The sequence below is a fragment of the Pipra filicauda genome, unplaced genomic scaffold (assembly GCF_003945595.2).
Source record: "Pipra filicauda isolate LSUMZ 115617 unplaced genomic scaffold, ASM394559v2 scaffold12_size5214236_pilon, whole genome shotgun sequence".
Lineage (NCBI taxonomy): Eukaryota > Metazoa > Chordata > Aves > Passeriformes > Pipridae > Pipra > Pipra filicauda.
The window spans coordinates 2,009,181-2,278,346 of NW_024103763.1; the positions used below are offsets into that span (position 1 = coordinate 2,009,181).

A 269,166-nucleotide genomic window follows, 5' to 3' on the forward strand; every position below is an offset into this window, starting at 1 on the left:
TTGCTTGTTGGATCATATTTCAGCAAAGAGGAAGACCAGAACAGGCTGAAAGGTGGGAAGCGATGGTTGCACACTCTCAAGATTGTCAACTTTGGCCTAAACTAGTGTATTGCTGTCATTGCATGACCTCAAAAAATATTAATAATGTCATTACTTGTAATTTTAAAGAATTTGAAGCATAAATATTTATTTTTAATCTCCTTCCCCTTTCAATGGTAGGATATCAAATTTACACCATTGTAACCATGTCTCTCATTTAACTTCAGCTCTCGTTAGCATCCTTCTCTTTGACATGACCGCTGTTGTGATCAGAGGAGGTTCCGCGGTATCAGCACTGCTTCCTTGAGTGGAGGAGGATGCAACTGTACTAGTTTTGTGTTTGTGAGGACTCAGGATTTTCTGGAAGAAGCGTGGCATCCTGCTGAGGCGTATTCCCCACCCTCACCCCCATAGCCACTGTCTCTTTACTGCAGTAGGAGTTTTGCCAGTCCTCCTGAGCGGGCATTTCTGGCTGACCTACATTACTCAGGAGGGTGTGTGCTTGCCCCAACTGCATTGCTTGGCACCTCGGCAAGGCTGGAGTGGTGCATCCAAGGGCTGCTGACTTCTAATGTGAGACAAGTCCCACGGTTCTGCTGAGACTTAGTGCCCTTTGAGGGATGGGCCACCTGTAAGACCAATGGATAGGTAAGTCTTGCAGTATTGGGAAGGTGTTTTGGTCTTAGACGTTTCACACTTCATGTTACCTCCCAAAGGGTTTCACATGTTTCAAGTCTGTCTTGTCCTCTTTGCTTGCTTTTCTCTTCACCTGCCTACAATTTAATTTCTTTGGTGTGACAGAAGAGCTGACATAGAACAATGACTTCTCCGCTTAAGGCAAAATCCAAAGGGCCCCTGAAAACTTTGCTATGGTAGCAGGAAAATGATGCTGCACTGTCATGCCAGGTGCACACTGCCAGGGCTCAGGGCATAATCACTTCCTTCGAGAGTCACTTATGTCAATCCTTATCTTAGACAGATGAGACCAAAATAAACTTGCTGAATACAGAAGTCAGTATCTCTACATCTTTCAAGCTGGTTTGTGCATGACTTTTTCTGGGCAGGCAGACTTTTGCACTTCTGTGAGGAAGTAAATATTTGTATTATTGCTGGCATAAGAACTCTAAAAAGGAATAAAAATGAGTACATTAACTCTTGGAGAGTGCCCTGGGGGTAAAAGGTTTGGCTCTCTGCTATCCACAGCTTATATACATACCCAGTTTGCATCCAGATCACCAGGGAAAGAGGGGAGATGACTGAAGCCAGGGTCTGCTAAGTCTGGCCTGGAGAAGAAAACCTGGCATATACAGTCCAGAAATTTCTTTCAGGAGTGGAATTTAAAGACTATATCTGCTGTGCAGGGAGATGTCTCTCTTCCTGTTTGGTGAGCAAGGCCACGAGTACCTTCTGCCATATGGTCTGGTTCTGAGAGCAGCCTGACAAATGATTGGTGAGGCTTGCTAGTCACACACCATTTAGTAATTCGTGAAGATTAGAACGGTAAATAAAACACATCCCATCAATGCCTTTGACACACTCCAGCATGGTTTTATTCAGTCAGAAGTCATAAAGAAAAAAAAGCCCTCTACAAACCTGGTGCTTTGTCATCCATCCTTTATCCTTCAGCACATGCCAACTCATTCCAGCTGCACTTTACTCAGTGCTAGGCCCTGGGTGCTCTCCCACTCTCAAACCTGAGAGCCTGTGAGCAAATGAAGAAGGACCAGCAGGTGCAGATGGAATCCTTTCGGTCCCAAGGATAAGCCTGAGAGTTACAGATCATGGCAGGACCGAGTCCAAGTCATTAGGTAACATGCTGCTGCTGCTAACAATGATGACAATGACGATAACATAGTGTACAGACTCTAGGAACACTTTTAGTGATCAGCTGAGTGTGGACATCAGACTGTCATCATCTCAAAGAGTAACAGTGCTAACAGCAGCTAATTACACTGTAACCTTTACTTTGCTAACCAACAGTCTATGTCTTAGAGAGCATTTGCTTGAATGTGAATTACAGAATCGAAGAGGATGGTAGAGCTGAATCCTAACCAGCTTATGTGTAAAGCACCTTGATTTCAGAGAGATCTCATCAGTCTGCAGCTATATAGTGTCCCAATAGAGAAAAATTTGTGTTTTCTCCTCTGTGGTCCCAGGGCACCTGCTGTTCCTTACCTCTCTATACCCCATAAAAACGAATCCTCATTCTAGTTACAAGGAAATGCATTAAAAGACCATCAAACCATGGGGACGCAGCCCCCATTTCCTTATAATTTTCTTAGACCTGAGGTGTGTATCCCAGTTATACTGGTTTTGTACTGGAAGCATGCATCACCACGGAAAACACGTCACAGTGGACTAGGTTACCTACAGTGGGGACAGAGCTGGGAGCTGCTGTGAGTGGGTGCATCCAACTGCAGACAAAAGCGAAAGCCCAGCCCTCCTGCTATTAGTGGTCATACAACCTGAAGCTGCAGCTGTTGACACTACATGTACTTAAGCAAATAAAGTTTGGAAATTCAGTTCAACCAGCCCCAAAGTCTTTGGGAGGCAGGAGTGTTGCATGGGGGTCAGAAATCTTGCTTTTGTAGCAGGAGGGCTTCCATGCATGCAGAAGTGACCCATGAGCAGAGCCACTTCAGTTAGGGCTGCACGTGTCTTTGTTGAGCAAAAGCAGCAGCCACAGGTGGCTGTGGGTGTCCCTGAGCTGGATGCAGAGTGAAGGCACTCCTGGGCAGGGGCTGCAGGTCCCTCTCTGCCCCCCCCCAGCAGCACAGGCAGCACTGGCTACCCAGCAGGGGAAAGCCAGGGCTCAATGTAGAGCATCTCTGGTGCCACCTGGCCATCACAGGAGCAGGCGAACCCCAAGCAGCCCTCCATCCTCAGCTGTGAAGTGCTGTGAAGGCCATTAGTACATCTGCTCTGAAATGGGCTCATTAAAATACACATTCTCCTTCATTATCCTGCAGCTGCAGTGCCTGACTCATCCCACTGCAGTTGCTCTGAAACAGGAATCCAAGTTAAAAACTTTTCCAACTTGTTTTTTGTTCACCAGGGAAGTTCACGTCTAATCCATCGAGAGGACAATGGAAGCTGTAACATCTGTCTTCATGGGAGGCAGATGAAAGGAAACCTGAAAAAAAGGAAGAGGAAGCAAATGAGGCACCGGCTGATTGGAAGTCTGTTATTTCATGTTTCACAGTTTGACACAGGACGTTTTCTCGCACAGGTGTAGTTAGTGCTAGAATAACCCAACTGGGACACGGCCACCTCCAACCCAGGTGTGCCAATCGTATTTCCTCGTTTATTCCTCTTTTCCACTGAATCACAGAAAACTGCCATGCAGCCATGGCTTAGCAGATGTGGTCTTGCAGCAGGCTTTGGCTTGGATCCCTGCTCTGACTCCTGCTCACCTCTCTTCTACCCAGTGGCAGATGGAGGCTTGCACTCAGATAAAGCTCTTGTTGCCAGCAGTGTCCCCAGACACAGACTCCTCTGAGGTGGCACATGGATGGATACAGTGTGCTGAGGGTTTGCAGACTTGTCTGGTGAGTTGGTGGGTGCACTGCCTCATGCTGATTTCCTGCTCCCTCAGCTCACAGGGACAGAGTGTCCTGGTGGGCACCACTCAGACAGTGCTTAAAGCCACATGCATCCCCAGCCTCCCCCTGCCAAAATGGAAACCCCATGGCCTAAACCCACCTCGTCCAAGCTGCTAACTTTCTTTTGCTTTTATAAACAGATATGATCTCACCAGATATTGCGTTTAGCTGCAAGAAAATTCCTCCCTCTTACTGTTTTGTTCTTAAGGACTGCTTTCCTCAGCTAAACATCCTTTGCTTTAAATAGATGGGCTGACCCAAATACTATTGTGAATGATTATTCAAGGATGAAGAACAGACTCTAGTCCAAAGATTTTTCCAAGACAATTTAAATCAATATGATCTTTCTGATTGGTAGTTTCTAGAAAATCTGTATGCTACATCATCCCTATTACATTCATCATTTGTCTCACTTTTGCTGTATTTGTTCATGCGGTACATTATGGAGCATCCTAAGCATTTATTCTCTTGTCCTCCAGACTCCACTAATTTCTTTTGGAACAAAATGTAGCTTAGAAATCATCCGCTCTGGATTTTTGTAATGAATATTTTACAGTAAGCCACTTATTACTAATGAGTCTAATTTTACTTGTACAACTCCTTTTATAATTTTACTCTTAAAAAAAATGTTGGGAAATTTACAATAGTAGCTGAATTGTTTATTAACTGATGGTCTACTTGCAATATTAAACTGAACATGTCATTGCAATTTGGGACATTTTTCAACTTCGTATAAGAAAAAAATAACTGCAAACAGGGAAGACAACATTTTCCACAGCACACCTCTGAATATTCTTTTTTATTGCAGACTGCCTACTCTAGTAGAGCAATGACTTGAACAGAAAATATACTGAAAGCCTGAAGTCTAAATCTAAAGTCTAAATGATACACATGATTAAAAATATATTATCTATTCCCAACAAATCAACATCATTGAAACACTAATATTTTCCAATTTTAAGTACCATCTAATGAGTCAAACATTAGATCTGATCTTCCAGATTGCAGCCAAGGAGAATAAGAACATGGTTTGACTGCATCCCACCTTGTGCTAGGTCTCTTGCTGAGATCCGTAAGTTAGCTGTTTAGTCACTGTCTGCTCTCTTACTAATGGACATTAAATATTCCTCCAAAGGTGCTGAAGAGCTGAGCTGCTGCCTGAAGATAATTTGTCTGTTGACAAAGGAGGGTCTTGGCTGAGCAGGCTCCCTAGTTAGACAAGGCTAACTGCCTAAAAATGGAGCAGGGAGAAAACTCATTTTGATAATGATAATCTTTTTCTTTGTCACTCTAGAGCAGGGGACTGGAAAGGATGTGGCTTTATTTCAATTATATGCCAAAGAAAATAAAAAATCTCCAGACAAATAAACAGCTTTATAAGGATCATGATTCTCACTACTCCTATTAGCCAGCTTCCCATGAAGATGAAACAGGTCTGAGAGGAAATAGCACAACAAATCTGCATACAATTATAGGACCTGCTTATCCGGCATTGGTATTAAATCAGTTCAGTGAAATCAGCGCTGGCAACTGCCCTGTATAAATGGCAGCCCATGTATGGAATTCATTTGGAAAGCAAGTGGTGCATGACAGGTTTGGTTAACACAGCATCACTCTGGGGACAGGAAGGGACGTTCAGATTGAGCATCGTTTGGCCTCACTGAAGTGACAGAGCTTGCAGTTGGAGCTGTGCTGGCACCTCACAAGTGCCAGCAAAGTCGGTTGATCAATGCCTGGCCTGGCCTTGCTGAGGGAGAGGAAAAGGCACATTGCCTGACAGTGCATCACTTGGTGGGGGAGTTAATACTGGTTGCTGCTGGCAATACCCTCAGCTGGCCAAGCCATACTTCTGACTTCTTTCTGGTACACCTGGATCTAGGGGAAGCAGGATTTAATTACGTGTACTCAGTCCCAGCTACCTTGCAATACCAGCATACACGCTCTGGCACCTCTGGCGAGCTGTTGGACATTGCTCAAGAGTAGACCAGCCTGGTTTCTGTGCATCAGATGGGTGTCCTGTGGCAAGGGTCTCTCCCTTTGGTGGGTCCCCAGCCAACTGCTCAGACAGTGGGTCACCTCTGCTGCATTGTGGGTTGGGGCACTACATCTGCTTGGGAGGTCACACAGTGAGGGAGGCTGAGGGCCTGACCTGGGCCACAGAGACCTCTCTGCTGTTCTATTTTTGGATTTTCCTCATTCCTCTTTGTGCATCACTTCCTGGCTGTGTCACCTCCCAGCCTCCCACCTCAGAGCAGTTGTGGCAGCACAAGTGAAGGGCTGATAGAGGATAAAGTCTGTTGGTGAGGAGGAGGTGATGCCAGGAGATGTGTATGCCAGAACTCCTGCCGAAACACTCCTCAAACTCAGCCCTGTGCTGTGGGTGCAGCCCCTGTGCTCCCCTGCCTCACCTCCAGGCTCCCAGTGAAACTTCGACGGCACAGCAGCTCCCTGCTGTTTGAAAACAGCAGAGATTTATCTGCACCTCTTGTCATTGAAATCTGGTACCTTATGGGGTTAAACTGGGGAAAGCAATATCTCTAGGAATGGGAGCATTTAAGGCCTGGTCCCTCATCAGAGGACATATGACTGCTCAGGGGTGACAGAGGTACCTGGTCTCTAGTCTCTACCTCCCAAACAGGAAAGTGTCAAACATAAGCTTGTTTGCACAGCTTTGCTAACATCTGAAATATCTTAGCATCATCCCAACTTGGACATAGGCAAAACCACTGGGAAAAAGAAACAAGCATCCATTTTGTCCTTTATTACTACTGCCCGTACATGTCATTTTGCTAGCAAAGGGAAAGATCTTTTAACAAAATCCCCATTTATGGTCTATAATGTCATTATAGAAAGTAGATTCAAGCAGGAAATCAATTTTCAGAGCTATACAGCAATGAAGAACAATGTTTTTGTAGTCATTCCTGAAAAACAGAGTAGATCATGTGCAAGTATCAGTCTGCTTTGCAAGACAGTTCAAGCTCACTAGAACAGTCATACAGCATGCATGATCCACATTAGGATCCACTCAGCTCCGAAACACCCCTTGATTACAGGGGTAAGCCACAATTTCATGACACCACATAAAGAAATATAAGCAAATACAGTAAAAAGGCTTTACCTTGGGCTTGAGCAAACGGTGGTATTTTTCAGTCCTGTGGGATCCTCTTTTTCCCCCAAGTCTGCTGGCTTACGATGCAGAGAACTTATCTGGCATTTATCAACCCTGGCAAAGTTTGCAAGTCCTGAGGGTGTTTGATTTGGAAAGAAAGGTGTCAGGAGGAGATTCCTGAACATCTGCACCCAGAGTTATGCAGAAGAAAAAAAGAAAAAATAAAAGCAAGCTTTAAGAGGTCAGAATGTGTAGCCTGCCCAGAGCTGCTATTCCTGGTAGAAATTAGACCCTGAAGTACCCAGGTGAAAATCAGGGATAATCCCTGTGTAAGTGTTTCTAATTGGGACAAAATGAAAGCGAGAAAGCTGAGTGAGACAGCTCCAGCCCATCCCTGGGGGTTCCGGGTTTGTTCCCAGCTGTTAACTGAGAGCACAATTATGCAAAGCCTCCTCTATAAACAGATTTTGGTTTATTATGGCTGAACTGGGGCAATCTATTTTTGTCACCACTTTGTGCGAATGTGTTACCCTTGTGATTTCCAGCCAGGTCATTCCAAGTCAGCTGCCTTGGCTGTGGCTGTCAGTGGAAGCTCCTCCGTCCGCCCGCCCAGACCTGCCCAGGGTTGGCTCCTGGGCAAGGGGGATGAGGGAATGAGCCTGTGGCTATTCTGGTAGCTGTGAGTTATGGAGGTGTCACGTGAAGCAGAGAGCCCAGAAATGCATGTCAAATCGAACCAGTGACTAATCACGGTATTTTGGTTGTCTTATTGCCTGCCGGAGAGAGATTTATGGGCTTAGAAAATGCTGCCGTAATAATCCCTGGGCACTGATTTGATCTTCAGCTGAGGCTTCCCAAGGCACTGTGGAAAGAGAACGAAAAGGGGACTCCTGTCCTAGGGGTGACGAGGTCTAAACTGGCTGGAGCTTGAAACACAAACAAGAGGAGAAAAGCCACCACTCCCTTCTCATCTGTGTCTGCTCAGAGCCACGTGCTGGCAGCCGGAGAGGATCAATTTGATCTGCCTGTGGAGCAAGAAGGGTCGGGGGCCACAGCTGAGCAGACACGAAGGGCCATTTATTGGGATTGTCATCTAGCTCCCTCATCTGTCACCTGATGGCCAGCCAAGAAAGTGCTCAGCACAACCACGGACTCTTCATCCTTGCACAAGTTGTGGAGGCGAGAACAGTAAGCATCCTACAGCTGTTTTAACATTCAGCTGTTTTTTTTATAAAGGAATGCATTGAATTCACTACAAATCTACTAACTGTCCCTCTATGCCAGGCAAGAGACTGAGTTTTTTGTTTTTGTTTTGTTTTGTTTTTTTTTTTTTATTTGATTGGGCTTTTCTCTAACAGCTGGAGGTCTGCTGGGCATTCAAGCAATGGCTGTTGAGTAAGGCAGCTGCTTCAATATCTAATTGAATTTTAGCTCTAATAACTCCGGGGGAAAGCATTGCATTTTCTACCATGAGCTACTTCCTGTCCTATTGTAAAGCACACTGCACCGCCGTGCTTGCCCAGTACCAGAGCCTGAGATCAGAGGGCTTTCTGTGCGATATTTTGCTGAAAGTGAAAGAAAACGAGTTCCCTGCACACAAGTCCTTGTTGGCATGCTCCAGCGACTACTTCCGAGCCATGTTCAAAAGCTATACCCAAGAGTCTAAAGCCAGTGTCATTCATCTGCAAGTTGTCTCACCTACTGGTCTCCAGCACATCCTGGATTTCATCTACACATCCTTGCTACCCCTTTCCTTTGAAAGCCTGGAGGACACTTTGGAAGCTGCAAGCTACTTGCAAGTGACGGATGCTATCAGTTTGTGCAATCAGTACTTAATCAACAATCTTGCCTTGGAAAACTGCTGCTTCTCTGCCAATGTGGCCAGGAAGTTCTATCTGCCAGATGCCTTAGCAGCAACAGAAAAATACATTATCAATAATGTCTGGAAGCTGCTGGACTTGGATTTGTCAGGACTTCTTGAGCTGAACTTCAAGTCTTTACTAGCAGTGATTCAATCACCAGATCTCCCCATGGTGAAAGAAAGCCGCCTGTTGAATCTTGTGCTGCTGTGGCTGAAGCAGGATAAATCCAGGCTGGATCATGCAAGCAGCCTTTTAGAGCACATAAGATATGGTCTCATCCCAGTAGAAGAGCTGAGAAAAACCTACACGCAGTCAGAAGTGTCCCTCTCAGCAGGTATTAAGTGCTTGATCATTAAAGCAATAAATTATCACACATCTGTATTCAAACAGCCTGTCCTGCAGGATAAGTCCACTGCACTGAGGAACCAGAAAACTCGGATCATTCTGTTGGGGGGAGGGACAGCAAGTGAGGGGCTTGTCACTGATGTGGTGGCCTTTGATGTTTACAATCACAAGTGGCGAACTCTCACACAGCTGCAGCACAGGGTGCAGAACCACAGTGTGTGCGTGGTGGGGAACTTCCTCTATGTCTTGGGTGGGGAAATAGAAAGTGGTTCCCTGGGTGATGCTAAAACTGAAAAGATCTTATTGGTTACGAACAAAGTCCATCGTTATGATCCAAGATTTAACACGTGGACTCAAATCACAGGCATGCTGGAAAAGAGATGCCAGTTTTCTTGTTGTGTCTTAGGCAAGGATATCTTTGCCATTGGTGGAAGGGGTGAAGATGGATCTCTGCATTCGTCTGTGGAAGTCTATGATATCAGCAGGGACAGGTGGACGAAGGTCAGGGAATTGCCATGCAAGATACATGGCCATGCCAGTGCTGTTTGCAAGAACACTATATACATCTCTGGGGGCAAGTACTCAGCCCCAGCCAGCACAAGCAATGATGTATATTCTCTGAGCTCACTTGAAGGGCAGTGGATGAAACGAGCCCCAATGAGCATTGCTCGGTTTGGGCATCAGATGGCAACAATCAGGGAATCCATATTCACCTTTTTAGGATTATATGAACCATTCTCTGAAATAGAAAGGTACGACCCTGACCAAAACCAATGGACCCGGTTAAGACCACTGGTCTATGATCGATTTTCCTATGGCCTGGCAGTGGTAGAGGAAACAGCTCTTCTTATCGGGGGAAAGAAATGGCAAAACTCACTGGAAGTCTCCACGCAGGACGTGGTTGGCTACGACATTGACAACGATGGCTGGGAGGAGATCTGCAAAGCCCCTCTGCCTTGGTGTGGGCTGCAGTGTGCCGTGCTCCAGCTCTCTGAGACGGCTGACGAGCGGGACAGTGACAGCCAGCACAAGAAGCTGCCCAACTGCTGAACTCACAACACTGAGGAACATCCATCCCAGGAGATGAGCAAGCGGGGCGGTCCTGGAGAAGAAAACTGCGGTGGCACTGAATGGGAGAAAGTGGAACTTTTGCTTGGATGAGCCAAATGCTCGGTGGAAACAGGCAAGAAAATCTGGCTCCAGGACAGAAAACACTGCTAGGATTTATAGAGCCAGAAGCTGATCTCACTGAGCAGGGATGTAGCAAGCAGCATATTTAGAGGCGACCAGTGAGAATCATAATCTTTGACTTTTGAAGAGTAATACCTAGATAGAAATTAGTAGGTGTTGCAAGTCATATTTTAAATATATTAAAAAATATAATCCAACTTTTCTGTTTTCTTAATCAGAGGTAATTTTCCCAGTTGGTAAAGTGGTATTGAGCTTTTATGCTATGGCTAAGCAAAATGAAAGCGAGCTGTATAAAGACTAGAAAATTGATGCCTACAAGAATTAGTAGCCAAGGAAAAGGTATTATTTGATATGCTACATAGTAGGCAAGAATGTCTTCGCTAACCAGCAGGAAATTACTAGACAGAAAGCATGGATTTTTTGCTATGTGGACTCAGTTACAGCTATAAGTTAAAACAGTGTTTGTTTGATAGAAGCCATTTCTCTCTCAGTGGCCTTTGTTGTAGAATGCTTTCCAGATGCTTATTTTGTGTCATTTTAAAGAGGCAATCTATTGGTACTGTACCTTTCATTTGTATCCAAACCCTACGTTAGTTTAGATGGCCAGAACTGAATAAGTATACTTATTATCAGACTCTAAGAAGCTTGTTACAAGAGTAACAAGCTGTAACTAATGCCTTGACACTTTACCTGGGTAGCAAACAGTGTTTTATCATACCTGCTCATAATGGTGAAATTGTTCATTGCTGTTGGACTGGTACATGAGAGAATCCCGCATGTTTTCTTTCATCAAACAGTAAAAAGGGGAGGGAGGTAACTGAAGGTTTTCAAAAGTCTTTATTCAGTGTCTGCCTACATATGAATCAGCAATAGCCCTTTTTGGCCATGCTGGCAGAGTTCGAACTCGGATAACAGAGGTACATAAAGGTACATGAAGCTGTGAAATGCAGGTAAAATGGTCAGATACCACAAAATAACTCTGGCATGGAGTAAATTGAATATTGAGTCATAAACGTTCATTTAAAAGCTAAATTTATTGTACTTCATTTTACAGTGTTCCCTTTCTAGGCTGAGAGTTAATACAATAAAAATATATATATAGAAGAACATTTAATACTCTTAAAAGAAGGCAGCACAATGAAGAGGACACATGTTCTTTGTCACTAGACTAGCTTAAAAAACTGTAATGTTTAATTTTCACCTTTAAAGCAATCAAGCTAACTTTACTAATGTAAAGTGCAGGCAGAATGGCTGTTGCATAGCAACAGATCTAAGTCTTCTGAACTGCCTTGGTTTTGACAAGGAATCAACTACACAATGTGCATATACATCCATCAGATATAAAGAGTTTTTCATATTAATATATTTACTTTTGGTCCAGTAAAACAATAGCAAGAGGATCTAAATGCTTGGGACAATAGCACAATCCATTTCAAGTCAAGCATTTTTTAAGAGAAATTTACAAAAACCTCACAAATTTAATATACAAGTCAGTACCCATGCAGTAAATAAATGTTCAGTTTATACAAACAATATTCTTCTAATAGTACAAATCTTACACTGAATCCAGAACTCTATACAAATGTTAATACATGATTTGTCAGCCATATCAACTTGAATATAGGATTACTGAAAATGGGCTACAGAAAGGCCACTCTTCTGTACAGTTGTGCAAAATCTGCAGAACATTTGCAATCCAAATGCAATAACAAGATAGGAAAAGAGAAAGGGGGAGAAGGAGGAAAAGAAAGAAAAAGAGAAAAGGGGAGAGAGAGAGAAAAAGAGGACAGAAGGAGAGGAATAAAATAAATAAAGAAGGAGAGAGAAGATAAATCTGTCCATTCTTTCCTTCATCCCTTCATGGATATAACTGCCAGGAAATAACAGAGCTCATAAAGTTTAAAGTACATTCACTGAGCTGTACAGGCAATAGTCTAAAGTTGGTTAAGAGTACAACTCGCTGTAAAAAGTATAAAGGAGGCTTTTCCTTTTCACATGAGCATTATTAGATCATGTCATGAGTCCTAGCTTATGCAGCAAAATACTGAAGAGCAGCAGAAATATTTTATCATGCTCTGATGACTTTTCAAAAACAAGCCCATAAAAAGTAAATACGTGACTTAAGAGTTCCCTCCTAGTTTTATTCCAGGCGTATGCCTGACTCTAAGGAGCCATTTCCACTCATATTCACTGGGTTGTCTCCAGCAGATCTCAAATCTCATGGAAGTTTAAAACATTTTAATTGGCTTGTGAACTCAGCAGAACCCAGAGACATCCCTTCCCCTTCAAAAGCAAACCAGAGGCTTTTTCACTCCTCAGTTATTTTTCAGGTTCTATGCTCAGCTCTGCTCTCATCATACATCTTCCCTGCATACAATACAGCTAAATTTCACAGCTCAGAAAACACATAGGAGACTACTTGAAAAATCCTATTCACTTCTTTTCTATTGTGGGAATCTTCAAAGCATCTCAGATTTGGAGCATTTCATTGGGAACCTTTTCCACTGTTGCTTTTCTGGGCAAAAGAAACGCTGCTACCAAGGATGTTCACAGGCTACATTTTCCCTTTTGCAAAATCTGCACATTATACTGATACCTTCTGTGCAAAAGCATCATCAATCACAGTACCTGGACTAATTTTTTGTTTTTAAATCAACCTAATGCGATCAAAAGACAACACACAATTTTGTTTTAATTATAATACAAACTATCATCCCTTTGCACTGATGGTAAACCTCAGCAACAGGCTTTAAAAAAGCACAAGGAAACAAGACCTAACCTTTTGATACTTAAATTCACATTAGTCCTTTTCTGTCTGTTGATTTTCACCTTTTTTTGTGCTAGACAAAACTGAAACATATACACTGCATTACACTTTTTCCCTGTTATTTAAGAAAACTCCTAGAGTTTCTCATTAAATATAAAAATTGGTTTTCTCCCACCACCAAAATAGTACCTGCACTCCAAAAATGCAATGCAATACTGGAATTATATAATATAAAATATCATTGTAAAATGACCAATAACAAAAGCTTTAGCACGTGGAACTTCCTGCATGAAGGCCACAGTCTTCCAAAAATGCTTTTAAATCCTTTTCTTTAATAGCTAAAGATCATGTTTGTTAATTCACAGAAAGTAAACACAAGCTGAGCATATAAAATATACAAATCTTCATTAAAGAAGTGGAATTGTTGACCATTGAAGGTTTACTTCACACAGCTGAGTAACATTAAAATATAATTTACTAGAGCTCTCACATATGGATATAAAAACTACTTTATGCACTTCAGTAAAGGGCTGGAGTGTAGCAAATGGGCAAAAAGAGAGACCTTTATACATGCGTTTCTATATAAGAGTGAGTGTGCGCTAAGGAGGATATAAGGGCATCAACCTCAGATGAGCCATTAACAGAGTCCCTCGGGGTGTTGCTTTGATAGATGTCCATGAAGAGATCGAGGTACATTTGTTTCCATTCTTGAAAGTCTCTAGATGTCAAAGCTGGATTATCCAGAACTTTATCTATAATGGCTACTTCTCCTTCCCTGGCCTGTGAGAGAAGAGGAAAAAGTATAGAGTTAACACAAGTGATGAGTCACTGAAAATATCAATCACATGGGTGGAAGGAGAGAAAGGAGGGGTGCAAACTCAAGCCACAGAGCCCCTAAAAGCACAAGGACTATGAGCCATATGACTGCTCACAAACAGGAGCCCTTTCTACAGGGTGTCACACCTCACCCTGTGAGCCCAGGGCTTCCCTCGCCTTTTCCAGCACCCTCAGAAACAGTCCCTATTCCCCCTCCTTGCCCCTTGTCCAGCCCAAGAAAAAGCAAACCCTGTACTGTTTACTATTACCTGCTTGCATTTCTCCAGATGGGTTTCACATAACAAAGTGCCATCTGTTTGCTCTTGATCAGCATCAGAAACACTGTGTGGGATGCAGACACATGGCCCCTCTGCCTGCCAGCACACCTAAGCCTTTTTACCAGGTTTCTCATGGGGGCATCTGAGAGCTACATTGCAAAGGCTTGTGCAAGGAATCCCATGTTAATGACAACTCATCTCCACTAAAGATCTAGTGTATGTGATGGTGTGGCTGACTGCAACTGCCTCCTACCACTGCAGAGGCAAAGAGAAGGCAGAAAAAGGTAAAATATAGCATAGCTGTTGATACCTCCTTATGCATCATTGAGGCAGGGGATGTGACTGTATCATGATCACTCTCTGGTGATTACTTTATAAGAGAGTTGACAGGCAGCTAGTATGGATCAGAGTAAGCCTCAGATATACCCATGGCCATTTCCAGTTGTTGAAAGTGGTGGAAGCTGGATGCCACAGACAAAAGCCTTGGAAGCACAGCTAACACACAGGTTTCCAGCAGTACTACTCTGTGCAGGAATGTTATGGTCACCAGCAATCTCCCCTCTAACCTCCCTGCCACCCAGGTTTCACACTCCTCATTTCTGACTCATATCTTCCATGTCCATACTATGTTAAATCTTTGTGGAGAGCGTGGTAAGGGGAAATATTAAGCCCACATTGATGGGACAGATCAGAAGCAGTACGTGGAAAAGTATTTTTCATGCTTTGCAAATAGCAGCTATTTAACACTACCTGCCAGAATATTAATTTTCAGAAACGGAGGAGCAAGCTGACAATGACCAGTGGAAATGAAATCATCTCTGCTCGAACTACCATAACCTGCTTCTCACAGGTTGTGTCTGGTCCCAAACCCCTGCACTACCATCCAGATAGCTTATACTCAGCAGCAGGAGAATGGTTTTGTGTTATCACAGGGAAGAGAGCAGAGGGGTTTTTCATTAAGGGCTTAGAAGACGGGACGAGCTAGAAGCAGTTTGGAGGGCTGTCTCAGGCTACTTTCATGTAGGATAAAATTCAAGGAGAGTTCAGAACATCAGCTCCAACAGGCCAGTGCAATTGCCTGCATTCAGGAAGGAGAAATCAAAGGCACTGATAAAAAGAATAACTGATTAGGTAACAGCAGGAGCTACTGGTAGATATGACTACCTGCAGTATGGCAGAGGCGGAGCTCTGGGCTATAATAGAGCTAGAAACTCATCATGAGTTACCATGATGTCATTGCAAAACAAGAATGTGCTACTCTACATTGTTGGTCTACACAAGAAACAGTAATTATCTGTCTTTGGCCCTTGTTGCTACTGTGTTTTCAATCATTGGTGTCATGTACTTAAGAATGAGTTGTGCAAATCATGGTATAAACAAGAATGCAGACAGGTTTAGAAAATATGGCTTATGGACAGAGAATGAACAAATTGTGTTTGCTTGGTCCAAAAGAAAGTTCCAGAGAAGCACAAAACCAGGCATCCACAAGGTCAAGAGGTTACGCTGGTTTTGGACTTCCCTGGAGGAAGGGGCTGGTTTTGGACTTCCCTTTCATTTGCAGGAAGCCATTGGTGTAATGTATCTCAGGTACCAATAAACACCAACAAGACAGACAATTCAGCACGGCAGCAAGTTGCTGATGCTGAACCAGAGCTTTTGTACAAGTGAGCCCGCCAGGGTGCAAAAGCACAGCCACAGTGTGAACCTCCTGCCACCCCAACGTGTCTGAGAGTATTGTGATTTTGTTTCAGTCTCGCAGGCTTCTAGAAGTCATGTGGAAAGCCTCTGCATCTTGACTTTTTCTGCCAGCCTCCAATCCTGCAAAGACTCACATACCCAGATAATAGTGCAAGGTGCCTTCAATGAGATGATTTTCAATGAGATGATACAATACAGTACAGAAAGTTAAGCATGCGTAAGATTATTTTCAGAATGGAGGCCCCACAGCATGAAAATAATATTGCTTAAATGCTCTTCCAGGTGATGGAAAACTAAATTAATTAATGTTGATAAAGCCCTCTTTGATGAAAGCTGTTACAAAATGCACTGTACAATTATCTGGTGACTTAAAACATGTTAATTTAATATAGTTAACATGGTCCCTGGGGAAATGTAGCTATTGTTTGCTGAAATCTCTATGAGGACAGAATTGAATGCTGTAACAAACAAAGGAATCTGACAAGGATGAGTTGTGGTACATTTAAAATAACCATAAAAATCTTCATATCTATCATTACCACTATTTATTTAATCAATTTTACTGATTAAATACAGTGATCCTACCAGCTTACACAGAAAGCAAGCACACAGTTTTGTCCTGGAACAAGCTCATCAAATAGAAAATAATCGAGTCTTGCAAGAGATACGCTCCTTTCCAAAAGGCTGGCTTTGCTTAACTTTAGACTTCGGCAATTACAGAGTGAGTGCATTTTGGTAAATGAAAATATTCAGGGACAAAAACAGGATTAAGGTTTTCTCCAACAATTTGCTATCAAATTCTGTTAAACTAGCTAGAGGAGAAGCTGACTGAGATTTAACCTGTGCAGAAATAAAAACTGATCCCCTCACTTCGACTGTTCTCCCAGGAATATTTTTCTCTGCTTTTTAAGCAGTGCTCCCCTGTGTCTCCCTTGTTTCTCACACCAGGTTCAGCCTGGACTCCAGCTGCACACAATAATCTCTGCTTACAATACAGCCCAATCCAACCCTGGGGTAGGATTTTTCCTCCCTCTTTTATCTCACCTTTAAAGTGCTTTTCAGAATTCGCAGCTGGTGCAGTTTTTCATTGACTACTGGATCGCTACATCTCTTTACAAAAGATTTCTTATATTCCAGCTTAGTGGAAATCCGGTGTTCTCCTAAAGGAGACAGGCTGGCCTGCTCCAAGGCTCTGTACAAATCTTGCAAGGAGTCTGCTGTTTTTTCCTCTATAGTTTCAACTGTAATGAGACAAAGGGAAAAACAAAAAAGGAGGAAAAAATAAAGAAAGGAACAAGGCATCATTAATGTGATTATACGAAGACCTATCAAACCTTCACAAAATGTTTAACAGGTTTAACTAGACCATAAGGAGAATATTTAACACCTCCTAAGTTCCAGAAAAAAGTGCTGTGACTGCTCCTTCTTGCTATTGCCTTCAGGAGAAAGGGATAAAAAATTTCAAAAATGTAAAATCTTGACCCACAGAGAATGAGGGGAAAAAAGAGAAACAGTGCAAGGTGTGATAATATTGGAGTGACTTACTGCCAGAAATAAGGTCTCTGGTATTGCAGTTAAATAGTGCTGGTGACTTCATTACTACAAGAAAAGGAAGCCCTGGAAGCATCCTGCTAAGGAAGCTATTAGGGATCAGATCTTGCCCCGAAAATGACAATAATGGCACTCAAGATTATGCTTGGGAAGGTGGCCTTGGAATGACACGTAATTTTCCTTTCTAGAAAAGTCCACTTATTTTTGACACTCTATAGTGTTGTTCAATAGTCAGTACTGTTGTCACTTGTGGTGGTTTTTAACTCTGCTATTACCTGAAGGTTCGGCAGCAGACTAGAGACTGGATATGATTGCATGTTCATGACCTGGCAGCATGGCAAACCAAATCAGAGCTGTTTGCACCATAGTTTGGTTTTTAAAAAATGAACAATATATTTACTATACAAAATATGCAAAAATATATAAATGTAAGAAATATTTATTTATTGTAGGTTTAAAAATATTTTTTCTAACTAGTACTGGAAGGATTTTAAAGGAAAAATAAAAAAGAAATGCCTTGCTTCTCTAAAAGCAAAACAAAGCAAAAGCTGGGGATGAAGTGTTACTCTGATATGAGCATCTGAAATGCTTAATTTAGAAAACATCAAACCACTTTAGCTTCTCATACACTGTTTCCCCTAGAGGAAACTGTTTGATAATTCCATACAAACTTTGCAAGTGCCAGGATTAGCAGAGTGGTGACTAGGAGAAGCCAGGGCAGCCTTGGGGAGCAACCAGCCAGTGGGACAGGTAGCTCTGTTCCTGCTGCCCCTTGCATGCTGACACAAGTGCTCATGTAACAGACACTGCCTGTGCATGGCCTTCTGGTTGTTTCCAAAGCCCTTGGGATCCTCTCACCCAGTCTTGGCTTTCACACTGGTGTATGTTTTTCTGTTTCAAGGTGCCTGTGTCCTCAGGATGCTTTCATGAAAGCTCTTGTAGGAAGGTTGTTTGATTTTAGCATTAGTTTTACCCCGTGATTGACCCTGCACCGAGACACAGTCATTTCCACTGGCTGAAAGTTTAGCACATACTGAAGTACGTTTAAGTAAAGAACCTCAGTATCCTCAGGTGATTAGAGGTTTTTTTATCGATCCCCAAAAGAGAAAACAATTCGTGTTTAGAAGTAACATTTCTAGCCCACCTGAGGCAACATCCCATTCGAGCCCATACTATGCAGTATGGCATAGTATACTATACTTCAGGCTCAGCAAGTCTAGAAACGCAGATCTCCTCACTCCATCACAAGAAGTGTTTGCATTTGTATAGATCTTTATACAATCCAAGAATTTTGTAATCAGCAACTGATCTAGCTGTATCTCTCATCAGTTTATTAATTTGGCAATTGTTTTTAAAGAACTCATTTTAATTTTTTTTTTTTTTCAGAAGAGATATAGAAGTGAAGAAAAGTTGGAGAATTTTTATCGATGGAAGTGTTGTGGGCCTGTACAGATCTCCCTAAATTCTCCCATTGTGTGCTACCCTGTGGGCAAGCTGTGTTCCTCGCTGTCAGTGGTGGCCAGGACTGAAAGAAAAAGAGAAATGATATGCATTTCTCTTTCTTGTCAATTTCTTTCTTCTTAAAACATCTAATGTGCTAAAGGGCAAAACATTCAGTAGCTGAATACTTAAAGAGTGGTTAAAATCTCCTGTGGTCTTGATTTTCATGCTTTTTTAAAAAGTCCATGCAGCACTGGATCAGAAGTTTAGGATCTCTATCAGTTTACATTGCTGAACACTGATGTGATTTGCTAAAGGGCAGTGGAAGAAAACCCTCCTGAGGGAGTATTTTACATCTGTTGCTCTCTCTCTCATCTTTTGTTATGCAAGCCAAAAGAGATCTTTCCTCAGGTGCCTCTTCCCCAGCAACCTTGCAAAGGTTGTACACTCAGGGGGTTAGTACAGGGATGGCTTGCTGAAGAAGCAAGCCAGCACTCTGACTCCATGCTATCTGCATTCACTTTGCTAGAGTGATATGGAGCCTGGAGTGGCAACCAGCCACCACATGCAGGCTTGCCATCAAAAACCCATGGCTTCCTAAAAAGGAAATGGAAGGAAAAAGCTCCGCACCAAAGAGAAGGACAGCATTTGAGTTCATCCTTGAGGTTCAGTACTGAATGACAAGTGCCTTTAACGAATCTGGATAGCAACATGGTCCCTGCGGGTCTAAACTCCTTGCTGGGGGGCTTGTCCTGCCCTCCCTCCCCACGCTGCTAGCCTGGGGATCTGCATGGCTGGTGCTCCTCAGGGCTCACCTCCTGGGGCAGGCAGCCACCACTCAACAGGCCTCAGAGGGACTGCAGACAGCGGACTTGTAACCTCGTCCCAGATGAGAACAGCTCTGAAACTGCACAGGAAGAGGTACAGGACTGTGGGGGCAGGACACAGGCTGAGTTAGGCAGCAGAACACTGACAGAAGGTCTTTGGAATGCATCAGAACATCCACTCAGCTGGGGTTGCCACCCCAGACCCTGTCACTGCCTGGGTCACGTAGCTATGAGCGGCAAGTCAAAAAGGGAACAGGATTTGCTAAAAAGGAAACAGGAGGGAAGAAAAACAGCAGATCCCTTAAATGCCTTGCTGCTGCTGAGGCTGGGGAAGCTTTAAAGAGGGCAAGACATTGCCTTGTTCCACCCATGGTGAGGGAGAGGGCAGTGGGCATCATGCAAAACACATCCCAAGCCCTTAATATTTTCCAGAGAAACACTGAAGGTGGTGGTGCTGCTGCTCTCAACGGCTCTCAGTAGGCGGGAATGAGATTACAAGCACATCTCCCCTCCCTCAGCCTTCTGCTAGAGCCTTTGATTGATTTCCTGTAGGTGTTGGTGAAACCCTTGGCACCATAAAGCATCTGATGTATGCTGCTAGATATAGGGTTGAGCTTAAAACATGTTTTCTTTTTTTAAATTGGTGGGTTTGTATGCAAGCCACGCTATTATAGCAGGGTTGTCTCTTTAAGGAAGAATAAGGCCTCTGTTAATGGCTTGTTTAAGTAGAAAATGTGGCCTGATAGGATTTGCAGATGACCTCAGAACAGCAGCCAACACAGCAGTTGTTTTTCACCCTCACTTGGCTGCTGAGTCACAAGTTGCATCTTTCCTGTTCCTCAGAATACACTGCTGGGTTGCTGTTTCCACACACTGCTGAAAAGAAAGGTCTCTTCTCTGAAGCAGTAATTTTGTCCCCAGTCCCACCCAAACCTGAACAACTCTAACTCTGGAGCAGAAATAAAGCTGCACAAACTCTGCAACACACCGGATCTAAATTCAGAACCATATCTCCCAAATGCAAGAATACACTGGCACTACGCTTGGTAACAATAAAGCTCCTGCTGTCTTCAAGTAAATGCGAAGACATTTGCATTAAATTCAGGAGATAAAGAATACATGTAAATGTCATTATATTCCATTATTCTGCTTTCCATAGGAGAAGTTTCTGAACTTTTTGTACTTTGCCCTCACTTAGAATGCAGTAAATATTTGTATCTACTTTTACATTTTCTCAGGAGAGAGAGATGGAGACTATAGCTGAGTGGGTGAAACTCTGGTGAGAAATGGTTTGGGTTCTTGGCATTCAGGAAAAACTGGTGGGATTTCTTACAGTGCGTTGTCATTTGTTGTTGAAAAGAGCTCTGTGATGTACTAAGTGTTACCACCTCCTGGCTCCATTTTTACATTATTTCCCTCTTATAAACCAAGATCTTAAGAGCAACAAATAAGAGCACCAGACACTTGACAGAAAAGGGACCAGAGAGAAACAGTTAACACTGGTATTTACATGGATCAAGGGATGGCTGCTCTGTATAAAATTATGATTCAGGAAGATGGTACTGAATTAGAACCATGCAGAAGGTCACCACTGCAACCCAGCTGGCCAACACATTGCTCTCTGGACTTAGAGAATCTCTAGGCACACAATTCTCATAAATCTGCTCTCTATGTATGGAATAACCTCTAACAATTTTCAGAGGAGGTCCTTGTGCTCCTGTGATTCACTTTCCCTGTAAAAGCTCAAGCCACCAAAATCTTGCATGGTTTTCCTCTTTCAGTGAGGCACCAGAGGAGCCAGTGATTTCACCTGGGGCTATGAGCACACAGAACTGCCCATGCAAGGATAGTGCCACGCAGTTAATCATAAATTTTGTCACCTGCTCTGCTGACAAAGGTAATATTTTTCAAGGATCAAAGCTTTCCATTGGGGGCCCTTTGGACTTTGCCGGTGCTTCCAGACACCTCTCAGGCTCAATCCTGTTGCCTTTAGACTTCTCACCCCGACTGGTGGACACCACTGCCACCCTGATGGCATTCTCCATTTTCCTGCTATCCTCTTTTCTGCTTGATACCTTTACAGCTTAGTGACGCACTTTCCTTCACAGCTCCTCTCACGCACGCCCACTCCTCTCCTCACAATTAGCCCTGCATTTGAACAAAAGTACCACCCTCGGCAAATCCCCAGAAAGCCAAGCTGCTGTGAAGTCTGTGACAGGGAGTGAACAAGGCATAGTCAGACTGAAATCCCCATGCTCCACTGAAATTTAAACACCCACTTTCACTCCTTTCAGTGAGCTCTCTCTGTCTGGCAAACAAACCAGCTAAGCTCAGCTTTCCCAGATCTTAGAGAGGCAATTTTGTTAGAATATCTAAAGAATCACTAATTACATTAATTAACAGCTACCATGTTATTTCCCCCCTTCAGATCCCAAAGATTTCCTTCCAGTTTGAGAGCTACACCTTTATGCTTCACCTTTCGTGCAGGGGAGATATCTACATGAAGTGTCCCAGAGACTTTCTGCAAGTGGCTGTAAATGTTCCACCAAAGCAAAGAGCATTTCAGGCCTCTGGGAAATGGTCTCAAACTAGGTAAACCACTGTGCTGGAATGCACAAATATCTGTGCTTTTCTTTTTTTCTTTGCCTTCTTTACCTCGATGTGTCTGTGTTGGGAACAGAGAAGTTGGTCTGCCACAAGTTAACTAATAATTGATATAATCCAACAAAGCATTTTGTAATCGTCCTATGCCATAGAATGTCATCTCTGCCATAGAATGTCATCTCTGCCATGTCTAACAAAAGGGTCTGTGAAAACTTGCCCGGTTTTACTGGTAGGTGGGTAGAGCAGCAGACACATGTCTGCTGATCCTTTGGGAAGGGGGGAGCTTTCCATCCCAAACTCAGGATGTGCCTGAGGGGGGAGGGCAGGAGATGTAACATGGCCACAGAATGCAACAGCCTGGCTGGGCTTGTAAGTCCCAGGGTACAGTTAGGAGAGAGACAGAAAGAATCTCCCTATATTTAAGGTGAAAGAGTAGAAGGATGGAAGGAGAGTGGATGTGGATTTTAGCTGTGTTGCAGGGAAGGGGAGAAAAGAAATCCTCCAAAGAAGTAGTTGTTGGTTTCTCAGTGCAAGGCTCAAATCCATCTGTGCTGCTGTTCAGGTCAATCTCTAAGAGTCCAAACTGTGCAAGAGGGAGACATACCCAAATGCTTATAAAGCAAGGATCCAGGAATTAGTCATTTTTTACACTATTTGGATGGCTGGTTGGCAGACAGAGCTAGGTATTTCCTTTCCCCCACCAACTACAAGCTAAAAGGAACAAAATGGTGAAATCAATGAAAGGCTTACAAGGAGGTGGTGTCTCCACAGCTGTGTGATGTGTATGAGGTCACCCCTACACAGGTATGGAGTGAGCCACAGTGACATAGAAACTCAGCTCCTGGTAGGAAAATGTTACCAGCCACATCCCTAATTGCTGGGAAAAGGAAGAAGCACCACTGTGTTTAGGCTTGACATGGTACATCAGGCAGGAGGTGCAACAAAACGCAGGTCTTCATGGAAACAGCTGCTAATCATCTGCTCTGGGTAATATAGAGCAGATTTCCCTGTTAAAGTACAAATAGCAACCTGTGCCATCTACTGAGCCACATTAAAATCAAGGCCTGATTGAACATATGATTACGCCTGTGCACATATATATTATATGTATGTCTATACATATACATGTGTATATTAATGCTTTCCACAAGTGAAGGAAAGTTTAAGCAAGCTGAATTAAAGCTGGGGGCTTCTTGTGCAGTGCTTGGTCTTTGCAATCCTTCTCTCAGGTATTGCTTCCCTTTGCCTGGCCTTTTCTGTTCGTGTACTCCTCCATCCTTTCTGGCCCTGTATATGTGAAAGTGCAGGATTTTTCCCAAAGTCTTGAGTCAAAGAAGGGAGGAGTGGTGTTTAAAACCAAGCTTTGATCCATCCATTTGGTGAAATATTAGTGGCTGGAGGATCATTAAATTTTGTATTTATTATTTTGTATTTATTTAACACATGTATTAAATCTGCATTTTATACTATCCTTTCCTCTAAAGGGGAAGTATTTTTGGTTTACCAGGATAGCTGGTTTCTATTCTCCCCTATTACATAAACCTGCAGGCAAAAAAAAGATATTCCCTAGGGATGGTGTTTACTGAAAGCACCAACACAACAGAGCCCTGCAACACGCTGGAGTTTTCTACCCAAAGGTATGAGGCTGCTTCTTCTCTCACATGCATGGGCATAAATTGATTTCTTGAAATAAAGTGAACTGTGCAGGCAAGTGGAAAACTCATTTCCCACAGGACAGATATCTGAGGGTATTTTCCACTATAACCAGGTTCAATCAGAAGCAGATAGGTACCATAACCACTTTTAAAAGATCCAGCCCTAGCTTCTCTAAGGCCTGACAGATGCTAAACCTTTGCTGTGGCACCAATGGTCTAATTCTTTTTGTGAACTATTTATGACACTAGCAGTCTTCCTTTTGGATCAGCAGATCCTGGCAAATCTCCCTTCCACTGAAGTCGCTCTTCTGGTGATGTCTGAAGGACAAGCTGCCTACACCTTGTCACAGCCTTGTGAGCCCCCACTGCCCTGCAGGCTGCAGTGTGAGCTGGCAGGGTGAAGCATGTTCAACCTCCACCCTTCACGCTGGTCTTGCTGTAAGTCTCACACTCAGCCACCTCTCTTCAGCTTTCCATGCCACTGGAATTGTTTATTAAAAACAGCTGACACTAAGCTCAACATTAGGAAAAATCCTCGATGTCTCTCCCTTGCAGACCTGCATTGTTGAGCTGGCAGTAACATTTAGCCATTTTCAGCATCCACTTAGCAATGAAGTACAGGCTAATGGGTTAATATGTTATTGAGAAGGGAAAACACAGGGAATAATTAGCTCATTCTGTTTGTGCTGCCTCTTGACAGCTCTTACACACCTCAAACGAGTATCAGGAGTAGCTCCCTCTTGACTCCCAGCCCTGTTGTTTCATGGGGTTATATTGGTATGCTGTGATTTCAGAGAGGGCATAAGAATGAAGTAACTCCAAAGCTTCCCAAAGTAACAGGGAATTCTGATCAATGGCAGAACTTTTTGGCAGTAGTGTTATAATTGCATCTATTTTGTTTTTGGACATGGTACTTTACTCATTAGGTTGCCTACGAAGGCACCAGTTTAACCTTTATTTGCTGACCTGATTTTAGTGACTCTGGGAGAATTTTACACAACGAAATAGGATATCCTGACATTTTTCTGTGCCACACATTGATGTAAGTGCTGTTTAACTTTACAACAAGCTACCAATGCTGAAGTGAAATAAACAGATCAAGTACATTTTGATGGTACACTTCCCCCCGGGGCCCCTGCCGTTCAGAAACAATGAAAAACTTGTATTTATGAGGTAAGGCAGGAGCTGGAGCAAACTGGGTAAACTGCCATACATCTGAGGATGCTGTGACTTCTAAGCAGGATGAGGAGGTCCCTAAGTATAAAATCTCACAAGCAACACAGGGAAGCAGTTACTCTTTGGGGAAAATGTTTTGGGTTTTTTTTTGTTTTTTCACAAACCTAAGCTGTTACAGCACTTGAAGTTGTGAAAGGTTAAATGACAAACGATATGGACCCAGCAACATTACTCACCAGTCAGAATCAAGCCACAGTCACGCTCAACAGCAATGCCTGTCAAGGTTTATGGGACTGATACCTGAAAGTAATCCTGAATGGAAGGGGTAACACCCACCCAGAAAATGAACTCTGCTTCAGGCTACATCTGAAGTTGTTAATTTGTATGAAAATGTAGCACCATGAGTGAAGTTTTCAAAATCACTTGCATCACTTAGGAATTGCAATCCTACTTTCAATATGAAAGAAACATGGAGGATTAGTGTGGGGCACATGGGTGGGGGGCAGACTGATTTAATTGCCGTCTCAGTTACCTATGTAACACACTGAGGTCTGTTGGGGAAGCACCTCAGGAGGCATTTCGGAAAGGGGCCTGAAATACTTCCCAAAATGTTATCCCAGAAGATATCATATTTATTCAGATATTCAGATTTATTATTGAATATATAATTGCACATGTTATGATAGCTGCACTGACTAGATTCCAGCCTAATTAACCTGCACCCTGATTTACATGTTATTTTTGTAGGGTACGACACTGCCAAATATTAAGCACTCCCTGTCAGCTGCTGAATGCACATCACACCACCATGGTCTGTAAGCACTGCAGAGAGTTCAAAGTTTTTCAGAGCAGAAGCTCTGTGACAAGAGAAATGCAATAATACTTTGTGGCTTCTCTAGACATTATTCACGTCATCAGATGTCATAATGAACTTGTGAACACGTAGGGCACCTCAACATAAAGTGCTCTCTCAAAACCGGCGTGAGAGTGGTCACAGCAGAAAGCTTCGTTCCCCATCCATTGGGCAGAATGTGTTCACCACAAAAGAAATAAGAGAAAGGAAATGAACATCAGCCCTGACAGACAACGGTTACGCAAATGCAAGACTGAAAATTTGCTGGCTTATTTCCTTTATTAAGCCCAAAATAACACCTTTAAAAAATCCTGACTTCATGAATAGATCAAATGCCTTCATTAAACAAACATTTACTGCCATTTTCTATACTTTATTTTAAGGCATACAGAAAAATATTTAACAAATGTGTATGCAATTAAATGCCGGGGACTGCTAATTACAGCCCTTCTGAATGCCTCTGCAAAACAAAGATACTCAATACAATACGTCAGAAAGGGTGGGGAAAAGAAAGAGAGGAAGCTGTAGACAATCTAATACGCATTAGCGCAGATATATGCTGGCCTTTGGCTACAACCAGCAAATAAGCCATCAGTGTAACCCCAAATGGCAGCCAAAGGACATTTTAGAATCACATCTTTGCTTCTGCTTCTCTAATTCATTTCCAAAACATTTCACCTCTAACTAATTATGGACTTTAATGACAGAATGTAAAGGACTGGCTGGGGTTGCAGGCCATTCAAACAAGGCTTTAATGACATATCCTTCAGGTTGCAGAATCCTTATATACTTAGCAGTGATTTATCATCCATGGCAGAGGCAGGTACTTCAAAGGCAACCTTATATAAAAAATAAATTCTGCCTTTGCCAAGCATTGGAAAGAGCACTAAATTAAATTTTAAAATCAATTCCTACAGACAAGAGAGTCATAAAAACTCAGTGAGTTTGTCTATCTGGCCAACAGGCAAAAATTTATGACAGTACAGTTTTGTAATCAATAATAGCAATACAGTGTATGCTTCTGATTAGAAAAAATTAAAGATGCCAAAACAACATTGCTAAATATTTAGGCTGATTTGTGACAGTCCCATTGAGCAGAAACATAAAACATGCATTTTGATGAATTTCCAACTAGTTTATGTCATACTATGCTTTTTATTTTTTCAAAAAAGAATATTAAAACTATTATAAGCTTTGTCACCTGCTATAAGGCAGAATGAAGTAATTTTATTCACTGCACATTTCCTGTTTGTGAGGCAAAAAAGCATAATTTACTTCTTTATAAAAGGGAAATATATATAACTATATATATATATAATTTTATTGGTATTAACATAATGCAATACCATACATTGAGCAAACAGAAAGAAAACATTTCAAAATACATTTTTTAAAAGTATCTCCCCGTAAGATAGTATGAAATATCAAGTAATTAGCATTAACATTATTACAATACACCCTTAGCCAAATATATTAAGGAAAATTCACATTCTAACCACAGAGATAGAGGCAAACATCAACCCATAGGGGACTCAGAACATAATGATAAATACAATATCTGAATCTACTTCGAGTGACATCCAGACAAATACTGGCCCCAAAACAGCCCTCTGGAGTCTGGGTGTTATACAGAGAATACTTTGTGCCTGCTTGGCCAGGCAGCATCACTCACATGTTTAAGTCCTAGAAGATAAAGAGGAACTGAAGAGTTTAAGTGCAGAGTCTAATAAATCTCAGCGTGAGGTATCTTCTCCGTCATCATCCAAACGAGTGCCAGTGTACCCTCTGGTAACTCATTACAAACCATTAGATAAATGCAAGTCTCCAAAAGGTCTGTACATACCTCCACTTGACAGAATACACTTAGTTTAGCATGACACAGTAAGGTGACTTCCTTCACTAATGTGAAGCACGCTTAAATGACACGACTCTGTCTGGTTGGCCTGAATGGGTTCACTGGAGTTCAGTACAAGCAACAGGATTTTACAGTTACCATGGCTGAATCCCTCTTTAATTCCTTGAGGTGTGCAGAACAAAACTGAGTGACATCAAAGCCCTTCCCCTGCCAAGACCCTCTTCCCCTTCCGTTCTCCCGTGCGGGGGGCAGTATTTTCTGCAAATGTGCTCCATGTAGACTGGATCTGACTTTGTGCCTAGTCCCATTGTGGAAAGGGTGCATTCTTCAAAAGACTGGCCATGCCCTTTGACACCTTCCTGGAGGCCTCATATTCAGGCATGTGGTTGTCTATGCTTTAACAGGTCTGTTCTCTGTTATAAACATCAGAGTTATTCAGGAAGAACTGACTTTCTGAACGGAGGCCATTAGGTTTCTTGCAAGAGGCTGAAGTTGAATCTCCGTCGTGCCAATTCTCTAATGATAAGTTTATCAACCTTTGAGTCCAATCGGTTCAGTGCCAAGAGATGTGGATCCCATTTGACATGGAGAGGTGCTATCAACTCTCGCAGTGTATTAGCCTAATATGATAAAGCAGTGATACAATATGTTGAAAGATCTGTGATGTGCCATTATTTCCATATCATATTAGTAAATTAGAAATACTACCATGCAAACAAGAGCAAATAGCAAATCTGGCATACAGTAGCAGCACTACAGAGCCTTTCTAATCTGCATGCAGCTATGCTCATGAGGACAGAGACATGGCACTGTTCTGCTATTACACCTCACTCCATTAAAATATCCATCCCTGATGCAAAAGAGGTATTTAGGGCAGAAAGTTATATAATCGCTTTTTGTAGATATGCTTTAAAAAAGAAAAAAGAAAATAACATAACAAAGACCAATTAAAAAAAAACAAAAACAAACAACCCACAAATAAAACAAGAGAACAATACACATCCTAACCAACTTGGGTTGGTTTTATCCATGTTGAAGACACATTAGCTCATTTGGAAGCACTGGGAAAGAGTCACTTGAATGAGGAGAATGGAAGCAAAGAATGTGCCCCAAATCCGCCAAATGTTCTACAAACACAGAAAAATATCCTGGTGGTAACTTATGCGTGAGCTATAAAAAGAGGTGGCACAACACAATCTGGCTCCTTTCGTTCTCCTAGCTGACAGTCCAGCGTTGTGCAACGTTGGGTGGAGGATAAGATACAGAGCTAGGAGATCATGTGATTTTGCAACCACACTGACATTACATACTTCCATAAGCTAGGGCTTGAGAACTCGAGAATCTTTGTGGACCTGTGTTAGCAAAGAAAAGAGAAAGAGAGAGGTGGAATAAACAGCATACAGCTAAGTTGTTTACTTAGAGTTTCTGTATGGATATGCAGTCTCTGCACACAGGCAATTTCAAAAGCCAGGCTGCTCTCAGTTCATTCCCTATTCTATTGTCTACCACACTAAATTGTAATACAAAAATGAAACTCCATGGATCTTGAAATCCATTGCCATTTTAGTTCCCAGATATGAAAAGCTGGGGGATGTTCTGTTGTTATAAAAAAAACACTTTGGGAAAGAGTTCAACTGTGCATAATGTAAAGATGTACAAATTCAATCCAATTTAACTGGTGAGACTTGTTCAACCTTTGTTAAAAAGAATTTTTTTCCAAAAGGCAAGATGAAAAGGAAGGAAAATATGAAGCATTGCCATTTGTATACTTGAGCATATCACAAAAGGTCTAGCAAGCAGAAAAGAAATGTCTCAGTGACAGAAAGCACAAGGTAGAAAGAATCCCAGATGGAAACGTTGGTGCCATTTACTCCACCCACGGCAGCAATTGGAAAATGAGTTTCCAGAGAGGCAGAGGGTGAGCAATCCTATATGGAACTCAAAGCGAGTTCAGCCTCTCCTCTCTTGCTGAGATTTCCTGGGACTCTGCACGTCAACAAGGAGAGGAGGAAGAAGAAGGGTGAGGAAAACAGTTTATATAACTAAATTCTAAATACAGCAGTCAAGAGAAACTTTTACATAACCTATTGTTTAAAATAAAAAACATTTGATTCTACAACCAAAATGAAAAAAACAAACCCAACCCCCAAAACCAAAACCCAACCTCCAAAAAAACAAAAGGCCAAACGAGCACATTTCATGACTCATGGGACCGAGGAAAGGGAGACTTTGCAGAGTACAAAAGGGAATGTTTTTCACATTTCATCCTGTTTTATACAAAGAACAGTCACGGCATTGAAAATATGAGTCTTGGATTTGTTTGGAAAAAGGCACTAAGTGAAAGAGGATACTACTGCCTCATGGGTATGAATTTTGCAGCTTTAGGAGATCCTATCATCTCATGGCTGTTGTTCATATAACTTTATCTCTAAAAATTCAGAAAGTTTGGTTTCAAAGGTCAGGCTTTGGCAAAAGAAACTTCCCTTTTTGTGAAACAAGGTGGCTATGAAATAAAACAAGATTATTAAGTTAAGGCAAGGGCACTACCTAGCAGATGTCTATACTCTTCTACACGCCCTGCTGAGGCTGGCTGGGACACGTCCTCTGTGTCTGTGGAAGAACTGTGTTGCCTTCAACAGATGGTGGGACAGAACTTGTTTTATGTACCTAAATTTTGCATGAGAAGAGTATTTCTGAAAAAAACTGCTAGTAAGACACTTCTGTAAAGACTATTTAGTAATATAACTAAGGCCTGATTATACAGGCCTATCATCAAACATTGGTAATTTTTTGCTGTCCCAGTTTGGATTAGTCACTCTCCATGAACAACCTTTCATTAGGACCTCTTAAGGTAAGTGGTAGCATACACTGTCCTATTTATCTGAAGGTGAATATAATTATCAAGCACTAGGGAGGCTTTTCCAAAGAGATCTTCGATATCACTTACTGATAGTAACTAAGAGTTTAGAAATTCTGCTTTTTAGTAGCAAAATTATTTTTCCTTATCCTTATAAACCCCTCATTTTCCTTCTGTATCACTAGCATTAGCAAAATGATTTATGTAAAAAATCTCCAGCATATGGTTTTGTTTCTAGATAAGGTGATTTTTTTTTTTTTAATTTGTTTTAAAGGAGAACAAATACAAATAACAAAGAACAGCAACGTGCTTTTGGATGAATACTTATTGACACTACAACTTATGAAACTCATGAGACTTGCAAACATTTTGAAAAATAAACCGACTGCCAATCACATACAAAAATTAACATGACCCTGTGAATACAGTAAAGTGAAATTCTGCATTTATCAACCAAATCATGTTTGTATTATGAGAAGAGTTTTACAGCAAATGATTTCCCCAGAGTGGTTACAGAAACAAAAGTGCCTGCTGTAAATCTCTGCCTATTTCTTCAGCTGATGTGGTCATGGAAGATGTGAGGAATCTTATGTCTGAGCAAACCTGTAGCAGTAAGGTAGGTACTTTACCCATCTAAAGTGGTGAAGACAGAATGCATCGGGGCTGGGACCAACCTACCAAGCAGGAGCAAAGGCAGCTTTACAGACCTTTCCAGGTATGCCACCAAGTGTCAAAAGTAAAGGGGAGGAGAAAGTCCTCACCTGAGAGAAATGTTTGAGGGTCACAATAAGTAAGGTCTCAAAATGGCTCTCACACAAGAAGTCCTATATAAGCAAAGGGACACAGAATATGATACAACTAATTCTTTTTCTCTTCGAGACCTATTTATCAAGAATAACAGCACACCACCAGTCACTATTGAGAAGGTAACACGTTAAGGTTTTCACTTTGATGTGTTTTTTAATAAAATGCATAACATTTTACTGCTGCCATTTAAGAGTACACTTTCTTATGAATGTTCACATTATCTATTTTGCCTAAACAGAGTACAAGGCATCTGGCATGTTTATGATAACTTTACTTTTTAAAGAAGGGTTAGGTTGAAACTTTGGAAATAGGTACTTAAGTTTTAGAAAAGGAAATTTCAGGCTTCCCATCTAGAGTGGCAATCAGTAAAACGTTAACTGCCTTTCCTTCACTTGTATCCTATTCTGTGTACATATTTCTACATCTGTCTATATATTCATGAGAGTAAAACTTTGACTGGAAACTCTTACCTATTATCTAGTTCAATAATGAAGCATATCTAGTTATGTATATTCCCCTACATGTAAATACTATGTGTGAGTAATCAGGCTCTGAACAAGAACGAATGCAAACAACAGTGGGAAAAAGAAAACCTTCCCCATGTATCACAAACTGCTACCTGGCTGCTTCTGTTAGAAGCCCATTGGCAGATACATCTTCCTCCTTACCAAGGAAATGGCTCAATGCTATTTGACACAGAGTCCTTGGGAGGAATGCTGGCAGATCTGCAAACTGTCTATTGCTCAATGGTGGGAAGCTCCTACCATTTCCAGGACTGCTCAGGTCTGGGACAGATGCCACGCACAGATGAAAAGGAGCTGATACAGAGGGTTTTGATGACACATCCAGTACAGCCTCCTGACACTATACTCCAAAGCAGCACCTCTTCCTGTAAGAAGTCCATTAGGTGTGGAAGCAGTAGCAGGAGTCACTCAGTACTCCTCTGGAGACTGAGTCACCGCACTAAAGGGTACTAAATCAAACAATGATAATACAGGAATATGCTGTCTACAAATAGCAAGTTTCAGCTTTTCCAACATCACAGTATATGCTTTAGTGTCCCTCCTGTCCCCATTGAGGAACACCAAGAGCACAAATGTTATATGAGAAAGCATCACGGTGAGGATGGGGGACGGAGAGGACAGATGGTGGTGTCAGCCCACGCATAACCTTCAGCTTCTGCTCCTCTGCAAGTGCTGCACTCGGCCCCAGGAGAACAAGGCAGTGGGAATTACAGGGCTCTGATCGGCAGGCATTTTTCCTTCCACTTACCACAGGATTTCTAAATCACAAATGTATCCTGGTTCTCCTATGCACTTCACGTAATTGAATTTTTATGCACATTCAGAGGGTGCAAGATGTAATCGGGACCTCAACGTCCCACTGGGCAATTTATAAATTCTGAGAATGATATTAAAATTTCTGCATGTTGGCATTCTAATTGCTGGATTACATGGAGACTTAAGTTACATAAGGCCATAGGACAGGCCTCACCCAGGAGAACTCTGTCACGTTCAAAAGAGAAGCACATAAAGCATCTATATAATGGTGAGCTTCCTTTCAATCCAGTTCTTAGTACTGCTCTCTGTCCTGCCAAGGGCAGCATAAAGGGTATCCAGGGGCTCTAAGGAAATCCCTGTCACCACAATTGGTGATTGTTGTACGCAAGGGAATCCTGCTTTACAAAGTGCGTGTGGTGAATGAATGGAAACACCCTGTGATGCTGTGGGAAGGGCTACCTATAAAAACAGCTAGCCTTTGAAACTGCCAGGTAAGAGTGCCCTTCCCTCACCCTAAGCCAAAGGATGCTTGTCCTGAGGGGGGCAGATAGGATTACTGGTGGTGCAAAGGGGTTTTCCTGCAAGGACTGTGTGGTCCAGGACCAATCAAGACTTCTTCTCCTCTATAAACAATGGGGATGTAACAGAGGTCTGTATAATTATGAGCACATACTTGCAGAGAAAAGTCAATTATTGCCTCTTCGAGTAACAGAAACATTTGAAAGTTTGTGTGGCAAATTCAAAACTAACTAGAAGAGATGCTTGTCTCTTCAGCATTAAAATGTGCAACTACTTCTTGCCACATGATAGAGCTCAAAGTACACCTGAGTTCAAAATCGAGAAAGCTACAAGCAAGGCACCTTTAACTCTCCCCTAGAAATATGGTTTTAGGCACAGTTCATGGCAGGCTAACTGGGTTAGCTGGAATGTGGGGCTCATGGCTCTTTAGGGTAATCATTTGTGCTTGCAGGCGATTTTTTAAAACTGAAATAACTCAGAGTCTGAGATCTGATACAGAACTACACAAATCAATGTTTTGGACAATCCTTACTAAGCCCACATCTGCTGTGCAGAATGGAAATATTAGGTTGCAAAATGCAGTAGTAAAATAACAAGCTCAGCAAATTTTTAATTTTGCAAGGATTTGTTGTTTTCAGAAGTAAATACCCCTCTTAAAGAAGGTGTGTATCTGATGGCAATAAGCTTACTAATTTTCCTGTATAATGCCAGGACAACCAGCTATTCTGAAGAGGCTTTACAGCATTAGATTTGTCACTGATGCTTTTGTAATTTGCAGTGACTGCATATACATTCATCTTTCTCAATATTTTTTATTCCAGGAATATAGGTAAAGAGGTTATGGAGAAATCATCCTGCTACAACAAAATGGAATTAGGCTGTAAATTTATCTTCATTTATGTAATTTTTTTCATAACTAGGGGAAAAAAGAATAGAAAACAACATTGCTTCTGAAAAGTAGACCCAACAAAAATAACTTCAAAATACATGAAGATCATACTACCTTTTATAGTGCCCTTGATTTTATGTGATATCTTAAAGACTTTACTGTGGTTACAGAGTAACTACAAAGTTCAATGTATATGATATAACACATCTATTCAACAACTCAATGGAAAAAGAAGAATTTCTCAAGTTTCTTACAAAAAGTGCATGGTCAGCTTAAGCTGAAGGTTTTGAGAGAGAATGTTAATAGGTAATGACTTAAAAAAATTGTGGAGGCACCAAGGTGTTATGCTTAAGTCAGGCTTTGAGGCCAATAACAGACAAATTCTGCAAGGGTTGGTGCCTTTTATCATGGTAATTGTTGTCCCTTACTCAACTCTGCTCAGTTGTAAAACTTCCCCCCCACCTCCTCGAGAAGGTCTGATGGGGCATAACTGGCTTAACTGCGCTGACATGAGAGGTAGCTCTCATGTCTTTGAAGGGGTCATAAACTATCAAAGACCCCCAAAGCACCCCCAGACTCATTTTCTGAGGCTTTCCACCAGAGGACTGAAAGTTCCCCCCACCCAGGGGAGGTACCAGGCATTCCCACTTGGCCCGAACATATATTAACCCATTGGACTTTGTGTTTGGTGGGGCTTCTTCCCCCACCTCCTACAGATCAAGACCATCGCTTCGACCAACGATGCAACAATCAAATCTTGTCGTAGATCCCATGGGTGGTGATTATGAATCTTTCTACTCTTATCCAGTCTTTCTTTTCCTTCCTTTCTTTTCCCTTACGCATTTTCTTAAGTGCTTTCTTATTGCCATATTACTATAGATAATAGTAACCAAAAAAGCTACATACTGGCTTTCCATTGCAACCAAACTGTTCTAAAATAAACCCTACAGATATATAATTACAAACACCGATCCTTCAGTGTCTTTCACTCTAATCCGCCCCAAGGGATCTATTAACAACAACTTGAGTTACTCTCATCTTCAGAGGCGGGTTGCAACCAGTTTTTAAAACAACCCCTTAGCAGTTGTGTGCAGAAACCTTGAGGGGATTTCAGAACTGGAAATCCACAGCTACATATCTAAGCACAGAGAACAATCTCCCTTGCTCAGCCTGGAACTACCACAACCAGTTTCCCTTGGTAGAAGGAAATGGATATTAATAAAACCCAGCAGAAACAGAGATGAAGGTCTGGTTATATACTTTTGGTCATTAATAACAGTGCCAGCTATGGCAACCACTAAAGATGAGCAACAGCCCTATGAATTTGTCTTTTAAAACATCTACTCCATTTCCATATAGTACCACTGAGTAAGTCATCTGAAGAAAAAGTCTCACCAGTGGGCTCTGATAGTACTTTTAGAACCTGTGAGCTAAGGGGACATTATGAGAGGGGTTTATTTGTCAAAAGTAACTGTCTCCTCAGCAGAGATATTATAGGGTTTTCAACTTAATCATGAGGTTATGCCAGATTCTCCTCCTTGGAGGACAACTTGGATTAAGGAAATGTTTTAGTGCACAGGCATGGTCTGCCAGAATGTGGCCCCAGCATAAAATCCATCCGCTTGGCTCACCTGTGCATCTTACTAAGTTGCATAAATCTGAAATAAAGTCAAAGGCAGCATGTGTGCATTTACAGTAGGTTATACTGTAAGAGAAATGTGACACTGTAAAAACAAAATACTTTTAAAACAGTTTTTCTAACTGGAGAAAGATTTATAACACCATAATCCTCATCTGTGGCACAGACCATTAAAGGTCGATAGGATTTTCATTTGAAAAACCAATGACAATTTAATGAAACTTGTTCCATAGCTTATCCTCACCATTACAGACTTATGTCCTGTTTCTAGTCTTCTACCTTTTGCTTCCATCTCACCTCACTCAATTTTGAAATCTTTTCCCCAGCTACCCTGATGTTCCTTGTTCCCAAGAAACACTAGAGATCACAGACTGCAGAAAGCGTTTCCTTTGTTTTTCACAGGTAAATTAAACCTCCACCACCTTGGGGGTGTGCTCTCCTTTGTTCATTGGGTTACTCTCAGCAACCTCCTACTCCCCATCATCCCCAGGAGCAGTGATGCTGAGAAATGCACACAGTCTTCTGGCAGCCTTGGCGGAAAAGCCAAATCTATGTAGAATATAAAATCTCACTCCTCCATGCCTGTTTTCCTCCAAGAAGGAACAACAAGTGTCCCAAGCGCTGGCTGCTCAGAGCCATTCGGCCATGCCCTCATCCTCCCACATTCAACCTCCACTAAATTTCAGAAATAATGAAATCCATAAAGACCCAAGTGCTATTTTCAAAACTGAAGAGCCTAATTTTTACTTCAAGTGACTTTTACTCTCACTATAAATCTCATAATCCTGTTTAGCAACAACATGAACCACCTTAGGAAATTGGTCTTTTGGGATGGGAGAGGCCAAGAAGAAGGTGGCTGACATTTTTGAGTTTCATTAACTGTAAAAGCCATTTCCAAAGTGTGAGTCTCCAAGCCAATCATTTTTTAACTTTATGAAAACCCTGAAACTTCCTTCCTCTCTGTAGCAATAGTTCAGTATTAATTGTACCAAAAATTTCAGCCATCCTTTAAACAAGTATTCCCAGGAAAACACACATCCCCTTTTCTCTTCTTCTACTATGAAAACATTTTACACATATTTTATACACTGCACAAGAATTTCATAAAATGAAATTTCTCAAATTCTAAGAGTGTGCATAGATATAAGGATAGCCTGTTTATGCTGTAAGATTCATGATAGCTGCTATAAGGTGTTCCTATCTGCAGGTAAAATTTGTGAATTGAAAGTTAAAAAGTAAAATGAGCAGAGAACTTGGAAACTGTCAATTTATTAATGCATAATGCACTAATGTCTAAAGGGTATTTTCTGTTTGTTGGGTTTTTATTTTATTTTTATTTCTCAATCTCACCATTTCATAGCCCATTGTCAAAATTCAGAGATTTAAATTTTCAATGTGATGGTATATAAAATTTATAGTATGGTTAAATTAGTCTAGTTCACTAATAAGTATTTCTAGCCCATGTAAAAATCATATGAAACTTTTGAGGCTACATTAAGAAATAGGACATTAAATACCTATATCATACAGTACACAGGAGAAGGTAAACATAGTCCTCAGTGGCAAAACAATGTGAAAGAATTAATAATTTAGTCTTGGAGAGTTTTAGCTTGGAGTGTAAAATTTAAATGGGATTTTCCCCAGGCACTTTACACAGCCATAAATAAATAAATATAAATACTCTCTTCTGCCTTCTAAAGAGGCAGAAACTAGCAACTCTAGTTGTATCTAAAGCCATTACAATACATTTTCTAGTTAGAAATATAAATGTTTTACTGTAAAATTATGTACATTATGTACATGTACTTAGCTTGATAAAAAAAAGGAAATGTCTCGAAATTTTTTTTTTAATTAAAAGTTGAATATAAATGGCAGAGCACATTCTAGCAGGGAGGAAAGAAACAAGAATTCTCAGAGTAATCATCTTCAAACTTTTTACAGATTAAGTATGATTCTTATATCGGATTTCAAGTGTATACATTATTACAGTAAAAAAAAAGATCTCACATTAATGCCAAATGCAGAAGCTATTGAAACACTGTTATGTGAATTATAAAACAGATTTTGCTGTTTTTACTGTAGGAAGACACTCTCTAATTCCCTAAGTCTCCTATTCACCAGCTCTCAAGGATTCCATAAAGACCACTTTGCACAGACAGGAAATGCCACATGAGCTGCAAGGAGCCCACTGACAGGGACCTCTGGCATCGCCAGGCCCAGCTGGGCCTTGCGGTGCCGCTGCCTGATCTCTGTCTGTCCCCGAATTTACAACGAGCAGAAAGCAACTAAGTGAGCTTTTCTTAATATTGCCTCCTCCTTGAGGCCTGTAAATCATCACATGATTAAAGGAACATTTCAAAATCTGGCTGAAAGAGGGTTTAAATTGAAGGTTTTTTGGCAGCCTCTCTCCTCACTCTCTGATGGTGATAACTCAAATACTTTTAAACAAATCAGTGGTGATATTTTATATTCCAAAAGCCCAAAATTTATCCCTCTGGAATCCAGGAGAGAAGAAATAATTAGCTAATATAATTTTATGCCAGCAGTACTCAAAATGTGGAGCCAGAAAGCAAAAATCCTACTTAAAATACAGCCATTTTCTTCAAGTAAATACAACAAGATCCTGCAGAGAACTTGTTTCATGCTTTGTTCATAAAATCGTGGTATTTAATAGCATCACAGTAGTACAATGATGTTGGAGCGTTAACCATCATCAACAGGTTCCAAAACTCGCAAATGTGGCCCATTAAAAGGAGACAAAGAAGTATTTATCTTCTAGCTTTTGAACCACAATTTTCAAAAACAAAGCTAGGAATCTATTTTGTTAATAATGAATAAGAACTGAGATCCTTGCAAAACTGCCTGATTACTGGGCTTTTTTATTTGTTTGTTTATTAATAAAAAACTGTATTATCACATTTGTTTCATAACAACTGACAATGCTTGTGTTGAAAAACAACAGATCTTGCAAATAAAACTCACATGGTTATTAGAAACTCTGAGTGTTAAGCACTTTTCCATCAGGGACTGATGGAACCCCAACTGACAAAAGAATGAGCCTTCAGCTCCCCATCTATCTCCAGGTAACATTTCTTGGCTATTTAGATGCAGAATGGATGTGAGACAGGGGATAATCTTTTCCTTCTAGTAGTTCAGCTCCCAGAAGTGAGTGATATTAGCCACCTCCCATATCCAAGGTGTCCCCTGAAAGCAAAAGCCAAGCCCAGATGGAGGAGACACCAAAGGCTTGCTGTTAACAGGGAAGGCTGCACTATGTGTCCTGCATCCAGAAACAGTCCCAGATGGCACTAATAGCCTGAATGGTGGAAGAGAATAAACTTATTAAAATTCACAAACACCAGAGTGCCAGGAAACATTTCCTAGACTGCTGGAGGACAGTCTCAGAAGTTGGAATGATTTGGAGGGATGAAATCCCTTGCCAAGTTTCATATAACAATATGGTAAATGCTATGCTAACAGGCACAGATCTTGGCATACACCAAGTTAGTCTACAGGGCTTTTTTTTTTTTTTTTTTTTTTGTCTAGTCAGGCTGTTAGTTTTACAAAATGTCATATTTATTTGTTTGTTGGTTGGGTTTAGTCCAATTAATTTGACATTTTAATTCACCTGAGGTTTTTATTAACATGAGCTACTTGATGTGGATATGTAAAAGGTGAAGGAATAATCAGAACAACTGCAATTAGAAAACACAACAATTAAGCAGAAAAGCATCTGGGATACTGTACAGCCCAAAGTGAAATATGAAGTACAGTATAGTTGCCAAACAGATACTTATCACAGTATAGAGCATAAAACAGCCAGGGCAAAGCAACCTTTCTGGACTCAACCAAGTGTGGTGCACCCAGCTTGGACTCTGCCATCGCAGAAGAGGTGTAAGTCAGCTGGAACACCCAGGAAAGAGGAGCCAGAGGCCTAGCAAATGCTATCAATGAAAAAAACTAAACCAACCTTCATAACAACCTTTCAGCTTAAAAGAAGAGCTGCTGTAATAAAGCAGTCTGTTTTCTGCGCCATAACGGAATGGAAATCCTGGGCTTAAATTGCAGTGGGAACAATTCAATATCTGTTAGGAGAAAAAAATTCCCAGGAGAACAAAAAGGAAAAGCACTGTCTGGATGGAATGAAGAATGCCCACCACTGGGGATTTTTATGGGCAGGTAGGTATAGTAGCTCCAGATTTAGAGGGCAGAGCTATAATAAATAATCTTTCAATTCACTTCCAGTTCACTGGCTCCAAGACACACACAGCACAGTTACAGCTTCACCAGATTCTTTGGAGGGACAAAGATTTTAACATATATATACTGCCTTCCTGCAGTGGAAAGGTTTTAGAAACCAGTAAGGACATTAAGATTCCAAAACGGAATCACTGACAGCCAAACCATTTTAGCTGTCAAGGAGTATCTGCGGAAGTTGCATAGGGTTGGCAGGTTAGATACACTGCCTACACAGGATGTGTGACCCTCTGGAGCAGCAGCTAGTGATCAAAGGAAAGTTGGCCAGAAAAACAGGTTAGGATGTTCTTTACAAAAAATTGTCCTGCAACAATTTTTTATTTCACAGGCCTCCATGACAATCTTAATTTTAAATATCAAAATTCTGAAGATTTTTAAAAAAATAGATCAAACCAAACAAAACAGCTTTGTAACATATTTGGCTTTTCCTGAGTCTTTTGTCCAGCAAAAAAAAATTCTAGCAGGATGCTGACTGTTTGCATTGAGGTCTTTAATATCCCATCCTGCTTCCCATGATGAAGAGTAATTTAACTTAAATAATGCATGTTTACTTTGTGACTCTCCAGATGTTCACCGAGGTAGTAGTTTGATAAAACTACATCCCTCCCATGTCCTTCCAAGCACTACTGACTCAAGTTCATCCCTGTTTTAATGGTCACCTTGAAAGAACATGAGAGTCACACATACCAGATGGTACCACCTGGAGACGTAATAAATATAATCTGGAAAGACTTTGGTCCTCCTCTGTTCTCCTAATCCTACTGATACTGTGCCATATTCTTCTGATTTAATTACAACTGATTACAGAAAGGGTTTACTTTTTTTTAGCTTTGGAAAAAAAAGAAGAAAATTTAAAATTATACATTTTGAAAGAACATTCTCATGTACATGACAGGTGGTTAACTTTTTTATTGTAGGCTTCTGTTTCCTTTGCATTTAGAAACCTTCAGATTAGTCTAAGTCCTCGCTGCATCTCAAAGAAGAACTATCTCAGTTCTGCAAAAAATCCAGTGAAAAAACTCTTCTCAGGGAAAAATTCCAATTAAATCACAGTGGTCAAATCTAAGAGTGTCTTTAAAACAATTTTCAGTGAGTTTCAGTGAGAAGGTTTATGTAAATTCTTAGAAACAACGCAAGTTTTTCATGTTTGAAATCAAAATGAATGTGAGTTTAAATTCTGGGACAGGAAAACTCTCTTTTCAATGGAAAACTATGTGTTAATTTAAAAAAAAAAAAGAAGTTGGATTTTCCTTTTCATACATAAAATAATTTCAAAAAAGCTACATATCATCATTTAAGAATGAAAGCACATTTAGAATCAAGGGGACGGAATCTGCAAGCACAAAAACGGCCTTTTTATATTGCTACTGAGATGTGTCAGGCCAGTAACCTGGGAAGCAATAGCATATCCTTCAGTATGGTAAACAGAGAGCCCTACAGGACTTAGACTGTCTTTTCTCTATTGCTTGTGAAGTAGTCTGCCATTTATGAGTTCCCTTTTCCCAAAGACAGAATCTCTGCAGCCAGACTCAGGCAGGGGAGCAGCAGAGACAGTCTGCTTACACTTAGAAATGGAAAAATTAAAGGTAAACCACTTCAGTTACATAACACCTAAGAGAGAATTAATGCAGAACATACCCCCCCTCCCCCCCCCCGAAATATATTCTCACATCTATAGATTCCTTGCTTCGCCACCTAACCCAAAGGGATCTCTGGTAGGGCAGTACCACAGCTCCACTGACAGTCCCCAACTTAGTAACTGAATTGAAGAAACTTTGCAGGAAAAATAATTTAGGAAAATGGCCATGTAAGAAATTCTCTTGTGCATGCCTTTTGCTTATAAAAAGACAATTTAATCCATATATTTCAGGAAAAAGCAAATGACCTTTGTTGGCAATGACACACAGAGTTATTAAAACCAAAAGAAAAGTAGGAATTCACCTCTCTTTTGCATTTTTAGTAGCATGGGCAATGGAAATCAAATAAAATTTTATATATGACAACAATATATTTGTGGGTGAAATACATTCATATGAATAAACACTAACAAGTACAAAATTAAACTACTCTTATGACAGCCCATATTGCTTTCTGAATTGCTACTTAGTAAATGATTCAATATTTGGCTTTTGAACACTGCAGGCAATTTTTTCCCCTCAAACTGAAAAATTTAAAATCAGGAAACAGAGGCTTTGTATCCCATCATTTTTATGTAGAATGCAAACTCACTTCTCTAATAGGGTTGCTTTTGCATATGAGAATTGGAAAAGCTTTATTTAATAAATTTTAAATTTTAATTAAAGAACCTTCTCAGAAAGAAATATACCTACTCCCAATACTTGTTTATCTAAGTTAGCCTTCCTATCAGTAATTTTAATAATATAATAAGTAGTCTAAAAGACATTTTTATTCACACAACTGAACATACACACACATATATGGTAGTTAGAAGACAACTAAGCAACTCTTACTTCGGATGACAATTTTCCCAAATATGCAATTGGTTCTGGAACCTTATAGAAATTCCTATCAGGTAAAAATGAATCTTAAAATTTAACGAGAATAAAGAAGTTTAGCCTGACATATCACCTAAATTACCAGCAATGATGTTCCCCACACTAATTTTCAAATTTAACAGCTCTCATGGGATCTCAGTGGATCTTATGACAAAAGAAGCCCTAAATACTTAAGTTGAAAACACATAAAATAGAATATGTGAATAAACACCATCCCACTAGACATTCTGCATGTAAAGCATTTGCTTTGAAGAGCAGACCAGGTGATATGGCAGCCACTGTCTTGCCCTGCTTTTCCATGAGACACTGATAAAAATTTCATTGTAAATATATAAACTATCCAAAGCAGTGCAGGTTAGCCATTTACACTATAAATCAACAGGTTTAAGATCGTATTTTTGAACATAACTCAGCAGCGTTTTTTACGTAAGCAATTACATAAGCATTCTGAGTTAACAGCAAAGCTGGAGCCTCAGAGGCAGTGGGAGGGCGGGAGGGATGGAGACCTCCTCCTAGCAGACAAGGTACAAAATGCTGATGGTCCTCAGCCTGCAGGAGTGCAAATGCCCAGCCAGGTGCCACAGGAAGGCTCAAATGGGAATCAGGAATGAAAAATCAGATTCCAAAAACAAAGCTTAGAAAAAGCAGACCTGTGTCTGTGAATGCATGGGCTGTGTCGCCCAGAAGGATGTCAGGCAAAAAAACCCCTGGCAAATGCTCTCCATTGTACAGGACTGATAGTGGAGGCAATAATTTAGAATAACACTGTCCTTAGTGTCCCAGAAGGTGCTGCAATTTGTGCTATTCATCAGCCTCATATGGAATACTTCTAATGTGAAATATTATCTGTAATTTCTCATAGCTCTGCTTATTTAAGATATTACTGGGCACTCACACCTTTACTAACCTGAATAATTACAGAGGGGAAGATACGGTATCTTAATGGTTTCTCCCTTGCCTCTCAGTGTAGTTAAAACTAGGTGGTGAGATGACAGGACACCGCTAATGGTATCCTCTCTGAAACGGAAATAGGCTGTTAGAAAAGCAAACAGCCCTATTAATTTCAGTCACACATCCTCACAACTCCAGTGCACACAGTCCAGGCACTCTGCGTTATTCGTCCTGACTCCCACACTTCACTGTTGCCTAAATCCTGCTTAAGTGAAGACACCTTACCCAAAATGCAGAGAAGCAAAACCTAGAAGTGGTACACAGGGTACCACTTCATAATATAGTGTTTAATTGGCAAACATTGATCTTTCTGAGAGTTACCATTTGCACTGCCCTCTCATTAAGAAGAGGCAAGCTTCCCTGGACCTGCATTTCAGAATCTGAAATACCTGACCTTATTCAGAGTATATTTTTTACTAGCACTGACTCCTTCTTGTAGGCAAATGCCACCTAGGATGTCGCATGGATACACCTTTTTGGGCACAGTGCATGATACTCATTGCTAGTCGCAGGACTCCTTAAACTCCTGTGTCCTACTTTGTGAAAGCACTACCACCTTGAATTTCATTTCTGCAACTGGGAGGTAGGCTGGGAGAAAGTGTTCTCATCTTCTCCTATTCTTTTGCTGGCTTGTAATTTTTCTACAGGGGAAAAAAAGAAAAGAAAACTCTCAGGCTTGGTACCTCAGCACAGTCACTTGATACTTCTTTCAGTGACCAGCCCTCCCTGACATCAAGGTGAACTTTCCTGAAACCCTTCACAGGTATTGGACATCTCCCTGAGTTGCGAAATGCCAACATTAGTTCCTGCTCTGGCCTTTGACAAGTGTTTTCAGTAGTTTAAGGTTAGAAGCCAAATTACAGAGACTGGATCATGAGGCTATTGTGTTCCTTGGGGACAGCGCTCACAAGCCTATGTGGGACTAATCGTGGGATGCCAGGAGATGTTGCAAACCTGAACAAGGGCTTGTGGTGATGGAGCAAAATGCCAGGGAAATGCCAGCCTACAGAAACACTGTGAAATCTTTTCAAGGTGACACAAGTCACATGTGGAAGATTGTAACGTCTTGTAAACACTCTGGAGGGTGAAATCAATGCAGCAAACAAGTGCCTCCCAGCCTTTAATTGCCCCCGAAGGGCAGCCATTGATGTATTGAAATTTATTTAAGCCTTTGTTATAGCTGTCCACCCTATATAGAAGATACTCTAAAATTGCAGTGATGGGGTAGCAACAGAAAAAATCTTAAACACATGTCAAGAGGAATTACAGTACTTAAGAGTGCAGGAAAAGGACTGAAAACTTGCAGAAGCAAGAGAACAAAGAGGCAAGGAACAAAGCAGAAGGAAATGGAGTTTAGCAGTGGGAAGACAGTCTAAGTAATTTCTTCAAACTCAAACATAGACATCAACGCTTTTCTATCCATATTCCTGAATAAATTTTATGGAGCCAGCACAGTGGAAAGCTCCTTTGCACATTGTTGCAGGTCCCAGGTGTGAGTTCCCTGGAAAATGTGCCAATATTCCTCTGGTCAACCCCACAGCACATGGAGCCAGCAGCAGAGCTCCTGTACCAGCACTCTCTGGGCAGATGACAGCACCATAGACTCCCACAGATGCTGCTGTTGTTCAAGGACTTTCTTGGGGAGTATGGAAAAAAGGTGCAGGTTTTTCTGCAGCTAAGTTGGAGGGATCTACAGTCAGTTACACTGTGTAGAGAGCGAGTTACCTACTCTTAAATGCTGAACCCTTAGTAATTCGCGTTACTGTCCCACAAACCAAAGAAGTCTTTGAAAATTAAGGAACCACCATAAAAATAATTAAAAAAAAAAAGGTAAAAAATGAGGTAAGCTTTCCTGGAACAAAAGCTGGAAATAGTCTCTGAAGAAGATCTTATAAGCGTTCTTTGGCATTAAGTGGTGAAATCTGTTGAAGCGCACAGAGGGCAGACAGTGGTGGGGTCAGAGGGGAAGGGAGTGACAATGCCATGATGCACACCTGTCTCCTTCTATTACCTTTCTCCAGCAGAAAACAAACCTGAAAAGGCCCAACTTGTCCTTCCTAACTGAATCGCAGACATGCAATGCAGTGTGCCACAGCCTTTGACCTGCTCTGCCTGTGCAGGCTGCCTCTGAACAGCACAGCAAGAGGGATGTTTGGTGCCACAGGTCTGAATGTTGTTTGCCATTTGCATAACCATCAGGAGCAAACACATGGACAAACTCAAATATCCCACAGGAGAATCCTCTTGGATTACAAAGCAAGAGACCAATGCAGGACGGTGTCAATATGGAACATCTAAATGGTTTACACAAAAGTCATTAGGGAAATAAAACAATCCATTAAAGATTAGCAGTGCATTGTTAATATGATACAACAAGACAAAAGGAAGTAACTGAACACGCAACAAAGTCAGGTCCTAACTGACAAACATAGGAAAGGACAACCCGTATTTTCAATTTAGCATACGTATCTAGGCATTGCAGCAGAGTTGATACACAGAACTATTTGCAGTGTCAGTAAAGTCTTGCAATATCTGTTTAAGGCATAAAGCAGCGATTGACTGAGAGATGTTTAGTTGCAAACCATCGTAGCTTTGGAAAGTCAACAGAACTATGTTAAATTATAGCAGCTGGGGGCAGCATTTGAAAGAAGGGTGGAGCTCCTGGTTTGTAGTGCAGTTATTTGAAAACAATTTTGCAAAAGAAGTTGGAAGAAACAGGACCACATTTTGCTATTTGATTTAAACTCAGGTGGTTTTAAAAGTGAGAATGTAAGAACAGAAAGCTAAGAAAACAAACTTTTGGCAATAACATTTAACTTGTACAGCAACAACTGCAAAGGAGCTGCATTCTTGTCCCGCATAAAAAGCAATAGGAATGATTAAGCTTTAAAACACATACATGTACACACAAGAACACAAATAATCATCAAAAAACCCAGAACTATGTCAGGATCACAAATGTGTAAGGCAAATAAATATATTTAAAAGGTTCTGATATCACATGAGAGAACATTCAAGGTGAGATTAAAACATTTCTAAGAGAGAGGATTGCCTTTCTCCAGCCAGTTGCAATGTTTCATTTTCCCAGAGCAATGGAGGTGAAGGAGGCAGTGAGGTAGCACACACAAGGACACCCATCCTATCAGCAACTTAGCAGATGTAAGCAAATCTTTCAGCTCAGAAACTAGATTTTGCACTTAAGAACACCACTTGCATGAAACCCCTCCAGCTTTTTACTGGTAAGGGTACTGGAAAATTCAGCGTTGCAAACAGAACATTGCAGCCATAGCGACAAGCAATTCAACACTTAAACTTTTCAACAGACTGAACAGTATTTTACTTCTAGTTTTATAATTTCATGGTCAGTAATTCATCAGGAGCACTTCAATTGTCCAGCTGGTTGTTAATGTCTCAAAAACAATCTCCTTTTAAAGCTTCAACCAAGAAAACCTCCTCACTCAAAGAAAAAAGTACGTGTGTATAGGGAGTCCACTTCAAAAATTAAACTTTTTCTCCTTTTTTGGAAATTGGTATAGAAAGATGGAGAAGAGCCCAAGTTCTGGTCCATTAAATCAAACACTAGACCTTTACTAGTAAGGTAAGACCAAAAGCATTGTAATTGAGATTTAAAACACCTAACAACTTAGACTCTGCAACAGTATCTGTAAGTAATGTCCAAACAGCACAGCAAAGACCATGGAAAGTCTCCTTGACCCTTTCTGTTTTCTGTGAGAATTTTTTAAAGAAATATTTTTATATTGCTATCAGTAAAAACTCATTTGAAAACAAAAACTGAAGACTAAAAATAGGATAAAACATTCTGCATCACTGATGAAATTTAACCCTGTTAATTAGACAGCTTCATTTCACAGTCAATAAGAGTCTAATATTACCCTAATAAATGTATAGGTTTTTTGGAAAGTGTCACGAATGAACACAACTGAAATAGTGCCTTTTTAAACTTTTGATGGCATCAAATTTAATATCTGCAAAAGAAATCACTGGAGATGTTTAGAACATAATGACTAAAGCATAAGGGCAATGGAAAACTGCTGATGTTTCCCAAGTAGACTAAATATGAATTTTAATGCCCAACAATGGTGCTAACTTTAATGAATTAACTTAGGTAGGCAGTTAATTATCCAAAGCATTTATTACCCTTTCCTATCTCTTTACCATTTTTATCCTCCTTTACTGCAGTAAAAAAGCTGAATTTGAAGGAACAGATAGCAGAGACCCTTTGAGAGCTTCAGGAGTCATCCTGCCTTCCTTGCCGCTTCAGGTAACTTAATTGCAGTGTAACCCCACAATTCATGGATGCAGACTTCATTGACTGACCCTGCAACTTGGGTGTGAACTCAACTTTGCCAGCAGCCCATGCTGAGAAGCTCCATAAACGACAGCGAAGGACAGAGCATGGAACAGACACAGAAATGTGTTTACACATTTAGGAGGGGCAGGGACCTTCTCTAATCCCTGTTTATTTGGATTATTTTTGACAAGTAGCACTAATCTCTATGAAGTTTATGTGTCATGTAAGTGACAGTTACTCAGTGTTCTGATTTTTTTTTTTAAGCCTCGCCGGTCACATAATTATCTCTATTATTTTTGTTTGTTTGAAATGTTTTTTGAACTTCTCTCTTTATAAATCACAAGGTGAGGAACTGGGGAAAATACCCTCTCTTTTCCAACTTCTTATAGATTCTGGGATGTCTTGTGACCTGACTACCTGGATAGATGTTTAAGAGGCATCTGGATCTGGTGCTGGATGATATGGTTTAGGGGTTACAATGGTAGTGCTAGGTTCATGGTTGGACTTGATGATCATAAAGGTCTCTTCCAACCTTGATGATACTATGATTCTGTGTAATCACAGCCTGACCCTGCACTCCAGGATTTACCAAGTGGATTTTACAGCCTGGATGGGGTTGGCTGGAAATCTTACTAAGTGTGTACAGAAACACATGAGTGTCAGTGTGGGAGGATACTGTGCAAGTGGAAGCATGAAGAAAGAATGGAAGTAAAATCCATTTATAACTAAGAATTACTAGTAGAAGGTGATTGGTGACCAGCCTATGGGTAAGTGTCTAGTGAACATGAGGGGTCACGCAGCACCCTGATTATTAAACTTTATACATGAGGCAGATCAAAGAGGTGTGCGACAAAGAGGACCTGGTAAAACATGGGGGTTGTTGAAAGAGCATTGGGGTTTTTTGATAGGAAAAAGGACAACCAACCTCTATGTTACACGAACAGGACACTTGAAAAGCCACAGAAATATCCCATACTTACTTTTATCTTCCTGGTTTTCTTCTGCTGCTTTGCCTTCCTCTTCCTCCTCCTCCTCAACCTCCTTCTGCTGTGCTTCTTTGTGGTGATCGGCAGCATCAACTGAAAGGCTCTGGCAGCAGTGGTTGAAGCCACTATCCCGAGGCAGAGTGAAACTTCGGGGCTTTCCCCCATTCCCATTCAGCGCTTGCATCCGCTCACCCTCCACCAAGGGGAAGGGGCCGTAGTGGTCTTGCAGGTGGCACTTCTGGGTGGGCAAGGTCGACTGCCGCCGGTGCTCGGGGGAGACCACGGTCGCCTCGGAGAACACCGAGTCCTCCAGGGGCAGTGTCTGCAGGTAGTGGAGTCCTGAGCTCGTCAGCGGCGTCTCTATGAGGTCCTGCCAGGAGCGCCGCTGGCTCGCCGTCTTGCGCACCGGGGAGTCGGTGGCACTCCCCGCCACCTCCGGGCGAAACTCCTCGTGCGACGACTGTGACTGGGAGGTCTCCGTGGATGAGAGTCGGCTGTGTTTTGGCTCCACGTAAGGGCTTGTGCAGCTCATCTACAAGGTCAGCAAAGGAGCAATCTTCAGATCAGTGCAGACCAAGACCTATCGCTAACAATATTACCTTGCTTTTCCTTATCACTGATGGCACTCAGTTCAGTAACAAAGGCACAAACTCACCTAATTAACCTGCCCTGATCCTAACTTCAGTGCACGCCCACATCTATACATGTCACACCTATAGGTCAAATACTGATGCTTATTCATAATAATTATCTTTACTCTGTCCATTAATCTGTAGAATAAGTGGAAAATTATTTGCAGAAAACTTTGCAGAATATGACACTATGGAAGATATAGAAGAGATGTGCCTGGTTCATTAAAAGTCTTGAAAATACCTGTTGTTATTGCATCTTGCTAAAAATTTCTTTGGAATTATGTTTCCAGTGCTTCAGCGCCATGATTCAAAGAGTTATAATTTTGTAAGATAAAGTATTGCATTCAAATTAAACATCATGAATGCTCTCTTTCCCCTGCCTTCCCCGTTCTTCATTCCAAAAACTATATTCAAGTAAGACACATTAGTTAACACTGAGTATACAGACATGAAAATTAAAATTGCCAGTGCAGAATAAGTTAGAGGTCTATAATCTAGTTTTATATCAGCAACTGCTTCAAGAAAAAGAAAAAAACAAATCCACTTTCGTTCCAATTTATAGAGAAACCTACTTTTTTTTGCAATAACAAAACTAGCATCGCTCTTTGCAATACAAGACAGAACATTTTTATGTTGGCATTTGTCTGGAAATGCAAGTGCAATTTGTTACTGTAAAGCTTCACAGCTCAACTGCTGGAGCCTTAGAGAAGAGTCTGTGTTGTTGCTGAGGTAATAACATTTTCTCAGGAAAGTCAACAAGTGGGTGGTAAGAGACTGCATCATGAATGAAGAACAGGAAGAAAGAGTTCTGTGATTTAACCTATTCTGTACAGCAAGTGGGATCATAAATCCACGTTCTCTACAAACCAGTGAAAAGAGCAGTGATGGCCATTGAAGTTAGCAATATGTGTCACTTAACAAATGCCTCAAGTCAAGCACTGACTCAAAAAATATACCAACAAGTGCCATAAGGGGCACAAGCACTTACTCTTAGGCTGGGGAGTAGGTAAAAGTGGCACTTTTGGTTGACACTCCTATAGACAGTTGCAGGTGACTTACCGAAGGTGGCCGTGGGTACGTGTCATACGGGGGTGGTGGGCTGTCTTGTTTTGGTGTTGATGGAGTGTCAGCTTCCTCCTTGTCACTCTCACTCCAATAATCTACAAGTTATATATGGATCAGATCAAAAACTACCAACACATTTTGATGTATTTGTATATGAGAAACTTGCTTTCACAAAAGTAACTGGAAATTCCTTCACTGGTATTATCAAGAGTGAAATACTAGTGAATGCTGAAGCTCTAAGTGTTAGTTGCTGCGATTTGGAATTGTCTTAATATAAAGAGGGAAAATTCCAAACATTATGGGGTATACTAAGTCTAATGTCCCATTAAAGAGATATTAAACGACAACCTGCAAATGAGCCACAAATTTAACTCTTGTACACACCTTATATAAATACAACAGGCATACAGAATACTCTTATTATAAGTATCAGATATTCAAATATTTATACAGCCACAAAAGTAATTATGATTGGACATGTATTGGCTGAAAAATACTGGAAGTATTTTTCAAACGGAAAAGATGAAAAACATAGCTTTGCTCAACTCTCGTTGGCTGCAAATAACATTAACAAATGTAATTAACACCAACTGGCAAATGAAAAAAGTATGAATAATTAATGCTATTTTTCTACCCATTTTCTCCATTGTATTCTACTAGTTACAAAACTTTTTCAATTCAATTTCTAGTAACAAAAACCTCCATTTAAGATGAGACATAGAAACTTTATATTATATATTTGCTTCATAAAACACCTGCTGCCCTCTTATCCACGTAAGAACATAACGGTGGTATGGTAAGGAAAAATATAATAATGACATTTAAGAACAGAGCTCCAAAACATGGATGAGAAAGTACAAAGGACGCAGATCTTGTAGGCTAAATTTAATGGGCTATAAAGTTTCATGTTAGAGGAAATCAAATCTTGGCCAAGCTTATTTCAAAGGGGAAAACACATGGAACAATATACTACATGGGAAACTATATTTATTCTGTTACAAATATTTTTGAGGCAGAATGGCATCTAACTAAAAGGACACTGGACGTTAATATTCCTTATCTAAGAAAACTACTTAAGTGCTGACTCAGCTAAAGATGGGTAAGGTAACATTTAACACTTTTACACGTTGTAAGACTTATGCAAACATCTCTGCTGTAATGTTTTTTCAGACTCTATTACCTTTCGGTATTTGGGTAAATCATTGTATGACAGGACACTTTAGCTCAGACTACTCACAAACTTATCTCAGACAATTTTTACTTTGCCTGGTAAGTGTTCAATGAACTGCATGACTTACTACTTCATAAATGATCCAAACGAAAAATCCAAGCAGACACAACATACAGTTTTGACTTTAATGATTTTTTGTTACAATTATGATTATTGTGTTGTATGATTAATTATCTACCGTATCTAATCTTATTCAAGAGTTAAAATGAAAACTTAGCTTTAAATGACACCATCTCGAAACAGCTGTCCCTAAATTTTTATATATTTTTAGATTGTAGTAATGGTGGGGACAGCCTTATTTATGTATTTAATCTTTCCATGCAGTAGCAGTTCTGTTTTTAACTCCGAGACTTTTGATTTGCTTCCTGCAAGCTTATAGTTGATTCTTTTTAAAGGGTACAATAAATAAGTTGCATAAATAAAGTTTTCATGACTACCAAATAAAAAAATTTAAACAGTTATGTCTCTAGACATCTGCAAATAATTAATTTTTGGTGAATGAAAGACTAAGTCAATGAAAAGTCTTTTTCCAAATAAATCATAGTTTTAAGAAAACTTATTTTTGGCAACTTAAGATGCCTGAAAATATTGGCATATAGATATGTTTGCTCCTATTACAGCACAGCCTAACAGTGCAATGTGTGGTGAGAAACCTGTCAGAATTGCATCATTCAGAGACATTTCTGCAGGCTTGGAGCTCAACTGTTTATTCTGAAAGTAAAATCTAGCAGTCTCAGTGCAGGTTCCAATTTTAGCTAAAAATATGAAGGTGTTCTTGCTGTCAAATCCACACACAAGAAAACACTGTACAATCACACCTTTGCACACCTTATCTCAGACAGGGAATTCTGCTGGCAACCTACAGCTTGTATAGAAAATTTCTGCAGTTACAGGGGTCAACTTGCAGATAAAATGTATGAAAATAGCCTCTCACCAACTTTTAAAAATGTTCTGCTTTTGGCAACTGACTCAGAGTCTATCTAAAACATGTATGATGCTATGAAAGAGTTGCTGTATCTCTCTGCAGATTTTGTCCAATTCAGTCATGGATAAAGCTCTGTGTATCAGGTATATCTTGAGAGTTTTCTCAATGACTACTAGACTGCATATATTATATATAAACTAACACTGACCTGCCATTTCCTGATGAAATATATTCTATTTATATAAGAAAGGTTTTTTTTCCTCTGATTTATATGACTGGAAAGTCTATAACTTCTCCATCCAAGGAAGTCCCTTGCTGTATTGCTAACATTCATTGTATTTAATATGGAAAGTTGATGGTATTTTTATAAAACTGTTCTGTACAGAATGTAACATTTTATTCAGCACTACACCCACAATTCAGTGATTCGTGCATCTCTGAAGCACTTGAAATATATTTGTGCACTTTAGATTCAGAACCATTCAACTGTTAATTGAAACATATTTGACAACTACTGTTGAATTGTTTCAGAGGTATTATAAAGGTTTGCTGCAAAGGGCTGAACTGAACAGAAATAAAAGACCTTTTGTCAAATCAAATACGTAGATGACAATTGGTACAGTCGCTGAATACAGAAAATTTCAGCTTCACAGTTTCTATAATTGCAAAAATGCTTGAAGTGATAGAGAGGTTTTACTTTGCTAACTTGATACCTCTGCTAATTAGGGACACTACTGAGCTGTATAACAGCCCTCGTGCTGGGAGCCAAGGAAAATCACCAGACGCATTAAAACAGTGTACGGCAGTGAGAGGGGAACGTGATACTGACTCCCACACTAAATACAAACTAAGCAACACTAAGAGGATATAGTTCTACCTAACTGTATATAACAAATCAACATGAGTGAATGGTGTTAGAGTGGTAATAAAGATCTCCATCAGTGCCTGGGATGTAATTTCCATAGTCAGTGGGGTTTCACTGATTATCTTCAATAGTGAGATATTTTAATAATAGGCTACATGAGACTTGAATGCACATGATCTCATGTCTAGGAACTGGATCATCTGCTATTTTATCACTCAGTGATTTCTTAGTAGCAAAAATATTTCTCCAAATTCATCTGGATTTTGAAAGGTATATCACGTGTGCAATTGTGCACTTGGAGAGCGTTAGCATAACATACACCTTTTCCCTTACTGTCCCACATGGCATTGTAATTCTAGTGCCAACCTACTGTCAATAGAAGTTTGAATTTGGCTTTGGATGCCAACACAGAGGATTTCCTAGAAGACTCCAAGATTCAGAGTTTGTTCGCAGCCTCTTCAAGCAGTGACAGATGGTATACACTTCCCTCCAAACAGGTTGCTGTAGTGCTGCCTAGGAAGTATGGATTCTCAAACTGATTTTTAAGTCTGGTGAGGCATTGAGAACATGACTGGAGAACAGTGAGCATGCTGCTGCTATACTGGGCTGCGTGAATGCAGAGGGTCTGGTGTTAAAAATGAAATGATGTGCCAAGGACCATACCAGACTAAAAAAGGGTGTGGGCAACACTCCCAGAGTAAGCAGTGGCACTTACTAGACGACATGATTAGAAATGAGGCAAAAGAAGATACAACCTAGTTATGTGTGAGAGTGACAGAGCACCCAAAAACCTTCCCATGCACAATATCACCTCCAAATTACATCAGTATGCTGTAAGCCACAGCTCTTCAACACCAGGCTGATCCCTCTGGGATTCTCTGTGGTGAGGGTGATCAGGCTATGAATCAAGGTAGACATAATTTTCTGATGCTGTTTTTTAATCTCCTACTGCTATAGAATACCCCACCTTCCTGATATTTCTACCTGGCTGCAAAGTCACTCTTGCTTCTGACCAGGGAAAGGAGTTTTTTGGACAGTGTCTCCCAGGAAAATGGCACTGCAACAACACATAGAGACAGACCATCCACACTTTCTCTTCAGGAAGATGAACATGGTATCAGGTCAGATGGTCAGACCTAAGGCTGCTGTCACATAAATTGGTATAGAACCACAACCACACACCATGTAACAAATTTTGAAGCTTAGTGATAGCCTTTTGAATGCAACTCTCCCTGGAAAATGGCTAGAAATATAGTCTGTGTAAAGAAAAGACTATAGTAAATGCACTAAATGCACTGTGATTGCAGGTCTGAGCTATAAGTTTTTTGGGCCAAAACCCAGAACCTTTTAAATGAAGACCTCAGTCACAGAACTAAAAAGTGAGGTTTTGACTCAGTGGGCAGCAGGCAGACAGGCACCTGGATAAGGTCTGGATCATCACAACTGCTGCGATTTTCTGGTGCCTGCTGCTGGGTGCACATGTTACAAAAAAGCATGTATTCAAAAGCTATCTGTTTGCCAAAGGAGTTAGTTGGATCCACACTTATGTGAATCCATGTCACTGGCAATTCTAAGAAACAACCTCCTCAACACAATCGGATTGACCCTTTCTTTTTGCTGTCTGCCAACAGGAATTCTCATGCAACGACTTAAAGCAAAGCAACTCATTATTTTATACATGCTGCTTTTTTAACCCATGAAATATTAGGCACCAAAAATAAAGACATGTAACATGTTGTAAGCCTGCAACTCCAAATGAAATCCAAACAGGGCTGTACCATACACTACAATAGATCAACATCAGCAGAAATCACAAAATTTAAGTGGCCTTAAAATTAAAGTCTTCAGGGGAAATCCCGTTATATCAACAGATTTTAGAAGAATGGTTTTGTTCATGAGACCAATTTCATGCACTTCTGCCCTCTGTGAATTCAAACACCAAATGCAATGTATAATTTTTTTTTTTTAGCTTGCAGATTCTTAAGTTTCTTCTGATAAGGGACACAGATTCTTTGGTACCACATACAGGAGCTTACTGCCAGTATATCCGCTGCTTTTAACTACCTTCTGCAGCCTTCTCAGAAATAATCCAGTGTCTGTGGATCAGAATCTGAAGGAGTTAATCTAAACCCCTGAAAGAGAAGGAATTCTTTAAAGCAACAGCAGTGATACCCACATGTGAATTGCTTTCAGAAGTTGAGAACGAGACCTGATACACAGCAAGGAAAAGAGAACATATGAACTTGTGTTAAGAGCTGTCAGAGGAAACCAAAATAACAACACATTACCTTGCTCTTGTTTGATCCTCTCTCTTTCTGCATAGCCAGCAGCAAGCATGTTAATTCTGTTTAGCCATCTGAAATAATATTAAAAGAAGCAGTGATACTAATCCAGCCTCTAAATTTTTTGGGTGCATTTCTATCAAAAACAAAGCTAGGAACATCTGAAGATGTTATTTTTCATATTAGACAAGTGTCCTCTTTGATACTCTTATTCAGGGAGTCTCCAAAGATCTATGATTTTGCTATTGAACAAAATGTTTTCACAGCAAGTATTTTATTTCAAACGGAAAACCATGTATGAAGTCAAACATCTGTAAAATAAAGGTTTTGGAGATAATCAAAGAGCTGTTAAGACTGCTGCTCACAGATATGCCATCACACAAATACTCCTGTTGTTCTGATTTCTTAAGAATAAAAAACAGTTTTCAGAGATTTAAGCAACATTTTAAGGCCAGAACTGGCACCTTGGCAGAGGAATTGAGCAGAAACCAGCAGTAAAAAAAGAGGTTCACTCCCAAGCAGACAGTGTGGTTAAATTATGCCATTGTGTGTTTTAGAGCTTACCTACAGTGCCATATACAAAGAGAAGGAGGCATATCAGAATTCACTTTTGCGTTTGTGTCAGAGAAGCAGAGGGAGAAAGACAGTTGCTTCAATGTAATTCACATCTAAGGCTTTAATCTCAAAATAGACTTGAAAAAATGCTTCCGTAAACTGCACGAATTTAAAAAAATAAAAACCCAACACAAAACCAAACAAACACACACATCCCCCAAAAACCCAAACCAAAAAACAAATGAGCTATTGTTGCTCTCCTCTAGCAGGGCTGTCACTGTCAAGCATACACTCCACTGTCTGTAGCAGGGCAGTTTCAACCTGTACTCTTCCCCCATGGGGCTCTCAGTGTATTCATTAGCCAAATGCTTACAATGAATCAGGTCGTTCATCAACGAGGCTTTAAACCACCATGGCAATCTCCTGCGGTTGTCCATTCCATGGTAAACCTGGAATTACTTGCTCCAGTCATCCCATAGTCAGGACTTGACAGGCCTGGTTTGCCAACCTACTGGCTTGCAATTTAACTGCTAGGGTATACAGAAAGACAACTCCAGTCAGGTTTGCGTTTTCTTCAGGAATGTGAAACCCCTGTTTGAGAAAACCGTGCCTGATGGGTTTCATTTGCCTACTGCATGCACAGAAACAGGCTGTTTATCTCAGCAAAGGATACACATTTGTAATGACTCCTGCATGCTAGTCTTCAAGACATTGCAGTGCAGGGTAAGCAGGCATCAGATCATAAAATACAGTCACTGTCCTAGAAATTAACTCCTGTCCTCATGGAGTAATAGAATTATAGAATGTTTTAGGTTGGAAGGACCTTAAAGATCTTCTAATTACAACTCCCCTGCCATAGGCAGGGACACTTTCTATCAGCTGTCACTGTCCTTCCACAAACAGTGACCACATATATGATCTGTAAACCATGTTAATGGCCCATAAAGTATTGGACAATGGGAAGAAAGCTAAAGATTTACTCCTAAAGTGATTGCAGAATACTTAATGTTACCACACAATCAAAACTTCTACCAGGAGAATAGGGAAGCTGAAGAGACTTAAAATTTAAATTATAATTCTTAGAAGTGCCATACGGTTATAAAAACAAGTGGCACATAGGAACACAAGTCCAACAAACCATGTCTCAGACAATGATTTCACACCTTCCCAGCAGAAAGATGACCCATTACAAAGCTATCTTTTAGGCTCACATTCCTGATATGTGAAGACTTCCTTTGGGGAATAAAGCTCAGCTGTCTTGACAGCTCTGCCAGCCTAAGTCAGAGGCACTGAGACAGGAACCTCACCCAAAGCACTCCAGCCCCATGCTGCTGAAGGACCAGAAAAGCCATAGACTTGTCTGTGTCCAGAGGGTAAAGCAGCACAAGACAACAAGCATCTGCTCTATCAAATGGTATGGCAGACAGCGGAGACGGCCCTTTGCTTTCCTCCTGCCTATTCTGGATTTCATGCTCCCAAGTTCAGCTCCTGGCTTACCTCCCCCACCTGGACAGCCAGCAGGGAACAGCCACCTATTGAACCCCATTGAGTAGGGCTGCTGGGCACAAAGTATTAGATGATACATCTATAAAGGTTCTCCTGTTGGAAAACTTCATTCTGTCCTAAATATGAGATAGCATTTCCTGGTAAGTGTGCGTGTTAATGAGGCAATTAAATTAACAAACACTTAACTGACAGTCAACTGATAGTGCTCAGACCTATGAGATATGATTCTTTCTAGAAAAATGCTGTTTCCTGAAACGTATAATCTAATGACACAACCCAGGAACTGTGTACCATTCTCTCACGTTGATACAGAGAGAGAGAAGAGACTTATCTTCACAGTTCATGATCTGTGTCAAGGTTTGGAATATGACTGGCAGTGCCTGTGGGGTGAAAAAAAAGGTACTGACATGTTTGTAAACTGTTAACAACCACAGCTTTTGAGTAGTTTGCCAGTCTAGAAACAAAACCAAGGTATTGACCTCTTCTGCATATTTTTTGATATGTGGCTGCTAAAGTTTCTTCAGATATGGTTAGAGAATTAATATTATTTTAATAAAGTATGGCTAGAGTTATGGTTCATTGAAGTTAGAATTTTATGAGAAATCCAACACACTGAGGTTGTATCAAAAGGGAAATTCCTGCAGAATGGAAGAGGAGTAAAACATGTCTGCATTACAATGTACTGGGGACAAAAGTTCCAAGCACACAGTTAGACAAATATTTTTTCTTTCAAAGTCCTAGGACATGGGAAGATTTATATCTTTCTTCCCTCTAGTATGTGTGTCCTGGTAGCCACTGTAACCTTTGGAGGACAAGAGGCCAAGAAAATATTGCTTCTTTACAGTAAATGCAGCTTTAATTTTCTTTAAGACCTGTTTGCTAGGTATGAGAATAAATAGAGTGGCACTGGTAGCTGCAGCAGTCATCTAGGTTTTCTTTTCTTTTTTTTTTAATAATAGTACATTAATTTCTTGTCACTTTTTAATTAAAACAATTTTATGATACCTAGAACAGGATTAAAAAAACCCCTGTCTTTCTGTAGATCTGCAATTTCTGCAAAGAAGGATGCACAGTACTGGAACTCTCATAGACTGGTAGGAAACATTTTCCTGTCTTATCTCATGCTGCAGGTAGATGCAATGCTTTTAGTCACAGCAGGGTGTCAAAGTTGTTCTCAAGGATATAGGATGAACTTGCTGTATGGGAATATGGATACTTTAGAGTGTCTGTAAGTATCTGCCTGCAGTTCAACCAGAATGAAGAGAATCCCAGTGAATTTCCAAGCAAGATGTTTCCATGACTATACAGTTACACAAGCAAAACAGTTCTTTTTCTCACCCAGACTAAGCATGTTATATGGGTAAAAAGAACACTTTTGCTGGCGTGACCATATAGATAAAAGGATCTTCAAACACCACAGCAACATAGTTCAGTGGTCACAGCTCTCCAGACTCCTTACCAGCACAATGGTGTGGCACAGTCATAAAAGTAGTAAGAAAATTTGACTAATGACCTGAGATTAAAATACCCATTTTATGTGAGTTGATACACACAAACGAAAACTTCACAGCCTGCAAATGTTTTTTTATAAAAACAACTAAATAATTTTATAAAAAGGATGAAGGAATTGAACTATTTTGAACTTTCAGTCAGACTATGTATCAGTAGTTTTGTTTTGTTGTTTCTTCTGCTTCAAGAATGAACAGAACTGAAATGACTGCCTGACACATAATTAGAATGTATGTCAGAAACTTGACCAAAAAAAAGAACAGAAAATGATCAAGAGTCTTAATTTAACTTGATAACTTGACTCTGTGTTTTACTTCATCTAGGCTACAAAATGCTTTTAGACAGGAAGTATTTTCTTATCACTGGATTTGAAAGATTATTTTTCAGTCACTCTTTTTGCAATCTATTGAGTTGATTCAATGTTTATGAAAGTAAACTACTTTTTCTAATATATTAAACAAAGAGAAAAAATAAAATTCTTTGGTGAGACTGATGGCAACTCAGATGTAAGAATTTCCATAGGCCTTGACAGAGTTGTTTTAAATTTACATGTGTATAACTCAGATCAAATCTTGTCAAGCTTATTCCAAATTAATTAAGAAGCACTTACTTCAAAATATGATAAAAAACTATTTATGCTGGGAAGTTAAAAATCTCTTAATTCTTGAGTTTTAGACTGTGCAATACATTTTTAAAGAATTGTTGCACATTTGCTGCTGCTTTCTGATTACTGAACAGTTACATAAATTGTTATCCTTAGCATGAAGGTGCTTTGTCATACTGACTGAGGACCTGCTGATAGAAGTGATTTAGCTACTGCTGTAGTTCAGGATATACCATACAGACCATGCCATTTTTCTGTTTGGTGTGCAGCAAATTGCATTTTAAGTGACTGGCTTGACAGAATTATCAAGCAAAGGCAAGCCTAAAATTTCACAAACAAATGAAAAGGTTTTAAGTTTTCTCACTGAGGACAAATTTTTGAAGTGAGCCTCAGTAATGCACAAACTTCTGGAAAAATGTTAACAGAGAGCCATTCCCAAACAAAAGTAAGCATAGTATAGTCTCAGCTTGCTTTTCCAGCCAAATATTATCAGTAACAAACTGGCATTACCCTGAAGGTGCTCTGCCAGGTAGGTGAATCTAGTACACACAGGAGAGACTAAAGCATGATTGTAGCACTTACTAATGGTTTTATGGGTTCAGTTTTATCTCCTTTTTCCTCTGTTTTAAAAACAATTCTGGTCTGCGAGGATATCCACAGACATTATGTAAGATAGAACAATTCTCAGGTTGCAATAATAGATTTTTGTTTGTGTTCTCTGTCATATGATGAAAATGGCATATTATTTTCAACTGAATTAATTTCAGTTTATGTTGTGAAAATAAATTAAATAACCCCTCAAATATTTGTATAGACATGGGATCCATGTTTTAATTTACCATTCAAATAAATTAAGAGGAATTGTGTTTATTTTGTGCTGAAGTCTCAATCATATTTCTAAAAAATTGCAAAAATGGTCTAAAATAGATAGAGTAAAATTCAATACTCAAAGAACTAAGAGTCGAGTCCTTGTTCTTTTTTGAGATGTTGGAATTTTCCACACCAAATTCACTTCAACATGTAGGTTAAATTCATGGCAGTAGAGAGAATCTGCAAAATTTGTTCCTTGTAATCCCTCTCTCATTTTTCAAGACTGGCAGAAGGAAAAGCAGTGACCGCTTTAAAGCTTTTTCTAACTTCTTATTCCCTCCAGGGCAAGAAACAGAAGGATTCCCAGAGCAAGTATCACATCTGTTTGGTAGTATGTTAGGAAGCAGAGTTGGAGATATCTCACATTGGCAGGTGCTACAGAGCCAAAAACAGAAACCCGGAATTCTGAAATTGCGTTTCGAGTTGTTTCACATACTGTATTTATTTCTTTTTAGAAACAGGGAATCTTCAAACATTTGTTTCAAGAAAAGGTAATTTTTGCATGAATCAAATATTTAGCCAGTCAGAAACTAGTCAGAAATAATGGTACTCTGCACTCATTAGCTATTAAACATAACTTTTTAGAATAACACATACTTTATTATCACTGTGTTATTACTAGCTTCAAGAAGTGTCACATTTAAGGAATGTGCCCTTGAACTTTGCTAGATTTCCTTACCTGTTCATATCATCTAGATGTTCAGCAGCAAAATAAAAACTTTTGATCTTAGGATGGCAGGCTTTGAATGCACTGTAGAGGAAAAACATAATTATAAAAATGTAATGGCACAACTTTTTTTTGTTTTTAAGACGTAAGACAGCATGGTCACAAAAGAATGAGATGAGCTTATATTTCCTGAGTTGTTGCATGCCCCCAAACAGTATATGAACATACAACTTTTAGGATTGTGCCAGATTTCACCAAGTAAAGTGCTCTTCAACTACCCTGTTCTAAATAATTCCTGATTCATATGTGCATAAATAATTGTTTCACCATCACCTGCAGTGTACTATATTTGGATAAAGTTAACCAGTTAAAGATAAAATTTTATGTATCAGGTAATTTTGTTGATATACATATAGCTGCCAGTTTTTTCTGAACAGAAAACTGACAGAACAATTAATTCAATACAACAGAAAAATTCTCAGTCCTGGTGATTTCTCACATCCCAATGACTTTGATATTACCTTTAGCTCTAATGACTGCATTTCCAACAGGAAAATGTGATGTGCTGATTGACTTCTGAAAAGCTGTCATAAATCAACACTGTGTTCATGAGGTCATTCTAAGCAATGGGCAATTACATCTCATCTTTTCTTTCCACTAAAGTAATCACCATGACGGGCTGAGAGAATTACTGCATTTCATACATAATATGAAATAAATTACTAGAAAGAATCTCTTATCTGTGATGGATAAAGAGTTATGGTGAAGTACTTGAAGAACCAGAAAATGCATTTAAAATTATTAATAATTTACAGTACAGAAGAATAATTTTTCTGGAGGTGTCTCTTAAAATAAGTACAAAAAATTTAACAGTCCCAAAGAAGATAAGGAAAACTGCAAACACGATACATGAAGAACATCATCACCATTTTCCTGAGACACAGTGAGTTTTATATATATATATATATATATATATATATATATATATATATATATATATATATATAGTAATAAAATAGTTCTTACTCTCTAATCCATTATGTCTCAGGAAAATGGTAATTATGTTCTTCATGTGTATCATTGCAATTTTCGATATATATGTCTGTGTGTGTGTACACAGATGTACACACATGCATGTTTTGGAAAGCAGGCATATGAATTTTTTATCAAGGAAAGCTACTGCTAGAGAAGGTAACATAAAATTGAGACTAAAGGAATTCCTCTAACACATTACAGCATGACACAATGTTATGCAAGTCAAAGCAGATGTACAGTGACATCTGCTCAGTTTAGAAAGACATCATCAAGTAACCGAGACCCAAAATTGACTTCTTAAGACTGTTACAGCATCTGTCGTCTGGACTCTTAGAGGGTTTTTTTTATCTTTATATGCCACCCAAGCAAAGAGTCTTAATAGTTGCATTTTACATGCTACTATCCAGTAGATACTAAGTCAAGTAAAACCAAACCAAAACAATTTAAGCAGGGTGCAATTCTGAGAGTTGACTTTATGCTGTTGCCCCAACAAAAATTAAAAATGAAGCACTTCAGCCATGTAGCCCAAGGACACAGGACAATTAAGCCCAAACTGATATATTTTTTTTTTAAATGTAGTTTTCATTTTCTGCTCTTTGAGACCATCATGGAGAGTAGAGCTCATCCTGAAGAGATACACAAACCAACTGATAAAAGGTCAGTGCCTTCTATAGAACTCTATGTCCTACAAGTCATACTACTTTACATTTGCAAACACTGTTTTTTACAAATTTCAGCAATTCCAAAGCCTTGTTAAACTTAAAAGAACTCTACAAATCACTAGAAGGCAAGGCAAAAAATTTTTGAACAATAATGACTCTAAAAATATCTCTGTAGCAGTATGCACCTGTCATATTGCTACATATGCTTGAATTTGCATTTAAATAATAAATAGATTTGTGCAATGGCACAAATCTAGATAGCAGCATAAACTGGTGAGAAGAAACATTCTTTAAGACCTTTAGGTCATATATCCAAAATACAAAAATTGCTGTCATTCTCTTTTTAACTGCCTCAGGACTGATATACTGTGTCAGCAAACTTTGAGATGATGCTAACTAACTTGGAGTTACATTAAATATTGATGCCTGGCCATAACTTGGGGACATTTTTATCTCTATGGTCTCTGTATTATGCTTAAAGCTTCTTATCAAGTGTAACAGTATCACACAAATGCTCTCCAACTCCCAGCAAACAAATTAAAAAAACCCAACCCCTAACAGAAAGGAAAAAAAAAAAGAAAGGAAAACTAGGAAAAAAAAGAAGAAAGGGAAACTAGGAAAATAAAGGGACAGAAGCAGTTAAGCAGTCTTCTTGTTCATATTTCATTTTGGTCTAGTCAAGCACTGTGATTCATGATGAAGCAAAAAAATAGCCTTCTTTGGGCAAGATGGCACACACCCACAAAAATTAATTTTCTTTTCCTGTATGAGCTTAGTCTGTGATTCAACCCCATGATCATTGTAATGAAGTCCATTATGTCACTGTTTTAAGAGAAAACCTTGTCCTTTGTCCCACTTTTAAAATTGTATTATTGCATTATTTTTGAGCGTGCTTACTATTTCTTGCGGCATTCACTGGCTCTGTCAATTTTAAATTCAGGTAGACTGATGAATCCTTCTGCTTTTTCATCCTGCAAAGATAGTCCCAGATATTACTGTAGCTAAACTGTCAGAAAAAAACCCACCACGTTGAAAACTTAGAAATATTTTCACTTGTCTGCTTCTTACATAAGGAACACTAATGCTCTGCTCTGGCAAACCTCCCACAGAAGTCACTGGGACTTTTGCCAAAGTAGTAAGACAGATCCCTTGCTGTAAAATACAATTTTAAATACCCAGTTTTCTCAAACAATTTCACAGCTGAACCAACATTAGAAAATATACAAAATGACCAAATGTATTCAGTCAATTAGTTATTGTAATTAGTTAATTTTGGGGGAAGATGGACTAATTAGTATGGAGAAATGCAGCCTACTGTAAGAAATAGGGAAAAAAGCAGTTTCAATGTGTGCTGTTTGCCATCTTCATAAGATATCACAGCTAGGAGGCATGATATCTCTTCAGCTACTTTCATCTCTCTACAACACTCAGAATACATCTGACCTTCCTCCTCTCTCCTCTAAAGACTTACAAAGTTTATTTTATCAGATATTCCATCTCCCTTGGTTTTTCACAGTTTGAAAGCATTATTTATTTTAAGCTACTATTACATCAATGACATAGTCTCTCTTATTAACAGCTCATAACTTTGCATGCAAAATTAATACAGGATCATAGAAGTGAAGCTGCAGAAAATACAAATGTATGTTAAGGAATTCCACAGAATTACATCTTTTTCTAAGAATTCAGATTGTTATTTATACTACATATGCAGTCCATATGATTATATGCCTTCTTAAAAACAAATAAATAAAAGACATAAATCAGCATATAAAACTGGAGCTGGAGTTGTTGTGTGGAAGGTATAAGGTTGTAACAGGTTCAGCATTAGCAGGTATTTTCAAATCCAAAGGACACTGTTTAGAATAATCTTGCTATTTCTTTTTTGAATGGTTGCCTAAGGAAACAATTTTGGCAAAGAGCACTGTTGTCTTGTCTGTCCATCTACCACTGAGGAACCCCCTGCCAGCCTTTGAATCTGTTGGTGATTACAGGCACTGCTGAGGGGGCTGAGGTCTCAAAAATGACTAAGTCTCAGAAAGTCCCAGGGAAGCTTGGGACAGGGTGGGAGACAGAGGTGCTCAGACCACTGCCCTCTGCACAGGAAAATATAGCACAACTCAGAGGTTCCATATGCTCCTTGGCCACAGCTGTTGAGCACTCATTGTAGTTGTAGGCACCAACTACCGCCCTGATGAAGACCTTCTAGTAGCCAAGGGAGGAAGGATGGAGTTAGGGTTACTGATCTGAAGCTGGGATTAAGATAAAAATGGAATGAATCTGTGGGAAAACAGGTTTCAGTAACTCTTTTCATGGAACAACTTGCTTTCTGTTTACTCAGGGAAAAATTAGGGATTACAATATTTTGAAAAGGTTATGTACAAATGCTTGCAGTGATTAAAAGAACAAGTCCAGGACAGAATGCATCCACATCTTGGCAATGATTTTATCTCAGCATATTTTCTGCTGAGATTAATAGGATATAAAATCAAGGTTTCCTAACTCACTGGCAAAAAGCTTTGTTGCTATAAGCTGATATAAACAAATGTGTACCAACGCAGAATATGTTGCAGAATCAAACCTGTACATAATTCAGCTGGGCCGCAACTATGCTTTTAAGTTTAGCATATATAAGCACTGAAATCACATAAAGAGCTACAAAGAAGGAACAACAGGAGAACACAACTGAGAAAACAGAAGTGTCTTCCTTAATTGCCAGAGGTTTGGGTAGTTTCACTAGCACAGATAAACAAGGAACACCAGGCAGCACAACATCAAAGTTTACACTTCCATGACTAAAGCTTGAATGACAGGATTAAATAACTACCTTTTTTCCCTTTCAAGACTTTGGGGATAGATTTATTCTGTCAGCAGGACACAGGAAACTGTTATTTTTCCATGTAGTAAAATGTAAATTGGAAGGACCAAATATCTCCAGACCTTAATAGTAATTTTGTCAGGCAGTTAATATTAATTTCACTATGATTATTTGAACAAAGGTACTAACATATAAGCACTCAAAGCATCAGTTACTCACTAAGTCATGACAACAGCGCTAAGCAGAATGTTTTTTGAGACAATGAGCACAGATATTTTACCTCTTCATTGATATACCAGTATAGAGATGTATCCTTCAGGACAAACCAGTACTTTTTCCATTTCTGGGAGAAATAACTCTTGGCATCTTTCTTTTTCCAAAGCCAGCCTTCACAGTCCCCTCGACCAAGATCTTTACATGAGATCCGTCTTTTGCTTTTACCAGGAATAGGAGCTGAAAATGACAAGTTGATGTGAAACCATTTGACTTGTCCACTAAATCAATGACAGCTAGTTAGAAAGCACCATATTTTTAAGAAAATTATGTAAAAATTTCAACTAAATTTGCCATGCATAAATTATTACAAACATTCTATTTTGACCACAAAGCTTATGCAAGTCACCATAATTTAAAAACCAAAGCAAAAAAAAGAAAAACATGTTCAGCATCTCAGAACTTATATTCTATATATTCTATGGATAAGACCAAAAAAAAAAAAAAAAAAGGCAAAACAGAAAGAGAAGACACTATAGAGAAAAGAAAGACAATATATTTAACAATAAGAAAAAGATTAATATTTCACATCAGATCAAAGCACTCAACATATAAATTCATGTACTTTCCCTAGCAGTTGCCAAATACAGCGATTTAAGTACTTCATAGGTGTTCCAAAACCTCTCTTTGCAGCCTCTTTTGAAACTAAACAGTTCCTAAGGCCTTTGTACTTCTACAACAAAGGAAGAAAATTTACTATGATACAAATTACCTGACAGCGTAGGTAATGAGCAAGTGCTGCACTGAGGCATTACATGCACACAGCTGGAAAAACCAACCCTGGCCCCAAAGAGGCTTGAGTCAGTCTGAGTATTCAAAAGCAAGATAAAACCAGACACATAAAGGTAGAGGAGCATTAGGAAACTATGAGACATCAGTAATGGACTAATACATTCTCAACATGATCAAATGAACTGAACATTTGAATGGAGATAAGTTCTAGTTCCTCAGATACTGCAATACCATAACATTAATGTTGGCAATTCCCTTCCTACCAATACATAAAAACAAATTTATTTTTTACCTTTGTTCTTCTTTTTACTTTTCTGCTGTAGAGAAGACTGTTGAAATGTCTACAAGGAAATCAAAACAGAGGAAATGAAAATACAAGATTTATATTCAACCACATCCTTATAATAAAAGAAATGTAAGGTGGGGACATGAAGTCATCATCAGGTAACACCAGCCAAAAGACTTCCAGGCCTAAGAAAAAAGGCAATTTTAGTTCACCTGTTTATAAGGTTGTAAAGCAAAAGCACACTGTGAAACATCTTAAAATAGACCACAAATTAATTTGCCAAAACAACTGAAGCTTCTCTCTAAAATTGTTTCTCTTCTCTTGTTCTGCTAATGAAGAAGGAATGACTCCCTTTGGTTACTATGATAGTGAAAATACGCAGCCCATACATTTCTAATACATCATCTAATTAAAGTATTCTTGACATATATATGAAAATATGCAAATTAATCCAGTGCCTAATGCAGGTGTGAAGGTACTTATACAATGGTCATTAGACCATCAGACAATTTTCTCAGGAAAAGCTGAGTATTTTGAAGGACACCAGCAAAATTTTGCTAAATCACAACTAGGAAAAAGTCTCCCAAATAAAAATTCTGAACTAAAACTTCATTTTTTACCAGGTTTTAAGTGGAAGTACTTCCCTCCAGTTGATCCACTCTCATGAACTAACCTATTGCCTTGGCAATGAGACAGGATGGAAATTACTCCTTTACTTAAGATCCTAGCTTTTTAATAATAGCAATACATATTAACACATTTCATGGTCATTCTGTTTAGAAACTTTGACTCAGATAATCACAATCCCTAGTGAATTAAAAAAGTAATTCTGTAATTAATCACACCAAAATTTAAAGACATGATTTCACTTGTTTTGAATTTTAGTTTTCTATCAAGATAGACAAACGTATTATTGCTAAAACTAAGAAAAGGCCACATTACAGTGTCTTGAGAATTAAAACTTCCTATTTCAGATTACCAGGAATTAATAAAAAAAATCAAAACTTTTGTGCCACTTGGTAAAAATAAATTAAAGCAAAAGCACTGACAGCCCTGAGATCCCAAATCCTGTTCTTAGCAGATAAGACAACCCCCCACCCCAGTTTACAAGACTCCCTTTTCAAGTCAAAGAGTTGCTTTGGTTTTGGACATGGCACTTAGTGCCACGGTTCAGTTGACATGGTGGTGTTTGGTCAAAGGTTGGACTTGATGATCCTGGAGTTTTTTTGCAACCTTAATAATTCTATTCTATTTTAATTTTCTCCTCCCTACTTCCTGCACACCTGAGCTCACTGCAGAAGACTGGGGCTCAGCTTCGAAGGGATGTTTTGCCTCAGAGTTGAGAGATTCTCAAGAAGCAAATACTAACATGTCCATGGGGAAAATTACCAGCAATGCCATAATTAAGTGTAATTAAAAAAATTATCTGACTTGCTTGATTGCTGATTCCTTGGATATCATATCTGAAGAAAGCTACTCAACTATACTGCCACCTCAGAGGGTCAAAATAGGACTCCACTGGGAAGAAAAAAGGACCCCACTTCTTTTCATTCCCTGGCTCTTGCCCTTCTTCTGCTACCAGTATCAATCAGATCAGCACCAGCTCTCAGGAAGCCAAGACAGTAACACCATCCCAACTTACATCACATGAAACATTTCAACCTGTGCAGTACTAAGAGAGTTCTCATCACCCAGGAATAACAGAGTGGCTGGGCAGACGTGTAAATAACTTCCTCTTAGACACTTTAAAAATCTTGACTAATTCAAAGTGGCTGAAAAAACACACACATATACAAATCCAAAACTTTATTGCTTCTCAGTTCACGACCCAGACAACTTCTTTCTGCTGCTTGACTTTTCTGCACTAATATTTTAAAAGTGTCAAAACAGAAAAGGAAAACCTTGGTTTTCTTAAAAGTGATTCTGAAAGCAGGTGAGAACAATATGAAAAGCCTTCTCTTTAAATATTTTGTCCTTAAATTGAGCCTGCAAATGTGAGCTCACACCTCTCAACCTCTGAGTCAGTTTTTGGGAAGAAAGGGTAATGAAGGGGTATCAGTTTTTAACAGGAAGAAGCATGTAATTTAAATGTCTAGCCATTTTTCCATACATTATGTCACATTGCAAAATAGAAAGGTTTTAATGAATTCAGTTATTATTCTAAATTAGCTCATTGAATTAAATTATAATCAAGGATAAAATCTACAACTGAGTGAAGTTCCTGGGAACTATTCAGCTGCAGTGATTTTAACTAACACTATAGATTGTTTTACATAGACTTCAGGCTTCATGTTAATTCACCCTTTGCAAAAAACAGCACCATCTTATTTTTTAACCCTGAAGATGTATATGTAATATAAAATATATTGTTTATAATCAGAGAATGACAAAGGAGGTCATGTCCTTCCTCCTGATCAGAGCAAGGGCTTGCTTTGAAGCCAACACTGGATCATGTTCTTCAGGGTCATCTCTAGCCTAGACACAACTATCTGCAACGAGGTAGATTCCACAGCTTCTTTATGCGACCTGTCCTGATGTTGGCCACCATAATGTTACCCTTTTAACCTTAATTCTGTGATGTGGCAAACATGAAAATATTATAAATACTTCTTTATAATGCCACAAACCCTAAAACTATGGATTCACACCAAAGCCAAAAATGTACTTGTACTAATGCAAGCTTGCTGCAAGATACTGTTTAATGACTCGCCCACAAAGCCAGATTCAATATATGTTCAGTGCATTTTGATTCTGATACATCTTGAGCTTTGAGCAACTGCTTTCACATACATCTTGTCCAAGTTCTCAAGAATTCATCTCTTCCACTAATTCTGAGCACAAGCACGAAATGAAATAGAAAGCAGCATTCTATATTGAAGAAAGTTGTTAGTAATTCAAAGGAATAAGTAAAATGGAAACAAGACTGCCACTGAAAAAGATGAAATAGATAAATGCCTTAAGATGTGGAAATTTTCACTCCTGAGGAAAATTTGAAATTTTTTTAGTCATATTCTGAATTACATGCTTTCCAGTCACCCAAAATACAATCAGAAAAACCTTCCATTATCCAAAAGCAAGGTGTCACTTATTTATATATATTTAACATATAACAAAACTCATTTGAATGCTCTGAATCTCAGTTTTTTGAATGGAATGATTTTCTCCTGTAATATGCGATCTTTGAGCTTGTTGTATTTAATAATATACCAAAACCAAGCCCTCTGACAAATGCATGTCTAAGTAGAATATCAAAGAAACATTTTATGTATATATATGTCTGCCTTTGCTATCAGCAGCATCCAAAGCACATGTATTTCCAGAGGAATAAAACACCATTTTTACAAAGATTTTTCCTATGTTTCTGTTTTTTGGTTGGTTGTTTTTTTTTTTTTTAACAAGGATGCTAACCTACCTCCAGCCCTACCTTTCTGAGGGCTTAGCTGCACATTCCATCAGCCAATGGAGATTTCAATGTGCATGGAGGAGCCATAACAGTTCCTCTCTTCCTGCAACTGTTCACTACCAAATTTGGCTTTGTGCGTTATGTTTACCCTAACACTCTTCAAAGTGCTTGACAGAGTTCTGAAAGTCCATCAGAAGACTGAACAGCTGGAAACAGAAATCTCCCTCAGGACATGCCTTTTAGGATTGTAGCACAGTAACACAGCTACACAGTAAAACAGTTGCAGGTGGAGGCTCACCCTAACCAAAGAGATCACCAATGACCTATAAATTGTATTTAATCCTTTAGCAAGAAAATAATCCCATATAGATGATATAATCAACACTATCTGTGTGCATCCAATCAGCATCAGCATATTTGTATGTAAAACACAAAACTGTCAAGAAATGAGACTACCGGGTTTTTGTCTCATTCTCAGAGTTATCCAGGTTTCTGTCTGATTTCAGCTCTTGGGATAAAGTATTTATTTTTGGTTAGTACCATGCCTTCTCTATATTTTCTCAGAAGGGAAACAACATTCAAAGTTAGTAATTAACATTCAGAAGGCTGAAAATAAATTTATTATTAACTCAGTAATAATTTGATAGCTCTCTATTTGGAAAAATGTATTTAAATAAAAGTGTGAGATAATTTGTTTCAAATCATTTATTTCTAACATGCCAAATAGAAAACTTAATAAACTGGTCTTTCAATACTAATATTAAATTGAAGTGAAACTGCTATCAGGAGAGAAGAATATTTGATAAAACTGTTATGATGAAAGTTAGAAAATTTTTATTAAAGTTGATGGCTCATATAAAAGTAGAAGACAAATAGATTGAAAGTACTGATTTTTTGAGAAGACTGGTTGTTTTGCCAAACTTCAAGAGTCTGAGGAGGAAGTCTGAAGATTTCTGGTTAAACTGTTCCTTAGAGCTTCTTTAAGATCTAATATAACTTCCAGATGTGACCAACAGAACATTACATTCATGTTCAAAAAATACATATATTCTAATAGTTACATAAACTCATTCATGGTTACAGTATTTGTAGGTCTGCCCAAAAAAGACCACAACTGAAGGTTCTCTGATTGGCCATAGCAACTAGCACTAAATTGGAGAGCTCCTAAAATTCTCCTTCTCCAAGGAGAAGTGCTTTTTTGTTTCTTCACTTTTCTTCAGAGATTTTTTGCTTGCTCATTTTAAAAAAGCTGCAGGAGAGAATCAGGTTATGGAAATAATAATCTCCAATTCTTTTACCCGAATCTCAGCTCAGTCTGATTGAAAAGGAAAATGGCAGGTATCTTTATAGTTTTATTTAGAGCTCAAGTCAAATCCAATTTTTCTCAAGCTGCAAGTTTAGACACTAAGGAACTATTTACAGTCAGGCAGTTCCCCTCTGTCACTTTGAGACAACTTTCTCTAGTTTCAGCAGGGTAGCTTGTAACACTTCTGATTACTGGAACTTTCTGCTACAGATGGAAAAGATAGTATCTGGAAAAAAAAAAAGAAAGCAAGTTGGTGCTGCCAATTATTTGACTGATCTCTCACTTTGAGAGATAGTTCTCAATACTTGGAGAATACTGGCAACGTTGTGTTTTCATAGTTTTGATATCCCAGATACACATTTCTCTGCATTTCGTGTGTTGAGATCCAAAATTTCAGAGCTAAAAGAAGAGTGAAAAGGGGGAAAATGCAAACCTGTTTGTATTACAGTGTCACACTATACATCAGTATTAATATCTCATACGCAAGGGTACTTGCAACAGATGATATTGCCAAATTCTTTTTTTTACCATCTTGTTTAGTCTCCATTAAGAGATAATAATAGACAGTAGTAATTATTTTCATGGATACTTGTGGAAAACGAAGTTTTCAAGAACTGTATGTTACAAAGGCATGATGAGAGAAGACCTCTGGCAGCTCAGGAATTTGAAACCTCCTGCCAATCAGCAGCAGAATTTCATTCACAACAGGTAACTATTTTGTTTTCAGCAGGAACAACTATTGACCTGCTTATTTGACTATTTTAGCCCTCAAAGTAAGTAAAAAAAGATTACTGTTTATAGTCAGACAGGTCTTGAAACTAGCTGAGTCCACACAGGGCAGGAGCAAGGCAGTTTTCAGAACAAGGGCTGAAGCTGGACCACACAGGACTTCACCGGCGTGGGAGTGAAGAGACGAGGCATGACTTGATGCTCTGAAGGAATCAGTTACCAAGCTAATGGTCAAATCAAGCATCTAAAGGTGAAATTACATTCAAAAGGGAACCTACAAAAAAGTGGGATAACAAAAGACTATGTTCTAAGTTATGATCATATTTAGAAAGGCAAATACCTCACTGCCTTGGTTTGTGCATTGACTGGAGTCCACAGACTGCTAACACTGAATATCTGCAAAAAAATCTCAGGTGTGGCATATCTGACTTGTCAGCATATTTCAGGAGATACTCCTGTTCCTGTAACCAAGAACTCTTAGATTATTCCAAATTCTATTCTATTCTACTTTTTTCTTCTTTCATTTTGCTAAATAATTGTTCTCTTTTTTTTTTTTTTTAATTTACGTCTGGATTTTGAACTTCTCATACACTCAGTGTTCTCTGATTCATCTTTGGCTACAACTACTTAGTTACCAAAAAATGGTACGAGCTGGTACTAAGTCATTAATAAAGTATTTTTAATATGCTGCAAGAGCTTTTGTTTATGCAACCTTTCTAAAAGTGGGGCTTTGCTCTGGATAGGTAAAATGCAAATGCAGCAAATGGTCTATGTGAGAGAAAATCTAATACAAAATTGTAGCAGTGAATTTATGAAAGCAAATCCAGAACTATTTCTACACTAGTAATAGGCTGATGACAAAAGTCATCATATACAAGTAATTCATAAATCCATAGTGAGTTGGAATGAAAAGAGATTTACCAACAAAGTATGCCACAGTTGATTAACAATGCCCTGAAACCTTCAGCCTTGCCTCCTCAAAGGAAAATTTATTGAATTAAATCTTGATCTTTTGGTGCTTTGGTAACAGAAACTCGTGCTTTCCTTGCACAGTTCTCTGTTGTGAGCACACTCTATAGCAAAACTACCATACCTGGGTTTAAAAGGACAGCATTCACTAAGATTCTAAGACATCTAATACTAAAACACAGTATGAACATTACATATGAACAAACTCCTAAAAATGAGGTTCTGTACTACATACAAAGAGTATCAACAAGTAAGGTAGAATCATTATATTAAATACCCAGCAGACATTTCACTTCTAAATGGTGGGTGCCTCAGACATAGAGAAGCACGGATCACTGGTTCTGTCAAATGGGTTGTGAGAGGCACCAACATATTAAGCCACTAGAAGAATGGATCCCAGAATTCATGGCTTGGTATGTTATCCTACATACCATATTCCTACTTCTCCCTTCATTTTGTTTTTTCAGAGACCCAAAAAGGTGTTTCAGTTCTAAGACCAAATGAACATATATTTGAGAAAGTTGGCAAAGCAATAGTTTTCTTGGTAGCATTCAGAAAGTCCACTATGAAAGGCTTCTAGGAAGTACTAGATCTACAGTACATGGCTATGCCATGTCATTCATGGTCACAGTTCTAACTGGATCCCTGTATTTTTGGATCTCTGACCATGAATTCCCAACACATGCATTTTGTTAATGACTACAAGGATAAAGAAACAGTATGTGCCTTAAGAAGAGTTAAATATGTGCCTTAAGAGTATGCTACTGTAATAAAAACGTAGCCTAAGACCTTGAGGCTGCCAGCTTTCTAGCTGCCTCTGTGGTAGGCAATGGCTACGTAAGCTGTGCAGGATGCTCTCCTTATTACATAGTCTACTGATCAAGGGCTGATAATATCAAAGATGTCTATTCTTTTCATACAGCTGTTCCTATAGCTGCTTAATCAAGAAGAATATGCTAGCTAAGGACAGAATTGATTGAAATGTGATAGCAAGCACAGCTTTTCTGCTCAGGGATTCTTATTCATTCTCCCATCCCTAAATGTTTTCTTATCCTTTGGGGGGACTCTGTGGCAAATGTTACATTAGCTGGATGCAAATCAACACTTGCACAAGGTAGTGCAAATTGTTTGTGCAAAGTTGTTAGCATAATGAATGCAAAAATAAAATAGTTTTTCAAATCTTCAGGCTATGGTGAGAAAATAATATATAGTGGTGCTGCTTTCCATCAGCAGAGAAAGATTTTCCTTCTTAGCCATTACGACACAGGACTCTAACTGAAATACTGAAGCAGTAAAACTTCTGGACAACATCGAATTTAAATGAGGGTTCTCATATTCCCCCACTGTCTTTTCAACTGACATAACAAGGACTGCAGCACTGTCATAGCTGTCTGAAGCAAATGAGAATAAAAAGTTAAACTAGACAAGTGCTGTTCATTAGAATAATTTATTCTGAGATCACTCTTCTGCTCTACATCTACTTTGAAACATGTAATTTTGGTACCTCCCACACTACTTTTATTGACAGTAAGTAATCTAGGAGAGAAAGGGAGGATTCAAAAAACAGTATGTATCCTTTAATGGCGAAAGTCCAAGATACATCAGTTCTCCAACACTGTGTATGTTTCAAGTGCATCCATTTAAAGAGGAAAAAGAAACTAAATTATCGTCTGTTACAGAACAGTATTTAACCTTTTATTTTGATTTCTACCCCAGAGCAGTTTCCAGTTTAATCTCTTACTAAGGCGAATGGACCAGTCAGAAAAACCACAAAACAACTGAGGCAGGAAGGCACCTCTGGAGATCATCTCATCCAGCCTTGTTGCTCAAAGCAGACTCGAGCAAGTTGTTCTGGGCTGTTGGGTTTTTAATATCTCCAAAGATGGAGACTCCACAGATTCCATGAGCAACCTGTTCCAGTTAAACCACCTTCACAGTAAAAGTATTTTTTTCTTAGGTTTTCAATTTATGTCCATGGCCTTTTGTCCCTTCACAGTGTCACTGAGACACGTCACCTCATAAGCACTCCAGAAGCCTTGTGCATTCCTTGTGCCCTGCTGCATTGCCCTCTAGCAGGTATCAGTCAAACAAACCTCTTTCAAACTATGCAATTTCCTCCAGGAAAAATACAGTTTTGCTTAGGCAATTTCTATCTTATTCATAGGAAAGGTAGGCTTTCCTCTGTATGCTTATCTAAACTTTTAAAAAATAAGACTGTCCAAGCAGATTTAAGAAACTTATTCTTGATTACATTGGATTAGAGAGGTGGTCTGTGGCACAGCATGGAGCCAACCCTGGATCTTCTCAGAAGAAAACTAACTACCGTAAAACAGAAGTCAACCTCAGGACATTAACAAAATCTTGCATCAGGCCCACAGTTTTTCTAGAGGAAAAATTGTTAGCATAAAATAAAGGTCCCATGCCCCCTTGCAACACATAGGTGCTTGCTTATGGTGAAAAGAGTACATACACCTCCTTCTGTAGGAGCAGTTAGCAACACTCCTGATTGTGTCCCACAGCAATATTTTTTTGTCTTTTATATTTTTTTGTCTGATTGTGCGACAGAGAAAAGTGAAGGGGATGTAGGTGCTCTGTAATGAATAAGGGCACAACTGAGAAAACAGATTTCTGCTGTAAGGAAGATACACTCTTGCAAGTTATTCTGTGTTAGCACTTGGGCATAATATGCTTTCAGTGAAAGAAACAGAAAACTTATTCTGGCTTTGAATTGAGGGGAAGTTTCCACAGGGAAACTAGGGAAAAAGCATTTATACATAAGCCATAACACATTCTGTTAAAATTCATACCAAACTCTTCCATTGCATCTATGAATTAAGGTAGAAAAAGAACAGTTCATTCCAGGATAAAAGTCACATTACTTGCTGCAATTCAGTAAAACTTCCTCCAGGCACAAGATGAAACAGCACTTCTCAGAAGGTGGGGAAAGATAACATTAAGTCTTTAATTCTGAGCCGGTTATGGTGACCTTATGGGTACAAACCAGCCTACAAAATTAGTTTTACACTACATTCTAAGTCAGAATTCTGTAGTGTTGGAAAAACTATCTACTTGGGATAATCTGAAAGCAAAGGGGTATACCTGAGAAATAGACAAAAAGCAGTTATCGCTATATGAAAAATAAAAGGCTTCTTTTTCCTCCCCAGCACAGCAGAAGAGATGGATTGGCTGACTCAGAGATCAGGCACTAAGCAACAAGCACTTCTTTCCAGTACAATAGAAACACCTAATAAAACAGCTTCTGTTCAGGAGCCACACTGCTGCAAAGAGCCATTTTCCTCCCAGGTGAAACTCTACAATATCCCACATTGTGAGTTAGCAACAGGCTCAAGGGGCCACCACTGCATAAGTGGGGCAGAGACTCCTGTGGAGTCAAAACCACTACTTCAAAAAAAATCACTTGTTCAGAAACAACAGAGCTGCCTGTAAAGGCATTTTGGTAAAATGGCACTCTGAAATGGGCATCTGTGCTCCATTAATTCAAACAACATTTTCACCACTCAGTACAGTCTTTTAGAATGCCAAATTTCACAACACATGCCAGCCAGTATCCTTGGTTGAAAGCTTTTATGGTCCTAGTACCTCCCTTCCCCTTATGCAGACAGGAATACAGAGAGGAGCCAGTTGAGAAGTCAGGACCTAGATGGAAGTTCTCATAGATGTGACATTCCCATCATGTTGCAGTGATAACTCACGCTGAGTCCCCTCTGTGCAATACCTGACATGCACTTCCCTGCTACAATATGCTGCACTTAATCTCTTCTTTTTCAAAGGGGAGTGACTGAGGGACTAAACTACTTATTCTACATTAAAAAAATGTGTCTCAGCTGTGCTACTGTGATTGTACCAGCTGCAGATAATGCAGCTTACTGATGTACAAACAATGTTAATAACTACAAAGGCAACAGTCCTCTATCAGGTAATAAAGGCAGGATACAATCAGGAATGGTTCTATGAAAAAGAAAAAAATACAGAATGGGGATGTGAAAGGAAATTCAAAATGTCCTGAGCTGAGAGATTTATTAGTGTACAGATCTACATCTCTAGACCATGTAAAATTATATTTTCAGACCATTATATTCTATGCAGTAAGGAATAAATCTACACTGGCAGAGCTGGACTAGATGACCTTAACAGTGACTCATTTTTAAAGAATTCCCCAGCTTTGTCACAGAAAGAAATTATAACAAGCAATTTTTTTCCCTCATGGTCACAATGCATAATAAGGTAATAGAGAAAGTTTAAAACAAAAGTTTTCCACAAAAGACTCCAACTGTGCTTCATGACGGTCCATAAACCAATCTTACCTCATCTCTAGAGCATTTTGTTTTGCTGCAATAATTAAATCTAGATTTTAGTAAAGATCACAGTGTATATAGAAATAGATGTAAAATCTCCCATATTCAATGCCTTCAAATTTCATTTAGGCAACCACTTCCCCAATAAGAGAAAGTTTATAGTATTAACTACTTCTTTTAAAGAGAAGGAATGCAGATGCGAAAATATTCTCTCATCTCTGAAAGGAATAATATACCTTAAGAACAATGCAGATATTATTCCATATAATTAAAAGGACTTAGCACTCCCTCCTGAGGAGATTAAGTAAGTTTCACAAAATATATGCTTAAACAGAACCATATATAAAAGCTGCATATGCACACCTACTCTCTTCACTCTTGAGTTCAAAGGACTGAGAGTCTAGAACTGGCAGAACAGATGTGAGATTATTGAGTCACATTCACAAGGTGATTTTAGCTAAGCAGCAATCATGCAGCAGAAACTATGCCTTAAATCCAAGCAAGTTGCTATCATTTCAGCTATTGCCAAAATATCTGTTTTATTGTTCATCTCCAACTTTTTTGCCATAAGGACAGCCAAGCAGAGCAGCAGGCTGGCTGAGAGCTCATGCAGTCTCCATCTCAGGAGGTTTTTAACATCCAACTGGGTAAAGCCCTGAGAAGCCCTGTCTGACCTCAGAGCTGGTCTTGCTCTGAGCCAAAGACTAGACTACAGACCCTCCTGAGGTCCCTCCCAGCCTGAATTATCCTATTATCATATGCACTTTCTGCTGGTTTCTGAGGCATTTGTATTTTTTTTTCTATAGCAAAATCATTAGATGCCTTTCTCTTGCTGGCATTTTTCCTCCCCTCAGTCCACCATTTTACTTGGAATTATGACAACTGGCTATCCATTCACCTTTTATTGGTCCCATCAGTAGCAACAGCAATTCATACCATGCTTGAATGTGGAGTTTAATACATATCTGAATAGGATTAAGTGATTTAAGTGATTTTTGGACTAGACGAGGAGGCCTCTCTATTAGTCTATGTTGATTGCACTGGTCCAAAAATAATACAATGCCATCTTCTTTTAGCAAGGAATTTTTATGCTGTTTCTCTCTTGCCTTTTCTATCACAAATGTAGAAGAATTATTTTGAACCACATTTTTACCAAACTCAAATGGAATATCTAAAATTACCCTTAAGCACATCAATCTTATGGCAATCCCAATCATTTCCAAATGTCACAAGTAAGGCATATTTTGCTTATTGGTTAACTGTTTGACCATTTGGTTTGTAGATGCAGTTCTTACACAGATTTTAACAACACAAATACTGTTTTTATCATTTGTTTTATGTTTGTTACATAGTAAAGTGCTATATTCAAATGAAGGGAAATATACGGCATTATTTAGGTGATTTCTTTTGAGAGTGAAGAAGCTGACAAAGAGATGGAACCACTATTCCAACTTAATAATGGGAGAGATGCTGTTCTTCTGTCTCAATCAGAACATGTGCAAATGTGTAGACATTCAAACCTGCCCACGGCCAATGAGGCAACTGTGGCTGTGACATATGATGGTGTTTCAGACCATGATTGCAACAGGTAAGAATTTTCCATTATGTTTATTACTCATATCCTTCTTCCCCTTACTCAATTTTCAATTGTTCTTTCTAAATGTCTGTAAGAGCAAAAGGTTGTCTATACCTGAACTATACTACATTAGGCTGACGAGAAATCAATACAAGCTCATGATGCCTTCATAGAAAAATTGCACATTCTTCTCTGCATTGCATTATATGAAACATATTACTAGTACTTTTGCCTCTGAATAGACTTAGAATCTTTTAAAAGAACTCCAAATCAGATTATTCTAAAAATTCATAAGCGTCTTCAACTCTGTTTCTACTGCAGTGCAGAGTTCCCTCCATTTCCACGTTGGTGCATCTAGTGATCAACACAGCCTTATCTCTTCACTACATGCTCACTGATGGGAAAATGAGCAAGGAGCTGAAGCTGTAGAACAGGCCAAAGTGTTCTCCTACATTCCCCTAAGGCTACAAAAACTGAGGTGTGACCAGTGTAACCTACAGAAGAAAGGGATGCTCCAGTCACCTCCAGAGAGGGATGTCCCACTGTTTAGATTTTACCAGCCAAACTGCGCTGGACCTTCAGAAATATACAAGTACTTGAAGAGAAGCTTGGGCACCACAGCAGTTCAGAGTATTGGACTTTTCTGCTGAGGCATCCAGGTGCCTACTTGGAGTCCAGTCTGAGAGAGGTATTTTCGTAAAATCGTGAAAAATGATGGTTTTCTCACTTGTGAAATTTCAACAGCACATGTGCTACTTTTGGTTAAGGTTTGTGTTTTCTGACTTTTACAGTGGAAGCTAGAGCATGCACCATTATATTTTGACTGTAAAGGCCTAACTTACAACAAAGCAGTAGAGAAATTAGTTTTAAAATGCTTTCTTACTGTGGTATTAGATAGACTGAAATATTTCACAATTATTTCCAAAACTCTACATGATGTTCATTTAATTTCTGGAAAATTATTTGAAATCCAGGGCAGTTTCATAGCTGGGAATATAAAAATGCCAATGTTTTGAACTGTAACAAAAGTATAACTTTTTTACATCAAATACTTCTTATGTTTTCAAGGAGTTTAAAATTTCCTTTGCCGATGATTGATGCATATAAGTCTGTAATCTATCTGCAAGCTTCAGTATCAGTTTAATACTTATATTTAAATGGAGATGGAAGACCGTAGCAAAGAAGTAACACTAATTCAAATGTTAAAAAAATTATGAAAATATATATGGAAAATATTTTGCACTGTGCACTTAGGTTAAACTGGACTTTGATATCAACTGCTAGATTTTTATCCTATAACAATTACATGCCTAACTATAGACTATTGTGAAAACAGGGAGGAGAAAAAGAAAGAGGGAGCCTTGTTATTTAAAACTTGTTATTTAAATAGTTGGACTTCAAACATTTTTAAGAAGAAAATGTACCGACTCCATCTGTTGTAATGGTACAATGACATTCTAGATTTCAGACACCTACTTAAAATCTGTGCAATTGATATTTAATTTTTTTCCCTACAAACTCTTTTTTTTTTAATTTTCTAATATCATAACAAAAAAAATTACCAAACGGAAATTCTTTAAATACTGACATGTTTACAATTATAGTAAATTGTTAGTTTTTCAGTGGGGTAATTTTTGCTTGGTTTTTTTCTGTAAATAATTCTCCAGTATATAGTGTTTTTTTAGATGCCATATCTACATAGAAGGTTTTTGCAAAAAATTGATGGGTAGCTTCTGTACAAGTTTATTAGGAAACTAATATGCATATGTTCTGCACTTTCTTAAATGCTAGTTATTGAGTACTAGAATTAAAAGGTTTTAAACTACATGTGTATTCGAGTCAAGTATTTTCATTAAAAATCTGTGCAGTTGATGTTTAAGTACTTCCACTTTTTACTTCCTTTCAGCCTTTCTGCAGAGAGGAACAGGAGAAGAAAGGAAAAATCAACCACTTGACTTAGACTTCCAACTTTTCAAAATCAGGAGTTTTTGGTAAATTCTTCTCTATATTGACAACGCCTGAATACGTTGTATTGAACTTTTAAAAAGCATTTTCCCTTATTTTTTCTGGAGGAGTTTGTAGGAGGCAAGAAATATCTGGAAACATGCATGATTTAAGTAGAAGTTAATTTATGTAAAAGTTATTATCTCCCCTCCAATTTATCTTATAAGCTAAAAGATGATTTTTGCAATAGGTCCATAAATCTTCTTCACTTACAGTATTCTCAACAAGATCACTGTTGCAACCAACTTAACTTTGCATGCCCAGACTAATGCAGCCCCACCAGCTCTGCTGAGGAAACTCCCCGAGCTGAAGTGGTACAGCAAACTCAGGGGACCGGCAGAGAGAGACAACTGAAATTGTAGCCTTGGTCAAACCCCTCACCTTTGCTGCCTCAGTGTCCTCACTGGCAGTGTAGGAAAGTGGCTCTCTGTGGGTGCTCAAAGCAGCAAGTACTGCCATTGATCATGTGAGTTAACAGTTGCCAGGCTGCATTTCAACCACATGGACAGTTATACATGCTAAAGAGGAAAAGAATAAGTTTCCCAAACGTGCACTAATTTAATTCAATGTGAAGCACAAAACCTCCAACTGGTAGCTTTTATTGTATTTCTCCTTTATTAAAAGTAAAACTGGAACATTAGAGATAGTGCATGTGTACCTATCTACACATGTAAATTCATCAAAATCCCAAAGGTACATAACCTTGATTTCTCTTCTCCACTGAACCCCCTGTTTCATATGTATGAACTTGAAATGTTACATCTTGCTACTAAACTTACCTGATTTTCAAATGCAATTAAAATGACCAAAAAAAGTCCTGTAATTAATTAAATGATTTAAAATAGGCTGGTTATTACAGCAAATTGAGAAGCTGTTATTTTTCTGTCACTTTTCCTATGACAAGCAAGTCATTAGATATTGCTAAATACACATGAACAAGGGAGCATACACTGGAAAAGGCAAAGGGATAATAGGAGGCAGGAAGAGAGAAGAAATAAGGTAAATAATACAAGTTTATTGGTGTAGGTTTCAGCCTATTGTATATAGTAGGGAGTTATACAAGAGAAAGTAATCATACTACTATATACAATGGGCTATAACCTTTCCTTCATGTAGCAATGCTGTTTCTAGATTAAAGGAAAGTTCCATTGATCCAGTTAGGAGCAGATTATTATTAACCTGATGTGGAACTTCTTTTGACCCATGACACTATTTCTCTCTCCTAAATAACAACAATATTTTCCTTCAACAAAAACATAAAGCACAATGCACTAAGGAAATTCCTATATAGAATAACATAATGAACTTAAGAAACTACAATCATATGGCAGAGCTTTCATCTCTTGTGCCCCAAAGGTTCAAGACAATTTTAACTGTGCTGTTTTCTATCTACGGTAATAGATCACATTGAACACCTGTTTGACACTAGATTAGCAACAGCTCCAACAGTTTTCCTTGGCTTAATAAAAACCTTAACACTCTATGTTGGTTTCTTTTGCAATATCAAGGAAGAAAAATAGAATGCAAACCCAACAACTTGGCTACAAATCAATATAACACTGGAAACACTTTCCAGAATGGGGAAAAAACCCCAAAGCAGTGAAGAAAATTTGTATGTGAGGATTCAAAAATACCAAATGTGGATACAAGAGATGTTTACTTCACAGGCACAACACAAATTAGTTTTTCTGCTGCTATGGTCTCAGCCATCACATCAGTTACGTTCAGTGCACACAAGTAAACGCGGTTCAGTTTTCAAGGCCATCACTGAAATGCACCCTTGACCACATGGTTTTTGATTGCAATGACACGTCAATGATATAAACAAAGCTGTTAAAACCAGTGATTTTATGCAAGTTTAGCATTGTGAGAGTTAGAAAAATGCTAGACTGCCACATTCTTGTGATCACTTTAGAATATAAAAATTTGAATCTGCTGGCATTTCACAGAATAACTTTTAGCAAATAAACAGCAACCAGGCACTTCTACATTACCATGGTAATTTTTTAACACCATCCACTTTGTTTACAGCACAAAACCATACCATTTCCGTTGAATTTAATTCAGCAGTGCAGTTTTTTGATCAATGATTTTTCTTTTCTATAGAGCCATGTATAAAAGCAGCAGGAGTTGAAGTCAGCACAATTGTAAAAGCTGCTTTTCTGCAGAAAACCTTCACAGTAAAAAGGTAATCAACCTGCTCACATCAATGGTTGAAAAATTCAAAAGGAAAGAGGCCTGGAATTCTAAGGGGAATTCATTGTTAATCACTGGGAATCATCTTTAGTCCAAAATTATTTATCATTCATATCAAAGGACTCAAAATAGAATGAAAACACCACTGAATAGAGGTAACACAGAATCAAAGACCAGTGAATGACATGAGACCTGAACGCTGAGTGAGCAGCATGGCTTCTATTCCAGGAAGCTCAGGAAAAAGTGAAAAGAAAATACAAGAAAAAAAGAGAAAACATTAAATGTCCATGTTTTCTATTTCACAGAATATGCATATTAAAAGGATAATTTCAGAAGACCAGTTTTGGTAATTCTGTTCCACAGCAGACCCCATATTCCTGGAGCTTCAATACTCCTTGTTATGGACTTGGGAATCACAGTGGCCCGATTTGAGGGTTCAGAGCCCTTACTCTCATATATTTCATACTTAGGGTTGCTTTAGAGACATAGATAATTCAGCAAGCATATCCAAGAAGTCATATGTTTCAACATGACCAACCATACACAATGTTATATATTTAACAAGAAAAAATGTAAGATATAAATAATTAGATTGGGAACACCAGTTTTGCAAATGAGTGATTTGAAAAAGCGTCATTACAGAAAAAAATAAAACTAAACCCAAGTAATAAACACACACCCGCTCCAAGGCTATGCTTAAAATAGGTAAACAGTCCTTTAAATATTTTAACAGAGAGGTAGTGAACAGAAAGAGAAAGGTTATATTATCTTTCTATCCAGCTCCTGGAAACTGATGTTCTGTTCTGGCATACATACTTTAGGAAGGATGCTTAGGATACTTTAGGATTAAATATAAGGATTTGAAAGAATTATGAGAATGAGGAAAGGATATGAACACACAGTCTCTGATGAAAACCCCAAGATGCTCATTCTGTTTCTTTTAAGCAAGAGAAGGTTAAAAACTTATTTGATTATAACCTGTAAATTCCTATACTGGGAGACAAAATTTGGTAATGCTGTAATAGGGCAGACACTTTTTAGTGATCTTTAAGATGCAATTTGCAAGTTGAGTATAATGTTATGTTTTCATTGTCTTATTTGCTATCTATAGTTTAATAAAATTGTACTGTAAAGAGATATGAGTTCCTTGTGTTTTATCTGTACTTCCCCATTCTTTATCTGCTCACTGCACTGTTTTTTTTGAGATTTTAAAAAAGTTCTGTTCGATTTATTACAAAACCTTTGGCTCTGCTCTGTGGCAAAGACATATAGCCCCATGTGCAAACCAGATTAGGGTTTCATAAGCCAGAATGCTTGGATGTCATCACCACAAAAAGGAAACTGTATTGTACTGCATGATAGCAGCCAACTTCCAGTGATAGCATCAGCAATATTCAGCTACAGAGGGCTGTAAATGCTTTGTGAAGGGCTCCTTCCCATTTCCCCTGGGACAAATCAATGGCCCAAGCTTCCCCTTTCTGTTTACTTCATGCATTTTGCTTCAAAGGCAGCTAGCAGATCAATACTGATTTGTATTCTAACAGATGAATAACCTTTATTTATTTATATAAATGAATAAGCTCCTACTAAATTTTCAAAAAGATGCTGAAGATTTAATGGCATTATAGAGAGAGCCATCCTTTAATGGTAATGATGCACAAGAAGAATTAGCAGTCACTGGTGGAATTTGTGGTGTTAGCAGTTCAAGTGTTTTGTGGATGGATATCCAAACTACATGAGAAGTGCTGCTTCTCAATTACAAGTTTTCTGTTGCTCATTAACTTCTACACCAGAATTTTGAAGAATCTTCCGATTCTTGTGTAAATCATTTATCTTTGTGCATAATTTGGAAATTAGACGTAATAGATAATAGAGGAAACAAGAGCAAAACCAAAGATGTCACCTTAAAAAGAAGTTTTTCTCGCTGCATAGTGTCAAGAATTTATCATATACTAAGAAAAGTTACTGAGAGATGAGAATTCTCTTAAAGCATGGAAAGTGTCGCAAATTGACTACATTGTTCTTGACAGGGTAGAAAGTCCTTCCTTATACAAATAATTTTTCTATTTTTCTCTGTAAATATTTGATTTCACTCACTCTTGCACTGATTAGATTCCTTCTAGGAAAGACTGCAGACATTACAAAGAGGACAGTTTGGGGACACTTGCAATATCCTCAGCTCTGTGTATTAGGGAAAATACATATCAATCTGTCTTTGCAAATGGAAATCTCCCCACTATCAGCTTTCCAACTCAGAAAAAGAGCGTAGAACTAAAGTTGGAAATAAGAATGTAAGGAAAAAAAAAGTTTGTTGTCTTACCTAAATTACTACAGAAAATAAAGAAAGGAAAGAACAATTCTTGAATCTGGAGGCCTGATTTAATTAAAGTGCACCACAAGCACTTACTTTTAATACTAAATGAATATTCACTGACATTTATCAGATTTACACACTGCAGCATACAGTTTTAGAAGCCAGTGGACCAAGCATTCAGATGGTATCAAAAGATGTAAAGGCTCCATTAGTCTCAATTAATCTACACCAATTATACTGCAAGAATCAGCAGTGATGTTTTACAATATGAGGCCAAGTTGTAAGCTGTCTGAAAGGTTCAGAAAAGCTCAACCCGCTAGTTTTTCAGAGCAGACTTCCTGACAAGCCCACATTGCCATCTCCTTTGGACACTGGGTATCTAAATTACATACTCTTTGATAATACATGAAGATAATGTCAATTATTTCTACTGTTTTGCTGCACAGTTACTGTGTATATATTCCTCTACATTGGCATCTTTTACTGAGATCTAAAACATAAATAATTCTATGGGGTGAATATGTTATCATATCTAAAATATATTGTGATCTTCTAACTCCTTTTTTCTGACACATTTAAAAACTAGCAAGTTATTGCAATTTTACTTTTATATCCTATTAATAAGAGTCCCTCCTTTTACATTTATAATTGCATTATTGAGGGCTATTTGTTAAAAACATTTACATTCACAAGGGCTCCCCTTACCTCAAATGAAAACAAACGTCTCCCACAGGTTTTCCTGCCAATATCAGGCCTTTCAAGTACCTGTAGTAAAGGGGTTGTCTGACAACACTTAGCATGTTGCCGGGACAATGATGCTGGAAAGAAGGTTTCTAGGCAGTCTGGAAAGTGCTGCTTCTTCCCTTTCCATCAGTAACAAGTAAGTCAAGGCAGAGATACCACACTGCATTTTAAATATGATATCTTGTAGATCAAGGAGATAAAACATCAGTGTCCATCCCACATTTTAAAAGCAAAATAAAGAATTCTAAAATACTTCTTTGAGATGTAGTCATTGTCTGAAGAATAGGAATCAGTGCAACAGCAACAGTCCAAAAAAGGTTTCAACACCAGTATAAAACCAAGGCAGTCTCTTACCATGAGCACAGACAAATGGTTTTTGTTAATGTTATTTTTACTCACGTGGTACAAAGCAGTTTCTGGTCCAGGTGTGCCCATGACTTCTTGTCTCAGTGAGTCCATTTGTAAACTAGGCAAAAGCGAGTAGTGACTTGGACTACTACTCTTGTCTCCCTTCTTTTTGGACTTTTTCCCAGTATCCTTTTTGCTATTCCTTTGAAACATGTAGTCTTCTTGACCTATTTTCTCATTGCTCATATAACGAAGCAATGAATTTTCTGTTGAAAGAAAAGTAATGCAAAAGATCATTGTGAACTGTTGTATGTCTGTTAATCCTGCTTCTAAAACATACAGTATTCTTGCAAAGATCTACTGTCAATTTTAATTCTTCAAGACTATTTCATTAACAAAACACATTTGCTTCTTTGGTTCAGATAGAATAAGAAATTAAACTTTTGATAGGGCAAATTCGTGAATCTTACAGTTTTCTGATATACTTGACAATAAAGGGAACAGAACATAAGGGAAACCCTACATCAATAAATTTTGTCTTCAAGTGCTAAAAAAATGAGCAATAATAGACTTACGATATTTTTTTTTGTTATTTTTAGCAGGAGTCCTAATGAATGCAAATGTCACTGGTGCCATACATTTAAAAGTAATTTGCTTTGAACACTCATTGGAAATCATTCGCCATATCATACACACTTTCCCTGAATACCCTGAAGCATCTACCAGTTTGCAGCTGAGAGACATCCTGACCCAGAAGCAATGTTTGTGAATTTAGGAAACCTCAGCAGATTTCTCTCTCACAAAATTGCCTGGTCTTTCTTGCATTAATGTGAACTAGCATGCACAACCTCCTTGGCAAGAGGTGCCTTAGCTTCAACCCAGACTGCACGAGAAGCCTGCTCATTTTCTTTTTAACCAGCATTTGTCAGAGACATTTGATCTCTTGGGTCTTGTTTCAGATTAAACAGTGACAAACCTACTTCCTTATTTCATTCCACACAAGACTTTATAAACGTTTATTATATCCTGCCTAAATTCCCCCAACTGATGATGGCCAGCCTATTTAATTGATCCTGGTTTGGAAGTAACTTCAGGTATCTGATTAATTTTTGTTGCCTCCTAAACCTTCTTCAATTCTACTGCATTTTTCTTAAGAGATTAAAGAGACTGGAACTGCACACACTCACCCTATAAGCAACAACTGACACAGCAGCATAAGAATTTGTCTAAATCTGTCTTGTATTCTTTTCCTAATAATTCCTAAGTGTTTCCTTTTTTGATCCCTACTGAACATTTAGTTCATATTTTACCAGAAAGATCTATCATTACTGTAACATCTTGTTCCTGGGTGATAGTAACCATCTCAGAGGTCATAATTTTGTATGTGGAGTTATGTATCCAAGCCTCGCAACCCAAAATTTGGAAGAACTTAAACCTTTATGATTTTGAGGTGAATCCCATGCTGCTCTAGAATGTCTTCCATCCAAAAAGAACTCAGGAAGGCAGAGAAATATGACATATAAAATTCTCATTTATGCATAAAAAAGATTTAGCAGTAATAATCACACATTTGTCCTCCAGTATTATAAAATTAAGGACACTTCCAAAATGGACAGGATAGTGCAGCTGAATCAATGAAATGCCAATATGAAGCTAAGATAAACTGCCTGGCTTTGCAGTCATGACTTTCTTTTGCCTGGCTAAACAACTTCCTCAATTCTAAAATATGTGCTGCAAAAAACTAGGTATATGGGATAGAGAAAACCCCAAAACAGGTTCACAAAAATATATAGCTAAGCAAGCAGCAAAATGAGGCTGAAATATATAGCTCAAAGCAAGAAAAAATCCATAATGCCTTGTATAAAAGGTGTGTTCAAATCACTTACCTCTCCTAGTATCTCTTTTTATTTTATTGGGATCTTCATAATCCCCCACCCAGTTATATTCTACTGGCATAGAAATAGGCCTTAGCTTCCCTGGAAAGAGAGAAAAAAATTGAGATCACACACCATAAGGCAGCATTAAACTAACATTCTTTAGAAGAAAGAACAAATTATGTGCTAAGCTGCTATTCTACAGTGTTGGTTATGAAAGAGGATGCAGTGTTGCCCCTGAACAAGAGGTTAAGATAGGAGTTCTGTTTTCTTTAACAGAAAAAAAAGCAGCTAAGTTTTTGATGGATTTTTTTTTTTTTAAGTTTAGAAAATAAACCCAGTGTCCTACAAAATCTTCATCGGACTGATGTCTGACACTGACAAACGCAATCAAATTTTCACTGAACAATATCTATTTATTATTCTGGAAGCTCCTGGCACACACGTGGGAGAACTGTTTTAAAGCATATGTGAATTGTTGGTAACAGAAATGTGTGCATATCACTAAAGTACCTTCACAAACAGCACATTTGCTGGTGGGCTTAAAAGATCCATCAGTGACCGAGTAAGAAAGGAAGTAGAAAACCTCTACATGTAATTTCTTTTGTAGCATTTCATCCACGGAAAGCAAAATACATTATTATTGCCAAATTCACTTTGACTTTAACCAGAAAAGCCGAAAACTATCCTGTCTTTTAAATTTGTTTGGAAGCTGCCAAATTGGTTTAAAACAATGCTGTAAACTATGATTCCTGCTTAAGGATTGCACAAATATAGTTTGAAATCAGTGAAAATGTGCTATGAAACTTAGTGAGTTACTTAGAGTGGTCTGAATTCTCTAGAAAGTTAAACAAAACACAGAGTAGCATACAGCACAATATCTGTAAGACTGAAAACAAAATGTTTTCCCAACAAGGTCAGCCTACATTCTTCTTTAAATCAATCTACCAGTCACAAAATCAAAAACTGGGTAAATAATTTGATTTTAAAAGTAGTAAAGCTACAAGTAGAAACTTCAGAAGTCTTGAAAATTGTTTTAGTAGAGAACCCCTACATAAAGGTCTTATTCCACGTTTTTGAGGTTAAACCCACGATACGTCAAAAAAGAAAGACCTGTTTATAATGAAAACAAATATTCAAATGTTTATCTCCCTACAGATGTATTGTGTCCATGGAAAACATGCCAATACCATTCAGGCAGCATAATGGTAAAAGTTTTTATTCTTTTGAAAAAAAATTGACAAAAAAGCTGTATGTTCTGTAAAAACCACAGGATCAGGTCACAAATACATCACTGTTCAGTAATATAATGTATATTTTAAACTGTTTATTTATCATTCATTTTATTATTTATGGACACATATTTAAGTCTGATTGAAACCAATGAGATTTAGCACACACAGTTATGAAGTCATTTCCTGAGTAGGGTTATATTCAGCTTATGTTTACTTGATCAGAAGTAGCTTTGAACAGTTTCTTTTTCTAGAAATAAAACTTTATTTTCTTTGTAAGGCTTAACCCACAATATTTTATTGATAGATACTGCACACTTAACAAAATACAAAAGCTACAAAATTTTGTAGAGTCTGATGGTTATCAAAAGTAACATAACAAATTTTATACAAAACCTTCACCTGATTTTGTATCTGGCATTAAAACTGCGATGATCAAATTTGTTTCTTTCCTTAAGTTTCATTTACCTGTTACCTCTCCTAGTCACCCTCTGAATTCCCTAAATCTCTTTTCCCTGCTGACTATACTCAGGAAATTTCTTCCATGGGATATGAACAGAAGCTTTCCAAAGCCAACTAGCAAATTTATACAAAGCCAGTAAGAGCATAAAAGAGAAGTCTCTTTGTTAACATTGTCAAAAAAAGTAAAAATATTCCAAAAAAGAAATTATAGAGGGCCTTATTAACCTCTCATGAAAGAGGACTGAGAAGTTATTTAAAAAAAAAAATTGACACCATCACATAACTAATGATCAGTACATGTTAAAAACAATTTCGCTAGGCCTTGGAACTCTCTTTGACCTTCTTTAATGGATCACCATAAGCCAGAAGAGAGTTATTGCCATTTTCCGGATTTTTGTGAAAACCTAAGGTCATGCCTAACCACAAACCTTATGATAACAAATGCCATATGTGGGAAACTTTAGAATTTAATGCTGAAATGTTTTTAGAATATTTTTAGAAAACACATTTAAATGAAATAAACTTGATGGTGTGAATTCATTAAAAAAGAAGTGAGATCAAACATGAAAAGCTGTATAACAAATGTGTTAAATAATGATTGACTTTCAGTGCAGTCTTTGATCCATGTCTTTATAACCCTTTCTGCTAAGAGAAAAAAAAGGCTAAAAAAGCTATGCTATAACAAAATAATAGATTTAAAAGTCCTTGAAGAAGAAATGCGTTTTTTTTCACTTTCAACCACCAGTATTAAAATTTAACGTCTGGAACAGAGAGTACATCTCTGGTAATGGAACTGACTGTATTCACCAATTGTATTATCTGAAATACTGGAGCAATAAAATTGATACATTCATTTCAAAAACTTAGTAGCTATTTTGCACAGAATGGGCATTGTTAGAAAACACTTTGAAATCAAAAGGATACTGAAGATTTTGCAGCAGGATCATGTAGTTGTGTAGAAAAGGTGCATTTTATGAAAATGCAACCTTTAATGTTGTGCAAGCACATTGCTCCAGGTCCTGAGGATACTTCACACAGCTCAAGCTCAATTTATATCGAGGTTCCCAGGTGATTTTGAAGCTTGGTTGCATGATGTACTAAATCTATGCTTCCTCATAAGTTACATCAATTTTCTTCACAAAGCTACATGATGACAGGATTACTATAACAACTCCAAAATACAGCTTGTGCTCAGTTTAAAAATTGAGGAAACATAGCAAGTAGGGTGAAAAAATATTCAAGTGTGTGCTCAGCTAACACCATAGCAGTCAAAATACTTTTTTTTAAACATGATATTTCCTCTTCATTTTCTTCTACAGCCTAATAACTCCACGCCTGTCCAATTTTTTACTTGGCAAAAAACCCCCCAGTTCTCCCAGTCTGAAACAAGTTACAATAGGTAAGGGAAGAGTTCCAACAGGTTCATTTTCTTCTACAGCCTAATAACTCCACGCCTGTCCAATTTTTTACTTGGCAAAAAACCCCCCAGTTCTCCCAGTCTGAAACAAGTTACAATAGGTAAGGGAAGAGTTCCAACAGGTTCAAAGGGAAAATAACTGGGAGTACAAGGGTTTGAGCATCGAAATTCTCACCAGAAATTGTTTCTGAATTTTCATCCCAAATAAGCCAAAAATCCAAGATGTGGAAGTAGCATGAATGCATGTGCATGTTTACATGCAAAATTCTTCCTTAAACAACCTATAATCTCAAATAAAGAGGAATTGCTATATATAATTGTCATCACTTCCCATATAGGAAGTTACAGGACTAAAGAAAAATTAAAAAGTTTTAGAGAGCAGTGCAGCATGAAAGCAGCATGTCATCTCTTGGTAAACCTGAAGTGTTTGTGATCATTATTATATCTGGGAAAATATTTCCAACAATGAATTACTAAACTTATACAAGCCTTGCTGTTATACTGAGAGAACAATTTCATCCTGTATTTTTAGTAAAAAAATATGGGCTTCTGCTAGTTGCTTTTTTCTATAAAATGATACTGAAATATAATCTGGAAAATTAAGTTGATAACAAAATTATATAATTTATATTCAGAAAAACCATTGATATAAAACTGGACTTGCTCTCCCTAACATGTTAAGTATTTTTTTTTCCCCTTAACAGAATAAAGCTCTTAGATTGAAATTGGACTAAAGTAGTATAGAATTTTTAGCAAAATCAATGGCCCCAGAAATATTTTCATGGTTAAAAACAAAAGCAGATGCACGAAAATCCTAAAATCAATGAAAGGTGATTATCTTTATTAGATCAATGCCATACCATATGTCGGTGTGCTCTCTCTCCTTCCAGGACCACTTGTTCTTCCTTTCTCATATTCATAGCAGTATAAAACTGCATCTTCTTCAACCACATTAAAGCGTTTCCGATACTCCTGGTCAAGAAATGAGTTTGGAGATTCGGATCCTGTATGAACCGGTTTGCCCACTATATGTCTGCCAACATCGTCACAGGGGAGATTTCCCTTTTCATCCCTTTAATTAAAAAGAGAGGGTTTTAGTATATTGAGATAAAACATTGATGTTTTTAAACTGCAAATGTTTCAATAAACATAGGCCTATATCAGTATTTCATGCATCAAAACAGATGATGACATCCACCCACATCAGGATCACACCTCATATATGCATACGTATGCCTGTATATGCCAGTTACCTCACACATCTCTGCTTATTCAATTCTTTTACAGACTTATTAATCTCACTGGTTTATCTTGAAAAGAATTATAGAAATAAAATTGATGTGCAGCTGCTCCTTTTTATTTCTTGTTATTTTTGCCCTTGTGATTTAGGGCAGAGGAATAGTGCTTACCTTACTTTTCCAGATTTGCATTTTTAAATACATCATATAGTTTTAAGACATGGCTATATGGAGCACCAGCAAACTCAATCTGATTCCTTACAAATTAACCTCAGATCAAGAAGAACCAGGTGCAGATGATGTACAGACATCTGACATAGTCTTGCACAATCCGTCCAGGTCTAGAAGTTGTACAGGTACATCCACGCAGTACCAAATATGGTGTGTAACACCTGCTCATAAGCTGCTATCCCAGGACAGTGCTAACTTTGGAGTTTGTGTCAGATCCTCAAGATAATAATTTTTGCTTTCCTGCACCCCTGCCCCACTCTTTGAAAATGCAAACTACTCAAAGGCATCAACCAAGAGAGCAAGTTGTACTGGGTTAGGAGTCCTCTCTTGTACTAGGTGAACCAGGGCTCATTTAGTAAACCTGCTGGTAGAATTGTGCCTGGAGAGGGTTGCAAAAGACCTAATCAGACAGTTATTCCTGGGCAGCCAAATGCATAGGAGACATTCAAGAGAGAAGCTGGGGCCATATGCCTTTTGCTGGAGTCCTTCTGTCCCTGCTTTGGCAGGTTGCTTTCCCAGAGCAGGGTTGGTGTTGGCTCAGTGAGGGGGGATGGTGCAGCCTCAGCAGGGCTGTGGAGTCACCTCTGATCACAGAAAGACTTTCTGTGCTGACAGTGCAGGGGGACTCCAGCAGGTAACACAATGGAGACTGACACAAAACAGCCAGATGCTAATCAGTGCTGCAACCCTCATCAGGGGCTGGCATGAGGAAAGCAGCGCAGCCCGAGCTGGAGGGATCTTTACTGTGAGCGCGGAGTTAAGTGCAGAGCCACCAGGCAAACACCCTTTGCCACAGCCCGCTGGAGATGAAGGCTGCAGTTCTCATCCCCAAAGGCATTTCACAAATTTGAGCAGGCACTGACTTACAACAAACACTTCTAAGGAACTACCACGTGGAAATTGTTGGTCCCTTTTTGTCATGCCATCCGTGTGCAGTTTATGTCAGCAGTTGTGCTGTCTGTGGGTATCATCACTAAGGTGGCCTGGTTTTGGATTTTACAATTTCTGTAAAAATGTCAAGTCTTTTACTCTATTCCAGTAAGAAAAGGAGGGCTTGCTTGTTTTGTTTTTTTCTTTTGGAATGGCAACAACAAACTGAGAAACACATGCTGAACAGTTTGATAATACCCAAAATAAAGACATGATTTAATATAGTTAATCATGGACAAAAAACCTGATGTAATGCAAAAACAAATTATGCAGAAACACTGTACACTATGTGACAGGTGAAATAAAGTATAGTCCATTAGGATTACGGTGATAAAAAAATTCAAATGTACAAAGTTTAATCTCTCCATAAGATTACAGCTTGTGCTAATATGTATTATAAGATTTAATCGGAATTGGTCCAAACTACTGCATTATCATAATGATTTCAGAGATGTTATTAATAAATAATGAAAATACATTTTGAAGATCTCAATTTCTAGAGCAGAACTCAAAAACTGATGAGTACTGAATGATCACTAAAAATACTTCAATAAAGAGGATGCATTTCTTATCAAATAAAAGTATTTTTGTGATGGTAAACATGATCAGAAGCATTACAAAGGCACTACTTCTTTTAAGATGGTATAGTTTCAGGAGCAACAAGTCTTCACCATATAGCTACTGCATTCAAAAAGAAATAAACCTAAGACTGTGTTTTGGGGGCTTTTTTCCCCAGCTTTTTTGTTAATGGATTAGAATTAAATACTTGGTTCTTTACCCTCAATTTTCTGAAAACCATGTCTTTAAAACATTTACATAAGCATAATAAAATATTATTATGAGGGAGATAAAATATAAATTCAATTTCTGTAAACAAGTCAAATGTCATGACTGACTGTGTTTTTATTTAATTAAAAGACAAAAAAATAGTGAATGCATTATGTTTGTCTATCTCGCTCTAAGACAAACATTAAACTAATTACATCAGCAAGTTCAACTGTGTTACACATGTCACATTTGAAATAAAATGGCCTTTTTTTTTTTTCCCAAGAAATAGTAACCAAGTCAGGTACAGATGAGGCAGGGATGAGGAAGGAACATGGGACACAAGGCTTCACTAAAGGCTTGTGATGTCACCATGAAGTGCAAAGTCACTCTTTTGCCCCGGAAGGTTTTTCATATCTCTGAAGAGTAAGAATTTATCATAGAATCACAAGTTTTGCTCCCCACTAAGCAATTTAATATGCCTTATACCTCACTCTTGGATGACTCCCTGGAAAATCTTGCCAGTATCAGGTCATCCGTCTCACTAATTGGCTAGAAGAGTTACTGATAGGAAAGTCTAAGAAAAACTCAGCTACAAGAAACTCGGGTACAAGAAAGGACATGCTGCCCTTACAGACTTTCCAAGAACTAAAAGACTAAACTAACAGACTAACTAAAAGAAAAGTAAGAAGTAATTTAAAAATACATTGACCAGACATGTGATAGCCTCTGTGTAAGAATACAGAAAGCTTTAAAAATTCTGATTCCTCGTAAATACATTCCTAGACTTTTGGGTAGCTACTTCTGTATTATTTGTGGACCATAATTCTCTCAAAATTTTAGGAAAGCAGCATCTGTGCACATTATACAATTACACTGCATCATTTGAGGTCACATAAAGGCAGGTCGATGAATCTGCAAGAAAGATCTGCTGCTTTTCTGGCTCAGAAAGCCCAGAGACCCGGAAGAGATGGCAATGCCTGTTCCAGGTGGCAGGTCAGAGTAACAGGTACATTTACAGGGAACAGCAGTCACTGCACAATCTAGCAGAGTGGCCACACCAAAACACAGTCCTGAAATTTGCTGTAATGCTATCTAATCAAATATATCTAAAAAAGAAAACATTATGGTAGGACTAATAATTTCTGTTGTTGAAAGATACAAACTTCTTTTCTGGTTACAGATTCAGGGTCTCAGGTAACTTTTGGTCTTCTGAAAGAGGACAAGACTGTTACAGTCAATTGATTACCCCATATTTGATAAAATAGGGTACTAAGCCCTCTTTTCTAAAGGTTACTGTTTGGTTTTGCAGACAATAGATTGATTCAGAACACTGTGAGTCTGATTCAACATATCTACCCTTAATAATCAGTTCACCTGCAAAATGCAGTCTATTCTGCAGGGCAGGTTGATAAATGGGTAGGAATGAAATGTTCAGTTACCTCAAAAATATTTTTTACATTGAATTGTACCCTGAAATGATATTTTTTACCTTGGAACATAAGGTTCTGTTGGAGGAGGGGGTATGTAGAGATCCTGAAGGGCAGAGCTGTCTCTTTTTGTAGGTGTGCTGATAGTACTGGATGGCGTAGCAACACTGCTTGTAGGACTTCTAGGAATAAGAGGCTGGTTCAAAAGAGAAAGAGAAATAATCAAGATTATCCTTAAATATTATACATTTTTATTTGAAAAAGCCATAAACAGACTATAGTTCAGAAAGCTAAAGAAATAGTTTTGTGTGCTCTTAAACTGACTAAAAAACACTCATGCTAAGGAGACAGATCTAAGAATGCTTATGCATTGTGCTTATAAAATTGACTCCTCTGATGACATCTTTTTCCCTTCAGCATAGCAAGATTATTGCCAATGCTCATAAAAATGGTGATCAGTAGAGCTACTGCTGAAATCGTAACGATTAAATAACATACAGAATCCAGTTAATTCCTTAATTAAACTAACATTGTAAAGAAAAAGTCTACTTTACAGTAAAAGGTGCGTAAGTAGGCATTAAATTAAATGTCAAGTCCCCCCATCTGTTCTACAGCTTAAGAATTAACTGTAAACGCTTCAGTTTATGCCTGCAGATGCTGTTAAATCAGGTACTGCATCCTCAGAACACACAGAATCAATGGGAGATTATTATTTTTCATTATTCCCCTGGGCATTCTCCTCACGAAATAACATTTAGTCACAGGTAAATAAATTGTACCCTCCTCACAGAATAATCATGCATTCTAGCTATCATTCCAGTCCAAACAGGATCGTTCCTTAATCACATCTCTCCCTTTATCTCATGAATTAGGCACACCTTTTTCTTCCTTAGTTTAACTAACTTTATTAAATCACTGTAGGGTTGAAAATCATAGCAAGATTTTCTAACAGTCTCTACATAGATACAGAAAAATTAAATGAGAAGAAAACTTTGTTTGCTGTAGTCTACTTAATAACATGTCTACCTAATAAGGAAAGCCTTATGTGGCTTGGTTTGTGAGATACCTAAACTCAAGCAAAAGCAAAAGCAAAACAGCAAGTACAAGAGTATTGTTGTATACCTTAAAATTGATCTATTATTAAAAAATGCTGAGTTTTGCTTAGAAAGAGTTTTTTCCTGCTATATTTTTGGAATTTAACTCCTTGAAAAAAGAAGAGCTGGGATTGAAGAGAGTTCACTATACCTCCAATTTCTGACCTTAGTAACTACTGGAGAATAAAACATTTCATGTTGTATTGACGGCAGAGAAGCTCTAAATGTTGACTGAATGGGTGCATAGAAAGATCCTTCTGCCAGTACTATTAACAATACTTCAGAACAGACCAAAAGGGTGTTCCTGTGCAGAATAACCAATTCTCATTTTCTAGATACTAATCTTGACACCGTAGTATTATGCCTATAGTGCAGAATCCTCCAAAAGTTTAACAGCAGAAACTTCCTCAAAATGTTGGCCTTTCATAAACTAGCGATAAGCCATTCAAACTTATGTTTATCAAGTGAAGTCCCCACCATTGTGTTAATTTTTTAAAATCTGTACATAGGAACAATGAATATCACTTAGGAAACCCCATGCTTTAGCCAGTTATTGCTTGTTTTAGGAACAGAGCTGTGTTAGATGTTATTTATCTCAAATATAATAAAATGTATGCTTAAAATTGACTTATTAAAACTTTGCAAGTCCACCTTTAAAGCAACAGCTACAAACTGACAAAAGTTTTCTCTTTTTGAATGTTCAAAAACTGCATCCTATAAACAATGATACTGCTTAATTCTTTCCTTGCTCATTAGAGTTAATGTGAGTATTCCATAGCCAGGCCAAGGAAAGACTACTGGTATTTACAGGAAGAGAAAAAGAAAGACACACACACAAAATCAGACAAGTAAAAGACTTTACAACCACTAAAAACAAGACAAAAGTCTGCAAAAGTAAGAATAAAGCTGGTGGTAAAACAGGGTAAAAAAACCCCAAACCCAACCCATAAAAAACACCCCGAACCCCCCCTCCCCCCCCCCAACTTTCAGAGAAACAAAAACCTTATATTTTAATTTTCATCTGTGACAACGTAGCCATAGATGTTTTTGAACCACTCACTAGTACAACACTGGTTATTTCCTTTTTGATACCTTGCACTTCTATGACAAGTACACCTTGCTGAGTAGCTTGTCGTATTAATTTTCATTGTAAACCAACAGAATTTTGTGACTTAGATACTGTTTACACTTGTTAAGCCCAATTTGTTTGCTCATGGCTTATACCAGCAGGAGCACTTGGAGGAAGACAGCCTGGGTAGGGGTTTGCTGTTGTCTAATTACAGGAGGAAGACAACCCTTTACTTTACCTGCGTGAATAGGTAGATAAGAGGAAAGGGAGCCCCAGAAACTAGACTGGTGGCACTCAATAGGAGTTTATGTCATGTAAGGAAAGTCATGCTCAAGCATAAGAGTGATCTGGATGTACAAGGGGTTGATGTGCCTGTGGCAGTCCTGACAAGCTGCCAGAGGGCTAGAGGACACAGGTGAAGAATTTCCCTTATGTTACAGCCTGGAATACCTGGCTGCAATTATTTAAATACTACTGATACTGAGTTAATTTCTGGAAAAAAAAAAATAAAAAAAAATTTGCTAAAGTCTGAGGATTCTTTTTGGTGTAATACACAGCCCCGACATACAGCTCAGTTTGTCCTCCAGACAATTTGCTGGTTGATGCTGGAAATCAGTTCGGGTTTGTAAATCTTTGAAAAATGCCTATTTTAGTTTATTTTTTTGGCACAGGAAAGTAGTTAAAACAGTGAATGCAATAGGAAGAAATGGTATTCAGTCTAACACAGAAAACCACAAGCTATCTAGTTTACTGAAGGTAACTGTTCCCACGTCAGACACTTTCAGAGGTGAAAATACAGTGTAGCTGGTGAAAGTCTGAATGGATGTGGTACCTCACAGGATGGCAAGGTGGGTACATCTTCCCAGGGCACCTGGAGCTCCCAAGGGTATAGAAATTGTAATACAATCTAGTACAAACGGAAGCACAATCCTGTAGGATTGTCTCAAAACATTCTCGTGTCTTTTCCAAATTTCTTTTGTACTGCCAAACTCAACTCTCTGCTTATTTCCGCAGAAACAGAAAAGCTGTTTAATTAGAAGAAAAAGGGAAATCCAAATTTAAAAATTGCTTGCCACTTTTAAAATAAAAAAGTAGTTATCAAGACTTCACCAGTAAAGTAACAGCTCAGTAAGAATTTCTACATGGTAAGAGCATTTAAATGGTCTCTCCTGGTAGTAGCTCAACACACTGAGAGCACTGTTGTACCTACCACCTTGTGCTGTAGGAGTTCAGCTTTCATTTTTATAAGGAATTAAAAGTCTTCAGACCCCCTTGATTGAAAAGAAAGCCTTCAGACCATGGCCTGCGTATATGGTGCATCTACCTGACATTTTGCATTGAAATTTAGAGACCTCAACCGTTCAAGTCAAGTCAATCTGGTCATCTGCAAGTAAATCAGCTCATGTAGCTCTCCAGTTCAATGGCAGCCACTCAGTGAAACATATGCAACACATTGAACAGGAAAACCACATGGAACTCCATTCAAGTATTTCTCAATTGGATGCATTGGAGATCAGTGATATCCCTGAGTTAATTAACTTCCAAGGAGTAGAGATTTTCCTGCTGCAGTTCCTTTTGGCAGGTTGGTCAGGGCAAGGGGGATTGCTGATACAGCAATAAAACTAAAAAGTTTTCAAGTCCAAAGAGTTAAATACTTGACCCACGGGAATAGCCTGGCAGGAAAAGTTTAGAATTTACATATTAAAATTTGGAGTAACCTAAAAAATGTTCCACAAATGACCCTGCATCAATGTTAACCCACAATGACAGACACAAAATCCATATTTCAATACATTTTGGAGTACTATTTCTTAAACGTTTTGAATGCACCATCCTCCTTCCGGATCATTAGTCTTCATGGAGCCTTTCCCAAACAGTCAGTTGGCCAGGGAAGAGGTAACCAACCATCTTTACTTACAGCACATCAGTTTCTCTAATGCAGGGAAATAGGAGGTCCCTGTAAGTACTGACTGACAGCACACAGACATCCAAGTCCCCTCTCCCCTCGCAGTTGTTCTGTCCCTGGTTAGCTCTGCCATGCACTCCCCACCTCCCTCTTGCTACTGGGACCTATTGCTGCTTTTCCCATCCCCAATCCTGAAGGAACTTAGAGGGTGTCCCCAGTGAGTCAGCATAATATTTTTGCTTTTTCCCTCTAAACAATGAATGTAATTAATATTTAATATACACTATCTAAAATTCTTTTAATGTTTTTAAAACTCTTTGAACCTTTCATGAACTCCCTTGGAACCAGCAATATATAGTTTGAGAAACATTGCTCCAGAAAAAAGGCATACAACTTTTCCAAATACAAGCAAAACCAATACAAAATTTTAAATTCTATTATCTTTATACAGTATTTGCATCAGTAAATAGATTTTACTGCCAATATATTTTTCATATTGGATCAAGGTTATGACAATTCATTGAACAAAATGTTTCCAACAAAATAAACTTTTTATAAGAACAACCATGATGTGAAGTAATGCAATACTGTAACTAATTCAGTCAGAATCCATTTTAACAGTGCTGCAAAGAATGCCCAGTTCCCATGTAGCTGAAAGACAAACAAGTAACTTAAAAGCAAACAAGGTAATATTTTATTCAAATTTAATGATTAAAAAGTGTAGGATCATTAATTCTAATCATAAATGATGATGATAGCATTGTCTCTAGATGAATGAAGGAGGCAATATAATCAAGTAAGGAAATACACTAAATATTTCAAACAAATACTTTCGATACTTTCAAAGGAGTGTTGTTATTGGTGCTGTTGCTTCTTAGGAGGCTGAAAAGCTGGATATACCATAGTGGAAATATGATGCATATCTAATCCAAAAAAACCTACTAAAAAAACTACAGATACTGAGTTGCTGGTGATTTTGTAACAGTACAATTTAATCAAATACAAAACAGTACAGTGAACTATTTGGATATACAAAAGGTGACATTTAAATAGGCTTGGTGAAGGAGGGGTCAGAAGGTTTTTTTTCCCAGTCAATACACAAGATGTGGCTGGCAGCTTGACCTGCCCCAATCTCATTGAGATGAGGAAGAGCCTTTTTGGTGGGTGTAGTCCAAATTAACCACAGCATGGCACATGTTGTTCTAGCACTCCTTTGCTGTATTATAAAGAAAATAGATGAAGAGTCTTCCACACTGTAGTAAAGTCCACTTTCTTTTTGACTAATTAACAAAGCATTTTCCAGAAGGCAGAGGACTTTGCAGCTAGGCTCTTGCCAGAGTGATGATAGCAACTCACATAAAATTCCATATGCTCCAAGAATCTTCTCTGTTGAGCTTTCCACCCTTGTTCAAACAGCACTTCGGGGAGCCTCCCTTTGAAACCTCCCCAGAATAACACAAAGTGGAAAGGAGAAATAAAACAGACAATCTAGAGTAGAGAACATTTATTTAAGTTAGGTTTTGAACCAGACAAAAATTTGGAGAGTTCAAAGATAAAGTCACCTCTATGTAAAGTAAGAAAAATAAAAAAATTAAAGGTTAAAGTTAATTGGTTTGTTCACCACATTCAGCCCAGTCAGAAATACAAACATTGCAAACTGAAATATCATTCTGGGTTCTCACACAACTGCTCAGAGTATTAAGAAAAGTAACTGAAAGGCAAATTTAGTAAGGTTTGTCTTGCAGGCATAACATCTTAAAATTCATGGTACAATACCATATTAATGAATACATTCAATTGCAAAAGGCAACCACTAAATTCCCCAAGGCCACAGCTGCCTTATTCAAATATTATAAAAGCAATAGCGACAAAAGTAGGCTGAAAAATCCCTTGACTTCACAAATTTGGATATGATTCCAAATGTATCATGAGAGAACCTTGATTATCAGTTAGAGGTTGGATACTGATGGATATTAAAACAGACAATCAACTGACTGAAAAGAGAAAAAAAACCCAACCAAACAGCATTTTCTTTAATCAGGACACAAGAGGGGGGAAAAGAAAAAAAAAAAGTTTTTTATTTCTGTAGTGATTGACCCTAGAGCTGGAATTAATGCGCTTATAAATACAAACTTATTATGTAATGATGCATGGTATAGCCATAGGCTAATTGTATTATTTGACTGTACATCAAGTCATTCAATATCAGTTTCAGGACTGCTACACAAGATGCATAATTATTCTTCTTTCTTTTCCCTAATCTTTCATATTTATTCTAAGGATATTTGTGAAAAGAATGAATATACCACATTTCTGCCAAAAAGAAAAAAAAAACAACACAAAGAATTAATCAATAATAACGTAGCCTACACTTAACTCCTAATTCATGGCAACACTGTGACGTGAAGGCAGAGCTGTTAAAAGTAAACAACTGAATATTCTAAGAAGTATTTATGTCAATTAAAAAGCACTTAATATCTGAATGGTCTGAAAGTGTTTTCCAGACATGGAGACCACAAATGTTCGTTTGGCTTGTAGCTAATCTAGATCACTAACAGTGGACAGAAAGTTCTTAAAAAATTTCACTATCGGAGTTTATAATTTAACTACCAGGGTGCCCTGTCACACATAAAACCGCTTGATCCACTGGTAGTACCTGCATATTGCCTGAACTGGAAGACTCATCTAGCACTTTCCCAGCTTACAGGCATATTTAGTATCTCTCCATTAAGCCTAGCTTGTCATGTAGCTGCAAATGGCAAATTTCATGTTCTCATACACAATTACTGACTAAACAAGCAGAATGCAATTTACCAGTAATGCCTCAACATTATTTACTTTAAGCTAAAATTAAGTTTTGAAGGTTCTCAATTAAAACATTACAATGTACATTTCAATGTAAATGAGTTTCCTAATTTAATTCACTGAAATATTTACCTTCTACATCCACGACATCAGCTGTTAAATATATTCATTGGTGGGATGCATACAAAACCTCAAGTCTCTGCTTCTGTGTCAGCCTCCTTACATTAGGGCAAACTTCCACCTTCCCACCTTATTCATTGCAATATGATTAGGATGTGACACCACATTTTTCTGTGTTCAATCTATTTGCAGAACCAAAAAAACCACAGCAGTCATTTTGCTGCTCTTATTTCCCACTTTATCAGAATTTCATCCCCATATCTCCTTCTACAATCTTTTGAATATTTTGGTCATATTTTGCACTTTAACAGAATTATTACTGAATCATAATTTCCTTATAGCTTGTGTCTGCTGAATTGTACATGTGGTTCAATTAACTTAACTCTGGGATGACAGCACAGTTGTAATGATCTCAGTTATTTTTTGTAAGACATCCTGATATGGGAAAATGATTTGTCATAACCTCCCCTGCTTGCAAAGGTGATGTAAGTACTGCTTTCCCTTATGTTTTTTTGCTATTTGCTGTCACTTTCCCCCTCTTCTCTCACATTACCTTCCCAGTTCCTAACAAAGGATAGCCCCTCTACATGAATCAGGAATATAAGAAATTTCACACCAGTCAGAGGGTCAAATTGCAATTGCCATACTTACAGTTTTTCCGAAGACTTTTTTTTCCAGAAAATTTGCTAAATAAACATAACTTGTTCATATTTTTACATCTACAAAATTATACTGCACCCAATGCTTTTGCTGCTTGTTATTGATATAACGTATGGTACCAATTTCACACTTAGGCTACATTTAAACTTTAACATCAACTGACTTTAACATCTGTTCAACTCTGATCTCCATAAATCAACACAAATTTCTACATTATGCAGCTTCTGAAGTTTGTCTGCACTTCACCTTGGAGCTTTGTCCACACTCCGCCTACTTAAGAAAACTATTGTTTCTCACGCTAAAATCATAAATTGTAACAGACACACATATGCCCACTGCACACATAAGTGCTGAATGAGGCTCTGGCCTTTTCCTGGTGTCACGTTTGATAAAATCAGAATAATATCATGTTACCAGAATTATATCTGTAATGTTTAACAGGATCTCTATTTGTATTCATATTAGCCTTGAAAATATTAATATTCTTTATGCTATCAGCAAAAAAAAACTCCACACCAAACCCAATACTCCCATTGCCCCCCAACTCCCCAAGTCTGTAAGATTATAGAAGAACACTATCTAGGGTCAGTGCCATCCAATACAGATAAACTACATTCAAGTTGGCTGTCCAGACTCCCTTTACCATCAAATGCATAGAAAAGAGGCATGTGCTGGGTCAAATTCCCTGTATCTAAGGTAGATCAGTTTAAAATAGGCCAAGATGAATGAAGCAGTAACTGTTCGTGTAAGTCTGCTGGTCAAAGGGAGAAAAAATGAGAAACTTGAATGATATGTAGATATGTATATAGTAGATATCAAAAGCTAAATCCATTGAGTAACACCCTAGTACCTGTCAGAAACTTCTCTTGTGGGGACTTCAGCACAATTATTCTAGTGGCAAACGATAAAGTCAAGCAAAAAGGAGTATTTAGGAGAATGGCCCAATTCACACAAAGAAATACCAAACTCATCCAAACAGGATTTAGACTGAAAGCACTGGACCCCATTTAAGGCAATGATGTGCATTTTACATTTGCATTTATATTCTCACTACAGCTATGATAAAAGAGCAGCCTTCAAGTATGGACATTCATGCACTCACAACATGCACACAGATTTGCAATTTTATGTTCAGACGCTAATAAGATATTTCTGGTTGAAAGTTTTTGTCATATGTCTAGTCAGTTCTTTACATCTGAAAGATCAAGACATCTCAGTTATTTAAAAACTTACTCAGTTTTAAAGACTATGATGCATTTAACCATTATAATATATATATATGCATATATATATATATACATATATATATATATATACACATATCTGAAAAAAGTTCTTCACAGCATTAGTTCTTTCTAGGTATCTCTTAATATTTTAAACGGCAAAGACCACAGCTAATGGCAGTGGCATTTTCATATCTCATTTTCCTTTTGTCCAAACTTTGCAGAAGTCTTTTATCTTTGAAATGTACTTAATTTTTAATTAGAGTTTTTACTGTGATAATAAAAAGTCCCAAAGAAAATAAATTGCTAAACATTATTCTATCTGAATTGAATTGAAAAACAGATTATTTGTTGGTTCCATCTGTTGGTTACATGACTTCATCAGTCTGAACATAACTTTTATTTCCTAGAGTAATCCATCACAGTGACATTTTATCCTAGAGGTAAACATGAAAGCTTTAATGAAACCATTTCATTGTTTTCAGTATATTGCAGGCTTACTAATATTAGGTGCCCAGCTGATATCCTATGCTAACACCTCCTTATGTGCAAGGCAACTTTGACACAAATACAACTTTATTTACATGAGAAAAATTGATGGTCAAGTGCTTTATTGAATACAATCACCTTATAAATTTTCCTGTAACTTCATGAGTGATCAAACTGAGAACTCAAACAGTTTTTTCCCCTCTTTTTTTGAGGTTATATTGTACTGAGATCTTCACAGGAAACCAAACTAAAATTTATCCATTTGTAAAGCATGCTTCTTTTCCCTTGGCTAGAAAAATTATCTGAGGCTACTTTTCTGCACTGTAGAACACTGGGATGATTACTTCTTAACTTTGAAAAGTTCTAACAGGTTTAATTTCAATTAAGCCTATGAGAACAAACTTCAGAGAAATAATTTCAGAAACAATTCTTCAAAGTATACAAGAGTAAATCCATATGCTGCTGAGGATGAAGCACAATAAAGCATCATTGAGATAATCTATAGTTAAAATGATGGTGTATGACTTATGATTAAGCTTCATTACCTGCAGAGCAAGGGGCTTCCATCTCATATTTTTCAGTAAAGCTGGTGCTGAGGTAAGCATGCTCTGAGGTCGCTTTTTCAAAGTTAAGATAACACCACTCGGATCCTCTCGTAGTGCATTCACCAAATTTTTCAACTGCCACCCCACCTGGTAACCAGTAAAATCATTACAATAAAATTGAGGTACAGTATTCAATATGTAATGTTCCCTTTTTAAATAAGATTACTAAAATAACATTATAGGAGTGTATATATATATATTAAAGGAAATTAACTCTAGAAATGTCGAAATTTCATTACTGCATAAAAATCATGTAAACTAAAATAATTATTATAATGCATTACCATGTATATGCATCATTTCAGGTTTTAGAATTAATAAACTACTGTTACTTCACTGCAAATGCACAATTAAATCTCAAGGTGTTTTCAAACTTATCTCTGGTACACAGACTTTAGAAACTAGAAAGTTAAAAAGCCCTGGCTTCTGCATTGACAGTTCATTTCAAAACTGAGCATTTGGTACTTCATGGTTACTATTTAAAGTCCACTAACCACATGTAGTCATACACTACTACTCCTAGCAGCTTATGCGAGCACAAAACAGTTCAAGAAAATCTTCTACTCTTCACACTGCTATAAAAATAAAGTCAGAAACAAAAGGCCTTTTTAAAAATAGTACTTCTTTCATGATTCAGAAACAAATACAGTAAATCAATGACAGAAATGTAGTCCAATCACTACTTGACGTAGTCCAGCCCAAAGTAAAATTTTCCTAATTTAATTACAGCATTTTGAAATATTCTAAAATTAAAAACTTGACTAACATGGAAAGTAACAACTCTTTGTTTATAAATGCAGGATAGAACTTTCTGAATAATCTACTTTGCATTTTTGAAAAAAGTACTTCAAATAATAAAACATTACAACTGACAATGACAATAGTGTTAAGTGTGAATAATGCCTGATTACTAGGTATCTATTGTGAAGTGCTTTAAGGTGTTAAAACCCTGCTCTTTCAAGTTTGGCACTTAGATTGGCAATACATGGAATCATACATCCCTTGAAAGTCTTGGCCTGTAGAGTCAGAAGGTGATTATTTCTGTAAACTTGACACCTTTTCTACCTTTTTTTCTCTCCCTCCCCCCTAAACAAACAACTAAATTTTACTGATGTATAAAGGATCACATTTATAAATATTTTTCCACTTTCACAATTTGTACAAGAACAACATTAATAACAAAATTACCCAACTGAGAAAAGAAAAAATCTAGACCTCTGAAGTGATAAGGTAACTTAACCTTAAAAAGGTTATTTTGTGTCATGTCAATACATTTGAAAAAATGAAATAGACAATGTGAACAAAGAGAGTGCAGATGGTCCTTATCATTGCTATAGTGCAATGACACAAATATATATTTGTTACCTATGCTTAAGCAAGATAATTACAAGTAGGTTGTTGCTACTTATTCCCTACTACACAGAACCTCACTGTGTTTGTTTAATATCACTTATTTTAAGAACTGGTACTGCCATATGAACATGACGCTTAAGCCAACTCTAATGCTTACCAACCACCTGGAATCACAGATATTGCTCAAACCTCATCACTCTTTCCTCAGCTCCTGTGCACCTACCTGTCCTGTTTTCACCAGAGCAAAGTTCATTATATTCAGAATGTACTTCTACAGTAATATTATAGTATGCAAAGAAAATGGGTATTGACAACATGCATCATTAGAGAATATTTTTCAGTATCTACAGAAGACTTCCAAGCATGCTAAAATTCTTATTTTCAGTCCAATGTACTAAGCATATGGCTATCACACTTTGAATAAAATGAAACATTAGTGCAATCAACTCCAGCTCAATTCCTACATCCTGGTGAGGTCTCCACTGTGTTTCTACAGTATTTAAATGAAATGTCTCTGAGTCCAAGCTTTGTGTCTGAACATCATGATATAATTGAAAAAATACCTTGCTATTTACAACACTGTTTTCTTACTTTTAGACTTCCACCACTGCTTAGAAGCAATACATTCGCCGTAGTTACATAATGTCACTGAGGACATATGCAAGGTTTCACTTGATACCGAAAAGGAATACAGTTTATGTAATGTATCTCTGTACATAAGCTACTGCACACTGTAATTCCCTAATGTAACAACTGAAGACAGATTTCTGGAGAAGAATCCGTCTGCTGAATAAAGCAGCACAAAGAGCCTTGAGGCCTCTGATTTGGCCTCAATTAGGGAGTCAGGATGTAAAATACTTCCAATTTAAATTGGTAGGATGTTGCATGTTTCTCACTGAAACAGCCAGAGGAATATAAATACAATTGGGCTTTTTTTTGTTATGCTAGCATTTTAAAAATTATTTTAAATGTACTTTCATACTTTGCAGAGATAAACTGTATCTTGTATTTGAAATATGCCTTACCTTGCAATAAATGGGAGATTATCTGGTCTATGAGAGTTGCGGGGATTAAAGAAAAAAAAAATCACTTCAAAGCACTAAATCTGATGTATTTAATTTAGCAGCTCATGAATAAAAACAATTTAACTTAACTTTGCACAGGGAAATTCTGAGTTTACTATAAATTTCAAATTAAGTTCATCTTCAGTTTTTACTTAGTTCCCTGACAGTTTTCTGCCTATTCAGACAGGTCTTGAAGGCTTATCATTTGAATAGAAATTACTAAATTGGCCTAAGAGGAAAAAGTCACATTAGAAGCAGTCAACAATAAATTGAAGAAAATCAATATCCGCATAGGAGGCATGCTTTTCAGTTCCAACATAGTTCAATTCCTATTGAAATTCATATTGACACAGACAAAACAGAAGTAATTTTATTTGAGGGGGTCCAGGTTGAAAAGAGGAAAAGGTAGTGACTATATGTGGAACTGAAAACTGTTTTTCAGAAATTCACTTCAGGGATGTGTAATCTACACTTCCTTTTAAGTGCAATTTGATTTTACATACTGCAAAAAGGGACAGTAATAAGAAAGTTTCATTACTGGTTTGCCAATTCAATAAATATGTAAAAGGACTATATTAAGAGACAAGTTTATTTAAAATAACCTGAGCAATTAATTTCAAAAAGAGTGCACTATGCTGACCAAGTGCCCATTTTTAAAGACCAAGGAAGTTACTGTTGTTTGCTTTAAAATCAATCTGCATTGTTAAACCAGTGCCATCTAGAAGCAGCAGTCAGAAGAGGTGTCTTTGGTGGCAGCCTAAGCCCAGCATTGGGTTTTGCTGCCCAGTGCCTGGATCACTGCTCGTTGCCAGTGCAGCTCTTGGCCAAGCACAGGGAGGGACAAGGGCACAGAGGGCGGCCCACGGGTGCCCTGAGGGGTTGTGCTGAGCTAGTTTTGCCAAGGAGGCTACAGCACCTTTGCTGGAGTAGTTTACTGCCACAGAAAGGAGGGATAGAAGGGGTAGCCCACATCTGTGTCATCCAAGGACCAACAGCCCAAGGTCAGATAAACAGGGCTGCAGGGGGTGGCATGGGCAGGGACACCACCGTCCCAAAGGGGAGGGTAATATCCTGTGAGAAGAGAAACAAGCCTGTAGACAGGGTGCCTACAGCATCAGGTCACCTCCAAATTTCTCATTCATCTACCACTACATGCCCAGAGATTGTGGCCATGCTGGGAAGCCTCACCACAGTGCTCCAGAGATACTCAGGGCCACCCAGGTTGCCTCAGCAGGACAAGACGGGCATACAGGAGCCCTGTGCAGCTGCACCCAGATCTGACACATCCTACTCATCTTCCCTGCCAAGCACCCATTACCCAAAATCACAGAAAGCTTTAGCAGAGGGTGCTATCAGAGGTCTCCCATCCACCACCCAGGAAAAGAAGAGGCCTCTGAGCAAGTTAAGATATATTTTACAAGACCCCAATGTTTCTTTGGCTTAGGCAAGCACATCTGGATGATAATATTACAACAGCTTGAAATTAAACTTTTATTTTGAATTCCTATTCTAAATTGCCAAGAACTGTTACATTTTAAATAATTAAAAGTTGTTCTTAAGTAATTACTTTCTTCCCCAGACGAATCTATTCCCCCCTTTATGACAAGCTTAGAAAACTGGTAGTAATCTTCCCTTTTTCTGAATGAAGCATGACCGTTCATTGAATCTTTTTTTCACACAGCCACACTCATGGCAGTATTCCCAAACTCCCGTGCTCATTCTTGAGTGCTGCTGTATGTTATCATCCAGAGAGGAGCTCTGTAAAATATTAACATGCAAACAGCTCAAATACAATTGGATGGACCTAAACCAAGTATCTTTAGGATGCTACAAAATAACCTACAGCCTGAAAAATCTTGGACTTGTATCCCCAAAGAAACTATGGAACAGCTGCATCACTTAAAAGCAGTGTGAAAATCTGATACACATTGAAATGACATCATGCACAGGGTGGAATAACAGTCAAATGGTAAACAGAACAGAGTCCATAGTTTTACAGGAGTATTCCTGTTCAACAGGTCATCAGACTCTCATGAAAATTAATGAAAGCTTTCTGCTTCCATGAAAAGAAAACTGTTATTTTTTCTCCTGTTACTGTAAGTTTTTCCTGACTTGCAGATTTGTAGAAGGGAAAAGTAGCAACATCTTTACACTTTTAAAGAAAAAAAAATATATTCCTGCTAAATATAACCTGCAAAGCTATGTGCTCTTTTCTACCTAAAGAAATATGCAAAATCCACTCTAGTGTTTAATTTAAAAAAGTTAGTGGATTTGAGAGATAGTAAAAATTCTAATTCTTTCAATGTTGCCTGTAATTAGTTGCATGCATCCAGAGTGCTTTGACTTATCAACCTTTTCAAGCTTCAAGCTTTTACTCATTTTTCAGCTAAAAAAACATGAACAATTTCTAGGAGGGAAAGTGTATTCACCTTAAGAAATGGGTGTTTTTTAAAGAACTTCCATATCTAACACCATCTTGCATTTCATAAAAAAAATTAGTGCATAAGAAAAAATAACACAACACTACACTTCAAATAACTATCAAACATAGCACATTTTTAAGCACATCAGAATCTGACAAGAAATTTAACAGCATCGTGCTGTTAAATTAACAGATTGATTTCCACGAACACTGGCCAGAAAGGAGGATGGTCAGTTGGCAGCACCGTGAAACAAATATGTTAGTAGCAAGCATCTTCTTCCCTTCCCCCAGCTGCAGATGCCTGAAAAGGTGAAAAATTAATGGAAAGACATAGGTCTCCTGTTTCCAGAAAATATTACTGTGTGAGGAAATCACAAAAGGATGTTTACAACATGGACTATCACAGAGATGAAAGTTGTATCTGTATGTGATAGGGGAAGCAGTGTCAGGAGAGCAGTAGATGCCTTTTCAGGGATTTATCCATGGTCTTAAGCTAGCACAGTAATAGCATCCACACTTGCATAATGGTTTTCTCACAGAGAGATTAATAATATTGTGATTGCATAGGTTGCGATTCTAATTAAAGAGTATCTTGGCTATATTATTTAAATAAATGCAATTTTAATTCAATGCTAAAGTTCGTTCTGTGTATCCTTAAAATGTCACTGATTGCACCGCACTGTATCGTTGTCCAAAGTCACAACACAGTTTATATGTAAAGTACATTGAAGAAAATCTCATATTTTACTTGAAAAATGTCTGATGTTTCACTAAAACTTTTGTTTATTGCTATCAAACTATGAAATAACTGATTTTTATATTAATTTTTGGCTACATAAACTAAAGATCACAATTAAGAGACCATCCCAAGAGTAAACTAAGTTAGGATCCAAACTGAGAGTTGAGTGCAGAAATTACTGCCTCTCATTAAGGTGCCCTAAACACATTTCCCTCTCAGAAAACATACCTGATTCAGAGCATAACTTCTGACTGATTTTACTAGATTGCTCCTTTTAGTTATTTGCATAGCTCAGTACCACCATAATTCAACAAATTTCACAATGTTAGTAACAGGACTACAGAGCACCTCGGTAAAGGAGACAAGCATCTGTATTGTCCAATGGGGAACTGAAATTTGATTTGTCCAGGAACTCAGAATCCATTCTGTACTGAAGCTTGGACACTATTTAATAACAACGCTCACCATTCACTTTGTACTGACAGAATCAACCTTCAGCTCAGAGCTAATTTACTGTTTTGCTTTTGAGTCATTGTTAGTAACATCCTAGAACAAATAAACGAGCGTATTTGTTGAAACTCCAAAGACTCCAACTTTATGGGTTTGATTATATCCTATTTTACAGACATAAAGATCAATTATTAGGTATCATTTTTGAGGAAAAAGTGTCTTATTTCCCTATATCAAGGTGTGGCCCTAAAAAACGGGGTTGATTTCATTTCACTCGGTTTTGGAGTGCCTCTGAAATTCAAAGCATTCTCCTTCACTGGGGTACCTGCAGTGACTGCCTGTCTCCAGCATGGTGTCTATAAGGCATCTCTGTCTTCAACCAGGAGTACAGATAACCAGAAAAGACAGGTACTGGCAATTTGGAAGGCCTTCATTCAACCTTCCATCCACTTGCAGAAAAAGGGATCTCAGCGTTATTTATCCTCAGAGGGACTAAACTCAAGTCTTTCAAATGCTAGGTAGGTGTTTCAAGCATCAAGGTGTGCGTAATTTCAGGCTAAAGGCCTTCCCTGAAGGCACAGCGCTGTGCTGATGGCACCAGGCAAGTACAAACCCCAGTCATACAACAGACAAGAAACCACTAGGTCCTTGCATGTGGGTCAGGGATATGAGGGTTCTGGTCCCAATTCTCAGTGACCACTTTTCTGATATATAAATGCATAACAAATTACATACCTACTGCAGAGAACAGGTTCTGAGAGCCACATTGTGATGAGCAAGACCTACCCCTTCTTCAGCAAGGGCACAGACATTAAACTGCTATGAACAAAGCTGCTGCCACCATCAGAGTCCTCACTTGGCCTCATCATCAGGAGTTTTCAGAGAATATATGGAGAGCCTGGGTGCCTATTAATTTGAGCAGGGCTCCTAGAGAGGGACACTCTTCCACGGCCAAAGAAGAGACATTTGAGCACCCTTGGGTGGCCACAGATGAGTGCTAAGAAAACTCAAGTGCCGATAAATGTCTAAGGAGGCACAGAGAGTTGGTCGTACAAGCTGGAGGCTCAGGTGGGATTTAGGCTGACTGGACTGCACCTTGGTTTCTCATAGATTAAGTTGCACTATGGATGTAGGTGACCCCACCCTTCCTTAGGGTAGAGGAACAGCCAAGTTCTCCATATTTCACATGGCATAAAGAAGGTGCTCCTCAGGAGCGACCCTGCAGTATTAACCCACCATACAATGGGAATTTGAGCCATGTGTGTGTGCATTGCATAGTCTCATATTTAGATTCCCCAAATGCTTGTCCTGGAATTAAAATAATAAATATATGTAGACATGCATGCATACACACATACATAAATAATTTTATTTCAGATTAGATTTACATTGTCACAACTTAGTATTTTAGAATGATTCCAGTGAGTCAGTAATTCCAACAGTCCCTCTAACCTCCCTCTTTTTAGTGTATAAATAAACTACTTGAGATCCCCAGCTGCCCTGCAGCTAAACAGTGGTGCTACCCTTGAAACAGATGTTTCTTGAGACTGGATTCATATAGTGAAAAGAAATTAACATGTGCACAAAGAAATTATAAAAAAAAAAATCCTTAAGGTCACTAATGACAAAGCAAACTGAAAAAAAAAAAATCCAAATCCAAAAAAAGCCTTTAATTGAGCTGCAAACTTACGTTGCATTACTTAGCTAAAGGAAGAACAGGGATAGGAAGCTAAAAGAAATTGTCATAATAGAGGAGTAATTATTAAATCGTGAGAAATCTTTTCTTTTTTGTTCCATTTTACTGCTATTAAAATAATCAGCCATAAACTATGTACTGCATTCAAGCCACTGAGTTGTTTTAAGCCAGTAATTAGGTTTTTTCAAGTACAAATTTACAAATCCAGAGTACATCTACTCAAACAATAGAATTTCCCTGCTTTATTTTTTCCTCCCACATAACACAGCATTAATTTGCTTTTCTTACTGTTTTGATCTATTTTTACAACAACTATCACCGTCTTACACTTCCTCACAATTACCTCTTAATTTCGTCACAATAAGACAAGGGATTATGCAACAGAAGATCAAGCTGGAACCTGAAGATCAGCTGTGTCATTTACACAGTTGCTACCTGCACAAAGCACAGGGGTATTCAAAATTTTTCCATCCTAACTCATACGTGGTCCTGGGTGTGCACAACTGCGCTGTCAATTGTGTTGATTTGCTTTGAAGAAACCCCTCCTTACCTTTAATCACTTCCTATACAGTGTACTTCAATTTTCAGCAACCTCAGTTAAAAGGAAATTATTAGCAGCAGAATAACATCTGCCTTCCTTTCAAATACACGTATTTGCACTAACAGCAGGTCTTTTAACCTGTTCATATGAGACAAATAGAGTAACATAATCTGTATTCTGTTCTACAGACATAAACAATGTTAACAATAGAAAACTTCAATTCTACTTATTATCTGCTACCTGGGCATAAAAAATATGCTCTAATCATATATTCTGAAATAATCATTTTAACTGCAGAATTTATAGTACTCTCACCAAGAACATACTGTTAACATTTTAATTTAAATTGCCAACAAATACAATTTGTGCCAAGATTAATAGTCAGTAGCAATTACTGTAAGAATTTGAAAATTATTTTTATCAGGAATACATGCAAACATATTTTGACAACATATTGTCTTTCAATATTTCTGTTGAAAATATTAACACCATTTACATCACTGCTTAGAGGACTTTTTTTTCTACAAAAACACTACCAGGTGGGCAAAAAAAAAGCAAAACAGAAAACAACTCTAAAAAAATAAATTAAAATGCAAAATGCATCATCTCCCAGTATGTTCTGTGCAGAAAGATGAGTTTAACAAATAGGTCACAGGAATGCTCCACAGACTACTGCAGCAGTTTTTAGCAGATACATCCTCAGGAGTATAGTCCTAAGTATAGTTTGTATCAGAATACTTGATTTGGTTGTAGACTCAATAATGTGGCTATCACCAGCAGTGACACTATGAAGGCCCACCAATGCCATTTACAGAAAAAGTCAATTGATATTTGCAGTGGAATTCTTACTACAATTACACTGCCTTCAAAAGGTGCCTTGAAGTCAGCCCAGGTGTGTATTCCCAAACTGCAGCTGTACAGAACAGTCTGTATCATCAATTACAAAAGAACTTTTTATTTCCCCAAAGAAAAATAACCTAAGAACTCAATAGTCTGCTGAATATTATTTATAAATGTTCATACTATCACACGAGTAAACTACCAGGGCTCAGTGACAGTAGAGTTGTCCATTCTGGGGTACAGTCAGGACAGAAAAAAAAATAAAATAAAATCTCATTTTGAGTGAGTTGTAGGGCACGGCAAATGCCATCAGGTGAGCAAGACCAAAATCTAGTGTATAGTCAAAGAACCTACATCTCAGTCATATGAGATGATGGGCATCTTCTATTGCAGCAATTTCTTCTTGAAAGGACTTCCTGAAAGGACTTGTACAGCAATCCAAACTTCTCAGTGTTTGGCTGCTACACAGCTCCACCAATCCCACAGAGGAGGTTCACCATGCCCAGCATATGTTCTTCAAGCACTGTAGTGCACCATAACTGCAGCAGAGCATTGGGATCAGGTGCTCTGGAGCACAGATCAAAGAGCACACTGAACATGGGATGTCAGTGTCCAGGTCACAGGACCAGATGTGTCACTCACAAAGCCAGAGGCAGTGAGGAGCAGTTTCCACAACCATTTGTGACTTACGAGTGATCCTGCCAGTGTTCCCTTTCTATTCTGGGGCACGGTCAACCAGGTTTAATGCTTTCAGCTAGGACAAGTAGGTTGACTTGAAATTAAAGTAGAAAAGCTTATATAGTTTAGCTCATCTAGGGGACAGGTAGCTACTGGAAGGCAGCACAGAGTGGTTTTCTGCTGCAACTGAACTAATTCCACTGGAGTGACACAGATGTGATTAAGTGTGAAAATTTAATGTGGAATGAACAAAGGAAAATTATATAAAGTTTGGCAGAAACATGAAGCAGCATGGGCTGGCCAAGCTTATGCTGCTCTAACACAGAGGCAACAATGACTTGTTTGTTAACTGTTCTGTCCTGCCAGAGACAGAAGTGCAACTGGATGCCCGCACTGACACAGCACATTATTTACATAAAATTGAGCCTGTGCTTATCAAAGTGGTGTGTGTTTCAGACAACTCTGGACAAGCTCCAGGGATTAATGGAAAACAGATTCCATGGACAAGAGCATTCAGCATTTGTTCCCCTGGGGAAAAAAAGGTCATGTTTCCTCACAGATTTCCTTTCTGCGGTATCACACTTCCCTGACATATGGGATATAAAATAATATACTTGTGTTTATCTGCACATCTATGTAAAAAAGATAACATAAATAACGCCATATAATCTCAACACAAATTCCATGTTAAAGGGAATTGCAAGTTGACAAAAATATTTTTCCTTTTGAGGGGATCATGACAATTTAATTTCTTTATCAGTATTATACAATACTTATGGAGATTGTAAAAAAAGGATAAGGAGTTATACCAAAATTTTGAGAGGGTATTTGGGGGACAGACTACATTTGCAAAAACGTATGGACCTCATATCCTGACAAACTACAGAGAGTTCAGGACAGAGCCCTAGAGAACTAGGTTACTTCCATAAAGACTTCCATTAACATTTCTGGATAGACCAAGAAATCTTTTAGATGTAAATCCCACTCGCCTTTAAAATTAAATATTCGTGTTCACATTTACCAAACCATTATAAACAAAGGACACTCAAGGATTCAGAAAGGATTAAAAGCATGATTTGGGAGCTGTTACTCTATCTCCTCTTCCATAAAAGCACATGCATGACACCAACAGAAGAAAGCTGAGCAAAAAGCTTATTTCTTTTGAACTTTCATGATTTGCTGTTTTGTTGTTCAAGTCAAGCATCATAAGAAAATAAAAATACTGTTTTAAGTAAAAGATGTTGTTACTGGAAGTTCTATAAGATGTCAAACATTTAATGTCAAAAGCTTGGACTGACACTGCTGTTCCCTCCCTTATACTATTCCAGCCCATTTCTCCACTGAGTCGCTTTAGAAATACCATCTCCCTCAAAGTCAAACTAATAAGGCCTTAAATGAAATACCTGTGTTCACAAAAATCTAGCTGGATCAGAACTAGTCTGCTAAACAGTGCAGAAAAAAAATGAATAAACTGAAATATTTACATCATTTTTCTGCTTATAGGTGTTTGGGTTTGGCTTTCCCCCCCCCCCCAAATAAGAAGATATCTACTGCAAACTCCATTTTGGATGCATACACTCCAGAGATTCATATGCACCCCAAGCTCAATATTTCCTATGAACTGGAATTTATCAGCTCCCAACAAACCCTAAGATATTCTGTGGAAGACAAACTCTCCTCACTAATTGTACAGTGATCTTAAAAATCTGTTTCTTACTTTTTCTAAGGAAGGATTAGGTTAGGATAAGTATCTAGAGAGGTATCATACCCTTCCTTAAGTGTATACCCTTCCAATAAAGCAAAGTATGATCTTGTAAATGTATCTGTCGTGTTTCAGAGGCATTTCAGCAAAACATTTTTGTAGTGTAAATACAAAAAGAGTTCCTGCAACTCAATTCTCTGGACTTGGTTTGATGCGCTGGAGCTTCCACAGTAAGAAACTTGCTGTATAAAAGCGAGGTATTATCTACTACAATATTTCAAAAAATCCAATTTCAATGGTAACTTATAGGTGTTAAATACATTAAACATACCAGCTTCAGATCAGCAACAGATCAGTAACTGACCATATTCAACTATTATTTCCATCACTGATATGTACATTAGTTCTGAAGAGTTTTAGCCAACAAACACAAGTTTTGGGAATCCACAAGTCTATCAGTTGTCATATCAAACTTGTATTCAATCCATATTTATTCAAAGTATACGCAATGTGCCAAATATGCCTCCACAATAAAGAAACTATTACACAAAAGCAGCCTGTTAATCAAGAATCCTACCCATTGTGAGTCTATATCTCCCTGTTTTCCGCTTGGAGTATTTTCTCTACTGTTTTATCACTGATACAACCAGAAAGACTACTGGAGACAGTAATAATTCATATAGACAATAATATAGTTTCCTGTACTTTCAGTTGGTTAAAAGAATGACTATCTTGAGGCAAAATATACTCTTGAACTATATATGGATAGAAATACGAGTACTGCACAGTCCAAATTCTGAAATACCCGAATGAGGTGGGTGGCTTTGGTTCTTTGTTTACATTGAAATATTTTAGATGGGCTTTTAGAGAAGATTAAGGATGGAATTTTCAGGGAAGTTTAAGAGAAGACTGTCTAAATCCTTTATATTTTAATGGAGGAGTCACAGAATCATAGTACATTTTAATTTGAGAGAGGCCTTAAAGAACATCTAGTGTCAATCCCTCTGCCATGGGCAGGGACACCTTCCACTAGACCAGATTGCTCAAAGCCCTATTTAAGCTGTCCTTGAACATTTCCCAGGGATGGAGCATCCATAGCTCCTCTGGACTACCTATTCCAATGCCTCACAAGCCTTACAGCAAAGAATTTCTTCCTAACATCTAAACTAAACCTATCCTCTTTCAGTTTAAAGCCATTCCCCCTTGGCCTATCATGACAGCCTCTGTCAAAAGTCCCTCTTCAGCTTTCCTGTAACCCCTTTTTGGTACTGGAAGGTCTGTAATGTCTCCCTGGAGCCTCTTCTTCTCCAGGCTGAACAGCCCCAACCCTCTCAGCCTGTCCTCACAGAAGAGGTGCTCCAGCCCTCTGATCATATTCATGGTCTCCTCTGGACTTGCTCCTACAGGTCCACGTCCTTCTCCTGTTGGGAGGAGTCATGACCCTCAGTTACAGAGCCATTTAAGAAAATATCTGTCCTGTAAGGCACAACTGACACAGGAGATCCACACAGATATTTAACCTTGAGAAACCACTATTTAAAGGACAATTGTCTGAATACTAGGTTTTCACTGACTTTAAGCATAATTAAATTATTTTTTTATTTTCAACATTCCAGACATCCTGCCAGCAACAAGTGGAATAATCCTGTTATGGATGTTTTCCATCAAATAGCAAATGATCAGAGTAATCACTCGAAATTCTTTGATTTCACTGTCAAATGAAATACTACAAATATTAAGCATCACTACAAGCAAACAGAGGATGTCAATAGACAACTTAGAACTATTTGACACCCAGTATTAGGACACATATAATGAAAATCAATAAAAATCACTGAACTATTCTCCTACTTTGTCATGATGCTTATTTGAAAGCCAGTGGGCTTTCTGAAAAAGCAGCTTTTTCATAATCATTAAAATGTGATTCTTGCATAAAGTATTGTCTAATAAGATGGATTTTTAAAATAATTTCACGGAACTTCTCTTCCCTATATTTATATTCATTCTTTTAAATATAAAGTACCAAAAGACAGGTATTAACTTCAATTTGACAAACAAAATACACTGAAATAACTGAGGAAAATAAAGGAAAAAAAAAGGTTTTAGCTCTAAAATAAATTTAAATTTAAGATTTTTTTGGTTTTATACTTTGATTCTTCATTTAGAAGACATCACCTTAATAACAGTTACACATGAATAATACTTCCCTACAGCTTGAGAGTCTGGTATTTGAAAAATTTAGTCAGTTATTTCTATAGTCAATACAAGTGTATAAGTATGATGAGTTACATATGATACATATTGATATGTATGTCCTGTATTTTCAACTAGGGAGCAGTATATCAAGTGTGGAAAAAAAAATCAATACACAGTAAAAACAAAATGTAGTATCTTCAGAATAATTTATCTCCTAAGTAAGAACCACAGCAAGGAATAACACCTCTTCCCAGAAAAACAGATTCCTAGAACTGGACATTAAATTCCTCATGACAGGGGTCAGAATACAAAAGGAGTGACTTAGACTCTTGTCAAATTCCGCAGTATCTATAGAAAAAATGAAATATTTGAGCTCTATAAATTGAAGAGTGAATTAAGTGTACCTTTGCAAAGGTACCATGGGAGATGCTACCACATTTCTAAGAAAATTCTAGTTGACTTTCCCTGTAGAAAAGCAACACTAAAATACCAGAAAATTACTTGCATACAATATCAACAATGACAACCATTTCAATTATATTGTTGATAGAACAAAGAAAAGCACAAGCAAATGTGTGACTTAGTCTATGACTTAGTCTAGAAGTGACTAGACATATTCACTTCACCATATTAAACTAAGTCTTAGCTCTGTATGGTTGTTTTCCCTAGAAATGCAATCAATGTTTTTTTGTTTTCTGTACATCTGAAAATACTTAGCTTCACTGATGCAAAAGCCAAAACAACCAAATCCTACATTAAAAATTCCATCCAACTACATAAGAAAGCTCATCTTAAGGCTTGTCAAAACACTGTTATTAGTGTTAGGGGTAAGATCTGATCTTTACATCAAATAAATGCACTGTAGATGTGCTACGAAAACTAGAGTAAATACCTAACCAACTGGAAATTTTCAAGTTAACAAAGTAACTTTGCTCTACAGCACCATTAGAAATTGTTGGAAAAATTGGCTAGCATAAGTACTGAATGTTTAATGATGTGCTTCTTCAGATGTGTATATATTTTGATAGTCAGAATAAAAAAGTTCAAAAATGTTTTTCAAATTAAATTGATGCAATAAGCTTTCTTAGTGTAGAAAAACAAATAAATCAGTCATCAACTGTACATGAAAATGTACATGGATACAATACTTATGAAGAAGCTATATGGCCAAAACAGTATTGAAATTCACCCTGACCTGCTTAAATTTATCAAATTACATTGCATGGCTCAAAAGATAGCTTCTCATCAGTTAAGGTCCACATATGTATAGTATATTTGATATCAAATTTAGCTGGAGGGTATACTGAAATATTACACTAATTTGTGCAGAGGAGCTCACATGATGTACAATGGCTTAAGGGCAGAAGTGGAACCTCATGCAAAATGACAAAAAACACTTTTAACAAATGACTGCATTAATAACGGCAGGATAGGATATTTTTTTGTCTGTTAAAATGCTTGCAAGAACACATGTAACTAATACCATATATTGACTTTCACTACACTCAAGAAACTTTATACTTTGGAAAAAGAATAGTTGCTTTCTGTACTAACGGTCTGTTCTTTTCTCTTACCAAGCCTTACCTTAGAAAAGGTAAATTCATTTTAAGAGTTCACCAATCCTAAATAAAATCACCAGGAACTAACAAGTATCTGTTCCCACAAAGAGCAATTTGCATGGTATTATTAATTTCTTGCCTATCATATACGAAAGATTTGTTTCATTTTAACTTTCCAAGTTAAAAAATCTGTCTTCAAATTAAATTAATCACCCTAGTCATCCCTACGAGAATTTCACATGCCTGTGTTTTCAAAAATCACATTCTACACATTCCAGTGGGTTTGGAAAGTAGTAAGTTTTCCAGCTTTCAGGAAGTATTCTTGACCTTAAACCCACAACGGCACATTTCCAACTCCCTGCATCCCTTTGACCTCAAACTTCTATTTTACTAAAACCAACTGTTTATTAACAGATCATTGGTAAGCAGAAAACACCCTAACATACCTCCCAGGCCACAGCTATTTAGACTAATTTGACACCTCCTGTAATACTCAGACGATTGGGGCTTAGTTTAAGACTTCAAAACTATGTGGTTTCAAAAGAGAAAAGGAAAATTGAGATGTTAGAATAAAAAATGATTTATAAAAACACATTTTTCTACACATTTCTTCTCTACACATGCTAATGTGCCATGACACCTCTATCTCCAATTGACACAGAACATAGTTATACATACCACAGTTTGGTGGTTAACTTGAATCACTTCATCCCCAGCATGGATTTTCTTGCACCGATCTGCAGGTGACTGAATTTAAAATAAAAGAGATGATCAAGAATACAGTTCTTACCAGTCATCATCTCTCTTTCAGCAGTATGATTTCTAAGTTATGTAAACCAGGTTAGGTTGATAACGACATTCTACTGTGAAATAGAGAATTAAAGAAATATTTAATAAATCAATTATTTTTGTTGAAGAAAAATGATCTGTACTATTCTACACAATAAAATCGAATGTTAAGAAAGGTATGAATATATATACGATAACCAAGTCCTAAGGATTTCTTTTTAATTCCATTCTGACAAAAGGATGCTTTAATCTGCCTGACATCTCTTAAACCTTGAAAGGTAATCTTTGGTTGAATTTTGAGTCTATCAAGAATACCTGGCAATTCCTCATAAACAAATTTTGTAGCATTGCCTTTTTATTCTACAACATTTCAATATGTTGCAGAGAACTTCAGTAAATTACTGATCTGCAAAAAGTACACAAGGAGAGAGATTAGGTTACATATCACCTAGGAAGATTCTGTAAGTTAATGGTAACTTTGGTTTTGGATCACTATTAGGGTGAAAGAAATGCAAGCATAATAAAAATCCTACAAAGATCACACTTTTAAAAAAGCAAAGTAGTTTTGTTCTTTGCTTTTGCCTCAAAAAACCCCTTAATAACGACAAAAATAAAAACCAAATCGGAAACCCCTCCCACCCTCCTCCATAAGGTGAAATCCCCACACATTTTCCCATCTTCTGTCTTTATAGTAGACCAACTGTTTCCTGAGAGAAATACCTCTACGTTTAAAAGAAAATAAATTCCTTCAGCTTTTGATAGTCACAATACTTTAATTTTTCTCTCCATACTGCTGCCACCAGTCTAGGAAGGTACTTAAAGTCCACAGTAGAAGGTGAGACTGACAGTTTGAAAAAAAAAACAAAACAACAAAACATGTTGTTCAGGAGTAGATTTCCAAAAAGCTGCTGCAAGTTTTACATAAAGGAACGAAATGAAATTCATTTTCAGGTGAGATAACAGGTCATCTAGAGAAAATGCTCCAGGCCTGAAATGTGGACTGTTTGTAGTAACCTGTATCCCCATTCAAAGCATGTGTCCCATAGCTATACCATGACTTTCCAGTACAATTGCACATAATTCATGGCTTAAGTTAAGGACTGTGTTTAAAGAGAAGATATCCAAGAGAAATGAGAGGCTGAAAGAAGGGTCACTCATGACTCAGTCCTAAGAGACATTGCACACAACATCCTAAATCAAACTGGGCTGGTAAAAGTGTAATTGTACTTACATAAGGAACAGCAGCCTTGACTTTTTGGCACTACTTAAGCATTAAAGGTGTTGGCCGAGTGACTTGGGGAAAAATTTTAACACTGGTGATTATGTTCTAATAATCTGTCTTCTGCCTGGCATTTCACTAATCACAGTTACTCATTCATACCTCTAAAATCTTTACAATCCTCCAATGTAATACAGCTCTTTTAGCTCAGATGTAGTTTCACCTAAGACTTTTAAAATATAAATGCAAGTGAATCTTGTGTCATTACCTTTGAACTCTGCGAGACTTTATTATGACACAAACTTTCCTTTTTATTGTCTGCAGCACTTGCAGCTTAAATCTTGACAAAACAGGTATTTGTCTTGGCATTTTGCCAAGCCATTAAAATACGGTCTGAGAATCTTCAAACTGGAAAAGTCTGTGTTTAAAAAGCCTGATTGCAATTATGCCTCAAACACACTGCAAGGTGAGGTAAAAATAATTTATAAAGAAGTGCCAAGGCTGTGGTTTTATGAAGGAGTTCCAAGTCCTGCTCCTTACCGCTTTTTCCTCCCCAGTAAAGAATGGATTTTGCTGTAAAATAGTATCTTTTATTATAACTATCTAAGGAAAACAGAGGAGAATTGATAAGGTACTTTTTTTTAAATGTGAATACTGATCCTTAAGCACAAGATCCACTCAAGAAGTCCTACTAGGAGGAACAAAGTGTGTCACATCACAACTGTATCTTCATTAGTTGATAATTTGGTTCAACAGGGAGCTGAACAAGAGATGGAAGTATCTGTCACTGAGGGTTACACATCAATACCTAAAAGCTATTCAGAATCTGCTTAGAATTTCTTCTTCAGAATAGACTTAATTTTGTCCTTTAGGCTAAATGTTGTCTTTGTCCTATTTCCCCAGTATAACCACACTGTCTGAAAGTCCAGTTTAGACCCCCTGGAGCACATCTGCTGCATGCCCAGAGACTTTGCTGTTATTTCTTCCAAAAGGCCTCTCTTCTCTGAGATAAGGGTGCCACACAAACCCAACCAGTGCACAGTAAATGGGGACACTGGAAGCACCCCCTTCAAAGCTACATTCCTGCTGGAGATGCACTGCATGCTATTTCTTTAGAAAAATACTCTTTTCTATTGGAAAACCAAAGGACAAAATGGTTTTATTTGAAGGATACATTTGATTCATGAATTAAAATAATCTCTCCAACATGGTCTGAAAGGGCTACTCAACAAGAAACCTAAAATCTCTTGCTGGACCAATACACACTTTAGATTTGTTACTTCCAAAAAAAAAAAAAAGAGACAGAAGACATGAACTGGAAAGCTCAGCTTACTCTAATGCTACAGGACCACCAGAGAGAAGCAGTGACCTGTAAGGAAACACTGCTCTCTCACAGTTCAAGTTTCAGAGCTCAGCTGCTTTGATCTGCAGGGCTGATGTGTTGGGAGAGATGACTCCTGATGCTGAACAGCAAGATCCAAACTGTAATGGGCTTTGCAGCTGGACATCAAACATCTCAAATGGCAAAAAGAAAAAGCACAACTGTGGTTACAAAACTACTATCTCACATTAACATTACCATGCTACTGTGTTTAACACGGAGATATTGTGCTTTTCTGGGATCTTTCAGACAAAAAAGTCTGCCAGTGTCTCACTTGGAAGAGCAGAGTCAGAAAGAAAAGGGACAGAAGATTTTTTTTCAAATGGAAGAGATTTTGGATTCTTATTGTTTCCTAGAAGTTAAACTGTATTGCAAGCAGTAAACATGTCAAGATCAGCAGGTCAGCTCATATGTGCACTATCATGATCTTGCTCTGGCCATGCTGCTTAGATGTTTCTCCTCCCATCTATCTGAATCAAAACTTTTTTTTTTGTGTGTGTGTGTGTGTGTGTGTGTGTGTTAAAGGAAGCAGCTAGTGAGTGTGTTTGTAAAAGCAGGAGACATCCTGCTTTCTCTAAAGCACTACTCATTTTCACAAATGCTTTAACATACAAAGGCTTTTTCCCTTGACAACAGAGTGCAGTTTCTTGGTCGACTGTGAGCACCTCCAGGGTGTCACAGTGAGTGAAAGAGTCAGTAAAAACAGCAGAAAAGTCATCATGACTGAAGCTTCCTGACATAGCTTTAAATTATATTCATGAATCACAAAAGATAAGAGTTTTGAGGGAATGCATTAAGATTTTATTTTTATCTTTGCCCCTGGGAAATTAAATCCATTAGTAAGTCATGAAGAGAAATTGTTCCTTTTTTAATCCAAGAGAAATTCAACTGTAAAAACCATTCTCTTTATTTCATATATTTTCTAGATTAAGCTCAACTATGGTTCTGTTGGGTTTGTTTAGTTTTGCTAATCTCACTGATGATGTCTCTAGCTGTAGGCCTGACTCTCCAGAATTTTGATTTAAAGGATGATTTTTTTAAAATTTTCCTTATTTTAAGACAGGTGGCATTTACACGAGTTCTACAGCAGAATATCTATATATATTGGTTATAACCCATGGATATCCTGCCCACAGCAGCAGCAGAAAACAGAAAGGAAAAAGGCTATCAGATTGCAGCTCCTATGAGAGGAAGAAAACAATTTTCCTATTTTATTGAGATATTAACAGAACCTCACAGCAGATCAGATGCAGCAGCTGTAAATACCAGGTAGGTATTTTGCATTTCCCACAGGATGACACACTAGCAGGATAAAACAAACATTTCTGACAGCTTCATTTCAAGAAAATGCCATCAAAATCTTTGAAAGGGATTGCCTAAATCATTATGGAACAGTTTCGTGTTGTTTAGTGATTGTTCTGTATTAATTGAAGATCATGGATAGAAGCCTTTCCCCCAAAATTATCGTTTTGCTCACCTCCTAACAGACAGCCAGTTCTCTGAATATGGTGTACAAGGAAAGGAGGTTGTATTTCAAAGGCTTTTGAAAAGTAGTCTATTATGTTTTACTTTATCTAATGCCTTTAGTGAGAATTAGTACACTGGTAATAAGTGTTCCTTTCTACAGGTATTACTCAGAAGTTCATGCAGAAATATATGGTTATTTGTCAATGTAAGGGGATGTTCATTTTCATGCATTCATTTATTACAAAATGAAGATTGATAGATGGAAAATATAAAAGCTGTTTGTCTAATTCTTCAGCAAACTCCAGCATAACAGCCTACACATAATATAGACATTTATCTTTTATTCACAGAGCAAAATAACTCCAAGGCAGCTGCTTCCTGTCTTGATCAACTGCAGCATTTTAGGTAAGAACAAATCAAAATTGCTTCCCCTGGTCCTTAACTGGGAACAACTCTTTCAATTCTGTGTTAAACAAGCACAAGCATCTCTGCTGTCCAACATGCCATTGGTCCCCAACAGCCAACTAGCACACGTTTGCAAGCAAAATGTAGTCTACAGCAAAGGGAAAGCATTAACCACAGGTAAGGTCAAAAAGGTTTCCAGGCCTGAACATACAGTATTAACAATACTTACATTTTCTGTTGTTCCAGTAATTACATGGAGACCATCATATGTTGACTTAATGTACATACCCTAAGAAAAAGACATCATGGGAAAGAATTTTTAAAGTGTTTCACAAACCATCACCATCCAAACAAAATTTGCATATCTCTAAAAGAATCTGTCTTTTCTTTTTGCTTTCTTTAAGATTTGTGGATTTTAATACATGCCATGAGGAATTTGTCTCTAATAGGAGAGTGCTTTTTGATACACTTCAAGAGGAACCGCCCAAATTATTTTGGCCCTAATTAGCAATAGGAAACTAAAACTTTTGCCACAGTTGTGTCCATGTATACTTCCCAGTTTTTTCAATACACTCCTTCAACTACAAATATAACAACACCTGATTACAAAAATCCCCAAAATTACAAATTGCCTTAGTATGACCAATACTTTCATTTTGCTTTGAAAACTAGATTGGGTTTTAAAAGATCTGGAGTCTACAGTAGGTAACACTACAAATGTAACTTTCAAGCTGCAAATGACCGCTCGGAATTGTGCCTGCAGAATGGCTGCAAGATTTTCTCACAGCCCCACTCATCTCAGTGGACAGTTTAGCTATAAAACTCAATGATGCAAACTTAAACATCAACTTTGTTAGCTATCCCAATTCTTTCAAAAAATATGAAGAAGGAGGGATAGCTTATGAACAGACAGAAGTTCCTGCATGGGTAGTTTAACACAGTGTCTCAAATATGCTTTTTCATCAAGCCTTAATTCAAACATTTTAACAGCATCCACTATGATACCGAGAGAAGGAAAAAGTAGACATAATTGACAGACACTGAGCATTCAACAACTTCTGAGGAATCTCCTTTCCCCCAACCACTCATGAAAGCAGGTAAACATCCTCTCCGTAGACTTTTTCTCCTTTTAATCACAGTGCCACAAAGAAATCTGTTCCTACCTGAGGAACAGAGTGCACTTACTAGTGAATAAGTATGGTAAAGAGGCAAAGAGGATGTATCAGGTTGGACTAATCTGATTTGGGACTAGAACTCACAGACATTTTGGTAGCAGAAACAAGGGAGTACACCTCACTTAACAAAGTGGATAATATCCCCAGTAAAAAAAGCAGGGACTTTATGAGTTTCTCAGGATAAGGGGCTCAAAAGTAAACTCAAATTCTGTTCTGCACAATTATATAGTGGTAATGGCATCAAACCCAGTTGTCATCTTGAGCTGCCACAGCTCGAAGGTAACAAATCAAGAATCCGATCATCTAGATAACAAATCAAGCTCATTACTACACAGTCAGAAACCCCTAACATCATCCTTAAACTTCCAGTGTCTCTATGTACCTTCAGTAATTTGTCCATCAGTTGGCCCCATCATGCAGTTTCCGCTTAATTATCTCAAATATAGAATGGTTTTTTCATACATTTATCCTCACAACACCCCTGTGAGGTAGGGAAACACTAATATACACACATCTTACAGAAAGTGTAAGGAGCCACAAAAGAGGCTGAGATATGTTGGTACCTGTTATTTAGCACACATACCTGCCCTCAAACCACCAATAATCAGGGCCTAAATCCCTCTCAGGATCCAGATCTAAGTGACTGGGTCATACACCCTGCAAAAGCTAAAATCATGGCAAAAGCTAAAATCACAGTGACCATGGTGACAGGAACATTGAGTCAGGTCCCCACAGAGAGCAAGTTCTGAAGAAATTAGTGAGTTACTGCTTTTAACTCTAAACATCAGGGTGAAAGCTGAGGATACAATCTCACACTCAATGGCTATGCAGTGTTTAGTTTTGTGCAAAGCATTATTCCAAAGGATAGTAACATCATCCAAGTGTGCTATCACAGTGAAGTGCAATTCACATCCAATCTAGTCTTTTCCACAAATTTAAAAGACTTTGAGAAAAGAGGAAAAAGAACTTTTGCAGAATGCTCTTTAAAGGCTAAGATCAAGACTGCACACATTAAGAGGTAAGAGAGAAGTTGAAAAAAAACCCATCTCAGATTGTATTTTGTGCACATGTGTAAAATTAATAAATGTTACATTAGTACCATGTCACATTAATTTTGCAAGAGCAAGAATTAATAATTCTTGTTATAGAGCAGCTTTTAAATGAGGAGAGGTAACATTTTGCAACAGAAAACTGAGCCCCTTTTAGCCACGTTCCTCCACTCCTCCTTTTAAGTGAACAATATATGGGAAATGGTACAGAGAAGAGAATGTTTCTGGCTTCAATTGTTTTATCTGGAATGGAAATAAGAATACCCAAGGCATTTACAAGTTTCCCCCTCTCTGCCTCCTTGTGGCTGCACAATATCAACAGTACTTTCAGCAATCAAGAATACAGGGGAGATCAGTGTGCGCTGTTCATCTGTACTGAAACATTGTTAGATATGCATCTTAGGTATTCAAAGTTAATGCCATGGTCCCTAAGAATTTACAAGAATCAGTTACATCAAATGGAAGGAAACCATAAGCTAACCAACCTAATAATCAGGAATAAATGTATGTCTGGATTAAAGAACAGGTAAACCATGCTTAATTGCATGCGAGATTATTCTGATCAGTTATGGGTAGAACTCTAATTTCAAACCAAACATTATATTTTATCTTGGTGATTCAGTTAAGGGTTAGAAAAGAGACCTTGTGACTTTTTCTTTTTTTTTCCTTTCTTTGTTTTTGCCTTTTTTTTTATAACAGTGAAAACAGAATATGATATACTTCTAAAATATTTTATGCAATGTTGGATAGAAAAGAAAAGAAGATACTAATTCCATTTTATCACACACGTTTTTACTTTCACCGTGACACTATTTTAATGGAGCCCTCAAAAGATGCACGTGCCTCTTTAACCCCAAACAGCTCACACAATCCTGTTCATAATTATTTCCCAGTTTCTCCACTATTTCAAACAAAAAAAATGTCAGGAGAAATATTAGGAATAGTAGTACATTGGATTCCTGGAAAGGGAGTCAGCAGTGCACCTTTAATCAGTTGCCATACCCTGTTGTATCTACGACTTGTATTTTATTAGTGATTTTTTTAGATGACAGGTGTCTTTTGTGTTTGCTTCAACAGGTAAAAAGGAACTCTGACAATCACTCTCATGTTCTGGTGGATTTACCTTTGCATTTCTGAATCTAGTAAGCTTGAACACACAGTACAGTACCTTACCTGACTGGGATTAAAGTGATTATATGAACATGAAAAAATTGAAATTCAAGATTAACCGTTGCTACAGTTCTCTGATATTCTGCCCTATAATAAAATAAAGATAAAATAGGAAGTGACTGTTGCAGAAAAACTACTCAAGGAAAACTTGACTTCCTGCTTTTTGTCTTAATACACTCACTGTTTTCAATCAAACAGCAATATTTTTAAGTTTGTTTCACGGGAAAAGATACTACCTAAGCTAGTCAGTTTTGTCTCTTTGTAGAACATCAGCAGAGTAAAAACACACAAAATTAAATTCTGCTCACTAATACAGAGGAAACAACTTAGAAGCCCTCAAATTAAAAAAAAAAAAAAAAAGGGAAAAAAAGGAAAAAAGAGAGGATCACACATGGGAGCAGGCTGGTGATTGCAAAGCTGACCACATTAGTCCATTTTATGTTTTTTTTAAATAACTTTCTACCCTGAAAACTCTTTTCACCCTTACAGCCCGCAGTGGCTATGCAGTATCTTTTCCCCCAGCAACACTCACTGGAGAACACAGGAATGCATCCAGTCACCTGGGAAAGAGACCAGGGATGGGGGTGGGGGGGGAAAGGGGAAAGAAAACCAGAACACCAATCCCAAAACAGACCCATAACATTGCTTTACCCAGTACACAAGAGGTTTCCCACATCACAACAACATTTTCTGCTTGACAGATTTACTTGCTTGACAAGTTATTTAGTCATAGATGGTAGCTAGTTTTAATATCTATAAGACATGGTAAACCCTGCAACACATTTACACATTCCTTCTGCATTCAGGTATTGGTCTGACAATTTACATTTACCTCTGACAAATACTTACGTTTCCACAAGAAAAGATCAAACACAGTGAAGGAACTATTTGTGCTTATTAAAACATTCTGATAGTGCTCCAATCTTTTTTAAGTTGTAAAAACTTCAACCATTTTCTTAATTCCATCATATATTTACCATGAGTTCCAAACTTTTAATTTCCTTCTCTTCTTCTTTCCTTTTTCTCTCCCAGATTTACTTCAGCTTCTTAGCTATGGAATTTGAGACATGTTAGATATTCTGTTTATGATAGGTGACAAAAAAAATCTTCCCAGTTAGCAGCCATCCTTGTCTTTTTCCTTCTGCTTGAAGCCTTTCCGTCCTTATAGAACATTTTATTTAGTGCTTGGTAGAGCCAGCACAGAACTGTCATGCAGGTCAAAAATCTACAGGAAAGTTGATCATATTTCCACCTCCATAATTGCACAAATCCTGGAAGAAGGTCCAGAAGTTATCGAGCTTCACATTCATCCAAGTGCTTGTGATGTGCAGAGAATATTCTCACTTCCAAGCTCCACCATAAATTCTCACACTGACACACTTAGCACTCAATAGGGCAGTACTGATATGCAGTCACTGTATCTTAATTGAAAGATGTTAGTTTAAAAAAACAAAGAAACAAAAGCCCAACAACCCAAAACCATATAAAGCACCAAGAACAATGTGACAAAGGTGATCTGTTAACAAGATTGGCACTGATACAAAGAGAAAGGTTATGATATTCACCCTTCTCGTGCAAACAAACCTTCCTTGGCGCCTGCTCTGAAGAGCTCACAATCTACAGGAGACGGCACAATGCAGAGGCAACAGAATAGTGGAATATGGGCAAGGATGAAGGGAAAAAATATGACTGTGTCAAAATAGCATTGTATCCTTCTAAGGTTTGTATACTGCGTGACTGCTATCTTCCTTTTCAGAAAAAAATACATATAATTATTTTTATGACAATGACACAATAATCCTCAGTCAGCATCAAGACCCTGTTGAGTTGGTTCACAAACACAGTAAAAGAAAAAAACCTGCCTGAAGAGCTTCCAGTTTAAACAGATAAGACAGACACAGGGTATAAAACAGAGGCACAAAGAAGGAAAGAGATTCTCTCATCAACTACCCAGCAGGAACAGACCCATGAAACATATTCTTATTTACAAAAAAACCGTTCAACATTTTTCAGTCAGTAATGGTTAACATCAACCAACACAAAGACTTAAATGAGGGGAAAACACCACAACAAAATAGTCACAAAGACAGAAAGAAAAAAAATTAAAGTTCAGATATAAATGAACAGAACTCATAAAAAGGTGATCAAGAGAAAGGGGAAGAAGATTTCCTAATTACAGTAGAAGATAGGATTTCAAAAGGTTGACTGCAGTGAAGTGGTATAAGAGCTAAAATTACAGGAGTAAGGGCAGGGAAAAGAGGGAGGGGAGAATCCATGAAAAGCTGATATCCTGAAGGACAACTTCAAAATGCATTCAGAGATAAAAAAGAAGAGGAAGGGAAAACAAATTGCAGACTAAAACAAAGGATGGGGCAATATTTAATCATCCAAGTGTTTGGGATTGTTCTCATATTTTAATAGTGATTTTCCAAAAGAAAGAAAATTAATTTAGTGTACAATTGTTCTAAATACCTTGATATACCAGATTTGTCAAAAAAATAAATCAAACCAAAACCCAGCAGCAACCGACCCACAAACCAAAATATTCTCCAAAAGTATGAAGTCCAGACAACTTTAAAAACATGCAGCAAAGAGTACAGTTCTTCAAGAAGATTCAAGAAAATGGAATGAGAATAAGTTTGGACAGAAGTTACAAAAGCTCTTTCTTTAGGCAAAAAAATGTTTAACGGCAGTGTGATCACCTTCTACTCTACCTTCAAAAATTATGGGAAGAGATATTATAAGAGACGTAAAGTCATACAGCTAGAATTGTTATCAGTGTTGGCTTTTTCCATGCAGTGGGTGTTGGATTACATGAGCAAACAAAAGATCAATGGTCATCTCTTTAAAAACAAACACAGGATGGCTGCACTGAGAGCCTTTACAAGCACCTGATTAAGAATGCAGAGTACTTGCAATAAAATTCAATGAGTTACTTATCAGGAGGGCTATAGAGTCCTTGAATAACATAAAATAGCTTTATAACCCAGAGATACTATGAAATATTTTCCAGAATTTGACAGATTTTGTTCACAAGCCCACGCAAACTTCTGGGTTGAGTTGATCTTAGTAATTTAAATCCCTTCAGACTTCAAGATCCTAGAACAATCTGAACCATTTTCCAGAAGCTAGTATAAATGGCAAGAACTTCTTACTCATTTCTCCCTGTTCACTGAACTCTTTGCATACTTCAGTCAGCTTTACAAAATACATCCCTGGTGGCCCAGCTGCATGAGAAACCAAACTAGCCTGGGTAATCAAATTGTTTTCAAGCTTTAAAACAGGAAAGGCTAAAATGTCCTATTCCTTTCCATATATTCAACTGCTTTTTAAAAAATCACTTTCTCATCCTGGATGGTGGGTTTGATTAACTGCGTACTTCTTACCAGCCCTTCACTTGGCTTGATGTTTGTAAGCTGGATCACTTCGAGATGGGCAGACTGAGAAACCAGTGGGTCAGAAGAGAGCGAGATTATGTGATCACAGACTCCAGAGAGAGTTTTACACTGGTAAAGAAAAAAGAAAAGAAAATGTCACAATAAGCACTGCAAACTATTTGCGTATTAACGTACAATTTAAACCATCATGTTTTGCAAGTATGTACAAGGCAGACAAAAATAAGGAGGAGAGGAAAAGGCCTCAGCGAGCAGTGCAATACAAAATACATTTTCTGTGATGACCTCGAACTAACACAGTGCCAGAACAGGAAAGAATAAGAGGTAAATGCTTTTGCATCTGAGTAGAGAGAAATAGGGACTGTGCCAGCTGCTCTCATGCATTCTCTGTGCTGAGCTCCAGCCTCCACCCTGCCCACACCTTTTGCAAAGACAATAAGTGCCCCAAACCACACTAATTTCCATTGAATATGCAGAAGTTCAGTACAGATAAAAATCAGGCTCTTAATGATGTCAGGCAACTCCCATTAACTCTGAAGTTTATTCTACACTAATGAAGTTCAATAAAGCCAAGTGCCGGGTCCTGCACTTTGGCCACAACAACCCCCTGCAGCGCTACAGGCTGGGCACAGAGTGGCTGGAAAGCAGCCAGGCAGAAAGGGACCTGGGGGTACTAATTGACAGGAAGCTCAACATGAGCCAACAGTGTGCCCAGGTGGCCAAGAAGGCCAATGGGATCTTGTCCTGTATCAAAAATAGCGTGGCCAGCAGGAGCAGGGAAGTGATCCTTCCCCTGTACTCTGCGTTGGTGAGGCCACACCTTGAGTATTGTGTTCAGTTCTGGGCCCCTCAGTTCAGGAAGGATATTGAGGTGCTGGAGCGGGTCCAGAGAAGAGCAACAAGGCTGGTGAAGGGACTGGAGCATAAGTCCTCTGGGGAGAGGCTGAGGGAGCTGGGGTTGTTTAGCCTGGAGAAGAGGAGGCTCAGAGGTGACCTCATCACCGTCTATAACTACCTGAAGGGAAGTTCTAGCCAGGTGGGGGTTGGTCTCTTCTCTCAGGCACTCAGCAATAGGACAAGGGGGCACGGGCTTAAGCTCCGCCAGGGGAAATTTAAGTTGGATATCAGGAGAAAATTCTTTACAGAGAGAGTAATCAGGCATTGGAATGGGCTGCCCAGAGAGGTGGTGGATTCACCATCCCTGGAGATTTTTAAACGCAGATTGGACGTGGCACTGAGTGCCATGATCTAGTAAATGGACTGGATTTGGACCAAGGGTTGGACTCGATGATCTCGGAGGTCTTTTCCAACCCAATCGATTCTATGATTCTATGATTCTATGATTCTAATAAAACATGCTAATTGTCTTCAGACTGGATTTCTCATGTTCTACAGCTGCCAAGCATGATTTACTATTGCAGATATGAAGATTACAACAAATCACCACTACACGATGGGATAACTCTTATACCAGTTATCGCTGGTAGCCTCTTTGCAGTAAGACAGAAAAAGTTTCTAAAAAGGCCAGGACTGTCAAATTGGTACTGTTTATCTCCTGATCTCTCACTCCCTGAAAACCCTCTTCTCATGAGGAAGAAAAGCTGTGAGGTTTTCCTATCTTTCTCTCATATTTTTGTAAGAAAGTGATCTTTGAGAGTTTCAAAGTTTTCCATGAAGTCCTCTTTTAGCAACTTTAAATGAATTCCCTGTTTAGATTTCCAGATACAATTTTGTCAGCAAATTCAGGGATTAGAACATTCTTCTGGTCCCAAAACTGCAGGTCTCTCCAAAATCAATTAAGAACCAGCTTAACTGCTCTCAAATTCAAAAGATGAAACCTAATCAGTCTCCTCAAAAGACTGAAACACAACTGCACACAACTGCTGCACCAGTCAATCTTCCAAGACTGCAAAGTATAGTTCTTACAGTAAAAAATATCTACTACAATGTTATGGAAAAATAATATAAAACTGGATATAGCCTCCTTGCCAAATCACTATTATAATTCCAAATGACAATCTACAAATATCTTGTGTAAAAAAAGAAAATAAAAAAAATTAAGTTATAAAAGAAAAAAAGAATAAATCCAAGTACAGTGAAATCTTAATCCTGTTACATATGAGGATACTATGATTTTCTCCTCTTCAAATTATTTACAAACAGTTAAAAGTTTAGGTTTGTATATAGATCACTTGTTTTGTTGAGAAATATTGTTTCAGGGTGGAAAAAACAAACCAGAATCAAATGGAAAATATAATAAAGTTTTTATTACCAATACAACCTTCTTCCAGAAAAAATACTACTTTCAAGCATAGCCACACACACCACCCCTTCTGCTTTGTCATGATGCAGAATCATTACTGAATAAAGGAAGCCAAGAAATACATAAAATGAGGTCAAGAATATTTTGTGTTTTACCTGAAATAGAAAGAAGTGAAAAAGTGAACTTTATGGAAATTTGGGTTTCTTTTAATGGCTTTTGGATACACAAAAATTGTGTTGAGCTGACATTTTTAAAATATAAAAACTATATAAAATTCCATAATAAAAATCAAAACTTAGATTTCTGTTTGGCTTTTTTCAACACAGTATTGGCATGCTATTTGTATTTTCATACCTCTTGTAATTGCACTGACAATTATTGAAAAATTGTTTAAAAAAAATTACAGAGCACTCAGTTCTCCATATGCAAAGTGAAGAGACCTACATTATAAATTCCTCTCTGCAGACGAAAACAGATATAACTTTAGACTTGTATTCACCCACCTATTCTTCCTATTAATCTCCTCTAAAACTACTAAATTTATGGAGTTCTTAGCAGTTTCAGAGAAACTTTTGCTTGTAGTGAACTATTTTTTTTTCTCCTATTTTTCAACTGTTGCATTTCAGAGAGATGCCAAAATGGACAGAAAAGGAGTGTTCCTACCACCCAACACAAGGTATGTCAGTCACAGACATGGCTCCTCATTAAAAGAAAAGTCCTCAGCTGCCTTGACAGAGGATGGGGAAAGGTGAGGAGTTGGGCACAGAACAGAAGCCTAAGCTGAGCTGCTCCCTGGAGCAGCTGCTCTCCCTCTGCCTCTCCATAAGAGGGGTACAGCATACACTACACAGTAAGTCTGTGGAGATCAGCATTCCAATACTGTTATATTGGTTGCAATTCTAAAACAAGGTGGTGTGAATGTTCCCCAAGAGGAGCTCTGGGAATATTGGATGTCAAAATCACGAAGTTGCTAGGATAAAAAAAATCTCCCATATGCTTCAATGCATTTCTAAAAAATTATTGTCTTTTGGGTCTTGCAGCTTCTTTAGATATTCACACTGCAGTCCAACAGCAGGTTATCATACCCATTCTAAGCAGAATAAATGGGCCACAGCAAAGTCTTTAGAAAAGACCTTATGACTACAGGATGCACTTTCAGATTAAGGCTTCAAATTCTATGACCTTTCCAAAATGTAAATGCTCATTCAAAATGTGAGGATGTATACACAACTACCTTCCTAGAAATTATATGTAGGGCAAAACTGCTGCATTACTACAAAATATTTTCCACTTCATGAGCGCCCAGAACTCACCACAGTGAAGACAAAGGTTTAAGACAGATAACTTCTAAAGCTTGATTAAATGTTATCAGGTTTATTATCATGTATGAGTATCAAAGGTGACTGGGAACAGCAAAAGAAAACAGAAGGTACAAAAAAAAAAAAAGAAAACTAACTAAAGTTCTTGAATTACTTCTCTCAATTTCTGACCAACAGAATTAGCTATATTTCTTCTAACTGAGCACTAGTGGGCCTGAGTGATTCAGTAAGACAACATGCCATAACTAACTGCACCCGTAAAGAGAGCTGCTCAAGAAACAGCCACTCTGGATAATGAGACCTAAACACAGAATCATCTGCTTAGTAATTATGGAATAGTTCTGTCCAGCAAATTCATTTAATTGAAAAATGTTTTCTTTGTGTGTCCTTTCCTTTGGAGGGACACACAAATCCTGTAGGAGGATTATGAATTTAAGATTCACTGCTATTGCACAGCAAATTGGCATATTCACTTTGCCTGGACTTCCAAGGAATGACTAACTAATTTGATTTTAATTAAACTGATCTTTTAATTTCAGAACACTAAGCATTTTATTTGAGTTTTCTTGTTCTGGCATAGTTTCAAGACTTTGGGAACAAAAAGTAATTTTTTTAAACTAGGAGCCTGGGTTCTGCCCAACCATCTAAAACTTGCAGCTGCTGTGAGAAAATAACAACTCCTTTACCTTTTTCTGAAAGTATGAGAAGCCTGCTTCTGTTACATACTTACCGAATTTTACGAGTTTCCCTATAAACTATTGGACGCTTAAATATTTTTGGTTAAATATTTCTTGGTTAAAGAGTTGAACTGTAAGCAGGATCAAGAATCTATTGGGCTTATGTTAAAAGCAGAGATTGTCATGAACTTTGAGCTTGTCCAGAGCCAGGACAGCAAGAAACCCAGTCTTACACAGCAGATATTCCCTCCCCCCTGCAAAGAGAGGGTACGCAGGCTCTCACTGGAAACACGTCCAGAGGCTGACACAGGCAAAATAATGCATTTTTCCTCACCTTTACTCTCAGGAACATCTCATTCACAGTTTGTGGGGTTTTGTTTGAGGGTTTTTGGGGGGGATGTGTATGTCTGTCAAGGATGGGAGAAGGAGGAAGTGGGAAATTCAGGCCCAGGAATATATCAGAGCTTGGATGGCTCTGGGGCATTTTCATAGGGTACAGCTGTGTCAGTTTACACCAGCTTTTAACTAGAGGCTCTGAATGCAGTTACCATCCAGTGCCTTGCCTGTGCCTAGCACAGAAGCAATGTCAATTTAACGGAGACAATATGCTATTGCACTTAGAAAGTTCCCACATAAACCATCTGTGACTTCCCTATGCTTCTCTTCCTATATAATTCCTACCAAGGCTCATCAGGTTCATCCCATATTCACTCAAGCAAAAACCCTGCCTAAATTTAAAGTTATGTTCTATGTAACTTTACTTCTAGCTTGACTAAATTTTCCCTAAACACCCCAGACTTCACTGGAGCTTTCATCTCAGCACATGTAAATCCAATTTGAGAAATTATATAGGTGAGATAAATCCAGAGGGTTTAATATTAATTTTTTAAATGATTAATTGTATTAAAAATAAGTTATTTTATTTTATGGAAAAAAATGGACTGATATAATACTTTGCATGTAGGCTACTCAATTAATTTGAATAGAAGAAATGCTACTCATTTTGTTCCGAAAAATTTATGAACACATAATTATTCAGGACAAGCTGTATCATAGAAGTGTATTTTAGTGCCAGTAAAATCAGATGGTAGTACTATCTTCTCACCTTTTCTCTTTAATGGTAGAGTACCTTTGGATGCTTTCTAAAACTACACTTCTGTTTACGAAAACATTGTTAATGAGATCAGGTTCCTTTATTTTTTGTAACTGCTGATTGCCTGCTGCAATGCAGTGTTAGTTACAGTAAGAGGCCACAGGAAGCTGAGGACCCACTAGCTCCCACAAAAATCAGCAGGCATTAAAAATCCCCAGCCTTCCTCAAGCTGCACTCAGCTTCCAGTGTGCAAGGTAGCTGAACAAAGGGAAAGAATTTTCCACACTAGAAAAAAAGCAAGTTACAAATTATTAACTGAGAGAAATCAACAGATTATTACATTTTCTCCTTTTGTGCACAGTCCCTGTTCTCACTATAAGCCTTCTAGCAACAACTTCAGTTCTCTTTTGCAGTAACTCTCTATTCAAGTGACACACTTGTAATTGCAGACTGAAGCTACACCACAGTCTTTATGTGCAAAGTTAAATGATTCAAAGGAGCACAAAAATATCACCACACAGCACCTAGTTGTTTGGTAGAAATTCAAAGGGAAACATTATCTTTTCCCCAGTAGGAAAGTACTTTAAGCCCTACAGCATTACCTACAGGTAATACTTAGTTTCTATCTGTATTTTTGGATCATAGGGTACCAATTTCTAACAGCTTTTCTATAATTATTCCTTCTTTCAGCGAGAGGGATAAGGACCTAAAGGTGACTAAATTAGATTTCTATCTGTTCCAATTCTCTGTGGCTACTTCAATATGTCCTGGGAAAACATCTGTCTTCTGCAGCAGAGTGCAAGTACGTAAGGACATGGTCTTCCCCCAAACTCTCTATTTGTTTGATTCAGGCAGCTCTATGGTCACTAAGTGTTTCTGATCAAGCAAACAGACTTGTTTGTCCCTGTCCTTAATTTTACCCAGGCTAGTGATCAAGCTTAAATCTATCTTGCCAAGTATTTCAATACTGAAGCATCATGGCTGAAACACATTCCCAGGGCAACAGCAGCACCAGCCTCCCTCATTAAGTTCCTCACCTATGTCATTTGAATGAGGGAAAGGATATCCATAAGACATATGGATGTTCAAGGCTAAAAGTAAGCAAAAACATCCGGGCACTGTTAACTTTAATTTGTTTGGGAAAAAAAAAGAAGCAGCTCTGCTAATTACAGCTGTTTGAGAAAATGAAGTCTAATCAGAATGCTTAATCCAAACCCAATAATTATTAATAAAGTAATTTTAGTCCAAAACATTGTTTGTATTGTATGGAATACATCAATAACTCCAGCAATATTAAAACCAAGTGGGCCTGAACCGGCATTTTTACATATATGAAGTTTAAACTGTGAACTACATCTTATTTTGGATGCAAAAGGAGAGGCTTCTATTAGAATGAAGCTTGCTTGGTTTAATTTGCAAGGTATAGACTCCTGAAAAAAAGAAGGTGGTTACTTTTTCATTTTTCTTTTTTTCTTTTATAGGACTGTAAAAATGATACCTTTGACAATGTATTTTTAGTCCTTTATAGTTCTATAACAAATATTCAAATATAGTGGGCAGGAGCAAATTACTGTCACTGTGGTTTCAACAAGGCTGTTACCAGAAGAACATTCTGATCCATTGCTTGTTCTTTTCTCTTTCAACTTAGTTATTCTTTTTAAATTTAAATAGCTCATTTGTTTTTCAAAAAACTTCTTAATATTAGCTTCACTCTGCAGATTCACTTTCTACCATTTCCCAACTCAATAAAACTGCATTTTCATTTTGCAGGAAATGCAGCCCAATTTTAAAACAGTGAAATTCCTTAGGAAAACATTCTCTTTTTTTACGGAATTAAACTAAAATACTTAAAAGAAAGACTATTAAAATTTTTCAGTTAAAACTTATTATTAATCTGACCAAAGCCTGGTTTCTACTTTCTATAATTAGTCCTTCTCGCTTTGCGCTCCCTTTAATACTTTATTGCTTCATATGGATTAATCTGTACTGGATATTTCCATCACATACAGCCTTGAACAGCTGGATGGAATCAATTCTTCAAATATTTTAAAGCTCCATTTACACTTTTGCAATGATTAACTTATAATTCCCCAAATAAGCAGAACTGACAACCTTTTAAGCTGATCAGTTTTATAAACATTTTACCATCTTAAGCTAAATCAATACAAAGATTCTAAATATAAACTAGCAAGAGCAGACTAATTTTCAGTTTTGAAGTAAATACTACACCTGTGGCTTATCCCTTCATATTTAGGCTCAGTGTATTTTAAAACCTGTTCTTCTAAAATTAATATTTTCTATAGCCACCTACTTCTGTTGGTATTATTTTGTGGTGCAATTTACTTTCTGGTTATATCAACAAATTATTATTATTATTTAACTATTTATTTATTACATTGCTTACTGAGCAAAATCTAATCTGGAAAAAACATACTGAGAAATGAAGTGGCAGAAATATGAAGCACTTCTCTGTATCCATACATATTTCAGAAATATCAATATTTTAATGAGCAAAACCCAACACATTATTCGTGTGTGGTTTTATGCTTCTTATTCCACAGAAACCAGGTGTTTCTGTGAATAAAGTCACAGGGAAAAAATCAAAACTTTAAGAAATATAGTTGTCTTTAAAATAATTGTTTCAACACTTCTACAATCCTGGGGCAAAAAATTGTAGAAGAGACATTTTTTCCCCAGACACATTTTGGAACTCCATTTAGAAGAAATAACAAGTTTAAGTAGGTAATTTCTTCTTAAAACTTTGTAATTCTTCAATTAGACCTTTTTCCTTTAGATACATTCTACGTGTTTACTTGAATACCAGAGATTAGTTTAATACTTAACCTAATATTATGAGTGACAATCAAAACGCTTTTCTAAAAAACTCGAAATTGCTTGGAACAAACAAAAATATTTCTTTCTGGAATATAAGCTGAAGCTATAGAGGTCCGTCTCCACAGAACACCATTTCTTAAAAATATCTCAGTGATACCCAGAGAGCTAGCATGGGAATACATGAATTGACGTTAAAACACACTATCTATGCACAAGGTGATTCAGCAATCTCCACATGAACACCCACACTGCCACTTCTGAAGGAAAGAGGGCATTCATCTGCTTTTCAAAAGAAACTACTGCCTTTAGAATATGAACACCTGAACTATTTTTTGGCCCTACCTAATTAAAGCAAACCAATCAGTCATTTATTTGAGGATCTTGCTTTTGGCAAGGGATGTTGCCTACTTCACCATGCTTTAGAGGAAGATATGAAGACTCAGTGACAGGTAAACTTTGGAGGTTTCCACGTTTGCACTTCAACAGCGGAAGAATGGTCTCACAACCCTCTCTGTGCCCACTGCATCTTCTTGCTCTCCAAATTGGAACTCAGTAGGCTCGCTCCAGGGGAAACAGGGCAGCATTCCCACAGGAGATGTGTGCTTACAGAGCTCCAGCCCTTAACCACAGCACAACAGGCCAAAATAACACTTCTCACCATGTGAACAACGAAGATGCTCAACCCAGAACACAAGTTCAACATAAAGTAAACCACTGGACCACAAACAGGTAATGTGGACAAAAATCTACTACTTTGATCCAGCAGTCTGCTCCTATCCTCTTTTTTAATCTACTGTTAGATTGCTCCCCCCAGATTGTCTAATGGGCTAAACCCACAACACATTTTTCTGTCTTCCAAGGAGAGAGGTTAGAGGGAATTGTGACTGCTTTCAATTCCAATTTATCATCAACCTTTTCAGCTGCATGTGTAAAATACTACCTTTCAAATTTGAAATATGATGTCAAATCCTATCTTTTACTTATTTAGTCATAGATTTACCTCTTTCACAAAATTGCTTATGGTCAGCTTTCAGTTTCCTCAAAATTGTCTGTTGAAGCTTGTATTAACTCTAAACACTGCCTTAACAGTCCTTTCTGCTGATTTGTAAAATTTATATACTGTATATAGCAGATGTCAGAACTCTCATCTCTTATAGTAGACAACATGTTTTGAAAACCAGGCTATATATAATGATTTCAAACTTATAGCACTTTAACCTCTGCCAAGATTATGCAATTAAAAACCTCCTTACTCACATACTTGTAGAGATTGGCCTAGCATAGACGAGCTCAATAAATTTGCTAATTCATTGTGTCCCACAGCTGAAAACATGTCAGTGAAATTTAAAAATACAAGGAGACTTATTATTTCCACATCACTGTGAAACCAAAGTATCAAAAGCTTATAGAACGCAGCCTGTCAAGCCTTTGATATGGAAGCAATAGGAAAAAAAAGGGGAAAAAAGTACTGCAAAATTTACTGGGAAGTTCACCTTTTAAAATAAAGAAATGAAGTATTTTCTTCCTTAACATCTATAATAAGACCAGTATAATATGAAAATGTGAAATATAGTGAATAAATTAAGCCAACTCATTATTCACTCTGAGAGATATTATCTTCATTTCTAACTTTTAGAAACAAGATCTGGGTTAATTTAATACTCACTAAAGCTCAGCCACAACATGAAACAGAAATTAATATCTAAAACTTAGGCGCAGTTTTCAGACAAACCCTTGCAAAGTTCCTGGCTTCTCATATGACAGGTTTGTAGCATCATGACCTATCCACAAGTAGTTCTATACATTCACTCGGTCATATTCGGACTAGTTCATTGTCACACTGGCACTGCATACAAAAAGCACGAACCACACAGCTCTAAAATTCTATGTAGTCTATACAAATACATTTTTTAACAGAAAACCAAACACTACTTACCACATGAAGAATTTTATTCTCTGTTTCATATACTGTGCAATCCTGAAAAAAGTAAAGCAGAAAAGGTAGGTTAAGTTGGTCCAATCATTCCTCCTTCCTTGATTTATCATTAAAAAGAATTCCACTGAATAGAAAAGTCCTTAGGATGAAATGAAATATTTCAAAGACTTGGACAGAATGAAAAGATTCATGTAACCAAAGTGTGAAGCCACCACAGAAAGGCAATACTGGTAAATGTTTATATCTATTCCCTAGTTCTTGTTGCTTCCTTCCTTGAGACAGATAGTGCTCTTTCTCCACTTTACATCCTTTTGCCACATGCCTGCTAGTCCCATGCATACCTGACAAGTGCCTTCAACCAGTCACCCCTGACCATGGACAAAAATTACCTGCTTGTAGTGGTAACACTGAAAAACAGAGATACCAGCAATAGTCTTAAATGACTAAGAAAGGAAACTAAGATGAACAATTCTTGCTGAGCTGAACTGACATGTTTGCACATGTTGATTGTTTATAACATAGCATAACATGGGAGGGAGGAGAAACGCCAAATAAAACACAAAGGAAACTGGAGGCAGACTCTCTGGTTACACACAGCCTGCTGGGGACTTCATGTACATTCTTGTCACCTTATGTAGCGTTTGAGGCAGGTTCTATAGGCAAGACTAACAGACAGGAGTCTGGGACTGTGAAAGTTTTTCTGACAGGCCAAAATCTCAGTGGATATAAAGAAATGGAGTTAGCAAGGCAGAGAGTACATGAAAGACAACCAACATTGGTGAAAGAACCACTCTTTTTTAAGAGTAACTTTACGGTAATTAGTGCAAACTCTGTTTAGAACAGATGCTTTATGTCCTATCTAATAAACCACATGAAAAATGGGACAAAGTTTTCATGTTTAAAGTCTCGTTTTAAAATCAGTTTATCATGCTAGAAAAAGAACTTTTTTTATATGCAACTGTTTTAAAAAGAATGAACTTTTAATCCATGAAGCACTTCCAGTGTTACTCAGGCAAGAAAAGCCAATGTGTTCTTAAGCTTTATATAAAGCAACCCATGCAGAAGTAGCAGGTTGATCAGGGAGCATTTTCCTAATAACAGCTGTTGGCATTCAGGAAACATTTGCTAGTAAGTATAGCCAGAAAGAAAATCTAACACATTTAATTATATGCAGACATCAATGAAGTATTCGCAATCTTAGTAGCAAAACACACATTTCATTGTTATATGTGGGAGGGCATGTAACATTTTCAATCTGGATACATCTATTTTCTGCATGGTTTCTTATGAATCATTTTGCAAAAATAGCAGGAAGAGATTGCAACATTTATATTGAAGAACAAAAAAAAAGTGCTTTTAAGCAGACATAATTATTTCATTGTTAATAAGAAGAATTTACTATAAGTTTAAACATTCAGCTTAGAGAGGATACTGTCTGAGACTAAAGGAAGAAGGATTCTGGGTTCTCAAATACTCTATATGTTTATTACAAACAAGAAAACAGTGAATAACAGAGAAATACTGCTAAATCCTTGAAATTAATCTCTTCCATGATCACAAAGGAAGCTATATATGCTTATTTTCAGCAAACCAGGAGTATATATGTATATATATAAAATATTCAAATATTTCTGAATCCACAAAAAACAGTAAAACAAGTGGAAAACTTCTCAGGCATCCAGTCTGTGAACAGATTCACCCTTAACTTCTCAACATATAATTCCCTACAAATTCAGGGTCTGGGAAGAGGAACTGCTAAATGAGTTCATCACATAGCAGACAGCAGACTGTTGATATTACATCTTCATATTCAGGCAAGAGAAAAATTAACAGTTCTGTAAACCACAAAAGACAGAAAAACTGGAGGAGAGCGAATGCAATGTTTCGATAAAAAAAACACAAACAATTCCAAAATATATTTTTTCCATACATGATTGATATCCAACCAAACATAATTTAAGCATGAACTCGGGGAAACATGCAGGAATGTAAAGAGCCATAGACCAGAGCAGCCCTGAAGTCTAGGATTCAAAGAAACCTAGGAAAAGGTCACCAAGCTGATCCCTGCAGCTCGTTTCCCTGCAGCCATCCCTAGAGATGAGGGCTGAGGCTGCTTCTGAACGGCCCCAAGAGCAAAAGCCACAAGTCACTTTTTGTCATAGGCAACAGCTCATTTCCCTTTGGCTGCCTTGTGCTTTATCTTTAAGCAAGTGCTGAAGATAACTGTGCCCACCCTCTGCAAACATCCCCTTAGGTGGCATGATAAGCTGAATGCAAATTACTGGGAGCCTTTACCATTTACAGTTATTACTTTTTCATACCCATTTTAATTCAACTAAAAAAGCTTAAAGCACTTGAGAACTATAAAAAGTCTCTAATTATGCAATTAGAAATAATTTTTTATTCTTAGTAGCATACCACCCACACCTGGAGAATGCCTCTTCTTTCCATACAAGCCTATATCTTACTCCTGAAAAATTTTCTTAAATATCTGTTTAACTACAGTATCAAAACATTGCAATTAAGGTAAGAAACAGATCATATGCAAGTTTAACATTAACTTTTTTCTACTTCAGAAAAGCAAGAACACACATAAAAATCTGCAACCAAGCTTTACTCCTACACAAGATAAAAATTTGCTATTCACTTAGTTAAACAATACTGTGATTATCTCTGAACTGAAATACACAGTTACAGCAAGGACGAGATATATTACTTTTACCTGTTTATTCTCTGAACTTTACTATGTACATTCACTCCCATACTATAACTGAAGCTAGGCTATATGATCTTCTTCTAACCAACCAAATAAAGCTTCAGCTGAAACAGTATAATGTTATTTTCTAAATGTGGATTATTTTCTAGAAGATTAATGACACAGATTGTTAATAAAGCAACAAAAGAAGTGTTAATTTACATTTCCTGAAGACAGTCAAATAGTGGCCATAAGCAGTTTGAGAGAGAAAAATGGGACAGTGTCATCCACAAAAAGAGGGACATAAAAGGGAAACATGAGAGAACAAGTTTATTACTAATATCAGACTTTCATAGTCACTCTCTCCAGCTCTGCCTCATGCATAAAGAATGGCAAAAGTGACCTTTGTGGAGACAGCTGGAACTAGGCTAATATCCCAAAAAAAGGGAAACATGAGGTCCAAAATTGGAAATAAAAAGAAAAGCAGTAAGGGAGAAAAATAAGAAGAGCAAGAACAAACCACACAAATCAGGAAGAGGATTCTTCTGCATTTTCAATCCCGGTATAGTTTTAAAATCTAATTTTAAGACTACCAGGCAAGGTAGCAAGATCTACACTACACTGCAGCTGAGAGGCATCACTTATTTCTTCCAGAAGCTCTGACCTTCATAACCACAATTCTGCATTATTTCTACAAAACAAATTGTGAGTTTTATCTGCACAGATCCTACCATAATGTCATAAGAAATAATTACTAAGCACATTTAAATTAAACCCATCGAATTAGACAGCACTGGCTTGTGGCAATGCTGCAAAATGTACACGTATCACTGTGGCCTACCCCAGACATCGCTAGAACAAACCACATGTGAAACAACATACATAAAATACAAATATTTGTGGACTTCTTTTCAAAAGCAGTGTTTATGATGGTATATTTTTCCATTTTCTTTTAGTTCTACCCTCACTGTTATTATCTTCTTTTTCAACATTTGTCTTCGTATGTCACAGAAGTGGGGAATGGAGTCAGCTAATTACACTGGCACTTTTCCTACCCTTTGTTTTCTTTGCACCCAAGTCAATTAAATCTTAACTCAAAATGTGAAGTACTGAGATACAGAAGATCTGCCAACTCATCCTACTGCTCACATATCCCATAGGTAAAAAAATGTTCATGCAGTTCTCTAGCACTGTAACTATGGGATAACTATTCAACAGAAAACACTTCTATTTTTGCATACATATGATCTGGTGTACAAGTTCAAGTTGGCAACCTGTCAAATTACCTATTGCAATTACCTATCAAACACACCTCTCAGGATACTTGCAGGCTATGCTCTCAAAACATACCATCATTATTACCACTACTACTACTATTATTATTATTATTCATGGGTTTGCCACATATTCTAGGCAGCTGCTGCACTGCACTCTTGGCAGTCTTTAAGTTCCTGTCAACTCCATAATTTAACTTCAGAATAAAATTATGCTAGTTAAAAAAATAAAATACATACATACAAATAGTTGATGGATAAAAAATTGAGAGAAATGCATAAATATGTGCATTATTTCTTTCAGCAACATTTCAGCATTTCTACTAATCCTTAGATCCAAATGCTCAAGAGACAGCATGGACTTCTTTCACTGTAATTTTTTGTTCAGCAGAATGCTTTAGGTGCTCATGTATATGTAAAATATTTTTTCTTACAAGGCAAGGCAATTTCTTAGGCAGAACTGATACAGAAGCAGGTTGTATGATTTTCAGCAACAAACCCCAAATCTCCCAATTCTCAGGTAACATGTTAGCCAAAAAATGTCCTTTATAAATTCATATGATAGTGGCATTGCCCAGAAGCAGGTTGTGTGATGGAGTAAACTGGAGCAACTTGTAAAGAACAAGAGCTTGCCATGAGATTATTCATTCTCCAGGCAGCTTTCAAGTCACTTCTGGTGGAACTTCTTCCCTGTTTTTTTCATTTATTTTCCTCTGCAGTCCAACTGAACTTAGATGAAGGCAATTGACATGTATGTATTTGTGTATATTGCACTGGGTTTTTTCTAGCATTTTTCAGATACAAATGTAGGCAATTGTGTTAGGAACACCATTTTAAAAGTGGTAGTAAAATCACCTGGGAAATGCATCTTTCATGAGCAACTCCACTCATCTTCCATGTCTAGTTTCAAGAGGGCACCAGCTAGATTTTATGTACTGCTTAAAAACAGATGTCTGATAGAATTGCTGTCACCATTGTTTTTGAAGTCATGCAAAATGCTCTAGACTATGTAACTCCAGTACTCTATTTGTAACAAGAACAATGAATTACATGATTGCTAAAAGAGGGTTCAGACTCTCACGCATTGCCAAACCTTTGGCATAAAAATCTCTCTCGAGCAATGTAGCCATTGGTTGGAATTAAACCAAGCTATCCTTTAAATCCCTTTGCTTCTCAAATTGATTAAAACTGTAACTGAATCCTTTAATAGCAGTATAAGTCAAATGGATGATCTGTCGGTCTTGCTACTTAGCAACAATAAAAAATTAACTTGAGAATGCTCAGACATAACTCCCAGCCCCTTCAGACTCGGTACCACACCATGAAAAATAAGTTGTTCTGGCTTCAAGGAGCCTACTCCAAGCCTGTTCAAGTGTCACTAGCTCTAGGGAACTTATGCCATTGGCTCTAGAAAGGCTCGTTTGGTTTGAATTCTGCCCAATTCAGCACTAGCAAGAGAGCCACAAGACTGAGGTTTGCTGGAATTGTCACTGAGAGTTCTCACAGAAGTTCTCAAAAACAATGATGACAAAGTCTAAAGCTTTGCCAACACATGAAGAAGGCAACAGTCTTATAACTTCCAGTATACGTTGATTTATTATTACCCTTCATTGCTTTTCTTGGACCAAGCCACTGGTACAAGGGTAAGACAGGTTGAGTTCATTTAGTGTTTCACTAAAATTAGAAAATACATAGAAAATACATCCAATACAGCTGATGGCAGGAAAAAACAATTGCAGCTTTAAAATAATAAACTTGATTGATATCGTAGAATGGTTTGGGTTGGAAGGGATCTTAAAGATCATCTAGTCCCAATACCACTGCCATGAGCAGGGGTGTCACCCACCAGGCCAGGTTGCTCAAAGCCCCATCCAACCTAGCCTTGAACACTTGCAAGGATTGGGCATCCACAACTCCTCTGGGCAACCTGTTCCAGTGTCTCATGACCCACACAGTGAAAAATTTTTTCCTTATATGTAATCTAAACCTGCTCTCTTTCAGCTTAAAACTATTACCCCTTGTCCTATCCCCACATGCCCTTGTAAAAATTCTGTCTTCAGCTCTCTTATAGTTCCCTTTAGGTACTGAAAGGCAGCTATAAGGTCTCCCTGGAGCCTTCTCTTCTCCAGGCTGAACAGCCCCAACTCACTCACCTCTCTCATAGGAGAGGTGCTCCAGTATTCTGATCATCTTCATGGACTTGCTCCACCAGGTCCACACCCTCCTTACATGGGAGCCCCAGCGCTGGATGCAGCCCTGCAGGTGGGGTCTCATGAGAGGGGCGAATCACCTCCCTCGATCTGCTGGTCACACTGCTTTTGAAGCAGGCCAGGATATGGTTGGCTATGACAAAATGCTGTGTTCTATATTTCATGATGATTAAAAAACTGATGGACACCATGGAACCCTGCTCAGACTGTGATTTACAAGTATGTCTGGGTAATCACTGCAATAGTAGAACACAAATTGGCAAAATATACAGCTCTGTTCAATCCCCTCCCCTCCAACTCCCTTTACAAAACCAAAAAACTCTTAAATACTCCAAAAGCTACAGAAGTTGGCAAGCAGGTTATGTTCTCTTCTGGCAACATGCAAAGAAATAAGAGCATGACACAGTCAGAGGCTTCCTGAGGTGTTTTACCACATCTTAGATTTTGAGAGGTCTAGCAGGTCTTTGGATACAAAAGGTATGGCTTTGGGGACACTGACAATTACACTTTTGGAACAGAGGGAGGGAGAAAGGAAATACTTTTTTCCTGTCTTTTACCTAAAATGCAATAGCAAGCCCCTCTAAGCTATACAACACCCAGTGCTTCCACAGACAATCCTTGGCTACTGCCATACAAAATTAATTTTTAAAATTACACAGATGTTGTTACAACACTGTATTTCTAAGTAACCATCCCAAAATATGCTCTTTCCACGACTTTCTTTCCACTGAGCTGCTCCAAAAGTCTCCCATCATGGCTGTTCTGACTGCCACAGTCCCAGGGAGCTCTATCCTCAGCTCTCCCCTTTTCTGCAACCTCTTCCCTGTTGCTCAGCAGTCTCCTAAAATCATGCTGCTTTAATTATCATCTCTGTGCAGATGAGTCACAGATCTCTCATCCCTTCTGTTCACATTCACAGTACAGAATCTCCTTCTGGATATTTGCCACCAGCCCTAACACAGTGTGCTGGAAAGCTGAAATCACGTTTCTTCCCAAACGCTCCCTGTTCTCCCTTTCTTTCCCAGTCTCTGTCAACAGCTCCACCACCTTATGTCCCACAAGCTCACAACCTGGGTGCCATTTTCAACTCCTCTTCACTTCCCACACAAATCCTGTCGATTTTATTCCCATTGCCGTTCAGAAATATTTGCTTTCTTTCTCACACCACAGTTATTCAATCCCTGCAGTTCCTTGCCACTGGGTCTAGGGCATCCTCACTCTATTATTATTCCCTTCCCCTCCACACTGAAGCCAGAACTCACCTCTACCTGCAGAACCCACTCTGTCCTCCCCCATCAGAAACATGCATAAGGACTGACAGGGATGGGAGAAGCAGAATGGTGAGCACACATCTTTTAACAAAGTAAGGGGAGAGGAAAAAAAATCTCGATTGGAAAAATACAATGCAAGCTACTAAATAAATGCTACAAAAAAGAACATTTCTTACGCAACCTACATAAATGTTTCTAAAAGTCTAGAGCCTTTCCCTGAAAATGTAATAAACCTGAGGTACTCTAAGTTCATAACCTTTGTGTACAAACTAATAGCAATTACCCTGCCTACTGAGTACAAAGAATTGCTTTAATTTTATTTAAACAATCTGTGTGGAGTGGCACCTATCACCATAGTAACAGAATACTTCATGTAGAAATTTAATACAACTTACATAAATCACCCACAGATCAAGCAACCACTGGGCAAAATTGCTCTCTGGATTAAGAGAGATGCAATGGGTACACTAAGCTCTTTTATTCTATCTTTCTGAAGTCATTTTTCATTTCCAATTATTTCTACCCTTCCTCCTATAAAAGGCATCATCTTGCTTTCCCTAGGGATCTGGTCACATATTAATTCTTACTTTGCATATAGAGAGTTACACTTCTTCCTTGTTTCTAAAATGAGCCAGTATACCATTAGGTCAGAAACTACAGCCAGTATTTTAGCACTGACTAAAATCACACTGATAGTTGCTCATATATCCCTCTGGAATTTAAGTGCTTACATGGTCTAAATTGAATTTCAGCTGTTCAGGTGATTTCTCTACTTGGTGACATTCTCAGCAGGTACAAATAAAATCCACTGAAGCTATCAACAGATGAGAGATTGAAATTGAGGCAAAAATGGTCCATCCAAAGGAGAAAAAAGAGTCGAAACACCCTTTTTTCCACACTTCTACATAAGCATCATGCATTTAACCCTCTAATCTTTTATTACTGACGTGTAAAATAGAGCTTGTAGCATGATGTGTTGTGCAGTTCTTAAGTTTTCAATGTCACTTCCAAGACAATTTAGAGGTAAATAACTTCTTAATTTTTCAATTCTGCTATTCCTCTAGTACTGCCATGAGAAAGAATTCTGGTTTATAAAACACAACTACAGCAAAATATTTCATCTTTCATATTTAGCCTAGGTAGCTATTTTGCCAACAGAGGAAATGAAATTAATTGAACTTGAAAAAAGTAATGATATTTAGGTAAGTGGCATTTCAGGCTCAATCATAACTTGAATGTTTCATAATGGACCATCTGAAATGGTTTATGTATTTTTAATGGACTTAAGCAAATAAACACACACATGTTCCTGAAATAAAGACAGACACAACACTTTTTCATGCCTAAGGCTTTTACAGCCACTTAGCAACACATGGTTTCCGTACTTCACTACACTACTGAAGTCGAATCTTGCTTCACTGCACCTGGTTACAGAGATCATACTGCCTCTGGGAAGGGAAATCAGTTTCCAAACTAAAAGAAATGCGGAGTCTTAGTCTTCAAATCTACTGATATGACCAACATAATCTTAATAGATCATCATTAGTCATTCAATTTGCCATTTACAAAGAATTACATAGTAAGCATTGCATCTCTTTGACTCTATTCAAATGGCAACTGTGATGCCACTCAGCGCACACTGACACAGTGCCCACAACAATCCGTCTAAGAAAAAAAGCTTTTATTTAAAGGAAACATATGAGATATGAAAACACATTTTCCCCTCTGTCTACACTTCATCTCAGTTTCCACCAACTTTCTGCTACTTTCTGCAAGTGCTTCCATGAGTGCATGAGTTAACTCAACAGTCCCTGACTCTTTCACTGTCACCTTGACCCAGTCAGGATCATTTTCTTGGAAAAATTTAACAGCTGCATTGGTTTACCACTATATGCCCCATCAAAAAGACTAGTCCTTTTTTCACAAATTATTCTGCTTTGTGTTTCATTTTCCCCCATGTTCAGAGACTGTCAATCTGGAAGAAAAACAACCAAAAAAAAAGAACTCCAAACAAGGCAACAACAAACCCATTTTTTGCTTTCTGGTCGCTCAGCTTCCTACATACTCACCATTCTTTTGAATATTTCAGTGGTTTTTTTATTTTGTTTTTTAATTTCCATCCACTAGGCAAAGAAACTACTTTCTCTAAGAATGGAAGAGAAAATACAGCTAACAAATTCACGGGGCTTTACAGGGTGGTAGTTTCACAAGTTTGGGGAAAAAAATTCCACACGTCTTTACAGCATATATATCAATGACAACTAATGAGTCATCAAATTAGTAGTCCCAACAGAACTATTACTGACATTTTAATCTTCAAGATATTCCACGCCTAATTCTATTTCAAAAAGCACTTCAAAACTTAAATCAAAGGACAATATATCTATAAGTAAGCCATTTCAAGGGGAAAAAAAAGAAGTATAATAAAAGAGCAGAAAGAAACTACCAGAATCATAAAAAGGCATCAATGCTAAGTACCTTAGGCACTTTTTACATTACGTTAAATTACAGCTGAAATTTTCTGTAAAATTGTGCTATAGATAAATAAGCTACTCTACTATGAAAAAGAGAAAAACATTACTAAAGAGCATAAATTGAAACAACTTTGATGTAGCTTCTTGTAAACAAAAAACAGCCTCATATTTCCCACAATCCTTTAATTTCTATTTTAGCTTATACATTATACATTGACTTTTAAAAGTCAACTGCAAGAAAACAACTGCACAGAACAACATGTATCCAGTAACACCACAACTTCTGAGGACTGCTTTGAACCTTATGCAACAGAAAATCTTGCATAAGAGCAGCACTTGAAGGATACAAGGTGAGTCTGAATTTCTGTCAGCATTATTGACAATGAGCTATAACACTCTCATATGAACATCCTTTTGATGTCATGTATATAGGCAGATATTGCCTGGGTATTGTTTTCAAGGGGAGCTTTCGGTTCTAACTTTCCCCCACATCTATTTAGCTACCCACTCGTACACTTACCCCCCACTTGTGCACTTATCTAAAATGGGGGCATTTTGTATAAACAGTGCACTATGTATAAATATACTTTACACTTCAAGAATGTGGCCTCCTCATCATGAACTATTTTTATTTAAAAAAGAGAAGAGGGAGGGGAATATTACCACAGTAGGCTAACAAAGATTTTCCTGCAAGCATTTGATAATAGAGTTAGGGTGGAAGGAATAATGTTGAAAATTCAAATAAAAGTCTTGAAAATTTAATATATAGCTCTTTACAGCAAACACATGTTGCTTTGAAAATATAAACAAGCTGGAAGCGCAAAGCGGCTTTAATGAGGAACCAATAAAAGAGTCACATCACTAAACTATTAAAACCAGTTTATTAGCTAAAGATACCTGAGGTAATCAGCTACTTGGTATGACTTGAAATTTAAAAACTTTAAGCTATATTTAGCAAGTCTTTAAAGTCCTTAATAACTAGGACTTAAAACAAAAGTGAGGAATTGTGATCGAAAACATTATAGGAGAGATACTTTGTAAAAATAGTACTAAGGATATTATTCTTCTTCATTCATATATTTGACATTGTCCTTACCAAATGAATAGAATCATTTTATAATACTACATTTGGATTCAGAGTCAGAGCAGGGGAGCTAAGAAAGTAAATTTCCATTTTATCCTTTTAACTGTAAAACAAGCCTGAACGTAATGTTTCTCAGTGAGATTTAATATTTGAAAGATTCCTCACTTAAAGTTACAGACATTTGATTACAAAAACTGCAGTGGTACGCAAAAATAGTGCATTACTTAAGAAGTAACTTGTGATGTTTTACAATAGCTTTTATCTGAAAAATAGCAATGGCTAAAAGCCCAACAAAGAACACCCCCCTGGCATGGGAAGTGCGTCCACTGGGGCAAGGAGTATATTGACACTTTTTTTTTTTGTATCTCAAATGTCTTTAAATGGGGAATAAGTTCCAAATCCCTCAGATGATGCAGTGCACAGGGCACTTCTGTACGTGCTCCATATCAGAGTTTTTAGCTCCAAATCCCAGGTGGCTATAATGCCCAGACAGAGTATCTGTGGATGGTTGTCTTGGTCTTTCTTTGCTATTTTCCCTCCTGGACACCACCTCCCAAACTGCATCACTTAAGTTCTCACCCCACATCATTCAAAATCTGAGTTTACCTCCAAATGTTGCTATGAGACAGCTGATGTCAGAAGTGTGCTCTGTGACAACAATGCAAGACAAATCCATGTTAGCCAAGTGACTACCCTCCATCTCCACCCCTGTTACAGAGAATTACTTCCACCACACAGTCCCTCTTTAAAATGGTATTAGGCAGAGAACTAAATGCAGTGAAGCTTCTATAAAGGAGTATTTACATGCCTACAGCCATGTTTCTGCTGGAGCACATTGCTAAGTAAATCCCACAAGACATTAAAGCTGCAAGACAAACATTAGTGGTTTTAAAACTAAATAAACACAGCAAATCATTGTGAAAGCTGATTAAGGAAAGTAAAAAACATGTGATGAGGGCTACTAATGATCACTATTAAAAAGCAATAAAAGAAACAGGGTGTTCAGCAGCAAAGATTTCTTTAAATGTCTGGTAACTTACAAAGTCAATATAAAATTAGACTTTTCAGATATTCACAAGATTTCCAGGGTTTCAATTCTAAAGAAGAAAGCTTCTTAAGTGAAACTTTAATGAATTCCTAAGGAATAAAAGCATTGAGAATGATAGTAAAAGCTACCTACAGATGGCCTAAGAAAGCAAGATATTTTCTGTTCCTTACGTTATCTGTGTAGTTACTGCTACCTTTCTAAAACAAAACCAGCACACTTAAAATGTCCAGTTCCCGGCACTCTCTGAAGCTAAACAACCCAACTAACTAAGTCAATAGCAAGACTTCATGAACACCATCAAGACAAGAGCGTCTCACATTCTTCCTGATGTGCATTTGTGACTGAAACAATCCTGTTGGCACAAATCTAAATTCATGAATGAATCAAAGGCGAACAAATCACAACCCAAAACAATCTCACCCCCCCCAACCTGTTCACCCATAGTCCTTTAACATTTATCTTGTATCATCAAGAAAGAACAGGCCTTTTTTATTCATTGCAGAGGAAACAGACAGAACAGATAATGCTCAGCCTTTGATTCCTACAGAGAGGCAGATAGTGTAGGAGAGAAAGGCACAGTGCAAGGAAATGGTGGCAAAAATCATAACAGTCTCATGAATTTGTTTGTCTTTTTTTTTCCTCCAGTGTTCTACTGCAAGGGAAGAGTTGATTATAAAAAAGAGCAAGAATGCAAGCCCTGAATTAAATAAGCCATCAGCAAGGATGATGGTATCAAGAGTGAAAACCTGCAGGAAGAGGCTATGAAAAAATATCCTAAAATCCTAAGGGGGAGAAAAAAAATCCCTAAGCCAAAATAAAGCAGCTGCATAGAAGCAGATGATTAGTGAAAATGCAAAGCAGGCTACAGTAACTTGCAGTGCTCTGAAGGACCTGCTTCCATTGGCAAATATCCACTGCACACTGGCCTATCAGGTCCTGGGCAATGTGCAACACACACAGACAATTGAATGGTTAAAACAAAGTATGTGTCTTCCTGCATTTTATTCCAGAGTTGTCCCTAAGAAATTATTATAACTCGAACTTTGCTAATTATTTAAAGGTAAAAGCACAAATACTCAATAGATTTTCTTAGACTTCATACTTATAAGTGGGATGTAATTCTGTAATTTTTTCTTAATTATCCATTTAGCGCTGATAATAGGGGGGGACACGACTCAAAATCACTAAATTCTATGAAGAAACACTGATATTACAATCAGTTACAAAAGGTGCAAAATAAATCAAGCAAGCCACCATAATTTTAGCACTTTTTACCCTCCATCTTGATTAAAGAATCATTTTTTGACTTTTGGTTAATAAATCTAAACATTAGCTGTAACTTAAACAACACAAAAAAATCCTCATGGAACTCAGTTACTGGAGTTCTATTTTTAAATAGTACTAATGTCATAAAAATTCAGAGCTAATAAAATGTGTAGACTGTATATTTTTATAAACCTTTGAGCATTATAAAAAGCTGCTATCTGCTGCTAAAAGAAAAATTGCAACATTACCTTCTAGGTCTTTCACCAAAAAAAATTTATAAATTATTTTAATTTAATTCCTTTTAATACAAAAGGAGAAAGATTCCGAGACAGAAAAAACACCTGTTGAGGTGATACTGAAAGATTGAATTTACAGTCTTAAGAAAGCACGAGGATTTTCGGCGTGCTCGATGGTCATATAGAAAAAAAGCTCAGTTAAGACATTTGAAATGCAACATTGGAATGCAATTGTTTTAAGTAGAGATCAAACCACATGTGTTTGGGACTACTAATGGAATTTTTCATTATCATTCTTCTGACTACAGCCCAATTTGATTTCAGAGCATACTTAAATTTAGACACATAAATGCTCCTTTTGACTTCAAACTGTAGATTCAGGAACTGCTTCCTGATTGGGGAGTTATGTTGTTCTTGGAGAACGTAAAACTGCTGTTCTCCAAAAGTATTAAATAATAACATTTACTCTCATTCACACTGAAAAATATACATAGAGAAATATTTAACTACACCATAGTGAATTAGTAGTATCAAGGATAGGGATGAATTTTTAAGAAAATAAATCGATATTGAGTTATTTCCTGTGAAATACTGCAGCAGTTGTTATTTTACCCACCTCCTCACTAATCATGGACACATGAAAATGGACAGGTGGCTCTTTCCCTAAATTAAAAACCAGACAGTGATTCACAACTACTTCTGTGAAAAATGACCAGTTTGGACAAGTGGATGGGATGCCCTCCATGACTATTTCTCCCACCCTATCGATCCCTTCTCACAACTCAACAAGGGCACAACAGGCCACAGGCCAACAGACACAAAACAGACGTCATGCCAAAGGCAGCCAAGAAGTTGAAGGCCTGGGCTCTTCTCCCACAGCCATCAGTGCTGGCACTTCCATCCCTGTTTGAGGCTGGCTGATGGGAGGAGCCCAGTGGGGAGCACAGGGCGGCCAAAGGATGGACTGGCAGCATTACCCCTCCCCCCTGGGGCCTGGAAAGCAAACGGGCATCCTCACACTGTGTGGTCAAAGGGGAGGGAAAAGCTCATGCTCCATTTCCAATCAAAACCCACACACAGAATTGAGGGTGAAAATAAAATAAATCTAAATATGAGAAATTTGCATTTCCCAGGCTTGAACACACAGGACTAGTAATACTGCTTCTCTCAAACTCATCTGGGAGGCAAACACAACTAATCATCAGTGTTGCACTCGTTTATGAAAGGGTTAGAGAAAAACGCATTTCTTTTAGGAAAGGGAGAGTATCATCATACAAAGTCACACCAAGAGGCCAGAGAAGAAGTTTAGTTTTTCGTAGTTTGGACTGATGCTTCTGAAAACCAGAAAAAGTCTCAGTCCTCCTACCTAGCCCACTCTCTCCTTTTTCTCCACTCTATCTTCTCAAGTGCCAACAATCCCTTGAATTTCTGCTTGGCAGCAAAGAGATTTTTCATTTCAGCAGAACAACACACAGATAGAGACAGACCTAAACCAGGGTGGGGTGGGGAAGGTTCTCAGGATTCCACTCCCAAATGAAGCCCGCTAAGCAAGAACTTCTCATTATCTACTTCTGGATTTCTTAAAGTCAGTATGTACAAAAACGTATTCAAAATATTCTACCTCCGTGGGAACATGTGTCATCCTAACAGGTGTCTAGACAATATGAACTGTATGAAAAAGCAGATTACTAAAGTCGAATATACACAGACCTTTTGAACCAGACAGCTAATTAAAAATTAAAGACAAAATATAAGAAATTAAATATACAAACTATAAAGTAGATTTCTCAAATTTATAGTGAGTATATTAGACTAGAGAACCCAAGATGAATCTTACTATTGAGATATGGAGAGGTATATACATAGTACAACTCAAACTAGTATTATAAAACCAGGAAACAGAATTTTTAGGAAGCATTTACTAAGTGCTAGTATTCCCTTAATTTGGTTAGACAGTGATCTAGACAGTGTAAAACAAAATTACGTCAAGAAAGTAATAGCCAGTTACAATTGAGGAAAAAATAAATTGCTAAGTAAATTGTCTCATACCTGTTGTACTATTGTTGTTAGTTCCAGACAGAGCTGTATTACATTATTTCTTGTTACTGAGTAATCTGTGACAGCAGCAAAAGGTGATCTAAAAAAAAAAAAAAGAAAAAAAAGATGAATAGTACTAGTATATATCCACTTGCAGTTTTTAAGTTCCTCTTTAAGAATTCCATTTATAAAAACATTTTTTCTGACACTTAACTTCTGGACTGCCTTTACTCCCCCAGAAAAAGCCCAGCTTGTCTTCAGCATTTGTTTGGGAATACCCTTACAAAGGCAACCAGAGGCACTGCTTCCTCTTGTGATATCAATGGTGTCCAGATGTGAATCAAATCAGAAAAGCTTTTGGCTGATTCACTGGGATCCTTGGGATTTGATCTAATATCTGGTGAAAGTAGTGGAGGGACTCAGAATAAGTAAAATCTTTATCTAAAGGGGGGAATAGCATTTAGAGCCAGAGATGCATCAATGCTCAGAAGCAGTTGCAAAGCCTAAACTGGAAGCACAACCAAACAAGCCCACACACTATGCTACAGTCAGAACTGCTTAGCAAAATACACAGTGTAATCTAACATTTACAGACATGACCTACGTATATCCTATACCTTAAAACTTCATATTAGAATGTTTAAAATGCTTGCCTACCTGGAAGCTTGCTTGCTTTCTAGAAGAACTGCTAAAATGTATTTAGTTAGTGAAGCTGGCAGTCATCTGATTTCTGTATTACAAGTCTCTCTTAAACTATAAACTCAACTTGGACTATATTCTAAATTCAAGAAGAAGCCAAACACTAGGCAGGACTGGTATTTTCTCTAAGAGGAGTCAAGACCTTGACTTCATCAGTGTTGCAGATGAAGTTTTAATGGACATTATTAACATCACAAAGATGGCATTTCTCCCTAATATACCTGCTTCCAACATTAAAAACAAACAAACAAAAAGGTGTTAAAGAACCACAAGGATTATAATGCCTGAATAAACTAACAATAGATCATGCAAATGTGCCAAGATCTCAAAACAATACTTTAAATGTGTCTGCCTTTAAATTAAGCTGGGTGACTAATCCCTTTCCCAATTGCCTTCTTTCATCACTTCACACATATTTCTATATACCTTAAAGAGTTTTACATACTACGATTACCTTATATAAGCCTAAAGACAAGCTTTAAGTACAAAGAACTCTGCTATAAGAAAGTCCAAATGATAACTGTAAATATAGTTCTACTGGTTCTAGTAGGTTTCTAAATTTGTTTTCCATATACACAATTACTGAAATTTTAGTGCAGGCAGATTTGGAACTGTCCATTAATAATCCACGTGAACTCGCCTGTCTGTGCTGGTTTCGTTTAGTGCTCTCTTTCTTCTCCAGGGCTTGCAATCCAGCCCTGAGGGTTCATAAGACAGAATTAACTCTGAGGTGCATACTCAAGTCTGGCAGCTTTAATTTGATGTAATACATCACACAATGACATATACTTTCTGCCTGTATTTTCTAGAGAGAAAAGCAGTATAAATAAAAGTACAGAAATTAGAAGCTAGGCAGAGTATAAGAAACACAAAAGAAACAGGAGAGTGAGGACTTGGTAGACAGCATGTGGGTAGGTTCCAAAAGGTGCCTCATGAAAGTTAGTGGACACAGATATACAATCACAATTCAGAGTCCAAGTTTTCTGCAGTGTATGGTAACCACTACAGCAAGTCAACCCACAGACACACACATAGATTACTTCTGAAGTTCAGGAGACATATGAGCATAAAAAGTGGGATGAGGATAAATATGAGGATAAAAAGTGACTGAACTGCTTGGTTATGAATCATAATTGAGTTGACGAAGTGTTTGGGTAAAGATCTCAGACACATGATGTGATTCTTGAGGTGTCCTGTGCAGGACCAGGAGTTGAACTTAATGATCATAATGGGTTCCTTCCAACTCAGCATATTCAATGATTCTATGATGTGTTAAAAACATTAGTCAAGATGCACAAAAACATTGATATTTTTCCTTACAAAATGGTAACTGTTGAGGTTCTGATATCTACCTGAAACCCTGATTTTAAAAGGTCATTTTCATTTAGGAACTCACTTTTATTGAAGATTAATGGAATCAAGTCAGCAAATGGTATTATTTTACTTAAACTATGAGTGTTAATACAATTTGATCTTGAAATTACACAACCGAAATCTATTTGACATGTCAAGGCCTCCAGCATTTCTCTAAACAAAATCACATGGTAGGCTTTGGCTTCTAATACCGCATCATCTTCCTTCATACTTCTGTAATTTAGTTTGGTTTCACGGTTCATGAGGAAAATAATGGCATTTTTACCATCATTGCTCTTAGTGAAGATCATTCGAAACGCCCCAAATAAACTCTGCTGACATTAAGGAACAGGCAAAGGGACTGAGACATTATTCATTTTTGTTACATTGAAGTTAACACAGTGAAGACTTGCAACAGCATGTGAAGCAGACAGCAAGACTGTCGGCAGGAGGGAGAAGACTACTGAAAATCAGTAACAAACGTAATATTTTGAAAAGTGCTTTACAACTTGGAAAGATAAGGAGACAGGTTCATGTTTTATAAACTTTACTCCTGCAGAAAATCTAAGGGATCCTCCAGTGGCCTTCTCTGTAGGGGCCCCCTGGTGGTCTAATGGTTAGGATGCCGTGCTCTCACCGCCACGGCCCGGGTTCGATTCCCAGTCAGGGGACTTCCCCGGGCAGATGGAGCTCGTCAGCCCTGTAAGGCCATCCATCTAAGAGAAGGTCACTCTAAACAAACCTACGTCCTGAGGACCTCGCTGCCACCGTCTGAGCTCACTCGGCCCTGGCAGATGAACCTCAGGATTAAAGGGTGGGCTCAGTTCAGCGCACACTGTGTCTCACCTAAAAAATCCACTGCGCAGGCTCCAAGGGTAAAGACCTTTCCCAAATCTTCGTTCGCGAAGACTGGCCATGATGATGAGGTCTCTGTAGCTTATAACCAACTCCCTTACATCAGTTTCTGCAGATGCCTCTCTGGGGTACTGATGCAAACAGGACCAGTAAAATTGCAATTCACTTTTCCTCCCCCTTCCCACTTCAGACTTCCCTGGAGGTAATCTGTATGCACAACTACACGGCCACTACTGCATAAGCATCTGGAGAAATGGCAGGGGCCTCTCTAAATATTTACCTCCAAAGGAAATATATTTTGGTATTTACATCCCAAGCCTCAACTTCAACAGTAGAAATTCAGCAAGACTTAGTATAACAATGTGCCAGCAGTTTCAATCAAAATATCAACAAAAACTCCATTGTAGGATCACTGACTGGATTTCATATGAGTTACAATGTAAAACACCTATCTGACAAAAAACCTCTATATTGGTAATATATCCACTGATTGTAATTTTAATACAGCACAGTATTATTGACTGTGAACAGATGAATCAACTTGTATAAATGCAAATAAAGCCTACATACACTATAACTTCAGTTGGCTGCTAAAACACTTTCCTCCTCAAGGCACATACTAAGATTAAGGAATTCCCTGTCCAATTAGACCACTTCTCTCTACTTAAAAAAAATTATTTCCTTGGCTTGGTAGACCCATTTTATCAGTTTCCAATTTTTACTCTGTTCTTTCAAAGCCACGTCTTTCACAGTCCCTTGGACCTTCAGTTCTCAGGTACCTCCTACAGCTCCAGTGAAGAAAATTCCCTGAGGAAAAAAAAGCAATTTTCAACATGTGTACTGTCCAAGTCATAGAATCATAGAATCAGCCTGGTTGGAAGGGACTTCCGAGATCATCAAGTCCAACCCTTGATGCAGCACCACCATGGTTACTAGCCCATGGCACTAAGAGCCACATCCAGTCTCATCTTAAAAACCTCCAGGGACCATGAATCCACCGCTTCCCTGGGCAGCCCATTCCAATGCCTGATTACCCAGTCTGTAAAGAATTTCTTCCTAATATCCAATCTAAACCTCCCCTGGCAGAGCTTAAGACCATGCCCTCTTGTCTTATTGATAGCTGCCAGGGAGAAGAGACCAACCCCCACCTGGCTACAACCTCCTTTCAGGTAGTTGTAGAGAGCTCTTAAACAAGAACTAAAGAACTGCCTTGCACTGGGGCCACATGCTGCCACACTTCCTGCTGTGACATTGACCTCAGTGTCTCATTGTCTCTCTCAGTCATTTCCATTTGTAGAACCTTTTTTACTCAGTTTCTCCAGTGATTTGTTTGTTCTTCCTTCAAAACTAATTCTCTTTCTTTGCAACACGCATATGAAAACACCTTTGTAGCCCCACAGCACACCTACCTGACCACATGCCCTTTCCATTCATTGCCACTTCCAGACCTCTGCTGGTCTCCCCTTTTCATTCTTTGTCTACCCCTTCTATACCTGATATCGTAAGGAAAAGACATTTATACAATCACATCAATGCTTCTGCAAACACATGCAGGGTGGTTTTGCCCTTAGTCTCACCTTTCCTCCATCATTCCGTTTTCCAACTTTTGAAGCCATTAGTCATTTTCAAACCACTCTCACAAATGGGTGGGTAATAGGTTTCAAGGATAATTAAGTTCATATATGTTTTGTGATCGTGTATGCACCTGGAAAAGTGGGAACCTTTACATTTTTCCACTGTGCAAACCCACACTGTGAGTCTTTACCTTAGGACACCACAGCAAGATGAAGAGTTTCTAAACACCTCATTCACAGGGGAAAAACGATCTTACTTTTTTTTTTTTTAAACATTAAAATAAATCAACTTCAAGACCTTAGTCTATAGGACGCAAGGTTTTTCTAAGACAAGGCATGCCAGACCTACTGGTTCTTTTCATATTTTTTTTAAGTCAGTCTTTGACATAAATAATAACACCTCTGAAAAGTGAATTTCTTTATACATGTGTAAACACACATTCGGTAACACACATTTGGTGTGTGTACATTTTTATGAATTGAGACCTTATTAACATCTTCAGCAGTATCAGCATCTTTCAGAATGAAAAATAAAATTATATTATCTAACAGTAATTAATTAAGCCACCCTGAAGGATTGGTAGAAAAACCAGCCACATTAATGTAGTACAGATAATTCCCTCACAGCCCTAAGAAATAATACAATTCAACAGCTATTAATACTCACAGCTACTGATTGCACATGAAGGAATATCCTTCAGAAACAATTAAAAATTTGTGAAGGAGATGCAGACACTCGGCATTTCTATATTATCAATATTTTTGGCCACATATGCATTAGCCTCCTCATCTGTCTTCTTCATATAAAATTCACTCAGGGGAACATGATACATAAAAATATCTATTTCACTTTACAAAGCTGCAATTTGGACAAATACTGACTGTTGCTAGTAAAAGCATTACCCAAAATATAGGTTAATCATATTTCACCACTAGTTGTAGTACTAAGGTATTTTATAACGACAGACTTTGTGAGGGGTTTAAAAACAATCCCATACTTATTTTAGCATCCTACCAAGGGAAAACATCCTCAGAGCCTTTTGATTAAACATAATAGTAGAAAATCTTTTAAAGAGAGAGGCAACCAAAGCAGTAATATAACTCAGTCTTCAAAGGTAACATATTAAGCTCAAATAAAAATCTGAATGTACAATACTGTTGTATATATATTGTGCCAAATCCATCTGTGATTCATAGTTTTAGGCTTTCATGAAACAAAGATTTTATTTGTCTTTCTAATGCAGCTGCTTTATGTAGAATCAGGGAAGAATGCAGTAAAATTCACAGCGGATAAAGGAATTCTTTAAATGAGTGCTCTATTAAACATTTACAGCTGTTCCAGGAGCACAATACAGTTAAGTACCATAGCATTCTTAGGCAGCACTTACTGACAGGTTTGGCATACCATTCAAACCAGCATAAAGGAAAATGTATAAAGGAAACAAGCAGGTTTAAGACCAAAAACCAATCGACAGAAAGCGCATTATTTGTGTGGTGAGTAAAGAATCACTGAACTCTTTTGTTTTTGCTGAACTCTTTTGTTTCTTTTCGCTTGGGTTTTCATTTGTTTACCCCCACCATTTTATGTTCAAGCCAGATTTACCCTGTCAGGACAAGTAATAACCAAGCACAGTTAACAGGACTGTATGAAGTCTGTTATAAAGGAGACTCTAAACCAGTAACACTTTCTTTGTAAGTAAGAAGTTATGGGCTTGCACACAATGTTCCTTTTCACTTAAAACTACAAAATAGCCACACCGTAAACATCACCAAGGCTCATTCTTCAAAAACAATGAGGCACAGAAATTCAGCTGAACACATTTTACTTATAGTGGAAGAAAACATATGCATTGACCATGTCACCATGGTAAAAAGAGGGAGATCCATTTTGGAGTGGGGAACATGTTCTGCTACCACAATGCTTTCATACAAAGCAGCCTTAGAGGGTGCACTGAAGCCGAACACCTAGAATTGTTCAGTCATAAACAAAGAGTGTTTACATCATTGCAGGCTACACTTCTCTGATGCATCAGAGCTCACAGCTTAAGGCTTGGAGGCCCTGTTCTGCTGTCAACCACTGAAGCATTCAAATGTCCTTAACTTCAGGCACAGATTTTAGCCTTGCTTTATAGGATTTATGTATACATATAAGTGCTTCACAGAATACTAGTACATTTAAGCCCACACCAAAATGATTTGCCCACCTGGGGTTTAGAATTAAAGGATTACACCCCGCCCCACCCCAATCTGTGAATGGCCCTAAAAGCAGACCTAGATTTGCTAGAACGGCCTTTTACTCTGAAATTTTTCATTTTGTTACTTCTGTCAGCAATTTTACCCTATATTTTACATAACCAACAATTTCTATTTACAGTTGGGTTTTTCGTTCATCTTCTTGTTCCATTCTGTCCAAGTATCATGTATCTAGACAGCAGCGGTAAATTAATCAGACTGATGCACATTTGTCAGCCTGCCTGCTAGCTTTTCTCTGGCCATAGCACTGAAAGATTTGAATACAAAATCTATCTCCACAAGATCTTTGCTCCTATTTCTTAGACTTCAGTGTAATCTGCAGGCACAGTTTAAGTTTTCTATTTCCAAATGGAGGATAGTGTGAAAAACAAGGGCTACAGGAGAGTTTCTGTGAAAGACATATTGAATCACTGCCCACACAGATGGCTGAGTCAAACAGTACACTAAAAAAATCCAGTGGTCCCTGACAAATCCTATTTCATGACCATTAAAAGCTGTGACACAACAACAGACGCAAAATGTTGTAGCAGTTATCTCATGGGAAGTAGATTATATTTTCTTAAATTCTTAAGAGAAAAATAAACTACAACCTTATCTTAGCTGTCTTTAATGAAGACTCAAATAAAGCCCTAAAAGTAACCAACCCTTCCTCACTCCTATTCACTAAGTATGTGTTTGTAGTTTAGACAGATATCGTTCCTATTGCTAAGCTCCAAAACATTCTTCTTGATACTGCACAAGATACATGGTATGAGGAGTTCTTGCTTCGGATAACATGGCCCAAACACTCCAGAGCAGGCAGGAACAGGAAGCCCAGAAGCACAACTAAGAATTTTTTTTCTTGCTTAGGGCAGTCTGCAGGAAATACAGATTTCCAGGGATTTTGGTTGGCAAAGACAATCAAAGTGTGGTGGAGGTGAATGAAAAGAACACATCAAACCAAGAACAACCTCGAAGATTACATCAGCAGAAGCCTGTGCTGACAGAGCAAGGAGAGAAACAGGAAGAGACAGAGATAATGCAGCTGCCACCAAACGTCACCCCAGTTCAGGCTCGCTCAGGATCCTTCCTCTTCCACAAAAAGCATTACAGTTCTTCCTAGTCAAGACTACAGTAATGAGCTTTACCTGCAAGAAGCAACACTTTTACAAAGTGATTTTCAGATGAATTGTGAATGTGTACTCTAAGAACAAAACCTTACCTGGGATTAACAGAAATAAATACGTCTAATTTCAATTCCAATTAAATGTGCAGATACTACTGGACATACTAGTGTACAGAAAAAAAATACTTTTATGAGGCTGGAAATAGCTTTACGTCACAAAGTTGCGACATGTTCATGTTGTGAATTCAGAGTACTGAACTCAAAAGAGTAATCCTACTTTAATTACACATTTTTTAAAAATTCCTCCCCAGGATGGAGTGTATCAGCCCTAAAAAAGGTAGGAGAATTTCCAGGAACCTGACACATCAGAGAAAAAGGAGGATTAAGAAAGGTGGCATATATTACTATTCCATAGAATACAACTTGTATGAATTACAGGAGTAAAGACTGAAAAGAATACCAATTATTTAGCTGTAAATCTAGAAGACCTGATTGACAGAATATATTATACTCTAATTCCTCAGAAGTATCACTGGAGATATATTGATGCCAAGTTGCTTTGAACATCAGGTAAGTAGTTTGTTGCTATAGCCTCCAGTGTGGCTTTCCATCAGCCTAAAAGCTACGTTAATATCAAGTAGAAACACATCATACTTTCACAAAAGACTCACAGTTTTTCAAGAAACTATCAATGTTGTCAGGAAATTCACTTGGAAGAATTTTAAGATTAGGGAAAGCGTATAAAACAAAACATTATTAAGCTGAGAAGAGCATAGGTTTTGCATGCTGAGAAAATAACAGGAAGTTAAAATTAGTCTACAAAGTTTAAGAACATAATCTATCAGTGTGATGACAGCTTCTTTACAGGACATTATTGGAGAGCTGTTTCATGCTCCTCAAAATCATCAGCCAACCTCTTTCGAAAATAGCTAGAATTCTCTACTAAGTTTTCCAGCTCCTAAATGAAACAAAACCAGAAGACTTTTAAAGCCTGGCAGTAAAAGCTACCCTAATTTTCAGTAAAACTCAGTTTCTGACATACATCTGGAAGTAGGACTGCTCCAGGCAGAGACCTGGAACAAAGAGTGTCCTTGGACTGGTCCTGAAAGAGCCACAGTGAAAGTGTGCAAATCACTCAGCAAATCACAACTCTCACAGTCCTTTCAATATTTGTGCCTGGCCTAACAAAGTCCTTTTAGATTGTAAGTTTCCCACAGAAACATCATAAAAAGAGAACTCACTAGAGTGACAAGTGAAGCACAGCCTGTATGAAGTCATCACTATTCCCGACACATAAAAAACACATCATTGCATTTCTGTGCAAGTTGGAGCTGCTGCAGGGGCCCCCTGGTGGTCTAGTGGTCAGGATGCGGCGCTCTCACCGCTGCGGCCCAGGTTCGATTCCCAGTCAGGGAACCCCTCCGGGCAGATGGAGCTCGTCAGCCCTGTAAGGCCATCCAGCTAAGAGAAGGTCACTCTAAACAAACCTACGTCCTGAGGACCTCGCTGCCACCGTCTGAGCTCACTCGGCCCTGGCAGATGAACCTCAGGATTAAAGGGTGGGCTCAGTTCAGCGCACACTGTGTCTCACCTAAAAAATCCACTGCGCAGGCTCCAAGGGTAATGACCTTTCCCAAATCTTTGTTTGTGAAGAAGACTGGCCATGATGTGATGTGGAGCTGCTGCAAGATGCTTTTTCCAGACATGACCTCAAAAACCACTGCATAGGGGCAGCCTGGTAGGGCTGTTACAATGGGGTGGACAACCCTAAGAGCCATTTCATTCCTCCTCATGGTTTGCTCCACCTTCTCAAACCCCAGAGATGGAACTGGTACTAGAAACCAACCAGAAAACTAAGATTTGCGGTCCAGATTTAATAGTAACAGTGAAAAATAAAAGTAAATCCATGTTCCTTACTTTAAATAATTATTTTTTTTAGATCTTTCTATCTCCCCCTAGTGACCCCAATACCTTTTTAGAAGGTATATAATAAGAAGAATCATTTTGATCTCCATATGTTCCCACTTCCTGAGAAAAATGCAGTCATTGGCCTGCCTTCATTCTAACTTGGGGACTTCACAAAGAAGAAAGAGCAAACCTTACCAATATACCCAGATGCTCATAAATCAGAAAAGTCTTAAAATGTTTCAGGAAACATTTGTTAGAACCAGGTGTTAAAACTGCAAAAATCTTCAAAAGGAATTTCCTAGAAATCTGAAGCCTTATTTGGACACTAAAGACAGCATTGCTAAAAGCAGGCTACCACCAGGATTGCCCTCATTTTTAACTTCTTGGAACTCCTGGGTCTGATCAGCTATCATTTCAACTAAATGTAAAAGTACATGCAGTGCACAGACATACAGTGCCAGAACCTCAACTTTGTAACTAACAGTCTTTAATCACGGCCACAGTTCTAGTGAGAAAAGACAAGGTTATTTCTAAACAGAAAGAAGTGGCAAAAACTAATCTATCTATGCAAAAGAACACGTTCTTCTACTGTTCTTTCTGTTTTAAAGCCCAGAATGATATGCTGTTCTCTGCCAAAAATTATTTTTCAGGGAGAAAAAGTGAAGCCCATGGGTATTCCAATTAATAACAAGTTAGAGACAGAGCTAAAAATATACTCCCATTTTTTCAAGATTCAATACTAGACTGTTTCCACGAGATTGCATTAATTCTCCGCAAATTTAATGTTAAATATCTAAGCAGAAATGTAGGAGCAATCTTTGGGTACTCTGGGTTTGAAACTTGGGGAAAGGCTAGAAAGGGAGTAGAAAAGAAGGAGCAATGGTAGCTGCAATCTCCTGAACAAAACAAAAGAGCTTGCAGTTCAGCTTAAGAAATGGAAAAGACTCATGCCTCACCTAAACCATTCATATGGAAATCATTTATGGGACAGAAGCCAGTTTTCCTCAGGAAAATGAAACACAAAACACACAGCAGTAAAACTAAATAATTCTGTTGGATTTTTAAAGTTACACAAAGCTCACGCTCTGAACAAAAATTCAGCTGTTGGTTACAATATAAGATACACCTTTAAATCAAGACAAACATTTTAATTTTGCTGATGAAAGTTCATTGTGATGCATTTTATAAAGACATACAGATGAACTAATTTCAACCACTTCAGGAGTTTCAATGATCATCTTAAATACTTCCATATTACTCTCGTTATAATTAGAAAAACATCACTACAAATGTAGCAAAGGGGAGCACTTAAGTCCTGATCTCAAATACTTCCTAGGTAACAGAGGTAAAAGTATAAGACAGTTCCTATTGCCTCTACAGTTTCAGAGGTATCTCACTGCCATTTAAAAAACCTAAAACACAACATGCATGTTTTTACACACATACACTCTGAAACTATATATTGACACCTATGTAATAAAAAGTATGATTACAGTTTTGTGAACTTGATAGTATCAGAACAATGAATCTGAGTTATGTGTGTCAAAGGGTTGTTCTACATTAATAAAAAATACATATATAACCTAAATATGTCATCCTGTTGATTTATTGTATTTCCAGATATGTGCACGGTTATAGGGCATTTGGAGCTTTGTACTGAACTGCTACCTGAACTGCATGCTGACATAACAAAAAAAATTGGTACGAACATCTCCTCAGAATATGTAAATGAATTCTGCTTCCATTTAATGTCTACATTACATTTTGTAAAGAAGCTGGGGTTTGTGCATGTGCGTGATCTGGTTACCTGTGACACATTTGGGAGTTTTTACCTGTCCAACCAAGCCAGCAGACTTTTAGCAGCTCCAATCAGATCCACTACTGATGTCAGAAAATCATTCGGTAATTTGCGACTGGTCCTTCCATCATAGTGACCACTCCTCCTCCTCCCAGTGATGAAGTTCTGCAGATTTTTGGCAGATGCATTCAGTTTGTGAGAAAGGGTTTTTAGATTTTCTGTTTCCAAACCATAGTTCTGCATTAAAAAAAAAAGACCAAAAAAATAAAGTTAGCTTTACAGATGTAGAAGTACAGAAGGGAGTACCAAGAACACCAAGACTGCTCTTCTACATCAAAACTTAACCATTCCTAATAATTAAGGTAGAAATACACCCACTCAGTAGTTTTCAAATGTATAGCATGTTCTGTTTCTGAAGTGCATAAAAACAGAACAAAAGAAGAGCAAAATTATGAGTGATCTTTTAGCTCATTTTAAGTGCACTGAGAAAAACATCTCAAAAAAGAAGAAAAAAAGCTAGTCTGGAAGATTGTTTCTCAAAGCAGTGCATCAGTCTCAGTAAAACACAGAATCATAGAACAGTTTGGGTTGAAAAGGACCTTAAAGATCATGTAGTTCCACCCCCCATTCTATGGGTTGGGACACCTTCCACTAGACCAGGTTGCTCAGAGCCCCATCTAACTTGACCTTGATCAGATGGTTCGCTCAGTAGACATGATGGTTAGGGATTAGTCCCCATATCCTTACTTAGAATAATTCCTAAGATCACACTTGACATGAGGGCTTGCAACTAGCAAAAGCATGCAGTGTGGACACAGTGTGACACTAAATTGTTTTTGTTGGTTTCAGAGATGGAAGTACATTCAGTACCTCATTTTTATTCTTTCTGTCACTAAAGGACCATCAGAATCACAGACCCGAGAACACAACACTGCCCCGATCAACCTCTATGTTGCCCATTTAAAGTCAAATTCTAAACTTTGTTTCCATTTAAGAGACAATTTCTTAAAGTTAAATTAAGTTCCTCAGCTGTGCAGCAGAGACATAATTATCCAGAAATATTAACAAATAGTACTTGGAAATCCTTCAAAAGTACAAATGTTACCAAACAGCACTAGAGAATACCCTGATTTAATGTTCAATTACAATATAATATAGTAGGATTCGTGATTTGTTATTTCTATAATAGATTTGTTTTCCTCACTCATGCAAAGAGTAATACAGTTATTACAAAAGAGGTCTTATTTTGCCTTTGCAAAGGAATAAGCAATTGCACAGACTTGAGCTTAGTATTACTCTAGAGAATTATGGAATTCTGAAGGTGCTCCTCACTTTAACCACATCACAGGGTGATAACATGGGGTGCTGACAACTTGTTCAGTTGACAATGTAAAAGGTTACTTACTATGGAAGATGGACCATTTCCTACCACAAATAATGAAGAATTAGGATGCCCAAAGCTCCTCAGACGCACACAGAAAAATCTACTTCTGAATGACACTCCCTGTCCTCCCCAGCTCTCCTCCTATGCCCCCCGTTTGGTCTCCATACTAATATGTCCACAAGAAGAGATGGGAGAAGAGATAAACTTGCCAATGCTAATTTAAGACTGCTGAAGCTTACTCACCTCTTTTCTATAAGAATTGGGCAGGTGGTGAGGTGGTGATTGTTTACAGCAGTTGTCAGGCTCCTAATCCAAACCATCTACTAAATGAATTAAATCCTCTTTAATGACACAGGCTGCAGGAACATTATACAGAAGCTAGTCTTGGTGAGCCCCCAGCCCTCCCACAACATCTACTCCCAAGCCAATGAGAGATCATCACAGAAGGGAGAGACTACAGTACAGGGCTTGTCTGCCATCTCCCAGCCAGCTCCTTGTGCCTGTAAACCAAACACACTTTGTGAGGGAGCTGCTAAAACAACAACCATCTTTTGGAAGCAGAGGATGCACTGTGGAATTCAGCCTAAGGGAGCAGTGACCACACACTAAGGTGCTTTAATAATCACTACTGGAACTTCTGTGAACATCCCTGTTTTGAGCAAGGAAGGCTTTGCAGGCATGTTTCTCAACTGCACAGTTTCTGCAGAGGCACTGTCCTCTTCTACCACACTTGGTTCCCAATTAGACAAATTGTATGTTTGGGCAGCAACATTTCTACCATGTAAATATTCAAGAGCAATTATACAACAGATAAAATTAGGTTATAAATAAAAAATTACAAGATGAAAACAATTAATCGGGATTGAAAAGTAAAACATACTTTATTATGCAGCTAAATGGCTCATAACTAATAACTTATTAAATCAGTCTGAAGTAAAGGGATAAACATGAGATAAAAATAAGTCTGTTTTCTTCTGCAGTTTTCTGTGGTTGCTCTGGCTGAGGGAGCCTGAAGGAGACAGAGGAGTGGGTATGAGTAAGTTTGAAAAAAATAGCAGATTTGTCCTTACTTCATTCTGCTTCTTGAGCATCTAGTTCATTTTGGCAAAATTAATGGGGGAAGAAACAAATAAAAGATATCCTGGATGAATGATAAGTTACCAAAAAAGTCTTACAGATCAGGCAAACCAAAACCCCACCACAAGTGAACCCCACCCCACGCAACATGACACTCACATCCTTCGAAGTGAAGTGGTAAGACCACAAACTGCAGGCTGGACACAGGGCTTCTATGGGGCTGCCTTCTGTCCAACACACCGAAATGCTGAATTTCTTAATTCAGGGGTATGTTTCTAAGAAGCTGAGTGCGATTATACAAATACAAAACCAAGGCGGGGGTGTGCATGGGGAAGGAAACGGGTGAGCCCAAGCCCCTGCTTGCCTCGCCAGACACGCCCCACATAGGGCCCATGGCTGGGGGAGGCACAGGCTGGATCACAATGCTCCTCAATAACCCCAAATTATTTAACTATGTCTTTTGCCATCCCCCACTTTGTCACCTTGTGTGTTCCTCATCTGCTCAGACAGGCGGGTGCTGGTTCCCAGCCTGCGCTGGAGTGACATGTCCACCCCAGCAGGAGCCTTGGCAGGCAGCATGCACACAGTCCTCCAGTCCCACCAGAAAGTAAAGCACCAGCAAAACAGAAAACCTGCAATATTGAACACTGCAGACCAAGTAAAGCAACATTCAAATTATTTTATACATGAGGAAAACAGGTTGCCTTCATGTATAGGCTTTAGAAAATCAGCTCCTACAAAAGCTTAGTGGCTTCTTGTTATCACCTAAGTGATGGCCACCCATAGCCACACTCTTTTTCATATTGTTTTTTCACCATCAAATACGAGGAAAGGAAGAGGCAGTGTTAAGATACAAAGCCTATTTTCACATACATTCATCAAATGTGTATGTGTGTGTTCTTTAACATAAAAACTCAGCCTAAGCTACATATAAAATTTAGTCTTACATAAGGATGGCACTGATGTTGGTAAAGCGTCCACCTGTAATATGAGACAGAGAAAGCCAGAGATTGAAAATACAGAGATAAATTTCAGGCAGAATGTATTTTGGGGCAGCTGTGTTTATTGAAGCCTTCTAGTAAAAGGATCCTAAAACATCAGCCAAGCTAACAAAATCCCCACTTTGTTTATCACTAATATTTCTGGCCCACATTAAAAGAGTCACATGTTGTGAAAAAAGACTGCTTAAATAAAAACTGCCAAGTGTAATAACACTTTATATGTGATAATATACTATTAACAATATGGTTTTCTTAGAAATGCACTGCGTTTATTTTCAAGTACCGTAAGAAGATAATTGCAGGCAAAGGAGACAGTTCTTTGTTTTCCCCTAGTCTGCATTTAGCCAGCACTAACACAAGTTATGCTTTCATTAACCAAAATAAATTCACAGTCACTGAAAGAATCACAAAGAAATCTCTGCATGCTTGTAGAGATTATGAGAAGGGATGCAAGTCTACACATCCGCTTTCTCAACGAGAGGCCAAAGGGCAAGAGTTTTTTCAGACACCCTGCCTCAACAGAAATGGCTCTAATGCAATCTCTTCTGGCAATCATAAAACAAGAACTTGATGAATCTAAGCTACACAGAGTAATAGCTTGTCAGCAGGTGTTCCAACTAAAGGTGGTGGGAGCTATTAATAGACATCTTACCTGCTAATTACTTTTCTGTGGCTTCACATGACTGTGAGTGATGAATTGTAGCTCTTTTCTTCACATGCTGACAAGCAGCAGCTCTAATCACCACTGATGAGTTTTGCTCAGGTTTTTTGTGAGAAGAGTCAGCCTAGTCCCCCTGCCAGCCCATCTTTGCATCAGCACCACATGGGTAGGAAGAGAGTTTAGTAATCCCATGGGGAGGTAAAGTGAAATTAGCTTTACTTGGATTAGCTTGATGAATGTTCATTAGTTGTGTTCCCTGCTTCCCTCAATGAAAATAAAAGAAATTAATTATAATAAAAGAATCAGACCTCATTTCATCTCTTTCCCATGTTAAATTCACTTGACTTGCTGGTGTGGAAGTGTGTCTGACACTGTCAGCAAAGCTTAAAAAGTAAAGTGTTCCTAACTCATACAGCGCTAAATATCTCTGCTGGCTCCGACAGAGTGTCTAGAAGCTGTCAAGACCTTTAGTTTTAGGGTATTTTTATACTGCCCATTGCAAGAGCAAAGACGTCTCAGTTAACAAAAAAGGCCAAGCTCAGATCTAAACACACTGCAAAATTCAATACAGACATAGCCACAGTCCCATTAACAAATCCAGAAATCTCCTAGAATAGAAGTCTCCATCACAACTTTTATGCAACCATGAATACCTATATGTCATCAAGCACATACATCACATCAAGTTCAGTGATACTGTTTGGCTCCTACAAATACTCCAAGACAGAGAAATGAGTATGTGGTCCCACTGCCTACCTCCCTAAATCACTATTTCTTCTCCTCAGCCCAGAAAGCTGTGAAACCAGTGGAGAAAAAGGCATGCAGTGACCAGTGCTAACTCTTACTGAAGAGACACAAGATGGGAACTGAAAATACTACTGCTAGCATTGGTGCTTGGAGGCAAAAAGAAAATAAAACCAGCATCTTCACCAGGCAGGCAGAGCAGATAGCAGTGCTCACATCAATTAATTTCTGCTGCCTGTATAAATTGGAGAAGGTAAAGGTTATTTTTTGTTTGGTAAATGTCTGTCATCACACACACAAACACTGTATTTTAAAGAAGGAAAAAAATGGCAACCTTTTAAGAAGACAAATTTTATAGTCTAGATGGCTGTATTGAGTAATAAATTATGTGTAAAAAAGTGCAACTCCTCAATTATATTTGATATCTCTCAGTAACATGGATAACTATCAGAAAGATGTAATAAGTTTTCTTTCTTATGCAATAAAAAGGCTTTTTCCACTTATTCACAGGCTGAACACAGGAGTTTTAGGCAAGAATATCATATGACCACTAAGAAATTTACCTAAAATCACCTCAGGTTAGCTTAATTCTGCTCCTCACTATTTTTCAATGCTTTCATCTTCCATATTTATTTCTTGAGTATCATTTCTTTGCTTTTAACCAAACAGCCTGGAAACAGTAAAGTTCACGGAATCCTCATTTCTCAGGAAGCCTAAGGAAAATTCTAAAGGAATAATCAAAACAGCATCACATGATACCACAGCACATGGCAGCCACTTCAAAACCACACCTTAAAATTTGTGGAGGACAAAAATTCATCAAGAAAAGTTCCAAACTTCGTCTCCAAAGTTGTTTTTAAAAATGAAAAAAAATGCATTTGAACCTCGTTCTCCAAAACATTTGGCTGAACACATCCCACAAACTGAGGCAGATAGCTTACCAGCTTAAAGCTGCTAGCAACTGATATCACAGCTTGTCATATGGAAGGTGCCTTATGTAACTTTATACCTCATCAGATCTGCCTACAACATATATTTCTAACGGCCCTTCTTCCAGCGTCACAAAATGCCAGTACTAAGGTTATCTCTCCTTCAAATAGCACTGACATATGGGGTAATTTAGAAGTGCACAACACATGATCCTAACACATTTGTTTCATAAACACAGAATAAGTAGATAAGAACAAAAACCCAGATAGCTCAAGTATCATTTACTGCAATTATTAAACATACACTGATTAAAAGGCAAATGGTTTCAAAGAGTATAAATATTTGTCCTAAATGTTTACAGTCAGAAAAAAAATTCAGGTGCATGATACTTATAGCCCTGCAGAACCTTGGAAAGATTCACAATCATCATCATTAACCCCTTTCTTGAAAAATGCCCTTCTTTTTCTACAGCACAATCAAGCAACACATCAAAAAGCCAAGCCCTGGTCACGCTTTGTAGCACTAATAGAGCAATTATATAAACCATTCTTCTTACTCTTATTCAATCAACAGACTCTGAAACACCAAGTGCTCATTACTTTTTTGTTTTTCTACTTTCTCATGTAATTTTGTCCTTAGTCAGTCAAGTGCTCTTACTTCTCCACAATTGAAACTACTAGTTACATATTCAGTTATATGCATTTCACAAAGTCTTAAACAGCTAACCAGCAGTTTAAAATATTTCTTTTAAAAAAGGAATTAAATAATTGTTATGAACACACTACTTCTTTAAAACATTTTACAATGTAACAGCTCTTTTCCTTCAGTCTGCTTTTAACTAGGGGGTTAGATTTTTACAAAGGCTCCCTTCCAACTCAAACCATGCTATAAGTCTATGAATAAGGGCATGTATTTTGTAGTCACCCAAACCTTCAAACATGCCAAAGAAATATAAAACAATTGAGAAAAGTATCTAGGATCCATAACTGATTCTTGAGACTGATGAGAGGCAGGACGTTCACCCTTTGCATACAGATTCACTGTCTTTGGCAAACCACAGGGTTTACTGCATTTCGACGTAAAAGGTCTGCTAACGCATTTTTAATGTGATCTATATGAGCTATCAGAAACCCTTTAATTTCTTAGCTTTATTGATAGAAACCCTTTAATTCCTTAGTTTTATTGATCTGGTCATGGACTTCAATGTTTTCCTTCTCTGCAGTTAAGCCAGCTCAGGCTGAAGACAGGAAGGCATATGATATATAAGCAGAACTTTAACTTGCAAAGGGCAACAATGAAAAGGGTAAGTAATTTTTCTGCTATGAGCAGGCAGAATATTAACACTAAATCCAAACTCCAGTACATACAAATCTCCATTCTGAAATGAAGTCTTTCTCATTTAGCACTATGATGATTAAGTCTAATAGTCACTGTTACTGACAAAAGTAGTTTTCAGACCTGACTAGTGATAAGTGCAAAGGAAAAGATTTCTGTGTGAGAAATGGCAGGAAGATGAAATTAAGATAAAAGGCATAATTCTTAAGAGAAATCAAATCATTCATGGGTAAAGTAGGTCTATTTTTTACATTCATTTGCATATAAATGTTTTGTGTTAGTGGTAAATTATAAGTAATTTCATGCCGTTAGTGCACGCCAATGTTTTCTCTGCCAAATAATAATGCTATTTCATCTGCTGCAATCTTCTAGTTTTACAGAATCAAATATACAGTGTATAATAAATTCCTGTGCAGTCATAGCAGATTTAAATAACTAGCATGAAACTAGTACTGAAACCAGTACGCTGTATAAAGCAAAAAAACTGTTTTACTTCATTGTTTAACCAAACTCTATTCTACACAAATGCAGATTCCCTGAAGAAGTATTTTGCAAATTCACAGGGACTTATAAAGTTCTTTGCTTATGGAAAACTTCAAAGCATCCAAAAATTATTTGTGAAGTTTTTGAAATATTTTTACCTTTCCAGAACAAAATATCTTCCATTTTTAAGGTTTCTGTTTAAAAAATATTTGAATATGTTCAGAATTAAATGAATCTAATTTAATCTTCATGTAAACAAAATGAACAAGGTATTTTGGAGAAGCAAATAAAAAAAAAGAATCCTCATGCATCAAGGCATTGTGGTGATATGTTAGATAAACTAGATCATTTTCTTAGAGATTAAAGAAGCAATGTTTGGCTGTGCAGTCTTCAGTCTTTGTATTCTCCAAGCAGTGAGGTAAAGCACAGTGTTGTCAGGGAAAAATATGATACCAAGTAAACATAAAATTTAGAGTCTGGACACTCAGCAAAATATGGTCATATCCAGTTTTGATAAATAAAAATCCATCTCCTGACAAACAGATGATAGAAAAATAATTATGTGCATTTCTCTGCTTTCTGCAGCCCCGTGAGGTACAGCAGCAGATACAAGACCTCCAGATTCACTCCAAACCTGAACATTGATATATAGTGATCTGATGGCATTATCTAAGTAATCCGTTCTTCATTATGCATTTCTCTTTTTGTAAGCATCATCCCCATCTTTCCTTAATTTACGTTCTGTTGCCATTGTTCATTCACATCCAGTTTTTAAAGCAACCGTCAAGGAAACAAAGCTCATCACATTTTATTTGTGGATGAAGGTCTGCTACACTGTTGTTTGTTTACTGATGAAATGTAAAGCAGTTTTAGACCTGCTTCACTGTCACACACATACTGAAAAGGATCATGCTGAAGCTAAAATCTGAATGGTAATTGTAAGAACTGATGAACAACTGTATGTTTTATAACCTGGGAGTAGTCTGAAGAGAAAATACTGTGGTACCTAACCCAGTACACTTTTTCCTGTATCTCTAGAGATGGACATGCAGTTTCTTAGTTTACCATTTTCAACCAATTTTGAGATGTCAATTATTTTGGGGGATTTTGTGAGTATGAATAAAAATGGACGTCCACATGAAGGACAAATCTACCTGTTGATGCCACCAGTGCAATCTCAGCTGCATGTTCCAGTTTAAACAGAAAGGGAAGAACAAGAGACATGTCTTGCGAGAAATAAAATAATTCTGTGGGCATATATCCATCATGGTGGTTTCTCACTGATTGAAAACCACGCAACAAACTCTTAGCAGCAACAAAATACCATCACAGATCTCACTACTTCTTTCTTTTAAGCACGAAGAACATTTCATTTATCTTGCCCTTTCTGACATATGGATTTTATAAAACACAAAGCTGCACCAAGGCATGATAACCTATTGAACATGCTCCCAACTTCAGAGAGAGGTGGGAGACAGGAGAGAGGAAAGAGACAGACCCCATTAATTAGATTCAGCATGTTCAGCTTCAGTGAGGTTATGTGGTATGCACACCCCCACCATTATCAGCAAGCATGACCTGTAACAGCAGTAGCAGCTGGGCAAAAACATTATTCCCCCTTCTCTGAAGCACCACAGGAAAAGAACACCTGCGAATCTCACCCCCTGAATGCTTGCTCTCTTGTCAAGAGCACAGTATGGCAGGCTGGCAGCCAAGAGAGACTCTACTAAAGATGGATAGTACAGGCCACCACTTGTCCTCTGTTCAGCTAACGAACACAGGAGGATCCATTTGTTGCAAGTGCTTCTGACAGGAGGGGAATAGTGTGAGAGACCACAGCCACCCACCCACCTTCTGTCAAAACCCAGTAAAGAACATCCTTTAAATAGTGCTATCAATCATAACTGGTTCTCAGCAATTATTGTGGCAAACAGTTTGTCTTTTTAGCACTGTTCAGTAGCCTCCATCTGGGTTAAGGAGGTCCCATGCTTTCTCCAAACCAGTCAGATATGCTTGTTCAGGCTCTCCACTTTCCCCCAGGAAGAAAATGTTGCCCCATGAACTACAGACATGTGACATAAGGCAGCTGGTTTGCCACTTGCAATGTTCACAGCTGACAGGGCAGAAAACACAAATAGAAGTTTACCCTTGAAAAATGCTGGGAAGGGGGTCAGGAATAAACCCCATCAGCTATCAACATTGTAGAAGCTTTCCTAAGTGAGAGCAACTCTGCACTGGTAAGTCTCCACTGCAGAGTGGGAACATAGATGAATAGTGGGAGGTGGTTCTGTCCACTCGGTTGTACTTGATGCCAAAAATCATTTAGGTGGTCACTCTCTAACTCAGAGAGAATGGGGAGGAGAAGCAGAAGTAACAATCCTTTTGTTTTTTAATGATTACTTTCACATCAATCAGGGATTATGCTTGCAAGGCAAATTTAACTTTACTATTTCTACCCCCTCATCTCCAGCATCCAAACAGATGTAAACTCACTTGGATCATACATTCGTAACTCATGCTAAATTCTGTCATGAAACCTCTGTCAAACTCCAGTGAAACAGAAAAAAAATAACCAGATCATTAAAAAAGCCATAGCATAGTGGCTACCTGAACTAGAAGTTATCCTAGACTGGAGAGTCACAGGCTTAATATTCTCCTGAACAATTACTCTAATCTAACATTAGAGTCAAATCGGAAGAATAGGCAAGCCCTGACCAGGACAGATACTTACTGATGCGATAAAAAAAAAAAGCCTGTAAGTATAAGACCAGTACAGCCAAACGGATTGCCTCTGAATTAAATTTTCTAAGAGGTTTATCTGATTGGTGAACAATAAATTCAAATTAAGTCCCCTAAAATCAATATCACAATCACATTTTGTATCCCCGAGGAGACATCAGGAGCCAATTGTGAGACTGCAAAAACCTCAGCTTAAATTAGAAGATGTGATCTGAACACATGCTATTGTGTTTCAGTGATCAAGTTTTCTTTAAGACAAACTCAGAAAAACAGAAAACACTATATGTGCAACAAGGACCAGGAAGGAGAGACTTGCTGGATGCATTAAGGATGCAGTGTTAGCCTTTGCTACAAATTCCTTATTTTATATTCAGCTTAGTTCCATACACTTTTGCCTAAGATAAGGGAGCTACAAAGACAAGTCTTGTTTGTTTGTTTAAAGATAACATCTGTAACTACATACCAAGGAAAAAAGAAATTTCAGCTAATAAACAAGAGCGGTTTTTTCTGTAAAAATACTTTATTATTCAAAGAACTACAATCTTTCTGTCTTGTGTGACTGGGAAAAATGGTCATCAGTGTTCACCCTAACTTATGCTTTATCTATCTCAGTTAATTAAAGTATTTATTAAGTTTATTAAAGTTTTCTGTTGCATTGTCTGATGAGAAAAGTATTATGTGAATAACTCTCTTTATGCTCCCTTCTATACCAGTAGCATTTTTTATAAGATTGCAACTTCTTCATTATTTAAAAAAACAAATTAATGAGTTAATTTATTGCACTAAACCACATTGCAACGTTATTAGAAACACTACCCTAAAGAGAATCAAGTTTAAAGTCAAATGTCTTCCCTTATGAAAAAGCTTTCCCCCTTTTTTTACTTTATTTTTGTATTTTTTATTTTTTTTCACTCTCTCCTTTCATTACCCCTCACATCCATCTTCCAAAGATGCAATAACAGGGTATTCAGAAAAGCTGCTCCATATGGAGAACCCACAAGCCTTTCTGAAGAGCCTTTTATCCTACCATCTTTGATTGCCTCTACCCAGATTCAGCTTTCTAAAAGCTCCTTCTGAGGCTTGAAAAAGTAGTGTGCATTAAAAATCCACAAAACACCACTTCAGGCAGTCAAGTACTTCTTAACAGGGTTGTTCACAATCCTTCCTACAGCAGAGAATCCAGACAGTGTGCCCAATTTATCACTAATCTTTACAGGCACATACTAGAAGTTCATAAGAACAGAGAAGTCAGCACCAGACCTCTCACCAAGCAGATAATCCCAGTTATGCATGACATGACCTGACTGAAAAGACCATTACCAAAATCCCTCTGTATGCTCCATCAAAAATTTATGTATTATTTACACATAAGCTAATTATTTCAGTATTTAATACTTTCTACTGTGAAATACAAGCAGCTATGTTTCATCAAGCTCAAATAATCATCTAAAACATAATTTGCATGAAAGGATCAGTGAAAAATGACATGGTTAATATCAGAACATTTTTTTTGTAAAGGGCAACCAGCACTCAATTACTTCATTCACTGTTTTACATTCCAAATCAAACCCAGATTAGTTTGTTTGTGATTTCAGATAAACTTTAATTCTAGAAAGACATATATGAAAGCCTTAAATCTCTAATGCCAATTTATTTAACAAATATCATCCTATCAATAGATTTTGCTCTTTATCTTGCACTGGTTTAAAATGCTAAACTTGTTTGTCCATTACATGTCAGGAGTTTCTTGAACTACTTAGACAGTCTTTAGGACTAGCAATTTGAATAGCAAAGTGTGAATATGCAAACACCGTTCACTCCTCCCCACTTTGCCCCAAGAAGTTTACCAGTGCGCAGAGCAAGTCTACTGCTTCCAAGATAAGCTCCTGATGGCCAATTCGTGTGACTCCAAGATCTTCCAGTTCTTGATGAGTAATTCGTAGCAGCTGGTCACCACTAATCTTTTCCCTCTCAAAGTTCTTTATATATTGCTGTAGACAATCATCAAGACCTGCAACAAAAGGACAGAAGAAGACAAAACTTAGCAACATTTTGTACTGCCACAGGAACTAAAAATAGGCTGGAACCAAAAATCAAGCCAACAGAGGATACTTGTCCTATCTTCAAGAGAAATATTTTAACATTTCAAAAAATTTTATATTGCCCAGAAATCGTAAGATTTGGAAAGCAATGACAGCTATAGTTTTTTCACCTGTGGACAATACTCCTGAACCCCAAACAAAGCCCTGAATTCTTGTAGTGTACTGTGCTATGAATGTCAATCTGGCAGCCCCTAATAATAAGTATGTTAGCAATGCCTCTATCACATCTGGAGAAGAGGCAACAATGGAAGGGAGGAAGACATGTATCCTACCCAGTGCAGCATATCAACACGTTATTGATTATTACAGCACTGTGGAAGACTGAAAACAATGGAAAACTTCTGTGCAAGAGACAAATTTTAACGGAATAATGAAAGTGTGACTATGCTTAATGCCATACATCCAGGATTGGCTAGCTGTCAGTACCACTTAACCTCCCTTCCAACATAGCTCTGCCATGGTAGGTCACACGATAAGGAAAGGCTGCTGGAGATGCCCTCAGCTGGGAACCCAGCTCTTCATAGGACACTTGGCTAGAGTTCCCCATGCGGTGAAACACAAAAATGGCAGCGCCACATCACAGCCCCTCCCCCACTCCAAAAGCACTGCTAAGCCATCTGAAGTTCACAGAACACGCCAGCCCCTAAAACAAGCTGCAAAGAGCTCTAGAGAACATGAAAGGTGGCAGCACTGCAAATTCATAAACTGGACCCCAACTACAGTAGCAGATCCAACTCAATGTACCTCAGTTCAGAACCTGTACAGAGTCACAGGACACAAATGCTTACTGAGCATGAAAAGCCACTTAAATCAAGACCTGGGTGCACTCCTCAGAACAGAGCAATCAGGGAGCAGAAACAAGCCCATTGCGCCAAAAAATATTGTAGAAGGCCAAGCAACACATTTTCTTTGCTCAGGACATGGCCGAGTGCAGGGTTGTACAGAACCACGTCCTGCTTTGAGGCCCATGTGTATTCCAGCTATTCAGTTTGATTAACAGTCTAAGGACATGTAGCTGACTACACGTTTTCGCCTGGAGCAAAGAGCACTGCAGAATGTGAGATAATCCATCACGCATCTCTTCCCCATCAATCTTTGCCTAAGACAGCTAGACCAGTACAGGGAAGCTCTGTAGCTTCCCTGTATCAAAGGGATAAGTTAGACTCTTGAGTATTTGATGGTCGATTTAACATTTGTGTCTGAATACCTTCTGATGGATCAACAAGACTGTTACCGAGTAACAGGACTTGACAAAACCCTGAATATGTTAATTTAGCTGATTCTTGAGAGATATCGCCTTTTTGATGGTCAAATAATCCCTAACATTGAAAAGACATCTGCACATTAGGCTGCAAGGAACCGAGAACATTCTCACTTGCTTATCAAAACATCTGAAAAATATGAAGACACATGAAGGATAAAAGATTGTTTTGACTGCTGAGCCTCAGTTATAAGAGCCCCAATTTATAGCATAAAGCTTCTCTGAAACTGGTTTTGTTGCATTTTTGGTTCTCATTCATGCCATTTAGGGTGTAGCCACACCTCAAAAGAGACTCACACGAGGAACATGTTGGTGCTGCAGGCAGGGATGTCCCAGTACCAGGTAAGCCTGTTGTTCCTGGTTCAGCCCTGGGACAAGAGTCAACCACATTCTGTCCCTGATACAATACGCCAGCACAAGATTCATAGGCTTTAACCTCTAGAATTCACACACCAAAAATAAACCACACACAAATACGCTGTAAAACAAACAGTCCAGGCTCAAGAGACAGGAGAAAGTCCTCAATTCTGGCAGACTTTTAGAGTCTGTCACCTGACTTTCTGCCTCCAAAACAAAGCCACTTAAAGTTTTAAGTTAATCAAGCATTCACAGCTATGCCTTCCCTTCATTTCCCTTTCTAATCAAACAGTTGCTCAAATCATTCTTCAGGAAGGAAATCCTATAGGCTGAAAATTGAGCCATCAGGGAAGAAGACCAGCCTCGCTTAACAGAGAACTTTCATTGGAACTCAGGAAAAAAAGGAAGTTTATGACCTTTGGAAGAAGAGGCAGGAAACTCAGGAGGACTACAGGGATGTCATGAGGCTATGCAGGGAGCAAATCAGAAGAGCCAAAGCCCAACTAGAACTTAATTTGGCTAGCATCATAAAAGAAAAAAAAATGTTTCTATAAATACATTAGCAACCAAAGGAGTGTTAAGGACAATCTTCAGCCTTTATTGGATGTGGGGGAAAACAAGTGGCAAAGGATGAAGAAAAGGCTAAGGTACTTTATGTCTTCTTTGCCTCAGTCTTGAATAACAAAACCAGTTGATGTCCAGGTACCCAGCCCCCTGAGCTAGAAAATAGGCATGGGGAGCAGAATGAAGCCCCCATAATCCAAGGGGAAATGGTCAGTGACCTGCTACACCACTTAAACACACATAAGGCTGTGGGGCTGGATGGGATCCACTCAAGGGTACTGGTGGAAGTGCTCACCAAGCCATCATTTACCAGCAGTCCTGGCTAACCAGAGAGATCCCAGTTGACTGGAGGTCAGCAAATGTGACCCCGATCTGCAGGAAGGGCCATAAGGAGGGTCTGGGTAACTACAGGCCTGTCATCCTGAGCTCTGTGCAGGGAAGGTCATGGAGCAGCTCATCTTGAGTGCTATCACATGGCACATACAGGACAACTGGAGGATCAGGCCCAGCCAGCATGGGTTTAGGAAAGGCAGGTCCTGCTTGACCAACCTGATGTCCTGTAACAGTGTGACCCACTGAGTAGATGCCCTTGACACCATTTCCCATAACATTCTCCTGGAAAAACTGGCTGTTCATGGCTTGAATGGGTGCATTCTCTGCTGTGTAAAAATACTGGCTGAATGGCTGGGCCCTTGGTGAGATTCCTGATGAATAGAGTTACTTTCAGCTGGTGGTCGGTCACAAGTGTTCCCCAGGGCTCAGTGTTGGGGCCAGTCATGTTTAAAATCGTTATTGATAATCTGGATGAGGGGGATCGAGGGCACCCTCAGTCACTTTGCGGATGACTCCAAGCTGGGTGAGAGTTGATCTGCTGAAGGGAAGGAAAGCTCTAAAGAAGGATACAGACAGGATGGATTGATGGGCCGAGGTCAATTGTATGAGGTTCAACATGAGCCAGTGTGCATACCCAGGTGGCCAAGAAGGCCAGTGGCATCCTAGCCTGTATAAGAAACAGTGTGGCCAGCAGATTGACCCCTGTACTTGGTGTTGGTGAGGTAACACCTCAAATCCTGTGTTCAGTTATGGCTCCTCTTTCCAAGAAAAGCATTGAAGTGCTGGAGTGTGTCCAGAGAAGGGCAACAGAGCTGACGAAGGGTCTAGAGCACAAATCTTATGAGGAACAGCTGAGGGAGCTGGGGTTGTTTAGCCTGGAGAAAAGGAGGCTGAGGTAACATTCTTGCTCCCTACAACTACCTCAAAGGAGGTTGTAGTGAGATGGGAGCTGGTCTCTTCTCCCAAGTAAAAAGTGGCAGTATGAGAGGAAATGGCCTCAAAGTTGTGCCAGAGGAGGTTTAGATTGAATATTAGGAAAAATTTCTTCATGGAAGGGGTTGTAAAACACTGGAACAAGCTGCCCAGGGAAGTAATGAAGTCACCATCCCTGGAGGTATTTTAAAGATGTGCAGATGTAGCACTTAGGGACATGGTGTAGTGGTGGCCTTGGCAGTGCTGGGTTAATGGTTGGACTTGATGATTTTAAAGGTCTTTTCCAACCTAAATGGTCCCATGATATTAATAGAGCACAAAAATTGGTGATCCATGACTGCTCATGCACGACTTCTTGCCACATAGTGTGCACACTCAGTGTGATGCAGAGGGAGAAGATCTTAATTTATCTCTTTTTTTCAGACAATATTGCTTCAGAACGTCAAAGATCATGAGTCCGGAATATTCCCAAGGCATTTCAACGCCAGTCCTCAATTCATCTGAATGCTGCCATCTCTCTCTTCCATGCTAGGTAATGCTCATCATTACTAGCAAAGAGACAAGCAGAAATCATAATCAGGTATTCACCTCTGCCTAACATCAGAAAATAAGGCCATTTCCCAAGTCACAGTGCTGTAGGAACTCATTCAGACATTTAAATTTAGGTTGCAAAAGGAAATAATTTTTGTCAAATCTTCTTGAATCCACTTTACTTGTTCACACACACAAGATACCATTATATTGAATTATCTGCCTTTTTAATTTATCCATATTTGTACATAATTTCTCCCAAAGCCCTTCTCAGCCCAAGTTTTCCATCTGATATATTAATTGCATAAACTCTTTTACAAGCACAGTCCCATGTATAATGGCATTTATTTTTTGAAAGAAATCAATATTCTTGACAACACATATTTCACCTTAAAAAATGTACTAAAAATACGCCATAGATGTGCTTTTGCTAAATGACTAAAAATGAGGGCAGTAAGTACTTCTCATATTCCTGAACTTAAGTCCCACACTGATTACACAGACTGCTGAATGAGAATAACATTAAAATAATCGTCATCAGGTATCAAAAAAAAATGAATTACCAGCTGAGACACTAGGAAAACAAATCCAGAATAGGACATGACAGATGCACTTAACAAACAGTTACTGATAGATAATTCTAAATAAAGGCATTACTCTTCCTTCTCCTGCTATCTATGTATTTTTGTCATTCAGATGTAATCTAGAAGGATGCACGCAGTTCCTATAGAGTAAGAGAAAAGTTTAAGACAATAAAAATATTACTTACAATTGCTTGACTCACCAATTTCATAAAAACTACAACCAGGAAAGAACAAAATAATTTAACCACATATTGCATGACATTTTCAGAATAACTTGCCACAAATACTTCTCCTTATTCCCTAAACATTCTTTTAAAGTAATTTATTTACGTCATTTTGTTTCTAAATTAAAGAGCAGCAATTTTTTTTGTGAACAAAACTGTGCATGGGTAAGAATTCTTACTATTGATGATGATGATAATAGTAATAATAATAATAATAATGTAAAATGGCTGCCAACATTCCTCATCCACACCTTTTGTCCCCAGAGCCTCAGCACAAAGTTCTGTTTGCCAACAGCTGGCCATACATTGCTGCCTTCAAATCAGAAGGAGAGAGCTGCAGGGAACAGGCATTCCCAGCTGATGACGCCATTGAACTTGGACAGGACAAGATGTACCAAAAAACATCAGGTGCCTGGAGTGGAAGCTAAAGGAAAAGAAAAATTTCTTAAGAGCAACTCCAGCATCCCCCTGACCTCAATGTAGTAAGGAATTTTTCTAGCTAACAAGTTTGCTCTGCTTCTACCCCCCAGATTCCATCATATGAGAGGATGTCACCCAACCCACGTACCACAGGAATCCCAGCAAATAACTCAGGTTGATGCACTACTCCCTGTTCCTGGCCATGGGTGAGATTAAGGTTGTCAAGCACCCAGCAGTACTGGATGTTTCAAGGACAGTGACCAAAGCCCAAAAGTCAGGTTCGTGATTATGTTCCGGATGTGTAAGGCCCCACAGTATACCAAACAGGTTTTGTGATGTCAATACACAAGCAATAGTTTTGTATCCAACAACTCTGTTTCTCATCCAAAATAACTGCAAGATTTTTTGAGTATATATAAAGGCACAGATGTTCTAGTAATAAGAGAGTTAAAGCATGACGATAGTCCTCTTCCTTTTCAATCTACTCTTTAAAGGCAATCATATAGCATAACTTTTTTTTTTCTTTTTTTTTCCTCGAAAGATTCCTGGTCTTGAATTCCAGAAACAACACAGACCTCCAGGGATGTTAACTACTCAAGAAGGACTTCCCTGCCCCACATGCTTTCCACCTGAGCTTATCAGCCATGGAGTCTGGCAATGCTGTCCAGATCCCATTATACACTCATTACCTGCTGATGAGTGTTTAATTTGAGAGGCCTACAAGAGCATTTAGGATGTTGCATTTGATTTGGGCCTACAAGAGCATTTAAGATGTTAATACATTGCCCATCTTTGTCAGCTGGCATATCCCTGAGGTGTTATGTACACAGATGGACTATTCTGTGCATTAACAGAAAAGGACCAGCTCTTTACATGAAGTCTAAAGCAAGCTCTACCTTACCTGTGGGAATAAACAAATAAAAACCAGCAAACAAGAAAGCTCCTCCAAAAGAAACTGTGCAGAGGAGTCAATGCTTTCAACATTAAAAAAACCTCTTTTTTAGAAAAGTTTTGCTTGCAAGTAGAACATATGGGAGCTGGTTTTTTCCCCCTACTCTGTCACTGAGTTCTACCTTGTATGGGCCTAGTCATAGTTCATCGAATCCCTAACAATTTTTAATGGTTCACAGATGCAAAATTGGACAGATTTCTGTGTAATTAATTCCTTTTATTACAACAGCACCATAGAAACTGATCAGGAAATGTTTAATTTCATTTTTTTTATTCATATGAATTTCTGGAACAAGACTGCAAGATCCAGCATGACCCTCCAGGGAAATCTCCTAACTAATAACACAATGGCACACTTCATGATCACTCTGAGGTATTGTCTTACTGTAATGTGTGTAACAGGTTATCTTTTGAAACACGATAACCAACAAACTGCCCTGTAATTCAATGTCAGAACAGGTTATGTACATCTGTGGTAATTCAAACTCAAATGAGCATCTCCATTAAATATATCCTGAAGTTCTGATTCCACAGTCTGCTCCTCCTCTGCAAGCAGTTCAACCTTTTCTCCTACCTTTAAGAGACTAAAAGGTATTAAATCAGACTTTTTATATGGCTAGATCTGAATTAAAATCATCTGCTCAGACACACATGAGAAGACACAGTTCTAAAAAGGCAACTAGGTATAATATCCTTCCCCAAATTGGTGGCAAAAGAATTTTTCTTTAAGACTGGAAAACTACAGTGAAAATAAAAGACCTTGTGTCCTTATTAGCCATCTTTTCAGTTTGTGGTTAAGGAAAAGGTGATGAACATTACAGGTTTAACTATCATACCTGAAACTTTGACAAGGGAGTATTTTTTCTGCTCCCCTGGTATATCAGAATTGGGATGCAAACTGATAACTTCCCTTGGTAAATCCTTGTTCTGTAAACCAAGCATTTACTGAAAAGCAATAGCATGAAGGCACAGAGCTTTCAAAAAAACCAAACAAAAACAAACCAAGACAGGTCTGAGGCTTTTTTTTTTCTTTAATTATAAAGCCAACAAATTCCTCTTTCAATCTGAACAAAGAGTACCTGAACTCCATCAGTTTTTACACCTTAACAAATACAAATTCAACCTGTAGCACAGCATTTAACAAGTCATAAAAAAAAAGTAAACTAGAGTTTAATACAAACTGGGCATTTATGCAGCGCTATTCAATGCCCTTTCAGATTGTAAAGTATTATTTTCAACATTTTTACCTAAACTAGCATGATGGAAGGGACCTCTAAAATCACTGTGGTTTTCCCTCTCTTCACTATAAAATACGCATTAAATTTAAGCCAACTCTTCCTAAGGACTGACCACCTTTGAAACTGCACATCAGTCTACTTACTGATCAGTATGTTTCAAACTTAAATGTTCAGCTGAATTCCTGATGACTTAAAATAATTTGCTATGACATATGCATTTGCACCTAGGCTTTATTAATCCAGGGCTGGTAGGCTACTGGCCTATTCATTTCAATTATACAAAAATACAAGGTGTACTTATGTCAAAGAGCAAGACAACCAAGGAGAAAACTACTCCCTCTCTTCTACCTCAACCAGAGAGCTGCTCCGGGGCATAGACACTGCAGGCAGTCCACAGAGGGCAGTTCTCCTCACTCACATTTTCTCCCTGGAACCAGAGCATGAGAGGCAAGACTAGGAAAGGCCATGTTTCCCTGTAATCAGTACATAGGAGGTGGGCATATGTCCCTCAGTCTTAATGTCACCACAGAAACTGTGAGCAAGCCAAGCCAGCCGCTTCCCCACCTGAGAAGCAAAGATAATTTTCCTCTGCCCATGTAAGGGATGCTCATGTAAGGCATGCTCAGTGCTCCAGGGTCTTCAGCACCTCCCGGGCTTCATATGTGACAAACAGATGTCACAGTTATCAGTGCCAAAAGATGGTGCAAAGAACGGAATCTTTCAAGTGCTGTAGATGGCAAATGCCTACTGAGGACAGGACAGCTGTGAAAAAGATACACCCCCTCCCAGAGAAGCACTGCAGGTAGGATTTCAATAAACCACCAGAAGCAACTTTCATTACAGATTGAGAAAACATTACAATATATTTAAAACTGGAAAAAAATCCAACACATTAATTGCAGGCAGATTTACAAATGGGTACAGGATTAATGAAAAAAAGAAATGCCAAATGCCCGGATTACAGTAGTATTTGCAAAAGAGCTGGACAGTCACTCTGTGCACTCTTTATGTGCAGTTTCAGGTGAAAGCCCTCCAACTACAAAACATATTTGTCCCTCATTCTACAGAATTATTCTGGCTCTTACTCCCTCTCCACATCTCTCTGACTATAGCAGAGCAAAAGAAAATTCCAAAACCATTAAAAATAAACGTTAAAAATTACTGAGAAGATCCTAATAATTAGTCCCTCAATTATAACATGCATACTCATAGAACATAGTATAAGATTACGTTTGATTACATGCATATTAGGGTAGATGTATCTTTTACTAGAAACCTTCAACAGTTCATAGTCAAAACATTAGCTGAGAGGTACTGCTAACGAAAAACTACTATTTTAGACAAGGAAAGAGAAACACAGTACATTAAAAAACCCACTTTATATCCACTGTGTATATACTACTACATTCAGAAAAGTGTTTAAAGTTTGTAAAATGAAAAACTCAAAAGAGAGAAGATGTGAACATGAGAAGCAGCAACATAACTTAAAATCAGCCTCTCCCAAAGGTATTACAAATGTCAGGACTGTGTTTACAAGGTCAGAGGTACCGTGTACAGCCATGAGGTAAATAAGGAAGGTGCCACACCAGGCTCCTGAAGAGATACAAAAAGTGAAGAATTGAAATAGAATATTTAGACCTTGTATATTGCTCTGTTCTTTTTAAGGTTCTTGCCAGCAGAAGGACCTGAGGTTGGTCAAAGGAAAAACCACAAGTGAATGAGGAGATGGCATTATGCCAGGTGAGAATCTGGTAGTCAGAGAGCGTATTTGTGACAGCAATGGATCAAAACAGAAGTTTGAGATTAAATACATACTGTCTCAAGCCACTATGAATTTTGCAATTAAAAATTAAATCCTGCTCAAGGAATATAACTCTGAAGAGTCTGCTGTTTCTGTGCCTACAGATACACTCTCTTTTTGTGACTCTGGACTCTTATTAGACCTGGATATATTAATTGCATGACCATGTTGGCAATACATGGCTATTCTGTCCATCAGCAAATTGCAGGAACATCACAACTCTGTGGATCATACATGGCTCATCAAAAGCTCTACTTTACAAAGAATTTTACACTGATGAAATTTTCAAAGGGTTTGGCTGAAAAAAAGAAAATTGAATTTTAAAAAGAGGACAGAAAGACCAAAAGTGTACATGTAGACTAATTACAAATATGATTTAAAGATACACAAGACAGAACGGGGTGCAGTGTCCAATAGGGCATATATTCAATAAAATCAGTTAGACTACTTATAATCAGTGCTTATTATGGCAAGTTAGACTTGTTAATTACAAGAATAATATCCAGAGTATTCTGTTTAGTTGTTGATAAACGTAATTATTCATAGTCCTCTGGGCGCTTTTTGCTTCTGTTATGCCCATCTGTACAGCAAAGCCAAATCTTTACGTGAGCACATACAAGTTTTGCAAAGTATTTAAAATCTTAAAACATGGATAACACTGCAACAACCCGTGTCAAGCTCTATTTCTATGAATTTCAAGGATTTATATCCCTGATTATCAATATTGTTCTCAATGTAAGAGGTTATAATTATTGTTATATTTAGGACTCTTATTATTGGATTACAACAAACACATTGTTCAACTACAGCTGTGGTCTTTGCACATGAGAAATGCTGAAGTGTGCTGAAAAGTTAGTGTACCTGATAATGGCAGTGAAAATCTCTTTAGTAGTGGAAGGGAAAGAAGCCAAACAACCCACAGCATCATTAAGTATCAGGAATCCCTCAAATGAAGCAAATCAAAGGAACACATCCATTTACTCCTGATAAACACAACACTCAACTGCAGGGGGCTACGACAGCCCCAATGGCGACAGGATGAGAAACTGTCCATTCACGTTCATAATTCGATGTATAAAATGACAGATGTTAAGCTCCGGGTTAGAAGTTCAGCCAATACGGGAGGCATCTTGAGATAAACAGGAAATATCTGAGCCAAAACCAGAAGGTCTTCAATAAGTTGTCCAAGCATTATAAAGATTATAAGACTATAAACACCGAATGAAACACTCCCCCAAAATGCCAAGAGGAAAAGCCATCACTGTCTCGATTTTTTCCTACATAAATCTATGCCCTTATGATTTTTGCAGCAGCTTTGAGGAGAGGAACATACCATCAAAGCTTTACAAAAAGCAAGAGGTAAAAGTGGCATTGTCACTTTACATGTAATAATACATTATTATCATACATAAGAATCCAGCCAGTCTAGTCTTATTCAGAGCCCCGTAATACTGTACAAAGTAACATACAAGGAGACATGGCCCTGACCCAAGAAGCTCTATAAACTTCTCTTTCTCCATGAAATTCAAGATGGCTAGCTAATAAAGGCAAATCCCTCAACAGCTACTTTTATTTCTACTCTTTTTCACCATGCAGTTTTCATACTCTTACAATCATTCTTCCCATTCTTCACATGTACTTCATTTTGCAGAGTACCTCAGGAAAGGGAAGTCTTCTTGAGTTTATTCGATGTTTAACTTTTTCTTCAAAGTACCATATTTCTGCTCCAATTATCACAACTAAACTAGAACACATTGCAACTATCTTAGCATATAGGCATTTTTCAAACAGCATTATAAAATTAGGGATCTAAATAGCATTAACTAACGTTTATTTGATTTGTGTTTTAACAGATTTTTTTGTTTGTTTTTTAAAATTTAAAATGTTACCATTTTTCTCCTCTAAAATGTTTCCTTGTACAACAGCTGTCTGCTGTAGGAATTTGAAGTTTCCTAAAAATCTGCAATGACACATCAGACTATAAGGAGTAACTTTATTACTAATTGGATCCCCCTACAATACAAAGCAACATATGAATCAGCTCAACAAAAAGTTTTTCTCAGCAGTGTCCTTCGACTTCTGAGTTTCTAGAGGTTTATCTTTGTACTAGCACAAAACAACTTTACAAGATTAAAACACAGCTTCTCACCAAACATACAATATTCTGGTGCCTGTAAACAAAGAGGCTACACTGCTGGTTCACATGGGAAAAACAACTGTCCATCTGACAACAGCGTGTGGTTTTATTACTCCTTCAACACATCTCTCATGCAAGCACTGAGCACTAACGACATTAAAATAGGCTGAAGTGAGTACCACCAGGTTCAAGCACACTACCGATGTAGCAGTGCCAGAGCTGGAAAGGGCTGGCAAGGGTACAGTCCACCCAAAGCAAACCAGCCCCCCTCCATCTGTCCCAGCCCTGGGCTACAGTTACATATCTCCAACTGCAACTGCGCTAATGTGCAGGACCTGCCCCCTAAACAATTTTCCACCACACAGCAATGACAAACTATCAAATTCCCAAATATGACTCTAAGCATTGAAATGCAACCACCATATTCCCTAAGGATGGGAGGCTTTGTCTAAATAGGTGTGGTATTGGCTTCTTAAACAATTTTGAAGGGGCTAAGGCTGAAAGACTCCCTCAGGACTTAATTTACAAAAGTCTTAATTTTCCATAGCTTTTCACTGTCTCCCATGATTATTTGCAGCTGTGCTTCACACCATATGAATATAGGAAGTGCAAAGCCATCAAATGTGCAAGCATTCAGCAGGCAGGACAGGAGGGAAGTTTCCTTCCAACTCTGAGTGAACTCCCTCCCATTCATTATTCCTTCTCGCAACGCCCATGCAATTCCCAGGCTTGAAGCTCTCTTTAGCAGGAGTTTGCACAATTCAGCACAGTGTGAGACTTAGGATGGTTTTAGAGTTGTGGGCAGAAAAAGCTGTGCATCCCCCTCCACATGACAAAGAAACATCTGTAACTTAAAACCACTGGTCAAATACTTTGATATGTGTAGGAGTGTCTTGAAGAAGAAAGGGAAAGCTATACTTCTAATATTCATCATTTCCAGCACTTCACATACAATACCGCAGTAACCATTCCAAACCTCTGCAAAATACAAATGAATCGTATATTAAAGGGAAAAAGCAAGTACAATGTCAGACAGTCAGAAGTTTATGTAAGCCAAGCACACCCCTGACATTAACCAAGTAAGTAAATAAGTACTGGTTGTTCTTTCAGATGCCTTCCCATGTTTGCATTTTTACAGCGTGCTCTGGAGCAGCCACATTAAACACGCAGTTGTTGTTACACGAAGGGTCCTCCTCCTCTTCCTCCCTCACATGGGCTAATATATGCTATTACACAAAATAGTCAAATAACCCCTCCAACAGTCTTTATTATAGTTCTTCACCACGAAAACCAGTTTTCCTGCAAAAGAATTTATTATGCCAGAAGGCATCCTTTTGGCACAAGCTGGAACACTGTGTCCCTGAAAAAATAACGCAACAGTTGCTAAAGCTTTCCTTTACCTCCGTACTTTACAATGTCTCCCATACGCTGGAGAAATCTGTTAATGGTTCAGATAAAGCTTCAAGATTTATTTGGTGATGTCCTCACACAGGGTCTGTGGATTTGATGCAGCCCAGAAGCATTGTTAAAAGCAGGGCAATTCATTTTGCAACAGGAAAAATTCTGCAGTTTTGTTACGCTTAGATTGAACCTCTCTCTAGAGCAACAAGGAACAAGATGCTAGGTTTGGTTGGGAGTGCTTATATAATAACTTCATCCATGCTTCCAATTACTCTTCCTTCCCTTACATTTGATTTTCCTTTTAATACCAGTAAAATCATCCAGTGTTCACTGGCTCTATCTGCCTCCTCTCAGGAAGGATTTCAGAATTAAGAGAGAACCCTAATGACATCAACCATAATTGGACAGAATATGTTCAAATTACTTTACAAACAGTCCTACAAGTACAGCTTTATTACATTCCAATATGCACAGATCCAGACTATGTTAAGAAGTCAAAACATTTTGGTTTTAAGCTTCTCGGCTAACACAATCTGCCTCAAACTATACCCAAAGTAGAAAGCTTTATATAAGAGTATATGTAAGGATAACTTTACATGCCTGCTCTTCCCTTCTTTTCCTCTCACTCATTAAAAGAGAGGAACACACTTTGTAATGTAAAATTTACAATATGAACTGCAAATCTGTAAAGTAGGAGTGCAAACCATACAACTGAATGACGGCAAAATATATTTTTTCGGGTTTTATTTTCTTTGGCAATATACTTTTCAAAATAATGTTGTCAGTTTTGCCTAAGTTGTAAATACATAAAAATTAAAAAACAAAATCTGTTGAAGTGACAATCTAAGTTACACTTTAATTTCCCATTTTACATAATCACTCTCTCATACAATTTATCATTATGAGTAAAAAGCAGTAACTAGGAATAAGACCCTTCAAAGACTGCATTAATCTACAGCGACGTTAGTCTCTCAAGTCTTGTCAATGTTATATCTTCAGGAAAGAGAGATGAACGTTCACATGGAAAGTAAAGCGTGCACATGACACACAAAAATAATAACTTGTTTTTAACTATTAACTGCATGGTACTAAATTAATGGTATGAAACCTGTCCCTTAAGTTCTTTCCCAAAGACAAGATTAGCTACTTCATTGAATATTAATATTACACACTAGATACATTTGTGCATAATGATGCCATTTAATGTTATTAACGTTTTATAGTGCACACATACACACACATTTGCTTCAACTAATTCAAACACCTAATGCTGGGAAACCCAAAGAATAACTTGAAATCCCCATGCTTTCCACTCTTGCAGGCAACTCTGACAACCATCTACAGGGAAGTGGAAGGTGCACACCACACTCAGCCTCCCAAGCAATTTATGTATAAGGAGGCCCAAAACATCACAGAAAACATGCCACCAGTGAGAGTTCTACTTGTACAGAGTCCTCCAGAAGGCACCACAACGTAAGTGATGCTCTCCTGCATTTTCCTTAGCTGTACTGACTGACACACAGCCTTGCCCCAAGCCCCATGGAAGGCATGGCAAACAACCACAGTTGAGATTCAATGGCAGATGCAGTTCCACAAGCTCTGTTTTACTGCTGACATAGCTTACCAGATAGAAGGAAAAAATACAGGTAAAGTTTTATCACTGAAATAATTTTGAGCTTGAGCTTCCTTTGTGTGATCTTCATCCTTTATTCTGCAGTAGCCCTGGCTGGTAGAACTAAATACTTGTATCAGTCAGCATAAAGTGTCTCAGTTATGGATATTCCTGACTATTTCCACAAGACATCACCAGGACATAAATGCTGCTTAACACTTTCTGTGCTCGCTGGATATAGCCAACTGTATTATAGTTCTTGGTCTTGCTCCATTACCACCTGCCCATTTAAGCATTATTTATATTGAAAAATGATGGACAGGGTGTGTCAATATAAAAATACTAAGTATTTTGTTAGCATCTCATCCAGGCCTAATCAAAGCTAGAGAAATAATAAGAAAAACAAAAAACAAAAAGGTACAAGAAAATACCAGAATTTTCACTCTGCTGAGTTTAAGTACTTGTTATATGTATTATTTTTTTTACTGTGTAAGAGACTCCTTATTCCATATTTATTCTTAAATGCATACCTGAAACAAGAGGGTGGATAGATATAATTTCAAGTAGTTGTAAAACCTGAATGAATTAATAATAATTACTACTTTGATCATAGTTCTGGATGATTTTGCATGCCTTCCTCCTTGTGGCTAAAGACTGAAGGAAATGACTGTCCCTGTTACTTGCCACAAAGTCCTTTGATCTCATTAAAAACAAACTTTCTGAAACTGAGTGAGACTTAAAGAGTGGGGTTTTTTTGAAAAACAGAGGACATCTCTATTTCCAAGCTCCTACTCTAAGGTATGAAACACATCATTTCCACCACCATTTCCAAATGCCAACCAAATGCCAGCCAAATGCCAGCCATGTATTTATCAGCTGTATTCTGATCTTGCACTGCATCACATGCATCCTAGTGCTTATTTATTATTTCAGTCCTCTGTTAAGAAACAGTAATGCCTTAAAACTCCTAGTTCCTTTAGAATCTCTTTCCTAACCTGAACTATTTCAGAAACAACTGGGCTTTTAACAATTAAGCATGCATAAAGTTAAGCCCTGGTAGAGAGGAAATGACAGTTCTAATGCCTATATATATAAGGTGCAATTCTCCTTCCCCTGACAGGTTCTGCTCTGATGAAGCCCCTTCAGAGCTGGTTCTTTGCATAATGGCCAGTTTCACAACTGTAATAAGGAGATAAGTGGAAAACTGAAAAATATCTGAAGCTTTAATATTAATAGCTCAGCATCAAAATTTCCACAAGTTATTGATATATTTTGAAAATAAAAATATAGGACATGCAGATTTCTGGGACAGTACTTTTCAACAAGGAAGCAAACCCTAAATTTTAAGGTGAAAACTATGAGCAGAAGGAGATTCTGGAGACTTTTGACTGGAGAAGTTTTGCAACATACTGCTCCATCACCTCAGGCAGTCTTTCCTGCAGCCAAATAATAGGACTCCTCCCTGAAGACCACTGCCTTCTACTCAGTTGTCCTGTTTTCAGCTCAACCTGCAGCTTTCCCATCTGCAGCCCACCGGACTAAACAGGTAGTATGCTTTCTGCACGGCAACAAGAAATTAGATGGCAACATCTGAGCACCAGTGATGCAATCCTTAATAAATAAAAAATTGTAACACTGCTTAAAATACCCTGGCATGATACTCTGCCCGTAAGGCTATATGGTCAACTTGTGGTTACCATCAGATAAGAAAAGCTTAATTACAGGCAAGATTTTTGCAAGAACCACAATCACCATCTTCAGCAGATGGGTATGGAGATTTTGTTAGGATTCCTGTTTGGAGAACCCATCTTACCACCAGGCTAGAGGCTGCACAAAGACCAGGTAAGTTTTACCTATATCAGCATCATTCCCATTTATTCCTTTCCCAGGAATACCACGAGCAAAAATTTCCCTCAGTGCATCTGTTAGTCCACCAGCCCAACCCACTCCCTCTCTTCTTTATCTCCTCCTCATACTCTTTGCACCTGAACAGGAATGGGAAAAACATTTTATTCTAGCATCCATTTTTCATCCTTCTCTCTCTGCATAGCTCCAAAGTCAGCATCTCCTGCAGCACGCAGCTTTCCTAAGTGGCAGCAGACTGACAAGAGCCTCAAAGATTCAGCTGCTGCACGAGAGCTGCTGCTAACATCAGCAAAGCCACCCAGAAAGGGTGTTACTAGTTTCACCCCACTGCTGTTACTTGGAAAATCTGTGACTAGCACCAGAGGTATCAAAGACATCTTTCAAATACCAAGCTAGCAACGTGTTGTGCTAGAACCGGAAAGAAAATTTTTTTTGTTCTACATAAAAATTCAAACTCTGAGCAGCCTGTAGGGATCCTCCCTCCTTAACAGCAGAACTGCACCTCCACCATTTGCAGAGAATTATATAAGCCGGTCTTTGTCAGACAGAGCAGTGCTTTGACCTCCAAGCATTCAATAGGGGATCCTGTTAATGAAATACTTTTAACCCACATCATTCATGTAGGGAACAATTCACTAAAGTGACTCACAAAGTCTGAGCACCACATTGGGTGGTTGGGCCCATCTTCTCTGACACAACTTGACACTTCAGTCATATGTTAAGCTCTGAAGCATCTGTTCCATAATAAACTGTTATATGCTTGCCAAGAACCTAAGCACTGTGGTTTTGGATGAGTATTGCTAAGTTGCAACCATAATTTAATACTCATCTGACATTGATGGTGACCCAACATTTAATGGAGCTTAATGCTCTTCTGATGCCACTGATTAAATTACTGCTCAGTAGTCCAGTTTCATAAACTACAATATGCAAGGAAGCAAGACAGATATACAGGCACTGTCTCCTCTCACATCAGTGAATCAGTTTAATGGCAGGCAAAAGTTCCCTAATTGAAGTTATAGGTAAGTACACTACAGTGCATCATTTGTCAATACAGAACGTTTTTCAGATGCTTTAAGGTAATTATATTATTATGAAAAAGCAAAGCATGAATTATTCCCAAGCACAAGGGGAAAATATGGGTAAAAACTTGACCCAGCATGTGCAATGACTTCATAACGTCCTGAGCACTGTCCAGGAAACTCAGTCCTCTGGCCAACAGGAGTTTCTATTCATTTTCTCCCCACTAGGTTGTTTAACAGTTTGGTCACCGCTTAGACACAGCTGTGCAAACAATCTTTCAGTGTTTGGCCTGATGCTATTGAATTCCATCCCTAACCGTCTCTCCTCTTCTTTCTGCACATAGGATGAGGAAGGCTAATTTGGACACAGAGGATTAGAGGCTTTCACAGCCCAACTTAAATCATTAGATCCTTAAATTTTTGAAATAATTTTACCAAGTAAATTAGCAAGTTTAATGTATACATAAGACAGTTGGTAGCAACAGTACTTTCTAAATCCTCTCAAAGTCTACTCCCATCTTGAGAAAAAAACCACTCTGTGAATGCCTAGATATTTCAAAACAATTAGAAGCAATTAAACAAACACAATGAGAAAAAAAAGTTTTAAAAATGCCCTGTATGAGAACAACTAGAAAAAGTTTATGAGGCTACAGGCATAAAAAACAACAAAAGGTTTTTTTAGCTTCCCAGAAAGTAAACGTTTCATCCCAGATAAAACAGAGGAACCACATCAGTACACAAGCACTTTCACAGGACTATTCATTATTACATTATTTTCACAGCCACTGGTAACCCAAAAACATGCCACCCTCTATAAAGTAACTAAGGAACAACTATGTGCAAATCGAATGCTACCACAAATTAAAGCAGGAGGTATAAAAAAGTCAAAGTCAGAAAATCCCCAGGGTAAGCTCTCCAAGGTATATGTACCACAGCTACACTGTATTTCTCAAATATGGCCCTCATTTCTGAGACCATCCACAATTTTAACTTCAAGCCTGTGAATACTACCAAAACTAGAGCAGATCACACTAATGTTTTATGCAAGCATGCTTGCACATCTTCTCAGGTGATGAAGCTTTAGTTCTAGCAGAAAGCTGTGGAACTAGTCATGTCCTTTCAGCTGTCAGCAGGAAGAGAATAAATAATTTCATTGATATTATGGAAGGTATAAACATCAGACTAAGTATGTCCTTTACAGTCTCTCTCAGAAAGTACCATTATTAACTTAGAATATTGTGGGAAATCTCAAAAGCATCAGCACTTGCAGATACTTTTTTAAAAGCTTTCTCATTACACACACAGTATTAGACTGTGTTACTGTATAGAATATATTCCAAAATTAATTCTGATACAATTTTATACAACCATAGGGCCTACTGCCTTCTTCCTTCATTTTAGCTTTAATACTCGCAAAATAACTCAATTCTAACTTTTTATGAATTTGGTCTTCAAGATTTTCCATGTTATGCATGAGAAAAAAAAAATCAGCAAATGTTTTGGACATTCAGTAGCTGACCAAATTTCAAAGATTTAATCTCTGCATAGAATCTCAAAACCTAATATACTGTCCACAGGAAGAAGCTTTCCAGCCCAAATCTGCACTGAAATCTCAAGAATCAGGGTCCCAGATGTCTCCTTGTGAGGTGCTTGTAACATTTTAGGGTTTCTGAGACCTTCAGACATTTTGCCAAAGATAAAAAGATTTTTAGGACTCTACAAGCTGCGAAGTACATACAATCCTTCTTCCCTTTTGCAAAGAAACATCTTCTGTATTGTCAAGCCCACAAAATATTTAATTCTAGTAATTACTGACCTTTCTTTGTTTGCATCTTACCTTTCAATTTCACCATCCACACTGTTTACCACCAAAGTTACACTTCAGTCAGATCTGTAAAGAAGTTGTTTTTCCTGTATGAAAGAAGCTAAGCTCCAGAGAGAAGGAGAAGATTTTCTTCTGCAAACCCAGTCCTCATCACTCAGCATCCTCTAAATGCCAACAGGAAAATTTACCCCATTGGTATGCAGGAAAAACATAACAAGGGATTGGTTTTTGTGGTCAGGTTTTCACAGAAAACTTTATCATTCCATATTTACAGGGAAAAAAAAGTCTATTTTTCCTCCATCTCAATTCTTCCCAAGACCTTTGACTGTGGGAGTCATCACCTGCAGTCCACTGTCTTTCTCCACAGGGGGCTGAGGCAGGGAGAAAGAAGTATGTCCCAGCCCAGTGCCAACTCAGTACAAGCAAAAACAACACCCACAAGTCACCTCTCTCTCTCCTCCCCAAATTCCCTGTACAAACACCGCTATTCCTCCCCTGTTCATGCCTTAAAGTGCACATACTTTGAGTCCCTCACTGCAAAGGGACTGCAAAAGACTTCTCCTGACACGGTTTGGGGCAGGTCTTGCCCATCTAGAAGAGCAAAAAGAAGGATAAGGGTTGATTAGTAAAGTTTCACTGGTATTTTCCATGGCATTCCCTTCAGAGCTCCCTGGAACACGCTATTAAAAATGGGTGTTTATTTTTAATCTTTCACATATTCTGTACTTCTAGAATACAAGTGGTTACATGAAAATTATTTTGATTAAATTCTGATTTTGGGCAAAGGAGTAGATCTTGATTTAAGAAAAAGGTCCTACAATTATGCACCCCTGAAGGAATGAGTTGTTTTATTTTACTGTTATTTCAAACCTTTTGAATATCAGGCTGAAAACATGGTAAAAGACTGTGCCTCAGTATTTGAGGATTTCTGAGGCTTATAAATTTTCCTTTAATCTATAATTGAGAGAGCTCCTTTTCAAACTTAGTCAGAAGTCTATTCCAAATAGGTTTTTTAATAGCTAACTAGCATTAGGGAAGAAAAAAGCAATTCCATGAGTGTGTCACCGTTAACAGACCCAATGTTGTATCATGCTTATATTTCATTAAATAGCAGACCTTTAGAAGATGAGAAATCAGTAGTTTCAATCACAAGTAAAAGTTCTACCTTCGCAACACACACTAAAAATGCCCAAACATTTAGAGGGAGTAAAAGGGCATCTTCCAGGCTTCTACATGACATTAGAATTATTATGTTACTATTTCAAGAGTTTAAAAACGTTATTTCAGGGAGAAGAATATGTAGTTTCCTTAGGCCAGTAATCTCAATGTTTGAAATTGCTGCATCCCAAGTAAAACTGTTAAAGTACAATTTTCACTTAATTACAATTTTTTTAGAAGCATTGCACTAGTGACTACTGCTAACAAGAAAAGACATGGTGATTAAACGTTTCATGTCCTTTAATAGCTATACTGAAGTGTTAATGAGTGTTCAAAACATGACAGAACTGTCAATTGTTACAGAGCTTCTCACTGCACAGTAGAGCACTGAATAAACTTGACTCTTTTGCTTTGCTTTAATCAGAACCAGAACATCGCAAACCTGGTAGTTTAAGTGCTGGTGACACAGAGTTACTCTTTATAGGACTGTCTTCCACCCGTCTTTCCAGGTGTCTCTGCTCATGCCTACCCACTGACAAGGCTTTCTCATTTCCCCCTGGTCTGCCCAGTCCACACTTTCGTACAAGGGCAGCCACCAATTTCAAAAACCTACCTCTAATTTAAACCACAATTTTAACACCACCACCACCATCCTACCCGTGCCTTCTACAGATTAACCAACCCGCAAGAAATTTCTTTGTTAACTGTGAGACTTTACTGCGCCCTTTCTTTGGATGCAGGCCTGTCTCATGTGCCAAGCAAGTTCACCCCCCACGAGCACAACAATAATCCATGAATGCTTCAGGGAGGCACAGGGCCATAGCAAGAGATGCCCCCACCTCAGCCCACTGGTGGCTCCGCACCAGAGCCACCACCAGCAGTGACCCTGCTACACACACCTTGCTCACACATCAGCAGCTCGGTGCCCACACCAGTAACCGCCAAAGCCAGAGCCAGGAAGACCTTCTTTTAATCCCTCTACCAAGAGTATAAAAGCATCTCCACCTGCTCTTCCCTGCAATCTGCCTTTGGCCTATGGTAAATGCCATAAGCATTTGTCATCATAATTTACCATTAGGAAATATAACAAGAAAATTGGTGTGTAGTTTATGCAAGACATGTCACATTAGTTATTTTAGTTTTCTGTAATTTCTATGTCATGCTGCTTTTCCTACCAGTCTTGATCTCTTAATATCATCCTTTCTTTCATGCAAGCTCAGAAACAGAAATGGCTTAGTCTCAAACTGTAAGATAATGTAATTTCAAATTTTCCTTCAGAAAGTCCATAAATACCCATTAAAACATTGTTTTAAAAGCCATCCCAAATACTGGTGCAAATAAAAGCTAGAACTTACCAGAACGTCATCATTTACTATCACTACTAATAATGAGTACTCTTGAGGACCTCAACTGATATTTTGAGCATCTTTTAACATATGAACATACTGTACAGACTCACCAAATGATCTGGTACACATCTCTTCATGGCACTTCTAAAAATCCTTGAAGTCCTATTATGACCAGACTCACAACTGGTGACTTACTGGGCAGTGTGTACTGAAGCCCTACCTGCCTTTGGCATAAACAGGATGCAGATTCACCCCATAGCCACTTAAACAGCATGCCCTAGTGTTTTGTCAAAGCTCTGAAATTTCTCATAGAGCTTCCAGGTACATCAACAGTTTTGATGGTATATTTGTTTATTTTTCACCAGCACAAATTTGTTTTCCACTATCTCACTTAACAATGTAACAAAAATATGTGCTGTGCAAGATCAAAGCAGATCCATAGGTTATACCAGGCAGGAATTTTACACCAAAGGATTTCCTATTGCTCAAAGTCATTTAATCAGATAATCTATATAAACCAAAAAAATTGCAGTCCTTTTTTTCTTTTTCTGTCTATTCAAACATTGCCCCTCTCTTTTTATGCATGACAAGCTAGGTTATACAGGGCCTACATTTTACAGAGCCTAAGACAAGAGGTATCCATTCAGTTGGATTCCAGCACCAGGCCTCTCCCAAAACACCACATTATGAATGATAAGCACTCTCTCCTCCCCTATATTAAGTCAGAGTAACGGTGAACCAGATGGCAAATTGCGGCAGCTTCTACTGCTCAACCAGAAGTGTGAGCAAGTATCGTTGGGTTATCAGATCTCTCCTTCCAAATAACATATACAATTATTCACTTCACCTTGTCTGGGGCCATTCAGGTTGTAACATCCTCTTACTTAGGGTGCCTACTTAAGCCTTTCCAATCCCTTCCTTTTGTGGCAGGTGGAGGGGTTGGTCTTTTTAAGATTCTTGTATTTTCAAAAAGAATCCAACTTGTTCAGTCAACAAGATGCTGAATAGAAACATCATTTGTGAAATTTTAAGCTACTAATAATGACTTTTTTTCCTTTTGAATGTGCTACAGAATCTGCAGCAACATGACCACCAAAGAGTTTGTTAAGTGACTACTTAACATCTGGGACAAAAGTTAATGGGGTTGTTAATCCACAGCTTTTAGCACGAGAAAAAGATAGCAGGAAAAGCGTGGTTTGTTTAGAAGGTGGCTCCACCTTAACAGCTGATGCAGCTTCTCAGGAGGGTGAAGTTCCTCAGATCTCCAGGTCTCAAATCAGGAGTGACAGGCAGCACAGCAGCATTCAAGTCCCACCTGTGCACACTCGGATTCGTATGGAAGAAATCAAAGCATTGCAATGAGGAAGCACTGCACTGGAAAAACATACAAGGCCTCAAATAATTTGAAGGATATCAACCAATACTGAGTGCCTAAGAAAGAATAGACAATTCTGCCTCTTCAGTAAAAAAGGTATTTTTTTTTTCTTTTAAAAAGGTTACTAGAAAACGCTTACGGTGTTGTAACAAGTTCTTTATTTAAAGCTTTAACTTCATTCCCAAGCTTCATGTATCAAAGGTCACTCAGCTTAGTCTCACTGTAAGGCAAAGGCATTCACACACACAGAACAAACTGTATCTTATGAAGCTGAAGAAGATTGAAAATGTTTTCTGTGTTAATGATTAACAATTGTATTTGCCAATGTATAAAATGCCTTAATGCCTCATTATTTCTAAGTTATACAAGTCCAAGACAGCAGCATCCTACAAAACCAACATCACCAAAAATGAATCTGTCAAAGTGCAAACAATTTCTGCCTACCAAACAGGATACACAACAAGTAATATAACAGAGTGGTTTTAATTAGCTGGGCACATAAAGCTGTTACAAGACAAATTTCTTTCATTAAAAAAGGCAGACAGTCAGTTAGAGATGCTTCAGTGCGCTTAAACCAAAGATGACATAAGGCACTGAACCTTCTCCCTCCCCTGTAATGAGGAGGAGCCAGAGGACTTGGGATAGAGTGAGTGATGAGCAACCCCTTCTTCTGCTACTGCAGTACTGGTTAGTCTCCAGGAATGCCAACAATACCAGGGGTCTAGGAGCACAGGGGAAAGAAATCAGCAGCATAAAGAACCATTTTCTGTTATTTTGTTCAGACACTTGGGATAAGAATTTCTCACAAAATGAAAGGTAGGGTATTTAAGGCCCTCCAGTATTGAGCACAAATATTTTGTGTGTTAGGCAAAACTGGTAGTGTGGTACCCACAGCAAGATGCTGTTACTTAGCAAAACAGCCACTTAGTTTCAACATCAGATGCTACATGTTTTTGCTACTTTGTAAGCATCTTTGTATTACTAAATAGGAGGAATTTTGTTCATTGCATGTTTGGTTTTGTTTTTCTTTTATTAATCTTAGTGAAACACCTGCTCATTAGCAAAAACCATTTCTCTTTCCCAGGGTTACATCTCATACCACATGGTTCCTGAGTCAAACGCTTATTTTATACATGAAATTTCAAAAATTTTAATAATATAACTTTTAAAAAATGAAAAAAAAAGAATTTAATGTAAAACAAAAGTGACTAAGAATATGTGTGTATGCATAGTACGCCTCTTTTCTCCTCTCCACTTAAATTACTCTGCTTTCCACATTTGCATTCCAACATACTGTTCCCTTTTCCCCCCTTGTTCTGGGCTGAAGGTGCACCCCAAAGAAGGGCTACACCAGCTCCTCCTTCTCCCACAAGTGCCAGGGGCCACAACAGAAAAAAAAATCACTAAAAAACCCACTGCACATATTATTAGCAGAGAAGTTTGTCTGCCCAGGCCCACAGAGAGACTCACGCTCTTAAAGACAGAAATTAGATGCCTGAATTTAAGATCAGTTATCAAAATCTTTCGGGGCGCGACTGTGAGCAGTTTTGTCTGATCAAATTAGAATGGAAACAGAGCCATCCTTGTCTCCAAATCCTGTTCTTGCCAATGCTACCCTGGGCACACCAGCCCCATGCAAACACACACCAGCCAGGATGCTCGAGGCATTTAAGAGCACAGGCAACCTTATGTTCCAAGCCCCTGCTCCCAGGAATACTGAAAGATTCTGGATAAAATGAAGAACCAAATATAGACAGTCCTGAAAGCAAAGCTGAGAATCCAGGACTCCTCCTTGCAGATAAATGGGGATTCACTGGACAGCAGTTTCTTATTTTTAATGTGGTTTTGTGAACAGAGATTACAAGATATTGCATGAGTGTTGGATTTTTCCCCTCCAGTTCAAAACAAGTCATTGTTCTGGGATGGGAAACTAGTTTCTGAAAAGACAAACATCCTTTCTTGTTTGTTTCATTAAACTGGTAAAAAAAATTTAATTCGAATGGATCCACTGGAGAAAAACAATTGATATTTATGTACTGTTGCCACTTTGCACTCATTACAGGGACTAATGTTTTGCAAGACACATCTTTAAACCATACTAAGCTTATTATTTACTATCTCCTGACAAGCATGACTTCATTTCATGAACTGGCACACGTCCCAATGTGAGAATCTAATCTTTAATAACATATCCTAATTACATATGCACATTTAATGCTAAAAAAATAGTTAAAATCCAAAAATGAAATAAACCCCACTCATTTGACTAAACAAAGCAATTGGATTAGAGTGCACAGAGCAAACTTAAACAAAGTCACATATGCCACAGTAAAAATGTCATTAAGGGGAGGGGAAAAAAAGTGTGAAAAAAAAAAACCAAAAACCAAACAGGCAGGCAACTCTTTATAGCTGACTGTATCTGAACTCTCTGAACTCCCAGCTAGTTTACTTCTGATCTGCCATATGATAATAACTTTAAAAGAAGCACATTTAAGAACTCATCAAAAGTTGAAGTCAATTGTTCTTAGGGTACTTAATTATAAACAAGAATGGTGTGTTCTTCAACAGAAGCTACAAGGATTTAGTATTCTCAACACTGATTGCAGAATTTTACCATTAAACTATTTGATTTATCATTTTGTGCTGTTCCACAGTGACAAAAAAATTCCTAAAATAGTGAGCCTTAAACAAACAAAAAAATGATCTCCTGAGATTTAAATACCAAATCATGCTACCACAAAGCTATTTCTATTTATTTGCCCACTTCTGAATTACTGTGATCTGGAAGCCATTTTCCTTCTAAGTAGTAGAGTTGTAACATTTGACATTACTGACATGCTTTGAACTCAAAAACTTTGAGCTACAACGTGACCTGCTATAACACTTTCAAAGATTCTATCAAAAGAAAAGTAAATTAGATAAATTTGTAATTTTAGAAACAGTTTTACCATTGATTGAAACTAAATCCTAACACACATCAATCTTTTCCTTCAGAGGTCTCATTGTAATTCCTTCTTGAAGTGAATTTTGATGTAGCAAGATTTATCAAAACCGTATTCTGCAGGAAACTCCCTATAGTATTTGAGAGCACTAAATAAGAGGGTAAGGGCTTAAAATTTACAGTGTTAATTCTTAGGGTAAATACAAGACAATTACCTTGCAAGAGGTAGACCACATTGCTGAACATCAACAAAGCGAGGAAATCTAATGAAATGATAATATTACAATTCCTAGATGTTATTTAATTCTGCCTGTAGTTGAATTAAGTTCATATACATTCATTTGAAGTATTATGAACATGTGCATTTTTCCTTTGGATCTAAAATGTCACTATTCCCACCACTGCCTACAATATATCGTCAACTGAAAAACAAATGTTTTGTAAAGTAAAGGTCTTTTAAATATTTTTTTAATAAGGAACTGGACAGCAAAGTTTGTATTCAACTTTACCTTCTTTTGAACAACAAAATTTGCTCAGATCTGAAGAGGTGAAAAACATATGGGACACACTATTTTGCACTCAAGCTTCTGTCCCACAGTCACAGCATTCAGCTGCCCAGGCAGCAACCTACAGCACACCACTGCACCCTGCTTTGTCAGGAAGACACGTGAAACCCTACAATCTGGTAACACCACCAGAGGCAGACACTAATTGCCCAGTCTGTTCAGGTTTACTCATTCATAACTCATTAGCATTAGTTTCCTCCAGTTCATAATTGGATAGCTCAGCAAGGCTTACAGTGAGCTGAGGGACAACACACAAGATGGAAGAGAGAAACAGGATGATGCCCAAATAAGTAACAGAAAAGGAACTTATTGTCCAAGACAGATTAAGCAAAGGGTTGATGAGCTCCTTGTAAATTAACTTCGTAAACTTTTAATAACTGAAAATAACCTTTAGTCTTCTGCAACAAATTTAACCTTTTGTTCATCTAATGAGTCCTACATAGCTCATGGGGTGATTTTTGACTTGTTTTTCCAAAGACCTTGGGTTGATAAAGTGTTAAGACCATTTTGAAATACTGATGTTTCCGTGAGGGAGATGGTGGAAGAGGCTGGTGTCAGACTCTTTATGGCGGTGCTCTGTGATAGGATGAGGAGCAATGGCCATAAACTAAAACACAAGAAGTTTCACCTCAACATGAGGAAGAACTTCTTTACATAGAGGGTGGCAGAGCACTGGAACAGGTTGCCCAGGGAGGTCATGGAATTTCCCTCTCTGGAGACATTCAAAACCCACCTGGACATGTTCCTGTGCCACCTGTTCTAGGGGATCCTGCCTTGGCAGTGGGGTTGGACTGGATGATCCCCAGAGGTTCCTTCCAAGCCTAACAATTCTGTGAGATAACTAGCACTCCTCATTAGCACTGCCATGACTCTTCAGCTGTATTACTCAAGTCAGGGTAGTTATGAGGAACATTAAATCCTTTATTAAAAAAAAAAAAAGGAAAAACAACAAAAGAAAACCAACTCCCCCCCCTCAAAAAAACCAAAACCACACACACACGCCCCAACAAACCACACAAGAAAACATGGTAATCTTAGGAATACAGACGTTTCATGATGCATATGCACCATTATATTTTCTACAGTACGAATAGTAGCTTTATCATAACTCATGCAGGCATTCAAATGCTCTGTCAGTTGTGAAATTTGCTAAAGCAAACATTTAAAACATTCCTTTGAAGGCTACGAACTACCCAGTCCTTTTAAAAAATTAGTTTATTTGCTCTCAGGGAGTTCTGTCATAGACCTAACTGTCTTATTTTTCTAATGATAAACTATCCTCTTCCCTTCAAACGTTCAGATTGACACTTACATGGAAATTTTTTATGTGCAATGATTACACTTCCAGGCTGAACCTCTGTTTCTCAAATCCACGTGCAGAGCATGACAAATTATTCACACCACACTGTGCTCTTGGACTCAGTTATCAGGACTCCAGAAATAGGCTTTTGACCACAGACTGCATTAAATAGCTAAGATCCAGGTGGTTTAAAACATACAATAAAATAATGGCTAAAGTAACAAAAACTACACGAGCTTTTGAAGTCCAGTACCCAATACTGAAATTACTGATTGCTGGTATTTTCAAGAGGTCTCATGGGGTAAAAACAATCAAGACTATATCAAAAAACGTAAACAGAAATTTAAGAAACATTAAGCCTCCACATTCTAGGTTAAACTAACATATGGTTTTATTTGAAAATATTGAAGACCACAATATTTGAAAAGGGCAATTAGCACCCCTCTGAAAAGCAGTAATGACCACTTCATCACCCTGCACTTACAGAAAGTTTTGGAAATAAGTAGAAGTGGATTACCAAAATAAAAAACCACTAACACATTTCTTTTGCAATTTTTTCATATTAGCTCTAATAAAACAAAGTCTACTGAAAAAAGCCATACTTGACTCTGAAATGAAATGGAGGCAAAGGGCACGCAGTCCTATCCATGATGATAAAGCAACAATAAACAAGACATGCAGATGTCAGTCAATGCTGAAAACTCAAGAAGGTGCTTTTTGGATATTTCACCAAAAAGTCTCCAGTCACACTTCACTCAGACAAAGTAAGAAGAAAATTGTTACTTGTTTAGTGTTTAAAAGGTGTACACAAAGCAGGACAAGTGCAGATTCACAACAGTTGACTGTACACATCCCAAGTTGTTTTTTTAGAGAGCAACTTCTACTTTGTGTTCAACAGATCCTTCCACCAATATGACTTGAAAATCCTTAACAAAAAAAGGACAGGAACAACACTGCACCTTGCAAATCAAAATATCAGCTGTGTGAAAGCAACCAACAAAACTACAAAGCAATTAAAGAAAGGCAGGCAGATGTCAGTAACAGATATCAACAAGGGCAATCCGGTTACAAAGATTTTAATTATTAACAGGAAACTTAAATAGGGTGCTAGAGCTAAGTCTCCCACTATGATGAAGAATGCCAGTGAGCCTTCAGCAAACCACACCCGGTCAAGATTTCAGGTTGACATCTCACTGAAAAGTCTCTTGTCTTTCCCATGAAGGGTTTAAACGTTGACTCAGGGGGAAGAATGCCATCTACTGAATTACTCAGATAACACTGGCACATCCCACCTATATTTGCCTGGTCTCAATATGCAGAGAAAGGTTTTCTTCACCTTCTTATTGACATGAAGATTATCAGGAGAGAAGGGAAAAAAAGAAGGAAGGGAGGCCAGGGAAACAGTATCTATTTTAAAATAGGTCATTTACAGCTGTAACTATTGGCAACTGGTGGATTTGGCTAAACTAAAAATAAATTCCACACTTTAACAGAAACAGTAATATTATAAACTTCTTTACGGCCGACAATCATCCCTGTGGGAGGCAAGAGCCCTTCAGAGGTGACTGAGCTCAGCTGCATACATGGGTGTGCTCATACTTTCAAATACAAGAGGACTAAGGAGGAAGTCCCAGTATTATCCCGGCTCAGGCACAACCTTAGCTCCCAACCCAACACTTCCAGACCATTTTGGCCAGCTCACACAGGAAGGTTTCACTCCACCAGTGGTGCTAGACAACGTGGCGCAGGCATTGCAGCACAGCATTCACAAAGTACAATTCAGCATTACCAAATAAAGGCCCCATTCCACTTCAATCTGTGGATGCTTGATGCTGATGCAAGTCCTAATCCATCTATTTTAAAAGCTACTTGAACCTTCATTTTAAAGGCTCAATTAATTACCAGCTTTTTTTCGCTCTTCTTCACACAACAGAAAAGGTATAATACAAAAGTACAGCACTTTGCATTTGACTATATTAAAATAATACACTTCAGCTGAATATAGTTTAATTAAGGCCTACTCTGGTACACTCCTGTATTAATTAACAGTTTACTTGGAAATTCCCACCATATGGTACTGTAGCAGATGTTAATCATGTAAGGCCAAACACTTTGAAATTACTGTTGTAGGCACTTCATCTGAGGTACCAAAAGCTCTAAATTTCTACTTAAAGGATAAACTGGAAATGCCAAGCACCCAACATGATCATATCCACAGCTATTATCTCAAAGATAATACTATTTGGCAGATAAGCAGCACAAAATGGGCTAGATTTTTAAGCCTCCAGTGCACTAAAACGACTTGCTATAGACAATACACAACTTCCTTTGCAAAAGAAAAATGCCTGCATTGGAAACCTCAAGGAAAAATGTTTCCTCTATTACCTATCTAACCCCCACAGACAGCAAGGGAAAAATGTGTATATGAGTGGAAGCTCATTCAGCATTCCAGATCTTCAGTGCACCAGACTAGTGGATGTGTCTTCCAGACCTTCATATCCTTTAACTTCAGGAAAGGAGCATTATGAGGAACAGCAGATGCTTTCTCTCGTACAGCCAGCTATTTTAAATTTAAGAGCAAATATCCTGCCAGGTCCAACAGTCCCACAACAAGAAATTAAAAGTTCCTTGATAGTGCCACAAGCAGGTTCATATGGCAGATGATTTCTTCTGCATTTTGACTGTAATATGAGCCTAATATTTGGCTCCAAATTTTCAACTGGAAAAAAACAAATTCATCTCTGTTTCCTTACTTCATCTTTTTGGAGAAAGCACATGTGTTTGAAAAGCTGGGAGAGATCAATGGAGAAAATATGGTTATTTCAGGATTTCCCAACATAGCCCTTACAGACTGGATTTTTTTATAAGGTATTTGGGAACCCTTATCCTAAAATATTTGTCTTGATAATCATTCAGCTTCTAAACTGAAGGTTTAAAGTATTCATTAAGTAAATTATTTAAGCAATAACTGTGATAATAGCACAGTTTTGTTTTATTTGGAGCTAGAAATCTGAAGTTGTTATTCTGCTGAAGGTGTCTGCTATAGGTGATCCTCAATACAGTTACAATTTAATGAGGATATAGTAACTTCTTGGAAAAAAAAAAAAAACAAACAAACCAGCAGTTACATAGAATGGAAACCCTGAGGAATGAGCTCTCTCTTTCTCCTGGTTGCATACCTTTGAATACAAGCCTTTATACAGAGAAATTTCTCAGGAAACATTTTTTCCCTATTACTCTGGAAACTGGTAACAAATATTACTACTTGACTCTGGGAAATACAGTACAGTCAAATGCTACAGTAACTTTACTGAGGTTAAATGGCTATCTACACTTCTAAGGATCAGATAGAAAGGCTGGACCATTTGCCAGTTTGGGTTTTAGAATAAAACTGCCTGGTTTATTATTGCTGTAGTGCTAAAAGACAAATACTTGCAAAGATTCTAAAAATACATCTGTATATATATTTCAAACCTCTCATCTGAAAAGCGAGCTGATTTATATTGCTGCCTTGCAAAACTGTTGACACCCATACACCAGAAAAGGCATTTGTAAATTGCTTGGTTTAATACTGCAGTGTGCAAATAAATCTGAATAAGATCAAAATACAGAGCTTTGCCGAACTGTTGCAAAAAACCACTTGAGAAAACATATTGTGAGGCCATATTTAAACCAACAGATGTTTCAGAAACAGAACAATATGTTCACACAAAATAAAGGTGTAAACGGGCAGTGCTAAAAGAGCTTCACAACTAAGCACATCAATTTCAGTAGCAACTGAGATCACCTCATCTAGGAAAGCTCCCTCCGAAAAAGAACATAAATTTAGAAATGAATTCTCATGTTATGTTTAAAATTTGGCTGCATGAAGTATTTGCAGAGTGGCTGCTTATGTAACATCGCCTTTGCTATGGCAACACCCGGCTGTTAGGCTTTGACACATCCCAGTTGCAACTGCAGTTTCATTTTGTGCTGATAAACAATGGCAGGAGAGGTTTTCTAATCACAAACTGAGATGCTCTAAAACACATCACCATGACTGATGTGGTGGCCACCGATACTGCTAAAACTCCTGATGTCGGAAGGGCAAGCAAAAATTGAGACCCACAGGAAAAATAAACAAACTACAGAGAGAGATCTCCCAATACCACTTTTGATACAGTTTTAAAACTGCAGTCCTTAGAACTAAAGTTTGGAATAGCCCTCTTTGTACAAACTCCCTTCTACAAAAAGTCGCCCAATTTGTCTTACTGAAAGTTTTGTTACTTTCTTACAAAGAAAAAAGTGTTTTAATGCTGACAAATTGTAGAACACCTGATCTATTCAACATATGGCACTTAGAAATGACTATTCAAGTTGATGACTATTCTGAAGCTCATCAGTCACCTACACACACTTGACAAGAAATGAAAGTTTCAGAATCCAAGCATTTTTCATACTCTTAAATATCCAGCTTTTGTTTCCCTGAGACAGCTCAGCCTTTTCTGTATTATTTCTAATAGTCGCAATTTTTAAGGGCCCTGCCAAAATCAATATGAAGAGAAGTAGCAAAAAAAGAACCTTTAACTCAATAGACCATTAGGGAAAAAAAAAAAAAAAAAAAAGATGGACAAAATTGAAATCCCTAAATGAGGCACATACATATGCGGAAGCACTCACCCTCTCTACCATAATGTAGGTGCTCACAGGCCTTTGTAGCACTGTAGTCCATCCTACGCTCCAGAAAAAGCTCCCTTCTAACCTCAGTCCAAATCAGTCTTCTTCAGAGAAAGCCAAGGCCAAAAATCAGGTAGGTTTGATAGTAACCCTGAATACAGGAGTCGCTCTTACTGTTTTTAAGACCTAAACCCATTTGCTAGATCCCAACGCTGCGAGAGAATTTGTGACTTCACTGATGAGCTTCCCCATTGCTAACTAATGGTTCAGGAGCTGTGGCAGAACCTGGGTGCTGCTACAGCAGTCCTAGGGCTCTGCACATGCACAAACAGGAGTAAAAGGATCCCCATGGCAACATTTTTTTTTAAATCATTATTAAGTATTGGAGTATTTAGTTTCAGAGCATTCCGACAGTGTCTTGCTTTTTCTTGATGAATAACACAGAATTCCCATTAGACCAAGTGGAGCACAGTTGCTGGCAGCGCACAATGACTCTGTGCAAACTCATATGCTACTGAAAACGGACATGAACTTCAGCACATGAAGAGCAGAGAGGAACTCAGTTCTCAAACCCATGCAGTATTCAGTCATCCAAATGGGGAGCTTTTGCACTCTGCTTTCACTTTGCTAGCACAGTCATATTTCTCCTTCTCTTCCCCTAGTCCTTCTACATATTTACATCCTTCTAAATGCTGATAGAGTAGATTTTATAAAGGCAAAAAAACCCCACTTCTTAGCATTAGAAGCCTTTAAGAGCAGCTCTATGCCTCAGATGTCAGCTTCTTGAGTATGACTACCATTACAACTGTTTAAGCTGTATGAGCTTAGTATAAGTTCTATGAGCTGTCATTCAGCAAACAAAAAATAAATATTTAAGCTTTGTTGCATAAAATAATATCGATTTTTTTCAGGTAAATTGCCTTTTGGAACAGATTCTGCCACTGAGAAATTGATACTGAATTAAAACTAGAATACTGTTAAAAGCAGCAAGTCCTTCTCAAAATACAGCCATTATAAATAACCTCACACCAAAGAAGTTAAATTAGAAGACTCAGTTAAAAACATCCTAGTGTTTGGTAAGTAATTGCATGTCTTTGAGTCTTCTCAGAGCCTCAGAAATCTAAAACACATCTGACATGTTCCCTTCCTGAGTCAGTGAAAGCCATGATGTTCGACGAAGCTTGCCTATGCAACGTGGCAGCGGAATCCACACATGTCCTCCAAAGGGGAGGCAGAGGAGGTGATTGACACATTTTCAGCTCACTGATCCATACAGGACCTTTAAAATTAGTACTAAATGTATGAAAATAATACATGGTTTGAATCAATTTAAATATTCATTTTATCCTCCACATACAATATGCCGTCCCGGAGAGATGAGCTAATCCTACTCTTTTTCCAGCTCTATGGCAGTTAATCTTCTGTCTGTGGGTTCACAAACTCATATACTGACATCGGCTCCACTCACTTTGTCCTTTTCATTTGCCAAGTTTAACTGGTTCTTTGGTCCTCAACTCATCGTACACATATTCACAGTCAAAATTTAGGTAGTCGCTTATTTGCATAACCAATTCCAGGTACAACTCCGTATCTCAGCAGCATTGGAGTTAGGCCATTAAAAGAGTCCACAGACCAACTGTATATATCAAGGAAATAAAAACTGAGAAGATACTGGAGAAACTGCATTTATTCCATGAATACCCATAGTATTGAGACTGTTCTTTATTCAGCCATCCAGCCCAGAGCTTGGCAATTTCATCTAACCCTTCTGAGTGGAAATATTTTGCCTGTCTTCATTTCTCACATGTTGTAATATTAGGCCCAATGCTTTATCACTACTCCGAACAAAATGCCACTGAGGTAATGGCTCTTTTGACTAAATAAAGAATTCCAGACGGGGCCTTTTATTGCAAACGTTCAGGTCATACCAACAAGACCATCACAAAAACACTGAAAGCAATAAAATCTAAAGTGTTTCATTTCCTTACTTTCAGATAACTGTAAACAATGTTAAACGGTAGGATTTTCCTTTTTCAGGAAAGATTTTGCTTTGAACATCGAAATCTATTTTGAAGAAAGCTCTTTACAGAGCTGCTCCAAGCAGGCATATGACATAGCAGGACACTTACTTCAAGGAAGAGGTTAAAACCAAGTTCAACAGTTATAATTCTGTTTAATAACCTCAGTAAGTCAGCAAAATATTCTTGCATCTTGAAGTTTAATGTAATTTATGCAAAGCAGGCTTGACTGCCCCTAATGCAAAGACCTCTAATGCAGTCCCTCCAAAGTTCTCATGACAGAGACACATTCACGTCTTGCTCATCAAGCTGTCTAGGGTACTTCTTAAAACACAAATAAACTATTTTTTAGACTTTCAGAAACATAATTTGCTGGAGACAATGCATTTAAAGCAGCAGAACATCTTTTCATGCAGATTTCAATAGTAATGTTTGCAAATGATAAGTGAGAAAAACAAATTTGTTGCAGCAAGGACCACCTGCCCTTATTCACTACCACCCTTACTCCAAACTCAGCAATGTGTGACCTGCCCACAGCCGCTAGTCATTTTAATTCCAAGTTCAAGTTCTGAAACTAGAGTGGCTATCTAAGTGGTTTTCATCCAACAGTGCTAGTAAGAGGCAGGTGCTTTACCTCTTTGCACAACCTAAATGAAGATTCATCTGCACAGAATACCAAATGAAGAAATGAAAGCTTGAAGCAACATATATGTGTTCGCCCAGTAAAAGTGAAAGTACCCCAGACAAACAATTGAGCACTCACACCAAAATAAAGAGGTTAAACACTTAAAAGCAACCTTCGTAATCCAGAAAGAAAGCACAACTACAATAACTGCTTTTTTTTTTTTGTAAAGTTCACATGATTATTTTTAAAAGATCTACAGGTCTAAGTGTTAGTCACACGTTTCTAACCACAAACCCTTATCTAGCCACACGATTTTTAATATTATCATTTAGTCAGGCTGTTCTTTTAAAATTACTGATTTTATATTGATGTAATACAAAAGCAGAGTATGCAATGCACTTCACCTGTCATTTATAAAAAGTATTTAATGTATTACATTTTTGAAGTGTTTAAAAATGCATTATCTGCAAATTCATTACTTTTTATGCATTCCCAAAACATGGGGAATGTATCTCAGACATTGATTAGGAAAAAGTTCTACACAATCTTTTTTTTTTCCTTTTTCCATGGGTAAAAATGTTGGAAGCTAAATAGCTGTAAAAAAATGTTTTGAAGTTGAAAAGGGTTTGCTTTTAACCCTGACCATCTATAGCTCCTTCAAGTTTTTTATTAATATTTACTAATTTCTTAGGATATGAAGCATCATATCATTCTTTATTATTATTATTATTCTGTGGATTGAGAATGCTTCAGAAACAGCAAACTTATGTATGTTGAATACAATTGTAACATAACAGCTATAAATGCCAGGATCAAATAACTGAAAACATATGCTATATGCCTGAAATTTTAAGGATGATGAAACTGTCATATTAGTAGCACGCAGCATGTTATAAAGAACTCCCACAATGTAGCAGTTGTTCAAAAGTTGTACCCATCCGGTCATTCTATCTTTATAAAAAGATATATAATACTAGATGGTGATTTATTCAAAACACAGCTGCAGCCTAACTTAAAGGTAATAATAATAAAAAAAAACAACCCCCCCCCCAAAAAAAGACCCTTTTAAATTACAGCGTTAAAGCCACGTCGGTGCACGCAGAATAAAAGAACAGCATTTCCAGAAAGTCCAAATTTTATTCTTATCAGACTTTATTTGGGGGGAGGACAGGTGAGAGAGTGGGAGAAGCGGTAGAATCATGCTCAGCCGAGCGGACTCTTCCGTGCTCCCTTCAATCAGAAATCTCGAAATGTCGCCCCCAGGATGGGGACGGGGATGGGGACCCCCCGAAGCGCGGTGCCCCGGCCGGAGGGGGCTCTGGGCGCCCTTCTCCCGGCAAGGCGGTTCCATGGCAGCGGGGGCGGAGGGGGCGGGAGCCCCGGCATCCCCGAGGGCGCAGACCGACCCTTCGGCCCCACAGCCTGCGGAGCCCCCCCGCCCTTCCCCATCGCAGGGAGAGCCTGCAGCCGCGTCCCTCCCGTGTCCCCTCCGCTGTCCCCCCGCACTGGTGAGCGCCGCACGTTCGGCTGAACTTTCATTTGCGAGTCATTTCGCGCCGCACCCGGCGGGATCAGCCGGACACGCTCCTCGCGTCCCCCGCCGCTGCGGGGGCGGCTCCATCGCCACACCGGGGTCGCCGCGCGGGTGCACACCGGGCTCCCCCGGGCACGGCATCGCCCCCGGCCCCCTCCCCGGCTTCATGGGCCGCCCAGGGTCGCCGGTCGCCCCACGGGGAGGGGGAGAGCGCGACCCCCGGCCCCGTCGCCCCAACCCCGGCCGCCTCCCGCCTCCCTTTCCAAGCTCAGCCAAAGCGGGGGGGGGGGGGGGAGCCAGCGGTGCCGGGAGGCGGGATCCCGGCACGGGGGAAGCCGCGGAGCTCCCCGCACCTGCGGGGCGGGGGTTGGGGGGGTGATGGGAGAGGGCACCGCGCAGCCCCGGCGCCGCTCCTCACCTTTCATCCAGTCGACGACCTGGCTCGGCGACCACTTACTGACGGGCTCCATGATGAGGGCCATGGGCGACTCGGGGGCGCGGGGCTCGGGCGGCCGCCGCTCTCCGGGCTCGGGGCGAGGTTTGTGCGGGGCGGAGGGACCGCACTGCCCGGGACCCCGGCGGCGGCGGGAGAAGACAGCCGCTATATCCCCGGTTGCCTCCGCTCCGCTCGCTCGCTCGCCGCCTCTGTGCCTCTCTGGGGATTTCAGTTCATGTTGCCGGCTCGGCGGGGAGGGGGAGGAGGAGGAGGAGGAGGAGGAGGAAGGGGGAGGAGAGGGCGGCACGCTCCGACGCCTCCCGCCCCCGCGGACCCGCGGGCAGCGGCGGCGGCTGCCGGCCCCGCCGAGAGGTCGGTCCCCGGCGGAGCGGCGAGCGGGGCGCTGGGTCCGAGCTGCCGGCTCCGGTGCCCGGCGGCTCCCGCGGCTTCTCCGCGGCCGCGGCTGCCGCGCCGGTGTCTTTTTCTCCTGGCGGAAATGACGAGGCGGCTCCTGCCACCCGAAAATATCTCCAAGTGAAATGGGAAGCGACACCCGACGGCCGCCCGGGGCGGGGGAGCGGGGGGGAGCCGGGATGACTCGCAAGGTGCCGCGGCCGGCGGGAGGGGGGTCTGGGGCGGCGGCAGCGCCGAGCACCTGCTCCCGGCGGGCCGGGGCAGCGGGGGTGCCTGCGGGGGAGCGCAGCCAGCGGCACCGAGCTGGCGCTTGGGGTGTGGGTTTGTTGGATTTCATTTTCCCTGGAAAAAAAAGCATCGCTGCGTGGGCAGTGAAAGTAATTTTTTTTCTTTCTCTTTGGAGAGAAGCTCGGCTGTAAAACGGCGATGACGGACGGTGTCGCCGGGCTCCCCGAGGGAGCCATGCTGGTGGGCACCGCTGGGGTGGCGGCCGGGGTCTGCGGGGAGGGAGAGGAGAGGAGCTGCGCTTTGAGAGAAACTGCACCTTGTTTTGCCCGCCGAGGGTGCGGTAACGGGGCAAACTGGAGTGGAGTCAACCAGCAGAATGGAGGTAGGACTTAGGCAACGTCAGTACGGAGAGAGCAGGTGCTCCTCTGCCCTGCCTGTCCCGTGAGTTGCACCACCAAGGTATGGTGGCTGCAGGTGTGAAAATCCACCATCCCTGCAGCTGGAGCTGTTCATCTTCTCATTCTGTCTCCCCAGGCTGCATCATCCTGGAGGCTAACTCAAGAAGGCAATTCCCACAGGCTCTGTGCCACAGTGTCTTTTTGTGCTTCTCAAGCACAGAAAGATTCCTCCTAGGATGGCTGTGGCACTCTTTCCAGGCACCCTTCCTAGGAGCCTCTGTTCTCAGGAGGTGGCATCTTCCCCCTGGAACTCCATACGGTAGATAAATAGTGCTAAAGTGTGTTTTTCTGCTAGTTAGTTGGCCAGTGCACAGCCTTGCCTGCATTTGCATTCACGCTGCTTCTCCTGCCAAGGCTGAGGCAACGACCATGGAGATGTTCCCTCTGATGGTGTTGACTGCTGAACGCCAGCTGCTGACACTGACATTTAATATCTGTATGTGAGGAAAAAAGAGGATTCCCTCACCCCTGAAGTGGTAACAACAAAGAAATCAGTTCCTTTGCATGGTATGGGCAGTGAGAGAAGCTCTCCCACTTCAATGTGTGAGGCTGAAGTAGTAGTGATGAGGGCCAGTAAGGCATACATAGGGTTGGTAACATCTGTCCCTGGAGACCCAGGAAGACTCCCCCTACCATGTTAGGTAGACTTGATCCTCACTTTAAAGGCTGTACTTATCTTTGAGCAGAATCTTCCTTTTACTGAAAACTGGGCCTTATGCATTGTAATTTTCCTTGAATTTGGCTCTAGACTCATGTCTCCTGTGCCACATTTCTACCAACACACTCAGCAGGCCATCTGCTTCTAAAGAGGTTGTGTTACCTAAAACTACCAAAAAAATAAACCTCACTTGTGAATTAAAGCTGACTTTTTCCTTGTGAAAGGTTTGAAAGGTATGCAGAATCCTTACATACTGAGTTATTGTTGAAAGAGCATGTCACAATTTTAATTAGAAACCAGTAGTTTGAAAGATTTAGAAGTGTAAATACCCAAAATCAGACTGAAGTTTGGCATATAATTTATAGCAGCATTTTGTAATTCTCATTGTGCTGAAAAGGGCTTCATAGGTGAGGACAGGGGAAGTTAGTTTTCAGTACATGTGTATGAAGTCCTATAGTTCATAATTATGCATACAGCTGTAGCTTGCCAAGGTAATTTGTAGCTAAAGCAAGTTTTTCAGTAAAGCATAACCCAGTGACCCAGTACTGTCCCCATGGTTAGTATCTATTACTTTTAAAGCCCCTTTATAGTGGTTTTATCAAATTATGGAATGGTAAAAGGGAGTTTGCTCCTCCACTTCAGTAAACAGATGAAGTGCTGAGCAGAGGATCTAATTACCTTTATTGTTCTCATAGAGCATAACCATCTCATAAATACTGGGATAAATCCCACTGTTTTACTCAGATCTTGTTTCAGTCTCACTGAATAACATTGGCTTGGCTACGGTAGAGAGGACTCAGCTCTTTATGAGTGATGATAATGTTATCCAGCCACAGTATTTAACTTTATGACCTATTACAGCAATGAATTCTGTAGTCAGGACATGTGTTACGTAAAAGTATTTTTTTTTAATTTGTTCTAAATTTATTGCTGCCTGGTTTTGTTATTGTTCTCTCTTTCTAGGATAAGAAGTCAAAAGGAGAGCTAAATGACTTTTTATGCTGACCTTCTTAAACTATTGTCTCAACCAAAATGCCTTAACCAAAGTTTTTTGGCTGTTTTCATCTTTTAGTTTAGTGGCCTTCATTTTGCTGTCACACTTGTATGAGTCAGGCCTTTTATGTAAAGCGTATGGGACAGGCTTCTGCAGAGACGCCGAACTACAGAATTATGTATTAACTCATCTTTTAGAATGACTCTGATCCCTATAGCGCATTGAAAATTACTGTGTTTAATAATATATCTAAATATGCATGTTGTTGTTTGGAAAGTCTCAATTTATTAAGTAGTAAATGTAAAAGTAAGTACACGGTAAAATTCAATATTGAAAGGAAAATGAAAAGAACAGGATTGAGTTTGCAACTGAAGTGCAAGACAGAAGCCAACAGTATAGATCATATATCTGCTTAAATATCCATTCTGAGCATCCACGGATATGGATGGACAGCTCCAGCAAATAAATTTGAGCATACACACCTCCCGGATCAGCACCTCAGACTGCATGCTCAGAGAAGATACTGCTTTTCTGTCATGGTACATTGTCAAAAAAAACCCCTCCCTAGAGTTCAACTGGCAGTCATAGCTGCTACAGCAATACAGATTGAAAATAAGACTAGTAAATCATTCAAGTCAGTCTAATAATGTGCTTTTTGTGTCTATTTGATCAATAGGACAACTTCTGAAGTAGAGCACTGCTCATCCTGAATAAAAGTGGCAGTTAGATCCAGGTTCTAACACTGGGAGGTTGAATGGGCATTTGCTTTATGTATATGAAGCCAGACTCTACAGTAAGTACCAGTGATGAGTTACAAGCATGACTGTGGGTTCCCCAGAAACTTCACGGACTTTTTGCCAGGATCTCTAGAAAACATACAAGATGCTTAGAAATGACAACTTGAAATCTTGCCCTGAAGTTAGGAAAAGGAATTTAGCTCTCAAAAGATGTTGTTTCTGGTGCTGGATATTAAAGCCGATTCTTTGGATGGAAGGGAGATGAAAACAAGTGGAGGCAAATTAACAGGAACTAAAACTGAAATCTAATAAAAACAATTGGAGTAAAAAAAAAGAATCAACAAGCAAACAAAGTGAAAAAAGCTAATACTTTCTTCAAGTTAATAAAGCTCGTTTGTCTTTTGATAGCAAATAAACTCTTGATTTTTACAAAGGAGGCTCTATTCGATAAGAATCGAGCTTTTCCATTGGTATTAGCTCACGCTACAAATATCTGCTTTGGATGCCATATCTGCATTACTAGTGTATTTTATTCCACAACTTGTGGCAACATATAAAACAAGTTGCTGCTCTCCTTGAGTTAAGATACTCGTTCGTCCCTTTTCTGATAGGACTGCCATCTGTCCTCTGTTCCCCAGAGCCTTTTTGCCTTCAGAGTGGTGTCTGAGCTGATGCCTCATCAGTGCAAGGATTGCTGTCCCTGCCAGGGCTAGCGTCTTCCAAGGGAAAGGGGGAATAACGTGGAGTGGGAGGAAAATAACAAATCACCTTGATGCCAGGGGGCCATGGGCAAGCAAAGAAGGAAGAGGAAGGTTCATGATCAGAGGTGCAGTAAGGTAGTAAGCCCCTGGGGAGGGTAGAGACTGGTCAGATTAGGAAAGTTCAGAGGAGCAAAGGTGCTTAGATGGAATCGGAGACCCAAGCTGATTTAGACTGGGGGCCAGTCCCTGGCACTGGAGCAGTGGGGAGGTGTGAAGACCTGGGGGTGGGATGGGAAGAAGCTCCCTCCCAGCTGAGAAGAGCAGGCCTGTGCCTTGTGGGGGTTGCGTGGCCCACCACCCCACTGGCAGCTGGCCACTACTCATTTCGTGTCCATGGGCAGCCTCTACCCATGCAACAGAGGCCAGAAAGGCAATAACCCTCCATCAACTTAAGGCCTACATTGCTGTTCCCTCATTTCTCACCATTTACCTTCAACCTCCTTGAAAGCACAAGTCTTTTAAAGCAGTGTTTCAAATGCAAATATCCTGCTCGTAAAGTATATGCCTTACATCCCCAATAGTTTATTTTGACATAAATGGGGGTGGGGGGTGTTGTGCAATTGATATTGTTTTGTATAATCAGAAATAGAAATCATAATCCCCCAAAGATGTTTAATAATTTAAAGTATTCAGAACTCAATTAAGGCTATTAAGAGATTAGAAGTTAGATTAAAGGTGGCTAATTGGTAAAAATTCAAGGACTTCAAACACCTTTTGTAATACAAAGGCTCTTAAAAAACGAACAGGCTGAGAATTTCCTCAGGAAATTCCTATCATTTTAATGAGGTTTCTTCATTTAAAACAAAAAAAAAAATAAACCACTCCATACACAGTTTGAGTCCCACTGCTTCTCTCAGACAGTGGACTCAAGCAATTGCCTGCTGAGACCTCCTTCTTCCCCAGGTTTTGGGGGACATGCAAAGGTTTAATAAGTTTTGACAATCAGAAGGGACCACCCCAACCATCTGACGTGTTCTCCTGCATTGATGGCTGCCAAAGAATTTCTTCCAACCTCTTGCATGGTGGTGGGAATTATCTTTTTGATCATATTGTATCTGATTGTATCTGTTTCTCTGATCATATTGTATCATATTGTATCAGCTCAAATTGTATCTGTTTCTCAGTTCCTTCAATAGGGAGTCAAGTGGCAGGTTCCTTTTACTGCTGAACATAAGAATCCCTGGCAATGTGGTGGGCTCTTGTCTTTCTGCATCTCATGGTTTCTCCCATCTGAGGGTCTGGGTGAAGCTTCACAGCAATGGGAAAGAGTGATGCTGCCACGAGGAAGGTGCGAGCCAGTGGCAGAGGGACAATGGGTATGTCCAGGCATTTGCAGAGGGCTTTCCAGGAGCATTAGCCACCCTGTTGGAGGTGTGCGGGGAGCTGCCATCTCAAAAGAACAGTTTTCTGTTCCTTCACGAAAATAAATACACAGGTGGTATTATGTGGGCCTTCTCATTTTCTTTTTGTCAGGCACAAGTTGAAGGAGGCTGTTTGTTTGTTCAGCTATCGTGCTAGGCTAGGGCTGCATCTATGCTACTGCAACACAAATGCCCTGCTCAAAACAATGAGAAACCTAGGGGAAGTGTGTTTCTGTGCTAAAATTATTAGAAAAAGATTATAAAAGAAAACAGCTGATAATTATTAACATCAGGTTCCCACTCATTATTAGCATCACAAATGTAAAATGGCTGCCAACAAGACTCAGCTTGGAAATCTCATTAGAAAGAAATGTCACAGTTTATTCCTGGTTATAAATGCTATTTTATTACCTTTGGAATGGTTGGCTGGTTTGGCTAAATGCAATGGGTGGCTCCCCTTGAGGTGCATATTTTTACTGATGAATTCATATTAGCAGAAGAATAATAAATATCTGATCATTTTCTAAGCAATCCTGAAAATATTTAATATTGCCAAAGAATGTAGTCATCTAAATTGCACACTGGAGTACAAAAGAAAAAGAATAATGATATGGTAATATAAAAAGGGCAAAACCATAATGAGGAGGACATTTGTCAGTATATGCAGAAAAGCACAATCTGTCTCCCTGGTAATTTGGTAGAGTACAGAAAGTATTACATGCCATATTACAAGTATTTTATTTCTGACTTCAGGAATCATTGCCATATGTTCAAAGTCAGACATGACCTCTTAAATATAGCATGTTCTTTGTTCGTGCTGTGCGGGCTTCATCCTGCTTGGACAGTATTTACTGTGAATAAATTAGAGAGAATATAAATCTTCCAGTGCCAGAAGACTTCATACAAGCCAGCTTTTGTGGATGAAGTGGACAAGAGTAATTTGGCTCCTATTGACCAAGGAAACTTGACGGGTTTGCTTTATTTCTCATATCAAATAACTTGCTCTAAAAACTACTGTTATGTAAATAGTCCCAAATTTCAAGAAGCATTTATTACTTTCAAACATATTTTACACCAAAAGGAAAAAAAGAAATATTTTCAAATATTCCTGGTGTAAAGCAACCTATTGATGTTACAATTGAATATGCCCTGATGTGCCCCAATATTGTTATGATTAGAAGTTATTTGAGATTTCATACTTTTACATGAAGCTTCATGTTTACAGCTTGAAAAATTTGTGACCTAAGGTTCTCTCCCATAAATTATCCTTCCTGGACTCCAAATTCTTCCTGGAGCAGTGTTTGGACTGTGCATAGACCTAAAGGTCCATCCATATGGTGTCACGTTGAAATCAAAGGGAATTTAGGGAGTCTAGTGGCCAGGGTTTGGACTTTTCTGTGCCATCACCTCCATAGTGTTCTTTTTTGTACTGCTATTTACAGTCAGACCTGGTTAAGGCATAAGAAACAATAATAAGGTAAAGGAATATTATTATTCTGAAAGGGAAGTATGAGGAATGGTTCTGCAAACTTTTCTAGTATTAAAGAATTGTAATAATGAAAGAAAAGTATTAGTATAGAAAGGAATGATGGGTCAAGGTGAAAAGGTGGCATTATGAAAGGAGTGACAGGGAATATACTACAGGAGACAATGCAATAATCAGAAGAAAATATTACAAGAAATTGTGAAAAACAAAGAGTAAGAGAGGCAATGAAAGCAAATATACATATGGATCAATCTGTAGGTACAGTTTGAATTAAGGATGGGGAAGAGTGAGAAAGAATGAAGTCAGGTGATATGTCAGAGTATTGAAATTGAGAGGAAATTAATAAGACAATTTGAATATATTGTCATGAAAGCCAAGAGATCCAAAACACTGGCAGGTTTTAGAAGAGAAGGATTTTAAATAGGCAGGTAGATTGGACAGGGTGGATTTGAAATACCTAAAGTGACTCAGCAGGAATTCAGCCACAGAGAAGGAGTCAAAACAACTTTAATTAATCAAAGAAGAAAGCAAGCTTCTCCCAAAACAAGTCCAGATCAAGTGCTCAACAAAACCTTTTTTGTTGTTATTTTTTTTTGTTCCTTGGTGTACTAGAGCTAATGAACCGAGCTCTGCTGAATTAAATGTGCTTAACTCATTCTCTAGCCCTAGTCTCAGCTATTACAGACTGGCTTATGTTCATAGCATTAAATAGTCTTTATCTCCAAAACCAGGTGGCTGTACCCAGTCTGCATATTTTGAATGGTTCCTGGCCATGCTGACACCCAAACAGTGCTTGGGATTTGTTTGGAAATTGTTAGCTGTGCTGGGCAACCTTTGAGCAGTTTGGTAGCACAAGCATTCCCATGCCTGGAAATATTCCAAGACCTTGATAGGTTTACTCCTAGGGACTTAAGGATGAAGCCTACATCCATACACAGGCTCTGGCATGGCTTTCCATGTCTAGGTTCATGCTCTGCTATACTCTATCTTGAATGTCAACATCAGGCTAGAACAGGCAGCATCCAGCAGGAGAAGCCAGGGCTGGACAGGATGCTGGACAGACTCCAGCTGTTCTATCAATCCCTATACTTTGGCAACCAACAATCAAAGGTGTCCTGCAGGTGTTTAAATCTCAAAGGAGAACCCTGGGGTTCTCTGGAGGTGACCTGGGGATATAATCTAAGCACTGTCTCAAAACAGTTTAAAATCAACTGGAAGTATCACAACAGCTCACTTTCCCACAACATACCCCTCCACACCTGTGCTTGGAAAAGGAGTAGAATGAGGACAAATAGGTAATAGCACACTACAGATAAAACCATTTTCTCTCATTTCTTAGTTCCCTCTGTCTTCACAGCCTCAAAGTCCTCCAAGAAAGTTGGCCATCCTCCTACCCAGACAGTGCTGCTCCAGCCCTCCAGCATGAGTGCTGCTCCAGTCCTGAGATCTCCTGAAGCTTTTGTTTCTGTGATTATCAAAGGATGAGCAGTGGGAAGTCAGAAGATAGGAGTCACAGGTTGAAAACTTTGGCAAAGCTCTCAATCTTTGCTTGAATAATTGCTCAGCAGGAATGCATACCATGGTCTCAGCTCAGATTCCTCTAACCATCCCAATTTTAAAAACTCTATTAATCCCAGTGACAGCTGGGTATCACACCTATCTAATCTAAACTTCCAAGACATTTCCATTGTGCTCTTCTCTGTAGTATTCTGAGTGTTTTAGAGAATTAGATGTCTACTACATAATCTAATTAATATTGATCTTTGGTTCTCTTCTTGCTCAACATGGGCAGGAGGAAATAGCACATAATTCATCTAGTTTAACTACTATTATTTAAGTTATTACAGTGGGGAAGCAATGACAGGGAGGACTCTTGCATTTTAGCCAGAGCATTGATAATTTTGATTCTTCCAGTCTCTTGAAGGAGTGAGTTCCAGAGAGAACTCTCCTCTTGTGATGTTGAACAACATGGAGAATACTGCACTAGCATACCCAGATTTGTTCAAGTTGCTTTTCAGCAGCAGATCTGTAGCATAGATGCATGTTAATGTTTGCACTGATGCTGCATATGTGTTTGCATACCCAAAATGGAACTGCATCCAATTTAAGACCTGCCTTGCATCTGTGCACAGGTTTGTATCAGAGTTTGCATAATGCATTACACTGATATGAATTCCTATTGTGCAAATGTGGCCATATGGCTTTTGAGAAATAAGTCATCTTGCAAATAATCTGGAATGAGTCTGTTGGGACTGATGAAGGTCAGGTCAGAATCTGAAGGCATCACAATGATTTATTTGTACACTTTCCCTTTCTTTGCAGGTCAGCTTCTGCCTCTTTAACCAGCCTGAATTTTACATTTTTCTCTCCAGAACTGAGGTTACTTCTCAGTTGACTGGATTGAATCTCTCCACTCTGGAAGTCAGCAACGTTCTGAACCAAGTCAGCATATGGCAGGCATGGATTGAGTCTCCTACAATCCCCAGATGAAAAATATTGTTCTGTCACTCTTGACGAATGGAAAACCAATAGCAATGAAAAGTCCATGATGATTCCACAGCTAAAAACCCTCCCAAAACCCCTAGGTTAAGGCAACATTTTGGGATCATGTGCAGTCTACTTACAGAAGCTCTATGGCCACCTGATCTGATCATTTGGCATGGGTGGCACAATGTGCCAGACAGTGATGCTGGGAGGGACAAAAGCCTTTGTAGTCCTTGCTTTTCTTCTAAAACCCTCTTGTGTTATATCCACCCACTACGTGTCACCTTCACACTGGAGGTACTTAGACCCAGCCTGCAGCTGTAGCAGGCGAGCAGCTACACTCGGGTGTCAAACCAAGAAGAGAAAAGCTGCTTGTGTAATTTCACAGGCCAAGTCTATAGAGAAGGAAGCGAAAGTGCTTCTCCAGCCTTCAGAGTTAATTTTAGGATGGCTTGGGTGGTCACTGTGGCCTGGATGGCAAGATGCATCTTTGTTTTCATGAAAGAGGCCTGGCAACCAGCAGCAGCAGTATTTGCTAAGCAAGATCATGCAATGTGCATGATACCAAAAGTATGGGCTTTGCTCATAGTTCATATGGAAAGGAAATGTACTCCCTACTGGCAGTGCTAGCAGTGAATCTAAGATGAACTCAATGTGGTGTATTTGGAAAATTACCAATCACCTGTTTTTTTCCTTTCAGTCCAGGAGAGAAAAAGTAACAGCCCAACACAGGAAAGTGCTGAGCAGGTTTTACATCTGACATGTCCAACACTCTACAGCAAGTTCCCATCACCATCTCTGGTACATACAGGTTCAATTCGTCACAAATGTATAAAGCAACATGAATGTATCTCGTTTTCCATGGCACCTGTCTTATTGTTAGTGCAAGAAATCTTATAGCTGCCAATAATCATGGAGAAAGTCAATGGGTTACACAGTGATCATTTACTGGAGCAGAAAATGAGTCAGTACCTGAAAGATAAAACCTTACTGTTTAATATGCATGTATTTGAAGGATATAAAAATCTTAGGAGTGAATTTTATTTGGGGCACTTTATGTGGGCTTGCATACTGTACTGGAAATACAATTACTATGCAAATGTACACAGTAACCTTGGGATGAATTTGAGGTATAGGTGGTGGCATCATTCTTGGTTTGAGATCATGAAAATTATTTTGACCCACTAATCCAATGTTACTGTGAGAAGCTAGAGTTGATGTCACCTTTTAACTTGGAGAGAGTTTTTCAAACAACATGCAATAAAATGTATTTTCTGGATTTATTTTTTTTCAGCACAGTCACATGTATAAATTCAAGGCATTGGATATGATTAAGTAGTTCTGATCTCTGTAACCATTATCCGACATCTGCTCAGCCCTGTGTTAACCACTTAGACAGTTCTCTTTTGTTCATCCTACCTCATACGTGTCACTTTTGAGATGAAGAACTGAAGAGATAATTGGATGAAACCAGTGGAGAGTGGGACTGAGTGCCTCCTCACCACAGACTGTGATATAGCTGCCAATTCAAAGGAGTAGGCAAGTTTCCTCAGCATCACCCTCCTGCTCTTGTTTTCTAAGAGGTCCTTTTCCTCTGCGCTGTTAATCTCTCTGACCAGCAATGCAGGCCTGCTTCCAAAGCCTTTTGTGTTAGCACTCGTTCTAGTGGGTCTAATTTTCCTCTGGTTAAACCCAATTAACTCCAGAATAACTCCATTAACTTCACCAAACAAGTGACTATTAAGTGTATGGAAGAGAGAATTCAGTGTATAGCACTGCTTTCCCCAGAACACCCTTGCACGTGAGGAGAGAGCAGGAACCTTGTTGTTCATCATTGCCTATTGATGTGGAGTGTCTGGAGGTTTGTTTTAGTCTCATCTTTGTGACAAGTGCGTCAAAGAGAAGAGTAATGGGGTTTTCTCATGTTTTGGAAAGTTGTTTCATTTTTCAATTTTGTTACGTTGTCATCATGACCTTTCTGCCCAGAAAAAGATATATAGTACTAGGATAAATTGTTCTGCTCTTTTTCTCCTAAAAGTCAATTAGTTTGTTTCATCATAATGCCTCAGAAGTCTCTGTCAGTCACATAAGCTCTTTCTAAAGTAACAACTGCAGCAGGAAAACACATATCCAAACACTGCCCAAATGCAGTCATACAACCACAAGACTGCATATTATTCTTTTATCTTGTTTCCAGAGAATAAAGAAAGGAAAGACAACACTTATGGTGAGAAAACACTGGAGTTTTTCAAAAGTTAGTTTGCCACTGATAATAATCCAGTGTGTGCACTGCTCGCACTTTGAATAAAGCTTAAAAATATCTCAAACTTCTTACCCTTAATATATGAAAAGTCAAGTGTGTTATAATTGGTAGTCAAGTGACTACTTAGAGGAGCTCAAAGCATCAGAGAAATTATGTCAGACTGTAAAAAAGGATTGTGTACATTTGCACCCAATTCAAGCCACTCGTGGTAGTACAGAAGTGTTAAAAATTGCATAAAATTAGCATTTGTCAATCATATATTCAACAGGAATTTCATACTGGGAGAAGGTTAATTTTTTTAAATGCTATGTTGGGGAAGTATTGACCAGTAAATTAACATTCCCATACTCCAGAAGTGTTTTTTCTTAAATACATACCCAAATTTATGCAACAAATCTTTTAATGTGACATTTGAATGCAGACGGTGTGTAGTTTATGTTTCTGCCACAGAATGGAGTAGGCCAACTCATTTAATTGTTTCCAGTCTTTATTGCTTCATGGTGTTCATATGGGTAATTCCATTAATTCACACCAGCTCTCGAGAAGTGCATCAATATCTTGAGCAAGCTGAAATTTTCCTGCACACACACACATGTACCTACTTGGGATTAGCCTTTTAAAAGCTTTTTCACTCTATTTGTCCTGGTGCTTGACATAACCACCTGTCACTGCCTTCATATTTATATAGCATCTCTCAGTCAGGGGTTTCAAGCAGTATGTGTATCAATACAAGAAAATGTGCAATATTCCTCTGAAATATTTATAATCCTTTTCTTGTGGAGGTGGAAAATATGACACACAAAGGGTGAGAAACCTGTGGGGCATGCACAGCTCGAAGACCCAGAGTCCTGGCTCCCAGCCTCGTAACCTCAAGGCTCTTTTTTTCCTTTGGGGCATTTCAGAAAGAAAGCCCATGACTCCCAGAGATGTTCCCGAAGGACTGTCCCACAGCACTCCTGAGATCTGGTACAATGAGAAACCCAACAAAACACTGGCATCTGCAGGAGAATACCCCAATGTACTGGTGGACAGACAGGGTAAGAGAGGAGGAGAGGCTGGTGCCACTGGCATGCTCAGGGCAGAAAGGCTCTGAAGGGCAGGATTTGGGAGCCAGCACCCACCAGGCAGCCCTCCACCACTGCCCCACTCTTTGATGCTTGGATCCATGTGGAATCCAGGCTGGCTATACCAGCAGGGAATGCTACACTGGAGCAGCCAGACCTTTGCTGGCGTCTTGCAGGAGGCCTTTGCAACCCACCCCTCCTGTGTGGGGCTGTGAATTGTCCGGCCGTATCACTGACTGACTGACTAGTGTCTGTAGCTATGTGTTCTCTCTGCAGCCTGGCTGCTCCATGGGCCTGCTGCCCCCACAATGGCTCTTGTGCTGTAAGGGGAACCAGGAGTCAGGAGGGAGGTGCATAGCATTGTCTCTACTCAGGGGGAAATTCAGATGTAGACACTTAGGGCCCCCCTAACCTTTTGGTTCCCTCGAAGATTAAGTGTATGCATTTGACCAATATCAGTTAAAGTGTGCAGCAGGTACACATTAGGTAGCTGGTAAGTATGTTTTCAAGTAGTCTTAGGCTTTGTGAGTTTTCCAGATCCACAGAAATGTAAAGAAGTCTAAAAATACCGAAGTAAGATATGCAACATTTTTGAACTCCCAGCTCCTTACTTTTTTTAAATATTTGATCTCATGGGAAGTATTTTTAACTCTTGATGCTCTGTCTCAGCTGCCTCCTCTTTTCTATGTTTTTGCCTTCTCTCACAAGCTCTTGGTTATAAAATGCTCCAAAAGTGGGTGCTTGCTTTCTCGAATAAGTTCTCTGCATATTTGTGTTTCCTTAGAAGTTGAATTTGAGGTCACCAACAAAATCTTGGCAGAGTTTAAGATGTTTTACGTGTTAATGTTAAATAATCTAAACTTACTACAAGATACAAGGTTTACTATTAAAATTTAGGGGATTATTTAGCAAAAGTGAAGCCACTCAGTGCTTTTATTGGCATAATTCTAGTATTCTATAATTCTTCATGGAATTCTAATATTCTAAAATTTTCTCAATATAATTCTAGAACTTCCAAAAAAATCAGATTTTCTCATCAAAGATCTATTTTCACAGGGAACCTAAAGTCCAGTTACAGAGTTATAAAGATGTATTATAGCAACAGTATCCATGGAGCTTTGACTTTTTCATCCAAAGTAGGCAGTTTTGGATTTTTTCCCCTCTAGGTTACACAGTAAATGTAAAACTTCCTTAAAAACAATGAAAATAAGAGGCTGTCCATCAACCAGAGTCATATAGAGGTATAGATTTTATCATTCACCTCTAAATTTTTTACTAAGGAATCACTCATAGATACTCTGAAATCACTGCTGTACGATTTGGCTGCTGACATCCAGAATGGACAGGCATCACTGGTGATGACACTGAATATTGTCTCTACCCCTGCTGTTCTCACCTGCAACCACATAATCTCACAGTGGAGCATCAGCCTCACAGCCAACCCTTCCACTGCCTCCATCTCTCAAAGCCCAGGTGTCTGCAAACAGGGTCAGCAGTGGTGGTGGTTGGGATCAGTCAGGACAGGCAGGCAGTGATGGCCTGAGCTGAGCCACAGAGTGGATGCCTGCATAAACAGCTACTAGTAATAGCCTTTGAACAGGCTGCTCCTGGGCAATTCAATTAACATCTATATAGGAAGAAGGAGGATGCCTGGCTATGGCCTTGGAAGTGGTTTGTGTGATGCCAGCGGCACTCCTGCCATAAGTGGGGAACCATGGCTGATGTCAGTCTGCACCAAAATAGGTCAAGGCAGGATTGCTTTGTGCTCCACAGACAAGACCTGCAACGAGTGAATTATTTACTAGTGATGCACAACCTCTGAATATTCTTGCCCTATTTAGGAGCACACAAATGAAATATTTTTTATGAGAGTTTTGTCCTCATCTTGTACATCAAATACATGCCAGACAGTTTGGGCAATACGTTCGTACCTCACCTATGAATCAATTTGTGTTTATTGCTGTTCTGTTTGGTTGGTTTTTGTTTGGGTTTTTTTGGCTTTTTTTTAATTATTATTTTTATTTTTACTACTTCCCATATTTTTAATTGGTAAGAAATATGATGCAATGTAAAACATTAAAATTAAATCAGAGAGAGTATATCAAGAAGTATTTCTCCCCTGAATGTTGAAGGACATTTTGTAGGTAAGGTGCAACAGAACAACTTGTAGCTTGTCTTCTTGAGGAGTTTGGTAGAGATGAGGACCAGAAGGCATCACTCTTACTAAGGCTTGACAGCAACTTTAGTCTGCCATGGTCTTTTGGGATGTATATTACCATTATTGCATCTTTTTTGTATAAGAGAAAGAAGTGGGTTCAGTGCCCTTGGGACAAATTCAGAAAAAGTGCATAGTAGAGGGCTGGATTTCTTTGGACATTTTCAGTTAGATCCTTTTCTGTCTTTGGGAGTTCAGCTTATTAAAACACATGCAAATGTGGGGGAAAATGCCCATTAGAAGGGCTCCACATGGCTGAAGTGCAGCTGGTGTGGAGCAGACTGCTATGCCTGCAAAGGTGAGTTTGAAGACCAGGGACCAGACCAGAGATGCTTGGAGCTAATGAAACTCATAAATGCCTATGTCCACTTCCAGATATAAACTTTGGATTTGGTACCAGGTATTGCACCTTTTGAAATCCTTAACTTCTTGCTACTGTCAAGTCATTTTGTAGGCATGACTGGACACCAAGAGAAATCATGTGGCCCCAAGGTGCACGTGGTGCTTGGATTTGCAGTGTCTGCATTTGGTCACACTGCAATCCATGGGCTAGCCTTGATTACATTGGTTTTAAAGGACAGCAACAGCAAGGAAGGAAAAAATGCACATTCAGGAAACAGAAAAACAGAACTAAAATACTACCTGTGTGTCTGTCTGTGTTTATATGCATATGTGTGTGAGCAATCTGGTTGAGTGAAAGGTGTCCCTGCCCATAACAGGGGGATTGGAACTGGATGATCCTTAATGTCCCTTCCAACCCAATTCATTCTAGGATTCTGTGGTTCTATGATTCTATGATTCTATATGTGTGTGCATGTGCTCACTGGGATCACCTGCTCCACCTGGCTGCCGGCCATACCTGGGGAGCCACAGCAGCCTCTCCTCTGTCAGTCTGCTGCCTGCAGCAGCTCTTAATGTTGCTCACTGCCTTCCCCTTGTGCACAAACACAGCCTGCATATATTTTCCTCCATTTAGTACTGCACCAGCCTTTCTGCTGGCAGGAGGGTGGGAGCCATAATCTCTTCCAAGGCTGATGCAGTTGGTGTGGAGTGGATAGGCTGTCAAAAGTGCCAGCATCCTTCCCTGCAGGACCAAACATGTCATCCCTGAGGTTTTCCATCTGGCAGGGAAGCAGCAGTCCTGAGGTTACTCCAGAGCTCTGCTCCCCTGTCTTGAATTACTTCATAAAATGAGCTTTCCAATCAGAGATTATGTTTTCCCACTATGTTAAGCTTACTGTTGCATTTAAAGATGATTTAAAAGCATTTAGCTCAGTGATGGGCATCATCCTGTGTCTGATGCAACAGATTCATAGTATATTTGTCAAAAATGAATGAGTGTTATGCTAATAAAATGTTATTAGAACAACTGTTTGCAAAGGTTTGAGTCTCTTATATGCTTATCATAGTACAGTTAATTAGGTTTTTTTAGATTATGAAAGCATTCATATGTTCATTTAAAAACAAAAAGGCAAGTAAAAAAAGGAAATTAAAATAATGATTTAAAATTCTAATTAATCATAGGGACCTGTTTTCCACTGAATGGCTCAGATGCTGGCATGGGGGGTTTTTATATTAGATGTGAAATGGTTATAACATAATTTATACCTTTTAAAGAATTTAATTTCTTATAATTATCACAAAAAAGGTTTTAAAAAATTGAAAATTTTCACAGAAAATTGGAAGTTTGTAATGAAAAATCGCTCAGACCGTAAGTCCATTATCTGACTTCAGCACTTGCTCTATAAAATTTGAAACTTAACAGATACAAAATGCAAAACAGTTCAATTCAAAACAAGCTTTTGAGTCACGCACAGCACATGATACTGTTCTATGGCCCCCTCATTAGACACAGGCAAGAAGTGACAAATATTTTGTGCCTCCACTACAGACTCTGAGAGAGATGCACCTTGCTTAACCTGAAGTAAGCAAACTTCTAGACATCTCAACCTGAGCTGGTCACCTTCAAAACCTGTTTAAGAGAAGTAGGCACTTCTAGAGGACAATTTATCTTAAAGATCTGTCTTAGAGGAAGCCCTCTGGAAATAATGGTGTCTGTCAGCAGACTGTAAAATGATCCAATAGTGAATAACTCAGATCCAGACATTTAATTTCTCAGAAAATCTAAGCTTGAGTAGATGAGTTCCATACTCAGTGAGAACAAACACAGAGGCTAATGTGACAAAGTGACAAAAGTAATGCTGGGCATGTGTGTGCTTGAGAAGAAGCCAGAAGAGCACTGCATGAAACCACATATTTTGGGCATCTAAAATCACCAGTTATCTCAAGGGCAAGAAAAGAACTTTCCTCGGATGTATGAAGTGTACCTAGTTTGAAGAGATCATCCGTATTCTTGGTTTATAGACTTAATCTTTACATGATGTAACTTGACTGAAATAGGCCAGCAATACACTAGCAATCTTCCTGATATATTTCATATGGGAACTAAAATATTATGCTTATGGTCAACATCAAAAAGTGTCTGCATATATGTATACTCATGTATACACATTTTAACCTGAAACTTAATTCAAATTTACTACTGCATATCACACAATCTAAAGGAAATTAATGAAAGATGTATAGGTATGCATACATACACAGCTGATTTTTTTTTGCTGTGGTACAGCTCTTCCAGTCATTCCAGTTAGTCATAACTCTAATAATGTTATTTCATTTTTCTTAACCACAGGTGCATGTGGTATGTTCCTCTTGGTTGGTTTTCTGTTTGTTTTTGTTGGTTGGGGCTTTTGTTGTTTGGGTTGGTTTTGGTTGGGTTTTTTTTCTTTTACATGTATAATGCGCTTTGTAGCATCAGCTGATCTAATGCACCTATACGTATCTCTGAACCACAGCTGGAAAATCCCACAGACAGAATATTGTTGTTGCCATAATATATTCATGAGCTGTGTCCATGTTTTCACTTCCAGCAGTGCACAGGGGATGGTAGTGATGTCCCAACAGTGGACTCAAACTTGAGTAGATGGCTGTGATCCATTCTAATCTCCTCCTGAATTTCTTTGGGTAAAGAATTTGGTTTTGGGTGAAATTCCCTTGGGTGAAACATTGAGTAGGAATGAGTGGCAGAATTCTCACTGACTTCAGATGAAGCAAGATTTCACCCCTAGAATAACTGTTACTATTGTGCCAGACCTCAGGTTTTCAAGGAAACCATATGCCCTAGAACCAGAGCCTGAAATCAGGGCTCTGTCTTTCCCACACAACCAAAAGGAAAAAAACAGCTTACACCACCTGAAAATCTGATCTCTTTATGTCCTGTCAGTTTTGGCAAATGCCAGTGAATCGTCAACCGATGCCAGTTTTAAGTTAATAGTTTAGAGAGTGTTTAGTCTTTCATATTAAACTAACTAGGAAGAGACTCCATTTCAGTACTGCTAACAGGTAACATTTTTCTGACTTAAATCTAGTGAAGTTAGTTATTACACCCAATATGATGCTTTATGGGCAAAGTGGAAACCACATATATAAAGACAGGAATTTATTGTTAGTATAATTGAAACCTTAGCAGTCTAATCCAAGAGTCATTATTACTCCAGATGCAACTATTACAAAAAAAGCAAGACTATGTCTATGCAGAAAAAGTTTCAGTTGTAGTAATAATAATAATACAGCTAAAACTGTGACATGCAAACTCCTTAGTTTCTACCCCTTCTCCTGGTGTAATGCTTCCTCTGCCCCAGCTCCTCTGGGTCTGAGTGCTGCTGCTTTTGCACAGGTGTTGGAGTCAGCAGGGTTATGAGTAGTTGTTGGCATCCATAGTCCTTCACCAGCAGGGATTTGATGTTCGTATTGATGGTTTCCTCTTCCTCACTCTAGGATCTATTTAGGTTCATTTTTGAATGTTAGCTAACAAGCTCTTACACCTTTGCTCTTTCTTAATTGGTCTGAGCTCCACATGAGATCCAACTTTGCTAAATACAGAGACATACATAAACTAGAGACTATTTCTTTGTTTTACTTGCTTCCCCTAAAACCAGTTTTGTCCAGCTTCAGGTCTGCATTTCTTTATCTGACACTGGTGAGTTGTTTATAGCTCTAGGATCTCCAGAGACAAACCTATCTCCTATCGCCCAGTGCTGGTACTCCCCACACCGCACCCCCACCTGCACATCCCAGAGCCATCACTGTCTCACCAGGAGGGTATTTCTCCTACTGCATCACTACTGTCCAGTCACAAAACTACAGCAGCACCATACAGCAATAAGCAAAATAAATCAAAATAGCCACAGGCACCCGGTCAGAAGGAAAACTGCAGTTACAGCCAAAGAAAGTTTAAGTGAAGCTGTGGGCAGGTCAGGCAGAGCAAGCTGGACAGGCTTCAGCACTGAGGCTTAGCAAAACCAACACAAAACCCATGGCCAGATAGTGACCACAGCAATCCTGTGTTGCAGGTCTGTGTGGGCATGCAGTTTGAGTTGAAGCAGGTTGCTAGCTCACTATACTGAATGAAGTACATGAAAATGAAATTTATGAAAGAAATTAATTTCTAGCACATCTTGGAAAGAAAATTTTTTAGCATTATAGAAGCAAGGAGAAAGTTCTTCAGTGTCCTCATAAATCTCAATAGAGGTGGGATGTTCATATCAAATTTATGGAAAGGTGTTGAGGATAGTTGTTGGAAGGCTTTCATTTCCATAAGGATAGGAGTTAAGACTGAAATATCCCCTCTAATATTTGTTCACTAATCTTCCAAAGTTTTCATGCAGAAAATTTCTTCAAAGTATCTTTTTGCTTGATGGACCATAGCTATATTTATTTCTGTATGCTAGATACTGTAGATACAGATGATTTTAAAAAGACAAACTCTGTATTTGTGTGGCTTTTCTTTTCTCAGGCTTCTTTTGCTTGCACCTTCAGACTTCTCCCTGAAGAACTACTTTGTTATTTATGCTGCTCCATTCACCAAGAATAAATCTGTATTTTTACACTGATCTAAAACTGACTGAGCTCATAAAATACTTCACACTGATTTGTGTTTGTGGCAGAGGCAGTTCTCCATGCTTTTTAATGTATGTCTAACAGAGGCCTTTTACATGATTAAAAATCTTATTTAAGGAGTGGGGACACAGAGTCCATTTCTTTTGCTGCTGACGATGCTCACCTCGAGCATGCAGAGTTCATTAGGTTAGTGGGGGTGGACTCTATCAATTCATGTTTGGTTTTGGGCTTTTTGCTTCCTCTGAAGATGAGGCAGGAGAAAGGGAAGGGTTTTTCAGCATAAACGCTTCAGCACTCACCTGGGGGCAATTCCTCACTTCCCCTTCAGCATGAGGCCGGATTAAATCCCCGTCATAAATCACTTCAGACCCAGGCTCCCAGATATGTCTGACTTCAGACCTTGGGTTTTTGGCCAGAAATACAGAGTGGTATGGATCTGCCTTCAGTTAGGAGCCATGAACTTAACCAGCCTGAACAGGTTTGAGCCTGGATAGGTGCCCCAACTTGCAGCACTCACTGACTGAGCTGTTCTGCAGGTACAGACAGATGTGATGTTACGAGCGATATGATACCCCCCCTTGCCAAGAGGTGCTGGGGAAAAAGTCCAGTGGTGAGTACCCCCCTGACTGGACCATGGGTGTCCAGGAGGTTCAGGACCATACTACCGCTCTTAAGTGCTTAACTTGCATCTTAATCTTATATCAGGTCCCTGAAGTCTTCCATGGATGTAATTGTGAAGTGTGGTAATTCAGTGACTGCTAAGTTAGAAAGCTAAAATTGTTTAAAGTGTTAGCTGAAAGGCCTGACTTCTAAAATAAGAATATTTCAAAAAGATTGTAGTTCCAGTGCTTTGTGGGGAAATACCTCTTCTATAAAGATCGGGAGAATATTTTTTATAGTGCCTGACATTTTTATGTTGAAATAATGGTAAATAATTACGTTCCCTTATTCTGCCCACCTCACCACCCTAGATGAAAACAGGAGTGAAAAGTAGGACTCTTTGCATATATAGGAGCAATATTTTAAATCTTCAAATATGTTATTTTTCTATCATTAACAAGAAGAATATACTAAAAACATAAAATAGCAGTTAACTATTTTTCTGTTAAGAAGTTAATTTTTTTCAGATGGGAAGTAAGGAAAATTCTCCCTCTCCTCTTTTTATTTTGATTTTTTAACTTATACCAGTGACAGGAAAGACAGAGTGTGAGAAAAAGAAAAAAATAACAAAGAGATTTGCAGAATGAAACATTGACTGGACCTTTTTGTTAATGTCAAAATTTTGCTTAGATATAATAAATATTTTAAAATTTTTATTTATTTGAACTCTCAAGTTTTTATAACTTCTACAAAACAAACTGCTTAAAGTTTTTGTATTTAAATATTCACATCAGAAACTTTACTCTTCTAAAAATGGCCAGATTTTAGAGTACCCACATTTCCCAATATTTCCAGATGAAACTATGCATATTGTTGCCACTTTTTGAATACTGACCTTTTTGAAAACTATCTTAAACTAAACACTAGCAACATTTGAATATATTTTTAATGTCATATTGACTAAACATGAGAACAAGCATTTCAACGAGAGAATGAATGTCTGAGTGTGTCTCGTGAGGGCAAAGTGCATAACAGATTTTTGGTAGAAACACCTAGCAGAACACCCTTTTAGCAATTAAATAATAGGGTACTGTAGGAATGCCCCCAAATTTTAAAATGGAGAAAACATTTTAAGAAGAAACTCTTGTATATATCAAGCCTCACTAGGTTTAGATGTTTGTCATATCTCCCACAGCCATGTATTTTTTTATCTCTCTCCTTTTCATTCTTTTTCCACCATCCTCCTGCCCCTACCCATCAGATTTCAGACTGTCAGAGATACTTTATGAGAAAGTAAAGTTGCTGCTGGTTACTACAAGACACACTGCTACCTTACCTGTCCATATTATGATGGGGTTTACCCATGTGGACAAAATATAAACTGATCCATGCATAGCAGATCTGGGAAATTTGTGGTTATCCAGCCCATTTGTATGCATTTGTGGAGGGAAAAATAATCAAAGCAGTAGAGTCTTTTTTTTTTTTCTTTAATGTTCTTTTGCTTGTTGGACTGCTTATTTTCCACATACATTATTTATTTGACTTTGGTGTATTTTGAGAGAAAACAACTCTCATAAAACTTTTAGATTGAGAATTTTCTAACCTGTTGTGGTGAGCATTAAGCTTCTTGGATTCTTACAATTAATTGTCATTATTCATGTTACCTACAGAAAAACCACATAGGCTTTATTTACCCTTTTCATCTTTTACAGGTTAACTGAATATTTAAGGAGTTCCCTGAAATGAATATTGTAGAACAGGAAGGCCAAAAAGCCCATCATCAGAGCCACTCAGGTCACTTCGCTTAATGACTAACAAAGAATACGGTCTGAAAAATATTTTATACTACAGCGTGATTTGGTTCTCATGCAAACATGTAATTACAGAAATGACCCAGATTGTTTATCCCTGGGAACATCTGTTCTGGTTTTCTGGAGTTGTTTAGTTTGGCAACTTACTATCAAAAGCAATTTGTACCCGGTATATTGACCTGACCACTATGATAATTGGGCTGGACATTCTGGATGAAGTATTTTAATACCTTATTAAAAATTTTGTACCACATGTATTTTGCATATTCCACCTTAAATATTCACTCATACAGTCAGATTTTTTAAAGACAATAAGGAATTAATTCATAAATTTATGAATTAGCTATCCCTTTTTGGTTACCCATTATGAACATTTCAACTCAGTGGGTAATATCATAATATGTATATAATAATGGATCTCTGTAAATAAATATGTATTTACCTTATAGCCAAGCTGGATTGGTGCTTCTGCACTTCGAGTATTTTTCCTCTGTCAGACTTCGTATCATCAAGCTCCCTCTTATTGATTTCTTCACTTTGTTTTTTATTTACTCAGTCACTTGGAATAGGAAAACCTGGTAAATTGGAGAGAAACGTTAATGTTATTTTGACATATTGTTGGTACTTTTTGTTCACGCAAGGTCATTTTCTAGTCTCTGTGAGATATAGAGAACAATAAACAAACCTGTTTACTAAAGACACAGTCTTTACCTTAACAACACTGAAATATGATTGACTCTTACTAAAATAAGATTACATTTATTTATCCTACATTAAACAGCGTGACCTTTTCAGTACCACTTTACATGTCGCAGATTTGCTAAAAAAGACCCCATGGTGTGATTAATGAGCTGTTCCACTCTTGGTAATGAAATCTCCAAAGACAGTCAGTAACTGCCCCTTCCCAGATGCCCCAAAAAAGCCAAATTTGCCTTACTGTTCACAAATTTGGGGATAACGTAATACAGTGTTTTCATTTTTTCAGCCTGATGTGGTCCCTCCCCCAGAGCCTCCACTTGCAGTTCTCTTTAATATAGTCCCAGGGAGGAGAATATCAGACAAAACAGAAACCTCCAAAACAAACTATAGAATGCTGCTGCAGGTACAGCACACCGAGGGGCACATTTGTGTATGCACCTATCAAAGGGGCTAAAGAAGCTCATTTTGAATAGTCTCGCTCAGGATGGGCTCTCCTTCACTGAGGATATGGTTGCAAATGGGTGACAGTGCAGTTCCAGTCTCATGAGTCTGCTCAGCATCTCCTGCTGCTCAGCACCTCCTGCAGATTCAGGGGCTGCTGCTCCACTATGGCTACAGTCCTTCAAATGTAACACTAAATATAAGGAGTGGTTTTGGCCCAGAGAAAGGTAGTGCTGAAAGACCTGTTTTTAGCAGAAGCTGGATTTCACATCTTTCCAAAGTTGTAATGTTATTGGCATAGACTTGTATTAAACTATTCTGTCATGACGTGATTCTAATTCCGAGATACCCAATTTTCATCAGTTAAATGTACAAAGAACTTTAGGATTATTTGTGATGAAAAGTTATGAATTTTATGCTACTGTTCAGTACATGACTGTCTAGATAGTTTTGCCCCTTCCAAATCAATTCTCAATTTTTTTATTACAGAAGGCTTTCATTGCTAGGTAACATGCAACACACCTGTGCTCTCTTATCTCCTCTTGTTGCTTCCTATTTAGACTTGCATTTCATTCCCAAAGTGCAGCTGCATTGTCTGTCAACTTCAAATAACAATTTGCTTTCATTCCTACCTGACTTAATTTAAACAATTTAATTTTGGTTAACCTCTCATCTTCAGAACTTGAAAGACATGAATGTGCAACACCTGGCACAAAGTCTTATGTGGAAGCACAGGACAGGGAGTGGTAGCAACTCTCTTGCAATAGAAATGAGCAGAGGTTATGGCCTCGATCTGGAAAAACACTTTAATGTGCACCTGTTGTAAAGCCCAAGAAATATTAACATATAGAACTTTGAGCACATGCATAGGTACACTGCTGGATTGCTGCCACTGTTTCTTAAGAATAGACTGCGTACTTTACATTCTGATACTTATTCATGCTGTAAGACACTAACACAAAGTATTTTTAATTTGTGCAACCCAAGAAGCAATTCAGAAGTTATAAAATCATTGAATGGTTTCAGCTGGAAGGGACCTTAAAGAGCATCCAGCTCCAACTGCCCTGCTGTGGGCTGTGGGCAGGGACACCTTCCACTAGATCAGGTTGTTCAAAGCCCCCTTCAACCTGGCCTTGAATGCTTCCAGGGATGAGGCATCCACAGAGTCTCTGGGCAACCTGTTCCAGTACCTCACCACCCTCACAGTAAAGAATTTTTTCCTTATATCTAACTTAAACCTACCCTCTTTCAGTAAACCATTCCCCCTTATCCTATCCCTACATGTCCTTGGGAACAGTCCCTCTCCAGATTTCCTGTAAGCCCCCTTTAGGTTTTGGAAGGCTGCTACAAAGTCTCCTGGAGCCTTCTCTTCTCCAGGATGAACAACTCCAACTCTTTCAGCCTGCCTTTATAGGAGAGGTGCTCCAGCCCTCTGATCATCTTTGTGTCTTCTTCTGTGGGCATGTATTATTTTTATACATTTTTAAAAAGAGAAAAAAAGGTTAAGACTAGATATTTATCTACCTATTTTGAAACTACAGTTTGACAATCTGTATTCTTGTCTCAGGAAAATGTGGAAAACAAACTCCTTAATAAACCTTTTTATTCTTTGCTAAAACAGCAAGCAAACCTTTGCAGTCTATGGCTTTTACTTGCTGGTACAGGGTGTTCTATTCACCCACTCATTAAAGAAAAATAAACCTCTGTATGAAATAGTGGAAAATATTTTTCCTGCAAAATACGCAGGCATTTCTTTGAAGTATAAAGAGGTAGCTGTGATTACCAGACAGAATTACATTTGCTTGATCAAATAGTTAACAAAAAGGTACAGAGGAATCCAAAGGAGAGAGCATTCAAAAACAGTGGGAAGAAAATTAGTGGTGATTTGCAAAAGACTAACAGGACACATTTTTCAGTAGTTCCTTTTCTATCTGGACATAGGGAACATATCTGGATTTTCAGATGTACATGTGCAGTACTGTGCAAATGTGTGTGTCACAGCTTAACCAGGGGACCTCTGGAGGAAGTATAGCCTCTTATCAGGATGCCCTTTTTGAAACACTTAATATGGAAAATAAAGAAAAGTACAATAGAAGTGTTAAAGTAACATAACACTTTGGGGTCTCATTCATCAAAACTGTGCTGTGCGTGCATTTGTTATCTATTTATTCGGACAAAAATAGTATATCCCTGTGATTCTATGTAAATACAATGAGTGTGATTTGGTTCATTGCAGAATACGATATGCATCTAATATAGCATATTATTGGAGTAATTTCTTCAAGGTACCAGGAAACCAAAGGACATGAACAAAATTACAGACACCAACAATTCCACACATGTACATTTATATCTCTCAGTAGATGTAAGTTACAAAAAGATCCATTCATGTAATTAGTTAATATATAGAAAATTATGTTACCAGAGCATGCCAACATTTCTACAGTGTCTAATACTCTGTTTTAACATTACAAAATGTTATCTTTCTGTTCCCTTCTCTTGCAATCTTACTGTATTTTAATGAAGGATGCAAAAGCTAGGGACTGTATATAGGCTCTTACTTCATGTGTGAATCAAGTTTGTAAGATCTCGGCTGGATTTGAAGCAAGAAATCTAATTTTTTTTTTTTTACCAACAGATGTTTCCGTGGTTGCTTGCAGGTCTTTTTAGTACTTCTGAAGGCACAGAATATTGATGGATAGCCCCTTAGGCTCCTCCTAAGTGGAGGAGCTGTGGTCAGCGTGGAAAGAAATGGTCCTTTGAGGAATGACTCGTCTAGAAACAACATTTAAGACAGATGAAATAAATCATCCTCTGAATGTGTCTCTTTCTTCATTGACTGCAGAGAGATAGGCTTGAGCTGGGTACCTGGCTGACACAGCCAGCCAGTGTTGGACAAGGTGGATCCCATCTCACAGGCAAGTGTTGCAAGGTGTTCTGCAGCCAGAAGGTGCTGAGGCATCAGCAGGTAAATCCTCTTCACAGCCTTGCAACTGGCCCTGATGTCCTGTCCTCTGACACCAGGGAGAGAGGAGTGCCAGGTGTTTGGTGACTGCAGGCCCTTGGAACAATAAGTCATGTGTTTATGTAATAAAAGTGCTGATCTTCAAGTACTATATAATCACAAATAATTAAGAACAACAGTAATAATTCAGGGATCACTAAAAATGTAGCATTGAATTTCTAGCTAGCTCTGCTCAGCACAAATCTCAAGACATTTTAAATAGTCAGGTATTTAAAATACCATGCAATTCATGGTAAGCGCAATTAGGCTAAGTTCTCTGGCCCAATTTCAGTGTAAGCAATTACTTGTACCTAACTGTGGTGGGGGGAAACAGTTTTTCCCCCTGTAGTTATAAAATGGTAAAACCCCAGGGGGTGGTGACCCTTGAAGTTTTGAGGTTTTACCCAATGAGTGCTTCTGCAAAATATAAACATATCACAAGCAGAACGGAAGACAAGGTAGTTGTAGTTGTTGTTCAAGAAGTAGCCATGTTGTGAAGCCACGAGGAGAAGCAGCAGCAGCCCCACTGGGGGCTGGGCCCCCCAGCCCCAGCTGGGGGGGGGCTACAGGGACTTGGAACAGTGTTAAACTGAGCTAAGTGCCTGTAGCTAGAAAGCTGAAGGAGTTTTCTCCACCGTGAGTGGGCAAACAGAGCAGCGGCAGAGGCAGCAGCAACTGAGGACAGTGGCAGAGAGCCAACAGATAAGAACTGAAGAAGCAGCAAACAGCATGCAGCCAAGGAAGACACAGAGATGTCTGAGAGAGCCGAGAGAGAGAGCCGGCAGCAGAGAGAGAACTGAGTTCTGCAAAGAAAGTTTGGGTAAGAACTGAAACTAAAACCCCAAACTCCTTGGAGACCTCCAAGAAAGGAGGATGATGATGGACTCTTACTTGAAAGAGTCTTAAAGTGCTACAGCACTGCAGAAAGGAGCTGAAAAGCTCCGAGAAGGAATGCGGAGGGGGTGACCTTGGTCCCCCCGCTGCTTGAGACAGAGCACAGGGTTTTGCAAAGGGACTTGAATCCCCTGAAGATAAGGACCATCATGAAGACCCCTGTGCTTCGTGATATGACGTGGTGAGACGCCCTTCTCCTGGGAAACGCAGCCCATGGAAGAGATGACCCTCACTTTAGATGATGGGCCACGAGGGCTTGGATACCCCATCGCGTGTACTGACAGAGATCCAGCTACAGTGCTGCATGGAAGAGAGAGAGACAGAGAACCTGCTGCCTTAGAGATTGCTGCTCTGAAAATATCTTTTCCTTCTTCCCTCCTGGACTTATTTGGAGAGGAGAAGAGATTTGATTCATTGTAAATACTTATGTCATGGTAAAGATAGCCAAGATTGTATATAATGTATTGTAGTATTTATTTGTACAGTCATTGTAATATATTCCCTTTTCCCCATTTGAGTCTCATGTAGTGTCTGGAAAACCCATCTCACACTGGGTTGAGATGTGGGAGTGGGTTTGGACTCGAGAATTGGATTTTGAGGCTCTCAAACCATGACACTAACAAAGTTTCCCTAACGGGGTATAGTGCTTTCTGCCTCCTGCCTCACATTGCTGCACTGGACAGGTGACTGCATTAAGTTTCCCCTGGGACATTGTACAACCCAGATCAAGGGCTCCCTCACACACCAGGCCACAGGCATGGCCACACCAGCCTGCCTGGGGGTACCTGGGGAGATCAGAGTGAGGACACAGTGCACAGGTGTGGTGTAGTCACAGGAAAGGTTTCCTCTAACGAAAGTCTCTTTGCAGTAATTTATCCCAAGGTGAAAGAGTAAGGGGACGTTACGTGCAAAACACAGTGGAACAATCGTCCTTTCTCTTCAGAGAGGCTCGTGCTGGAGATGGCAAAAGGGTCTAACTCCTACACAGAGACAGTGGTGTATAGAGTAATCTTAACAGCTATCATTTTGGTTTAAAGTGTAGTCAAATAGCATTGGAGAAATGTCAAGGTTGCTTTGATGAAAATACTGATTTAGATGCTATTTTCTCCTTAGCTGGGTTGTGGGTGTTTGGCATCTTTGAGTATTGCTTATTGACTCTCTATCAGACATGCTAGGTTTTGACATCTACTATGACTCAAAGAAATTTTAATCACATATACTGGAACTTATATTCTCATAGGTTTTGCCCTTAACACGAGATAGAAAATAAAATTAGTTGAAGATGAATGTAGTTGAAAATAAAATCAACTGAAGGCATATATTTGCTAGAAACCAATCATCATGTTCCTACACCACGTGATGGTAAAATCCAGTCACTTTGATTTTCCAAATTTCTTGAGAAAAGTGTTCAAGTTCATGCTGAGAAGTTGATGATATTATCATATGCCACAAAGCACTAGTGGTTGCTACTTTTGTAATATTTTGCATATTTTTAAACTAAAATAGAGTTGTTCAACACAGAAAAATAATGGACTGTTACCTTTTGAAAACAAAAAAGTAACTGCTTACATAAATATTATTTCTATCACCAAAATTCTAACTTATGTTTCAGTGAGATACTTCATCCCATAGTTAAAATCCTGTTAATGTTATTTGTCTGAATCAGTACAAAATGCCATTTGCAGCTGGAGACTACCAGGTGCTGGATTGTTCTTACCTTCTTCCCTCTCTTGCAACATGGGCTGACAAAAACTCTTCTTGGGGAAACTGTTGTGAGAGGCACAGGTAGGGCAGGGAGTTTCTCATTTATGCTATGCTTTCACAGAAACTTGGACATCTTTTAGAACATGAACCTGCAAACCTCATGCATTTGGAAGAAAAATGGTTCTGTGATGGTTGGTGTACAGTCTTCCCCTGCAGCTGTCTGAAACTCCTTCCTGTGTGATGGGGATGACACCTGCCTTCTTTGAAGTACTACTGCTCCCCATCTGTCAGCTGATGATGATCGTTCCCTACTCTGAAAGAATACTGTAAAACAATCACATTTCCAAGAAAATGTCAATCTGTGCAAGCTTACTGATAAATTATTGTTAAATATTAAATATTAACATGGTTGAAAAGGAGTGAGACAGGAAGATTGCCGCTTCAATTTTATCCTGTGCAATACCGACTCTGTCTGATATTGCTTCTAGCACACCTGCAAGGCTCTGAGAAAAACATTTGAGCTATACCCTCTGGAATAGGTCCTTTGAGACCAAAAAGCCAGTGAAAAAATGCTATACTCAGAGTTAAAGTCCTAAAAATATTTGTGGTATCCTATCTTCTCATCAAAAGTTGCAGGAAACCCTGAGGAAATGACAACATGAGGAAGGGCTTAGAGATGATGGGGATGAGATATATGTGTGTGTGTGTATGCACAGTCCTTTAAAATCTGGTGATTATATAAATATATAGACATAGAGATATATAGATATAGAAATATAAAGATGTAGAGATATTATCTGATGCCACTAAAACTATTAAAATGGCAAAAGAGGAATTGGCTGAAGCTGAGCTTTCACGTGAGCTGAAGTTTCAGGTGATGCTGGTCAGAAAGAGATGTCTTTGAGGAGCAAAGATTTTTTCCCCAGATTCTGCCAAGGACATCCTACCTTCATTTGGCCAACAGGTGCTATACCATGGGTTTCTGTCTGGTTCCAAATAGTGAGTGGGTGATGAGGCTGAACAACTTTAAAAAAATGTCTTCTCGAATCTCCTCTTTGCTGGTAATCTTAACAAGCACTTGGTCATGGCTTTTGTATCCTCGGTGCTGGCACAGAGTACTTTCCTGAAGCCAAAGCTGATGCACAGGCTGCGAGCCTGGCTGGCTGCTCTCCTGTGGCTGCTGTGAGCTCCTCAGCCTGGCTGCAGTCTTGGCCAGCATCCAGCACCAGGAAGACACCTTGCCTTCAGTTTTTAAATCAGTTAATGAGTGTATCAATCCCCAGCTATGCCAAAATTTGTGATGGCAGCTCTGAGCCTGGGGGATGGTGGGGGTGAGAGGACAAGAGAAGTAATGTAGGAAAAGCCCCAGCCTTGTGGATGAGCATTTGCTGCTGGAGCAGTGCCTCAGCACCGGGAGCTGAGCCTGATGTCAGGAAGCTGTCCTCCAAAAGAAAGCCTCTACTCCAGCTGTACTGCTAACAAACAAAAAGCCCCACTTAGTCCTCATATCCTTTCAATTCTCTCAGGATGAAACAGAGAAAAATCAACAAAGTAGCTCTCTCAGGCAGGAATCTGACTTTATAACACACATGAGACTCTCTAAAGTCCACTAGGGAATTTGCTGATGCTATTGATTTTGTATGAACAACTTTCATATGTCATAGTGGTGACAGAAGAAAGCTCTAAGAGAGAAGAAACCCATGGCTACCTTTAAAAGACAATAAGGTGAAAAGGACTAATTTACAGAGAGTTGAAAAAATGTAAGCTAAATAGGACAAACTTTATTCCAGAAACGTCAATTTATTTTCCATAGCCACAACCTTGACTGTTAACAGCAGCACCTTGAGGGATAAACCACTGTGTTACACACATAGATCCACTTCACGCCCCTCCCGTGGGAATATTAGGAAACACTTGATTATGTTAGCTGTAGCATTTTATGAAATTCATTCAGGAAATGGGTTAAGAAACCCACGCTCTTTCCTAGGAAATATTTAAGCTATCAATTTGCTGGGCTGTAAATGGAAAGTAATCCTGTGAGGAGCAAGTCAGAGTGACAGTCAGTGGGTCTGCTGTCTCCACCACTGACACAGGACCCTGTAGCTGACATCTGGAACCATCCCACAGCCAACACTGAGATAAATATTCAATGTTTGCCTTCACCTTCCATTTCTTGTTCTGCTTTTACCAGGCTGTTTGCTTCCTTGTTGACCCATCTGACATTCCTGCTAAATCAGACAGCTGTCCTTGGAAGGACAAGAGAAAGAAAACAAATAAAAAAGGTGAGGCTGAAGCTGTGATACAGAGTTTAGTGTACCAAGCATTGCCAAAATAAAGCCTACACTCAGCAAAAGCTTTATCCCATAGTACTGCCAGTCCCATACTTCAAGATCTGACTTCCCTGTGTCAGGACAGGTATTTTAGCATTTTGCTTCAAAAATAGCTTCTCAACCTCAGATTAATTTAGAGTGGGATCACCCTACTCTAGATGCATTGTCAGGCAATATAGAAACAATAGAAAGGCTTCTTCACCAAATTCTTCCCTGCAGACATGGTAATTCAGAGCCCCAGCAACCTTCACTTGATGGCAAATCCCAGAGAACAAGAAACAGCTTATAGAAGAGCGATGTTAAGTTTGACGTGTCCCCGAGGACTGGCCTTAGTGATAAATTCAGGGCAAAGTGAAGACAACCTAGACTTGCCAATGCTTTTGCAGGGATTTACAGTCCTGTTCTTCCCAGTGGCTCCTGTGTTCATCTCTATCATGAACCACATTGGGCTATTTTCAGCTCTGAACAAGGAGGGAACCCTCTGGGCTGCCAGCAAGGTGGCCATGGCTCATGTGCTGCTGCTCTCATGGGCATAAGAACCAAGGCTAGCTGGGAATGCTGGATCACGCGGGGTACATATGCTCCTTCTGCTCAGTACCCACCCACCAGAACCAGCACAGCCTACCTTATCTCAGGGCTCTTGTTTCCAAATGAAGTCAAGACCTTGGAAAAAATAACAACTGTCCTGTTCCTGTTAGCGCCACAACCCCACATTTTCAACCATTTGGATTCACTTGCCATCTCACCTATACATTTTTGTTTTCCACTAGCTTTGATCCGAAATAACAAAACCTGCCTGTACAGAGGGCTTCCTTGGTCTTACGCTGGGAATTTGGAGATTAAAGCACATCCAGTTCAGACATGGCATAAAGTAAGCTACAGATGCAGACTACAGCAAGGCGTTACATACGGCAAAATGGTTTTTTCAATTCATGTGGTACTCCCACCTGTGAGCCCAACCCTGCCCAAATCCTTTAGTGTGGCAAAACAGGACCTCTGCTCCACTTGGCTCTGCCAGGGAGTGGGTGAATGCTCCAGGAGCCACGGAACTGTCATGCCATGAACCATCATGACAATTGCCTAGTCATCTCAAGCTGCTGACAGGGTTGGCAGCCCTTACTAAATCGACTAGAAGGGCACTTGAAGGTGGTCTGACAGGAAAATGTGGATACCAGAGAAGCTTGTGTCATTCCTAATGGTGTTCTTAGAGAAAATATAACTCTTCCTATGAGGCAGGATTCATCAAATACATTTGAAATCTACATATTTTTGAAAGAGTACATAGAATCACATACATCAAGTGGAGGGGTACGAGAAAGTATATTTTTCTTTGTGTCATCCATAATAAGTGATTGTATTATCACTTATTGAAGTATTGTTATATCTTCTTGGCAAATAACTCTGCTGGTTTCAGCTGCTTGATAGATTTCATTCATCCTACCTGTCATAGTGTTACAGCTTTTTGCTCTCTCTTAGTACTGTGGTAGTACATGTAACACAACCTGATTTGTACATCAGAGGTTAATATTCCCATTGCAGTTTAATTTGCTTTGCAGAGGTTTATTCAAGGAAGCTGATTTCCATGTCTTTATAGAGGAAATTAATGGGAAAAATCATAACAAATTGTCAAATTACGGTTCTGAATTTGAGGAATCAAAAGTTAAAGATACATAAGAAGCAACACTATGGTAATTTCAATGAGCAGAGTGCTACCTCCTAAACTGCAATTCTGACATACCTGCCAAAGGATTTGTGTGGGTGCATTCTAGCTCTATATTGTGCCCAAGATACAGTAATAATTTTACTCTTTAAGCATCCTAGACTGGCACAGGAAAACTTTTTAAAAAATACTTCAAATATGGAGGGTTTTACTAACCCTTCAGAAGATATGAAATGTAGTTTCATAAAAGCCTGTTTAAAACATAAGAAACAAGTATCACTTGCTGGAAGCTTGGTTTATGTTCCTGAATGAAATACTTACAAAGCCAATGGTTCTGTTATTTACACATTGTGTCACAAGATAATTTTCTCTTTTCCATGAAAGAAGAAACAGCATGATTGTTTCCTTTATCTTTTCTTCAGCGGTATTGAATGTTGTCGCAGGAAGGATGAGTTACATCATTAGACTCTATGGTAATTAATTCACTGAGTTTCAGTGTTGCTCTACACAGTGAAAACAGACATGGTCGTGAGAAATATGCAAAATAAAAATATTAAATGAATCCCACATTCTTCTTCAGTGTGGCTATCAATGTATTGATTGTGTGTGTTGCTAAATTCTGCAGCTCAGCTTGTTGTTTCCTCCCTGTATCTGGAATTTTGCATCTGTTATATAACAGACTAAAGGTATCCTCTCTCTTGCTGAACCTTGATAAGCATCACATAAATGCCTACATTTCACAACGATGACATAACTTATCTTTATACTCCACATATGGATGTCAGAAAACACCCTCCACATAAATGACTACAATGTTTCCATAGAAACTAATGTATTTCAGGCAGAGAAATGAAATGAGACTTAAAAAATTTATTAAAAAAAAAAGAAAGCAAAAGGTTAAAAAAATAAAGGACACCAAATCTTCTCATGTTTTTGCCAAAATCCTCAGAACATGTTCAATCCATCCCTTTATGAAGTATCTTTTAGAAACCATAATTGGTTTACAGTAATGACATTGTCCTGGAAAACTTGACTATTAGCTTATATATTTTGCTTTGTTATCTGTGGCTCCAGTAATGTAATCTGGACAGTGGTTTGCTTCCTGGCATCTTTACAGATGAGCACAGTGCAGAGGTGCCTGTGAGATGCCCGTGTGCCCCACATGTGCCTTGGAGAGCCCGGCATAGCTTCCTCCAGAGGGTTAAACCTCACCCTTCAGGTTGTGGGTGGTTGGTTGCTAAAGAGAAAAGCAGAATCAGCTGAGGAGGAAGCACTGCTACAGCCTTTACTTAATGAATTTTATTGGAAAAATGTGAGAGGCAGAGCAGGCACCACCTCTCTGGTCTCCCAGAGCAATTTCTGTGCTTGAAGCTGCAACAACAGGACCAAACAGGAACATTTTTTAACTGAACTGTGATGATCCTGGAGCTTGGATGGCAGCATCCCAGTGGCCACATGGTTTCTGGCACTGACAGTATATCCCATCCATTACCACGTTTGCTGACCACTGTTTCAGGATGGGTTTTGGTGCTTATCCTGGGTTGGAAATATTTCATGGTGATAAAAAAGAGGCTTCTGACTTGTTGGCACCAGGTTGACTGCTCCTTGGCAACCTCATGCTGGCTGTCTCAGCTCCCATTTGAGCTGAATCAGCACTGCTGGTGGGGCTACTGCTGCTTCCTCTGAATTTATAAGACTGCAAAAATGTATAGGCAAGTCTGAAAGGGTTAATGCTGCAGAACGTTCTTCTGTATTCATTTTCTTTGAGGGATAGGGAATGTTTTGTTTTGCCTGGTATGCCATAGAAACAGGTTTCCCAACTCTGCTTCAAGTCTGATACAGACAAAAGACAGATGTTGCTATACATTTTTCAGTAATTTTCATATCCAAATCTCTTGGTACTCACTCTATTACTCCTGCATAATTCAGGTTGCTTACAGTGGTTTAATGTTCTCTTTGAATTTCTTCTTGTTTGTTTGCCCTCCCCTTTGCCAGCAACTAACATCACAATATTTTACCACCAGTGTGGGGACTGCTACACCCACGCATCAGCACCACATTCCCAGGGCTTTCCTGCAGTTCCCAGCCCTGGTGAGGAAGCTCTAATTCTTCTGGGTCTTCAGTGAGGCATGCTGGACTCTCCAAACAGCAACTTTCACAACAAAACCTAATCGAAGGTCTCAGTGTACTGTTATCAGTTGTTTTTTTCCAGGCTATCACCCATTAAGGATGAGGGGTTTGCATCCTTTAATAAGTGATACCAGAGCTTAGAAGTGTGTGTCTGAGGTGTTTTGGGGAAGGAAAAGTAATTACATAGTTATGAGGTGACTAAGTCTCTAAGAGTTTGGGATAGTGGACTATAGAAACTTTTGTGAATTAGTCATGTCTAAACTATCCCAGGTTCACCACAAGCAAAAACAGTTTTTACTTGTCAGCTGACAAGTGCAGCTCATATTCTAACACAGCACAAACTACAAGAGTCACAGCTGCCACCCTTTCTTGGTGGGCTCAGCAGTGAGAGACTTGAGACAGAGACAGAATTATTGTCTTGTTTAGGCAGTGACCATTCCAGGAAACACACGCATGAATTTGTAGCAAAAAGCCAACAGCCAGTTACATGAGGGCTGGATCCATCCATAAAAGACATAGGCACTGAAGCATGTAATTTTAGAAGCTCTGTTGTCTCTACTGTCTTCTGATCCCTATTTCAGGTGCCAAGATTCTCAGCACCTTAGCAGCAAACCCTCTGGATGCACTTAAGATGCTCTGCTCTGTGGAGGGAACAAAGGTGCCACAGAGAGATTTCCGTTTTCAAGCTAAGGGCAGTATTGCAGCATCAGCCCTGATCTGTCTTATCCCTCCCATGGGACCAGTCTAAGGCATAAATAAAAATTAAAAAATCTCATCCTCCAAGTCAATCTTCACATTGACACAAATCTTTTCTTGCCTTAACTTTACATCCTTAAGCTCTGATCATACTAGAGAGAACTGCCCCCGCAACAGCAGTTCCAGCTGTAGGATGTGTCTGAGCAATACCAGTTATCTCCTAGTCTACCTCAGCAGCAGCCTTTGTGAGCCTGATCTAGCAAAAGGTTTCACTCTGTATTGACTTAAAGTATGTTCTATTCTTTCTTGACTTCAGTAGAATTACTTACATGTTTGTAGGCATGTGCAAGCTTAAGCACTTTGTTAGATTAAATCTCTTTTTGCAAGCAGTGGATACTATTAAATAAAAGCAGAGTAGAAAATGCTTGCTGTGGTCTATTTAGCAGTGGGAGTCAGAAAAGGCTCTAAGAGTGGGTAATATAGAACAGCAAGATATAGCTCAAACTGACAAAAGAGATGTTAATGGTTGGATCCTTCTGCTCATTGGGACCCATTTTAAACATGTGAAGTCTGGATTGTCAGAAACTGAAAGTCAACAACCCTTTAAAAATTGGGCTTATCCCAGGGGTTCAAATGGACCATCTTTAATATCCAGATTATTCTGCAAATTTTTGTATCCTCTCCTTGAACAGTGCTGTAGATGGCAATTCCATCCAACCTGTCTGCATTGCTCCCTGAAACATTATTAAACTTACACTCAAATAAAAGTTCTTGTCTCCATTAGCTGCTTTTGGAAGGGGCTCTCAAGCACATATACAAGAAGGCTTCAGAAATACTGGCTGCTGATATAGAATCATAGATTCATACTGGCTGAATCATAGAATCATAATGTGGTTTGGTTTGTAAGGGATCTTAAAGATCATCTAGTTGGGGGTTGGAATTACATGATCTTTAAGGCCCTTTAAACCAAACGACTGTATGATTCTATAACCAACACTAAAAACTATCCTAGCATTCACTGTTGCAAATGAATATACACATATCAAGAAAAAACAGAGAAGAAGTGGTGGGATTAATAGCTAGGGCAGAACAGAGATTCTTCAGGAAGAGCATCTGTGCCCAATGAATCTCAGATCTATTAGCAAAGCTGATAAGATAAAATGCTTGCCCTGTATTTTGTTAAATCTCACAGCTCCTAATAAACACACAAAAATGTACAAAGGTGTGTTTCAGTGGCAAAACATATGATTTTATTAGAACTATTTATCAATATTGTTACTGCAGTAGGAGAGCAGTTTATATTATCCACAGATAGCAGCTGACTGAAATTGGCAGACTGGACACTACTGTTGACAAACAGACTAATTCTACCATTTTACTTACAGCGCATACTTAGAAGCCCTCAGCAATATGCTTTGTATTACAGAGGTTGCAGAGCCGAGCTTTTGGTACTGAGAAGTTTCAGGCATTTTTCTGCCAGTTTAGAGGAAGATTTTGGTGGCTATATTCATGCTGAGTAGCAGCACAGAGTTATATTTGGTCTCAGCGAGGATAATATGCTAACTTGGGTGGTAAGGTATCTCGTCTAAGTCTCTTCTTACGACAAGACACAGTGTTATCCACAAAGAGTAATGAACCTGCTTTCATGAACAACAGTAGATGTCTGCTGGTGATTCATACTATGTAAACATGGTTTCTGAGGTCTTCATCCTAGTTCCTTGCTTATGTGCAGTCATATTATAATTATGTCTCTCCTCTGCAGTATATGAACTTGTTAATGGCTGTCTACATCCTTCAGTTGGGATGAACTCCCTTTATGTGATTTCCCTGTAAGCATCCATTTTTCCCTTCTCTCTTGGCTGCCTTACTCATGTCCATCTGCTAACGTGGCAGGATGCTGCTTCAAGATTGGATCGTTGCTTCAGCAGAGATCCTGGGAAAAGCATGGGTTATGCAAGTAACCTGTTTAACACCATCTCGTAAGTGAAAAGGTCTTCCCCTGTGCCATCTCCGAGGAATTTACAACCTGTCTCTTTTATGCTCTCTTCATACTGCAAAACCATCATGCTGTTCTTCCAACAGCCAGTGTTGTCTGGGCCAGATGGCCTTTTTTGTTTCCCAGCTGGAAGAGACCTGGCCAGTGTGTACAAAGCCCTTGTTGCCATATTTCTGTAGTTGCTGAAAAGTCAGAAGAATGGCTTTGAGGTGGTTGCTGTTCTGAAAACTTTATGTCTGAGTTAATACACCATTAATTTGTCTTAACTTCCAAGGCAGCAAGCTGAAAGTGACTTGGATTTGGCAGATTTCTCCAGGAAGGTGACTTTCCTGCATAAAAAGTAGGCAGTTCATAACCAGAAGAATATATTTATTCACAGAAAAGAAGGTAAAAATGAATGAGGTCAAAAGACCTTTTGGTAACTAATATCTTGTTACTCACTGGACCGCAAAAATCACTTGAGCTGGACAAGAGTTTGCATTTCTCTTATGTCAATATCATTCTGGGGATGGCTGGTAATACTTTTGGACCAAACTGAACAACAGAACCAGAAGTGCCCATTTACTCCAAGAAAGCAAACATCTTTATTTCTAAAACCTGCCTTAAAAGTAGCGATGTGTTACAGTGCTTATTCTCATGACACTAAAGAAAAATACTCACACTTGTGAAACTTCGTTAAAATGGCTCTTCAAAGTACAAAGCATAGGCTAAGAATGAATGTTTGTGCACAGAAAAGTCATAATATATTAGTGCATTCAGTTAAATGTCCAAGATTAGAAAATGCACTTTCTTTTTTCACCAAAAAAGGCAACATTTCAATAGAAGAAAATCAACAACTCTTGTTAGTTGCCAAAAGGCTAACTGTCTGTGCTAAAATTCATTGACTCAGCTTGCAATAAATGGACTGTTTGCTACATGAACAGCTAATTGGGGTGTTTGATGATGACCCCTTTAATTCTTTAACAGTGACCAAAGAGGCACTAGACTGTGAGAAGTTAGTTTCCTGTACACTTAGATGTTAGAAGGAAGCAAGAAGAATAAAAATCCCTATAGGAAAGAAACTGGAGTGTTGAAACTTTTTTAGTATTGCTGATACGTATGGCTGCATAGAAACTCCCTCTCATTTCTCAGTTCAGACTATGATGAACTATTTGAAATCCCTCTTCAGCTGGGAAGCACTTCCCTATGCCATGCAGGAGAGGTGTGTTCAGAGCCCCTGAAGTTAATCAATATGATACAGTGGGACGGAGAAACCAGCTCAGTGCTTAAGATTTATTTCTCGTGAGCAGAGCTGCTATTTCTGGAGCTTGTTCAGTTCACATTAGCTATGTATGGTCTTACCTATGTTATCTGTGTTACCTGCTGCACAGTACAACTACACCTTGGGGGAGAACACACCTGAAGTGCTGCATCCAGTTCTATAGCCCTCAGCACAGGAAAGACATGGACCTGTTGGAGCAGGTCCAGAGGAGGACACAAAGGTTATCAGAGGGCTGGAGCACCACTCCTATGATGACAGGCTAGGAGAGTTGTGGTTATTCAGTCTGGAGAAGAGAAGGCTTTGGGAAGATTTTCTAACAGCCTCCCAGTACTTAAAGGGGGCTTATAAGAAAAATGGGGACAGAGTTTTTAGCAAGACCTATTGTGATTGAACAAGAGGGGTTTTTTATGGTTTAAAGCTAAAAGAGGTCAGATTCAAACTAGATATTGGGAAGAAACTTTTATGATGAGGATGATTAGGCAATGGAACACATTCCACAGAGAGGTTGTAGCACCCTATCACTGGAAGGGATCAGAGTCAGGTTACATGGTGCTTTGAGAAACCTGATCTAGTTGAAGATGTCCCTGCTTATTGCAGGGGGGTGGGATTAGATGACCTTTAAAGGTCCTTCCCAACCCAAACTATTCAATGATTCTATGCAATAAATCAATTCCAAGGCAAAAAAAAATATCCCACTATCTTTGCTATGGCACTTTTTCACCACTGCTGAGTCTCGGAGTGGCCATGTTCAGGAAAGTTTGTTGAAAGAGGAATCACTGCCCTGCCTAAGGAAAGAAGTTGCAGTTAAATGGAGCTGAAGAGAAGACATGAACATAGATGAGGGTTAGTGGGTAGAGGAGAACATATCAGTGTAAATGTTCCCAGGATTGCCTGGAATCTTGATTGCCGGTGAATAAATCTCAACAGAGCTAACAGTTGCAGGGAAGCTCAGAGAGTTGGTCTAAGGTATGAAATGAGGCATAAAAAAGGAAGTTGTCCAAATTGTCATCTCTGTGCTGCTTTCTTATCACCAGTTCTGACACAAATATCATCGAGGAAAGATTTATGGTGTGCATTCATTTTAGTTATTTGGATAATTGGATGCTAAACATACACAGAGCTCATCTTTCAGATATTTAAAGTCCTTCCAAATCAGGTAGTAGCTCTTTTGGAGTTTTCAGTAGCCTGTCCAAATATGCATTTCCTCTCCTTCAGTGGTGGATTTCAAATACTTTAGCCTCAGTCCACAGTTGAACTGCTCCTGGGAAAACTACATGTGTTCATTTAATTTCTTTGAGGTGGTTTATTAAGGTTTATATGTTCAGGCTTAAAGTGAAGATCAAAGTTATATCCCCATCATAAAACTTATTAGCATCTTCTACAAACAGACAATTGGTTTGGTCACAACCTGTCCAGCCCAGATTACAATCAGCCGCACAATCAGCAGTAGTTTCCCTGCCCTCGCTGTCCAGATCAGCATCATTTTGATCTGGACGGAGCCTTGAATTGTGCTGAGCTTTCTGTCACTCAGGAATGCAAACACCTGCCCTCAGGAAGCATAAGCCCATCCACATGAGGGGGTGCTGCCCTGCGTGAGGGGAAACAACATCATGGCAAACTATGTAATGCACAGACTGAAGCAAATCTTGTGATGATAGCAGAAGGGAGTGGGTCAAGATAAAGAACAAGACCTTGTTAACAAGGCTAATAAATGAGATCACACCATGTTGTCCTGGGGAACAAGCAAGGGGAACGGCAGAGAGAGCCCGTATGGACGAGACAGTTGATCTGAGTGGAATAAAGAACTGCACTACTGGTGAGCATCTGAAAAGGTTAGCAGAAAGGCTTGGCCTCATTGTACCTTTGAGAAGAACACGACTTTAAGAGCTTAGTCCAAAGAGATGCTGTACTCTGGATCCAGCCTTTCATGTCATCCTTCCCTGCATGTTCCCCCTTGCAATTAAACTACAGAGGGCTTTTTACTAACTCAGCATTGTTTGACCAGCAAAGGAGAGCTGGAGCTCAGCAGTTCCCTTTGTCCTGCGGTGCTCATGTAGGTACACCCACTCCAAGGGGAGCATTTTAGAAATTCAGCAGGTAACAAATGGCCTTGTATTATCATCCAATCAGCTCTAAGACAAACAAGGATCCCAGGGCTGAGAGGATGCAATTGCAAGCAGATGTCTTGTCTAAAACAAAGCTCCTTGGATCAGGTAGTTATATTGTCTCCATGGGAAAGTCATGATTGCTTTGACAAAATACGGATTCAGAGAAGAGAGGGAAAATAATCACCCTTCTCTCATTATCTGTCATATTTCTTTCATCTTTTTCCCCATTAGCTTACTGAATCATTTCAAATGTGCCCTTGTTTCTTTGCCCCTGGCTCTTCCTTTTCTGTCTCCAAATCATCTTTCAGGCATTTAAAAGCTTTTCCTCCTCCTCTCTTATTTTATCATCAATTAGATTTTTTTTCTCTGAGAAATCTAAGTGCAAGAGTCCCAGCAGGAGACATCTGGCACAGCTTTGTTGGTGGTACTGGACCTCTGCCGATTTCTTCCAGACAAGGAACTGGTTCAGAGATTTTAGAAGTGCCTGCATTGCTGATGTTGCCACTTTACAGGGCCCTTGCTGTGCAAACTGATATCTTCAGATGCTAGTTCATGCAGAAGGTACTGACAACCCAAAGAGGCAAGGCAGGAAGGTGACAAAGCTGTAGGTGTCTGCATGCAGGTTTCTGGTCAATTAGAATCAGGAGATAGAACTTCCTAGCTCTCACTCTACTGATTTTCAGTCTTCCTCAAAATGCCTCGTGGTGCCTGCAAGGGGTTTGCTTTCTGCCTTCAGCTGCAAACTGGAGTTCAGCCCCACCACACTTGTTGCTCTGCACTGGGTGAAAACTCTTAACCCACATATTAATCATGAGAATCAACACATGAAGTCATAGTCAGAGGCAAGTGAGTTATCTACAAGGAGCAATGCAAATTTATGGAATAAATTCTCTCTACTTTTCTGTTTGCTCTTTGTCCTCCGCTATCTCCTCATAGTCCTCTAGAAGATGGGATTTTTCTCAAATGTATTCATTTTGAAGATTTCTCTCCTTGGAGATCAGCTAGAGAAATATCTTTGGGAATATGCACAATTTGTTATTCATAAGTCACGCTCTGTTGCTTAGTCATATCCCTGCTTCTCTATTCCCAGCTGGAAACATTGTATAACATCTGTGCTCTGCATAAGGGCGATACAGGGACAGGCTTCACATGTACATGTACATCTATACATATACACATATATATGTGTGTATTATCAATTATTCACAGAGATAAATCAGTCTTAATCACATAATTCCTTCTTCCAGCACTAAGTTTCTCAAATCTGTGGGGACACTATTGCAGACTGAAAGATTTGGGAATGTGAACCTGCACAAGGTAGTCCAAACCACTATGGCATTATTTTTGTTCTCCTGGCAGAATAAACAAAGCAAATGCATCTACTGGGTCCAGTGCTGAGAATCAGCGTGTGGTGCAAGAAACATCTAACTCCTGCCTTGCAACAGTCTTGTGGCCTCCTGTTCACTCCACAGCCCCACCAGGGCACCCCAAAGACTTCTGCTACCCATCTCAACAGACTAGAGTCAAATGAGACTAAAAGTGTAGCTAGAAGTTACTGCAATTTTGAGGGCGCCGTGGCAGCTACATGAACAGAACAAATAGAGAGAGCCAGAAAATATACAGCACCTGGCTACAGCTCACAGACCAAATCGTAAAATTACTTTCCTTTTTAAAATAAAAGAAACATTACTGCCAACATGTCCTCATATGTCAGCCATGTCCAGGCCACATCGCTCACCCAGATAATTAAGTCAGAGCACAGTTCATTAAGAAGGCAGAATTGCTTCCTTTTCTATGGCTGAGACAGCCATAGAACCCAGGTGAGAACACCACAATTTCCCATGCATAAGGTGAAAAGTAAAAACACATGAAAAAAGAAACTAAGAATAGAAATAAATAAGCTGGAAAGTAGGGCTTCTGCCTTGTAAGTCAGATTGAATGGCTTTTACCATGCCTGCTTGCGTACATGCTGTAACACAGTGCCCCCTACAATTCAGCACATATTTATTTCAAAATTAGCTGTGTGCAAGTGACACCAAAGCAAGCCTATCATTTGCCAGAACACCTGGTTTCTCCCCCCAGGTTTCAGATCCAAAAGCTGAGATCTAACAAGTTTTTCATGGTGTGATTGCAGACTTGTAAATTGGAGGCAGTCAATTTCATTTTACTCACAAGCTTTAAGAAATGTAAATCTGGGTCTCTGAAATATTCTAATTACTTCTCCCCGATGGATCCTTGTGGTTTGAATAACACTAAAATTGCATGACATTCCACCCTCAGAAAATACATAATTCATATCTGCAATCCAGCATCTGTATAAGCTCTGTTCAACTTCAGGGAGAGCATTAATTTCAGAATGAGGGAATCCCTTATTTCTTTGTAGGGGTAAAAATGTAAATTTCCATATCAACTGCAATTTCCATGTTATTCATCCACAAGGAAGAAAAGACTGTGCTGGTGGTATGTGCTGCACCAAACTGGTGGTTCATGCATTGAAATATGTTCCGCTTGATCAATGTCATGTTGGCACCTCAGACTGATTGTGTCACCTTCGTTGTCACCAAAATTGACACGGTGGCACTGAGACAGGTGACTGCAGCAGGGAGGCAGCTCACTAGGTGTCTGCTGAGTGAGGACATGGGCGCCAGTGGGAGTGGAGAACAGCAACGGCATTTTACATTGGTTGATGGAGAATAAGAGGACATTCCCAGTTGCCACACTTTGATCCATGCAAATGAAAAGATGTTTCTCAATTGCTTTGGTTTCAATTAACCAGCTTCCAGGTTAGAAGCAGAGATAACTCTGGGGCCTGCACCAGAGACTGAATTTTCTGGCAGACAAAAATGTGGAGTTTTCCGTAAATGAACAAAAGGAACCTTGGAATTAGGCAGAATGCTCTAGTAACGGGTGTGAAGTGTGCATGAGATGGAGATGTGATAAAAATGTATTTGTTCATATCGCTTCTGTGCAGCATCCTTACTTCAACTGTGTATTTATTGTGTTCCTTTGAAATGTAGCTGCTTTGTAAGTATAATTAAGAGCGGGTGCCCTGCACTTTGCAAACATGGGGATGCTGCCATGGCAACAGCAGAGAAATGCAGGGAAGCAGCTCACTCTGATTAATGTAATTACATAGCAAGCATGTATAATGCCTTTAACTACAGTTTACTTTTTCATGAAGGAGGTATATAATGGATATTATAAGTTCTACGTGTGCATTCCAGAAAGGCTCTTTGCATGTGTTGCAAGTTCATCACTTTTAGCAGATTGTGCACATCATGAGGGACCTACCATTGCATGGCAATTAGGAAGGTAGTGAGGGATCAGGGATTTTAACTCCTCTCGGGCTCAAAGTGAGGTTGTTCTCTGCTTGGTTTATTTCTGTTACATTTCAGGGTTATATTTCAAAGTCAGGCTTTGTAGATACAGTTGATTTTACTGCTTTAGGGTTAGCAGATTCAAGTTCTTATATATGTGTCCAACTTTATTGAAGTTTAGAGTCCTGCTCAGGTTAAAAGAGAATTTTCAGGTAAGTGAAATTCCCCGTATACCTAACTATACAGTGATGTCAAGCCTCAGGAAAACTGGTATGCACAGGCAGCTCCACTGAGTAACTAATTGCCACAAGCATTAATCCTGCTCCTGCATTCCTCAAACATTAACCCTCGATGCCCTCTTCTTTCTTGGGAAGCATTTTCTCCATGGAGGGAACAAAGGGATGAAACCTGAGTGCCCCGGGAAGTTACTCAGTAAAGCAGGTGGTGACCAGCCATCTGCCTCCCTGTGTTTAAATGGTTGGTTTGGTACCATTTCAGACAGCTCAGTCAGAAACCTTCAATAAGGGAATGGAAAGGGATTTTATGGGACAGGAAAGCATAATTTTTCCTTCCAGGGCACTCCTTAGACCTGAAAATACATGTGACATAATGGGGATTGTGGGAAGCTACACAATATATAGCTAACACTATAGGAAAAATGGAACAAATCTTTATGGCCAAGGATCCTTTCAAGAGACCGAGAGGCAGAAAAGCTTGGCATGGCTCTTGCCAGTTATGTCTGTCTCACAAGAGATAAGAGTGCCCTCTTGGAACCTGAGATCACCAGGATGGTGCTACTGCCACTGTGAAACTCTGCATATGTATTATAGCATTAATTTTTTGGAAACCAAGAAACAGCTTACAAATCGTAGGTAATATTTTCACAGATATAAAGAGAGAGCAAAATGGAAATCTTGGGACCCAGAGAACAAACTTCTGTGGACTGAAAAAGTTATATCAGGTTGAGGTGCAGCAGCCCAGGGAGGTGTTCCCCCAGGAGTTGTGTGATCTATTACAAAAGGCCTGTGCATTTACAATACCAGTTCTGTCTGTTAGCACCAAGGCATTGAAAATTACTTTTTTGTGGTAACTACATGTGCTTTTGCTTTAAGTATTGTCATTTAAAAGCCTGTCAATACAAATTATTTTTATTACATTCTTAGGCTGCCTTTACTAAAACTAGACAGCCAGATCCTTCGCAGGCATGATTCAAAAGCAATCAGTTTATTTGTGGTGACTTCCACTAGCTGAAGATTTTATTCTGGGTGTTCTTCTGAAAACAGAGGTACCAGATTTGGGCTAATCTGTAGCTGATCTGTATTGGGTATAGGATGAATGGGAGGCAAAAAGCACTGTGGGACATGCTCCGCAGCTAATCACTTTGATCATCTGCACACATTTCTCAGCACAGAAATTCATATTAGAAGCTGGCTCTGGGGTGCATTACAAACATCTCAAGGTCCTGTCCCCTCCCAGCTCCTTGCCTGATTCTTCTTTGACCATAGGTATTGCCATTTGTGTAAGTCTTCCCACACCACTCTTTAATCAGGCGAGCCTGGCACTTTGTTTCATGGGAGGAGTGGCTGATACTCCAGAGGGCTGTGCAGCTTTTCGGAAGGACCTCAACAGGTTGGAGAGATGGGCAGAGATGAACTGTCTGAAATTCAACAAAGACAAATGCGGAGTCCTGCACCTGGGGAAGAATAACCCCAGGCACCAGCACAGGCTGGGAGCTGATCTGCTGGAAAGCAGCTCTGTGAAGAAGGACCTGGGGGTCCTTCAGGGTAACAAGCTGTCCATGAGCCAGCAATGCCCTTGTGGCCAAGAAGGACAATGGTATCCTGGAGTGCACCAGGAAGAGTGGTGCCAGCAGGTCAAGGGAGGTGATTCTGCCCCTCCACTCAGCCCTGTGAGGCCACATCTGGAGTGCTGTGTCCAGTTCTGGGCTCCTCAGTACAGGCATGGAGCTCCTGGAGTGAGTCCAGTGAAGGGTTATGAAGATGATTTGCAAACTGGAGCATCTCTTCTATGAGGAAAGGCTGAAGGAGTTGGGCCTTTTCAGCCTCAAAAAGAGACAGATGAGAGGGGACCTCATCTATGTCTATAAGTATCTGAAGGGAGAGTGTTAAGAGGATGGAGCCAGGATCTTCTTGGTGATGCCAAGCAGTAGGACAAAAAGTAGTGGGCGGAAACTGATGCACAGAAGTTTCACCTGAATATGAGGAAGGAATTTGTAGTGGTTTGGACCTTGTTTTCCCCGGAAGCTGGGAGAAGTGGTAGACCCCAAGGGGTGGAAACCCCTGGAAGTTTCGAAGTTCTGCCCAATGGGCGCTCCTGCAGAAATGTAAACATATCACAACCAGACCGGAAAAGAAGAGTTGTAGTTTGGTTGTTGTAGGAGAGGTGGCCATGTTGTAGAGCCACGAGGAAGGGGCTCTGAGCCCCTTGGGGCCTCTGGCCCCCTCCCAGCCCCTGACTGGGGGCTGCAGGGACCTGGAACAGCATAAAGTTGGGCTAGGTGCCTGTAGTTATGCCGGGAGATGTTTTCTCCATGGGCACAGAGCAGCAGCCGACACTGACCAGAGAAACGGTGGCAGAGAGCCAGAGATAAGACCTGAACTGAAGGAGCAGCAGAAACAACATGCAGCACCGGAGAAAAGACTCCTGGAAGGAGAGTTGAGGAAAGGAGAGCCAGCAGCTGAGAGCTACAGAGTTCTTGGGGGTAAGACTGATACCAGATTCCCAAAACTCCTTTGAGACCTCCTGGAAGGAGGAAGATGATGGATTCTTACTTGAAAGAGCCTTGAAGTGCGACATGCACTGTAGAAAGGAGCTAGAGAGCTCCGAGAGGAATGCAGGGGGAGTTGACCTTGGCTTCCCCCCCCCTCGCACTGCTGCCACGGTGGCAGCCTGAGAGGCAGGGCACAGAGGCCCTGCAAGAGATACCAGACTGTCACGAAGACCCCCCTGTGTCTTCGTGATATGACGTGGTGATACGACCTTGTCTGGGGTTACGAAGCCCACAGAAGACCCCTCGGTTGTGAGGCGATGGGGCCGGGGGAGCTTGAATACTTCCCTCGTGGATGCTGGCAGAAAGCCAGCTATCAGCTGCTGCGTGAGATGAGAAGAAACCTGCTGCCTCAGAAGATGCTGCTGTTCAGAGACTGGAAGGGATCTGTCCTTCTTTCCCTCCTGGACTTTTATTTGGAGGGGAGAAGAGATCTGATCCATTGTAAATACATATGTCATGGTAGAGATAGTTTGTGATCATGTGTATAATGTGATATGGTATTTATTTGTACAGTCATTGTAATATATATTCCCTTTTCCCCACTTGGAGTCTGGTGTGTTTTGTCTGGAAAAACCCACCTCACATTAGGTTGAGATGTGGGAGGGGGAATGGAGCTAGGGAATTGGATGTTGGGGCTATCTCAAACCATGACAGAATTCTTTACTGTGTGTGTGACAGTGCATTGGAACAGATTGCCCGGTGAGGTTGCGAAGTCTGCCCTGGAGATGCTCAAAAAACATTTGACACAATCCTGAGTAAAATGGTACAGGAGTTCCTGCTAGAGTGGGGAGGTTGGACTAGATGATATTCAGTGGCCCCTTCTGACCCTACCCATTCTGTGTGATTCTGTGATTCTGGGTAGTGAAGATTGATATGAGTTCACAGACTTTGCCAAGACAGAGAATTTGTTGGAAAACTAAGTTTTGACAGCACGTTTTTCTGGATGAATGTGTGTTGGTTTT

At 38.9% G+C, this 269,166-nt stretch overlaps 2 protein-coding genes across 6 annotated transcripts; one reads left to right on the forward strand and one right to left on the reverse strand.

Moving 5' to 3' along the window:
- Positions 1-8,219: 8,219 nt before the first annotated feature.
- KLHL34 (kelch like family member 34) lies at positions 8,220-10,237 on the forward strand. The gene has a single exon (XM_027731129.2). It carries the CDS (start codon positions 8,220-8,222, stop codon positions 10,005-10,007), a length of 1,788 nt encoding a protein of 595 aa, XP_027586930.2. The 3' UTR covers positions 10,008-10,237.
- A 926-nt stretch (positions 10,238-11,163) lies between these two features.
- Positions 11,164-221,338, reverse strand: CNKSR2 (connector enhancer of kinase suppressor of Ras 2). 5 transcript variants are annotated; one of them, XM_027731127.2, is made up of 22 exons: positions 220,663-221,338; positions 183,408-183,571; positions 171,241-171,443; positions 159,674-159,761; positions 144,067-144,108; positions 133,935-134,054; positions 127,384-127,443; positions 122,572-122,640; positions 106,594-106,740; positions 96,745-96,878; positions 92,949-93,160; positions 88,990-89,079; positions 87,155-87,369; positions 67,205-67,253; positions 66,188-66,360; positions 63,987-64,060; positions 61,405-61,476; positions 55,688-55,755; positions 50,373-50,473; positions 48,676-49,213; positions 16,752-16,948; positions 11,164-13,695 (listed from the first exon to the last, which is right to left on the reverse strand). In XM_027731127.2, exons 1-22 carry the CDS (start codon positions 220,724-220,726, stop codon positions 13,480-13,482), a joined length of 3,096 nt encoding a protein of 1,031 aa, XP_027586928.1. In that variant the 5' UTR covers positions 220,727-221,338; the 3' UTR covers positions 11,164-13,479. The 5 variants fall into 5 exon arrangements, with proteins under 5 accessions (XP_027586928.1, XP_027586929.1, XP_027586924.1 ...); XM_027731128.2 differs by lacking the exon at positions 106,594-106,740 and having other exon boundaries at positions 220,663-221,337; XM_027731123.2 differs by lacking the exons at positions 11,164-13,695; positions 16,752-16,948 and adding an exon at positions 26,074-29,020 and having other exon boundaries at positions 220,663-221,176.
- Between the last annotated feature and the right edge of the window lie 47,828 nt (positions 221,339-269,166).

Excerpts from the sequence above, each read along its gene's own strand:
- KLHL34 (XM_027731129.2), top strand. The coding sequence starts at position 8,220 with ATGAGCTACTTCCTGTCCTATTGTAAAGCACACTGCACCGCCGTGCTT.
- CNKSR2 (XM_027731127.2), bottom strand. The coding sequence starts at position 220,726 with ATGGCCCTCATCATGGAGCCCGTCAGTAAGTGGTCGCCGAGCCAGGTC. Across the intron at positions 159,762-171,240 it reads CTGCTGGCTTGGTTGGACAG|ATCACCTTTTGCTGCTGTCA; the intron begins GTAAAAACTCCC and ends TTTTTTTTTTAG. Across the intron at positions 49,214-50,372 it reads CGTACCCACGGCCACCTTCG|ATGAGCTGCACAAGCCCTTA; the intron begins GTAAGTCACCTG and ends CTGACCTTGTAG.